At 37.7% G+C, this 288358-nt stretch overlaps 1 long non-coding RNA gene across 1 annotated transcript; it reads left to right on the top strand.

The window, feature by feature from the left end:
* The first annotated feature begins 260502 nt into the window (after positions 1-260502).
* On the top strand, positions 260503-261757 carry LOC131432121 (uncharacterized). Its single transcript, XR_009229788.1, has 3 exons — positions 260503-260787; positions 260881-261094; positions 261164-261757. It is a non-coding gene; the product is annotated as an uncharacterized LOC131432121 (long non-coding RNA).
* The last annotated feature ends 26601 nt before the right edge of the window (positions 261758-288358 follow it).

The following is a 288358-nucleotide window of genomic DNA, read 5'->3' as shown; positions in this document are numbered from 1 at the left end:
AATCAGTGTCCAAAACGACTGCCATGGCAATATTGGATATTGAAAAGGCATTCGATAATGTGTGGCACGATGGACTGGTGTTCAAACTGCATCGGTATAATTTTCCCATGTATCTTATTAAAATTATCAAAAATTATCTTGCAGATAGAGCATTCCAGGTTTCTCTGAATAATGCACTTTCAGAAAGATTTACTATTCCTGCTGGTGTACCCCAGGGAAGTATCCTAGGTCCCATTCTATACAACATTTTCACATCAGACATCCCACCTCTTCCAGGTGGTGGTGTTCTGTCACAATTTGCTGATGATACTGCCATTCTTTACAAAGGTCGTGTCATTAATGCTCTGAAGAATAAACTACAGACAGGTCTGGACACTTTAACGGAATATTTTACAAGCTGGAAAATTGTGATCAATGCAGCAAAAACTCAGGTCATCTTGTTTCCACATTCAAGATCTCCAAAACTTGTTCCATCAGATGAATGCAGAATACGATTCGGTGATGAGGTCATTCAATGGTCCGATGAAGTTATCTATCTAGGACTCACCTTTGACAGACATCTGATATTCAGGTCACATGTTGACAAAATAGTTCAAAAATGCAGCATACTCATTAGGTCTCTGTATCCGCTGATTTGTAGAACATCTAAACTATGCCTGAAGAATCAGATGGCTGTCTATAAACAAATCATCTACCCCGCAATTGAATACGCAGTCCCTGTTTGGCGGGGCTGTGCACGAACACACAAACGTAGGCTTCAGCGCATTCAAAGTAAGATCTTAAAGATGATTCTAAATCTACCCCCTTGGACAAGAACTAGTGAAGTACATGAGATGGCCTCACTGGATATACTAGAACAAAAATTCGAACAATACTGCACGAAATTTGAAGAGAGGTGCTCAATCTCTGAAATACAAATAATTCAAAATTTGTACGTATTAGGTTAAGGATAGTTATAAGTAGGTAGACATTTTATAAATAATTAAAATAAATATTATGATTAAACATTAGTATGTAAAACAAGAGTAACTAAAACACCTAATATTAATAACGAATCGTATGAACAACAAAGATGAAAGGCCAAAGGGTCAAAACACTTGTACTGTAAAATGTTGATGTAATACACAAAAATAAGATTAATAAACAGATATTTATGCAAAAAAAAAAAAAATGAAAATCGATCATTTCTTTTCGTGCGTTCGATGGGAGCAGACGTCGTGGGAGTTAAACCTTCAACCAGCAGCGAAGGAGAGAGCGCCTTCTGCGTGGTTAAAACCTCAAACGCTCAGGTAGCAGCTTTCATTCGCTTGCTGGCCTTCAAGGCGAGCAGACTGCCATCGCGAGAGTTAAACCATCAACCAGCAGCGACGGAGAAAGCGCCTTCTGCGTGGTTAAAAGCACAAACGCTCAGGTAGCAACATCGCCAGAGTTAAACCATCAACTTTCATTCGCTTGCTGGCCTTCAAGGCGAGCAGACTGCCATCGCGAGAGTTAAACCATCAACCAGCAGCGAAGGAGAGAGCGCCTTCTGCGTGGTTAAAAGCTCAAACGCTCAGGTAGCAACTCTCATTCGCTTGCTGGCCTTTAAGGCGAGCAGACTGCCATCGCGGGAGTTAAACCATCAGTGACGGAGAGAGCACCTGCCATCATTTGGTTTTCGGTAGTCGTAACGAGAAGTTCAATTTTTAGATTTTAGTTCCGCAATATAGGTTTAGAATTCAGAGCCTGCGTGCTGAAACTGGATTCTGGAACTGTATTCCGGAACTAATTTGAGTTTCGAAATTGCAATTCTAGAATTGAAACTGGATTCTGAGTCTGTTATTGGTTCTAAATTTAGTTCTTGAACTCAGGATCCAGTTCTTTATTCCAGATTTCTTCTATTCGGTTCTTTTTAGAACCATAATAGTACTCCTAAAGAATTATGCGGAAATTTACTTTACTGTACTCTCTAAAACCCATTCTGGTAGTCATGGCGAAAAATCGTCTTCATGTTTTAGAGCTTAGTTCTGGAATATTGGTTTAGAATTCAGAGTCTGCGTGCTGAACTAACTCAAATCGTCACCATTTTTTTATTATAAAGAACTATACTGCTTATTTCATAGTATTTAAGTGCGTTTCAGAATGTTTAATGTAACTAATCTGTAATTTAGTCTAGGCGCATCGTTTAAATTTCTAGTAATGAAAGAGGGGAAAGTTGCACAATTCAAACAATCGATGAACTACCAATTCGAATTCGGAATCATAAATAAAGTGTGTCATATTCGTATTCACGACATCCAGTTATGTCTCTGACATTACACACCCGTACTTTTTTATAACAAATTCAGAACAGTCAACTGTGAAAAGATATTCTACACTGACGGATCAAACATCAACGAGTCCGCAGGCTTCGGCATCTTCAATCAAAACATCACCGCTTCTTACAAACTCAGTGATCCGGCTTCAGTTTACGTCGCAGAACTAGCTGCCATTCAGTACACCCTCGAGATCGTTGAAACCTTACCCAAAGACCATTACTTCATTGTCACGGACAGTCTAAGTTCAATAGAAGCTCCATGAAAATTTTTCAACTTCTTTGTATAGACGCCAAACAAAAACTGATCGTACGATATGCGTCAAAATTTGACAGAATGTGTATAAAAGTGTTGTCAACGTTAAGAGAATAAAAGTTTACCGATTGGACAAGCGCGGGAATTTTAAAATGAAAATACCGGTTCTCTTTTGATCATAAGGAATGTTGATTCGCTTGACAAAGATTCAAATAATCCATTCCATCGATTAGCGCCGTACTTGCAACGGGTAACAAAGATGAACAGATGAAATGAGTATCCTCGGGCCGATTATTCCACACAATCCGGGGCTGGTTGAAATCACCGCACACCAGAACAATATCATTAGCAGAACCTTTACTGCACAGCTCAGAAACAGTTGAAACGTGTGTTTTTGCTTTTGGAATGTACACACCGCACAGAAATAATTTGATTTCCCGCACGGTAGCACTTGCACACAATTGTTCAATTCTGCGTTTCGATGATAGAGCTGGCATATTTCTGAGAGATGGCAATTAATACACCACCAAATGTTGATTTTTACTATTTGCTGAGCTGCGGTCGCAGCGGAAGACGTTGAAGTCAAGCCTCGAACATTTTGGTAGTCCACCAATATTTGTGCCTCGTCCCGTTCCTCATGCTGCAATGCGGGGTCATTTAATGTAGTGAAAGAAAAATCAATTGAAAAATACTCGCCTCTGGTGGAAACCCGAAGGTTTCTACCGTCCACAGTGCTGCGCACGGAAATAGATTTATTTAGGAACTCTCCGAACTGGTGGGCTAATGGAACTTACTGTTCATGGAACTTACTGTTGAAAAATCTTCCATGAGAGGGGGGGTTAAAACCCCCAAAACCCCCTGCGCACGGGCCTGCCTACGCAAAATTTTAGCTAAACAAATCTTATATCGTTTTTGCTTGATGCCGAATCTACCCAGTTTAAATTCTAACTTCTGTCAAACCGTTTGTTTGAAGCCAGTTTCGAACCTAGTTGTGTCATTTTAGACATTACACATCCGTGTAATAGCAAAAGTGTTTTGCAAATTGTATTAATTTTACGTCTGCCTAGCGGCTTATGTTGAGCCGCCAGGTCCCGCTAGTAGTTCAACATAAACTGCTACGCACTGATGAGTCAAAGACGAAACGTAAAACAAATTTGAAAACGGATAAATTTGAGGGTAAAGAAGTGAGCTTTTTTCCCTTTAAATTATCGTGAATAATCGTAAAAATCATAAGAATCAGTCTAAACGTGCAAAACTCATACAAACGCGAAATAGAATTAATATGATTGAATATTCTGCCATATCCATTTTTCCGATGGATGCTTCCCTCTACACATAATACAATGTAAAGTAATGAAATTTTCACGGCATGTAAATCAATAATACTAAGAAATAATCATCAGTTGAATAAAAATCTGAATTAAAACCATGATTGATGTAAAATTAAATTGAAATTCATTGATTTTTCAAATAACAAGACTATATATTGCAAATAGCGTTTAATATTGCTTTCGGAGTATATTGAAAAATGAAGAACTGTAAATTAACTTTTCATTCACTTGTCTACTTCATATATGTGCATGAAAATTGATGTAAGTTCACTTATTATTTTTTTCTGTATATATGTAAATTTCTTATGTAATTAACTTTCACATATTTCTAATGTGATAAACAAGAAATAAAAACCATTGTGAATCTCCATAGCGGTGTAATGAACTCTTGCACATTATCATCATCTATTTTGCCTCGTAAGCAAATAGAATGTTATTAACCAGTACTTTTCAATTTGAAGATTGGCACAGATTAGTTATCTTGAATCATAATATTTAAACGAATGAATTTTATATAATATTCCTTATTCCAATGAATTATTACCATTATAAGTAAACTTCAGTTATATATAACTTTCATATATTTTAACTGCTATAAACATGGAAATGAAACCATTGCAAATCTCGCTATCGGTGTAATGAACCCTTGCGCATAATCAATATCCTAATCTATTTTGCCTTGTAAGCAAATATTCAACAACTATTAACAGTTTCCAATTTGGGGATAAATACACATTGGACATCATCAAACAAACAATTAAAACTGAATAAATTCGGTAGTTTTGAAAATTTCGCACTTCTTTTGCTGTTTTAATGTTTTATCCATCATCTACTTACGATTCACAAACCATAAATTTAACCCGAATACATTTCAAAAGTATCAAATAGATTTTTCAAGTATCACTCCTGTTTGCGAAAATCATTTCTGCCATATTATTCTCCAGAAATTGATTTTAACTATCACTCGCGCATATAATTTGAATTAGTTCTTGATGTATTTACAATAGCATATTGTAAATATCAAGCTATATTATATCAAAACAAACCTGAGTACAAAATATTTATAAAATTCTTAAGGACAATTAATGATAGTTGTAAGGAGAACAATCATTAGTTGATTTACTAGTACATAATTTGTTACAGCCTTTTTCTGCTTGTATATCTCCAAATTTATTATTTGTTTGGGAAAATTTTTGACGCCCATTACCAAATCGGGTTGTAATGAATTTTATTTTTAATTAACATTACATACACCAGAATGTATAACTCCATAGAGGCTAAAGGATTGACGCTTAATATTTTTAATGCTATTAGACATGATTTTTTCTCTTAACTCACATTTTCTATAACTCAGTCTAGCTTTTGTCGAGTAAATTGATTTCACTTAAAAACAGCGTAAACCAGTTATGTTTTTCTTTTCGTCTTATCACAGACTCGGGCTACAATGAATACAAGCAATATAGTAACGACCCTTTTATATGCTTCATCGTGAAAAATTGCGACGGCGCAAAATAATGCAATGTAGCCAGCCATGTGTCATCAAATATGATGGAACGTTAATATTTTCCGCTTTCACTACTCTATGTAACATAATTGTGAAAAAAGGATACATAAATTTCATTTTGCTTGCTATGGGATTTAAAAGTACATCAAGTAAATTTATAATATGAGAAAATTAATATTGGTTTGACTGGCAATTTGCTTATTTAGCATAATGTAACATGTAACATAACTATTTTCTCGCTTATTTTTATCATTTTGATAAAAATAAGCGAGAAAATAGGAGCAGCTAAAAATTTAAGACAGAAACAAAACGATGTTTTCAATATGTTTTTCTTTTCACATTAAAATGCCTTACTCTTCACTATACGGGGTCGAGTGTCAGTTAGAAAATATAAACTTGTCGCCTAAACTTTTGTCGTGAATACGATTTACTTTACTATGGGGCGCCTGTTCAAAATTTACCCTCTGAGAGAGTGATAAGTTTTTGATCTTGAATATCTCTTGTTATACTTAACGAACCAACATAATTTCTTCTCCATGCTATCAGCAATATAATCAGGAATTTGTTATTAAATTTTCAACAGTGTAAAAAATCCATAAATAACTCAAAATCAATTTTTTCTCAAACTTTTGGAAAAAACGAGGAAAATTCATTTCGTTTGCTTGTCTTTTTCGCACCAGGACGACGGTTTTGAGGTAGTCAGGCACATATCAGTTGCGGTGTTCTACTGGCCGAGTGTAGTAGTTAAATCTTGACCGAGAATTATTCATTTTTTCTAGTACGTTAGACGGAACTGGATATCGTGCTGATGTTCTTCACCACTATTAGTAATAATGAGGTGGTAAAAACTTGCTCAGGTGGTGCTCTTCTTCGCATTCAGACGTCGTGGCTAGCAATAAACTAGCAGTAGTAGAGAACTGAATTTTTAGTTAAATTCTAGAACTAACCTCAGAACCTAGATTCTGGTCCACCTGAATTCTGAAGTTAATTTTTTGTGGAACACTTTTTGTTTTCTATATATTAGAAACTCAAGAAAAATGTGGTCAGGTTTTGAACAATTACAGCTCAGTCAATTTTGTATAAATTATTAATATTATGTCACCATTTGATTGGAAATATTTCTTCGTATTGATTTGAATGTTCTTAGCAATGTACTTTAAATTGTATATCATTGAAATAATGATTAATAGCTAGCAGTGTCCTATTTTGTCTGCAAAAAATCTCCGGCATCCCGGATTTCCCTGCCATAGTCGACGGTTTTGAAGAAATAAGCGATATATCAAAGGGAAAGCATCGCTTTTGAATGCACAAGATTAATTTCTAATTTATATAAGATGAACTCGATTGATAATGAGAAAAAGTTTATCACTTCAATCGTAATCGCAGAAAGGTAGAAAACAGCTGTAAAAATAACTGCTTGCATACAAAACTTGAATACAAGCTTGGCGAAGAGAAGCTTAAATATCGATATTCGTATCGCAATCATGTACAAACATATAATTGCATACATTTGGGCTTTTGATGTAATTTCGTCGGCTACAAAACGAATTCAAATCGCGACAAATAGAGTCTACATTCTGGGTTCGCAGACTCTCGTGCATTTGCGGATTCAAAAGTGTGACGATTAATTGAAAATGTCGATCATTTGAAATTTTGGTTTCCTTGTTCCACATCAATGGCTCGAACAACCCCATCGGGCTGATCCTTGATGTTTTAAGTTCCAAATTTAGTTTCATACTTCTATTTCAAAATTTCGTTCCAGATCACAGATTCAGAATTTAAAACTATGACTCTATAACTGAATCCTATTTCAGGATTTTGAAAATGGTTTCAAATTCAGTTGCTTATCCAGGGATTCGAATCCAGAGATATGATTTAGGATTTTTCAGAATTCATGAACAAAATTCAGAATATGAATTTTTGATCTGGATTCTGAAACTAAATATTGGGTCTGAACACCGAATCTTCATTTAAAAACTGATTTCAAAATTTTAATTCCTGAATTGAATTTCAGAATTTAATTCATCAATTCAGTCTCAGCATTCATTTCCAGAATTCAGAACCTATATGTTGGAACTAAATTGTGGACATGATTTCTGGAATTAGATGCTGGAACTGAATTCAGTTCCTATATTAAGACATGGAATTCAAGTTCAGAATTTAGTTCTATAACGCAATTTGGAAAATTCTAAAAATAATTTCAGTTCCTTACTTCTAGAACTAAATTTATGTCCTGGGTTTTTGATCTAGATTCCGAGAATTTGCAGCTGAATTCGGAGCGTGCCCCAGATTTATATACTAGTTTTTAAATTTTAACAATTATAAACATTGGACAAACTACGCAAAGTGGTTTTTAAGAACCACTCAAATATTTCCAAAGGATTTTGAGTATTTCTACTAGTATCTAAATCTACGAAACCCAATAATCATCCAATGGTCCGACGAAGTTATCTATCTAGGATTCACCTTTGACAGACATCTGATATTCAGGTCACATGTTGACAAAATCGTTCAAAAATGCAGCATACTCATCAGGTCTCTGTATCCGCTGATTTGTAGAACATCTAAACTGTGCCTGAAGAATCAGATGGCTGTCTATAAACAAATCATCTACCCCGCAATTGAATACGCAGTCCCTGTTTGGCGGGGCTGTGCACGAACACACAAACTTAGGCTTCAGCGCATTCAAAGTAAGATCTTAAAGATGATTCTAAATCTACCCCCTTGGACAAGGACTAGTGAAGTACATGAGATGGCCTCCCTGGATATACTAGAACAAAAATTCGAACAATACTGCACGAAATTTGAAGAGAGGTGCTCAATCTCTGAAATACAAATAATTCAAAATTTGTACGTATTAGGTTAGGGATAGTTATAAGTAGGTAGATATTTTATAAATAATTAAAATAAATATTATGATTAAACATTAGTATGTAAAACAAGAGTAACTAAAACACCTATTATTAATAACGAATCGTATGAACAACAAAGATGAAAGGCCAAAGGGTCAAAACACTTGTACTGTAAAATGTTGATGTAATACACAAAAATAAGATTTATAAACAGATATTTATGCAAAAAAAAAATATTATGCATGTCGTGCTTTCATTTGGATTTCGATCGTCGGGAGCAGCAGTCGCCAGTAATGAGAGCAGACCTTTTGCGTGGTACAAAGGTCGTGCTCTCATTTGGACTTCGGTAGTCAGGAGGAGCAGTCGGCAATAAAAGCAGACCTTTTGCATGTTATAAAGCCTGAAACGCTCAGGTCACAGAGCCAGTTTTCCTTCAAGGAAGATCGAAGATCATCCTTCTGCTGGTCGTTTGCATTTGAGCAAAATGAAACAAAAAATGGACAACAATGGGGAACATTATGCAAAATCAGCCATTCTAATCACTCCAAATTTTATCTAAAGAACTATAAATATTGCTTTTATGGAAATCGGTAATTAAAACCATAAGTGTAGTGCAAATCTGAGATAATTTGATTAGCTTTATGCAATTTTTGCAGTGCCAAATTCGCAACAGTGTTATCGTTTATATACCAACAGTGTTTAATATCTTAGAGGATTACATAATTTAACCCTTCTGAATGCCATATATTTATCCCGTACTGCCATTCTTTCAATGAAATATTCAAATCCAAAATGAAAGAATCGTTATCAAAATTCTGTATGTTGCTATTTAGAACCATAATTGTGTACTTAAAGAAGTATGAGAAATTTTCCTTCACTATACTGTTTACGGCCCATTTTTCAACCAGTTATATGTTGTAGTAGAATTTTCTGCTGATTTGCTATATAAGGTGCTTAGCATCGACTCAGAATATATTCGAACTAAACTCATCACTTTTATCACAAACGCCTTCATAAAAGGATTTTTTTAGAAATACCATTATTTTATCATAAAGAACTATACTGGTTATTCCTTAATATTCAATCGTATGTCAGGATGTTTAATGTTACTAATCTGTACTTTAGTTTATATATCGTTTCAAATTCTAGAAGTGAAAAAAGGGAAAGCTTGCACAATACACACAATCGATTACAAAATTGTTATTCGGAAGTGTAAAGAAAGAGTGTCAGTTTTATTCGACGACATCCAGTTATGTACGACATTATACACCCATACTTTCTTTTTTGTGCTAGTTCCTGGTTGATATTTGATTCGTGAATTTGGAAAACCAGAAGGCACAGTTTTTATTTTTGAATATGTCTTTTTTGGTTTTTCACGGGCATCTTTTTTCGAAGGTGAAATTTTAGGTGCCTGTTCTGGTAATTTGGGGGAGGGCTTCTATCTCTTAACTGACCCCAAGAACATTCTCTATTTTATTTAGAGTCAGATTCATCTGGTTCTAGATTTGAAAAATAGTGCTCTTTTTCGAGACGGGGACATCAATGACAGTTTTAGGCATTTTTGCATATGTGTGCTTAGACCGCGCTTTTGAAGAAAGCTTCATTTTGTATTTACGCAACTTTCGCCGAATTTTTTGCAGTTCGTGCAATTCATAACATTTGGTCGAACAAAGTAACAAAGTCGAACAAGAAGGCAAACTCTATCGATGTGGACATCGCTAGGCAATGTCACTCGAAGCGAATTTAAAGTTTGATAAGTCTTGTTTCCTCCTTCGAAAAATACTGAGTACGATTGCTTACACTCGACTATCCTTACCCACTCAAGCATAAAGTTTTTAAAACGACCAACTCTATGCTCAAGCAACTCATCAATCGAAAGATCCGCTTCGGTGATAACATCGTCTATTTCAACATCTTTCGAAATAATCTATACGCGATATTCGCGAGTAAATAATTCACATGCAACAATCTCGTTAGCCTGCTTCAAAGAATCGTCTAGAACACGGATCTTGTCGTTATAGACTTTTACTATCTCTTTGGTATTTGAAAAATTTGCCAAAACCAAGAACATACAGAAATTTGAAAAGCTTTTATCTATCTGCAGGGCAAAAATGGCTGGAAAATAAGGAGGATTTTCCGAGTCTTATCAAAAATATCTCTGAAAAATGAGTGTTTTGTGAGAGATCACTCACAATTATCTGAAAAAATAATGCGATGATATAAATTTTTGTCGTGAATACGACTTACTTTACTATGAGAGCAATTCCAGAAATGCTTAGCAGATCATCAAACTCGACCTTCTCCGATTTGGATGAAACTTTGCACATGGCTTCAGTATTTCAAACCATAAGTTTTGAACCGATCGAGAGGTCAACCTGACTCACGACTGATTTTTAAAAAGACCGTATGTGTTTTTGCATGTCACAAAAATTGCTTTTTTCAAATCGTTGTAACTCGGAAACCGTTAATTGTACAAAAATGGTGTTCAGGAAGAAGTTGTAGGGAATCGATTGGCACCCCAAACATAATATACACTGAAAAAAAATTGATTTTTTTCTCAATAATTACAAAATAATCCGAAAAAGTTAAATAAAAAAAAATCAGGGTTTTAATTTTTTTTTTTTGATAATTTTTATTTTAAAGCCGTTATTAAAACCTACAGATTGATGGCTATTCCATCCGTGCCTTTTGAAAAATGAAGAAGTTACAGCTAAAACAATTTACAGATACCTATATTCGAAATTTCAAGTTCCCGTTGAAAGAAAATCATTTGAACAGTAGAATATTATTCTACACGTTAAAGGCAATAAATTTGTTCATGATATCCTTTCTTCTAAAAGTAGCTGTTTTTGAGATACTTGGATATTTAATTATAACACAATTTTATATATTTCCATGAATTGTTTATTTGCTTGCACGGATGGGATAACCATCAATCTGTAGATTTTAATAAGAGCTTTAAAATAAACATTATCAAAAAAATCGAAACCCTGATTAAAACCTTTGTTTTCTTTTATTTAATTTTTTCAGATTATTTTGTAATTATTGAGAAAAAAAATCAATTTTTTTCAGTGTATATATTTTAGAGTGCCCAATCGATTCCCTATAACTTCTTCCTGAGCGCAATTTTTGTACAATTAACGGTTTCCGAGTTACAACGATATGAAAAAGGCAATTTTTGTGAAATGCAAAAATACATACGCCCTTTTTAAAAAATCAGTCGTGAGTCGTATTGACCTCTCCATCGGTTTCAAACTTATGGTCTACCATACTGAAGCCATGTGCAAAGTTTCATCCAAATCGGAGATGGTCGATTCCTATTTTGTCACTTTTTCGTCTACTCATTCCTGGAATTGCTCATGAAGTGCCTTCTAAAAATTTACCCTCTGAGAGAGTGATAAGTTTTTGATCGTGAATATTTTTTGTTGTATCTAACGAATCAACATAATTTTTGCTACATGCCATCGGATATATGATCACAATTTTATGATAAAATTTTCGGTTGTGTGACATAATCTCAAATAATTCAAAATTAAACTTTTCTGAAATGTTTGGTATAAACGAGTATCAAAGAGGATAATTCATAAGGCGCGTTTGACTTTCTCGTATTTTTGAAGCTCATAGCTCAGTGATCTGTGAAAGGATTTATATAAGCAACTGCCAATAGAATCGAAATATTTCAACTTAAACGTGTATAGCAACAGTATTGAAGTATTTCAACAGTACACTATTGAAAAACGAGAAAAATGTTCCGAACAGTGCTTAATATCGTAGTGAATTCTACAATTTGGTCCTTCTGAAAGGCAGGCATGAATCCTGTACAGCATCCTGATAGTTTCTTTCAATGAAATGCAAATCCAAAATGAAATAATTGACATTAAAATTCTGTATGCGGCTATTTTTATAGCCGTTAGGACCGCCCATTAGTGAAAAAGCTACAAACGAAATCACGTAAAAAGAAACCTCTTAACAAAAATTGGATCAGCTTTAATTCTATCGCCACTGCGAGCAAATGTATTGTGTGTCGTTTGCGAAGCTAGTCACGCTTCCGACAAGAGTGATTACATCACAGCTGCCAGTTGTTTGCATTGGAGAAAAAACAACGAAAAGAGGAGAACGGTGGAAAGCATCACACAAAATCATCCGTTCTAATGGCTCTAAAAGTTTTCTAAAGCACTATAATAGTTCTTTAGAAAGCTTGATTTCTTGCTCGCAAATCGAAGGTAAATATCCTCATTTTAGTGCAAATCTAGAACAGTTTAATTAAATTTGTGCACTTTTCGCTGTGATAAATTCACAGTAATCGAGATCAAGTGAAGCCTTCTTTGTTTTGGCGAAAAATATGAAGAAGGGGGAGGCTTGCATAATTCTTACAATTGAATTGATATTCGGAAGTGTTAAGGAACATGTCAGTTGTTTTCGTATTCACGATATCCAGTTATGTCACTGACATTACCCACCCACCTTTTTTAAGTAAACCTTATGATGGCTACATTCGGACACATTTTTGGAAAACCTTTTCACGTTTTTTATAGAAAATAAACGAATAAATTTTAAATAAACTTTAACAAAATTGGTTATATGAATTTTGTTGATTTTCCATGAAAAGCGTGAAAAGATTTTCCAAAAATGTGTCCGAATGTGATCATTATAGCCAGCACAAGATTTATTTGAAAAAAAAAAGACGGGTGAGTAATGTCAGAGACATAACTGGATGTCGTGATTACGAAAAAACTAACACGCTCCCATCACTTTTCCGAATATCCGTTAGTTGATTGATTGTATGAATTGTGCAAGCTTACCTCTTTTCCACTAATAGAATTTGAAGCGATACACCTACATTAAAGTACAGATTAGTTACATTAAACAGCTACTATTCTACAACTATATATATATCAAACTTGAAACAATTCCTTTTTAATTTGCTAATATAGGAGGCTAGGTACGACAAATTTGTAGTTTATTTTTATTGAAGCTATGAAGTTCGAAGATATCTGATTCTTCTCGAAATTTCAGTACGAGACAATTGCAATGGCCTGGTCTGAAATGTATCGACGATCTTCGGTATGCAAGAGTGATTCTAATAATAATGATAGTAATAATAATAATAATAATAATAATAAAGATTAATCTGTATATATGACAACCCTGTTTCGCATGGCATATTTTCACACGACCCCATACTAGTATAAAGATGTGTTCAACATTCGCTTTCGCATTGCCGTTCGTACTTGAATGTGTTAGTGACGGTACAAATCTGCCATCTTTTCGGTGCCATCGTGCTCGTTCAGAATAGCTGCTTTAACTCAAATGACGCTATTTCTCATTTTTTTTGCATAAATATCTGTTTATTAATCTTATTTTTGTGTATTACATCAACATTTTACAGTACAAGTGTTTTGACCCTTTGGCCTTTCATCTTTGTTGTTCATACGATTCGTTATTAATAATAGGTGTTTTAGTTATTCTTGTTTTACATACTAATGTTTAATCATAATATTTATTTTAATTATTTGTAAAATAACTACCTACTTATAACTATCCCTAACCTAATACGTACAAATTTTGAATTATTTGTATTTCAGAGATTGAGCACCTCTCTTCAAATTTCGTGCAGTATTGTTCGAATTTTTGTTCTAGTATATCCAGGGAGGCCATCTCATGTACTTCACTAGTCCTTGTCCAAGGGAGTAGATTTAGAATCATCTTTAAGATCTTACTTTGAATGCGCTGAAGCCTAAGTTTGTGTGTTCGTGCACAGCCCCGTAAAACAGGGACTGCGTATTCAATTGCGGAGTAGATGATTTGTTTATAGACAGCCATCTGATTCTTCAGGCACAGTTTAGTTGTTCTACAAATCAGCGGATACAGAGACCTGATGAGTATGCTGCATTTTTGAACGATTTTGTCAACATGTGACCTGAATATCAGATGTCTGTCAAAGGTGAGTCCTAGATAGATAACTTCGTCGGACCATTGGATGACCTCATCACCGAATCGTATTCGGCATTCGTCTGATGGAACAAGTTTTGGAGATCTTGAATGTGGAAACAAGATGACCTGAGTTTTTGCTGCATTGATCACAATTTTCCAGCTTGTAAAATATTCAGTTAGAGCGTCCAGACCTGTCTGTAGTTTATTCTTCAGAGCATTAATGACACGACCTTTGCAATAAATGGCAGTATCATCAGCAAATTGTGACAGAACACCACCACCCGGAAGAGGTGGGATGTCTGATGTAAAAATGTTGTATAGAATGGGACCTAGAATACTTCCTTGGGGTACACCAGCAGGAATAGTAAATCTTTCTGAAAGTGCATTGTTCAGAGAAACCTGGAAAGCTCTATCTGCAAGATAATTTTTGATAATTTTAATAAGATACATGGGAAAATTATACCGATGCAGTTTAAACACCAGGCCATCGTGCCACATATTATCGAATGCCTTTTCAATATCCAATATTGCCATGGCAGTCGTTTTGGACACTGATTTGTTTTGCTGGATGACGTTGTTAACCCTTGTGAGTTGGTGGATGGTGGATCTTCCTTTCCGGAACCCAAACTGTTCTTCCAGTAATATATCCTGTTCATCTGCGAAAGCAAGAATTTGCCTTTGTATTGACTTTTCAAACAGCTTGGATAGGGCAGAGAGTAAGCTGATGGGCCGATAGCTCTTGGAAAGGGAAGGATCTTTCCCCGGTTTCAAAACTGGGATAACTTTAGCTAACTTCCACTTTGAAGGGAAGTAACCAAGCTCCCAGCACCTGTTAAAAATTTTAGCTAAGAAGACAAATCAGCGAATACTCAAATGTTTCAGCTCAATGTTGAATGTGTTGTCGAAACCGGGGGCCTTCATATTTTTGGATTTTTACCATCAGCTCATTCGCAGTAACTCTACTTACTAAGCTGTCTGATTGGTCAACCTCAGCTACTCTATTTGCAACGGCTCTTTCATGTGGACTAACAATGTTGAGTCCTAAATTGTGAGAATACACAAACTGCTGGTCTAGCGCATTTGCCTTCTCTACTGGTGTCATTAAAGGTATTCCTTCAGCTGCGTCCTGGGGTGGCAGCAGAGGAGGAATAGGTTTCGGTTTTTTCTTAAGCACCTTCGTTAAGGACCAGAAGGGCTTTGAATGTGGGAGAATTTCTCGAAGCTTTTGCTGGAAGTTCCTGTTGCGAAGCTCAGATACCCTTTCCTGGATTATCCTAGTTAAGTTGTTATATGAAGTCTTCCTATCTAGGATGCCAGTTCGTTGATAATGCCTCCGGTAGATATTTCGAAGTCGGATGAGTTTCTTGGTGACACTGTCAATTTGAAGAAAGGAACTCGGCATATGTTGTACTGGAATCGCCCTATTACGAGCAACTGTGATTGAATGCTGGAAGGAAGATAGGGCTGCATCGATTTCCATCGGGGAATCAAGTGGCAAATCGATATTAATAAGTTGGTCGGCGATTTGTTGAAATTGGACCCAGTCGGTGCGATAATAGTTCCTCCGAGGTCTAATAGGCACTGTTTCTGGTGAAGATCCCAACGTCAATATTACTTGAAAGTGGTCAGAAGAGAGCTCGTTGAAGACAACCGGAGAGCTGTCTATGGTGATGTTGCTGATGAATATATTCAAAATGGAATGAATCTTCGGCAAGTACGAATCCGTAATCTTCGGCAAGTACGAATCCGTTTCGATTCTGTCTTTTGTTTCCCCACAGCTCATGACGTGCGTTCAGGTCCCCAGCAATGATGAATTTGTTCTGTCGTCGAGTGAGCATAGCCAGATCTCGCTTCAATGATGCACACGTACCATCTCGAAGATTTGTTTGTTTGGGGCAGTACGCTTCCATGATGATGATGGGTCCCATCGTCGTTGTAATCTCAATTCCGATGGCTTCTGTAAGTTGCAATTTAAAGGCTGACAGAAGCCTGTGCTGAATGGATCGTTTAACGGCAATGGCAACTCCCCCTCCTCTGGTAGTTGTCCTGTCGAGCCTGTAATTGGAAATAAAAATAGAAATTTCAGGTTTAAGATGAGTTTCAGTTAAAATAGCAATATCGGCATTCTTCTCTTGAAGAAAGTCGGACAATTCAGCAGTTTTGCTCCTAAGTGAGCAAGCATTACAATTTACTATAACCAACTCATTATATTGAATATTCGATTATGAATTTGCCTAACGCGTTGATTTGATCTAACCGCGTTCTGCAGTTTCGTAGTTTTGTTGTCATTGTTTCAAAAATGACGATCAGTTGTTCAGCAGAGAATAAATCACCAGAGTCATCCTTTGCTTGTGGTTGATTATTACCCCATCCAGGAGGGATTTTCGAGGAAGATTCTTTTTGTGACCAGCGGCTGAATCTTTTGGATTGCTGCGAGGAAGTGGCGATAAATTCGAAATATCCCTCTTCGGTGGGAGCCGTGGGAAATTAATTTCATTCTTCTGTGGAACATTCTTGCGCGTTGATTGTTTACGGGACACTTGTTGTCGAATTTTTGTGAACTCAGCACGTTTGTGACACGGTTTGCTAGTAAATGGATGGTCGCCATCACAGTTCACACATTTTACAGCGATGTCATCTAGTAGGCAATCGTTGGTATTGTGTGGTTCGGCACATTTCCCGCACCGACTTTTCATGTGGCGATTCCTCGCTCCATGGCAGTAGTTTAAACAGTTCGTGCACTGTGTGACATCCCGATGTACCGGTTTATACTTTTGCCATTCGATGATTATGTGAAATAACGATTTAATCGTTTTCAGTTGACTCATGGTGATGGAGCCCTTCTCCAGATGAATCAGGTACAGTTGATCTCTAAACTTTTTGTCCGTATTATGTCGTTTCATTTTAAACACCATCATAGGCTTTAGTCCAGCCTCCGACAGTGCCTGCTTTAGTTCGGCTTCCATCATGTCGGGTAGTCCTCGAAGTACAACCTTCATAGGATTGTTGGCGGCAATATCGTGTGTGAAGTATTCCGCTTTTGTCTGCTTCAGATAACATTCCACTCCTTTGTAGTGGTTCAAAGCCGGAACAGTTATTTTGTAGCCTTCAGTACATAAACGGATTGTTGCCTGTACTCCTTTGCTGATCAGTGTGTTTCAGTTGACTCATGGTGATGGAGCCCTTCTCCAGATGAATCAGGTACAGTTGATCTCTAAACTTTTTGTCCGTATTATGTCGTTTCATTTTAAACACCATCATAGGCTTTAGTCCAGCCTCCGACAGTGCCTGCTTTAGTTCGGCTTCCATCATGTCGGGTAGTCCTCGAAGTACAACCTTCATAGGATTGTTGGCGGCAATATCGTGTGTGAAGTATTCCGCTTTTGTCTGCTTCAGATAACATTCCACTCCTTTGTAGTGGTTCAAAGCCGGAACAGTTATTTTGTAGCCTTCAGTACATAAACGGATTGTTGCCTGTACTCCTTTGCTGATCAGTGTGTTGAAATCCGAGCGTAGAGTTGGTGGGTAGCCATTCAGGTAGAAAGGCGGCATTTTTTCCTTCTTCTGCAGTTCCTCTTCGACATCAACTGGCAGATCAGCGTATTGGTTTTTACTCAGCAAACGGTCGTTTACCTGTACATTACTTGGCTTCAGACGCTTAGCATCCTTCTCGGATCTATGGCGCGTTTTACCCATAGCTTGGGTAGGTAGAAACTGCGAATAAAAGATAAAACAAAATCGAAATTAGTCGTAGTAGGTAATTCGTCTATCCACATCGAGTGTTAGATGACGAATGACGCTATTTCTCACATCACATTTCATTTTATACCTGCTAGTGGTAGCGGTGGTAGCGTCCCCTTTGTTAGAATTCCTTTCCTATACGCAGAACGGGAAACAGTGAAACGAGTTAGCAGAGCGGCAGCCAGTAATACTGAATTGGCCTTCGAGCTGTTAACAGCATCTTGTGGAATTTTTACGCAGAAACACGCACACAGGAGGAACAGTTAAGGGCAAGGCAAAGTCCCGCTCAAACCGTGCTGGTCTGAAGTTCCCAGTTGGCAGCAGAATCCATCGTTTGCCTCGGAAGAGGAACTACGCCGAGCGTGTCGGTGCTGGTGCATCGGTCTATCTGACGGCAGTGATGGAGTACTTGGTTGCCGAAGTGTTGGAATTGGCCGGTAACGCTGCCCGTGACAACAAGAAAACGAAAATCATCTCTCGCCATCTGCAGCTGGCCATCCGTAACGACATCCGTTGAAAACCCCGTCCTTTTCAGGACGACCACATTACTGTGATAAAGAAATATTTAGGATTGCTTTAAGTTTAGCCAGTTCTGATACGCCTGGAAAGTAGAATGCGCAAATCAAACAGAAACATTTGTTCTAACAATTTTTGTTTTCGGCCGCATACTAAAGTAATTACGACAAAAATACATATTGATCTGTATACTCTGTCTCGCACGGCATATTTGTATACTAGTATAAAGATGTGTTCATCATCATCACTTCCACTTTCGCATTACCGTTCGTAATTGAATGTGTTAGTGATGGTGCAAATTATTTTAACTCCCATCTTGATGAATCTTTTGGTAGGAAATATTGAGATCTGAGATGGTTCTCGTATGTGTCTTGTTTCGGCAATGGGCCTTGCTGGACTTTTTGGCTACCTTTCTACTGATTTTCGGTGTCGTGCTGACGGTGTCTCGTGCATTCATATCGGGAAACAGTGAGACGACAGGTCTTCGATGTTGCTCTCGTGTGTCTTGTTTCGGGAAGAGTTGCTCAGCAAATGGTAGGAAAAATGAACCATTCAACTTTTATATGGATGCTCTTGTATAGATGCAGACATCTCGCGTTCTGATTGGCTGGTGCTGTCATGGGTTAAATCAAACAGGTTTTTCAATAGTGTACTATTGAAAAACTTCGATATTGTTGTAATAAACGTTCAAGTTGAAAATTTTCGATTCTATTGGTAGTTAGATTATATAAATCCTTCTACAGATCACTGAGTTATGAGCTTTCAAAATACGAGAAAGGCAAACGCGCCTTATGAATTATCTTCTTTGATACTCGTTTATACCAAACATTTCAGAAAAGTTTAATTTGGACTATTTGAGAATATGTCACACAACTGAAAGTTTTATCATAAAATTGTGATCATATATCCGATGGCATGTAGCAAGAATTATGTTGATTCATTAGATATAACAGAAGATATTCACGATCAATAACTTATCACTCTCTCAGAGGGTAAATTTTGAAAAGGCGCCCCATAGTAAAGTAAGTCGTATTCACGACAAAAAAGTTTTGATACCACTTAACCCAACTGTGTTGCAACAAGAGCACGAACATGTTTTTTTATGTTATACTGGTTAAAACAAGGTGACAGCAGTGTTTCTTTATAACGTAAACATTGAACTAACTATCACTTGTAAGTTATCGTTACTTAATTCTAACATGTCTTTAATCACAGCTATGCTTTTAGCTACTAGTTGAAAAAAGGTTTATTTTTCGTTGCGAAACCATTATAAATGCGTTAGCGTATATGTGAATCGTTTCTGTGAATTGATGTAGAAATAACTTAGATATTATAAGATTATAACATACAATTTCTGCGTTGAAAATGCAACCAAAAAAAACTTTTATTGGCTTGAAAATGACGAACACAATATGGAGTCTCGAGAAGTGTATGAAACATAAACAAAACCAGGATATTACTTTTTTCAAAACTATTTTTTGCCGAAAATAGGGAAAGAACAGACAGAATAGTCATTTTTGTTCTATGCACTGTCATAAACACGAAGAAAATAATATAGGGATTAAACATCGATTGTGATAATATTATAATTATCATGATATATGAATTTAAAATAATGAAAAATCACTCTACTTGGATTAATTCTGAGCATTCTGAACTTAAGGTTTTTTCGTTATCTATTGTTCATATCTTCATGAACAGATTTTGATTGAATACGTTTAAAAAAACGGTTAATTAAAATTTAATTCCGCTCGACAGTTTTAAAATCGTTGTGAAATTTGTACCTTGTATAAAATTTGGAATTTCAAATACTATACTATCTTTTAATTGTTGATAAAAAAGCATTATGGATTCATTCAATGTTTATAATGTCGGTGGCAACAAAGTTTCAACTAGTTATCTTGTAAATAAGTTATTTTCAAGTTATGGAAAATAAGTTATTTCAGTATGGCATTACAACGTAACGACAACTTATTTTTAACGGACATAGAAACTAGTAGAAACTGCGCTTCTTGAGTCACGCAAGTGGTTAGATTTAAGTAACAATAACTCAAATTTCTGGTTGCAAACTAGTCACAAATAAGCTAGCATAACAAAAATTGTTACTTGGGGTTCCATATAGGCCAATTGTTGTTTCATTCGGCCACCCCGGTCATCGTTTTAGAAGAAACATCGCTGTTCCACCGCCCCCGAAGCCGGTATCCACCCCGTCATCCGTCTCAAGAATCAACAAGTCGACCAACGAGCATCACGGCCGCAACGGAGGGTCAGAGTGCGAATCTTCGTTAATAAAAATGCGCAAGTAACAAAGTCACAATCTTTCTGTTCAATTAAATTCCTTTTTTTAGATTATAGTTTAAAAAATTTACTTTTGAGAGGTCTTTCTTTTATATATTAGCTGTGCCGTTTATTTTGTTTAGTTTTTCTGTGTAACTTGTTTCCGACGAAAAACGATTTACTCAGTGACCACAGGTTGGGAAGAAAGCCTGTCAAAAAACAAATAGTGAAGTGAAATTTCTCCCAGAGACCAAAAAATAGTAAACGACCCTGAACTGTTGGTACGCGAAAATAAAGTTGCCATCAGTAGTATATAAAAAACAATACGTAACAGTTTGAATGGCATTCTTTATCTGCTTCCAAATCGCGAATATTGGCTGTTCACCAGCCTTTGCTGCGCTTGCGATTGGCACCAGGTTTTCTACCTGAAGCTATGGTTGTTTTTCGCCTCGAACAGTCATCGGGCGCGGTTCGCTTTTTCGAGCGCTCCGCAAGTAATAATTTATTTATTTTATTTTTCGCACGCGTAGTCCAAAATCGCGCGCGGGTTTGTTATAGCCTAAGTATATAGTGCAATCAAATTTAGTGAAGTTTAATAAAAATGAAGTGTGGAGTGAAATCTTGCTCTAACATTGACGACCGCTTCCTATGGAAGTGCGAACATTGCGACAAGGCTTATCACGCCGCTTGCATTGGAGTACAACGGCATCAGGAAACCTCAGACGGAAACATCGGAAGCGGAAACAACAAAATAATACAAAATTCAACAACAACAACAACATACGAAGTAAAAACAATAACAACTACTACAACAGCAACAATAACAACAACAGCAACAACAACAACGGGCACTCCAACAGCAATTTCAACACAAATAGTAACAATACCTGTCACAACAATAACTACAATATGTCATTACAATAAACCTTACCCTTGGACAAAGACCTACTAGCAGCTGCACGGGTTCAATTCTCTGGGAATCCAGGTGCAGATATTGCCTCAAAATTCATAAATTTTCAAAAAGGTGAAACAATCAACCCTTACAAAGGAACAAGAAGTATACTTAACAACACTATTCCTGTCTTAGGAAGTAATGACATCGAAGCTGCACCATCCACTAACTATGTGAACACATCTTCAATATCACAGAACATAAATACATCTGCAATATCACAGAACATGAATACAGACAGCCAATTCGAAATTGATCCAATGCGTCCTCCAATTGTACGTTTTACTTCACAATCTGCAAATGGCGACGAACGCTTCTTAAAAGCAAGGTTTCGTGACCCGAAAATAATACACGTCGTCCGTCTGTATTTGTCATACATGAAAAATCAACAACCTACAGTATGCTATTAGTATCAGAAGGCCTTCCAACAACACCTGACCACCTCCTACGAATCTTCATCGAAGTGCATCAGGAATATGGAATGAAACCTAAGGAAGCGCCGACCTGGACTCTTATGGGAAATTTTTGACAAGTGAACATATCCGCCAACTCCAACTGATCCGGGAAGCCGAACACAATTTTACAAGGTCGAATTTTCGAAAATAACGACGCCCTTTGACGAAGGAATAGCCACAGATATTAGTAATGTAAGTATTCCAGAATTCTCAAAAACTTCTTCGCTTCACAGACAAAATGTGACTGAAATTTTGGTCTATTGCCAAAATTTCAACCGCATGAAAATCCCGGCCAAAATGAAAGAAATTCATCAAAATTTAATAACCTCCTCTTTCGACGTAATCCTTGGAACTGAAAGCAGCTGGGATGAAAGTGTAAGAAGCGAAGAAGTATTTGGAAATAATTTTAACGTATTTCGGCACGACCGAAATTTATCTCTCTGTCAGAAAAAATTTAGAGGTGGAGTCCTCATAGCCATTAACTCTTGCTTTACTTCTGAAGAAATTATCACTCCTAAATATAAAGATTTTGAGCATGTATGGGACAACGTCTCAATATTGGAAGAAGAACATATTTACTGCTCTGTCTACTTCCCACCCGAAAATGCGAACAAATTCTCTTTCGAATTATTCTTTCAATCTTTAGACACAATTGTTTCGAATATGGAACCCGAAGTAAAGCTTCATATTTTTGACGACTTTAATCAACGTAATGCGGACTTTATTTCTGACATTGAAAATGAATCAATCTTACTTCCAGTCGTAGGAGAAAACGAAACATTGCACTTTTTGACAAAATTTCTAATTTTGGCCTACATCAAGTAAACTCCGTAAAAAATCAACAAAACGCATATTTAGACCTTCTTTTCACAATATGCACAGAAGACTTATGTGTGAATGCATCAAACCTGCCATTATGGAAAAATTAAGCATTTCACGCCGCAATTGAATATTCATTATTTACACACAATGCATCCCTTCCCTACGACTTGGAATATGAAGAAGTGCCGGAATACAATAAAATTGACTTTGACGAAGTCAAGTGTAGACTAAGTATAATAAATTGGCGGAACATACTAAGTCCAGAAGGAAATGTCGACGTCGAAGTAAACAAATTCTATCACATTATAAACAAAATACTAGCCGAAACTTTGCCTATGAAAAGAAGAAGAAAAAATCATAACAGCAAATTACCTGTATGGTTCAATTCACAACTAAAACATTTGAAAAATAGGAAACAAAAAGCACACAAAACTTACAAACAAGAAAAAAGTGATGCTCATCTTCAAAATTACTTAAACATATGCAATCAACTCAAAAAATGCCATTAACACAGCACATGAAGAATATAACCGCAAAATTGAAAACGAAATAAAGACTTGTCCTAAGAACTTCTTTAGCTACACAAAAACCAAACTAATAAGCAACAATTTTCCATCTCAAATGCACCTCGACGAACATGTAGGGAAAAATAGTATAGAAATCTGCAATCAATTTGCAAATTTTTTTCAAGAAGTATATACATCTTATTCAGAAACTGACCGTGATCGTGAATACTTCTCTTTCATACCTGCATTTTCCAACTCCATCTCTGTAAACTATCTATCAGAACATGACATTTCGACAGCACTGAAAAACTTAGACGCCTCAAAAGGGCCTGGACCTGACAGTATACCACCAATATTTTTAAAAAATCTTGCTGAAGAACTTACACTACCACTACAACTACTTTTTAACTTATCACTTAATAAATGTACTTTTCCTAAAGCATGGGAATCTTCCTTTCTTGTACCAATATTTAAATCTGGTGCAAAATCTAACATTCGGAATACCGTGGAATAGACATTATCTCATGCATTCTAAAATTATTTGAAAATATTGTAAACGAAAAACTATTTCATCAACTTAAAATGTGATAACAAACAAACAACATGGCTTTTTTAAAGGCCGCTCAACTACAACAAATCTCTTAGAACTTATGACATTCACTCTGAATACCATGGACGCCGGACACTACGTAGAAACTCTTTACACTGACTTTAGCAAAGCCTTCGACCGTATTGACATACCATTACTTCTACACAAACTACAAAAATATGGCATAAAACATACTCTTCTGGAATGGCTCAAATCATACTTAACAAATCGTGTACAGGTCTTTCACAAAATATTCTGTCTGAACCAATTAATGTAACTTCTGGCGTACCTCAGGGTTCTCACTTAGGGCCGCTCCTTTTCGTTTTACATATAAACGACATTTCCTTCATACTAAAAAATCTGAAAGTGCTTATATATGCAGACGACATGAAACTCTTCATGGAAATAAAAAAACATCAACGACACTGTAATATTTTAGAACGAAATCAATCTATTCCACATTTGGTGCTGCAAAAGTCTACTCCAACTCAATGTACAAAAATGTAACTCAATAACTTTCAGTTGGAAAAATGATATTATATCCACAAACATACATCTAGGAAATCAACTTGTAGAAAAATGTAAAATTGTAAGAGATTTAGGCGTAATCTTAGACTCCAAGCTCACTTTCGTGGAACACTACAATACCATAATCAATAAAGCAAATAGCATGCTGAGCTTTATTAAACGCTTCAGTCATAACTTTCAGGACCCATACACAATTAAATTATTATACAGTACATATGTCAGATCTATTTTGGAATATTGCAGCCTAGTATGGAATCCATACAATATTACTCACGAAGAACGCATCGAGTCTATTCAAAAGCAATCTCTTTTATATGCACTTCGTAAATTAAACTGGACAGCATTTCTTTTACCACCGTATGAAGCACGCTGCATGCTCATCAATATTCAAACACTTAAAGAACGCCGCGACCTTGCAATGCTTTATTTTATCAGCGACATTATTTCTCAGCGCATTCAATCACCTTCTTTATTATCGCAATTAAATTTTTATATACCTAGCCGTCAATTACGAACCAGGAAATTATTTTTAGAAAGAAACACTAGAACAAATTATGCAAAATATAGCGAAATCAATTGTATAATGCGCCACTACAATCAATATTGCGAACATCTTGACCTTTGTATGTCCAAAAATGAAATGAAATTACAGATTAGTTGTAGAAATAATGTGTAGTATCTAAGTAAACATTGTAAACCATTTATATATAGTCTACATTTGCTTGACGAAATAAATAAATAAATAAGTTTACGTCCCTGTAATAGACATTAACTCATGAGCCAGTAACAATGAAACACAATCTGTTCGCTTAATGTTATTTTCTGAATGGTATTATATTATATTATATTATATTATATTATATTATATTATATTATATTATATTATATTATAATATATTATATTATATTATATTATATTATATTATATTATATTATATTATTTTATATTATATTATATTATATTATACTATATTTTATTATACTAGCTGAGTTACCCGGTGTTGCTCGGAAATGTTTCATGAAGGCAAGAACTCAAAAAATTTCCAGAAATGGTCCTGCCCATTGAAATACTCAGATCGAAGTAAAGCACAACTTAGACGGCAACTCGATTGAACAATACAATACAATACGCACATGTTCAAATTGCGAATGGCTCAGATCTCACAATAATCTTAATTTTCACAATATTCTCGCAAAATTGGGTCAGTTTTATATATGATTCCTTTTGCTAGGAGCGTTCAAAACATCTTCCTCTTATAAATACCTTTTTAGTAACCTCTGAATCCCAAAAAGTATATGAGCTCGTAACGTACTTGAGATAACGTTCCTCGTCACATACGATGTACAATACCGTAGGCTTTCCATGATTATTTCCACGTAATCGCTCAACATTGTGATAACGATGATTCTATAATGAAAGGCTGTTTATCATCTTAACTATATCCGTGCTATAGAATAACGATTCAGTTAAAACAAAGGTTCTCGTAAACTTATTTTCATCACATTGGGTCGATAGTTCTCTCAGTTTATATAAAATGATTTCTTCGTCAATTCAGATCAATGTTAAAAATACTTATTCCACCTACCTCTTGGAGATATTTTTGTGATAGGAATTGATAGGATTTGATAGGAAAATACTGTATTCGTCCAGAAGTACCACTTTTTAGTAAAATCTGATCAATTTTACTTTATATTTCCCATGTTTGGGGCACTTATCACACTCCTTCTCCCTCAGCAGAAGCTCTAAATCTGTTTTGATGTGAAAGTAGTATCCATATTAGTCAAGAAGTATCGTTTCTTTTGGAATAAATTTTACATTAAACTCCCCTTTTGTTAGTAAACATACTACAGCTCTCTGTCTTCTGAATAGTGTAGACAGTATCTGTGCACGTCAAAAAGTGTCGATGGGAGAGAGATAAAATGTGATTTTAATGACCCTCTTTTCCTATTCTAAGTCTTCCGACCTCCCTCGTTTGCCGACAAATAAGATAAATTTTACAACACCCTTTCTAGAGACACTTGCTTTAAACTCCACCCATTTGTTCACCTGTCCAATAAATATGTGATCTCGCCAAGAAAAATAAAAAACACTCCTATTACCACCTCTGAATTTAAAAAAGTACATGTGCAAAGTATGGTTTGGCCAAGTAATTCACTGAGTTGTTATGAAATTTTACAAGCTCGAATTTTCGAAAATAACGACGCCCTTTGACGAAGGAATAGACACAGATATTAGTAATGTAAGTATTCCAGAATTCTCAAAAACTTCTTCGCTTCACAGACAAAATGTGACTGAAATTTTGGTCTATTGCCAAAATTTCAACCGCATGAAAATCCCGGCCAAAATGAAAGAAATTCATCAAAATTTAATAACCTCCTCTTTCGACGTAATCCTTGGAACTGAAAGCAGCTGGGATGAAAGTGTAAGAAGCGAAGAAGTATTTGGAAATAATTTTAACGTATTTCGGCACGACCGAAATTTATCTCTCTGTCAGAAAAAATTTAGAGGTGGAGTCCTCATAGCCATTAACTCTTGCTTTACTTCTGAAGAAATTATCACTCCTAAATATAAAGATTTTGAGCATGTATGGGCCAACGTCTCAATATTGGGAGAAGAACATATTTACTGCTCTGTCTACTTCCCACCCGAAAATGCGAACAAATTCTCTTTCGAATTATTCTTTCAATCTTTAGACACAATTGTTTCGAATATGGAACCCGAAGTAAAGCTTCATATTTTTGACGACTTTAAACAACGTGATGCGGACTTTATTTCTGACATTGAAAATGAATCAATCTTACTTCCAGTCGTAGGAGAAAACGAAACATTGCACTACTTTTTTGACAAAATTTCTAATTTTGGCCTACATCAAGTAAACTCCGTAAAAATCAACAAAACGCATATTTAGACCTTCTTTTCACAATATGCACAGAAGACTTATGTGTGAATGCATTAAACCTGCCATTACGGAAAAATGAAGCATTTCACACCGCAATTGAATATTCATTATTTACACACAATGCATCCCTTCCCTACGACTTGGAATATGAAGAAGTGCCGGAATACAATAAAATTGACTTTGACGAAGTCAAGTGTAGACTAAGTATAATAAATTGGCGGAACATACTAAGTCCAGAAGGAAATGTCGACGTCGAAGTAAACAAATTCTATCACATTATAAACAAAATACTAGCCGTAACTTTGCCTATAAAAAGAAGAAGAAAAAATCATAACAGCAAATTATCTGTATGGTTCAATTCACAACTAAAACATTTGAAAAATAGGAAACAAAAAGCACACAAAACTTACAAACAAGAAAAAAGTGATGCTCATCTTCAAAATTACTTAAACATATGCAATCAATTCAAAAAATGCCATTAACACAGCACATGAAGAATATAACCGCAAAATTGAAAACGAAATAAAGACTTGTCCTAAGAACTTCTTTAACTATACAAAAACCAAACTAAAAAGCAACAATTTTCCATCTCAAATGCACCTCGACGAACATGTAGGGAAAAATAGTATAGAAATCTGCAATCAATTTGCAATTTTTTTCAAGAAGTATATACATCTTATTCAGAAACTGACCGTGATCGTGAATACTTCTCTTTCATACCTGCATTTTCCAACTCCATCTCTGTAAACTATCTATCAGAAAAATGTGATAACAAACAAACAACATGGCTTTTTTAAAGGCCGCTCAACTACAACAAATCTCTTAGAACTTATGACATTCACTCTGAATACCATGGACGCCGGACACTACGTAGAAACTCTTTACACTGACTTTAGCAAAGCCTTCGACCGTATTGACATACCATTCCTTCTACACAAACTACAAAAATATGGCATAAAACATACTCTTCTGGAATGGCTCAAATCATACTTAACAAATCGTGTACAGGTCTTTCACAAAATATTCTGTCTGAATTAATTAATGTAACTTCTGGCGTACCTCAGGGTTCTCACTTAGGGCCGCTCCTTTTCGTTTTACATATAAACGACATTTCCTTCATACTAAAAAATCTGAAAGTGCTTATATATGCAGACGACATGAAACTTTTCATGGAAATAAAAAAACATCAACGACACTGTAATATTTTAGAACGAAATCAATCTATTCCACATTTGGTGCTGCAAAAGTCTACTCCAACTCAATGTACAAAAATGTAACTCAATAACTTTCAGTAGGAAAAATGAAATTATATCCACAAACATACATCTAGGAAATCAACTTGTAGAAAAATGTAAAATTGTAAGAGATTTAGGCGTAATCTTAGACGCCAAGCTCACTTTCGTGGAACACTACAATACCATAATCAATAAAGCAAATAGCATGCTGGGCTTTATTAAACGCTTCAGTCATAACTTACAGGACCCATACACAATTAAATTATTATACAGTACATATGTCAGATCTATTTTGGAATATTGCAGCCTAGTATGGAATCCATACAATATTACTCACGAAGAACGCATCGAGTCTATTCAAAAGCAATCTCTTTTATATGCACTTCGTAAATTAAACTGGACAGCATTTCCTTTACCACCATATGAAGCACGCTGCATGCTCATCAATATTCAAACACTTAAAGAACGCCGCGACCTTGCAATGCTTTATTTTATCAGCGACATTATTTCTCAGCGCATTCAATCACCTTCTTTATTATCGCAATTAAATTTTTATATACCTAACCGTCAATTACGAACCAGGAAATTATTTTTAGAAAGAAACACTAGAACAAATTATGCAAAATATAGCGAAATCAATTGTATAATGCGCCACTACAATCAATATTGCGAACATCTTGACCTTTGTATGTCCAAAAATGAAATGAAATTACAGATTAGTCGTAGAAATAATGTGTAGTATCTAAGTAAACATTGTAAACCATTTATATATAGTCTACATTTGCTTGACGAAATAAAAAAATAAATAAGTTTACGTCCCTGTAATAGACATTAACTCATGAGCCAGTAACAATGAAACACAATCTGTTCGCTTAATGTTATTTTCTGAATGGTATTATATTATATTATATTATATTATATTATATTATATTACATTATATTATATTATATTATATTATATCATATTATATTATATTATTTTATATTATATTATATTAAATTATATTACATTATATTATATTATACTATATTTTATTATACTAGCTGAGTTACCCGGTGTTGCTCGGAAATGTTTCATGAAGGCAAGAACTCAAAAAAATTCCAGAAATGGTCCTGCCCATTGAAATACTCAGATCGAAGTAAAGCACAACTTAGACGGCAACTCGATTGAACAATACAATACGCACATGTTCAAATTGCGAATGGCTCAGATCTCACAATAATCTTAATTTTCACAATATTCTCGCAAAATTGGGTCAGTTTTATATATGATTCCTTTTGCTAGGAGCGTTCAAAACACCTTCCTCTTATAAATACCTTTTTAGTAACCTCTGAATCCCAAAAAGTATATGAGCTCGTAACGTACTTGAGATAACGTTCCTCGTCACATACGATGTACAATACCGTAGGCTTTCCATGATTATTTCCACGTAATCGCTCAACATTGTGATAACGATGATTCTATAATGAAAGGCTGTTTATCATCTTAACTATATTCGTGCTATAGAATAACGATTCAGTTAAAACAAAGGTTCTCGTAAACTTATTTTCATCACATTGGGTCGATAGTTCTCTCAGTTTATATAAAATGATTTCTTCGTCAATTCAGATCAATGTTAAAAATACTTATTCCACCTGCCTCTTGGAGATATTTTTGTGATAGGAATTGATAGGATTTGATAGGAAAATGCTGTATTCGTCCAGAAGTACCACTTTTTAGTAAAATCTGATCAATTTTACTTTATATTTCCCATGTTTGGGGCACTTATCACACTCCTTCTCCCTCAGCAGAAGCTCTAAATCTGTTTTGATGTGAAAGTAGTATCCATATTAGTCAAGAAGTATCGTTTCTTTTGGAATAAATTTTACATTAAACTCCCCTTTTGTTAGTAAACATACTACAGCTCTCTGTCTTCTGAATAGTGTAGACAGTATCTGTGCACGTCAAAAAGTGTCGATGGGAGAGAGATAAAATGTGATTTTAATGACCCTCTTTTCCTATTCTAAGTCTTCCGACCTCCCTCGTTTGCCGACAAATAAGATAAATTTTACAACACCCTTTCTAGAGACACTTGCTTTAAACTCCACCCATTTGTTCACCTGTCCAATAAATATGTGATCTCGCCAAGAAAAATAAAAAACACTCCTATTACCACCTCTGAATTTAAAAAAGTACATGTGCAAAGTATGGTTTGGCCAAGTAATTCACTGAGTTGTTATGAAATCATCCCGATATAAACAAACAATTGGGCTGAGAGCTTCTTTAATAGTGACGCTTCCTATGTTTGCACGCGCATAAATATCGTTACGATCATTTCTTAGTTGTAAGGAATATATGTGCCTGTTAAAATATGTCGATTTCGTAAAAGCACTCGAACGTACACATGTGTATTTGTAATGTCATACATTTGTGTGTTTTGTGTCTCCTGGTTTTCTTCAAATAAACGTTCACATGATTCAGCATAACTCCTGATCAATCTAACAGATTTAAACCATACGTGGTATAGGTATTCATTGCATCGAAAAAACAGTCATAAGGGAATTTTCATGTGATTGGAAGGAGTAACAAGTGTTCCTAGCAAAAGGATCTTCGGTGAAATCGGTCGAAATTGATGAAAATGGAAATTTCTTAACCAGAACAAATAATACTCTCGTCCCAGAGCAAGTCCAAGGAGTATTTTCATGGAAAATATGCAGCAAGTGTACCTAACAAGGGGGGAGGAGGTCGAAGGCCTAATTGATCTGATTTCAGTGAAAGGAGCAGATAACTTCTTTACAGGAGACTCAGATGATTTTTTTACAGGAGAGGATGGAAAGGGAAATGTGGAGTGTGGAATGTGATTTGGTTGCCAAAAGTAAAACTTATTGATTTTGGTGTGGAACAATACTTTTTGAAAAGAACGAATACTAGATACACGGTTGTAAAATTTTAGGTAGAAGATGAAGTCTGTGTCTGTAATAACCAATTTGTAACTCCTTTGAGAACAATACACATAAGAAAATTTACTTTTGATACCAATAACCTTTTTATTTATTTTATTTCTGGAGCAGGGAAAAGTCCACTGGAGATAAGTTATTATCAATCTAACACTATGTCTCCAATAGGCATAAAACCTCCTCAACTTTTGTACCAATAGATTATAGAATATAAAAAATGATACATTTCATATTATTAACTATTATAAAATATTGCATATCATTAGCTATTATAACTACATAGCTAAGTACGTAGAACTAACAATAAACTTCTAAAGAGATAGTGTTCGATTAAACAATTTCCTGATAGTATCACGAATTAGATGAAAATCGAACTGACTTGAACAGCGATTGAACACTCGACACATACTGCCAAATGACTCGTAGTGGCCATAGTTAGTTCTGGCGGCGTGAATGCGTAGGAAAGGATGAGTTCGAAGACAACGATATATATATATATATATATATATATATATATATATATATATATATATATATATATATATATATATATATATATATATATATATATATATATATATATATATATATATATATATATATATATATATATATATATATATATATATATATATATATATATATATATATATATATATATATATATATATATATATATATATATCTATATATATATATATATATATATATATATATATATATATATATATATATATATATATCTATATTCATATATATATATATATATATATATATATATATATATATATATATATATATATATATATATATATATATATATATATATATATATATATATATATATACTTATGTACTTGAGTTTATTAAGGTATTTTTTAAAAACATTTCAATTTATTGTATATTTGGTTTTCACAACTGTACTCTCTTAACTCTCGAATCGAACTGACTAGCTTGTCCTGCCTGACTATTTGTTAGACCTGACTACCTAGTCCTAAACTATTGTATCAGCAGTTATCCTGTCCGAACATGTCGAATCGTCGATGCGGCGTGGTGGTTTCGGCTGATGCAATTACTAATGGTTCTTGGCCGATGCAACCACGGTGGCCGGATGTCTGCTGCAATGTCAGCGGTTCGATAATTGGTAACAGGGTAGTTGACATCTCCACGCGTTGGATACACTGGCGTCTTACTTCTGGCGCGTACTTTGCTGACGTCTGTGCGTACGGGCCATATGCTCTTCGGGTTCGTCCATAACTTCTTCCTTCGTAGATTAAACCGTCTCGGTTCAACCCAGACTGTGAGCTGTCTGCAACGAGTATCAAAGAAGATAATTCATAAGGCGCGTTTGCCTTTCTCGTATTTTGAAAGCTCATAGCTCAGTGATCTGTAGAAGGATTTATATAATCTAACTACCAATAGAATCGAAATCCTCATCGTTACGGATGGCCAGTTGCAAATTACGAGGGATGATTTTCATTTTCTGGTTGTCACGAGCAGCATTACCGGCCAATTCCAACACTTCGGCAGCCAAGTACTCCATCACTGCCGCCAGATAGACCGATGCACCGGCACCGACACGCTCTGCGTTGTTTTCCTTTCGGAGCAGACGAAGGGGAGGTCCCTACACCGTTACCAGTAGCAGGTATAAAATGAAATGTGATGTGAGAAATAGCGTCATTCGTCATCTAACACTCGATGTGGATAGACGAATAACCTACTACGACTAATTTCGATTTTGTTTTATCTTTTATTCGCAGTTTCTACCTACCCAAGTTATGGGTAAAACGCGCCATAGATCCGAGAAGGATCCAAAGGATGCTAAGCGTCTGAAGCCAAGTAATGTACAGGTAAACGACCGTTTGCTGAGTAACAACCAATACGCTGATCTGCCAGTTGATGTCGAAGAGGAACTGCAGAAGAAGGAAAAAATGCCGCCTTTCTACCTGAAGGCTTTTACGCTCGGATTTCAACACACTGACCAGCAAAGGACTACAGGCAACAATCCGTTTATGTACTGAAGGCTACACAATAACTGTTCCGGCTTTGAACCACTACAAAGGAGTGCAATGTTATCTGAAGCAGACAAAAGCGGAATACTTCACACACGATATTGCCGCCAAAAAAACTATGAAGGTTGTACTTCGAGGACTACCCGACATGATGGAAGCCGAACTAAAGCAGGCACTGTCGGAGGCTGGACTAAAGCCTATGATGGTGTTTAAAATGAAACGACATAATACGGACAAAAAGTTTAGAGATCAACTGTACCTGATTCATCTGGAGAAGGGCTCCATCACCATGAGTCAACTGAAAACGATTAAATCGTTATTTCACATAATCATCGATTGGCAAAAGTATAAACCGGTACATCGGGATGTCACACAGTGCACGAACTGTTTGAACTACGGTCATGGAGCGAGGAATTACACATGAAAAGTCGGTGCGGGAAATGTGTCGAACCACACAATACCAACGATTGCCTACTAGATGACATCGCTGTAAAATGTGTGAACTGTGATGGTGACCATCCATCTACTAGCAAATCGTGTCCCAAACGTGCTGAGTTCACAAAAATTCGACAACAGGCGTCCCGTAAACCATCAACGCGTAAGAATGTTCCACAGAAGGATGAAATTAATTTCCCACGGCTCCCACCAAAGAGGGATATTCCGAATTTGCCGCCACTTCTTCGCAGCAATCCAAAAGATTCAGCCGCTGGATCACAAAAAGAATCTTCCTCGAAAATCCCTATCCCTATCCTATCCCTGGGGTAATAATCAACCACAAGCAAAGGATGACTATGGTGATTTATTCTCTGCTGAATAACTGATCGTCATTTTTGAAACAATGACAACAAAGCTACGAAACTGCAGAACGCGGTTAGATCAAATCAACGCCTTAAGCAAATTCATCATCGAATATGCAATATAATGAGTTGGTTATAGTAAATTGGAATGCTTGCTCACTCAGGAGCAAAACTGCTGAATTGTCCGACTTTCTTCAAGAGAAGAATGCCGATATTGCTATTTTAACTGAAACTCATCTTAAACCTGAAATTTCTATTTTTATTTCCAATTACAGGATTCACAGGCTCGACAGGACAACTACCAGAGGAGGGGGAGTTGTCATTGCCGTTAAACGATCCATTCAGCACAGGCTTCTGTCAGCCTTTAAATTGCAACTTACAGAAGCCATCGGAATTGAGATTACAACGACGATGGCACCCATCATCATCATTGCAGCGTACTGCCCCAAACAAACAAATCTTCGAGATGGTACGTGTGCATCATTGAAGCGAGATCTGGCTATGCTCACTCGACGACAGAACAAATTCATCATTGCTGGGGACCTGAACGCACGTCATGAGCTGTAGGGAAACAAAAGACAGAATCTAAACGGATTCGTACTTGCCGAAGATTACGAAGCTGGACAGTACAACATTCTCGCTCCGGATCAACCAACGCGACTTTCCAAATCGGGAGTTCATTCCATTTTGGATATATTCATCAGCAACATCGCCATAGACAGCTCTCCGGTTGTCTTCAACGAGCTCTCTTCTGACCACTTTCCAGTAATATTGACGATGGGATCTTCACCAGAAACAGTGCCTATTCGACCTCGTAGGAACTATTATCGCACCGACTGGGTCCAATTTCAACAAATCGCCGACTATCTTATTAATATCGATTTGCCACTTGATTCCCCGATGGAAATAGAAGCAGCCCTATCTTCCTTCCAGCATTCAATCCCAGTTGCTCGTGATAGGACGGTTCCAGTACAACATATGCCGAGTTCCTCTCTTCAAATTGACAGTGTCACCAAGAAACTCATCCGACTTCGAAATATCTACCGGAGGCAGTATCAACGAACTGGCATCCTAGATAGGAAGACTTCTTATAACAACTTAACTAGGATAATCCAGGAAAGGGTATCTGAGTTTCGCAACAGGAACTTCCAGCAAAAGCATCGAGAAATTCTCCCACATATAAAGCCCTTCTGGTCCTTAACGAAGGTGCTTAAGAAAAAACCGAAACCTCTTCCTCCTCTGCTGCCACCTCAGGACGCAGCTGAAGGAATACCTTTAATGACACCAGTAGAGAAGTCAAATGCGCTAGGCCAGCAGTTTGTGTGTTCTCACAATTTAGGACTCAACAATGCATTGTTAGTCTACATGAAAGAGCCGTTGCAGATAGAGTAGCTGAGGTTGACCAATCAGACAGCTTAGTTCCTGAGGAAAGTAGGGTCACTGCGAACGAGCTGATGGCTATTGTGAAAAAATCCAAAAATATGAAGGCCCCCGGTTTCGACAACACATTCAACATTGAGCTGAAACATTTGAGTATTCGCTCATTTGTCTTCTTAGCTAAAATTTTTAACAGGTGCTGGGAGCTTGGTTACTTCCCTTCAAAGTGTAAGTTATCTAAAGTTATCCCAGTTTTGAAACCGGGGAAAGATCCTTCCCTTTCCAAGAGCTATCGGCCCATCAGCTTACTCTCTGCCCTATCCAAGCTGTTTGAAAAGTCAATACAAAGGCAAATTCTTGCTTTCGCAGATGAACAGGATATATTTCTGGAAGAATAGTTTGGGTTCCGAAAAGGAAGATCCACCATCCACCAACTCACAAGGGTTAACAACGTCATCCAGCAAAAAAAATCAGTGTCCAAAACGACTATCTAGGACATTTGACAGACATCTGATATTCAGGTCACATGTTGACAAAATCGTTCAAAAATGCAGCATACTCATCACGTCTCTGTATCCGCTGATTTGTAGAACATCTAAACTGTGTCTGAAGAATCAGATGGCTGTCTATAAACAAATCATCTACTCCGCAATTGAATACGCAGTCCCTGTTTGGCGGGGCTGTGCACGAACACACAAACTTAGGCTTCAGCGCATTCAAAGTAAGATCTTAAACATGATTCTAAATCTACCCCCTTGGACAAGGACTAGTGAAGTACATGAGATGGCCTCCCTGGATATACTAGAACAAAAATTCAAACAATACTGCACGAAATTTGAAGAGAGGTGCTCTAATAATTCAAAATTTGTACGTATTAGGTAGGGACAGTTAGAAGTAGGTACATATTTTATTAATAATTAAAATAAATATTATGATTAAACATTAGTATGTAAAACAAGAGTAACTAAAACACCTATTATTAATAACGAATCGTATGAACAACAAAGATGAAAGGCCAAAGGGTCAAAACACTTGTACTGTAAAATGTTGATGTAATACAAAAAAATAAGATTAATAAACAGATATTTATGCAAAAAAAAAAGAGAAATAGCGCCATTTAAGTTAAAGCAGCTACTCGGAGCGTACGAGACACCGTCAGCTAAATGGCACCGAAAACCGGAAAAAGGCAGATTTGTACCGTCACTAACACATTCAATTACGAACGGCAATGCGAAAGCGAATGCTACGATGTTGAACACATCTTTATACTAGTATGGGGTCGTGTGAAAATATGCCAAGCGATACAGGGTTGCCGTATATACAAGTTAATATGTATTTTATTTATACATACATATATGTACAGATTAATCTGTATTATTATTATTATCATTATTATTATTAAAATGACTTGCATAACGAAGATCGTCGATACATTTCAGACCAGGTCATTGCAATTGTTTCGTACTGAAATTTCGAGAAGAATCAGATATCTTCAAACTTCATAGCTTCAATAGAAATAAACTGCAAATTTGTCGTACCTAGCCTCCTATATTGGCAAATTAAAAAGGAATTGTTTCAAGTTTGAAATATATATAGCTGTAGAATAGTAGCTGTTTAATGTAACTAATCTGTATTTTAATGTAGGTGCATCGCTTCAAACTCTATTAGTGAAAAAGGGGAAAGCTTGCACAATTCATATAATCAATCAACTAACTGATATTCGGAAAAGTGATGGGAGCGTGCCAGTTTTTTCGTATTCACGACATCCAGTTATGTCTGGCATTACCCACCCGCCTTTTTTATCAGTACTCCAAGGTTTTCGATTGATTTGAACTCCAAGAGCGTTGATGGCTTTGTAAAGATTCAAGTACCAAGATTTCCTCGTAAAATTAAATGGAGACATTTTTCGTTGGATATGTTGAAAAGATTTTGTATGTCACAAATACTGTTTTTCTCAATGTTATTGCATGGATGTTTTACCAGATACGATTCGTTGTTGCCAACAAAGAATTGGTAGCGTTTATTGCAATGATTTTGCCGTTTATGGGAATAGTTTCTATATGAAGTTGTACATATTCTCCTCATCTAAGCTTGGGAATTTCGATGAGGACTATTATGTCTGAATCGTTATGAAAAGCTACAGGTTCCAGAAACTCATAAGTTTGATCGTAGCTTTCAATTGATATGCCTTTTGATTCCAACAGTTGCGTTTCAAATTCCAGTTCTGGAGGTTGTAAGAACGTTTTCGATATTATACCAAATTTCGATAGTTGTATTGATTCGAAGATTGTCATCAGCTGGTGGTGGATCATGTCGATGTTGAAGATGATGCTGTGTACGTGTAGAATGTGTTTCCAGTCGATTCGCCTGTCTAAACTCAACCCAGTTTGTGTAATGATTCTATAAATTTCTATAGATTGTCTATAAGCTTCTTTTGTTAAGTTGTTAACAAAAGTCAACGAAATGCGCTCACCGTTTACTCATTTCAACTTTGTCACCATCTGGCAATAGACATAACATAAACATAAAGTACACCAGCAGCAACGCCAGCTTTCAGCATCGGATACCAGCTCAGCAGTTTACCATGTTTATATAAATTATCTTTTCCAGAGAATTTAGGGACAAGTGAGGCCTCTGTAAACCATTTCTAAATTGTAATAAATCACTTTCAGTCTAACCGTTGAACAGTACAGAGTACTTTTTTTAAAAAAAAAACAGATCCGTCGCCGATATAATTTAATTGACGCAGTCGTAAAGGATCTTAGTGTCGCGAGTGAAAAAGTGTGATGTTCGAATCTTCTACGGTTCATCGAGGAGTAGCAGCACTACCACCGGAAAGCGGCCAATAAACCCAGCGAGAGGAAATCGCTAAAATACGCTGCCACGGATCATCGCAAAACCTATAGGTAAGTGCAAATTTATATTATTTTATAGAGTGTTGTGAAAGAAGAAGTACAAGTGAAAACAAAAAAAAATATTTTCAAGTGAGATAACCAAATAACCAAATGACTAGTTTAACAAACCTTAATAAAATTTACTATGATTCCCATTTCAAACGAAAAGGAAACCGCAGCCGCTGCTACCGAGCGGATCATTAACGAAGCTGATCGAATTATTCGTTCACTTCAAACGCCACAAGCGATCAGGGATCTCCCAATTTTTGACGGAAACCCCGTCAAATTGCACTCATTCATAAAAGCTGTTTACAATTTAATTCCTCTTTTGAGAGCTATGGAAAACACACCTTTTTCAGAGGTGTGGATCCAGACCATTCAAAATAAAATAATCGGTGAAGCCGATATGATCTTAGAGGTTTACTTGATAATCTCAATATTGACATTTATTTCACGCCGTCAAATCACAGTGAAACCACTGGAATAGTCGAAGTATTCCATTCCATACTGGCAGCAATATATAGCTGCATAAAAGATAATTATGAGAGATTAACAAGTGAAGCAGTGTTTCGAATTGCATGCACCCTGTACAACGAGACAATTCATTCGGTGACGAATCTTAAGCTACGGGAAATCTTAAGGGATAATGAAGAAAGACATCGAAGATATGGTTGGAAAAAGATACCAACTATATGATGAAGTCGGGCTACAATTAAAACGCATTCGGATAAAAAACCTTGAACAACGAAATAAAAAACGCGAACATAAACCGAATGATGAAGTTTTTATCAGGTTGCAAGGAATTCGTAGCAAAAGAAAAGCACGGTATTCCGCAATTCGAGTGTATCAGGATAACACAAAAACGTTTACTGATGCCTTGAATAGGAAACTGCATAATTCAAAATTAAAAAAAATCAGAAAACACTACTACTATTTTCTATCGCAGATAATGAACATGATGATGATACTATTATTCCTCTTCTTTCCGCTCATTCAAACCCAAACCATCCAAATTCTAAACCTTTCCCAAAATCCTGGACTACTTGCCTTACAAATAGGAACATGCATAATACATAATAGTTATAAATCATCTTAACTCAATTTTTGAAACAATTCAATTAGCAAAAGAAAATGTAATATCTAGGAGATTTCTGGAAGCGAAGAAATTAGATATATCGTTTATTTATACCCGTCTTTAACCAAGTTGCGGTCGTTCGCCGCTTATAATTAGATTTATCAGCAATAGATTAGAAGAACAAAACATTACCTTATTAACTACGGATCAAGCCTACGAGTATCTAGACCTGCAAGCCGTTCACCAATCATCAAAAATTATTATTATTTATTATTATTACTTATTATCTTGGTACCTCAATTCATACCTGGCAGCTTTACCATCATACTCTTGGAACCGTTACCCATCGCTGGAAAAGTTTTAAAATTACCAACCCGCACAGCTATCATCAGTAAAGAAACCTCCTATATTCTTACCACCCCATGCCAAAGAATTGAAAGTGAGCTACTCTGCAACTCCAAAAATCTACAAGACGTGTCAAAAGATGACTTACACGGAGAACCATTCGATCATAAAATTGCGATATCGCAGTTTTTGATTTTTGCGATAGTTGATTTAACTAATTTCTTTTTGATTCAACCAAAATGGTTTTTGATTTGCATATATTCAAGTAGTTGAAAAATATGTTGTTTTGAATGCTGTCAAATGCCGGAGACAGTTGAACGCAAAACAATAATCGCAATGCAAAATCAACAAATTTTTTAGTTGAAATCTTTTCGCGTCGCTTCAAAATGTCAATGAAACCAACATCGATGGTTAAAGCGTTTGGTGAAATTGTGTTCATTCGATTTGAGAAATTTATGATAACAAGTGTTTATCTAACAGCGGTGTTGTGATAAAGTTAACCTTGTTTGGTATGAAAATGATTTGGTGACAAATTAGAAAATGTTTATGAATGATCATCTCGTAATCTTTCAGGTATGCGCAAAAATTTTATGCTTCAAATTCGATCATTGATTTACTTCCAGCAGACTGTTTTACTTCCAGCTGTTTGGTACCGATGATGATGTTCATGCATTAGCAATAAAACGCTTTTCGACATGAATTTAATTTATAAAAGTAACAGGAGCGAAGGGTTTCAAACACAAAGAACGCGCTGCGATTGAATGGCGCGTTTGAATTGCCGTCGCAAAATTCCAATTCCCAGCGGTTGATGCACCCAAGCTCATTTAAATTTCCTAAAATTATCAGTTCATAACTTTAGTTCAACCGTTTGAAGGCATCATTTTAGGTAAATTTAATAATTTCGCTAATTTACTCGCCCCTCCGGGCAATTTTGCTGATTAAAAACGTTTTTCTACATCAATCATTTCCGATCGAATCAGAAGTATTTTTTTAGAATTTAGAATTTTACTGATCTCAAAACAAACAAACAAATAAAACCGATTTATTTTTCAACTAACAGAATTTTGTTTCAACAACAACACCAGTTATTTCAACTAAAATATTTGTTGAAATTGAAAGGTATGTGTCCTCACTAATTGACAGCATTTTTTTTCCAAACAGTTGAATTAGTTGTTTTAACCATCGTTTCTGCAAATCGAAAAACAAAAATGACAGATTAGTTAAAACAACAATCGATTAGTTGTACCAAATTTTAACCAATCGAATTCAGAAAATCAACTAATATTCTGGTTGAAATGGGATCGCGGGTGGTTCCGTGTAGATGGCGATTACTCTAATATACTTAGAGGGCTGTCCAGAAAATGTTCATTCGTCTAATCAACAACCAGCACCGAAATGAAACCATTGACAGATAACCATATTGTAATCAAAAATTCAACCATGGTAACATTTTTGATAACCGATTGCAACCTGACGAATCGCAATATCTCTGGAACTTTTCTCATACACTTCACAAATTGCTCCGTCTCTGCAAACGACAAAAACTATATCAGCTTCGAGTTGCACACAAAACAACCCGCAATCATTATACCGTTCGCAGGAATCAAGATAGAAGAAAAGTCTTTGGAAACCAGCGTTACAATAGAGAAACTGCACAACTTTCAAATACTCAACAGACAAAAGTTGGAGTTTCTACAAACTATACATTCGACAAATTACCTAATACATACGGGCCTGTCCATATTTAGTATCATTTTAGGGTTTTTGTTGTTGTTTCGATTATAGAGGTTTTAATCTTAAGGTCATTCGCCTCTTCGGGCCAGAAAAATTTTCTAACCCTATGTGCGGGGTTCGGAATCGAACCCAGGTGGGCTGCGTGAAAGGCATCGACTTACCCATCACGCTATACCCGTCCCTTATCAATTTAGTGTTAACATCACTCATCTGTTTGATAAAGTTAATTAGACAGAGTAAGCTATTCAACAAAGACGAACAACCACGAAAACCAAATTCGGAAAGACCAAACAGTATCGGCCCGGGACATGCCGAACTTGAGGAAGGAGAAGTTAACGAAATGCGCTCACCGTTTACTTATTTCAACTTTGTCATCAACCGGCAATAGATATAACATAAACATAAAGTACACCATGTCATAAAGTACGAACATGTCGAGTCGTCGATGCGGCGTGGTGGTTTCGGCTGATGCAATTACTAATGGTTCTTGGCTGATGCAACCACGGTGGCCGGATGTCTGCTGCAATGTCATCGGTTCGATAATTGGTAACAGGGAGAACACTTGCGTCTTACTGCTGCCGCGCACTTTGCTGGCGTCTGTGCGTACGGGCCATATGCTATTCGGGTTCGTCCATAACTTCTTCCTTCTTAGATTAAACCGTCTCGGTTCAACCCTGATTGTGAGCTGTCTGCAACTTTGTCTATTGGAATTCGAAAGATCAGTTTCAGCTTAAGTTTGTAGATTTCTCTTATGATGAATGTAAGAAAGGCTAGAATGTGTTTCCAGTCGATTCGCCTGTCTGAACTCAACCTAGTTTGTGGAATGACGCTATCAATTTCTATAGATTGTCTATAAGCTTCTTTTGTTAAATTTTAAATCCTGCTTTCAAATAACTCATTTACTCTGAACTATTCATTGTTTTCTGTAATTAAGGAGTGTATCGAAAAGTAGTTAGCAACATTGATTATTGAATAAAAAAGCGAAAAACAACATATTTTGACATCAATTTTCGACATATTGTAGAAAAATTACATTTTTATTCATTTCACGGTTTATATTGAAGAAAATCCTAGTTGCTGTGAAACGCTCGCACTTTGGACTTGACATTCTTCGTTAAATTCGGCACAGTTACTTTTGTGACATTCCTGGTGGCAGCTGTCCAATTTTTTAACTCCTGCATCTTTTGGGACACTGTACCTTCCTTCCGAAAGTGCCGCTTGACAATTGATCAACACCTTTCAATTGGCCGAAGATCCGGGCAGTTCGGTGGGTTGATGTCCTTTTCCACGAATTGTACATTATTTTTTGACAACTACTGTAAAACGGAGTTGGCGTAATGGGCTGAAGCCATATCCAGCCAGAAGAGAGGAGGAGCCTTATGCTTTCTGTATAGTGGCAGCATTCTCTTCTTCAAACATTCTTCCTCGTACACCTTGGCGTTAATTGTGGTGCCTTTCGTGAAGAATATCGACGACCGCAAAGCACAGGTACAAATTCCTTGCCAGACCAACACTGTTCGCGAGCACTATTCTCTTTTTCAGATACTTGGTTTTTATACAAAATTACACATTAACTTTGCGCGAACAGAAACGAATAATTTATTTGTGTAATAATAACGCGTGTATTCTCGTGGACTGTATTTTTTAGACTGACTCCACTGACCTATATATTTCGGCTGACCTACGATCGAGAACAATGATCAATGCCCTATCATCTACCTGCATCAACGAGTTGAAATAGATCACCAATACAGGGTGCCAGAAGAAGCACGACATATCATCTTGTTTGTCGGAGTTGTAGGGTGATTCAACAAAGTATGTTTTAGTACTGTAATCCTTTCTCACTACAACATACGCCGGCCGCCTTGAAATCTCAACTTTGAATTTCAACGACTATTTGTCCTACTCTTACTTCAATTCAAATGTGTTTAGTATATATTTTTTTCGATTTTTTAACGATATCAAACTAACTAGAGATTATAACAGGAGAAAGAATATGAAATCATAGAGCCATAGTACTCAAGGAAGAGCAAGGATGTGAAGAATAAAGTGCGGAAAAGTGAGACGTGACAAGCGTCATTTAAGTAAGCAGGCACAAGTAAGTGACAAGGGTCATTTAAGTAAGGCTTCTCGTATCTAAACTTTTACCTTCTACCAGTGGTCGTTTGCCATTTACTGTCCGAACCGGCAAAAGTAAAGTTACGAAAAGTTGTCACATTCTGCCCACGACGGTTTCTCACACAATGTGTTTTATTGTGTTGATATTTTCTCATCTCTATACAGTTAGTTATAACACCGGAATGGAAGATTTGTCCGAAACTATTGCTTGAGTGCCTGGAGTTTTAGCGTATGGCTATGCGTCCCAGGGTGCAAGCGGCGCACGGACAGCGCTCCATTCATCGCTGTGTGTGATGGAATCCCATCAAATTGTTACTTTTTACTTGTTTTTTTTTTTAATTTATGACTTCTGGTCAGTCAGTAATTTTTACTTAGCCATGTTGACCTCCGCCGTTGGAAACGTTCAAGTCTCTTCGGGTGATAACTTGGAATTGTCTCGAATAGGAAGCACGCAGATTTTTGAAATTCCTCTACGGTAGCTACCGTCCTTTGTTCTTACTGTGATGACACGAATGTTTCCATCAGACCCTGGGTGAAGTTCTGCTACACGTCCTAACTGCCACTTGAGCGGAGGTAGATTTTCGTCTTTCAAGACAACCATGCTTCCAACGGTTAGATTCTCTCTCTGTCGCATCCACCTAGTTCTGTTATGTAAATCAGACAAGTATTGTTCTGACCACCTCTTCCATAACCGCTGAATAAACTATTGAGTCCGTTGCATACTGCTAAACGATTCTCTGGAACGTTGTCCAGATTTGGCTCTGGAATTGCTGTTAGAGGCCGATGAATAAAAAAATGTCCCGGAGTTAACGCTGCAAAATCGGCAGGATCGTTGCTGATTGGTGTCAGCGGACGCGAGTTCAAAATTGCTTCGATTCGCAATAAGACAGTCTGCATTTCGTCATGCAGCAAAATTCTTGTTCCGATGCTCCTCTTGAACAATGTTTTAAACGACTTCACAGCTGCCTCCCACAATCGGCCAAAGTTCGGTGATCGAGCTGGTATAAACTTAAATTCGATTTTGTCGTCAGACGCCTGTTCTTGAAACTGCTGACTGAGAAACAGCTTACAAAGCTCGTCCAGCTCTCGCTTGGCACTGACAAAGTTTCTCGCGTTATCGCACATGATGATGTTCGGCTTGCCTCGTCTAGATGAAAAACGTTTCAGTGTTGCCAAAACTGCTTGCGTTGTTAGATCTGTTGCTAATTATAGATGCACCGCTTTAGTAACCAGACAAACATAAATGGCCACGAAGCACTTAACAGGACGACTTTTGCGATAAGGATAGGTAACATAAAATGGTCCGCAATAGTCAACTCCCACACGTCGGAATGGCTCACATGGAGTGACTTTTTCTGGCGGAAGATCCGCCATCAATTGGTCTTGAATTCGCGGTTTTACTCGAAAGCAAGCTATGCATTTGTGAATTACACTTCTCGCTAACTCACGGGCGAAAGTTGGCCAGAATCGTAAGCGAACTGCTGATATCATTAGCTGCTGTCCAGCGTGAAATAATTTCTTGTGATAATATTCCATTACTATTCTAGCGAGAGGGTGACGTCGGTCTAATATAAATGGATGCTTTCGACTGTTTGACAGATGTGCGTGCCGTAATCGGCCGCCTACATTGAGCAAACCATTAATTAATCGAGGATCCAATGCAAGAATAGAGGAATCGGCTCGCAACGGTCGATTTTCAGACAAATCAGTTATTTCTTTCGGAAAACATTTTTGCTGAGCCAAACAAACGAGTGTTTTGACAGAGCTCTCAAGCTCTTCGACAGTTAAATTTCCGTGACGCCGACAATTCTGGTTTGACCTTCAAGCGTTAAAACGGAAACGACAAATGTATGCAGTTAGTCGAACCAAATCAGTAAATGTTGATCGAAGACTAAAGATCTGACTATGGATGACAGTTCTTGCAACAGCTGCCACTACTCCCTTCTCCTCAAGCATTGTTCGGTCGATGCTTTCTTCGTTTACTTGCAAAGTTTTAGGCCAGTTCATCCGGTCAGATAACAACCAGTGCGGCCCACTAAACCATATTGATTGATACATCAACTGTACTGGCATCATGCCACGGGAAATTATGTCTGCTGGATTGTCTACTCCTGATATGTGAATCCAGATTACACCCTTCTTTTTTTTTATTTAAAAGATATTTTATTCAGGTCTATTTGCGTACAAGTTTTACGTGGCCGATTTAGCTGAGTTTTTAGGTAAAATTTTTTGTCGTGAATACGACTTACTTTACTATGGGGCGCCTTTTCAAAATTAGCCATATGGAAGAATGGGCAGAACTTAATCGTGAATATCTCGACTTGTATTAATGGCAGCAACATAATTCTTTCACTATTTCATCAAAAATATGATCAGGAATTTAGGATAATATTTTGAACAGTGTGAGATAACCACAAACAACTCAAAAACTAAGTTTTTTGAAACCTTTAAAACAACGCGGAAAACTCTTTACTTTTGCTTGGGTTTTTCGCGCAAGGACGATGATTTTGAGGTAGTCAGACACATATCTTCAACTGAACGTTATAAAACAATAACCGTGGTGGAAAATCGATCATTTCTTCTTGTGCGTTGGATGAAAGAAGACGTCGGGGCGAGAAGACGCATTCAAACAACGGCATTGGAGAGCGCACCTCCTGCGTGGTTAAAAACCTCAAACGCTCAGGTCGTAGTTCTCATTTGCCTTCCGGTCGTCAAGGCGAGAAGACGCACTAAACCAGTTTCGAATCATTTGGCACTGCGAGCGTATGTGTCGGTTTGTTCGCAAAGTTTCAATTCAAGCAAAAACGATTGCATCAGCTGCTGATGGTTTGCATTGAAGAGAAAGAAAACAAGAAACGAATAGTGGACAGCATTACATAAAATCAGCCGTTCTAATGGTTCTAAATGTTATCTAAAAAAGATTAAGATTACTTTTTTGCAAATCGAAGGTAGAAATCATCAGTTTAGTTGAAATCCAAAATAATTTGATTTGCTTCGTGCACTTTTCGCTGTGCGAAAATCTTTCGGGAAAAATGTTTCGACCTGTGCTAAATATCGTGGAGAATTCCACAATTTATTCCTTCTAAAAGGCAGAAATGAATCCTGTACAGCATCTTGATAGTTTCTTTCAATGATATATGCAAAACCAAAATGAGATAATCGACGTCAAGAATCGTTGAAAATTTTAGTAGTGAGAAGGGGGAAAGTTTCGCAATTCACACAATCGACCAACTATCAATTGGAATTCGAAAGTGTAAAGAAATCGTGTCAGTTTTATTCGTATTCACGACATCCAGTTATGCCTCTGACATTACACACTCGTACTTTTTTTGTATTGGATCTTGTTGTCACCCTTTTTCTAGGGGGAGAGGAGCTTCCATTTTCCTCCTGCGAGGATTGAGGGGCAGTTTGTTTGTGATTCGTCTCGTCATCCATTGCCGTGGTATTGTTGTTGATTTCGTTGCTAGTTGCTGTAGATGCGCCTTGTTGTACATTGTTTGCAGTTGCTGGTTGGTTGGATGGTAAGCTGTTAACTGCAGCTGCTGTACTTTGTTCTATAGGGGTTACGTTGGATGGTTTCGTTGAAGGGGATACTTCCCTGTTGTTGGTGACTGTCACAGGTGTACTGGGGTTGCTTGGGGTTGATGTTAAGGAAGCACCGTTGTCCTTTGGTATAGTTGTCTTCTTGTCCGGTTTATCACATGGCTTACCGTAGTGAACAGCTTTTTGGCAATATTGACATGTGGCCATCTGATTGTGATAGGTAACAAGTGATTTGCAAGGTATTCTTGTATCTTGACCGAATGTCACATAATAAGGTATAGGCCTCCTCAAGCGCTTGCGTAACAAACGTACGCCATTTAGAATACCGGGGAAAAAATTCGTCCACTTTTCTTTTTCGATAGAGAGAATCTCTCCGTATTGGGACATAGTTGCGCGAATATAAGGATCGGGGACGCATGAGGGAAGATCATTCACACGCACTTCTACAGCACTATCTTCCATATATACCGGAATGTTGTACTTGATATTTTCATGCTCCACATAGTGCACATTATTATTGTCTTTAGCGAATTGAATTGTTGTTTTTTTTTTTTTATAATAAAATTTTTATTGGGCTCATTTGCGTTAGCTTAACGTGGCCGATTATCTTGTTGTTAGGTGGATATGAGTGGAAGCCGTATTATGGGGCGACCTGCTCCCCTAAAGTTAGTAAAGGAGTGTCAGGAGGGTGGGACCTATACTGTATTGATTTTGAACATATTTTGGTATTACAAATCATTCATTAATAGCTTGCATCTTCTTAACACACTTTTCATTTCCGAGTTCTTGACGTTCTCCAGATTGTAACGAGGAAGAGACTGTACTAGACTCGGATGCTTTGTTGGTGTACTTTGATGTCGGTGTGTCATTTATGGATGGTTTCCAGCAATTCAGCTTGACCAGTGTTTAGTTCATTTGGGGTAGGACTACTGTAGAAGAAAGAAAGAGAAAGAGAGGGCACTAGATTTGCACGTTTATAGCTTTGAGGAAGTTATAGAGGTAGGTCATGTAAAGGAGATCTCGGGTTGCCAAAACGTCACGGACTGGAACATAAGGTGGTCTACCTCGGGCCCGAAGGGAATCAATTAGCTGGAGTCTGACGTCGCAATACTCGGAGCACACCCAAACAACATGCTCGATGTCATGATAACCGTCTCCGCAAACGCAATGATTACTCTCACTAAGGCCAACACGATGAAGATGCGCTTTGAGCAAAGAGTGGTTGGACATAAGTCTTGACATTGTGCGAATAAAGTCCCGGTTCACGTCCAACCCTCGGAACCAAGCTTTCGTCGATACCTGCGGTATAATGGAATGTAACCACCGTCCTAGATATCCATCATTCCAGGAGGTTTGCCAGCTGACGAGTGCCTCTTGACGAGAACGACTGAAAAATTCATTGAAGCAGATTGGTCTTTCATAGGTTTTACCTTGTAATGCGCCCACCTTGGCCAGTGAGTCCGCCATCTCATTGCCCCTTACGGAGCAATGTGATGGGACCCAAACCAAGGTAATCCGATATGATTTTTCAGATAAAGCACTAAGTTGTTCCCGTATTTTCCCCAGGAAATACGGCGAGTACTTTCCAGGCTTCACTGAGCGAAGAGCCTCGATAGAGCTGAGACTGTCCGATACAATGAAGTAGTGGTCTGTGGGCAAAGTTTCAATGATCTCAAGGGTATACTGAATTGCAGCTAGTTCTGCGACGTAAACTGAAGCCGGATCACTGAGTTTATAGGAGGCGGTGAAATTTTCATTAAAAATACCGAAGCCAGTGGACCCGTCGAGATGTGATCCGTCAGTGTAAAACATTTTATTACAGTCGACTTCTCTAAATTTGTCATTAAAAATATTTGGGATCACTTGAGGGCATACGTGATCCGGGATTCCATAAATATCTTCTTTCATGGATGTGTCGAAAAACACCGTAGAATTAGAAGTATCATAGAAACGAACACTGTGAGGATTATATGAAGAAGAATAATTGTTACGTGACATGAAATCAAAGTACAATGTCATAAATCGGGTCTGAGAATTAAGCTCGACTAGCCGTTCAAAGTTATCGATAACCAACGGGTTTAAGACGCTACATCGAATGAGTTGTCGATATGAGAGATCCCACGAACGGTTTTTCAGCGGTAGAATTCCCGCTAGTACCTCGAGACTCCCCGTATGAGTCGACTGCATACAACCCAAGGCAATACGCAAGCAACGATACTGGACTCTCTCCAGCTTGATAAAGTGTATCTTCGCGGCTGAACGGAAACAGAAACATCCATACTCCATCACTGACAATATCGTTGTTTGGTACAGCCTTATAAGATCTGTTGGGTGAGCTCCCCACCAAGTCCCGGTCACTGTACGGAGAAAGTTGATTCTTTTTTGGCATTTTCGTTTCAGATACCTAATGTGACATCCCCAGGTACCTTTGGAATCGAACCAGACTCCGAGGTATTTGAATGTGAAGGCCTGAGCTATGGTTTGACCCATTAGTTGAAGCTGTAGTTGTGCAGGTTCACGCTTCCTGGAAAATACTACCAACTCAGTTTTCTCCGTGGAGAATTCGATACCTAGCTGTAGAGCCCATGTAGACAAAGCGTCTAAGGTAGTTTGTAATGGTCCTTGCAGGTCGGTAGACTTGGATCCTGTAATAGACACCACGCCATCATCTGCAAGTTGCCTTAACGTGCAAAAATTTTCAAGACATTCATCGATGTCATTGACGTAAAAGTTATAAAGAAGGGGGCTGAGGCATGAGCCCTGGGGAAGGCCCATGTAACTAATTCGTGAGGTCGTCAAGTCTTCATGTGTAAAAAACATGTGCTTTTCCGATAATAAGTTGTGCAAAAAATTGTTCAAATGTGGGAAAGACCATGCTTGTGCAGCTTCTCCGAGAGAATTTTTATGGAAACTGAATCAAAAGCCCCCTTTATGTCCAAGAATACTGATGCCATTTGCTTCTTGTGAGCGAATGCCATTTGAATTTCTGTAGAAAGCAGCGCAAGGCAATCGTTCGTTCCTTTGCCTTTACGGAAGCCAAATTGTGTATCTGAAAGCAAGCCACTTGTTTCCATCCATTCATCGAGACGAAACAGAATCATTTTTTCCAGCAGTTTCCGAATACAGGAAAGCATTGAAATCGGCCGATACGAGTTGTGGTTGGAGGCTGGTTTGTCCGGTTTCTGAATAGCGATAACCCTCACTTGTCTCCAGTCTTGAGGAACAAAGTTCTGTTCGACGAACTTGTTGAACAAGTTTAACAGACGTTTTTTCGCGATATCGGGAAGATTTTTAAGCAAGTTGAATTTAATTTTATCACAGCCTGGGGCATTGTTGTTGCACGATAAGAGGGCTAGAGAAAACTCCGTCATCGTAAAGGGGGAATCGTTTTCACTGTATCGAGAGGACGCGACGCGATAGACATTCGATTCGCGAACAAAATCCGGGCAAACTTTCTTGGCGAAGTCAAATATCCAGCGATTTGAATATTCTACGGATTCGTTATTAGTGGTTGCATTTCTCATACGACGGGCTGTATTCCACAGAGTGGTCATCGATGTTTCCCTAGATAGGCCATTGACGAACCGACGCCAGTAACCTTTTTTTTTTTGCTTTAATCAGATTTTTCAGGGTCTTTTCTAATGATGCATATTTCTCGTAGTCTTCGCGCTTGCCACTGTTCCCGAATTTTTTATACGCGGATGATTTTGTTTTATATATTTCCGAGCACTCTTTATCCCACCATGGGGTTGAGGGTCGCGTAGTGATTGTAGTTTTGGGTACTCGTTTGGTCTGGGCTTGAATCGCGGCGTTGAGGATCAAGTCAGCTAGGGATTTGTATTCTTCTTCTAGCGAATCTGGTTGTTTCGTTTCGAGAGCTTGGGATATCGCGGTCGAGTAGGAACTCCAGTCGATGTTTTTCGTGAGATCATATGTCATATCGACTGATGTCGGTGTTTGTGCACCAGTGGATATTGAAACCAAAATCGGCAAGTGATCACTACCGTGGGGATCAGGGATTACCTTCCACTTGCAATCTAGCTGTAGTGATGTCGAGCAAAGGGATAAGTCCAGCGCACTAGAGCGGCCTGGCGGTCTTGGATTGCGTGTCATTTCACCCGTATTTAAAATTGTCATATTCAAGTTGTCGCACAGATCATAAATTAACGAAGAACGGTTATCATCATATAGGCAGCCCCACCCCGTACCATGCGAGTTAAAGTCTCCTAAAACTAACCGCGGGGTGGGAAGAAGCTCAATGATGTCTGCCAGTCGTCGATGCCCTATCGAGACTCTGGGAGGTATGTAGATAGAAGCTATACAAAGATCTTTGCCTCTAATTCTGATTTGGCAAGCAACAACTTCAATGCCCGGGATCGAGGGGAGGTTAATTCTATAAAACGAATAGCACTTTTTGATCCCTAAAAGAACCCCTCCATAGGAGTCTCCTCGATCCAGGCGTATAATGTTGAAATTGTGGAAGTCAAAGTTTATATTTGAAGTGAGCCATGTTTCACACAATGAAAATACGTCGCAGTTACGCGAATTTATCAAAAATTTGAAAGAATCTAATTTTGGGATGATACTTCTGCAATTCCACTGCAGTATAGTGATCATATTCTCGATTTCTGTAGGTATTTCAGCCATCGATAGATACGATCGCTGCAAGGAGGGGCCATTGTTCTGTCAACTGTTTTAAAAATGTTCTTACTGTTGGTAATAAAGCCGTTAGAATACTTTTAAGAGGATCAGTTATATTGAAGGCTGTTAATATCCAGTCCACGATATCAGAGAATTTTAGTAATCCAGAGTTTGTCGGATTTTCTGGTTGTGTTTTGGGATCACCTGGGTTTTTCGGTGTCCCTGGAAGCGCAGGAAATTCCTGGTTGTATTTTAGAAATCCAGGCGGTATTGGCTTGGGTTCAACGGAATTTTTCTGGTTCAACTTTAATGTTTTATTTTCATTTTGATGTAGTACTTTTAGACCTTTGCGAGGAAGGTTAGGAGAGGACATAATTGGTCTTTTCCTATTTGTTCCTAGCTGAAGAGAAGAAGGTCCTACGCCGGGGTCATAAGAAGCATCAGCGTCAGTCGACAAAAGAGCAAACGGATTGTTAGGGGTAGGGGGAGTGGCTCGTTTGAGGATTTCCGCGTAAGATCGTTTAGAATGCTCCCTTACGGTTCGCATAAGCTTTTCCTCGCGTTGTTTGTACTTGGAGCATTCAAAAAGATCATGCGGATTCTCGCCACAGTAAATACACTTTTCGGTCGTTTTCCTGCATGAGTCATCCCCGTGTCCCTCGCCACATTTACCACACCGTGGTTTGTTACAACAGTATGGTGCCGTATGTCCCATCTTTTTGCAGTTCGAACAGTGCATTACCCTCGGTACATACAACCGGACAGGTAGACGAACCCCTCCCACTAAAACGTAATTCGGAAGTGCAGAACCGGCGAAGGTCACACGAAAAGAGTCTGATGGGTAGTACTTCCCATCTTGTGCCGATTTAGAGTGCAATTGCTTGCACTCCAATATCTTCACTGGTTGAAGATCGGCATTCTTGAAGCGGCCAATCCCATCCTTCATAAGATCTTCAACCGTTAAACTCTCCTCGCGAACCACACCGTCGATCTCCACCATCCGAGAAGGTACGTAGACGCGATACTCCCTCGTGAAGATCTCATTGCTAGCAATATCGTTTGCTTGTTTCAGATCAGTCACGACGACGCGCAGTCTATTTGGTGACACCTTGTCAATGTGTTTCACTGCCGAGTAGTACTTATACAGATCTCGAGCTATATTAAGGACTCTAAGAGATTTAGCTATGGGCCGGAAGTATACCACCCACGGGCCAACCGATCCGTCATCCTGATAGACCTTCCGACGGAGGGGTGGTTTTTCCAAAGGGGTTGCGGGGATATCCATGTAAGATGTGTCACCATAAGAGTATTCATCTAAATGTTCCACCTCTTCAGGTACATCATCATCTTCCCCGGGGTTCCCCCCATCGGAAGACATATCTCCCACAACAACAAGATAAATAGAGCAAATAGATAGGGTAGTAAGAAATAGAAAGATAAAAATAAGGAAAAAACTACTTCACCGGTATGGTTTGTTGAGCCGATAGATGAGTTCGCTTCGATTGTTTCCCTCGCGTGACCTTGATGAATCAACCACTGCTGGTGCCGATGCTATTCAAGCGACAGGTAGAAACGCTGAAGCACACAACTGTCTGCTGCCGGTGTGTTTTTTTTTTTTTTTTTTTTTTTTTTTTACAAGGTGAAATGCATTTACGCACGGAGTGTGGGACTCTCCACAGGACTACCCAACTGTTGATTGGAACTACCCACTAAAACACCTTGGATCTCCAACCCTACCTCCCCGGCACCACCGCTAGGTATTACTTCGGGGTGGAAGGCTATTGGTGCTCACAGCACCCTCCCCAGATTTATGCAGAATGGGGATCAGCATCCTGCTCTCAAGGGATCGACCAGTTGGATGACGAGGTCGGTCCAGTGATGCCGGCTGGAGGGTAACTTCCGGTTCACTGGCGCCTCGACGACCCAAAACTGATGCTACGTCGCGGAACTACTCGACTAGTCTCCGCCGAAAGATCTAGTCTACACCGACGGAGGGTTCCCCGACGAGGGAAGTCCTCCCGAACCGACGCTTACGGTACGCGTCTACGACCCGACCGAAAGGATGCCTAAGTCGATCCAATGATTCCGGTTGGAGCGTGGCTTCCGGTTCACTGGCGCTCAGACGATCCTATCGGTATCACGCGACGATCTACTCATCTAGTCCCCGACAAAGGATCTAGGCTACTCCGACGGAGATTTCCCCGGCGAAGGAGAATCTCCCGACACCGAGTCTCTTACACCACACGGGACACCCGATGGAGTGCCGAGGTCGGTCCTGCGATTCCGGTTCGAGCATGGCTTCCGGTTCGCTGGCGCCTCGACGACTCAAATCGGTGTTGTGGCGGCTACTCGACTAGCCCCCGCCGAAGGATCTAGCCTACACCGACGGAGAGTTCCCCGACGAAGGAGGCCCTCCCGAAACCGACGCTTCGATTCCCGTCAACGCCCGACCGAGAGGATGCCTGGGTCGGTCCAGTGATTCCGGTTGGAGGAAAGCTTCCGGTTCACTGGCGCCCTGACGATCCTAGCGGTATTACACCACGATTTACTCGTCTAGTCCCCGACGAAGGATCTAGACTACTCCGACGGAGATTTCCCCGGCGAAGGAGAATCTCCCGACACCGAGTCTCTTACACCACACGGGACACCCGATGGAGTGCCGAGGTCGGTCCCGCGATTCCGGTTGGAGCATGGCTTCCGGTTCGCTGGCGCCTCGACGACTCGAATCGGTGTTGTGGCGGCTACTCGACTAGCCCCCGCCGAAGGATCTAGCCTACACCGACGGAGAGTTCCCCGACGAAGGAGGCCCTCCCGAAACCGACGCCTTCGATACCCGTCAACGCCCGACCGAGAGGATGCCTGGGTCGATCCAGTGATTCCGGTTGGAGGAAAGCTTCCGGTTCACTGGCGCCCCGACGATCCTAACAGTTTTTTGTACTACTCGTCTAGTCCCCGACGATGGATCTAGACTACTCCGACGAAGAGCTTCCCGACGAAGAAGGTTCTCCCGGACCGACGTTTATTCGCTGATCCCTCTTGAGCCTGCTACGGTACGCGGCTGACCTGTTGTTGATCCGCACTCCATTTCCGCTGCAATATTCCCGCAATTTGGGATGCCGCGGTCGACACTGCGTTCCAGTTCTCTACGCAGTGGCACATTCTCTGGATCAGGTTTTCCGGTGTGGTGTCCCTGCCGCATGCCTCCAGTAGCTCACTCCTTTGAGCCGCGAAACGGGAACATGCGAACAAGACGTGTTCAGCCGTCTCGATCTCGTCTGGGCAGCCAGGACATACAGGGGATGTCGCGTGGCCGAACCTGTGGAGGTACCATCTGAAGCACCCGTGCCCTGTGAGGAACTGCGTCAGGCCGAAGTTCACTTCTCCGTGAGGTCTATCTAACCAGCTCGAGACCCTAGGTATGAGCCGATGTGTCCACCTGCCCTTGGTTGAGCTGTCCCACTCTTGTTGCCATCTGCGTAGAGAAGCGGCTTTGGAGGCCCTACGGGCGTTCCTGTCTCCTCGCATGCTGTAGCGCTCCGCGTCTTCCTTCACTATCAGACTGATAGGCATCATGCTTGCAACCACGCAGGCCGCATCCCTCGATACAGTGCGGTATGCACTGATTACGCGAAGACACATCAGTCTATGCGTACTCTCCAGCATCTGTGCGTTGCGTTCCACATTCAGTGCCGACGCCCATACCGGGCTGCCGTACCTGAGGATCGAAACTGCCACTCCTGCCAGTAACCTTCGTTTACTGGAGCGCACAGGCGAGCTGTTGGCCATCAAACGAGAGAGCGCCGCGATCGCTGTTGATGCGCGCTTGCAGGCGTATTCAACGTGCTTGCTGAAACTGAGTTTGTCGTCAAGCATCACACCCAATTGCTTCAGTGATCTCTTGGAGGGGATCACGCAGTCTCCGGCATGTACCAGCGCCTCCTGTTCCGATTTGCGGTTATTTACCACCATCACTTCTGTTTTGTGGTGCGCGAGTTGCAGTTTCCTGCTACGCAGCCAGTCCTCCACCAAGCAGATTGAGTGTGATGCACTCAGTTCGACCTCTTCGATGGATTCGCCGTAGACTGTCAGCGTGACGTCGTCCGCGAACCCGACTATCTTGACACCCGGAGGGAGCCTCAACCTCAGTACTCCATCGTACATTATATTCCACAGGATCGGGCCCAAGATAGATCCCTGTGGTACTCCAGCCGTGATTGGAGTGCTACGTGTGCCTTCGTCGGTCTCATAGAGCAATACTCGGTTCTGGAAGTAGCTTTCCAGAATCTTGTACAGCCCTTCCGGTACTCCTAGTCGAAGTAGGGAATCAGCAATGTCTGCCCAGCAAGCACTATTGAACGCGTTCTTGACGTCTAGCGTTACTACCGCACAGTAGCGGATCCCTCGTCGTTTGCGCTGTATAGCTACCTCCGCCGTGGTTACCACCGATGTTATGGCGTCCACCGTCGACCTGCCTCTGCGGAACCCGTACTGTTGACCGGACAGTCCTCCTGCCTCCTCTATGAAGGGGGCTAGCCTGTTGAGGATGATTTTCTCAAGGAGCTTACCCACAGTGTCTATCAGACAGATTGGTCTATACGCCGAAGGATCGCCTGGGGGTTTCCCAGGTTTCGGTAATAGTACCAACCTTTGTCTTTTCCAAATGTCTGGGAACATGCGTTCGTCCAGACATCTCTGTATGACCTCCCTGAACATGTCCGGTTTAGTCATTATAGCCGCCTTTAGAGCCACGTTCGGGATACCGTCTGGCCCCGGGGCTTTCTTTGTATCGAGCGATCTCGCCGCAGTGAGCAACTCCTCGTTCGTCACCTTTACGACTTCATTCGCTGGTAGCGGAGCTGGCTGCCAGGGGGACGTGTCGTGGTGGGGAAAGAGGACCGTTATGATCTCCTTCAACCTCGCCGGACTACGTTCAGGGGGTGCTAGCGCCCCTCTCGTTTTGGCCATCACCATCCTGTAGGCATCGCCCCATGGGTTGGAGTTGGCTCCCTCGCATAGCTTGTCGAAACAGGCTCTTTTGCTTGCGCTGATGGCCTTGTTTAGTGCTAGCTTCGCCGCTTTGAACGCCGTGTTCCTCTCCATCCTCATCTCCGCTGATCGAGCTCTTTGCATCCTTCTTCTAGCCCTGAGGCAGGATGCGCGAAGGCGTGCAATTTGCTCGTTCCACCAGTAGACCGGTGGTCTATTGGTCCTCGGTTGAGCCTTTCTAGGCATGGTCGCGTCACACGCCCGTGACAAGATAGCGACCAACTCGTCCCCTCTCAGGTTCGCGTTGTGCTCCTCTAATTCGAGGGCAGCGCAAAACGTTTCGCGGTCGAAGTTAGCCACCTTCCACGCAAGAGTTTTGGGAGTATTACTCCTCCTTGTGTTTCTCGCCAATTGGCCGATCGTGTAGCGAATGGCTAGATGGTCGCTATGGGTGTAGCCATCATCAACTCTCCAATTAAGATCTCCAGCTAGGCCGGGACTACAGAAAGTCAGGTCGATAAACGACTCGACTCCGTTCCGCTGGAAGGTACTTTTCAGTCCATCATTCGCTAACATGACGTCCAACTTGGCGAGGGCCTCCAGTAACGTCTGTCCTCTCCTATTGGTGAAGCGGCTGCCCCAAGCCGTTGCCCAGGCATTGAAGTCTCCGGCTATCACCACCGGCTTCCGACTCACCAGGTCTGCGGTCAACATGTCGACCATCCGAGTGAACTGGTCTATTGACCATCTCGGTGGTGCGTAGCAGCTACAATAGTAAACTCCGTTTACCTTAGCTATGGCTACTCCCTCCGCTTGTGTTTTCACCACCTCTTGCACTGGGTATCGACCAGTCGTCAAGATCGCCACCGTCTTGGCTTCGTCAGACACCCAGTTCCCGTTATCTACCGGTGTGTGATAGGGATCCGAAAGAATCGCGACATCAATGCCCCATTCCGTCACTGACTGGTGCAGCAATTGCTGGCCAGCTGCACAGTGATTAAGGTTCAGCTGTATTACTTGCATGCTGATTTACTCCCTCCACTTGTTGAGCAAGTAGGTCCGCCCATGACGTGGTTTGTGGCCTTCTTCTTGCTCGCGCATAGCATGCAACGTGGCGTTCTTTCGCATGCATACGCCTTGTGCCCCTCGCCGCCGCAACGCTTGCAGAGGTTGCTCCGGTCTGGGCCTTTGCAATTCCACGACTTGTGGCCAGGTTCGAAACACCTGAAGCACATGTCGACCACCGGCGGTTGGTAAGCGGTCACTGGGCATACCGACCATCCGACCTTTAGCCTGCCCACTTTGAGGACCTTATTGGCATCCGTGGCCGATAGCTTAAATGTAGCTATCTGGGTGCCCTGTGGTCCTTTCCTCATGCGGATGGATTCCCGTGAGACATCCACACCTCCTTGCTCCTTGATGGCCATGGCAAGTTCTTCTGCGGTGGCGATTTCGTCCAACCGTTTGCACTGGAGTGCAACCTCGTTACGCAGGGCTCTAACTTCGGCCGTATCGCCCAGGACTTGTTGGGCAAGCGCAACAAGCTCCGTTCCGCCCTGAGCTCCCTTTTTAAGCTCGAGCAGCATCTCTCCCGTCTTCGTACGACGAATGCTGCGAACCTCTTTGCCAAGCTCAGCAAGCTTTGCCTCGCTCCGCATGGCCTTGAGCACATCGGCGTACTTTTCTTTGTCGGCCTTAACCAACAAAGCCTCTCCTTTGTCCCTAGCCTTCCTCGCGGGAATGGGCCCGGCCTCTTTTGGGACCTTTTTCTTTTTGGCGACCTTCACCCATGGATTCTCGCCGGGTTCGCTTACATGGCTCGGATCCGGGGTTCGAGTGCCGAGGTTTGGGTTGAGCCCCTCGCCACGTTCCTTCGCCCCATCAATTCCGCCATGGTCTTTGCTCCTTTTGGCCTTGGGAGTCAGGCGTTTACTGCCTGGAGAATCCCTGGCGCGTTTCCGGCGCTGTTTATTCCGCTCAATCGTGAGCCGGAGCGCATAGTCGACCGCCTCCTGTTTTTTGTCGGTATCGAAGATGAAGGGCTCTGTTTGAGAACACTTCTCCGACTTTCCGCCACCCTCTAGCCGCACTATCAACGCCTCTTGGTCCCTTTTAGCTACGTTCACGGCCTTACGTAGCTTCAGCAAGTTCGCCTTCAGCTCCTTGCTGATGTTGGATTTCTCCTGCGCGAATTCAATAATCGCGTCGAGCTGTTCTATGACCGCTGTCATACTCGGCTTGATTATTTCCTTCGCTCGCTCCTGGGACTCAGGCTGGTTCACTGGTTTGACGTGGACATTGCTGTCGCTCGTCTCCTCAGCTACTGCTTCGCTCTCCTTTCTCACACCCGTTCTGGATGGAGACCTCCTCAAACCCCCTCTTGCGAAAGGGTTTACCTCCTCACTCGACGCCGATGTTGATGGTGTTGAACTCATGATTTTATATGGGTCCCCCTTATGGCTGCCGTCAAACCCAGCCGAAAGTAGTCGCTATCATGATCCCATGGTTACCTATGCGGTGCAGTGAGGCCATGCGAGGGTTGGCTTTACGCTCAGAGCCGGATCAGCGCAAATCAGGAAAAGGGCATCTGAACCTACTTCCACCCAGTCATCCCAACCAGGTGGCTGAAGGTGAGACGGCGTGCCATAAGGCCTGCCACGGTTTTATGGGACGGAAGGCAGCTGCGGCATTAGCCTACTCGCCATTTCAAGCCGGTTCCACCCTGCTTTACTGAAGGAGTAGAATACCGCAGCTGTCAGCCCTAGTTTCTCTATATATTCCGATCTACCGTGTCGTATCCATGGATGGTGTGGTAGCCAGTATACCATAGTTAGGACCTCACTGGCGTTAGTCCTAACGTGCCGAGTCGGCACTCCCGTTGGGCTTGTGCACTTTGAGCGGCACACGATCGCTTTGGTAGGACTTGCTTGCGGATACATGCAGCTTTTTGTAGAGGATTAGCAGAGCCCACTGCCAAACCCCACCGCATCCTAGGCAAGCCCTACAACTCGCAGTTGCCGGGGGAGGGGTCGTCAAGCCCTTAGACATAGTCCCTGCTGCCCCAAGCCCCTGCTGCCCCAGCTGCCGGTGTGTATCACTGCCGGTGTGTATCACTGCCGATCACTTATTAGATCTAAGAAAGATCTCACAACAGAAATGTTTCCGCTAGCCCTTGCTAGGGAAACACCTTCGCACTCGAGATTTTGTAATTAATACCGTCCTGATACGGAGCAGAAAAAAAACAAGTGTATCGCGGACGACTGCTCGGATACGAATGTGAATTGTTGTTGTTGTTGTTGTTGTTTCTATTATAGAGGCTTTAACATTAATGTCATTCACCTCTTCGGGCCAGAAAAACTTTCTGACCCTATGTGCGGGGTTGGGAATCGAACCCAGGCGGGCAGCGTGAAAGGCATCGACTTACCCATCACACTATACCCGTCCCCCGAATTGAATTGCATCCAACTCTTTATACCAGTTCTACTGTAACTATCGGGCTGATCGGACGCAAACTCGTGTTTCTCCAATCGTGTGGTGAATAGTTTTATTCCGTAATCAAGGTCATTCCGTATTCTATTGTCTGCATCAGAGCGGTCGAGTGATAGTTCGAATTAATCCGTTCTCAAGGCCGACTGTGAGCTTGTGTAAAGCAGCACTGCGTGTGATACCGTTAGCCAGCGCCTCTATCGTCTACATATGCAGTGATATATATATATATATATATATATATATATATATATATATATATATATATATATATATATATATATATATATATATATATATATATATATATATATATATATATATATATATATAAAGTGATAAAAAAGGAAACGTTTCATTGGACAGTGCAGAGAGAGAGAGACAAAAAAAGTGCTTTTTTTCTCAAGGAGTTTTTTTTGCACTTCATCGAAAGGAATATTCACCGAATTCCTAGGACCGGACCTTGACGGCCGTTCGCCGTTTGAAAACTAAAGCTAAGTAATTTTTTTCTTTCTTTTCTCTTTTTCCTTGTTGTTCACTACCACTACCTAGAGCTCCAATCTCTACCCGCACGGACACTTTTCCGTGCATGTCAAAAGGCTCAGAATTGCCTGACCTCCCTACAGATGACGAAATGGAGTCATCTGATAGCAATAAAGTTCGCATAAAAATTATTTCGATGGGTTTGCACTTCCGGCCGGTCCGTACGCGGTCTACATCCGGACCAAATTGAACGGAAAAAAATTGAACATCCTCAGATTATCTAAAGATCTGACCTCGCGATATTCTACAATACAAAAGATTGAGAAAGTATGCCCAGACAAGCTTAGGGTCTTGTTAGCCAGTGCAAAACAGGCTAATAAGATCGTTCAAAGTGAACATTTCACGCGGGAGTATCGCGTATACGTACCAGCTCGCGAAGTCGAGATAGACAGCGTGATCACCGATCCGAGTCTGACTTGCGAGGACATTCTTAAGCATGGGGCAGGCGGTCTTAAAAACCCCCTACTCAAGAATGTTAAGATACTGGACTGCAAGCAATTGCGTTCAGTATCGACCGCTGAGGATGGGACTAAGGCCTACATCCCATCAGACTCTTGGACCGAGTTCGTTTACCTGTTCGCCTTTTTGTGCCGCGGGTCATGAACTGCACTAATTGCAAACAATTGGGACATACAGCATCCCATTGTTGCAACAAACCCCGTTGTATCAAATGTGGAGGAAGTCATGCGGATAACTCCTGCGGTGGAGACATTGAAAAGTGTCTTTACTGTAAGGAGGGACCGCATGACCTCTCGGCATGCCCCGCGTACAAACTGCGCAAAGACAAGATGAGGCGTTCACTTAAGCAACATTCGAAGCATTCCTTGCTGAAATGTTGAAGAGTGCTACGCCTCCAGAGAACGTTTTCGCTTGTTTGTCAGCTGACGAGAACGATGCTGATGATCCCCTTGAAGGTACATCTTCAGCGGTCCCTCATAGCTTCAGAAAGAGAAGAAATAAATCTTCTAGTAAGCTCCCTAGTAAGGGTTTGAAGGTATCTTCAGGTGGGACTCAAAAAATTAAAACTGGAAGTGATGGCAAAAAACCGAAGAAAAAAGCTCCAGGCCTTGGAAAATTAAATTCCGAGCAAGAACTTTCATCACTTCCTGGGACTTCAAAACCCCCGAAAGTTCCTATAGATCAGTCAGAAAATTTACCAAATACTGGGTTTGTTAAATTCTCTGATATCGTGGACTGGATCATCACTGCCTTCAATATTTCAGAACCTCTTAAAAGCCTATTAATGGCTTTTATTCCTACAGTTAAAACATTCTTGAAGCAGTTGACTGCAAAATGGCCCCTTCTTTCAGCGATCGTATCCTTCGATGGCTAAGTCACCCACCGAGGTCACGGATACAATCACTGTTATACAGTGGAATTGTAGCAGTATTATTCCAAAAATATATCCTTTCAAATTTCTACTAAATAATCTCAAATGTGACGCATTTGCATTGTGCGAAACTTGGCTAGCTTCTGAAACACGCTTAAACTTCCACGAATTTAACATTATTCGTCTGGATCGAGATGATCCCTATGGAGGAGTACTTTGAGGATCAAAAAGTGCTATTCTTTCTATCGCATTAACCTCCCCTCTATACCAGGTATTGAAGTTGTCGCATGTCATTTTACAATCAAAGGCAAAGACCTTTGCATTGCTTCCATATATATTCCGCCAAAAGCCTCGGTTGGGCATCAGCGGCTCAGTGATATCATTGAGCTCCTTCCCGCACCGACGTTGGTTTTAGGAGACTTTAACTCTCACGATCACGATACGATGGGGTTGTCTTCACGACGATAACAGATCAGCTGTGATCCATGATATCTGCGACAACTTCAATATGACAATCTTGAATACGGGAGAAACGACACGAATTCCTGCACCACCAGCAAGACCAAGTGCGCTGGATTTATCCCTCTGCTCGACATCGCTATGGTTGGACTGCACGTGGAAGGTGATCCCTGATCCCCACGGTAGCGATCATCTACCTATCTACCTGTTTCGTCTAGACAATTGGGTCGAGACTAATGGCTTACTTTCAGATACACAATTCGGCTTCCGCAGGGGCAAAGGAACGAACGATTGTCTTGCGTTGCTCTCAACCGAAATTCAACTGGCATTTGCTCGTAAAGAACAAATTGCGTCAGTTTTCCTAGACATCAAGGGGGCTTTTGATTCAGTTTGCATAAACATCCTATCTGAGAAGTTGCATCAGCACGGTATTTCACCAATTTTGAATAACTTTTTGTATAATCTATTGTCCGAAAAATACATGTATTTCACGCATGGTGATTTGTCGACAATACGATTCAGTTACATGGGTCTTCCTCAGGGCTCATGCTTAAGCCCCCTTTTATACAACTTTTACGTAAACAACATTGATGAATGTATCAACACATCTTGCACGCTAAGACAACTTGCCGACGACAGCGATGTGTCTATTATAGGACCCAAAGCTGCCGATCTCCAAGGACCACTGCAAGATACCCTCGACAACTTGTCGACATGGGCTCTTCAAATGGGTATCGAGTTCTCTACGGAGAAAACTGAGCTGGTAGTATTTTCAAGGAAACGAGAACCAGCACAATTACAGCTTCAACTAAGGGGTGAAACCATAGCTCAGGTCTTCACATTTAAATATCTCGGGGTCTGCCAGCAGAGAATCAATTTTCTTCTCACAATAACCGGAACTTGGTGGGGTGCCCACCCAGGAGACCTGATCAGACTGTACCAAACAACGATATTGTCCGTAATGGTATATGGATGCTTCTGCTTCCGATCCGCCGCGAACACCTATTTCATTAAACTGGAAAGAATTCAGTATCGTTGTTTGCGTATTGCCTTAGGTTGCATGCAGTCGACTCATACGATGAGTCTTGAAGTGCTCACGGGCGTCTTTTCATTGAAAAATCGATTCTGGGATCTCTCATATCAATTGCTAATCCGATGCGACATCTTGAATCCGATGGTGATTGCAAAACTTCGAAAGGCTTGTCGAGCTCAATTCTCAGACCCGTTTTATGTCCTTGTATTTTGATTACATGGCTCAGAATATTAATCCTTCTTCGTTTGTTTCCAACCGTGCTCATTTCTTGGATACTTCTGATTCTACTGTGTTTTTCGACACATCCATGAGAGAAGATATTCGTGGAATTCCGGGTCACGTACTCCCTCGAGTAGCCCCAAATATTTTTTATAACAAATTTAGAACAGTCAACTGTGAAAAGGTGTTTTACACTGACGGATCAAACATCAGCAGGTCCACAGGCTTCGGCATCTTCAATCAAAACATCACCGCTTCTCACAAACTCAGTGATCCGGCTTCAGTTTACGTCGCAGAATTAGCTGCTATTCAGTACACCCTCGAGATCATTGAAACCTTGCCCAAAGACCATTACTTCATTGTCACGGACAGTCTAAGTTCAATAGAAGCTCTCTGGGCAATGAAGCCAGGAAAGTATCCCCCATATTTCCTGGGGAAAATACGGGAACATTTGAGAACTTTATCTGAACGGTCTTATTTAATATCATTAGTCTGGGTCCCTTCGCATTGTTCCATTCCGGGCAATGAAAAGGCAGACTCATTGGCTAAGGTGGGCGCATTGGAAGGTAATATTTATGAACGACCAATCTGCTTCAATGAATTTTTCAGTATCTCTCGTCAGAAAACTCTCGAAAGTTGGCAAACTTCATGGACGAATGGCGAACTGGGACGATGGCTACATTCCATTATCCCTAGGGTATCGACGAAACCTTGGTTCAGGGGGATGAACGTGAGTTGCGATTTCATTCGTGTTATGTCGCGGCTCATCTCCGACGTGCTAGGCTTGCGGAGAGCGGTCTCTGCACCTGTGGCGACGGTTATCAGGACATCGAGCATGTCGTGTGGTCGTGCGTAGAGTATCGTGACGCCAGGTCGAAGCTACTGGAATCCCTTAGGGCCCGAGGTAGACCGCCTGAGGTTCCGGTTCGGGATGTGTTGGCGAGTCGGGATAGTTTATATATGCTTCTCATATACCAGTACCTCAAACACATTGATATACAAGTGTAATGTGTTATTCCTCGCTCAGAAAGTATAATATCCACCTACAGGTTCGACACTAACATCCGCCCGATTCTCTCGATCCCCGTCCCTGTCCACCATCTTCATTGGAACTAACAAGATCTTTTTTTTTGTCACTAACTTTTTCGTTCCCCCTTCCCTGTCTCTTCTTCATCTCGATGGCCACTAATTAGATCTCTGTCGTTTTCACACATTTTGTTCCCACATCCCCTTTTTTACCACGTTTTCCACAATATTTACTTCTCTTTTATTTTCTTCGGCAATATCATCATCACCGCCCACGGAAGACCGCTCCAGTCGAAAACCAGCATGCGGGCCACCCGCCGGGCCTTCGTAGCCTGGGGGTGTTTCCCGCGGACCCACATGGACCAACGCCATCTGGAAGACTCATGCAACACTCAATTCATCCACCACTGCCGATTGCCATTACGATTTACGAGAACCCGAGACGACATAGTCTAATGATACTATTATAGTTTTAAGTTAGTCGTTAAGTAAGATTAGAAAATACCCTTGGCATCTTAGAGCTTAAGCAGTGTGCCTAAAATTATATTACATTATTGAATAAAAAAAAACTCTATAGAACTGGATATAAACAACATTGTTGGTCTTATTGCATTGAATCGAAGGTCGAATTTTGCACTGTCTGAAGTCAACAATAATTGTATTCTTTCGTACCGGCGGTAGCTATTGTTCGTTTGGGTTACTCATTTTCGAGGTCTATTGTTCACTACACAATACTGTACTTGGTTTCTTCTGTCCCCAACGTAAGCGGTTTTGTTTTATCGACTGGCTTGGATGAGATGTAAACCCGAACTGAGATTCCACCCTTTGTTATATGCTGAACTTCTGAAACTCGATTCGCACGAATTATGTCCACCGACGGTGACGATGCTAACCAGCACTTAACAATCATCGAATCTGTCCAGAAAAATGATGGGGATGTGATTTGTGTGCTGCTGACCACCTTCTCGTATAGATGGGACAGGAGCAATGCTGATGAAAGCTTTAAACGCGGAATCGACTGGCGTTGCTTTTTTCTGTTTAGATTTTCGAGGAAGGCGACACGGGACTTCGATATCAGCAGGTGTATAGCCACGGATCCACTATCGGAGACAGTTCTAATGTAAATACATGCCCCATAAGCTTTCTCGGAGGCATCACAGAATCCATGAAGCTGCAGGTCGATCGTATTGGATCCAATCTCGACCCACCGGGGTACTGATAGTCCATCAAGGGCGTACAGGTTTCGACGATACTCCTGCCAATGGTTTTGCATCCCCTCTGCTAGTGGTTCATCCCAGGCACTATCAAGCTTCAAAATTTCTTGCATGAAAATTTTTGCCTGGATGATAACGGGACCCACCAGACTGAGCGGATCAAAGAGATGAGACACGTCCGATAACACAATACGCTTAGTGATTACTGTCGATGAACTCCATTGCGGTATGCTGAATTGGAATCGGTCAGTACTGGATTCCCACAGTAAGCCTAGGGTTTTAACGGTAGACGTTGAAGTGTCCATCTGAAGGATAGGACGATCATCTCTTAAATGAACAGGAACATGCAGTAAAATGTCTTTGCAATTAGAATTCCACTTTCGTAATGAGAAACCAGCTGACTGCATCAGTTCAATCATCTCGATAACAAATCGTTGTCTATCTCCGAGTTTGTCTACTCCGGACAGCATGTCGTCCACATAAAAGTCCTTTTTGAAAACCCTTGCGGCAACAACGTTAGTGAGTTTTCCGTCTTCGGCTAGTTGCTGCAAACATTTTGTAGCCAAGTACGGAGATGAAGCTGTTCCATACGTGACGGTAGTTAATTTCGTTGTTCATAAAAGATTAAATTTTTAGTGTTTTTCCTTTGATTTGAGTCTTAATTTTTGAAAGAGTGTGGTATTGAGAGTGTTTACTTGTGAAATATTGTGTTGGCTGGTCAAATTTCATATTCAGTTTAGTAAATAATAAGTGTTTCGAAAAAGTGAAATTTCATATTCAGCTTAGTAAATAATAAGTGTTTCGAAAAAGTGAATCTTGCATGATTATTTCAGCCATTATAAGTGTCTCGCTACCGCTCGTTGGGGTGTGTTGGTGCCAGGAATTGCGCCTAAATTCGGCTGTTGTATCGCTGTTGTAGCCTTAGTGTCACATAGTTCTGTTGCGTGACAAGGTCCTTAGTGAGTTGGTACCTCTAGCCTGTATAGCCATTCGGTACACAGAAGAACTTTTGATCATCGCGCTGTGGTGTTTGTCTCAATAGAGCTATATTCAGTTGCATGTGGCTATTTTCGTAGTGGCCTTCCCTGTGTTAGGCTCTGGTTGAATGATTGACAACTTTGGTTTAAGTGGTGAAAATCGCTTGGCACACGTGTGTAGTGTCTGATCTGAAATTGTTTTTTTTTTGTGGTGTTGATATCTACAATAGGGCGTATTGACCGTGCACCGTGCACCGTGCACTATACATCTAATAGATCGTGGGCAGCTGATACTGTTCTGGTTGTAGTTTTGGCTTTAACGTAAGCAGGTGTGGATATTCGCCAACTGCTTCGGATTTGTATCAGTGCGCGGCTCGTGATTTGCATGATATGATTAGCGTATGTAACAAGACACAAGGTGCTAGGTAGGTACTATCATTCCTATTACCGGTGGCGAAGGTACTTTATCTGAAGACATTTTGCAATATTTACGTATGTATTTGTAGTAGTGAGCTGTAATTTATTTCCGCTGTAAACAAACTCAATACCAATATCATAACACATTTATTTTCCAAATATCGTAGTCGGAGTATATTCGCTATCTCTGTTTTGTTTGGTTTGCTCATCTTATCCGACTATGGCTGACGATGAGATTTATTGTGTCGAATGTAACAAAAAAGAAAATGATGCAAATAAAATAATAACGTGCCTGTATTGCTTTTCGAGTGCACATTTCAAATGCCGTAACATAATTGGGAATGCCATTAGACGCATTCGAGAATCCTCATATTTCTGTTCGTCTGATTGTTCTGCTACATATCAGCGAATAATGGAAATGAAAGGCGATAATACGTCCATGATCGCAGCATTTACGGAGAAACTGGAGAGAACAGTTTCTAATGCGGTGGCTTCAGAAATGAACTGCGTTCGATTGGAGGTTTCAAATGCAGTGGCAAATGAAATGAACTGTGTCAGAAAGGAGGTAAAACAGATAACCACTGCAATTGAGTCGTCCCAAGATTTCTTGTCCTCAAAATTTGACAACGTTGTCACCGATTTCAAAAACATAAGAGCAAAAAATGAAGAACTGAAACGAGAAATATTGTCCCTGAAACAGTCAAATGCATCACTAACCGAAAAAGTCAACAAAATAGAACTAAATGTCGATAAATTTAACAAGCAAGCAACGTGCAATAATGCGATGTTATTCGGTATTCCAATGCTTCCTAATGATAATGTGCCTGATATTGTTTCAAAAACAGTTGCAACTCTTGGTGAGTCTCTTGATCCTGATTCCATTGTATCGTCTACAAGAATATTCACAAATAGTAGGTCGGGAAGTGCACTAATCCCGATTAGGGTAGTTTTTAAAAATACAGAAATTAAAGACGAAGTCATGAACAAAAAAAGACTCGTTAAAAAGTTACTATCAACATCGATTCATCCTACTGTATTATCAAACGGAAAAGCTACAACTATTTCAATCTGCGACGAGCTAACTTCGCTGTCTCTAGAACTCTTAAAAGAATTGAGGGAAGCACAGGAACTCCTCAACATAAAATATATTTGGACAGGTAGAAGCGGAGTTCTACTTGTCAAAAAAAGACGAGAATTCAAAACCGGAATTAATCAAGAACAGGGAAGCCTTAAATCGATTGTTCTCTCGTTATTTAAACAGCCCCAACTCTATCAACTCTCCCTCTCCTAAGAGAAAAAAAAATTAACTTCTATGCTATTTTTTTCTGTTGTATTGTTCCTTTTTTGTCTTATTCTCTTTATTTTAAATGTCTAGTACGATTAAATTTTTTTTTCATGATAGTGTTGCTGACTTCAATACAAGCTACACTGAGAAGAATAACAAAGATCTACGAATAGTCCAGTGAAATATAAGAGGAATGAATGACATAGATAAGTTTGATAGTATCAAATATTTTTTGAATGACTGTGATGTTGTTTTGGATATCATTGTCATTGGGGAGACATGGATAAAAAATGGCAATACCTCTATTTACAATATCCCTGGGTACAAATCCACCTTTTCCTGCAGAGATTCATCCCACGGGGGATTCGCTGTGCTCATTAGAAAGGAGATCGCGCATAGCATTATAAAAAACGAGATCATTGATGGCCTACATGCCATCCATGTTGAAATCAATATAAATGCGCAGCTCTCTGATGTCGTATGTGTTTACAGACCCCCTTCGTTTGAGTTCGCTAGTTTCCATGACATCTTGGAATCCTGGATATCTCAGTCCAGGGACAACAGACCATGTTTTCTAGTAGGAGATATGAATGTGTCAATCAACCTTTCCAATAACGTAGTTTGACCGTCGAAGAAAGCACATCGCAGAAATTTAAAGTTGCTGTAAAAATAATTGAAATCCTCTTTCTTGTCTGTTACTTGAAGAGTCCGTTAAGGGTGAAGGTGCGCGATTTTTCACGAATATTTATACCGGACACAACATAGTTGGTCATGTGATGCATCTTGCTAGCGAAATGATACAATTTTCACCAACATCAGTGACCTCCTTCTAATTGTGTCTAGTATAAAATTGCACATGCAGAGGCATAAACAGCTTCTTGTCAAGAAAGTTGTCGATTACAACAAACTCGAGAGAGAGTTCAATGAGTTTATTGATAATATAGCGATAGTAGAGGATGTTGAACAGTGTTTCTCCGATATTATATCCACTTACAACTCAATTCTATTTCAGTGCACCAAATCATACACAAAACTCATCAACACGAAAAACAATCACTGTCCTTGGATGTCGTACGATCTATGGAAACTGATACAGATAACAAAAGGTGATTTTTTTGAGGTTAGGATTTTCATGCATTAGTATTTGCTCAGATTTTTTGAGGTTATGATTTTCATGCATTATTATTTGCTCAGTATGCTTTGACATTTCATCATGAATAGACTTACTAACGAGCAACGCTTGCAAATCATTGAATTTTATTACCAAAATCAGTGTTCGGTTCGAAATGTGTCAAATTCGACAAATTTTGTTCAGCGATGAGGCTCATTTCTGGTTGAATGGCTACGTAAATAAGCAAAATTGCCGCATTTGGAGTGGAGAGCAACCAGAAGCCGTTCAAGAACTGCCCATGCATCCCGAAAAATGCACTGTTTGGTGTGGTTTGTACGCTGGTGGAATCATTGGACCGTATTTTTTCAAAGATGCTGTTGGACGCAACGTTACAGTGAATGGCGATCGCTATCGTTCGATGCTAACAAACTTTTTGTTGCCAAAAATGGAAGAACTGAACTTGGTTGACATGTGGTTTCAACAAGATGGCGCTACATGCCACACAGCTCGCGATTCTATGGCCATTTTGAAGGAAAACTTCGGAGAACAATTCATCTCAAGAAATGGACCGGTAAGTTGGCCACCAAGATCATGCGATTTGACGCCTTTAGACTATTTTTTGTGGGGCTACGTCAAGTCTAAAGTCTACAGAAATAAGCCAGTAACTATTCCAGCTTTGGAAGACAACATTTCCGAAGAAATTCGGGCTATTCCGGCCGAAATGCTCGAAAAAGTTGCCCAAAATTGGACTTTCCGAATGGACCACCTAAGACGCAGCCGCGGTCAACATTTAAATGAAATTATCTTCAAAAAGTAAATGTCATGTACCAATCTAACGTTTAAAATAAAGAACCGATGAGATTTTGCAAATTTTATGCGTTTTATTGTTTAAAAAAGTTCTCAAGCTCTTAAAAAATCTCCCTGTATATAACAACCTGAAAAAAATACGCAAACATCCGGGTGACTTACACTTACAAGAATTACTTAAGCACATAACTAGTAAGGTTGATAAACTGAAAAGATCTAGCAAAAAGTTCTTCTTCTTCTTCACTTCTGGTGGCGTCACCTCACTTGAGATGACGCCGATTGATGGCACAGCGATTTAGCTATATTGCCAGTTAGTTTTCGTTTATAGTCCAATGGACTTTCTTTTCACTGGACTACAAGTGAAACCCTCGCTATGTGACAACGTGGAGTCACCGAAGTACGGATGAAAATCCTTTCTTTCTCGCGAAATATTCGAATTTTCACCGCACTAACACGATACGACGTGTTCACTCGTTGAGGGTTTCACCGGAAGTCCAGCAAAAAGTTATATTATGCTAATTTGCTTAACACAACTTGTCACTCTAAACTGTGGAAAAACCTCAATACAGTTATGGGTCGATTAAGGGAAACAGAAAAAAATCAAACTAGTTGCAGATGGAATCCATACGTCAAATGACCAGGAAGTATGTGAAGCCTTTAAAAAATAGTTCTCAAGCATTGGCAGTACTCTAGCGACCAGTATTCCGAACACTTATATCGACCCCGTTAGCAATATACTTTGTAGTTCTAACCCCATATTTCTGAGGCCAGCTACAGTGAACGAAATTATTCCTTTAATAAATGAGTTAAATAGCAAAAAAACTACTGGTCCTGATAATATACCGGTGAAAACTTTGAAGAGCAATCCTACTTCATTCGCTTCAATTTTATCTCAAGCTTTCAACAAAATCCTGATTACCGGAATTTATCCTGGATGTCTCAAAGTTGCCAGAGTTGTTCCAATATTTAAGTCGGAGAATCCTAACGATCCAAGCAACTACCGTCCAATTTCAACTCTATCAGTGTTCAACAACATTTTAGAGAAACTTCTTATTACCAGGCTGATTGATTTCTTCAATCCCAATAACATCCTGTACAACTTTCAATGTGGGTTTCGACATGGTTGCAATACTACAACTCCAATAGTTGAGCTCATGGATAGTATCATTAAGGAGATCGATTCTAAACAGATTGTTGGGTCGTTGTTTTTGGATCTAAGGAAAGCTTTCGATACACTGGACCACAACATTCTCCTGCGGAAACTTAATCGGTACGGAATCAGAGGAATTGCCAACGACATCTTTCGCAGTTACCTTTCAAATAAAACACAGTTTGTAAATATAGGGGATGCGAAAAGCTGAAGACGCCAAATCGACGTAGGTGTTCCACAAGGCAACAATATTGGGCCTCTCTTGTTCTTGGTATATATCAATGATATTGGTAACCTAAAACTGAGAGGTATTCCGAGATTGTTTGCTGATGACACTGCGCTTTTTTATCCATGCAAAGACACACCAACTTTAGTGACATGCATAGAAAACGACTTACGTATCCTAATGGGCTACTTTAACTCTAATTTACTGTCTTTGAACATAGCGAAAACCAAATACATGGTATTCCATTCACCTAGGAAAAAACTTACGCATCACACGAACCCATGCATTGGTCAAACATTTATAGAGAAAGTTGATAGTTTTAAATACTTAGGAATTCACCTAGATTCAACACTATCTTGGGATAGTCAAATAAAAGTGATTGAAAGCAAACTATCTTCACTTGCTGGTGCTCTCAGAAAAGTTCTCAATTTTGTTCCTAGGAAAGCATTGATCAGCTTTTACTTTGCATGTATCCACTCTCATATACAATACTTATTGATTATATGGGGTCATGCCTCGAAATTCAAGATAAAAAGAATTCAAGTACTGCAGAATCGCTGCCTAAAAACTATATACAACCTCCCATATCTTCATCCAACATTGCAACTTTATTCCGATTCTTCACACTGTATCTTACCTCTCCTGGCACTTCGTGATATGCAGGCTATCTTGTTTGTGTACAAAGTTTTCCATCAACCACATGCTCATCACAACATCTCATTACCCGTTGGTACCCAGCAGCGGTATACAAGACATGCCAACTCATTATTTCGAGTAAGAGCTTATTCGAATTTGGGTCAAAGTCGTATGACATATTACGATCCATCGATATATAATAGTCTTCCTGATGAGCTCAAACAAACCTTCAATCCGGTCGAATTCAAAATAAGTTTAAAGCGCTACCTAAAGACAGAGATAGCTAACTATAAACTGTAATCGTATCAACCGTGTTTTTGTTTTTGTGTTAGTACAGTTCATCCTTCCATCATCTACTCATTCATTCACTCATCCATTCATTCATTCATTCATTCACTCATTCATACACTGATTCACTCAATCATTACTTCCCTCACTCATAAACTCTTTTATTCATTCATTCATTCATTGATTAATTCATTTATTAATTCGTAACATCATGTACCCATTTATTCATACATTTATCAACTTATAAATTCGAGTCTTTGTTCAAATGTTGCAATCTTAAAAGTAGAGGAGCATTTTGTGCCCTTTTGAACAAGTGCTGGTACCACAGTCTACTCAAGAGGGTTTTTTTCCTGCTCAAGTGTATAGATAACTGTTAGTTAATTAGTTAATAAATAATTACTGTTAGTTTTTGTGAGCTTTAAAATATCAGTAAGAGCCCCTTAAAAGGAATTCTACATTCCACTGGGAGCTCTATCATAGTGTAAATAGTTAAATGTCTCTTCGCTAGTATATACCGTTAGTAGTAATGACCTCAGCTTGTCATCATCGCTGTTTTTTGCCCTTCTCATATAGAAACCATATACCATTCGACTCAGTTCGTCGAGTACGCAAAATGACTGTGTGTGTATTTGTGTGTGTGTGCGTATGTGTGTATGTAACGTTTTTTTGCACTAACTTTTCTCGGAGATGGCTAAACCGATTTTCACAAACTTAGATTTAAATGAAAGGTCTTGTAGTTAGTTTTTGTGAGCTTTAAAATATCAGTAAGAGCCCCTTAAAAGGAATTCTACATTCCACTGGGAGCTCTATCATAGTGTAAATAGTTAGATGTCTCTTCGCTAGTATATACCGTTAGTAGTAATGACCTCAGCTTGTCATCATCGCTGTTTTTTGCCTTTCTCATATAGAAAGGTTATGCAATCACTGTGAACACCGATTTTTGAACCGAGGCCCGGAGGGCCAAGTGTCATATACCATACGACTCAGTTCGTCGAGTGCGCAAAATGTCTGTGTGTGTGTATGTATGTGTGTATGTGCGTATGTGTGTATGTAACGTTTTTTTGCACTAACTTTTCTCGGAGATGGCTAAACCGATTTTCACAAACTTAGAATGTGAAGGTCTTGTAGTCCCATACAAAATTCCTGAATATTATTTGGATCCGACTTCCGGTTCCGGAATTATGGGGTAAAATGTGCAAAAAATTGTGAAAATAAGTGCACTAACATTTCTCAGAGATGGCTGAATCGATTTTCACAAACTTAGATTCAAATGAAAGGTCTTGAGGTCCCTACAACATTCCTGAATATTATTTGGATCCGACTTCCGGTTCGAGAGTTATGGGGTAAAATGTGCAAAAAAAAAAAAACAAAATATGTGTTTTAACTTTTCTCATAGATGGCGCGACCGATTTTCACAAACTTAGATTCAAATGAAAGGTCCTGTGGTCCGATACGTTATTCCTGAATTTCATGCGGATCCGGAAATATAGGGTAAAGTGTGTTAAAAATTGTACACCATCACTGAAAATGGGGAAAAACCTTAAAAAATTTTCTAAATCGACCTCGAATCTTTTCCAATTTGATGGTTTTTATCAGTAGACGGTCAAATGAACCGATTTCGGATATTCTTTTAAGAATCGAAGAAAATTTTTTTTTCCGCCTTTTTGCAATCACTGTGAAAACCGACATTTGAACCGAGGCCCGGAGGGCCGAGTATCATATACCATTCGACTCAGTTCGTCGAGTACGCAAAATGTCTGTGTGTGTATGTGTGTGTGTGTGTATGTGTGTGTGTATGTGCGTATGTGTGTATGTAACGTTTTTTTGCACTAACTTTTCTCGGAGATGGCTGAACCGATTTTCACAAACTTAGATTCAAATGAAAGGTCTTGTGATCCCATACAAAATTCCTGAATATTATTTGGATCCGACTTCCGGTTCCGGAATTATGGGGTAAAATGTACAAAAAATTGTAAAAATAAGTGCACTAACGTTTCTCAGAGATGGCTGAATCGATTTTCACAAACTTAGATTCAAATGAAAGGTCTTGAGGTCCCATACAAAATTCCAGAATATTATTTGGATTCGACTTCCGGTTCGAGAGTTATGGGGTAAAATGTGCAAAAATAAGAAAATATGAATTTTAACTTTTCTCATAGATGGCGTGACCGATTTTCATAAACTTAGGTTCAAATGAAAGGTCCTGTGGTCCCATGCGTTATTCCTGAATTTCATGCGGATCCGACTAGGGGTATAGGAAATATAGGGTAAAGTGTGTTAAAAATAGTACACCAACACTGAAAATGGGGAAAAACCTTAAAAAAATTTCTAAATCGACCTCAAATCTTTTCCAATTTGATGGTTTTTATCAGTAGACGGTCAAGCAAACCGATTTCGGTTATTCTTTTAAGAATCGAAGAAAATTTTTTTTTGCCTTTCTCATATAGAAAGGTTATGCAATCACTGTGAAAACCGACGATTGAACCGAGGCCCGGAGGGCCGAGTGTCATATACCATTCGACTCAGTTCGTCGAGTACGCAAAATGTCTGTGTGTGTGTTTGTGTGTGTGTATGTGGGTATGTGTATATGTAACGTTTTTTGCAATAACTTTATGGGGTAAAATGTGCAAAAAAATTAAAATATGTGTCCTAACTTTTCTCATAGATGGCGCGACCGATTTTCACAAACTTAGGTTCAAATGAAAGTTCCTGTGGTCCCATACGTAATTCCTGAATTTTATCCGGATCCGACTTCCGGATCCAGAAATATAGGGTAAAGTGTGTTAAAAATTTTATACCATCACTGAAAAGAACGAAAAACCGTAAAAAGTTTTCTAAATCGACCTCAAATCTTTTCCAATTGATAGTTTTTATCAGTAGACGGTCAAACAAATCTATTTCGATTATTCTTTTAAGAATCGAAGAAAAATAATTTTGAAGAATACCACAGTATTATATAGGTATGATAGTATGATTGATATGAGAAAGGCATCATTACACCACTAGGTGGATTAAAACAGGTTTTTCTTTTTGCCTTTCTCATATAGAAAGGTTATGCAATCACTGTGAAAACCGACTTTTGAACCGAGGCCCGGAGGGCCGAGTTTCATATACCATTCGACTCAGTTCGTCGAGTACGCAAAATGTCTGTGTGTGTGTATTTGTGTGTGTATGTGCGTATGTGTGTATGTAACGTTTTTTTGCACTAACTTTTCTCGGAGATGGCTGAACCGATTTTCACAAACTTAGATTAAAATGAAAGGTCTTGTGATCCTATACAAAATTCCTGAATATTATTTGGATCCGACTTCCGGTTCCGGAATTATGGGGTAAAATGTACAAAAAATTGTGAAAATAATTGCACTAACTTTTCTCAGAGATGGCTGAATCGATTTTCACAAACTTAGATTAAAATGAAAGGTCTTGAGGTCCCATAAAAATTCCTCAATATTATTTGGATCTGACTTCCGGTTCGGGAGTTATGGGGTAAAATGTGCAAAAAACAGAAAATATGTGTTCTAACTTTTCTCATAGATGGCGCGACCGATTTTCACAAACTTAGGTTCAAATGAAAGGTTCTGTAGTCCCATGCATTATTCCTGAATTTCATGCGGATCCGACTTCCGGATCCGGAAATATGGGGTAAAATGTGTTAAAAATTGTATACCATCACTGAAAATGGGTAAAAACCTTAAAAAATTTCTAAATCGACTCCAAATCTTTTTCAATTTGATGGTTTTTATCAGTAGACGGTCAAACAAACCGATTTCGGTTACTCTTTTAAGAATCGAAGAAAAAAATTTTTTTTTGCCTTTCTCATATAGAAAGGTTATGCAATCACTGTGAAAACCGACTTTTGAACCGAGGCCCGGAGGGCCGAGTGTCATAAACTATTTGACTCAGTTCGTCGAGTACGCAAAATGTCTGTGTTTTTATGTGTGTGTATGTGTGTGTATGTGTGTGTATGTGTGTGTATGTGTGTGTATGTGCGTATGTGTGTATGTAACGTTTTTTGCACTAACTTTTCTCGGAGATGGCTGAACCGATTTTTACAAACTTAGATTCAAACGAAAGTTCTTGTGGTGCCATACATAATTCCTGAATTTCAGCACAATCCGACTTTCGGATCCGGAAATATAGGGTAAAGTGTGTTAAAAAATTTATATTATCACTGAAAAGAGCGAAAAACCGTAAAAAGTTTACTAAATCGATTTCAAATCTTTTCCAATTGATAGTTTTTATCAGTAGACGGTCAAACAAATCTATTTCGGTGATTCTTTTAAGAATCGAAGAAACATAATTTTGAAGAATACCACAGTATTATATATGATACCATGATTGATATGAGAAAGGCATCATTACACCACCAGGTGGATTAAAACAGGTTTTTATTTTGCTATAGTTTTTGCTTTTCCAAGCTGAGGTATGTATGTGTCCGTGACCACGGAGCTCCAATTGTGAGCTTTTTGGTGCGGGGGAGTGCGGAGGACTATTAAAAAAAAACTTAGTAGTGGTGCTGTCTGGTTTTAAAACTGCGTGGTGGGGTAGATAGAAGGCGGTCTCTGTTGAATCTTCGACTATAGGTTTCATGTGACCTAGGACTTGATATTCGTGTATGAAATCGCTGTACAATGCTTTTAACTCCGAGTTTGCCATTGAGCGCCGCTCCAAGCCCATAAATCGTTTAACAGCAGTATTTCTGGATTCACCAAGTTGCTTGAGGATTGTTTGCTTTTTTGGCAGTGTAACTATAAACCGTCCCGTCTCATCTCTGATGGTTGTTTCTTGGAAGATCTTCTCGCACGCAGATTCTACCATAGAATTTGTACTGAGCGACCAACATGTTTCTAGTTCCCAAAACCTTGTAAGTAATTCTTGGATGTCTGCTGTTATGCAAACGTAGGTAGTCGAAACTGGAATAGGAACACGACCGGAAACTATCCAACCAAAAACTGTTTTCTAAAGTGTGGGGCCTTCTTCGGTTGCCTTAAACCGGCCTTCTTCGAGCAAGTCAACGTAATATTCCGCTCCGATTATCATATCGATCGGACCGGATTGATGAAACCAGGGATCGGCAAGAGTAGCGTCTTCTGGTAAGCACCATTGTGATGGATTGAGGCTCATTGTCGGTAATTCGATGGTTAATTTTGGTAGTATGTGGAATTGCATCTCTTCAGCATACGATGAAATATCGGTAGACCGCGCGGTTACGGCTGCTTTGACAGATTTGGACGAAGTTTCTTTAGACGATCCAACAGCTTGGATGCATAAGAATGCGGGAGTTTCTTTAAACTTGAGTTTATTCGATAAGTTTGTCGTCATCAGACAATGCTGCGAGCAAGAATCCAGCAAGGCTCGCCCTAACAGCGAATTTCCGCAACTGTCCTTGACACAAACGAAGGCTGTCGAAAGAATAATGTTGCGTGTAGGTGTGCTGGGGAGTGCGATACATGTTTGACTAGTGGTGGCTACGTTAGTGTTGGACGGTGTGGTTGTGTTATGCGAGTTGGCGGTGTTATTCTGTTCATTACTCTGTAGAGTGTGTATTTGTTGATTCGGACTGGTTTGCTTAGTTACTGGCTGTCGGGATTACTGTATTGCTGTCGGAGGTCGTGTCTGCGAAAGTGGAACGGGTCCAGCTTGTGTTGACTCTACGTGTAACATAGAGTGGTGTCGTTGGCGGCAATGGTGACAAACACCTCTTTCGCATGTTTTAGCGTTATGTCCTGCTCAGAAATCGACTGTAAAACTACTACTGACTACGTAGAAATTTCATCAAATCTGCATAGTGTGGTGGATCTTTGGAATTGTGACATGCCTCCCATTGTCGTAGCGTCGATGAATCTAATCTAGAGCAAACCATATAGGCTAAAATTGTACTAGAGTTAGTCGTCAAAACTTCAATCTTTTCAAGCATCTGCAAGTTTTTCTCGAATTGACCGATCAATTGACTAAACCCTTCATAACTCTCCTTCTTCAATGGGTCGATCGAAAAAAGAGCATCTAAATACGTCTTCACAAGTAGTTTCTTGTTCTCGTACCGATCTTGCAATGCCTGCCAAGCCACTTCGTAATTGGCTGCCGAAATCTCGACCCGATTGATCTCTTGAAGTGCCTCACCAGATAGCGATGCTCTTAGATATGTAAATTTGTCGATCTCGTTCAGTTGTGAGCTCTGATCAATAAGACTGTGGAAAGTATCACGAAATGTGACCCACTCATGCATTCGTCCACTGAAAGTTGGAAGCAGGCCTTATGCACGCGCGCTCTTTATTTTGCGCTGAGACAAATTTATTCTCATTCTCATAAGACAACCACGCGCATGCGACGTACTTATGACGCTCTCAAGAGAACTCTTTGGCACATTTACGTACCGCACCAGCAAATGATGCACGCTTCTTTGTATACAGTGCAGTAAAACTTCATTCAATTCAATTGAAACTGAATGTGGAACACATTGACGATCCCTCTAATGCAGTAAACTTCACTCTCTGACACACACAATATTTGTTGACGGCCCGAACGGGCAGCATTCAATTCATCACTCGTTTCTCTTCAATCGAGGCTTAGTTTAACCACCGTCAGTTGATCTCTTGAAGTAACAAAATATCTCTTTCAATAGTGTGAGAGCGGCTTTCAAATGAGGTTCATGTGAACATTCGAATTGGTTCAAGATAATAGATGAAAGACAAACCAGATAGCTGAGATATCAATCACAGAATACACATAAATTAATTGTTTCCTCCTTCAGTTTTCATTTTTAATGCTTTACTCCATTTATAATTCTATTCGTTCGAATTTGCTTACTACCAAGAGCGAAGGCAATGAAGGAGCTACACTACTTGGCACTCGAAACTGAACAAGCTTCACTTGAAAATGGCAGCAAAAGTCAAATGAATTAGTAGGCGCTGACGGTCAGCAGTCAAAAATTTCATTTTCATCTTATATTATTCGATTGAAAATGAAATTTTACCGCACTGGTTGTATAATCTCATCGCATTCTGTCAAGAACGAGGCTCAAGCGCTCTCGTCGCGTGAGATAGCGTTTCATGCGATCTACGAGCGGTTTGTGCGTCATTTTCATCTTCTTCCTTTACTCTACACTTAATTGCAAATAAATAAATGCTAGTGAAGAAAGCCGTGCACATTTGGCGCAGTTCGTAGCAAGAGATATATTCAAATCGAAGATACTGTATTCGGTATTCGTTAGTGTGATTCTGAAAATGCTAAATAATGAATCAATCAATTTTCCAATGAAGAGAACAACATGTCGTACTTTTTATGCGACTGTATAGTAAATTATGAACATTAGATGATTACAAATTTGAGTATATCTATGTATTCACTTAGTTTGAAAAACCCGATTAAGTATTCCTGAAACAAATAATCTTTCCCTGTTAGGACTCAAACATATTATGCCTGCCTTCCTAGACCAGCGTCGTATACTCTAAACCGCAAATCGAATAAAAATATCTAGTGCAAAAGCCGGACACGAGTTTCGCAATGCAAAAATCATTTAAAAACATCTTTTTTGCAAGAACCGTAAAAAACTTTATGCAAAAACCGAATGAAAACTCAGTCAACCGAAATAAGTGATTTTATATTGTTCTTGTATTTATAGTTATTTTGTCGACCTAATCTGAGCTGATAATCTGGGAATCATTTTCTTCCTGTTTTTGCAAAGAACTAGAAAGTTGTACTGGTATGGGAAAAATCCTTAACTTAATGTCGTCTGCAACAAATGTTTCGTTTCCGTATAATAGAAACTGTTATTCAAATTTATTTAACAGCTGCCAAAAGGATTAATTAAAACTTCGAAAAGTCTCTTGATCATGCTTTCTTTTTCCAGGCTCAATCCAATTTTGGAAATGTAGATGTTGCAATCACTGGGTTTTGTTCTGCTATATACTTTTAAAACATATACACTGTTTGGTTAGAAAGCTGTTCATTTAAACTGAAGCTAAGTCTTGTAATGAACTAATGAATCAACTCTCCTTCGGTTAGGGCGAAGAACAAAAAGTTTCTTTATGAATAATAAATGAGGATCTGCAAGATTGACAAAATAATATTCACATACCTCCAAAAAAGTATTCACATGCTTCCTGAACTGAAACTTGAAGAGTATTCTTATTATCAATCGCTCGTGATATGTAACTAGAAATGGCCCTTTCAATCAACAAACCGTCGTTCCTACCGATTTTTCAATTTTGAGATTGATCATACATTTGCTGTTGCATATTTAGACTGATTCTCACAATCGTTATAAGAGTTTTAATAAAGCCAATACCCTAAACAATCGAACAAGAAAATGAATTGTAATTATAAATAGTTATACCTACAAATTGTAATACACACTTCCAAAACTAAACTTTCGTTGCTATTCGGTTTTGTTACCAACTTTGAAGGGGAGAGAAAATGAAAGCTTTGGAAAAATGCTACGGTCTCAATAACATTGTCATTTCTCGTCACCTGTATTTCTATTAATCGATTACAGGGAATATAACATATTAAGTGTGATCTTTTTTCCTATTTGAACATAATTACCGAATCATCAAAATGTTATACAAAGTTTTTGAAATGTACATAATGTACTTCACTTTATTATGAAACACGTGCAAGGTCCTTCTAGTATCAGTATTCATAAAAATCTGTTTCGCTATTCCTGAGAAACGCATAAAAGTTAAAATTGGAAGACATTAGATCTTATGGATTAGATTAAAATATTTTACGTACTGACAAAGCTTTACTCTATGAGTTGCGTTAAATCAGTTTTCAACACCTCAAAGAAATTTAAAAACGTACAATGCTTGCAGTAAACATAATTCCTTTATGTTTTTAATATGGAGGTTTTAACCTAAAGGTCATTCACCCCTTTGGGCCAGAAAAAGATTCTGACCCTAAGTGCGGAGTTGGGAATCGACCCAGGCTGGCTGCGTGAACATAGTTCTATATATAATGTTATGTTATGAAGAAAAAGGCTACTCTGATTCCATTGTATTAAAAATGCTCAAAAGTTTCTACAGACTGCATCATAGCGTAATAATAAGAATTATTCAATATTGGATAATTCATATAATATTCGGATTTACTTGATATCCGATGAAATGGCGTGCCATATCACTTGACATTCCATACAATTTAATGTAAACGCATAGCACCATTTCAGCATATACATTGCAACCATAATTTGAGTCAATCCCTTGAGCTGCGATAGAAAATATTGTTCTTAGGAAGGATGCATTAATAATGTTATTTCCAAAGTTCATATCATAATCAATTTATTAAGATTATTTTATTTTCGAAACCGATCGCCAACTCTGCCCAACAACTTGTACCGTGCGACACAAGTCGTACGAACCGCTCTAGGCACGAAAAAATAATTATAACAGCAACTTTTACTGTGGCTCACATCACACACACGCTGCGCTCATAAAAAATCTCGTGCGCTGTCTCGTGAGACCAAAGCGCACGAGTCGCGCGCAGAAGAAAATGCGATGCTCTGAAATTTCAAGCAGCACATCCCGTTTCTATGTGCTCGCTACGCGTCTCGTACACGCTTTTGGTTTGCTCTTTTAGTCGGCGCTCACACTCACAGGATATATATGCGACACACACATTTTCAGTGCGCTCTCGCTGTCGCATTTATGCACGCATGAGCATTCGGAAGGCCTGGTTGGAAGTCGTATATCTGGAAGTATTATCCGGGATATCATAGGTACACGTTGGTTAGCTGAATCAGACTCATTGTGAGTTGTATGCATTGAATCTCGACACAACTGCAGGTCTACCAGCTCTCCTTTCAAAGCACAGAAACGATCATCAAACTCTTGCATCATCTGGTAGTTCGTCTCTTCCAATTGATGTTAGACTGCTGCTTCTCACGCTCCAATAAACCTTTCACTTCATCTGCCATTGTAAATTTAACACTTAACACTGATCGAACCTTTCGAATGAAGGTATTCAAAACCTTCACTGTAACTGCAATTTCTTTCGGCACAATCACGTATCGACTCGGCGTTCCACTACCGCGACCTCGTGAGACAGAACAGTTATCAACCCAATTAATAGCAGCAGAAGTGATCGGACCAACAGGGAATTGACAGCTTAAATAGACCAGGAATGTATCGAGAGCAACTTTGATGATATACAGAATATATGCACTCGCCAAAAGCAAATTACTCGCATGCATTTATACAATTTATTTAAACCATCACAACTTTCCAGTAAGCCACATGCATCAAGCCACATGCATCAAGCCACATGCATCAAGCCATCGTTCATGCATTCTACTTCCCGATATTTCAAGTCCTAGTCTCCGAATTTTGATAATTTCGCTGCTACTGTCGTCCAAATTCGATGGCGTCGCAGGTCAGCTTCACGATGGCATCGCAGATCCGCTTCGCGATGGCGTCGCAAGTCCGCTTCACAATGGCATCCAGTGGTTTGATTGAGCGTCGAAAATGGTGGCACTACACAGTTTCACGTTGTTCTTTGATCCACTGTATGGAGAATTTAACTGTCCAACATTTGCCCAGTATATTAAAGTTTAGTTTCACGACAAGGTCCAACCAAACATCCGGAAACCGTCGATCCGGTTCGAAGAACCAAATGTTCGCGCGCACTATGCTTTTCCTCAGTATCGGGGTAAACCCTTCATGATAAGGGTCTTACCCAACTTCTCGATAATATTTTTGACACTGGTGTGGTGCACTTTCACACTTTTTGCAATTTCGTTGTACGTAACAAGACTTTCTGAACACCAAGTGTGCAGAATTTTCGTTTCCGGATCAATTCAACTCATCATTGAAACGATAATCCGTACCAAAACCAAGAGATTGCGCAGTTGTTATTGATAAGTAAAAAAACATGTCACCGCAAAACACGTTGCAAAAAATTAAGCCATTTCAGAGTAATAACTGTTTGAATGTTGCTAACTACTTATCGATACACTCCTAACGCATTGTTAGAATATTTCAAAGATTCCAATTGATTTTCAATTTTGAGTAAATTTTCATTACCAAGGATTTTCGGTATCATTTTCATAGTAGATCCAAGAAAATTGAGAGATCGTTTTGTTTTCCCTCGTTTTATAGTTAGATTGTCTAGTACAAAATAAGCTTAGCTATGTTTTGTTTTAAAATGTTGACTGTTTCGATAAAATTTGAATTTTCTTCTAGCTTGTTAAAATTGTTTCATATTGTTTTAAGATAATTCTAAATGAATACAGATTGAATTTGTGAATTAGTGTATGGGAACCTTACGAACGATTATTTCTTTGTAAGAAGGACTGATGAAATCTCTGTAATAAGGACTGATAAAATCACAGTATGAAACAACAATAAATTATAGTAACTCTGGGTATCACCTTCCAGCTGTAAAGAAATATTTAGTTGAAGCAAAATAATGGGATTATTAATTATGATTAGGGTAAAATATTTCGTTTTCGTTTTAGCTTAGTTTTGCGGATTTTTCTTCCGCTCTCGTCAATTATTTTAGTTAGTGCTTTAGATTATTGTGTTTGCTCTCGAAGATCGTGTCATTTAAAGAAAAATTTTCAGTCTCTTTTCGGCTCTTGTTGAGTTTTTCTAAATCTTTGAGCTTCTTTTGTTCATATTTTTAAGAAAAGATTCTGTAGAATGTTTCTTTTCGTCGAATTCTTTCCCCTAAATCTTGGGGTACCGTTTCCTCATTTTTAAAACCATAAAATAGCTCTTTAGGCGTTTATTTTGTTTGCGAGTGTATCGATTCATTATAAACGGAGACTGCCAAATAATTTTTTGCTGTTTCCAACAAATCTTTTGTTGTTTCTCTAATACTCAAAATGTTATGCAGTTCTCTCAACGTTCTGTGAACAATTTCAAAAGTTCCGTTGGACTGCCCAACACTTGTATAACATCATTCTCTTCAAGGAACTCTTTAATTGTTGTTGAAGTGAATGATGCAACTTGGTCCATGACGAGAATGGAAGGTTTGCCTACGTTTGAAAAGAAGTGAGTTATAGCTTGTTACTCTCCACCACAACCGGACGGGTTGTGGTATCTAGACCCCTAGTCTCTGGTCAGAGCCACGGGGACCGTCTGGGGTGGGCTCCGAAGGCCTCTTTTTATGGCTAGCACGAGCTTGAGGCACGGAGGCTTCAGGGTCGGCTCAAGGTCACTTGTTCATCAGTCAGAAGAACAAACTACGGTCTCTCTTTTATAATTACAAATTTTTGTTGTTAACTTACAATTTATAGGTGTGCGTGTGACTGTGTGGCCGGCCTGTGTATGCTGGATCGTTGCGGGAAACTCTCTCCTGTTGTTCTGTTGCTTCCCGGCGGTTCTGTAAGCCGGTAGGCAATTCCGCTGGTTTCGGGTGTACAGCAAGCTGCTATGCCGCCATGATTTCTAATTCCGTAAATATAATGGGTCCTAGACGCCGATGACAAGGCCGGTATTAGGTATGCTACTGGGGCTTTCTTTAATATTCACATTTCATACCTGATTTTTCTGTCGCTTCCTTCTAACTTCTTTATTTCACAGGTAATCTTCTAAAATTTTCACTTATCTTTTTCGGAGAAACTTTTCTTCCGATGTCTTTAGCTTCTGTCTTGCTTGATGCGCTAATGTAATCTGATCAACTTTTTTTTATAACTTTCCGCCCAGTAGCTCTCCTCTCTCCCACTGTTTTGCGATCCCGCCCGCCCTATTTTCTGCTTTCCAGTCTCGAAAATTTCCGCGGTTTCCAGTGAATGTGTTTTTTGTAAAGTGTATATGTTTAACAATGTTTCGCGTTTGTTTATTTATTAATTCATTTAGACCGTATTTTATATATCATAGCGCTGAACTTATATACATCCTCAAATCATTTTACAATATTTTTTTTTAAACTAATAGATACCTGAACGTTTACAATATAGCTAAGACAAACTTTCCAACTGTAATATTTATAGCATTTATGTACCACTTATGGCAAACTAAGATGATAACCTAATCGTACCAAAAAAGTGTTATAAAAATTCGCTTGCTCGCATTGCTGTACATTTTGGTATGGGGTAAAGGGTCCAAATGGTAACACTACCCTACACTCCCCCTAAACAAAATAATCATTATTATTATAATTTTTTTCTTTTTTCTTTTAAGATGAAACCTGCCCAGGTTTGAGTCGCTTCATTCAAGCTCCAGAATTTCCTCAAAAGAAATCATTTGCATGTCGATTTGCTAAACGCATAACTTTGAACTTGGCAAGGTTACCGTTTTCGACCATTTGCTCTATACGCGAATCTGTTTAATCGATCTTGTCTTCTCTTCTCAATCCAATTTAATGATTCCTTGGGGAGAGAGAGAGAGAGATTTGCTCTAGATTCGATCGCACTCTATGTATTTTATCGTATGAAGCTATTACTCAAATGTGGACTGTCATGGCTGAATAATGTGGCTTGGGTGCAATTGAGTGTGATTGATTACTGTTTTTTTTGTTTTACTTCTGGTCGATAATCATTATTGACCGAATTTGTACACTGATTAGTGATTTTTGGTGAACAGAGATATGTTGCTTTGAAGGCGACACGAAGATCTGAGTTGGTAACGCGGATTAAACCGGTTTAGAAACTCCGCTGTGCGAAATTTAGGAATGCAAATTTTCAGTTATTTTTTTCCATTGATCAGTATTATCCTAAACTCGCGGATTACCTCTCAAAAACAGTGTCTGACGTGTAGTTAAACGACGGGTTATGAACGATAATACTTGGAAATTATAGACGGGCCATAACAGGGCATTTGTATTTCATTGTTTCGTAAGCTTTGACCTTGACACTTGACTTGGACTTTGCATCACTGTAACAACATAAACTACCTAACCTAGATTTATTTGCAACCAAGTAATATTAGTGCTTGTTTTAGTATTTACACGGATAAAAAGATAATTTTTATTTAGTCTGGGATTCCAGGCTTGAGATCGGCTGCTGAAAATATTCCTAAATTTTTGCCTGTTTCATCCTCAAGTTCATAAGAGCTCGTTCCTCGCTTCGAAATGATCTTGCAAGCTAAATAAGCAGGACCAAGTTTCGCATTAAACTTATCCCCAGCTGACGACTGTAGAAAACTTTTCCTATAGACCTTCTGGCCAACCGAATAAACAGGGGCTGGTTTCTTGAATCGGAGGTTATAATTTTTTCTACTCTTTTCATATGCCTTTTCTAAATTTTTAGTGACTGTAGTGTACATGGCTTTGTCGATTTTTGATTTATGGTCTAAACGATCTCGTTCGGAGAGATCGTTAGTGAATACATCAACCCGATGTTCCTCGCCACTAGTGACAATCTCATGCCCAAATAGCACACGGTAAGGTAGACCCCGTAGACGAATGAACGGTGTTGTAAATTGTGAATTCTATTTCAGAAATTCTCGTATCCCAGCTACGTTGATCCGATTTTACGTAAGTACGTATGCACGCATTAATGCTTCTGTGTAATCGTTCCACTGGATTTGCTTGGCGGGCATTAGCCCAATCTTGTAGTTCTCCAGAAACAATTTGAATTTTTTGCTGAGGAATGTGCTAGCGTTATCAGAAATTAGGATTTCTGGAACAGAGTATCTGCGAAACCAATACTCTTCCAAGGCTTGTATTACTAACTCAGTGCTAATCTTTTTCATTGGGAACAACATTGTCCATTTTGAAAATACATCCATAAGCACCAGTAGGTGCATATTGCCTACTTTTGATCGAGGTAGTGACTGTATGAAATCTATGGCTAGTATTTCAAATGGTTTGGTGGAAATTCTCTGTTTTCCCATTTGGGGGTGCTGAGAACAATTCGCAGGCTTACACTCTTGGCAAGTAGTACACTTTTCAAAAAATTTGGCCACACTAACTGCCATTTTTGGCCAAAAGTACCTATTCTTCAATTTGTCAAGAAGCTTTTCATAGCCTATGTGAAATGCTTTCTCATGTTCCGTCTGTATTACTTTTTTTCGAGCCGACTCAGGCAAGCAAAACTTTCACTCAAATCGGTAATCCAGAACTTCCGTTTTAGTAGGAATAAATTTATATAATATATCATTCTCTATTTTTAAATCTAGGAGACCATCAGGAGATGCTCTTACCTTTTCAAATAAATTTGAATACCAGTTGTCCCGTGCATCGATAGTCTCCACAGCCCGCGAGAGTGCGTCGGGGTTGACGTTATTCTTCCCCCGCCTGTGACGGATCTCGAGATCATATGCTTGAAGCTCAATACTCCAACGGCTTAATCTCGAAGAGGATCTCCATTCTCCCCTCATAATGTGCGTGAGAGCTGAGGCATCCGTAACGATGACGAAATGAGTACCCTCGATATAAGGCCGGAATTTATCAATGGCCAAAATCACCGCAAGCCCTTCTTTCTCCGCTGTATAAGCCTGTTGGGCTGGAGATAACTTCTGGGAGAAATAAGCTATCACCCTCTCTCCATTGTCGTGCTGTGTCACTCGCATTACATTGAATTTGAAATGGTAGGTCAAAATTCGGATTTGATAGAACTGAGCGCTTATTAAGCATTCTTTTATGCTTCTAAAGCTTGCTCCGCTAATTCGTTCCATTTTATCTTTGCAGGTTTTTTCCGCAGAAGATTCGTTAAAGGAGCTGTGTGTTGACTGAAATTAGGTATAAAATGCTTATAATAATTGGCCATGCCAAGGAACCGGCGCAACGCTCGGATTGATTGTGGCTGCTCGTAGTTAATGATTGCCACGATCCGGTCCGGATTTGGCCTTAGACCTTCTGACGACAATACATAGCCGAGATATGCTAGCTCTTTTACACAAAACTTTGACTTGTCGATATTGATTGAGAGATTGGCTTTTTTTAACCTATCTGCTACCTCACGAAGCATCTGAAGGTGCGCCTCAAATGTACTGCTTACCATCACAATGTCGTCCAGATAAACAAATACATTTGGTTCCAGTTCTCCATACCCCAAGACTTCATCCATCAATCTAGCCAAGGTGGCAGGACTATTGACAAGTCCAAAGGGTAGTCTGGTGAACTGAAACAATCCTCTCCCAAGCACCGAGAATGCCGTATGCTTTCGTGAGGGTGGATCAAGTGGTATTTGCAAAATTGCCATTGTCAGGTCAATGGTTGATAAATACTTACTCGAACCCAATCTGCTCAGTATACGATCCTGGTGCGGGAGAGGATAGGCGTCCCTCCTGGTTCGTTCATTTAGACGGCGTGCATCTAAACATAATCGCACCTCTCCGGTAGGTTCCAACACGGGGACGGTACTCAGGGCCCAGTCGCTGGAACTTTTTTCGATTATTTTTTTATGGATCATTTTATCCAATTTCTTATTAATTTTAATCTGCATTTCTGGAGAAGTTGGGTAAGGATTGATCCTGACTGGAGGAACTTTCATATATTCCTCTTTGATTTCAATTCTATGCGATATCTGAGGAGTGACATCAAGTAACCCCCCCTCTACTGCAACCTTGAACAACCCCTTCACGTCCTCCAGTTGCTTCTTTTGCTCATTTGTGAGACCCTGCTCAGTATTCTCATTTAACTCACTCTCTTCGATCAAGTCGGTTAGCTCATACGTTTCCGATACTAACGAAGGTTGCAATTTAAACGTTTGCCAGAAATCTTCGTACCCCAGTATCAATCTTCGCTTGAGCTTTGGTGCTACAAGTGCTGGAATGATGTGGCACTGTTCTTTGACAGAAATTGGTAAATTTACATATCCTTTTATTTGTATAGGTGCTCCAGATGCCGTTTTTATAGATATTTCGGAGGGAAAAACCTTTAATTTTAAATCTTAGATAAGCCTTTCTGAACCGATGCCAATCACAGTTCGTTGGGCACCACTGTCTAGAAGACCTACAATTTTTTACAGAGAATGTCGACCTCCACAAATGGGCGGGCGTCTCCATCAATTTTTATAAAAAGTTCTTCGACATCATTGTCGGACATGTAATCCGCATTCGATACCGGCTCAAAGTCATTGTTGAATAAATTATTAATTGCATCTTGTGTACTGGGGTTGTTTGAGAGTATATCCTCAGCTTCCCCCTTTAAGCTGAGCCCTCCTCGTTTTTTGGACAGTTGGGGCACGTCTTTGTGAGCACCTTGGGGAACCCACAAAGGAGACAAAAGTTTCGTCGGGTTTGAGAGCACTCCCCATAATTATGGCCGGTCTCTCTACAATTGTAACATGTTCCTATTGAAGGACGTTTATATTGTTCCACTCCCTGACGCAATGTACTTTTACTTGAACCTTCCATAGGATCATGGTTAGACATTTGTTTTCCCTTGCTCTTGTTGATTATCTCGCTTGCGTTAATCATTGAGTTTTGCTTATTTTTATTTGGCTTATTGTATTTTTCGATATCTTTTAAATTTTTACAGCTTGATTGGCAGCTTGATTTGAGGAATAGATTTCATTTATCTGATTGCTACGCGGTTTATTTAGGTTGTCTGATGGACGCTGGAAATGAAGCCAGTTGTTCTCGTCGACCAGTCTACAGTAACGTTTCAATTTCGCTAATGATTCAATTCCTGCCCCTGTCATGGCATTTTTGTAGTCAAAACGCATGTTCCGCCATATAATTTCGAATTTTCTTCGTTCGAAAATGGAACGAGTCATGGACTGAAATAATTTTGCCATGTCGTGGAAATAGTCCACAAATCTTTCTCCGCGCATTTGTCTTCTATTTGTGGCCTGGATTTCCAATTGAAAATCGAGATCTGGAGGAAGAAACTCTCTCTTCAGTTCTCGTTTCAACTCAGACCAATTTCGATTGTCAGATGCATCGATATACCAATCTTTGGCTCTCCCCGCAAACAAATGTATTGCCTCCCTGAAAAGCTCTCGATCTGATGTTTCCACTGCCTTAGACCTCATTTTGATTTCATTCAAAAATTCTGTCAACTTACACCCATTGTCTCTTCCGTCATATTTTAATTTCTAATCTGAAATTGGAAACCTATTCCATGAACTACTATCTCTTTTAATAGATCTACTTCTATTCCTCGTTTTAATTTTAGTCTCCCGTGGATCGGATTCACTTGTTATCGATTCTGAGCATTCGATACTGGGCTGACATTATGCATCTCGAATCGAGTTGCTCGAAACGATTATTTTTTAAGTCGATTCGACTGAACTGAGGCATTACGTATCGCTTTCGACCTCGTGATCGAGATCCTAACAATGTAGTACTAGATTTCGAACTGTCATAACCAGTGATGCCATTTAGACAGATTTATCTGTATTATACAGATTTTTACATGCGAATTCAGATTTAATACAGAGTACAAATTTCTTACAGATTTCTTAAATTTAATACAGATTTATACAGATTTCACCAAAAGTATTAAGGAAAAGATTAAACTATCTATTAGTATTTGATCTATCTATTAGTATTTGATTGCAATGACGAGATAAACGTTTAGGAATCAACGCACAAATCACTTTTCAAAATATATATTTTTTGTACAGATATTTAATGAAGAAGACGGAAATCCATTTATATTAAAATTTGTAACTAAATTGAACTTAAAAGTTAGACAAGTCTTGGCATCATGAAACATTATTGCAAGACTGACAGTTGTATTACCTGACTCGACGTTGCATATTGGGTTTTGGAAATCCATCTCAACTTATGAAGTGAACATTTTCAAATTAGACAAGTATATGGCACCATAATTCAATTGTTGTTGATAGGAAAAAACTATAAAATTTCGTCGATGAATATAATATAAGATATGAAATTTAATCTACCACTCTATAACCATAATCTATTGGAATAACTCATTTTAACATAATTGTATTGTAGAAATTTCATTTTATTAGCGAATACAGATAAATACAGATATTTTATACGAATCAATACAGATTTTCTATGAAAATATCTTTCATCTCTGGTCATAACATACATAGGTAAACAAACCCATATACATTGCAATCATGAAAAAAATTAAACTGAATTATTGTTCGAGTATTTTCGATTACATTTATTCAGTTCAAGTACTGAAAAGAAGCAAACTGTTTGTAATACTGCGGTTTTAAGTTGCCGCACGAAATTAACATGAACACATTTCTGAAATTTAAATCAAGAAGCAGATTCGTTTCCGCTCCATTTGAAAACGTAAAGAATTTTTTCAAGCGTGTTCTTGTACACAATTTATCGATGAACTTTTGAAATTATAATAAAAAAAATTCTGTATTTTTCATGTATTGTTTCAAGTCTAATACAATATACGTCATCCATATGTGTAGTTTTAATCAAAGGCTTTTAGGTTTTGCAGCTTTCTTTGTAGTATTTTATCATATTTATTAGGAGATATTGCTTTAGCTAATATACCAGGAGCAACCCATCTTTGTAGTCTTCATATTCTATTTAGGTACACTTGAAGAGTCAAATACACGCTAATAGCACGAGATTGTGATGCTTTTGGCATATTCTAAATACTTTCAAGGTGTTTGGACAATTTTTTTCAATTTACTTGAGTTAGATATATGGGTAAAAACATTATTTGCTCATTGTTATCGAGCGAATAAGCTTTTTCCTACAATCCGTTTGAGTGACGTTTTCATTCCACAGGATTCAGAAATTTTATTACAAACTACAGTTACTGGGCATAGGTTAGTTTCGACTTACTTTTGTTATTTTAAGTAAACACCACGCAGCTTTCAATTAATATGCTTTCTAAACAGTTCGACTTGTACATAATATGCCAAACACACAAAATATATATAACGATATACAAAACAATGCATTAAAATAAAGATTATCAATACTAATATGTTTATGAAAATCTAAGATGTTATCGATAACTATCTAAATAAAAAAGAAACGTATTCGAAAACTCATAGTCGATAGTAATAAGGCTTTCGACCATTTCTTATCGAGTTCAGTCGTTTACGAGCTCGATTGTTTTGGTTCCATAATGCCAAAACTTCTCGATAATCTAATACTTCTTCGAGTGAAGCCGAACGAAGCTCGATGATCGACTTCGAATCGAGAACCATAATACGAAACGTGGTCGATTCGATAAAATTTCAGTCGAATCGAGATACATAATGCCACCCCTGGACTCTTCGTCGAAAGTGTCTGACGACAAACTTTTTCGTCTACGTTCGCTTTCTTTATGCGATCGTATCCTACGAATATTCCCTCTCTCTTTAATTTTTTTGTTTCTTTCTGTCTTTAAGAGCTTTATCATTCAAGCTTTCACATTCGGTACTCTCGATCGAGTCTGAAAGTCCCCACGTTTGAATTTTCCCATTTTTTTATTATTTAAATCATCGATGTCGTTTTCATAATCTATCGTGTTAAATGAGCCCGAACTGTCACTGTATTTGTGACACAATTTTTAATTTTTCGTTTAAAAACTTTAATAATGACTCCAGTCTCTGCCTCCTTCCAATTTTTTCTCTTGCCTCCTGCCTCAAATTTTCTTCCATCAAAGTTTCCCTTTCTCTACGCTGTCTTTCCTGCTCTGTTGTCATTGATACGAACGCTTTGAAATGCTTGACCATTTCAATTGCCTTCTCCTTTTTCCCTTGTTCATACAACGATAATTCGTCTAAAATTTCATTTGATCGAGCTACTGATCCTTCGATTTCCTTTTTTTTTCTTCTATTGAATTTTCATTGCTCTCCCCCGTTACATAATTATTCTTCCCTCCCACATCTACTTCTTTTCCACTTACAGTCTCATTTAGTATTTCATTTAGTATTTCAATTTCACTCCTTTTCTAATTTGTCTGCCTCCAGTGGTTCATCGAAGCGGGTTTCGATAATATCTGGGAAATATGACTCAAAAGTTTGGGAAATTTGTTTGCTAATACTTTTAATTTCAAATTGGTGTCTTCGTGCTTCTGGAGCTCTAGAAAGCATAAAAATTCTTACTCTGTAGTGAACCAGATGAGTTCTGAGCTTCTCTCGTTGGCGAACGTTAGTCTTCGGGTCGCCTAACAAATTTTTAATGATATCTGTTTTAGAATGCACGAGTGAAATTTCTCGTACATCCTGTATCCAATTTGGCGAGTAAACTACTGTGAAAGAGTTCATCTTTTTCTCTTCTCTCATTCTATCTTTCAATTTCCTTCTTTTAATACTCTCGTGTTCGCCGGAATCAAAATCAATATTTCTGATCGACAACTCGTGCTCTACTTCATCGATTGATAAGTGAGCTACGTTTAGGTTTTTATAAAATGTTTGCAAGTCCATTTTGATTGTGTATGTGAATTAAATTAATGAGTTGGGAAATGATAAGTATTTATCAATTGCACTTTGAATAAAGCTTCCTTTGAATGAAGAAAAATTGTATTTATTTGAATTATTAAGTTGAATCAAGACCCATTAAAAGAAATATCTCTCAAGAGTGGACGGAAATCTAATTTGCCGTTGTTTAGCGAATCGACAACTACAGTTTATATCTTTTGCGGATGTACGCGCACTAGTAAGCAGATTCGATCTAAAAAAATCAACCTATCGAGTGTTTTTGTGTTCCCAGCTAAACACCTTTTCCACACACCAGCATGAGCAAAGCGAGCATTTCCTATCGCAAATAATCTGTGAACCTTTCTTAAGCGCTTTTTTGTTGAACTTCTGATTGGTTTTGACTTTTAGTTGGGCGCCAATTGTTACTCTCCACCACAACCGGACGGGTTGTGGTATCTAGGCCCCTAGTCCCTGGTCAGAGCCACGGGGACCGTTTGGGGTGGGCTCCGAAGGCCTCTTTTATGGTTAGCACGAGCTTGAAGGCACGGAGGCTTCAGGGTCGGCTCAAGGTCACTTGTTCACCAGTCAGAAGAACAAACTACGGTCTCTCTTTTATAATTACAATTTTTTATTGTTAACTTACAATTTATAGGTGTGCGTGTGACTGTGTGGCCGGCCGGTGTATGCTGGATCGTTGCGGGAATCTCTCTCCTGTTGTTCTGTTGCTTCCCGGCGGTTCTGCGGATAATGGTGGGTGGATTTTACTCAAGCAGGTCTCAGTTATGATCAAATGCCGTTCTAGGGGGAGACGAACGGAGGGCTTAACCGCCCTATTCTGTAAGCCGGTAGGCAATTCCGCTGGTTTCGGGTGTACAGCAAGCTGCTATGCCGCCATGATTTCTAATTCCGTAAATATAATGGGTCCTAGACGCCGATGACAAGGCCGGTATTGGGTATGCTACTGGGACTTTCTTTAGTATTCACATTTCATACCTGATTTTTCTGTCGCTTCCTTCTAACTTCTTTATTTCACAGGTAATCTTCTAAAACTTTCACTTATCTTTTTCGGAGAAACTTTTCTTCCGATGTCTTTAGCTTCTGTCTTGCTTGATGCGCTAATGTAATCTGATCAACTTTTCTTTATAACTTTCCGCCCAGTAGCTCTCCTCTCTCCCACTGTTTTGCGATCCCGCCCGCCCTATTTCCTACTTTCCAGTCTCGAATGTTTCCGCGGATTCCAGTGAATGTGTTTTTTGTAAAGTGTATATGTTCAACAATGTTTCGCGTTTGTTTATTTATTAATTCATTTAGACCGTATTTTATATATCATAGCGCTGAACTTATATACATCCTCAAATCATTTTACAATATTTTTTTTTAAACTAATAGATACCTGAACGTTTACAATATAGCTAAGACAAACTTTCAAACTGTAATATTTATAGCATCTATGTACCACTTATGGCAAACTAAGATGATAACCTAATCGTACCGAAAAAGTGTTATAAAAAATTCGCTTGCTCGCATTGCTGTACATTTTGGTATGGGGTAAAGGGTCCAAATGGTAACAAGCTCTAAGGGCTGAGGCCACTAGGTCGCGTAAAACCACGTGGCTCGCTCTGCGTATTACGTTTCCCTCAATGCTCTCTCGCAAATGTGGAAAATAACTCTCGATGTGGCCCAGTGGCCAAAAAAGTTTTGATATTTTCGGTTACAAGTTTGAATACATCACATAAAATTCAATAAAGCTACCGCTTGTTTGGCAGCCTTGCTGAGCCGATTTTATTTCTCTCTCATGTTTCGTTACGTTACCAGGATACGAGCAGAAAAAAATGGTGCCGCCATAGACTTACCATGGACTTACCTTTACAAAAATAACATTCACTTAATTTTTATCGTGACAACATATATGTTTTTATGCATTAATCGCATCTAAACTAAATTATCTAGACATTGTCAGGAAAGATTTTTGATCCATACTTTTGAGGGCGAGATATTCAATGAATAAGTTGAAAAACGGCGTTTTCAGCTAAGCAATTCTTTCTTCTGAAAAAAAAAGACTTTCCCGACCGCTAAAGTCAATGAATCATTCTGAAATTTTCACAGAATAATCTAAACTCTTTCTAAGAGATTGTCAGTTGGGGTGTTTGATATTCGTCATAGTTTCTGAGAAAATCAGGGGTAGCATTATGTATCTGAAATTTTATCGAATCGACCACGTTTCGTATTATGGTTCTCGATTCGAAGTCGATCATCGAGCTTCGTTCGACTTCACTCGAAGAAGTATTAGATTATCGAGAAGTTTTGACATTATGGAACCAAAACAATCGAGGTCGTAAACGACTGAACTCGATAAGAAATGGTCGAAAGCCTTATTACTATCGACTATGAGTTTTCGAATACGTTTCTTTTTTATTTAGGTAGTTATCGATAACATCTTAGATTTTCATAAACATATTAGTATTGATAATCTTTATTTTAATGCATTGTTTTGTATATCGTTATATATATTTTGTGTGTTTGGCATATTATGTACAATTCGAACTGTTTAGAAAGCATATTAATTGAAAGCTGCGTGGTGTTTACTTAAAATAACAAAAGTAAGTCGAAACTAACCTATGCCCAGTAACTGTAGTTTGTAATAAAATTTCTGAATCCTGTGGAATGAAAACGTCGCAAACGGATTGTAGGAAAAAGCTTATTCGTTCGATAACAATGAGCAAATAATGTTTTTACCCATATATCTAACTCAAGTAAATTGAAAAATTTGTCAAAACACCTTGAAAGTATTTAGAATATGCCAAAAGCATCACAATCTCGTGCTATTAGCGTGTATTTGACTCTTCAATAGTACCTAAATAGATTATGAAGACTACAAAGAATGGGTTGCTCCTGGTATATTAGCTAAAGCAATATCTCCTAATAAATATGATAAAATACTACAAAAAAGCTGCAAAACCTAATAGCCTTTGATTAAAACTACACATATGGATGACGTAAATTGTATTAGACTTGAAACAATACATAACAAATACAGAATTTTTTTTATTATAATTTCAAAAGTTCATCGATAAATTGTGTACAAGAACACGCTTGAAAAAATTCTTTACGTTTTCAAATGGAGTGGAAACGAATCTGCTTCTTGATTTAAATTTCAGAAATGTGTTCATGTTAGTTTCGTGCGGCAACTTAAAACCGCAGTATTACAAACAGCTTGCTTCTTTTCAGTACTTGAACTGAATAAATGTAATCGAAAATACTCGTACAATAATTTAGTTAAAATTTTATAATGATTGCAATGTATATGACCAGAGATGCCAGGTATTTTCATAGAAAATCTGTATTGATTCGTATAAAATATCTGTATTTATCTGTATTCGCTAATAAAATGAAATTTCTACAATACGATTATGTTAAAAGGTGTTATTTCAATAGATTATGGTTAAAGAGTGGTAGATTAAATTTCATATCTTATATTCATCGACGAAATTTTATAGTTTTTTCCTATCAACAACAATTGAATTATGGTGCCATATTAGGGTAACAGAGGTATATTGGCCACTTCATATACTTTGGTCCACCTAACAAACTTTATGGATTTAATCGATGTTAGGTAACCCATGTTGCATCAATTTGAAGCTAATCACATTAAATTACCTATTGCGGAAGGAGTTTTCGAAAATATTACAACATTTGATGGATATTTTTACTAAGTGGGCCAAAATAAAATCAATCCTAAAGTGGGCCAAAATACCTCTGTTACCCTACTTGTCTAATTTGAAAATGTTCACTTCATAAGTTAAGATGGATTTCCAAAACCCAATATGCAACGTCGAGTCAGGTAATCAGTCTGTCAGTCAGTCAGTCTGTCAGTCTGGCAATAATGATTCATGATGTCAAGACTTGTCTAACTTTTAAGTTCAATTTAGTTACAAATTTTAAAATAAGTGGATTTCAGTGTTCTTCATTTAATATCTGCACCAAAAATATATATTTTAAAAAGTGATTTGTACGTTGATTCCTAAACGTTTATCTCGTCATTGCAATCAAATACTAATAGATAGCTCAAATACTAATAGATAGTTTAATTTTTTCCTTAATACTTTTGGTGAAATCTGTATAAATCTGTATTAAATTTAAGAAATCTGTAAGAAATTTGTACTCTGTATTAAATCTGAATGCGCTTGTAAAAATCTGTATAATACAGATAAATCTGTATAAATGGCATCTCTGGTTATGACAGTTCGAGCAGCGTCAGTCGAAATCTAGTACCACATTGTTAGGATCTCGATCACGAGGTCGAAAGCGATACATAATGTCTCAGTTCAGTCGAATCGACTTAAAAAATAATCGTTTCGAGCAACTCGATTCGAGATGCATAATGTCAGCCCAGATTTGAAGCGTGAAAATAGCCTCTAAATCACCCTAAAACACACCCCCCCCCTCAGCCCATAAGTATGATTATAGGGTTGCGCGTCCATAGAGGGATCGCCATTGTTAGTCTTGAAAACTTTTCGCATGATGTTAGATAATGTTTGTTATTGATGATAAAAATGTCCATACCTTATGATAAAAAAAGAACCGGAATTTTCATTTTAAAATTTTCGCGCTTGTCCAATCGGTAAACTTTTATTCTCTCAACGTTGGCAACACTTTTATACACATTCTGTCAAATTTTGACGCATATCGTACGATTAGTTTTTGTTTGGCGTCTATACAAAGAATTCAAATTTTCGTGTGGCGATTTTTATAATGGATGAAAATTTAGAACTTATACAAAAATGTCGATATCTCCGTTGAAAATGGCGCTTCGAAGGCGAGCCGATGCCTTCGAAGCGCCATTTTCAACGGAGATATCGACATTTTTGTATAAGCGACTTTTCCCCCTATTTCAGCTGTAGAAGTTTTGAGCGGTGTCTGGCATAGAAATGCTTGGGAGCAACATAAAACACGATTTTTTATACTGTTACATACATTTGTTTCTAGGTACCCAAAAGAATGTGTACAGCATCCTTTTTCATGACAATTTGCCTCGGACCGATTTTAGCATGGGTCGTTTTTGGCAACATAATCGTTCGAATATGGCATATGTAAACCAGATGATATCAGCATTTTCGAGTTGGAAGTAATTCCATAATTTTATTGATTTAAGCTACTTACAGCCATAAATGCTAGAAGAACATGACTTCCATATACCATACGACTCAGTTCGTCGAGATCAGCAAATGCGTGTGTGACAAATAATTTCACTAAATTTTCTCGGAAATGGCTAAACCGTTTTCTACAAACTCAGATTCATATGAAAAGTAGTACACTCCCAAACAAGGTTCCTGAATTACGTTTGAATACGACTTCTGATTGCGGAACCACAGGATGATATGTGAAACGAAATTAAAATAATGCAATTAATTTTTCTCGTAGACCGCTGAACCGATCTAAGATTCAAATGGAATCTAAGAATCATCTATGATTTAAATGAGAGGTCTTAAAATCCTATAAAACATCTGACTTCTCAGTCAGATCCGACCTCTGGTTTAGGAGATACAGGGTGATTAGTATAAAAATGTCCATTTCACTTAAATTAATCAGGTTTATCGGGTTTGCAGATTTGGATAGTCAAATACCAAATAAATTTATTTCAGTTTAAGCGGTGTTTGTTTTTGGATTCGGAATGTACCCCCAGATTTTAATTTGCACTACAATTTCTCAAAGATGTCTACACACTCCTCAGGGGAATTTAACTGATTTCGGCTACTCCGATTTTAGAATTCCGGTTCATGTCTCGAATAGTTTCTCAAAGCTCAATCATTTTCTCAAAAAGGCAAATCGAACTTCAAAAACAAAAACTTAATTTAAGGTCTTAAGGTCCCATACAAAATGGGTGAATTTTATCCGATTCTGGATTTACAGATGATGAGTTTTCAAAATTCATACTGATATAGAAGATGTAAATTGTTTGGCGTATTAATTTATTGCTATTTGAATCATTTTGGGTTATGCTAGTTCCTGAACACCGGCTCTGGAAGTACCATAAATAATGACGAAAAAGGCGGGCGGGTAATGCTAGAGACATAACTGGATGTCATGAATACGAAAACAACTGACATGTTCCTTAACACTTCCGAATATCAATTGTATGAATTATGCAAGCATTCCCCTTTTTCACATTTTTCGCAAAAAACAAAGAAAGTTTCACTTGATCTCGATTACTGTGAATTTCACACAGCGAAAAGTGCACCAATCTAACCAAACTGTTCTTGATTTGCACTAAACTGAGAATAATTACCTTCGATTTGCGAACAAAACTTTAGCAAACTTTTAGAGCCATTGTAATGCTCTCCACCGTTGTTTTTTTCCCAATGCTAATGACTGGCAGCTGTGACGTAATCGCTCTTGTCGAAAGCGAAACCAGCTGTGCAGACGACACAAAACACATCTGCTCGCAGTGGCGATAGAATCCAAACTGATTCAATTTTTGTTAAGAGATTTCCTTTTATGTGATTTCGTTTGTAACTTTTTCAGAAATGGGCGGTCCTAACGGCTATAAAAATAGCAGCATACAGAATTTTAATATCGATTATATCATTCCGGATTTGCATAATTTGTTGAAAGAAACTATCAATATGCTGTAGAGATTCGTTTCCAGCATTCAGAAGGGTCAAATTGCGTAATTCTCTACGACATTAAACTCTGGAACATTTTTCGCAAAAAAAAAGGTTTCACTTGCTCTCGATTACTGTGAATTTCACACAGCGAAGAGTGCACAAATCTAAGCAAACTGTTCTTGATTTGCACTAAACTGAGGATAATTACCTTCGATTTGCGAACAACAAATCCTAACAGTTCTTTAGAAAACTTTTAGAGCCATTGGAACGGTTGATATTGTGTAATGCTCTCCACCGCTGTTTTTTCCCAATGCTAATGACTGGCAGCTGTGACGTAATCGCTCTTGTCGAAAGCGAAACTAGCTGTGCAGACGACACAAAACACATCTGCTCGCAGTGGCGATAGAATCCAAACTGATTCAATTTTTGTTAAGAGATTTCCTTTTATGTGATTTCGTTTGTAGCTTTTTCAATAATGGGCGGTCCTAACGGCTATAAAAATAGCAGCATACAGAATTTTAATGTTGATTACTTCATTTCGGATTTGCCTAATTTATTGAAAGAAACTATCAATATGCTGTAGGGATTCGTTTCTAACATTCAGAAGGACCAAATTGAGGAACTCAGTGCGATATTCACCACTTTTCGGAACATTTTTCTCGGACGATTTGTTTTACAGCAGCAGATATTTTGTTCTCTTCCTTAGAACGCATCCTGATTGGCTGGTGTTGACATGAATCAAATGAGACAGGTTTTTCAATAGTGTACTATTGAAATACTTCAATGCTTTTGCTATACACGTTTAAATTGAAAAATTTCGATTCTATTGGTAGTTAGATTATATAAATCCTTTCACAGATCACTGAGCTATGAGCTTTGAAAATACGAGGAAGGCAAACGCGCCTTATGAATTATCCTCTTTGATACTCGTTTATACCAAACATTTCAGAAAAGTTTAATTTTGAATTATTTGAGACTATGTCACGAAACTGAAAGTTTTATCATAAAATTGTGATCATATTTCCGATGGCATGTCGCAAGAATTATGTTGATTCATTAGATACAACAATAGATATTCACGATGAAAAACTTATCACTCTCTCAGAGGGTAAATTTTGAAAAGGCACCCCATAGTAAAGTAAGTCGTATTCACGACAAAACTCTAAAGTGGAACTTACTTCGACATCTCATGGAATGTTCAATCGATTGTCACACGTTAAGATTGAAATTCGATACGATTTGCAGTTTCGACATTACAGGGTAATGAGTGATTAAAATCCAAATTTGCCGTTTAAAATAACGATAATTAAAATAATGTCATGAGAACGAAAACACCTAAGAGTATCCATGCAAAAACACATGCGGATTGATAAAAAGGTATCATCTCACTGTTAGGCGGATTAATCACGTTTTTATACTTGATTTCGAATTCAAGTTCTTCTAAAGCAAGTTTCCAATGTAAAAGTCTTCGGTTTAAATCATTTTCCTATCGGAGCCACACGAGTGGTTGGTGGTCCGTGCGTATTTACAATGGGTTCCATAAATGTACGGTCTGAAATGTTTTGTTGCCCAAACAATGACTAACAATTCTTTTTCAGTAGCAGAATAGTTGCATTCTGATTCATTCAAAGTTCTTGATGCGTATGCAATAGGGTGTTCTTTACCGTCTTCGAATTTTTGGGACAAAACTGCTCCGAGGGCGAAGTCGCTTGCGTCAGTTTCGAGAATAAATTTCTTGTCAAAATCAAGATATTTAAAACGGGGTCGGTTGTCAGTAATCGTTTACAATAATTGAAGCAGTTGATGAACTCGTTATGAATATTTTTTTCATCCTTTTTTAAACATTTCTTAAACGGTTTAGTTAGTTTCGCGAAGTTGGGAATAAAAATCCTGTAATATCCAAGCAAACCTAAGAATCCTTTTATTTGATTAGTGGTCTTTGGAATCGGCCAACCTAGAACTTTTTCAATTTTATTCGGATTTGGTCGAATGCCGTCTTGGGTTATTATATGGCCTAAAAGCTCACATTCCTTCTGAAAGAGCTCACATTTGTCTATCAGAATTTTTAGATTAGCTTGAGCGTGTGTTTGAAGAACTTTGTTTAAATTGTCGAGATGTTGCTGAAGTGAATTACCAAAGATTATGATGTTATCTAGGTAGACTAGAAAACACTTTACGATTAAATTTCCAATAATGTGATTCATTACACGCTGAAAAGTTGCTTAGAAATGTCCTTGGTCCGTACTAAAAGCGGTTTTCGGCCTGTCCTTGGGATGGACTTCAATCTTGTGGAATCCAGATTTAAGATCTAACGTGGTGAAGTAGGTACTACGACCAAGCCTATCGAGTATTTCCTCGATTCGTGGAATTGGAAATTTGTCACCCACGGGTTTTTCATTTAATTTGCGGTAATCTATGACAATGCGCCATTTCTTCTTGCCGCTAGCATCAAGTTTTCTTGGAACGATCCAAATTTGAGATGTCCATGGTGAGATGGAATTCTGGATAATTCCATCTTCCAACATTTCGTTTACTTGCTTCTCGACTTCAGATTTGTGAACCTGGGGGTATCTGTATGTTTTCGTGTGCGCTGGAATGTCGTCAACTGTTTTAATTCGATGTTGGATTGTGGAAGTGCAAGACAATTTTTCTTAATCTTTGTGAAGGATTTTGGAATATTTAGAAAGGGTTTTCAATAGTGCGGGTTTTTCTTCAGAGTTTATATGACGACTTCTAATCATTTTCTCTAATTCTGCGTAGGGTGTGTGAGATGTTTGATAAAGGTGATTTAAGTTTATATTGTTCACCTCTGCTACCTGTATTGTTTTTGCCGGATGCTTCCTATGAAATGTCACAGTTTGGCCAAAATTTCCTATCGGGTCGTTTACGAAACCTTTTTCTGTGTGATACAATCCTGACTGGAATACTGCATTATCTATTTTTATATCATTAGGAAGGTAAACGTTGCCACTGTCTTGAGAAACAAGGAGTTTAAAGATTCTCGTCGAATTTTTAGTCAGTGTGATCTGCGGCGGACCTAATTTCCTTATTTGCATGGCAAGTGTTTTTTGTGGGAGAACTGATTTATGATTACTCACGTCAATAAGAGCTTCTAAATCACAGAGTGTTTCATAACCAATGATACCGTCGAAAAATCTATGAAAACTAAAAGGTAAAACTGAACTTTTTGTTTCAGACCGAAACGCGTCGTAATAAATTTTTTATCTGCGGAATGTTGCCCTGAAGTGTTCGAGATTCGAATGGTTTTGCATTTTCTTGTTTTGTTTTCGGGATCAGACGGGGAGATATAAAATTTTTGTTTGAACCAATGTCTACTACCAATTTTGCGTCTTTGCCAAAGAGTTTAATTGTTACATAGGGTAGTCCATTTAGTGCATTCAGGTCAGCGCGGTGTGAGAAATGAGAATTTGAAAATTGATTCTTCGGCCTCCACTTCCTCTTCGGGGTCGCTTATATCTAATTCGTTGTCTTCCTGCTCGGCATCGTGATTGTAAATTCTGTTAGAACGCGACGATGGGTCTATTTCCATTGGTGTCGTTTTTTGCCTGTCTGATGAACTTTTGTGCCGAGTTAAAGATTGTGCTTCCGGGTATTTGTTGTATGATTTAATAAAAGGCTTAAAATTTTTGTTGGAATTAGGTTGTTGCTCGAATGCTGCTTGGGTGTGCGTTTTAGTTTTCTCTGCATTTTGGAATCTACACAAGAATGCATAGGCATCCTCTAAATCACTTCGTTGAGCAGTTTGAACATATCCGAAATATGGTTTACTGAGTCCATTTATAAAAGCAGTCAAATATTTTTGTTCTAGGAACTGGTTTATTGCTTCCCAGTGTGCCAAGTAGGTTTGATTTTGTTTCGCTAAAGATTTCATGTTAACCATAATTTCTTTCGTGCATTTGTAATAAATGTGTAAAGATTCGGTCATTCTAAATGAACAGAGTTGTGTTTGGTAAGTCACAATGTTATTGCGATCACCATAAGCACTGTGTAACATGTCTGCTACCTCCTCGAAGGTAGTAGGGTTTCCATTTACACATATCATGTCTCGGGCTTTGCCTTCGACTTTGGTTATCACCGCTTGTTCGTCCACGGCAAATAGATCCGGTGCTATGTGTGGTCGGCATAAATTTGAAGCTCTTTTGGCTGTGTCTCATTGTCTAAGTCAATTGTTTTTTATTCCCGTCGAATGATGGAATTATCCGAATTGGATCTAAGGAAGTCAGTGCGACGTTCCTTTATTGCGGGAGCTTGCCGTTGTTGCTGCTGCTGTTGTAAGGTGCTATTCTCCATTTGGAGAACACCGATTCTTGGTTCCAAGCTTTGAATTTGATCAAAGATGGCTTTTAAAATAATGTTTTCCATTTCAGAGAACTATAAGGCTCTTACTTTTAGAATTGGGTTGAATTTTGGCATAAAATTGTAGTAAAAGAAAGGGAGGGATTACCCACGATTCCTCGTTCTTGAAGGATTAAAATCCACCGCTTTTGTGTTGAAATCTTGAAATTGGTTGACACGAATCTCCTACGGGATGAGGGATGGCGTGCGATGATCCTCAATGGAACTTTTCAGCCGGTCAACCAACGTTGCGTGTTGAACACTAGTATGTTAGTTTGAATTTAAAACAAAAGTTCCACGTGTTATAATTGTAAACATTCACTTCATTAGTTAGAGTTTCTTCACTAAATCGTAGAATGACCCGTACGACTGCGCCACTTACCTTATGATCAAAAAAGAATGGGGATAATGGAGTGTAGCCATCGTCCCAGTTCGTCATTACTCCATGAAGTTTGCCAACTTTCAAGTGCTCTTCGACGAGAAATACCGAGAAATTCATTGAAGCAGATTGGTCTTTCATAGATATCACCTTCTAATGCACTAACCTTAGCCAAAGAGTCTGCCTTTTCATTGCCCGGAATGGAACAATGCGAAGGGACCCAGACTAACGATATTGAATAAGACCGATCAGATTTTCCCAGGAAATCTGGTTGATACTTTCCTGTCTTCATTGCCCGGAGAGCTTCTATTGAGCTTAGCCTGTTCGTGACAATGAAGTAATGTTGTTAATCCGTCAACAAACCGGCGCCACTTTATTTGAGTGTCTAACGTTGCGTAGTTATGGTAATTATCAGGTGTTCCATTGGCTCTAAACTGTTTGAACGCTGAAGTTCTTTCCGCATTTCACACCGCGCTGACCTGAATGCACTAAATGGACTACCCTATGTAACAGTTAAACTCTTTGGCAAAGACGCAAAATTGGTAGTAGACATTGGTTCAAACAAAAATTTTATATCTCCCCGTCTGATCCCGAAAACAAAACAAGAAAATGCAAAACCATTCGAATCTCGAACACTTCAGGGCAACATTCCGCAGATAAAAAATTTATTACGACGCGTTTCGGTCTGAAACAAAAAGTTCAGTTTTACCTTTTAGTTTTCATAGATTTTTCGACGGTATCATTGGTTATGAAACACTCTGTGATTTAGAAGCTCTTATTGACGTGAGCAATCATAAATCAGTTCTCCCACAAAAAACACTTGCCATGCAAATAAGGAAATTAGGTCCGCCGCAGATCACACTGACTAAAAATTCGACGAGAATCTTTAAACTCCTTGTTTCTCAAGACAGTGGCAACGTTTACCTTCCTAATGATATAAAAATAGATAATGCAGTATTCCAGTCAGGATTGTATCACACAGAAAAAGGTTTCGTAAACGACCCGATAGGAAATTTTGGCCAAACTGTGACATTTCATAGGAAGCATCCGGCAAAAACAATACAGGTAGCAGAGGTGAACAATATAAACTTAAATCACCTTTATCAAACATCTTACACACCCTACGCAGAATTAGAGAAAATGATTAGAAGTCGTCATATAAACTCTGAAGAAAAACCCGCACTATTGAAAACCCTTTCTAAATATTCCAAAATCCTTCACAAAGATTAAGAAAAATTGTCTTGCACTTCCACAATCCAACATCGAAATAAAACAGTTGACGACATTCCAGCGCACACGAAAACATACAGATACCCCCAGGTTCACAAATCTGAAGTCGAGAAGCAAGTAAACGAAATGTTGGAAGATGGAATTATCCAGAATTCCATCTCACCATGGACATCTCAAATTTGGATCGTTCCAAGAAAACTTGATGCTAGCGGCAAGAAGAAATGGCGCATTGTCATACATTACCGCAAATTAAATGAAAAACCCGTGGGTGACAAATTTCCAATTCCACGAATCGAGGAAATACTCGATAGGCTTAGTCGTAGTACCTACTTCACCACGTTAGATCTTAAATCTGGATTCCACAAGATTGAAGTCCATCCCAAGGACAGGCCGAAAACCGCTTTTAGTACGGACCAAGGACATTTCTAAGCAACTTTTCTATATATATATATATATATATATATATATATATATATATATATATATATATATATATATATATATATATATATATATATATATATATATATATATATATATATATATATATATATATATATATATATAATGCATTCTACGCAAAATCAGCCACTCAAAATATTGTTTTACATATAATTTTTTCGTTAAAGGTACTTTCAAACAAATAAACAACATTCAAACTTGGGCCTATTTTTTTTCTTTTGCAATTGAAAAAAGAAGCCTTAGAGGTTTAACTCAATCTTGATCAGGTTTCAGAGTGGAAAGATTAATCCTTTCGAAGCAGTGAATTGTTCAATGACGACCCGCTGCAACAGCCCTAATTTTATCACAGATCAAGATCAGGTCGAAATCATATCATAAAGATCTTCCAAAACCTTATTTCACTACACCTTAGCTAGTACAGATAGTATATTAGTAAAGTTATTACGGTGCTCACGGCTGCCTATTTTAACATATAGCATCAGTCAGTAAAAACTGTACCACCGAGCGAGGAAAGCATGTTCAGACACGTTAATTGATTATGTACACAAGCGACGCGATCGCGCTGCAATCGCGTATATCCATAGCAATGAAAATATGTATATTGATTATATGTGGTAGTTAGACGAATGCCCAGTATGGAATATTTTGGGCACCTTTTCGTAAATACGCCGGAAAAGAATATTTCGCATTTAAGAGTTAGACAATGAATTCCAGACATATGCAAAGATGGAATATATATATATATATATATATATATATATATATATATATATATATATATATATATATATATATATATATATATATATATATATATATATATATATATATATATATAATTTTGGTTAGGTAGCAAAATTTTGAGTATAAAAAGGGCGGTTTTTGAATTTATCGAGGCTTCTTAATTCAACTGTTGAGAGTAATGACAATGGGTAACACCGTAATCAAATTTGGACACCATCCCTCGTGATAAAGCAGGATTTAGGACACAAATCAAAGTTTAGAAGTGATTAACGTGGAAACTCATAGAAGTTAGATCAGGCAGAGGATTATGTGCTGTAGGGAAGTCAGTGTGTTATAATGTAAATCTAGTAAGAAGGAAAAAAATATTAGTGTGGTTTACGGTTTGAAAAAGAAAACGTCTCATTAATTATATAGATGAAATTTCGTGCATTAAAAGACATACCCCTCTCGCTGCTCGGTTAAGTGGTTACACCGCACGTACGGAGTGTACCGCAGTGCAACTCGGTCGAATACGGGCTTAACTTGTCGATACATGTCTATCCACTGATCGAATCCTAACTTTGACTAACTTATTGATAGCAACGATAATTTGCGTAGTTATGGTAATTATCAGGTGTTCCATTGGCTCTAAACTGTTTGAACGCTGAAGTTCTTTCCGCGTTCAGTGATGAGCACTCTTTGTCCCACCACGGATCGGGAGCACAATCGACAAGCTCACAATCGACCTTGAGGACGGATTAATTCGAAGTATCACTGATGCAGACAATAGAATGCGGAATGACCTTGACAACGGAATAAAACAATTCACCGTAACGTGAAATCACGTCCGATAGGCCCGATAGTTACAGTGGAACTGATATATATATATATATATATATATATATATATATATATATATATATATATATATATATATATATATATATATATATATATATATATATATATATATATATATATATATATATACATATATATATATATATATATATATATATATATATATATATATATATATATATATATATATATATATATATATATATATATATATATATATATATATATATATATACATATATATATATATATATATATATATATATATATATATATATATATATATATATATATACATATATATATATATATATATATATATATATATATATATATATATATATATATATATATATATATATATATATATATATATAAGTTAACGCAACGATCAAGGAGGTAACCACCAAAGAAGCACCAACGCCAAATCCAGAGAATCCAGACGCTGCATCAGCAAATTACACCAGTACGAGATCATCAGTTCGTCTCCACGATACAAAGTGTTGGATCCCAGGAACGACGTTGCGACAACAGAGAGACACGGGAGATAGTAATAAGCCTAGTTGTATTAGTGTAGAATAAAATAGGGTACTGAGATAAAATAATATTCATTCTTTAAGTGACTTTGCTAGAAGACAGTTCTTTCTTTTTAAAAACCGAATCTCCCGGATGTAGTAGATAACTGGCGCAGTCGGAAACGGATTCTTCACTTGTGCCTTTAACCGCAATTGTGCATTTACGAGCGTACATCGTAAACTTGTGTTGAAAGCCAGTGAAAAATCTGTCGAACCATTCCCGTCTCTTCATCCGCGATTAAAGCATCCACGAAGGCATATCGTAGTGATTTGTGGTGAGCAGACAGAAGGAAGACCGTTAGACTACAGTTTGACCTCGAACAAATTCAGAAATTTAATTTAGGTGAGTAGTTTTAATCTTAACTATTTTATCGTAACTATAACTAACCATACTTATCAAACGACAAAACTAACAAGTGAAAGTGAAAGTGCAAGTGAAAAAGTTATTAAAATAAAGTATTAAGCTAAAAAAAATGGATCCATCCAATCATTTCCAACAACTAATCGCAGCATTGCGACAAGAACTCGTAGAAAAAGACGAAATAATTCAGCAGCTTCAAATGGAAGCAGAAGGGGCCGCCGAAGCCGCACATAGAGCCCGGCAAGCACAAGCTGCGCAAGCGACAGCCGCAGCAAACATAGAACAATTATCACCTGCTGAAAAGGTTCTGAAATCACTTCAGACGCCGCAGATTATAAGGGACTTGCCATCATTTAATGGAGATCCCGTTAAACTGCATTCATTTCTTCGATCGATCGATAATTTAATGCCACTTATCGATTCAGTGCAAGGAACAACTATGCACACAATTTGGACTCAAGCAATACGATCTAAGATTGTCGGTGACGCCGACAACGTTTTAGAGCTTTATGGAACAAATTTAGACTGGAATGAGATCAAATGAAACCTGATAACACACTACAGTGACCGAAGGGATGAGGTTTCTCTTACCAAGGACCTATTCGGAATCACTCAAACTGGTACAGTGGAAGATTTGTATGGAAAAATCTCGCATATTGTATCACTTTTGGTGAATTTGCTCAACCTTAACGAAGCAAATGGCCAAGTGAAATACGCCAAGAACTCATTTTACCAACAAATGGGTCTCAAAGTTTTTCTCGCCGGACTAAAGGACCCGCTTGGGTCAATAATCCGTGCACAAACACCAGGTAGCCTTAAAGAAGCATTAAGGTTATGCCTGGAAGAGAACAATTACCATTACGCCAAAACAAAAGCACCTCCACCACCAATCTCTTTCAAGCCTCAACGATACATGCATCCTCCTCCAATGCCAAATTTGCAGGCTCCCCGGCAATTTCAACCAATTTAACATCGAAACCATTTCACACAGCTCCCACCGAGACAAAATTTTGGCTCTTCCCTGCAATATCCTCCAAGAATGCAACAATTTCAATTTAAGCCATTCCCATATAAACCGACACCTAACCCGTTCAATATGATGAGATCTCAGAACACAATGCCATCTCCCTACAACCCGTTTGCAAATAATGCTTTCGCCCCGAAAATCAATCCTCAGCCTAAGCCTACACCCATGGACGTTGACCAGTCGATGAGATCACGAAAGATCAACTATATGAACAGACCAAATTATCACATCGGAGAAGAATTTCCCTACGATGAAATTTATCCATACGAATTTTATACTGACTATCATTACCCACCAAACGACAGTGGTAATGCCAATGAAGGTCAAGAACCACAACAACAACTTTTAAAACAATCAGATCAAATTTGTGATGACGCTACAGCCGAGCCGGTAGCCGTAGTTGAAACAGACGATCTAAATTTTCAGACGGTCGAATGTTTACCACCGCAAACATAAACAACTTTATCCCTTACATAATAAGAGAAACGAACAAAGGGCCTTTGCGCTTCCTCATAGACACAGGCGCAAACAAAAATTACATTGATCCGAAACACGTTAATTATTCAAAATGCAAATTGACAAATCCAATGCGCGTGCGAAATGTACATGGCTCTCACGAAATAGACCGTTTTGTAAAATTAAACCCTTTCCCACAAATTCAAGGAGTTGAAGAATCAACGTTCTTCGTTTTTCAATTCCATCCCTTCTTTGATGGCCTTATTGGCTATGAAACACTAAAAAATTCCAAAGCAAACATTTTGACTGAAACAAATGAATTACAACTCCCAAACGGAACAATAAAAATGTTTCGGAAATATCCCGATGTTCAGAATATTAGTCTGAATTCTCAAGAAACAAAAACCGTTGGTATCCCCACCAAAACTAAAGACGGAGACTTTTTCCTAGAGAGCGATCTCCTTGTTCAGGAAAATGTTGTTATTCATTCTGGCTTGTACAATATCTCTGATCATCAAACTCGTGTTATTATAACGAACTATTCAAACGAACCACTCAAGATTAATTTAGATCACGAATTGTTGAAACCTGAAATCAATAACTTTGAAACTAGAACACCTGACTTCAACAAACCTGGCATAAAAAATCTCTTTTCGAGCAACTGCGAATTTCACACTTAAACGACGAAGAGCGAAATAAACTTTTGAAAGTGATTCACAAGTATGATGATGTGTTTTATATCGAAGATGATGAGCTTACTTTTACAAATGCCATAAAACACCGTATAAAAACAAAAGATGATTTACCGATTCATGCAAAATCGCACCGCTACCCTTTTTGTCATAAAGAAGAGGTACAGCGTCAGATTTCTAAAATGCTCGAACAAGGTATCATCCAGCATTCTAATAGTCCATGGACGTTCCCTGTGTGGATCGTGCCAAAAAAATTAGATGGTTCCGGTCATAAAAAATGGCGTCTCGTTATAGATTACAGGAAACTTAACGAGAAAACAGTCGACAACCGCTATCCAATTCCAAATATTACAGACATCCTCGATAAATTAGGACACTGTATGTATTTTACAACTTTAGATCTCGCTTCTGGTTTCCACCAAGTCGAGGTCGAAAAATCTGACATTCCAATAACTGCATTTAGTGTCGAAAATGGACACTACGAATTTATAAGAATGCCCTTCGGGTTGAAAAATGCGCCTTCTACATTCCAGCGTGTGATGGACAATGTATTGAGGGAGCATATCGGTGTCATCTGCCTTGTGTATATGGATGACATCATTGTTTTTTCCACTAGTTTGACAGAGCATCTCGACAACCTGTCGAAGATTTTCGCTACGCTTTAGAAACATAACTTAAAAATTCAACTAGACAAGAGCGAATTCCTTCAGAGGGAAGTTGCCTTTTTGGGTCACATTGTGACGACGGATGGAGTTAAACCAAATCCAGACAAAATAGAAATTATTCAAAAATGGCCAATTCCTCAAAATGAAAAAGAACTACGAGGTTTCCTCGGGATTCTTGGCTACTATCGGAAGTTTATTCGAGACTTTGCTAAGATAGCAAAGCCTCTCACTAACGCTTTAAGAAAAGGTGAATCGATTACACATTCAAAAGAATTTACAACAGCCTTCGAAAAATGCAAGAATATTCTTTCTGGAAGCGATATCCTACAATATCCAGACTTTTCAAAACCATTCGTGCTGACTACAGATGCTTCCAATTTTGCTATTGGAGCAGTTATGTCCCAAGGTGTCATTGGTAGTGATAAACCAATAGCGTTTGCCTCCAGGACCCTGAATAAGTCAGAGGAAAAATACTCCACTATAGAAAAAGAACTCCTCGCGGTTGTATGGGCCTGTAAATATTTTCGACCATACCTTTATGGACGAAAATTTATCCTGTACACCGATCATAAACCACTAACATATGGTTTAAACCTAAAAGATACTAACAACAGACTAGTTCACCGGCGTCTTTCGCTGAGTGAGTTCGAATACGAGATCAAATATAGGCCAGGGAAACAAAATATCGTTGCAGATAGTCTATCCCGAATTCAAAACGAACTTAATGTGAACGAGAGCGTCTCATCCGAGGACATGAGCATACACTCTGCTGATACAGACGCTTCAGAGTTCATAAAATGTACCGAATTACCCTTGAACACCTTCAGCAATCAAATTGTTCTCAAGATAGGACCAGATGAACCAGATGACTATCAACAAATTTTTCCGAATATCTTTCGAAGAACAATCACAAGGTTGGTATTTGGGGTACCTCTATTAATAAGAATATTCAAAGAATATATGGACCTGAGACGAACGAATTGTATTCTTTGCCCAGAGTCTTTAATGAATAGTATACAAATAGTTTATAAAAACTATTTTAGTAGATGTAAGACTTTCAAAGTATTCATGACACAGAAACTCTTAATTGACGTAACTACAGCAGAAGAACAAAGTCTTCTAATAGAACAAACTCATGAATCAGCTCATAGAGGTGTTTGGGAGAACAAAAAACAAATTTCTAACAGATTCTTCTTCCCTAAATTGAGATTCAAAATTCAACGATATGTAAAACTATGTGAAGTGTGTAACCAAAATAAGTATGATAGGCATCCTTACAAAATTCGTCATGGTTCAACACCTAACACAAAAAAGCCTTTGGAAATTATTCATATTGATATTTTTATAACTGAACCCTATATTTTCCTATCAGTTATTGATAAATTTGACAGATTTGGTGTCTTAATTCCCATTAAATCCAGAACCATAACAGATATTAGAAAAGGTTTATTGAAATATTTCTCAACGTACGGAACACCCGGACTAATTGTTAGTGACAACGAACCAGCTTTGAGATCAGCAGAGATAAGAGGTTTGATTCAAAATTTAAACATCCAAATTCACTTCATCCCGGCCAATCACAGCGAAAGCAACGGTATGGTCGAAAGGTTTCACTCCACGATAGCAGAAATCTTTCGATGCATAAAACATCAATATGTTGATCTGAATAATAAGGAAATTTTCTTGATTGCTAGTACTTTATACAATAACACCATCCATACTGCTACAGGTCTTAAATTAAGAGAAATATTTTATGGGTTAAAGGACGGGCAGGAAAGACCTCTGAATATCGACACCATGCTTGAAGAACGCAACAAATTTTATGATGAAGTTATCTTAGCTAATGAAAAAACAAGAAGCAAAGATATACTCTATCATAACAAAAATCGAGAGGTAGAACCACATATGGATGAGAATAAAACAATTTACAAAAAAGTACAAGGAATTAAGAGAAAAACCATTCAGCGATATTTCCAAACCAGAGCTATTGAAGACAAAGGAAGAACAGCTCGCGATAGCACTGGTCGGGAAATTCATAAAGAAAATATTAAAAGACTTTGAAACTAACTTTCATATTTTTCAGATGGACTGGCTGATCATCATAATGACCTTGATTCCTTTTTCCTACCCAAAATTCATCCAAATTCACGATATCACAAATAACCCATGCGCATTGACTCTCAGTATGGGAGAAGGCATGATTTTTGAAGGATATAATAGATTACTTCACACAGTTGATTTAGAAAAATTCGGAGCTACAATAGGAATATTGGAAAGCCTAGTCTCAAAAATTAATAGTTCGACAGGAGATTTCTCTAATTTAATCGACTCGAAATTCAAAGAAATATTCAACACTTATAAAGCCCTTCTCCCAGGAACATCCAGGAATAAACGATCAATAGAAACATTAGGAAGCGCTATAAAATTTATAACAGGCAATCTTGACGCAGAAGACTTACGGCAAATCAATTCCAATATAGACGCCATCAAAATATCTGATAACAAACTCATTGACCAAAATAATAAACAAATTGCCATAAACCAAGAATTCCAAAATCGTATGCAAACATTGTCAAATAAAATAAAGACCTACGAGAATGTCATTCAAAAATTGAATACACAAAACGGATATTTGATTACAGAAAATCCTAAGATTTCAATAATTTTTCAGTTAGATACAGTGTTACAAACTCTAAGAACAATCGAAAATGGAATAGCGCTTGCCAAATTAAACATTGTTAACAGACAAATTTTAACTATTAATTAACTGACCACAATAGCTCATCAGCTTAAGCAAATTAAATTAGATAATCTAGAAGATGCTTACAATTATCTCTCAGTAACCGTACTCTACCACGACTATCATCTCATCATCAGCATCGATATACCCCAATTATCACCCACTATATACGAGCGGATCATCATCGAAGAACTACCAGTACGAAACAAAACCATCAAAATCAATCATCGAATTTTTCTCGTGCATTCCAACGAAACAATAGCTGTTCTAGCAGATCCCGAACAAAGAACCAAAACTTATATTTATCGACGGAATCAATTACTGAATATTACTAACGATTTGTGCATTGTTCCATTAATCAAAGGACAAAATGGCAAATGCTCTTTTATAGAATCTCCGCCCACTACAGAATATAAACTCCTAACATTCGGAACAATAATAGTCAAATCTACACTGGAAAACGTAATAATAAGCAGTACCTGCGGAATAATCCAAAAGGAACTAAAAGGAAACTTCCTCATTATCTTTCACAATTGTTCAGTGATTATTCAGAATCGACTGTTCGAAAGCCTAGAACTAAAATTTAATCACCCGATTATTTCACCGCTCGAAACACATCAAATCGAGGAAACCCATCTTGAAAAATATTACAATGTTTCAGATCTACACAAAACGCACATCGAAAATAGACAACGTATAAATTCGCTTGAAATCCACCACTTCTCGTCCATTGGAGTTTTCCTCATCATAATTCAGATAACCCTATCTACATACAGCCAACGTAACCGGATAGCAACATTATTCAGAAAACGCACGGGACGTGCTCATCTTGAGGAGAGAGTAGTTAACGCAACGATCAAGGAGGTAACCACCAAAGAAGCACCAACGCCAATTCCAGAGAATCCAGACGCTGCATCAGCAAATTACACCAGTACGAGATCATCAGTTCGTCTCCACGATACAAAGTGTTGGATCCCAGGAACGACGTTGCGACAACAGAGAGACACGGGAGATAGTAATAAGCCTAGTTGTATTAGTGTAGAATAAAATAGGGTACTGAGATAAAATAATATTCATTCTTTAAGTGACTTTGCTAGAAGACAGTTCTTTCTTTTTAAAAACCGAATCTCCCGGATGTAATAGATAACTTATATATATATATATATATATATATATATATATATATATATATATATATATATATATATATATATATATATATATATATATATATATATATATATATATATATATATATATATATATATATATATATATATATATATATATATATATATATATATATATATATATATATACATATATATATATATATATATATATATATATATATATATATATATATATATATATATATATATATATATATATATATATGTATATATATATATATATATATATATATATAATGCATTCTACGCAAAATCAGTCACTCGAAATATTGTTTTACATCTAATTTTTTCGTTAAAGAACTCGTAAATATTTGACACCTAGTTTTTTTTATTTCAGTATGGTACTTTCAAATAAGCGATTCCAAAAAACAACCTTTATTGTTTAATTAATAAAAAAAAGTTTAAAATTAATAAACAAATAAACAACATTCAAACTTGGGCCTATTTTTTTTCTTTTGCAATTAAATAAAGAAGCCTTAGAGGTTTAACTCAATCTTGATCAGGTTTCAGAGTGGAAAGATTAATACTTTCGAAGCAGTGTATTGTTCAATGACGACCCGCTGCATCAGCCCTAATTTTATCATAGATCAAGATCAGGCCGAAATCATATCATAAAGATCTTCCAAAACCATATTTCACTATACCTTAGCTAGTACAGATAGTATATTAGTAAAGTTATTACGGTGCTCACGGCTGCCTATTTTAACATATTGCATCAATCAGTAAAAACTGTACCACCGAGCGAGGAAAGCATGTTCAGACACGTTAATTGATTATGTACACAAGCGACGCGATCGCGCTGCAATCGCGTATATCCATAGCAATGAAAATATGTATATTGATTATATGTGGTAGTTAGACAACCCAAGAATGCCCAGTATGGATTATTTTGGGCACCTTTTCGTAAATACGCCGGAAATATATATATATATATATATATATATATATATATATATATATATATATATATATATATATATATATATATATATATATATATATATATATATATATATATATATATATATATATATATATATATATATATATATATATATATATATATATATATAATTTTGGTTAGGTAGCAAAATTTTGAGTATAAAAAGGGCGATTTTTGAATTTATCGAGGCTTCTTAATTCAACTGTTGAGAGTAATGATCCATGGGCGACCGGGTAACACCGTAATCAAATTTGGACACCATCCCTCGTGATAAAGCAGGGTTTAGGACACAAAGCAAAGTTTAGAAGTGATTAACATAGAAACTCATAGAAGTTCGATCAGGCAGAGGATTATGTGCTGTAGGGAAGTCAGTGTGTTATAATGTAAATCTAGTAAGAAGGAAAAAAATATAAGTGCGGTTTACGGTTTGAAAAAGAAAACGTCTCATTAATTATATAGATGAAATTTCGTGCATTAAAAGACATACCCCTCTCGCTGCTCGGTTAAGTGGTTACACCGCACGCGCGGAGTGTACCGCAGTGCAACTCGGTCGAATACGGGCTTAACTTGTCGATACATGTCTGGCCACTGATAGAATCCTAACTTTGACTAACTTATTGTTAGCAACGATAATTTTCTGTAGTTTTCAAAAGAAATAAATAAAACTACATATGTTCTAAGCAGTAGATCCGTAAAGAAAGCAAAAATCTGTATATGTTTTTCATATAGGCTAATCAGAAACACAAACCAGTTGAGGACTTTACGTACGACCATGATTCAACGTAACCCAATAACATGCATCAAACATAGCAAAAATATCACAGGTTGCGGAACAGAAATCTTTTTTTACGAACAGAAGCGGAAGCTTGAAAAAAAACCATTTGTTATGAACATTATCCCACTTCACGATTAAATAATACTAACTAAAGGTTCCAACTTCCTAATAATATCTTTAGAATCCTAGAAATTTTTCAAACTTAAATCTGTTGATGAGTTTCAAAATTTCATTTTTAAAGGAATTACCATCGGTCGTGTCTCGTCCACAACCCTGTTTTTTTCTCTTTTTTTAAATCTGTTGGGTTTTTTCGTAGAAAGAGAGACTTTGAATACATAACAATGCATAACATTTATTAGAAAACTGCGAATTCTGGTTATTAATCAAAAATATCACAGCCACAAAACCGAAGCCAAGATGACTCGGCGGCACAAATACGCCGAGGCGACGCCAGCTGAGTTGGGCGCCGACCCACCGTCGAAAGCGGCGGCCTCTTGCTTACAAGCCTGTAACCGCCTCGTTTGGCCGGTCTACTCAAAGCGAGGTTACTTTGAGTCAGTTAGATCTGAACGAGCGGTAGCGAGATGGGATAGCATACGATCAAAACGATGTGGCGAAATGATCCAGATCCATCAGAATCTTAGTTTGTAAAAATCGTTCCAGCCATATACGAGAAAAGTTAGTGAAATTGTTTTCAGATTTTAGGTGAATATCAGTGTTCCTGAAGTTGGATTCAGATGAAATTCAGGAACTTTGTATGGAATCGTAAGACCTTTCATTTGTGTGAATCGGTTCAGCCATATCCGAGGAAAAGAATAACATTATTTTTACCTCTTTGGTGCATATCACGTTGTAGTTCCGTCACCAGAAGTCGGATTCAAGTGAAATAAAGCAACTTTGTATGTGACCATAAGACCTTTTATTTGAATCTAAGTTTGTAAAAATTGGTTCAACCATCTCCGAGAAACGTGAGTGAAAATATTTGTCACACACACATACATTTGCTCAGTTCGTCGAGTGGTGACAGTGGAAAATGGTGTACCGGTCGCTTCATCATGTGGATGTACTTAGCCCAACAGCAACTGAAAAAGCGGTTGTCTGGACACCGTTCTTTGATGCAGCGGTACCAAAAATTCGCGTCGTCGGGCACCGATCAGACTAAGAGCAAAGCGGATAAATATAAAAAGACAGCGTTAATGGTTCATATGATTGAATCTTAACACAATTTTGATTTGAACAGTGCAAAGATTCTAGATCAAGATAAAAGGATCAATCCACTGCAAATTTTAGAAATGTGTCATATTTTCACAAATGGTTCCACCATTAACTTTAGAACTGATATACGTAATTTAAACGCAGCATATTTTGGTTTGTTGTACTCTCTCTCACATTATCAAAGAGTCTCTTTCTTTTTCTACTTGTATATCTCCTCATTTTCGCTGTCTACTGCTGCTCATCTCTCTTTCTGGTTTTTGCTCTATTATCTCTTATGGCTGGAAAATTTCAATGTTCAATCTGGTTTGAAATGCGGGGGAAGTGACTGTGTAAGTTAAAATAATAATCATACAAATACAAATCGTAGTTCGGTCAAAATCAATGTTTTTTACACCGTTTGTGCTTTTAATGTAGAGTAGCCGTTCCCGTTTTCGATCATTCTCAATGTTTCAGTCCACTTGACGAAAAATATTTGTTGTCGTTTGTGAGTAAACAATTTGTTATGAAATTGTATAATGTGGTGTTAATCTTATAGTTTCTCTGAAGCTGAAGGGATATTGTATTATATTATGTTAAATTAAATTATATTGTATTCTAAAATATTTTTTTATATTATGTTTTAATTTAATTTATTATATTTATTGCCTTTCTCATATAGAAAGGTTATGCAATCACTTGAAAAACCGACTAGTGAAAATTGGCCAAGTGTCATATACCATTCGACTCAGTTCATCGAGCTGAGCAATGTCTGTGTGTGTGTGTGTATGTATGTGTGTGTATGTGTCAAATAATCTCACTAGGTTTTCTCGGAGATTGCTGAACCGATTTTGACAAACTAGGATTCAAATGAAAGGTCTCGAGGTCCCATACGGAATGCCTGAATTTCATCCGGATCCGACTTCCGGTTCCGGAATTATAGGGTAAAGTGTGTTCAATATTGTACACCGTCACTTAAACCGGCGAAACAAAAAACGTGAAAATTTTTCTAAACTGGTCTCAAAACTACACAAATCGATAGTCATTATCAGTAGGCAACTAAACAAACCGATTCCGGCTATCCTGGTTCCCGGTATCCGGTTCCGGAGGTACCAGAAATAGTGGTCATATATACCAAAATGGATCTCACTCACTTTTCTCAGCGATGGTTTGACCGATTTCCACAAACTTAGATTCAAATGAAAGGTCTCCCGGTCCCATACGGAATTCCTGAATTTCATCCGGATCCGATTTCCGAATCCGGAGTTATAGGGTGCGTACTAAAAGAGTTTGTGTGTCATGTTAGTTGGTGGCCGTACGAACCGACTTCGATTATACCGGTTCTCGGGTTCCGGTGCCGGAAGTGCATATAATAGTGAACCCATTTCGTTCTCTTAAGGATGGCTTACGCAATCAAAGCACTGTTTTATTCTGTATGTTATGCATAAACAATCACTTGGTTTCTTGCAAAAATCGAAGAGAAAATTTTTGAATGGAATACCACAATATTATATGTACATGAGAAAGGCATCATTACACCACTAGGTGGATTAAATCAGGTTTTATATTTCGAGACCGTGGTGCCAGTAAACAGAAAAGATTCATTATTTGCAGTTTACATTTGGAGTACACAACAATACCTTTTAGGCAAAAATAACACTTACATCGTTGACAAATGACTGTTTCTCATTATTTACTTACTCTTTCAATTATTACGGCATATTCCTGTACTTTCCAACAATTTCTTAACTACAGATCGAATATCGATGGGTTTAGTCGTTATTTCAGGTAAAGAGGGATTACCAATAGAACGGGGACTAACATTGATGTTAACTTTACGGAGCAAAGTGGGCAGTCAATCCTATTGTTCAAAACATCTGCTATCATTACAGCATACGATAGCTCTCATCTTACTTTCAGTGTGTCTAGACCAATTAGCAATCCGCGAGTTTCATAGCTTGGTATTTATGAGGATTAATCAAAGGTAAACGGCGAAGAGTGAATCGAACGAATCTACGTTGAATCGACTCGATTCTATTAACGCCATTAAAGTGAAATGTAGCGTCATAAAATGGGCGCAAAGTTTTATCCGCTTCAGTTGAACGAACCGTCCCACAAAGTATAACAAGAAAAACCGACACATAGAAACCAGAGCTTTTTTCAGTGATTGAGCGCAGTGGACTTACCTCTCGTTATTAACATATATGATATTACACAGCCAAGCATTATTGCTTCAGCAACATCAATGCATTGAGCTCAACAGAGTTGGATATTTTTAGCATTATGATTGACAGTTAATTAGGAAATTAACGAGTCCTTACAATACCCATTTTATTGTATTCAACTCGTTTTCATTTCAACACAAAACCCAATGTTGCATGAATTCGCGTCATTATTTGATATGTAATTTTTGCTCTCGATATAATTCCACTAAAACCACCGTCCATTTCTCACACCACCACGATACGAAACAGTAGGGCGCAAGAAACAAAAAAACGCGGAATAGTTTATGTAAACTTTTTCAAATTTCGGTTGTTTTGGTTAAAATTTCATAATTTTGAGTTGCATTTTCAGATTCTTTGTAAAATTCTGCTACAAACACTACTTTTCAGTTCTATAACCATCCCCGTGGAACGGAACAGTAACCGTTTATACATTTCAAAAACCAATTACAATACTTAGTTTTGATAAATTTGGTTTCGAAAACTTAATGGTTTTTGGTTTTTCGGTCTAGTTTTTTATTAATTGATTAAAAACGCGACTCGCTCTTTCCGCTACATTTCTCCTTAAGGTCTTAAGTTCCAAACAGCAGAACAATATTCTAGAGTAGAGCGAACCAGTGAACAGTATTGGAATTTCAAGCAGTAAACATCCGTAAAATGCTTAGCTACTCTCATCACGAATCCAAGGCAGCGAGAAGCCGTAGCCACAATGTAGTTGGTGTGTAGCTTGAATGTTAACTGTTCGTCAAGAAAAACGCCAAGGTCCTTGACACACGTCGATCTACCAATCATGAATCGCTCAATAAAGAGATATGCACATTTAAAACCATTTCTTGAGCTCGGCATAATAAAATGCCGAAACGGATCAGCAACACGTAAATTTGCTGATTGCTCAGTAATCAATACGCATGTTTCTGAACTTCGTTAAATGCATTCACTGATATTTCGGTAAAATGCTTCACTTTGACGAAATTTGGCATAGTTGCTTGCTGAATTTATCAGTAAACAACAGATATGCCGACATCAGCAGAGACGTTTGCCGAGATTTTGGAATATGCGCTAGCTGTTGCAGAGACTCAGCACGACAGCTGTCATTTATTGCCGTGTTACATTATCGCTTCGCATTGCGCGATTATTTTCTGATGAAATTCTCGAGTGAAAAAATGGATAATGTTCAAAGAAGCGTGGAACCACTTGCAAGTAAAAATAATGAAAAAATATAGCGACATGTTTCGCTTTATAAAAAGCGACTTTATCAGATCACTAGCGATTATAAGGGAAAAACACCCAACACGGGGCTCAAAGCGTCCTCGAGTCAAAACTTTGAGGGATATGCCAAAAAATAACCCAATGCATGGAATAATTCAATAGATCAAAGCAAATTTATTTTTTTGATCAATAACGTATATGCATCATTAAATATTAAACATTTTTGTAAGCCAAAAATCAATATATATATATATATATATATATATATATATATATATATATATATATATATATATATATATATATATATATATATATATATATATATATATATATATATATATATATATATATATATATATATATATATATATATATATATATATATATATATATATATATATATATATATATATATATATATATATATATATATATATATATATATATATATATATACATACAAGGTGAGATGAAAAAACTGCAACAAAGTAAAACGCCATAATTTTTTCATTTTTTTTTTTAATTTTATTGAATGAAAGCAAAAAATGTCGGAAATAACATCAAATTTGAGAATCGGTTTAGATTTGTTCGAATTGGCCACCTTTGGCACGAACTATGGCCTTCAAACGGCCAATGAAACCATCACACGCTGCCCGAAAGTGGCTCTGCGGTATTTTGTCCCATTCTCGGCGAAGCGCTTGCTTGAGATGATCGACACTTTGGTATTTTTTAGTGCCAACCTTGCTTTCCAAAATACCCCAGGCACAATAGTCCAACGGATTGGCATCCGGAGATTTTGGTGGCCATTGTGCGGTGGAAATGAAGCGAGGAACCTCATTTCTTAACCATTCTTGGGTGGCGCGTGCTGAGTGCGATGGTGCTGAGTCCTGTTGGAATGTCCAAGGTCTGCGGCCGAAATGTTTGCGTGCCCAGGGCTTCAGAACTCCCTCCAAAATATTTTCGCGATAGATTTGCGCATTTATTTTGACCCCACGGTCGATGAATACGAGCGGCGAGCGACCATCGGCTGTTATGGCGGCCCACACCATCACCATGGCCGGCTTTTGAGTTCTGGTGGCCAACCGAAGTTGCAAATTTTCAGCTGACCTCTCTGGCAAGTAAACACGATCATTTTGTTTGTTTACAAACTGCTGGATAACGAATGGTTTCTCATCGGAGAAAACCAAATTCGACAGTTCACCACTTTCGGCCAAGCGAAGCAACTCTTTAGCTTTTTCGAGTCTAACTTTTTTTTGCGCATCAGTAAGATCTTGCACTTTTTGGAACTTCAATGGCTTTAGTCCAAGCTCATTTTTCAATATTTGCCGAATGGCATATTGCGATATGTTCAGCTCACGAGCCATTTTTCGGCCACTGCGACGCGGATTTCGTTCAATTCGCTTCTTCACTTTTCGAACCATTTCTGCCGATGTTGCTGTTTTTTTTCGTCCACTTCCTTGACGTCGGGCTACGCTACCAGTATCACGGTAACGAGCGATGGTACGAGACACAAAAGATTTATTCACTTTTAAATGCTGGAGGGCTCTAACGATAGCCACTTGTGGTTTTCCAGCCAAATGCAAAGCAATCACACTATCACACTTGAATTCCATCACAAATAACTTTTTTTCTGAAAAATTCCCACCAAAATGCTTTTGTGCGCTTGTAAATAATATAATGAGCTGTCACTAGAATAAATCTGACAGCTGTGGGACGAGCGGTTTAGAAATGACAGCAGTCTGAAGTTGGTTGCAGTTTTTTCATCTCACCTTGTATATATATTCATATTCCCAGCTCGACTCAAGGTGGCCGCATCCGGAAATTATTCCGGAATTTATTTTTTCATCTTTTCGTTTTATTGGATTGCCTAATATTCAGTGAACGTTTTACTGAGCCAACAGTAAATCTTACGCTGGAGATTTCGGCAATATTTGACGTTTGCCAAATTTGAGGGTGCCGAGACGCTAAGTAATTTTATATTTGCCGGCTGTGCGAATCTCGGCATTTTTTTTGCCGAGACTCAGCTAAAAAATTTAAGTGTGTGCGCAGTCCTTTCAGAGAACAATTCACGTCGTTAAGGTGAAATGTAGAGGAATGCGCGCATCGCGTTTTCGATCAATTATTCAAAAACTAGAAAACACTTAATTTTTCGCCATTAAATTTATCACAACTAAGTATTCTTAGAACTTTGAAATTTTACTTTGTCGAGCCGTAATTGGTTTTTGAAACGTATTAACGGTTACTGTTCCATTCCACGGAGATGTTTTTAGAACTGAAAAGTAGTGTTTGTAGCAGAATTTCACAAAGAATCTGTTCAATACTTACCCTTTATTTCGTAATAGAAACCTGAAAACAGAATGAAATTTTATAAATGTAAATAACTTACCTGTAAATACTTATATAGTTATAAAAAGTGAATTTAACCCTAGATTTAGAGAATGAAATGTACCTATAATCTTTACCCACCTTGCTTGGAACTGGATTCTACCACACACAACTGTCAAACAGTTTCAGTCTTACAGACACACATATACAACATAACCAGCAATAAACAGATCGCAACAAGTATTCTTGGTGTTGGATGCAAATCAAGCTATGTCCGCCTTTCCGTTAAACCCGAAATCCGAAGTCCGTATACTAACGTGCTCCGTCGGTCTTTTTTCGCGTCAAAGTTTGCAAGAGCATAGAATGTGCCAAGCCCTGCCGAATCAGGTGAAATTTCATGTACCGAAGTGAGAAGAGTAGTGAAGTGCTTAAACATGATTTGGTCCTTCGAGCCGGATCTGTGTAAAAAGTTCCGCAAGTGAATATAAGCCGTCTAGAATAGGCGCAGTCGAAACCGGTCACTTCAAAAGAGGCATAAAGAAGGGTGCGCGAAGTGTGTCTCGGTATATTCCAAAGTGAAAAAGAGCCATTTTAGTAAGGTAGTGCAAACAATACCGAAAAGGGTGCCCGCAAAGAATCCACCATTGTGTAAAAAACCGACGCACACGCCATATAGTGCGGGTCAGAAACAGCCAGTTTTAGATCAATTGTTACTTTTACTGCTTCTATGAGATCGGTGCGCGCCGTGTTGAAACGCAGATTTTATGAAATAAATTCTCCGAAGTTTCGAAATTATACTTTTGACGTACTCGTGGTTCTTAACACCTTCCCGTTGGAGCTCCGAGAAACGCAAACATTACTCGATTTAGACCATGAATCGTCGGTGACTACGCTTGGTCTTTGCTGGGAACCATCCACCGACCTTCTTTCGTTTAAGACTCCCAATTGGAAGGAATATACCGTGTTAAATAAGCGAGCCATTCTTTCTCAGATCAGCAGTCTGTTTGACCCACTAGGGCTGATTGGTCCTACAATTTCTAAAGCTAAGATTATGCTGCACAATCTTTGGAGACTTCAGCTGGACTGGGACACACCCGTGGCGAAGTCGTTTGCTTGTCAATGGCATGATTTTCAGCAAAACCTTTCTGCATTGACCGACCTTCGAGTTTCCCGCCCTGTAATTAGTCCAGGATATGATCGCGTGGAGATTCATGGATTCAGTGACGCATCGGAAGCTGCGTATGGTGCCTGAATATATCTTCGCTCAATACAATCAGAAGGTTCATGTACAGTTCGACTACTAATATCCAAATCAAAGGTCGCTCCGATTGGTACTCAAACGATCCCACGTCTCGAGCTGTGTGCAGCTCAGTTGTTGGCCAGACTTCTAACGCAGGTTCAGAACAGCACAAACGTTATTGGCACTGTGTATTTGTGGACCGATTCTTCAATAGTGTTAAACTGGATAGCAACTAGTCCATCGGCATGGAAAACGTTCGTTGCAAATCGCGTAGCTGAAACACAAGAGCTAACGTCACACGTAGAATGGAATCATGTTCCGTCCAAGGATAATCCCGCCGATCTTATTTCTCGAGGAATGGATCTACAAGAGCTCCTCACTTATGATCTGTGGTGGACCGGACCTCAATGGCTAAATTCAACTCTCGCACCTTGGCCAGAAAAATATACTGGCGCGTCTCAGCAAATTACGGAGTCCCGGAAATGTAGAAAGACAGTTGCTTTACCGGTCATAAATCAAGATGTACCAGATATCATCGATCGATACTCTAGTCTTCGTCAGTTACTTCGTATTGCAACGCTTCTCCGACGATTTACTCAAAACTGTATTCGCCGCAGGACTCATCAACCAATCCTCGCTGGATCGCTAACGTCGCTTGATATCGATTGTACTCTGCTCAGTCTAGTTCAAAGAGTACAAGAGCAACACTTTTCCCAAGACATACAGGAACTTCACAGCACTGGAAGAATCCATCGAAAATCTAAATTACGATTCTTGCATCCGCAAATCGTCGATGGCATAATTCGTGTTGGCGGCCGGCTTCACAATGCAAGAATCACTGTCGAAGAAAAGCACCCGATTGTACTACCAAAGCATCGTCTCACTGAAATGATCGCCACAATATTCACAATACTAACATGTTCACAATACTAACATGTTCGAAGGAAAATTTGCTAAGGGCGCTGCAAGAGAACACCTTCAAACGCTTCATGCTGGACCAAGCTTGCTGCTATCATCACTCCGTCAAAGATTTTGGCCTCTTAGTGGTCGAAACATAGTTCGCAATATTGTGCATCGCTGCATGATCTGCGCACGGGCAAAATCCAAGCCTCTGCAACAGCTAATGGGTAATCTGCCCCCTGTTCGGGTCAACCAAGCTCACCCGTTTCAGAACGTTGGCATCGATTTAGCTGGTCCAATTTTAGTACGTACATCACTGAGAAACAAACGTACTCCGTTCTTCAAAGCGTACATCACGGTATATGTGTGTATGGCTACCAAAGCGGTCCATTTGGATCTAGTAACAGACTTAACTACCGCAGCATTCATTGCTAGTCTGCGAAGGTTTGTCAGTCGCCGAGGAAGCCTGCTCATATATATTGCGACAATGCTACGAACTTTGTAGGCGCACAACGAGAACTGGGAGAACTCCGGAAACTTTTCCGCAGTGAGCAACACCAGAATGCAGTTGCTAATGAGTGTTCAGACGAAGGATTTCATTTTCACTTTATTCCACCCCGTTCGCCTATGTTTGGTGGAATCTGGAAGGCCTGTGTGAAGTCTGTCAAGACCTTGCTCCGTAAAATTCTCGGAAATGCTCATCTAACTGAATCTGAACTGCAAACAGCGTTAGTTCAAGTGGAAGCCATGTTAAACTCTCGCCCAATCACTCCGATGTCGGACAATCCCTCTGATGAAATGGCTCTTACTCCGGAACACTTTCTGATCGGCCGTTCTCTTAATTCGATCCCAGATCCCGATTATCAAGAACTTCCCGAGACGCGACTCGACTCTGTCTGGTCTCGTTGGCACAATGAGTATCTTGCAACATTACAAAACCGTTATCGCTGGACTCAAGCCACAGATAATTTAGTTGTTGGATCCATCGTCGTCTTAAAGGATGAAAGAAACCCTCCCCAGAGATGGCCCCTGGGACGTGTACCCAGCGTCCATCCAGGACCAGACGAGCTGGTTCGCGTCGCAACCGTCAAATGTGGCCTCGGCATCGTTAAACGAGCAATTTGAAAGTTGTGCCTGCTGCCAGTTGAAATTGATCCGTCCACTATAATACAAAGTGGATCTCTGTCCAGTACTTCCACCGCCACCACGCCAGAGGAAGGTCCTTGCTTAGGGAACAGAGCCGCCGGACACGGTCCCGGCCCCTACTCGGGGTAATGAGTCGCCAGACATAAGCTGGCTCAAGCTCGGGGGAATCGAGCAGTTCCTGGTTCACCTGTAAAGAACCAAGCCTCGCCGTGTGGGTTCTTTGAACCCCCGGCTGGGACTTGACTCGAGTTAAGTACCCTGTATATTTCAAAGTCAACATTTTGCGTACAGATGTTCCTCCTTTACAGCATACCCTTCCAGGACACTATCCTGCCATCGAGATCGAAGCTATTTAGTTCACTCCTCTTGGATTGTATGGAGAAGAGGAAGGCTTATAAAGGGTGATTTTTTAAGAGCTTGAGAACTTTTTTAAACAATAAAACGCATAAAATTTGCAAAATCTCATCGGTTCTTTATTTTAAACGTTAGATTGGTACATGACATTTACTTTTTGAAGATAATTTCATTTAAATGTTGACCGCGGCTGCGTCTTAGGTGGTCCATTAGGAAAGTCCAATTTTGGGCAACTTTTTCGAGCATTTCGGCCGGAATAGCCCGAATTTCTTCGGAAATGTTGTCTTCCAAAGCTGGAATAGTTACTGGCTTATTTCTGTAGACTTTAGACTTGACGTAGCCCCACAAAAAATAGTCTAAAGGCGTCAAATCGCATGATCTTGGTGGCCAACTTACCGGTCCATTTCTTGAGATGAATTGTTCTCCGAAGTTTTCCCTCAAAATGGCCATAGAATCGCGAGCTGTGTGGCATGTAGCGCCATCTTGTTGAAACCACATGTCAACCAAGTTCAGTTCTTCCATTTTTGGCAACAAAAAGTTTGTTAGCATCGAACGATAGCGATCGCCATTCACTGTAACGTTGCGTCCAACAGCATCTTTGAAAAAATACGGTCCAATGATTCCACCAGCGTACAAACCACACCAAACAGTGCATTTTTCGGGATGCATGGGCAGTTCTTGAACGGCTTCTGGTTGCTCTTCACTCCAAATGCGGCAATTTTTTATTTACGTAGCCATTCAACCAGAAATGAGCCTCATCGCTGAACAAAATTTGTCGATAAAAAAGCGGATTTTCCGAATGGACCACCTAAGACGCAGCCGCGGTCAACATTTAAATGAAATTATCTTCAAAAAGTAAATGTCATGTACCAATCTAACGTTTAAAATAAAGAACCGATGAGATTTTGCAAATTTTATGCGTTTTATTGTTTAAAAAAGTTCTCAAGCTCTTAAAAAATCACCCTTTAATACAACATTTGTTCAACTAGCCAGAAGATCATTCCCGCTGAAGTCACAAAATTTCATTGTCGGCCGAAATGTTCAATACTTACCCTTTATTTCGTAATAGAAACCTGAAAACAGAATGAAATTTTATAAATGTAAATAACTTACCTGTAAATACTTATCTAGTTATAAAAAGTGAATTTAATCGTTCATGTAGAATATTTGAAAATATAACTTTTAGATAACCTGTGATACAAACAATGTAGCCTGGTGAACTACTGGCAAAAATATCGAAAATACTTGAATGTCAATCCTTCTTTTTTAAGTAGAATCCATACTTGCTACTAAACTCAGGCATATACATGGTTAGCAAGTTAGTCAACACATATACATATAACCTCATGTTAGTCATTCATAATTACTCATGATTCATAGCTCTAGTGTAAGAGTAATCACTAACAATAACGATTAAATTAGCATATATTTAAAGTGTGAAGGGTTCAAAAATCCACTACGTCCAATCTTTTTTACAAGCCAACATAACGAGAGGTAAAATACGTTAAAAATCGCCGTTGCGCACGATTTTGCACGCATGAATCACCACTGTATGAAAGTTCGAATGCAAGATCCCATAAGGGATTACTGGGCTGCACGAAGCGCCTCTTTAAATTTCTTACACAAATTGAAATCTCTACTTGGACGTCTGTTCTCTGTGACACAATCGTCAATTTTAACCACAAGATGACGATTCCTGAGATATGGTTGTTTGTACGATGTTTGGACCAAAACCAAGTCGACCCAAATTTGCTATTGTGATGTCATGGTTTATTTTATCGAAGGCGGAAGGAAGATCGGTATAGATGGCCGCAGGCCCGTGCGCAGGAATCATTCAAGGGGGAGTTCAAAATGGAGAGTATCATCGATGGGTGGGCGTTTAAGGTAGGGGGAGTTCAAAAAGTGGGAAAACGCAAAAATTTGAAAGAAAAGTGCATCATCCACAATATTGACACTGTATAAAAATTCTGAGAACAAAGTATGAATTGCCATGTTATTTTCCCTTTCATATGATAACTACTCTATTGTTCATGTAACTTAATGTAGAAGAATCTTCAATTAAAACCACCAACCCCCACCCCCCTGCGTACGGGCCTGCAATATTATATTATGTTAGGTTATATTATATTAAATCATGCTCGATTTTATTTTAATATGTTGTATTATATTATATTTTGTTATATTGTATTGTATGATATTGATACAATATTCTGTGGTGTTGTATTATAATAAATTAAATTGTATTATGCTCAATGATATCGACAATGGGGAGGGGCAGGGAGTGCATCAGGGTATCTTACAAGTGAATGACTGGATGATGGAGTGGATTGCCAACCTGAGTCACATGGGAGAAGCTTTGTGTTTCTCCCTGAAGGTGTGAAATGAGTAAGACGCACCCTTCTTACAAACAAACCATCAGGCGAAAATAGCGAAATTCCGGATGTTTTTGTTGGAAGGCGCCGAGTCCTTAAAACCTATTTTGGCCTTCTCAAGTGCAGTTATATGAAAGCTATCTGATAATCGAACTCGGATCAACTGTAAGCCTACCCGTATACACTGGTAATGCCTTGAACTGATGGGGGCTCCACACATACATACATCTCTGAGAACCGGGTCTCGGTTCAAAAGTCGATTCTCACAATGATTATATAGCCTTTCTATATGAGAAAGGTAAAAAGATTTATTTAAAGAATACGAAATTCTGGTGATTTGTGATTTTTCTGAAAATTATTCATCCATTTGAAGTTCGTTACAAGAAAGACGATGAACTTGCAAATGTTAGTTTTATTATCATATCAGATGTAATGACTCATGATACAATTGACAAATTCCTTGCGGAATCGGCTGACTGTTGGCTGACAAGACCCCCTTCGATTTACATGCGTGTTTGTTATAGCAAATGAAGTACATATTTTTTACAGATCTAGAAATGTTTTTCACTCAAGATTAATTTATGAAAAGGGCGTATGTGTGTTTAGCCGCATTATTTTTAAACAATTATAACTAGAAATCTATACATTCTACAAAAAGTTTGTCGAAGAAGAAGTTGTTGGTCATTTATTGAACTATCTAGAAAAAAATATACACTGAAAAAAATCTAACGTTTTTCCTTGAAATCGAAAATAAAATCTGTTTTTTGAAATCCTCTGTTATTTTATATCACAAAAAACGTCAAGTTACAAGAAAACTAATGAATGGTTTAGAAAGTTGGAGAGATAATGAATTAAAAAGTTTCACGAAGAAAATCTTTTTAACAATTTTCGAAAAACGATGGTTTTATCGGAATAAATGTATCTAAGCAATGAAATATTATTCTCCAATCTACATTTAGTGAGATAGCTCATAGGAAGCTATTTCCTAAATGCAGTCATTTTCGAGATATACACGGTCCGCCATCTAAAATTTTTTTTTTGAACTAGCGTTTATTTCGACATTGGTAACCTTAATGTCACTTCTGATTTGACAGAAACTTAGTTTAATCCTTCCGCTGAACGAAAATGGTTGCATATACGCTTGAGGAATGCGTGAAAATAGTTCAGTTTTACTTTGAAAATCAGCTTGCAGAAGACGCCGATTTTTGCCAAAAAATCATCTTCTCGGATGAGGCACATTTTCATCTCGGCGGGTATGTTAATAAGCAAAATTGTCGCATCTGAGGGACGGAAAACTCGCATGTTATCATGGAGAAGCCGATGCATTCTCAGAGAGTAACGGTTTGGTGCGGATTTTGGTCTGGCGGCATCATTGGGCCATTCTCGAAAATGAGGCAGGAGCCGCCGCCACGGTCAATGGCGAGCGCTACCGCGCCATTATTAGCGATTGGTTCTTCCCGTTACTTGAAGAGGAAGACTTGGACACCATTTGGTTCCAACAAGACGGCGCTCCATGCCACACAGCCAACGCTACGATCGATCTTCTGCGCAGTCTTTGAAGATCAAATTATCAGTCGAAATTCGGATGCCGTTTGGCCGCCTCGGAGCTGTGATTTGACGCCGTTAGACTATTATCTTTGGGGCGCTGTCCAAGATAAGAGTTATGTGGACAAGCCAGAGACATTTGAAGCCTTGAAGAACAACATTCGTGCCGCCATAGCTGAAATAAAGCTGCATACAATCGAAAATGTATCAAAAACTGGACCAACCGTATGGCGTACTGCAAGGCCAGTCGAGGCAGCCATTTGAATGAAATTATATTCCACAATTAACCGGAAGGATTGTACTTTAATATGAAAAAATAAATTTTGAAATCAGATGAACCGTTTGTGTTTTATTGCATGTTTAAAAAAAAGTTTCATGGCGGACCCTGTATGAGGAAATAAATCGAGAAATTGAATATTTCTTGAGAATACGCCCTTTTTTGAATTAGTCTGTGTTTCCCATCGTCAAATTCTTTATTTTTGTTATCCTTATGAAATTTGAAATAATTCTTTGACATCAAGACGATGCCAGCAGCTGTTTTCGAGGTATTTTGAAAACAATAACGAAGAAAAATCGCTTTTACTTCTTTTGAAAATCACCATTGAAGATTTTTATTATTATTTTTGTTATCCTTATGAAATTTGAAATAAAAAATATTCTCTGATATCAAGACGATACGAGCAGCTGTTTTGAAGATATTTTTCTTTTGAAGATTACCACAGTATTTTATACGACATGATGATTGGTATGAGAAAGGTATCGTTATACCACTGGGTTGATCAAAACCGATTTTTTTAATTAATATGTGACAATTATGCGACACAACTTATTTGCTAAACAGAAGCCGACTTAAATCTTATTGTATCATATTCACATATTATTCCCAAAAACTGCAGACATCTCTTTACAAAACATTTACAAATTGGCGGAATAGGACGAGTAGTTCAAAAGTTAAAAATTTACCAAAAACGTCTTTTTTGAAGAAAATTGGTAAACTCCGGAAACTACGAAAACTTGAAGTTTTCAAATTATTATAACTCATTTACAGAACACTTTTTAGATATGTTATGTCAAAATCTTTAGGTTTTCAGAATAATATACAAAATGAAATAGTGCCTCGCAGTCACAAATTATGAAAACCGTTGAAAACTTATGCAATTAACTTTGACAAAACTTCAACTTTGCCATATTCGCATATATTTCCTAAAAATAGTAAGCATTTATTGATAACATAATAAAAAGTAGCGCAATCGGTCAAATGGATCAAATGTTATCATTTGAAAATTTCTTTTTTGAAGAAAATCGAAAGCATTTGTTTTTGATCCACAGTTCATTCAGCCATACTCTAATATGACCTACAACTTTTTCCGGATCTTTAAAACTTTAAATATTCTCTAACTAACCTGATCTGCCAACTAGAGAAATTTGGCAGCAAGTTTTTTTTAAATGTGCACCTTGTTTCACCATCGCTTGCGAAAAATTACTCATGAAATTAAAAATTTTCCCAAATCGCTCTGTAATTCCGGAACTGGAAGTCGGATCTGAATAAGTTTTTCGAGAACTTTTTAAAGACTTTTTTTTAGGGCCTTTCATTTTCATCTTAGTTTGTGAAAATCGGTTAAGAAATTTTCAAGAAAATTGAGTGCGCATTGTTTTCCTAAATTTTCACATATTTCCTTACAATTCCGTAATCGAAAGTAGAACCCAAATGAAATTGTATGAGACCATAATACCTTTTATTTGCATTTAAGTTTGTGTAAATCGGTTGCGCCATTTCTGAGAAACGTGTGTGACTTTTTTTTCTTTCTTTGGTGCATATCACCCTGTAATTTCGGAGCCGGAAGTCGGATCGGTATAAAATTTAACAGCGGTCTATGGGATCGTAAGACCTATTATTTGAATCTGAGTTTGTGAAAATCGGTTCAGCCATCTCTGAGAAAATTGAGTGATATTATTTGTCACATACATACATACATACACACACATACACACTGGCATTTTATGATCTCGACGAACTGAGTCGAATGGTATATGGTCTCGGTTGTAAAGTCGGTGACATTGTTTGTCACATACATACATACATACACACACATACACACTAGCATTTTATTATCTCGATGAACTGAGTAGAATGGTATATGGCCTCGGTTGTAAAGTCGGTTTTCACAGCGATTGCAATTGCATAGCCTTTCTATATGCGAAATGAAAAAATATTCTTGAAATTGACATTTTTACACTAAACATCCCGGAGACAGGGTTTGTTCCGAATGCAAATTCGGATACATATTGTTATGGTATCTTGGACCTTTCAGTGGAATCTAAGCTGGTGAAGATCGGTTCAGCCATCTCCAAGAAAAGTGAATGTCATTAATTTCACATTTTTGATGTATATAACCCTGTAATTCACCAACCGGAAGTCGGATTTAGATGATAATCAGCATTTTCCTATTGGACCGGAATACATTGCATTTGATTCTTAGTTTGTGAAAATCGGTTAAGCCAACTCCGAGAAAAGGAAGAGCCAATGTTTGTCACGCATACACATACACACAGACATTTGCTCAGTTCATCGAGCTGAGCTGAATGGTGTATGCCATTTGACCTTCCGAGCCTTGGTTAAAAAGTCAGTTTCCACAGTGATTGTATAGCCTTTCAATATGAGAAAGGTAAAACCTGTTTTAATCCAACTAGCGGTGTAATGCTGCCTTTCTTATATTATTCATTTTATCATATATATTACAACTGAAATTCTTCGAAATGCTACAATATGAAAAAGTTTAGTAAAGAGTTTTAATTGCATAGTATACTACTTTTTCATACTACATTTAAATTTAAGTTATAGAAAATTAACTTAATCATATGTGAGAAAGTGAAGCAAGCTCCATTTTATAACATTTGATTACTATTTCGGTACTTCCAGAATCGAAAGCTGGATATCGGCATAGTGACATTCGATTCATTCAACCTTAGTTTATCTACAGATTATTTTAAGATTTTCTATGGCGATTTGAATTTTGGAAGAAAATGGACCGGTAGTCGGACTTGGATAAAATTCATCAAATCATTTATGAGACTATCTATGGTTTATTTGGTAACATATTCCCATGGACTGCATACTATGGAAATTCACTAGCCAATATAATAAGGTGACTTATAAAAAAAATTCTTGCAATCGATATTTTTCCATCAAGCACTCTATCTCCGGAATTAGGGTTTACGAATTAAAATTGGAATATCCTTAAGTTTGTGGAAGTCGGTTGAGTCGTCTCCGAAAGAAGTGAGTGACATTATTTTCACATTTTTGGTGGATGTATTTGTGGTAATCGATTAAGCCATCTGCGAGAAAAGTTAGTGACAACGTTTGCTATTCGCACATACACACTCAAGCATTTGCTCAATTCGTCGAGCTGAGTCGAATGGTAAATGATATCCGGCCTTCTGGTCCTCGGATTGTGTAGTCAAATATTTCAAAATTCTGAGAGATCATATGTATATATATATATATATATATATATATATATATATATATATATATATATATATATATATATATATATATATATATATATATATATATATATATATATATATATATATATATATATATATATATATATATATATATATATATATATATATATATATATATATATATATATATATATATATATATATATATATATATATATATATATATATATATATATATATATATATATATATATATATATATATATATATATATATATATATATATATATATATATATAAATAGATAGATAGATATATAGTGAAGTGAATTCAATTGCAGTACTGCAGCACGATGCAATACATTACATCGATCCTCCTAAAAATCCCTATTATCCAGATGGTGACTGGAAAATTCTCTGTAAGACTGCAATACCTTACGTCAATAATGTATCAATGTCCATAAAACGCTTTCACTGCGGTTCCCGTTTATCCGGTAATGAACACATCATGCAAAAATACAATAAGTAAAGCAGCGATCAAAAGTTCAATATATATGGAAAATTATTCAAACGAGAATCAATTCCAACGATAGGGGATAAGTGAGGTCTCAAGTGTATAGCATGGTAGTGAAGCACATTGAATCGCTGTGATAGAACGCATATGCCCATAAAATGCAGCCAGTGCGGTCCCTGTTTACCCGGTAATGGACACAATACGCAACAAATATAATTAGTAAAGTAGCGATCAAAAGTTCACTATGTATGGAAAATTATTCAAACGTGATTAAATTCTAACGATAGCGGATAAGTGAGGTTTCAAATGTTACAATTTCAGTACGGTACATTGAGTCGGTGTGACAGAACGTTGAGCAGCATTTTAGCTTGATCCGTCGTTATAGTGAATACAAAACATCATCATGAATCCACAGTTTAATCGGAATATGAATAAAATATCAGGAAATAGTTGTTGTGCAGAAGGTACAATTGAAAATAAATTCGAAAACATAATATTTTATTTATAGAGGCAATACATGCAAAAGCGAAGCTAAATGCAGTGCAGTTTTCTTTATTATATCATATTTGTGACAGTTTTGACATAAAATGAGTTCTGAATATGAAACTGATCAGAAATTCTTCTCCACTGCAATTTTGTTAATATTACATTGATAACAAATTTGACTGGAAGAAATACAGAAGTAATAGTAGGACTCAGTGTTAGGAAAACTAGAAAAAGCTAATTTTATTATCACTTATGATTTTCTAAAAAAAACTCAGGGACTGAAAATATCACTTCCGAGATTTTAATTCATGAAACAAGTATCCACAAAACTCTGAAACTCGAAATTCACAAGTGATTTTTGTGTCAGTTATTCGTGCAAGATTTAATTATTATATTTTGATCAATAAAAAATCATACTATATCCTCCCTAATTATGGAACAAACTCAAACAACGAATGCGCTTATAAGAACATGAAAATATTTTTACGTCCATATATTTGAGTGACATTCTGCGATCTTGACGAATTCGACGAAGTCGAACTGCAAATGACACTCAGCTCTCCGGACCCTCATTCAAAAGTCTATCATTGCACAAAGTGATAACAAAGCCTTTCTGTATGATGTGTATAGAATTTCAATGCACAAACAAAAAACCCTTCTTAATCCACCTAGTGGTGTGATAATGCCTTTTTCTTCTTTCATAACAGTCTCATGAAAATATGTTTCATACTTTTATTAAATAATTTTGGATACTAATTTTGTCACCAATTGATTCAGATTGATTCGAGTAGTTCACAAAAGCATGCTTCAGTGTTTATGTCACACAGTCAGCATCATTTTTCCAAACTAGTGCTTGACATTTGCGTTGCCTATTTGTAATCAGTGATGCTAATCCAAAAAAAACCCTTCTTAATCCAGTGGTGTGATAATGCCTTTCTCTTCTTTCATAACAGTCTCATGAAAATATGTTTCATACATTTATTAAATAATTTTAGACGCCAATTGATTCAGATTGATTTGAGTAGTTCACAAAAGCATGCTTCAGTGTTTTATGTCACACAGTCAGCATCATTTTTCCAAACTAGTGCTTGACATTTGCGCTGCCTATTTGTATGAGAACAGTGATGCTAATCTAAAATAAAAAACCCTTCTTAATCCACCTAGTGGTGTGATAATGCCTTTCTCTTCTTTCATAACAGTGTCATGAAAATATGTTTCATACTTTTATTAAATGAATTTGGATACTAATTTCGACACCAATTGATTCAGATTGATTCGAGTAGTTCACAAAAGCATGCTTCAGTGTTTATGTCACACAGTCAGCATCATTTTTCCAAACTAGTGCTTGACATTTGCGTTGCCTATTTGTATAAGAACAGTGATGCTAATCTAAAAAACCTGTTTTAATCCACCTAGTGGTGTAATGATGCCTTTCTCATATCAATCAAACTATCACATATAATACTGTGGGATTCTTCAAAATTATTTTTCTTCGATTCTTAAAAGAATAATCGAAATAGATTTGTTTTACTGTCTACTGATAAAAACTATCAATTGGAAAAGATTTGAGGTCGATTTAGAAAACTTTTTACGGTTTTCGCTCTTTTCAGTGATGGTATAAAATTTTTAACACACTTTACCCTATATTTCCGGATCCGGAAGTCGGATCCGGATGAAATTCAGGAATTACGTATGGGACCACAGGACCTTTCATTTGAACCTAAGTTTGAGAAAAGTTAGAACACATATTTTCATTTTTTTTTTACACTTTACCCCATAAAGTTAGTGCAAAAAACGTTACATACACATTTTGCGTACTCGACGAACTGAGTCGAATGGTATATGACACTCGGCCCTCCGGGCCTCGGTTCAAACGTCGGTTTTCACAGTGATTGCATAACCTTTCTATATGAAAATGGCAAAAAAAAATTTTTTCTTCGATTCTTAAAAGAATAACCGAAATCGATTTGTTTGACCGTCTACTGATAAAAACCATCAAATTGGAAAAGATTTGAGGTCGATTTAGAAATTTTTTTAAGGTTTTTCCCCATTTTCAGTGATGGTGTACAATTTTTAACACACTTTACCCTATATTTCCGGATCCGGAAGTCGGATCCGCATGAAATTCAGGAATAACGCATGGGACCACAGGACCTTTCATTTGAATCTAAGTTTGTGAAAATCGGTTGCGCCATCTATGAGAAAAGTTAAAACACATATTTTCTTTTATTTGCACATTTTACCCCATAACTCTCGAACCGGAAGTCGGATCCAAATAATATTCAGGAATTTTGTATGGGACCTCAAGACGTTTCATTTGAATCTAAGTTTGTGAAAATCGGATCAGCCATCTCTGAGAAAAGTTAGTGCACTTATTTTCACAATTTTTTGCACATTTTACCCCATAATTCCGGAACCGGAAGTCGGATCCAAATAATATTCAGGAATTTTGTATGGGACCACAAGACCTTTCATTTGAATCTAAGTTTGTGAAAATCGGTTCAGCCATCTCCGAGAAAAGTTAGTGCAAAAAAACGTTACATACACACATACGCACATACACACACACACACATACACACACACAGACATTTTGCGTACTCGACGAACTGAGTCGAATGGTATATGACACTCGGCCCTCCGGGCCTCGGTTCAAAAGTCGGTTTTCACAGTGATTGCATAACCTTTCTATATGAGAAAGGCAAAAAGCCTTCTTAGTCCACTTAGTGGGATTTTCATATATCTTGAAAAATCACCATAGGGGGGAGTACATGAAATTTTCGAAATCGAAAAAAAATTTTTGATGCCAAACGGCTTAGAATTGCATGAAACGTCGAGATTTAGTGTCATCTCAAAAAAAAATTTTTTTGAAAAAATCGACTTTTTGGGACTTAGAAAAAATATGAAAATTTTTCTAAGTCCCAGAAAGTTGATTTTTTCAAAAATTTTTTTTTTTGAGATGACACTAAATTTCGATGTTTTATGCAGTTTTAAGAGTTTTGGCATCAAAAAAAATTTTCGGTTTTGGAAATTTCATGTACTCCCCCCTATGGTGCTTTTTCAAGATCGAAAATTGTCAAACCTTTACCACCGGGCAGCACCCCTTACGCATGTCCGATTTAGGTCAAATTTTGCATGAAGGCTTTTTTCGAGGTGCTTAAACTTTTGAGCACTAGAACTTAACGAAAATAGAGGTGATCCTAAAATTTTGGCACCCATATATATATAAGAGCGGTAAAAATCAATGTGTTTTGTCGGTTACGTCACTTATACCATCATATATCTGGAACCAAAAGTCACAACCATTTGATCTTCGAACTTGATCAATGGCCCGACAGTAGCTTTCAAACGAGCCCAAGTTTGTTAAAATCGGTTCAGTTATCTCTGAGAAAATTGAGCGCGTTCAAATACAACGCTTTTTGTCGGTTACGTCACTTATACAATCATATCTCCGGAACCAAAAGTCACAGCCATTTGATCTTCGAACTTGATCAATGGCCCGATAGTACCTTTCAAACGAGCCCAAGTTTGTTAAAATCGGTTCAGCCATCTCTGAGAAAATTGAGCGCGTTCAAATTCAACGCCTTTTGTCGGTTACGTCACTTATACAATCATATCTCCGAAACCAAAAGTCACAGCCATTTGATCTTCGAACTTGATCAATGGCCCGACAGTAGCTTTCAAACGAGTCCAAGTTTGTTAAAATCGGTTGAGCCATCTCTGAGAAAATTGAGCGCGTTCAAATATCTTTTAAAAGTGCACACACATACATACACACACACACACACATACACACAGACATTTTCCGATCTCGTCGAACTGAGTCGAATGGTATATAACACTATGGGTCTCCGAGGCTCCGTTCGAAAGTCGGTTTTTCCAGCAATTCTAATACCTTTCTATAGAGAAAGGCAAAAACCCTTCTTAGTCCACTTAGTGGAATTTTCATATATCTTGAAAAATCACCATAGGGGGGAGTACATGAAATTTTCGAAATCGAAAAAAAATTTTTGATGCCAAAAGGCTTAGAATTGCATGAAACGTCGAGATTTAGTGTCATCTCGAAAAAAAATTTTTTTGAAAAAATCGACTTTTTGGGACTTAGAAAAAATATGAAAATTTTTCTAAGTCCCAGAAAGTTGATTTTTTCAAAAAAACTTTTTTTTGAGATGACACTAAATTTCGATGTTTTATGCAGTTTTAAGAGTTTTGGCATCAAAAAAAATTTTCGATTTTGGAAATTTCATGTACTCCCCCCTATGGTGCTTTTTCAAGATCGATAATTGTCAAACCTTTACCACCGGGCAGCACCCCTTAAGCATGTCCGATTTAGGTCAAATTTTGCATGAAGGCTTTTTTCGAGGTGCTTACACTTTTGAGCACTAGAACTTTACGAAAATAGAGTTGATCCCAAAATTTTGGCACCATTATATATATAAGAGCGGCAAAAATCAACGTGTTTTGTCGGTTACGTCACTTATACCATCATATATCTGGTACCAAAAGTCACAACCATTTGATCTTCGAACTTGATCAACGGCCCGACAGTAGCTTTCAAACGAGCCCAAGTTTGTTAAAATCGGATCAGCCATCTCTGAGAAAATTGAGCGCGTTCAAATACAACGCTTTTTGTCGGTTACGTCACTTATACAATCATATCTCCGGAACCAAAACTCACAGCCATTTGATCTTCGAACTTGATCAATGGTCCGACAGTAGCTTTTAAACGAGCCCAAGTTTGTTAAAATCGGTTCAGCCATCTCTGAGAAAATTGAGCGCGTTCAAATAGCACGATTTTTGTCGGTTACGTCACTTATACAATCATATCTCCGGAACCAAAAGTCACAGCCATTTGATCTTCGAACTTGATCAATGGCCCGCCAGTAGCTTTCAAACGAGTCCAAGTTTGTTAAAATCGGATCAGCCATCTCTGAGAAAATTGAGCGCGTTCAAATACAACGCTTTTTGTCGGTTACGTCACTTATACAATCATATCTCCGGAACCAAAAGTCACAGCCATTTGATCTTCGAACTTGATCAATGGCCCGCCAGTAGCTTTCAAACGAGTCCAAGTTTGTTCAAATCGGTTCAGCCATCTCTGAGAAAATTGAGCGCGTTCAAATACAACGCTTTTTGTCGGTTACGTCACTTATACAATCATATCTCCGGAACCAAAAGTCACAGCAATTTTATTTTCGAACTTGATCAATGCCCCGATAGTAGCTTTCAAACGAGCCCAAGTTTGTTAAAATCGGTTGAGCCATCTCTGAGAAAATTGAGCGCGTTCAAATATCTTCGAAAAGTGCACACACATACACACACACATACACACATACACACACACACACACACACAGACATTTTCCGATCTCGTCGAGCTGAGTCGAATGGTATATAACACTATGGGTCTCCGAGGCTCCGTTCGAAAGTCGGTTTTTCCAGCAATTCTAATACCTTTCTATAGAGAAAGGCAAAAACCCTTCTTAATCCACCTAGTGGTGTGATAATGCCTTTCTCTTCTTTCATAACAGTCTCATGAAAATATGTTTCATAGTTTTATTAAATAATTTTGGACACTAATTTTGACAACAATTGATGCAGATTGATTCGAGTAGTTCACAAAAGCATGCTTCAGTGTTTATGTCACACAGTCAGCATCATTTTTCCAAACTAGTGCTTGACATTTGCGTTGCCTATTTGTATAAGAACAGTGATGCTAATCTAAAAAAACCCTTCTTAATCCACCTAGTGGTGTGATAATGCCTTTCTCTTCTTTCATAACAGTCTCATGAAAATATGTTTCATAGTTTTATTAAATAATTTTGGACACTAATTTTGACAACAATTGATGCAGATTGATTCGAGTAGTTCACAAAAGCATGCTTCAGTGTTTATGTCACACAGTCAGCATCATTTTTCCAAACTAGTGCTTGACATTTGCGTTGCCTATTTGTATAAGAACAGTGATGCTAATCTAAAAAAAAGCCTTCTTAGTCCACTTAGTGGGATTTTCATATATCTTGAAAAATCACCATAGGGGGGAGTACATGAAATTTTCGAAATCGAAAAAAAATTTTTGATGCCAAACGGCTTAGAATTGCATGAAACGTCGAGATTTAGTGTCATCTCGAAAAAAAATTTTTTTGAAAAAATCGACTTTTTGGGACTTAGAAAAAATATGAAAATTTTTCTAAGTCCCAGAAAGTTGATTTTTTCAAAAAAATTTTTTTTTGAGATGACACTAAATTTCGATGTTTTATGCAGTTTTAAGAGTTTTGGCATCAAAAAAAATTTTCGATTTTGGAAATTTCATGTACTCCCCCCTATGGTGCTTTTTCAAGATCGAAAATTGTCAAACCTTTACCACCGGGCAGCACCCCTTACGCATGTCCGATTTAGGTCAAATTTTGCATGAAGGATTTTTTCGAGGTGCTTAAACTTTTGAGCACTAGAACTTCACGAAAATAGAGGTGATCCTAACATTTTGGCACCCATATATATATATAAGAGCGGTAAAAATCAATGTGTTTTGTCGGTTACGTCACTTATACCATCATATATCTGGAACCAAAAGTCACAACCATTTGATCTTCGAACTTGATCAATGGCCCGACAGTAGCTTTCAAACGAGCCCAAGTTTGTTAAAATCGGTTCAGTTATCTCTGAGAAAATTGAGCGCGTTCAAATACAACGCTTTTTGTCGGTTACGTCACTTATACAATCATATCTCCGGAACCAAAAGTCACAGCCATTTGATCTTCGAACTTGATCAATGGCTCGACAGTAGCTTTCAAACGAGCCCAAGTTTGTTCAAATCGGTTCAGCCATCTCTGAGAAAATTGAGCGCGTTCAAATACAACGCTTTTTGTCGGTTACGTCACTTATAGAATCATATCTCCTGAACCAAAAATCACAGCCATTTGATCTTCGAACTTGATCAATGGCCCGACAGTAGCTTTCAAACGAGCCCAAGTTTGTTCAAATCGGTTCAGCCATCTCTGAGAAAATTGAGCGCGTTCAAATATCTTCGAAAAGTGCACACACATACACACACACACACATACACACACACACACATACACACACACACACAGACATTTTCCGATCTCGACGAACTGAGTCGAATGGTATATAACACTATGGGTCTCCGAGGCTCCGTTCGAAAGTCGGTTTTTCCAGCAATTCTAATACCTTTCTATAGAGAAAGGCAAAAAGCCTTCTTAGTCCACTTAGTGGGATTTTCATATATCTTGAAAAATCACCATAGGGGGGAGTACATGAAATTTTCGAAATCGAAAAAAAATTTTTGATGCCAAACGGCTTAGAATTGCATGGAACGTCGAGATTTAGTGTCATCTCGAAAAAAAAATTTTTTGAAAAAATCGACTTTTTGGGACTTAAAAAAAAAATGAAAATTTTTATAAGTCCCAGAAAGTTGATTTTTTCAAAAAAATTTTTTTTTGAGATGACACTAAATTTCGATGTTTTATGCAGTTTTAAGAGTTTTGGCATCAAAAAAAATTTTCGATTTTGGAAATTTCATGTACTCCCCCCTATGGTGCTTTTTCAAGATCGATAATTGTCAAACCTTTACCACCGGGCAGCACCCCTTAAGCATGTCCGATTTAGGTCAAATTTTGCATGAAGGATTTTTTCGAGGTGCTTAAACTTTTGAGCACTAGAACTTTACGAAAATAGAGTTGATCCCAAAATTTTGGCACCCATATATATATAAGAGCGGTAAAAATCAATGTGTTTTGTCGGTTACGTCACTTATACCATCATATATCTGGAACCAAAAGTCACAACCATTTGATCTTCGAACTTGATCAATGGCCCGACAGTAGCTTTCAAACGAGCCCAAGTTTGTTAAAATCGGTTCAGTTATCTCTGAGAAAATTGAGCGCGTTCAAATACAACGCTTTTTGTCGGTTACGTCACTTATACAATCATATCTCCGGAACCAAAAGTCACAGCCATTTGATCTTCGAACTTGATCAATGGCCCGATAGTACCTTTCAAACGAGCCCAAGTTTGTTAAAATCGGTTCAGCCATCTCTGAGAAAATTGAGCGCGTTCAAATTCAACGCCTTTTGTCGGTTACGTCACTTATACAATCATATCTCCGAAACCAAAAGTCACAGCCATTTGATCTTCGAACTTGATCAATGGCCCGACAGTAGCTTTCAAACGAGCCCAAGTTTGTTAAAATCGGTTGAGCCATCTCTGAGAAAATTGAGCGCGTTCAAATATCTTCTAAAAGTGTACACACATCCACACACACACATACACACATACACACACACACATACACACACACACACAGACATTTTCCGATCTCGTCGAGCTGAGTCGAATGGTATATAACACTATGGGTCTCCGAGGCTCCGTTCGAAAGTCGGTTGTTCCAGCAATTCTAATACCTTTCTATAGAGAAAGGCAAAAAGCCTTCTTAGTCCACTTAGTGATGTTTTCATATATCTTGAAAAATCACCATAGGGGGGAGTACATGAAATTTTCGAAATCGAACAAAAATTTTTGATGCCAAAAGGCTTAGAATTGCATGAAACGTCGAGATTTAGTGTCATCTCGAAAAAAATTTTTTTTGAAAAAATCGACTTTTTGGGACTTAAAAAAAAATGAAAATTTTTATAAGTCCCAGAAAGTTGATTTTTTCAAAAAAAATTTTTTTTGAGATGACACTAAATTTCGATGTTTTATGCAGTTTTAAGAGTTTTGGCATCAAAAAAAATTTTCGATTTTGGAAATTTCATGTACTCCCCCCTATGGTGCTTTTTCAAGATCGATAATTGTCAAACCTTTACCACCGGGCAGCACCCCTTAAGCATGTCCGATTTAGCTCAAATTTTGCATGAAGGCTTTTTTCGACTTTTGAGCACTAGAACTTTACGAAAATAGAGTTGATCCCAAAATTTTGGCACCCATATATATATAAGAGCGGTAAAAATCAACGTGTTTTGTCGGTTACGTCACTTATACCATCATATATCTGGAACCAAAAGTCACAACCATTTGATCTTCGAACTTGATCAACGGCCCGACAGTAGCTTTCAAACGAGCCCAAGTTTGTTAAAATCGGATCAGCCATCTCTGAGAAAATTGAGCGCGTTCAAATACAACGCTTTTTGTCGGTTACGTCACTTATACAATCATATCTCCGGAACCAAAAGTCACAGCCATTTGATCTTCGAACTTGATCAATGGCCCGCCAGTAGCTTTCAAACGAGTCCAAGTTTGTTAAAATCGGATCAGCCATCTCTGAGAAAATTGAGCGCGTTCAAATACAACGCTTTTTGTCGGTTACGTCACTTATACAATCATATCTCCGGAACCAAAAGTCACAGCCATTTTATCTTCGAACTTGATCAATGCCCCGATAGTAGCTTTCAAACGAGCCCAAGTTTGTTAAAATCGGTTGAGCCATCTCTGAGAAAATTGAGCGCGTTCAAATATCTTCGAAAAGTGCACACACATACACACACACACATACACACACACATACACACACACACATACACACACAGACATTTTCCGATCTCGACGAACTGAGTCGAATGGTATATAACACTATGGGTCTCCGAGGCTCCGTTCGAAAGTCGGTTTTTCCAGCAATTCTAATACCTTTCTATAGATAAAGGCAAAACCTGTTTTAATCCACCTAGTGGTGTAATGATGCCTATCTCATGTACATATAATATTGTGGTATTCTATTCAAAAATTTTCTCTTCGATTTTTGAAAGAAACCAAGGTATTGTTTATGCATAACATACAGAATAAAACAGTGCTTTGATTGCGTAAGCCATCCTTAAGAGAACGAAATGGGTTCACTATTATATGCACTTCCGGCACCGGAACCTGAGAAACGGTATAATCGAAGTAGGTTCGTACGGTCACCAACTAACATGACACACAAACTCTTCTAATACGCACCCTATAACTCCGGATTCGGAAGTCGGATCCGGATGAAATTCAGGAATTCCGTATGGGACCGGGAGACCTTTCATTTGAATCTAAGTTTGTGGAAATTGGTCAAACCATCGCTGACAAAAGTGAGTGAGATCCATTTTGGTATATATGACCACTATTTCCGGTACTTTCGGAACCGGATACCGGGAACCAGGATAGCCAAAATCGATTTGTTTAGTTGCCTACTGATAATGTCTATCGATTTGTGTAGTTTTGAGACCAGTTTAGAAAAATTTTCACGTTTTTTGTTTCGCCGGTTTAAGTGACGGTGTACAATATTGAACACACTTTACCCTATAATTTCGGAACCGGAAGTCGGATCCGGATGAAATTCAGGAATTCCGTATGGAACCGGAAGTCCTTTTATTTGAATCTAAGTTTGTGGAAATCGGTCAAACCATCGCTGAGAAAAGTGAGTGAGATCCATTTTGGTACATATGACCACTATTACTGGTACTTCCGAAACCGGATACCGGGAACCAGGATAGCCGGAATCGGTTTGTTTAGTTACCTACTGATAATGACTATCGATTTGTGTAGTTTTGAGACCAGTTTAGAAAAAATTTCACGTGTTTTGTTTCGCCGGTTTAAGTAAGGATGTACAATATTGAACACACTTTACCCTCTAATTCCGGAACCGGAAGTCGGATCCGGATGAAAATCAGGAATTCCGTATGGGACCGGAAGACCTTTCATTTGAATCTAAGTTTGTGGAAATCGGTCAAACCATCGCTGAGAAAAGTGAGTGAGATCCATTTTGGTACATATGACCACTACTTCTGGTACTTCCGGAACCGGATACCGGGAACCAGGATAGCCGAAATCGGTTTGTTTAGTTGCCTACTGATAATGGCTATTGATTTGTGTAGTTTTGAGACCAGTTTAGAAAAATTTTCACGTTTTTTGCTTCACCGGTTTAAGTGATGGTGTGCAATATTGAACACACTTTACCCTATAATTCCGGAACCGGAAGTCGGATCCGGATGAAATTCAGGAATTCCGTATGGGACCGGAAGTCCTTTTATTTGAATCTAAGTTTGTGGAAATCGGTCAAACCATCGCTGAGAAAAATGAGTGAGATCCATTTTGGTACATATGACCACTATTATTGGTACTTCCGAAACCGGATACCGGGAACCAGGATAGCCGGAATCGGTTTGTTTAGTTACCTACTGATAATGACTATCGATTTGTGTAGTTTTGAGACCAGTTTAGAAAAATTTTCACGTGTTTTGTTTCGCCGGTTTAAGTGACGATGTACAATATTGAACACACTTTACCCTATAATTCCGGAACCGGAAGTCGGATCCGGATGAAATTCAGGAATTCCGTATGGGACTGGAAGGCCTTTCATATGACTTTAAGTTTGTGGAAATCGGTCAAACCATCGCTGAGAAAAATGAGTGAGATCCATTTTGGTATATATGACCACTATTTCTGGTACTTCCGGAACCAGATACCGGGAACAAGGATAGCCGGAATCGGTTTGTTTAGTTGCCTACTGATAATGACTATCGATTTGTGTAGTTTTGAGACCAGTTTAGAAAAATTTTCACGTTTTTTGCTTCACCGGTTTAAGTGACGGTGTGCAATAATGAACACACTTTACCCTATAATTCCGGAACCGGAACTGGGATCCGGATGAAATTCAGGAATTCCGTATAAGACAAGAAGTCCTTTTATTTGAATCTAAGTTTGTGGAAATCGGTCAAACCATCGCTGAGAAAAGTGAGTGAGATCCATTTTGGTACATATGACCACAATTACTGGTACTTCCGAAACCGGATACCGGGAACCAGGATAGCCGGAATCGGTTTGTTTAGTTGCCTACTGATAATGACTATCGATTTGTGTAGTTTTGAGACCAGTTTAGAAAAATTTTCACGTGTTTTGTTTCGCCGGTTTAAGTGACGATGTACAATATTGAACACACTTTACCCTCTAATTCCGGAACCGGAAGTCGGATCCAGATGAAAATCAGGAATTCTGTATGGGACCGGAAGACCTTTCATTTGACTATAAGTTTGTGGAAATCGGTCAAACCATCGCTGAGAAAGGTGAGTGAGATCCATTTTGGTATATATGACCACTATTTCTGGTACTTCCGGAACCAGATACCGGGAACAAGGATAGCCGGAATCGGTTTGTTTAGTTGCCTACTGATAATGACTATCGATTTGTGTAGTTTTGAGACCAGTTTAGAAAAATTTTCACGTTTTTTGCTTCACCGGTTTAAGTGATGGTGTGCAATATTGAACACACTTTACCCTATAATTCCGGAACCGGAAGTCGGATCCGGATGAAATTCAGGAATTCCGTATGGGACCGGAAGTCCTTTTATTGGAATCTAAGTTTGTGGAAATCGGTCAAACCATCGCTGAGAAAAGTGAGTGAGATCCATTTTGGTACATATGACCACTATTACTGGTACTTCCGAAACCGGATACTGGGAACCAGGATAGGCGGAATCGGTTTGTTTAGTTACCTACTGATAATGACTATCGATTTGTGTAGTTTTGAGACCAGTTTAGAAAAATTTTCACGTATTTTGTTTCGCCGGTTTAAGTAAGGATGTACAATATTGAACACACTTTACCCTCTAATTCCGGAACCGGAATTCGGATCCGGATGAAAATCAGGAATTCCGTATGGGACCGGAAGACCTTTCATTTGAATCTAAGTTTGTGGAAATCGGTCGAACCATCGCTGAGAAAAGTGAGTGAGATCCATTTTGGTACATATGACCACTACTTCTGGTACTTCCGGAACCGGATACCGGGAACCAGGATAGCTGAAATCGGTTTGTTTAGTTGCCTACTGATAATGACTATTGATTTGTGTAGTTTTGAGACCAGTTTAGAAAAATTTTCACGTTTTTTGCTTCACCGGTTTAAGTGATGGTGTGCAATATTGAACACACTTTACCCTATAATTCCGGAACCGGAAGTCGGATCCGGATGAAATTCAGGAATTCCGTATGGGACCGGAAGTCCTTTTATTTGAATCTAAGTTTGTGGAAATCGGTCAAACCATCGATGAGTAAAGTGAGTGAGATCCATTTTGGTACATATGACCACTATTACTGGTACTTCCGAAACCGGATACCGGGAACCAGGATAGCCGGAATCGGTTTGTTTAGTTACCTACTGATAATGACTATCGATTTGTGTAGTTTTGAGACCAGTTTAAAAAAATTTTCACGTGTTTTGTTTCGCCGGTTTAAGTGACGATGTACAATATTGAACACACTTTACCCTCTAATTCCGGAACCGGAAGTCGGATCCGGATGAAAATCAGGAATTCCGTATGGGACCGGAAGACCTTTCATTTGAATCTAAGTTTGTGGAAATCGGTCAAACCATCACTGAGAAAAGTGAGTGAGATCCATTTTGGTATATATGACCACTACTTCTGGTACTTCCGGAACCGGATACCGGGAACCAGGATAGCCGGAATCGGTTTGTTTAGTTGCCTACTGATAATGACTATCGATTTGTGTAGTTTTGAGACCAGTTTGGAAAAGTTTTCACGTTTTTTGTTTCGCCGGTTTAAGTGACGATGTACAATATTGAACACACTTTACCCTATAATTCCGGAACCGGAAGTCGAATCCGGATGAAATTCAGGAATTCCGTATGGGACTGGAAGACCTTTCATTTGAATCTGAGTTTGTGGAAATCGGTCAAACCATCGCTGAGAAAAGTGATTGAGATCCATTTTGGTATATATGACCACTATTTCTGGTACTTCCGGAACCAGATACCGGGAACAAGGATAGCCGGAATTGGTTTGTTTAGTTGCCTACTGATGATGACTATCGATTTGTGTAGTTTTGAGACCAGTTTAGAAAAATTTTCACGTTTTTTGCTTCACCGGTTTAAGTGACGGTGTGCAATATTGAACACACTTTACCCTATAATTCCGGAACCGGAAGTGGGATCCGGATGAAATTCAGGAATTCCGTAAGGGACCACGAGACCTTTCATTTGAATCCTAGTTTGTCAAAATCGGTTCAGCCATCTCCGAGAAAACCTAGTGAGATTATTTGACACATACACACACATACATACACACACATACATACACACACATACATACACACACACAGACATTGCTCAGCTCGATTAACTGAGTCGAATGGTATATGACACTTGTCGGTTTTTCAAGTGATTGCCTAACCTTTCTATATGAGAAAGCCAAAATGCCTTCTTAGTCCACTTAGTAGAATTTTCATATATCTTGAAAAATCACCATAGGGGGAGTACATGAAATTTTCGAAATCGAAAAAAAATTTGATGCCAAAAGGCTTAGAATTGCATGAAACGTCGAGATTTAGTGTCATCTCGAAAAAAAATTTTTTGAAAACGTCGACTTTTTCTAAGTCCCAGAAAGTTGATTTGTTCAAATTTTTTTTTTCGAGATGACAGTTTCATGCAGTTTTAAGAGTTTCGGCATCAAAAAAATTTTTCGATTTTGGAAATTTCATGTACTCTCCCCAATGGTGTTTTTTCAAGATCGAAAATTGTCAAACCTTTACCACCGGGCAGCACCCCTTAGGCATGTCCGATTTAGGTCAAATTTTGCATGAAGGATTTTTTAGAGGTGCTTAAACTTTTGAGCACTAGAACTTTACGAAAATAGAGGTGATCCCAAAATTTTGGCACCCTTATATATAAGAGCGGTAAAAATCAACGTGTTTTGTCGGTTACGTCACTTATACCATCATATATCTGGAACCAAAAGTCACAACCATTTGATCTTCGAACTTGATCAATGGCCCGACAGTAGCTTTCAAACGAGCCCAAGTTTGTTTAAATCGGATCAGCCATCTCTGAGAAAATTGAGCGCGTTCAAATACAACGCTTTTTGTCGGTTACGTCATTTATACAATCATATCTCCGGAACCAAAAGTCACAGCCATTTGATCTTCAAACTTGATCAATGGTCCGACAGTAGCTTTCAAACGATCCCAAGTGTGTTAAAATCGGATCAGCCATCTCTGAGAAAATTGAGCGCGTTCAAATACAACGCTTTTTTGTCGGTTGCGACATTTATACAATCATATCTCCGGAACCAAAAGTCACAGCCATTTGATCTTCGAACTTGATCAATGATCCGACAGTAGCTTTCAAACGAGCCCAAGTTTGTTCAAATCGGTTCAGCCATCTCTGAGAAAATTGAGCGCGTTCAAATATCTTCGAAATGTGCACACACCTACACACATACATACACCCACACACACAGACATTTTCCGATCTCGACGAACTGAGTCGAATGGTATATAACACTATGGGTCTCCGAGGCTCCGTTCGAAAGTCGGTTTTTCCAGCAATTCTAATACCTTTCTATAAAGGAAGGCAAAAAACCTGTTTCAATCCACCTAGTGGTGTAATGATGCCTTTCCCATATATAAATTTGTGGTATTCTATTCAAAATGTTTCCCGTCGATTTTTGAAAAAAAACCAAGGGATTGTTCGTGCATTATCTATTATTAAGGGCTGAGGATAGTACCGTAAAGTGGTAGGTTTTTTTCTATTTTCCCGTTTCAAATGAAATTTTCTTGGAAACGGTGCAGAATATAGAAAAACCCACCTGACAATGTCTTCGAAATTTAGTTGAGAATATTCTATAAAATTTTTAGAATGATTCATTGAGTTTAGCGGTTGTGTTGTATTTTTTTCTGACTGAAGAACTACTGAAAATTGGAACGCTCGGAAATGCATACCTCTACTTGTTCATCGAATATCTCGGCTTTGAAGGCTTGTATTATAAATCTACCGTGACAAAGTCTAGATAAATTAGTTTAGATGCGATTAGTGCATAAAAACATATATATTATCGCGATAAAAATAAAGTCTTGTATAATATACACTAATTTTTGGTAGACCTTACATTTAACCTTAAGATTGGGAATAACGGTAGACCATACATTTAACAATAAGATTGGGAATAAGGGTTTTGATACCAATCTACAACATTTTTTATAGTTTTTGTTTCGCCAGTTTAAGTGTCGGTGTACAATACTTAACACACTTTACCCTATAGCTCCGGAACCGGAAGTCGGATCCGGATGAAATTCAGGAATCCCGTATGAAACCGTAAGACCTTTCATTTGAATCTAAGTTTGTGAAAATCGGTGAAACCAGCGCTGAGAAAAATGAGTGTGATTCAATTTTTAATATAATGATCACTATAACCGGTGCTTCCGGAACCGGAGACTGGGAGCCAGGATAGCCGGAAACGAATTGTTTAATTGCTTTCCCGACCGCTAAAGTCAATTGGTCATTCCGAAATTTTCACAGAATAATTTAAACTAATTTTCTAAGACATTGTCTGTTGTTTTTTTTTTGTTTTTCTCATATACAAAGGCTATATAATCACTGTGAAACCCGACTTTTGAACCGAGGCACGGAGAACCGACACAGCTCGACGAACTGCTCATATGTCTGTGTGTGTGTATATATGCCGGTGACATTGTCACTCACTTTTCTCGGAGACGGCTGAAACCGATTTTCAAAATTAGATGCAAATGAATGGACTTATGGTCCCAAAGTTCCTGAAATTCATTTATATCCAACTATCTCCTTCCCATGGTTGGTGGGCTTGACGGTATTGCAAACATCATCATATACAATCAATTAGCGTTACAATTTGATAACGATATGTGTTACAGCTTTCAGCTTAAATTAAATTCATAAGATATGGAACGACTTGAATAAGATGTTGATTGCATTACACTTCAGCATCCGTGGTCAAAGAGGCCGGTAGGGCTTAACTGAGCTCTGTTTTATGTTTCATTTTCATACCAGCGGCTCTTATTACCAGTATGAAGTTGAAATTAAGTGAAGAGAACGTATCCCAATTGGGTTTTACACGATGGCAACAAATGAACGAAAAATCGAGTCCATCTTTGACATTTATTGGTGGTTTGTGTACCATGGAATACTGTGGAATGAGATATAATATTGTAGAATAAAATAAAATAATAATGACTGAATAAATGAGCATACCACTGATAGCTGTCAAACGATGTTCATCCAGTTTATTTTGTGAGGTTGTGTTATTTTCGTGTAAGACCCGATGGATGAGATGATCTATGAGTGAAATGTAAGAGGAAGTGCATGCAAGAACGGTAATAAAGGCCACCGTTTCAGCTCAGGACTAACGATCGATTAATAAGAGAGATCAAAGTGGGGAGCGGTATACCTTTTGTCTCACCTCCATTAGTCATTTCATATACGAAAACCATAAATTAGAATGAGATCTGTTGTTCTTGACTTCAAGAGTAAGATGAAATTATGAGCACTTGATTCGAGTTTTCGCGTCACTAAAACAGCAGTATCGAACAATTTCCGAACTACTTCTTCTGCAGTATTACTTCACAAAACCGAGTATTCGATTTTATCACAATTCAATGATTAAAAGTCGAGTATTCTGTAAAATAATATGGTGACTCTATTAATAAGATGACTATTGGTACATTAACCCTAATTAGAATCTATTATATATCTTCTTATATTATCTACTATATTTAGGAATATATGACCACTATTTCGGAGCTCACAACTCGGGATATTTGTGCTGTCACGGTGGGCTTTTCGACTAGATTTTACGGGTACCAAATAACAATTGAAACTGCAATTGATTTGGAAATGTCAACGAGACAATCTTATTTATAGTTGCAGCATATGAAGAGGCTTGTCCACTTCGGATTGTGCGAGCTACTCCTTGGTTGAATGCTGAACTTGCTAGACTAAAAAGGCGGGTGGGTAAGGTCACAGACATAACTGAAGAACGTGAATACGAATAAAACTGACATGTTTTCTTTCTCACTTCTGGATAAAGATCATCATTCGTATTAGATTGTGTATATTTTTCAACTTTCATTGCTTCGCTTCCAGAATTTTAACGATGCATCTATACTACAGTACGACTAATTGACGGCAAACATATTCTACCATACAATTAAATAAGACGGAACAAATACAGTTTTGTAGATTTAGATACTAGTAGAAATAAACTTCTCGACATCCTTTGGAAATAATTCAGTGGTTCTAAAAAACCGCTTTGCGTAATTTGCTAAATGGTTATAACTGTTAAAATTGAAGAACTAATATATAAATCTGGGGCACGCTCCGAATTCAGCTGCAAATTTTCAGAATCTAGATGAAAAACTCAGGTCATAAATTTAGTTCTAGAAATAAGGAGCTGAAGTTATTTTTAGCAATTTTCAATTCAGTTTTCAAATCTAGGTTCGGTATCCAGACCTAATATTTAGTTTCAGAATCCAGATCTAAAATTCATATCCTGAATTTTGTTCATGAATTCTGAAAAATCCTAAATCATATCTCTGGATTCGAGTCCCTGAATAAGAAACTAAATTTAAAACCATTTTCAAAATCCAGAAATAGGATTAGAACTGATAGTTTTAATCCTATTTCTGGATCTGGTTATAGTTTTAAACTCTGAACCTGTAATCTGGAACTAAATTTTTAAATAGAAATATGAACTTAAAATTAACTTCAGAATTCAGGTGGACCAGAATCTAGTTTCTGAGATTAGTTCTTGAATTTAACTAAAAATTAAGGTCTCTGCTACTACTGGTTTACTGCTAACCACGACGTCCGAATGCGAAGAAGAGCTACATTGATTTCACCTGAGCATTTGAGGTTTTACCACCTCATTATTACTGATGTTGGTAGAAGAACCTCAGCACAATTTTTTTTGTTCAACTATATAATTTTCAAGGCACACTGCTTAAGCTCTAAGATGCCAAGGGCTTTTTCCAATTTCAATTAACAAATAACTTAAAACTAGGATAGTATATTTAGATAATGTAGTGACTTTGGCAGATCCATCTGGCGATCGGCACCGGCCGGCGTATTGAATGTAACACATTGGTAAGTATCTATGTTGGCCGCTTTTTTCTGTCCGTGTGAGTTCGCGGGGAATACCCCCAGGCTACAAATACCAGGCGGGTGGCCCGTACTCTTTTCATTGGCTAGCCTCAGCACGATATCCAGTTCCGTCTAACGTACTAGAAAAAATGAACAATTCTCGGTTAACATTTACCTATTACACCCGGCCAGTAGAACATCGGCACTGATATGTGCTTGACTACCTCAAAACCGTCGTCCTGGCGCGAAAAAGGCAAACAAACGTGATGAGTTTTCCTCGTTGTTTCCAAAAGTTTGAGAAAACATAGATTTTGAGTTATGTATGGTTATTTTACACTGTTGAAAATTTAATCACAAATTCCTGATTATGGTGAGTCCATGTCTGATGAAGGTGATGTACTTCACTATCTTTTTAACACTCACTTTCCAGGATGTATGGAGCCATCACCGACAGCTGTTTCTGAGACGTTTTCGGGTAGTACGACTCTTGGGCCCTTGCTCGAAGCGTTGTGATGATTGAATCAGTCAAATGGGCAGTTGAGAGTTTTGCTCCGTACAAGTCTCCTGGAAAGGATGGAGTTTTCCCAGTGTTACTGCAGAAAGAGTATGAACATTTCAAACATGTTTTGAAGAAAATACTTGCTTTTAGTCTTGCGACAAGATAAAGTACAAGAGCTTGACAAGAAATAAATGTCAAACAGGCTTACCAGCGTGGGAATTCCACTATAACCCTGTTACATGATGTTGTGTACAGCATTGAAAAAGCTTTCTCACAAAAGCAATCTTGCTTGGGAGTTATCCTAGATATTAAAGGTGCCTTTGATAACGTGTCTTTCAATTTAATTCTGGAAGCAGCCCGTGGTCGTGGCATATCTTCAAGTATCATAAATTCTATACACGCATTGCTCAGCAATCGATTTCTTCGTTCATCGCTTCGACAAACAGAGATTTTAAAGCTGAGTGTCTTTGGGTGTCCTCAAGGTGGTGTACTATCTCCACTTCTGTGGAACCTAGTCGCTGATGGTTTGTTAAGGAAACTTAATAACCTTAGATTTCCGACTTACGGGTCTGACTTCGATTATCATATATTGATGGACGATATAAGCTTGACCATTCTCCCTGATTTAATGCAGCAAGTCCCGCAATCTGTTGAGCAATGGTGTTATGAGGTTGGATTATCTGTAAATCTGGGCAAAACATCAATGGTGCTTTCACTCATCGAAGGATAATCACAGGAGCTCGTCCGTTACAGTTCTTCGGTTCAGAGGTTACGGTGGTTGATGAAGTTACATAAGTCGGGGCTGTTCTTCATTCAAAACTGAATTGGTCTGCTCACATTGACTTCAGGATTCGAAGAGCTTGCATGGCGTTTGGCCAATGCAGACGAGCTCTATGAAAATCATAGGGACTCAAACCCAGATATATTCATTGGATCTACATAACTATTGTTAGACCAATTTAAGCATATGGATGTCTTGTATGGTGGCAGAAAGGAGAATTTGCTACAGTTCACTTAAAGCTAAATCATCTCCAAATGATGGTCCCGATGGCGATTACAGGAGCATTTACGACGACTCCTACTTCTGCTTTAGAGGCGCTACTGTGCATTAAACCACTACAGGTGTTCCTAAAACTAGAAGTATCATGTTGTTCATGCTGTCTTAGGGTAACAGGTTTATGGAACAGTAACGCCATACTCGCTTGTGATCTCAAATGGTTACGTGGGATGAGTATTTACTCGCTCCTAGTGACCTAACTCTCACATGCAGTTTTCCTTTCAAAGCATTCAATGTGAGCTATCCTCTTCGTGAGGAATGTTTGTCCGGTTATTTGGAACGACAACTTGATGAACACATAGTTTGTCATACGGACGGTTCTCTGTCGAATGGTCGCACAGTGGTTCGAATCAATAAAAACGTGGACATAAATCAGTAGCTGCTAAACCGTTCATTTAATGCATATAGTTGCTTTGAAGAAATTATTTACAAATATATACCGCGTAATTTGATTCTATCCATTAGTGTTCATGGCCTGCTTTGACAAGAAATATAACCATACCTCTTTTTACTTTTAGGAAATTATATTCCTAATTAAATTTATTTTATAATAGGAATATCCTGAGTACTATTCGTGTGACTCATTTTCACTATGGCAGTGCTGAAACCAGGAATGATTAAGAAACGGGGGGTGTCACGCGTCTGCTATTTCTGTAACTCACTTTTGCAGTGAGCGTAGAGATGGCAATTCGTTCCTGAGCTATTCCAGTGAATCGAATCTTTAAAAAGAGCTGATAGCTCACAGCTCTTTTTAAAAGAACCGCAGCTCACCAGTTCACCGCACTGGTAAACAGCGATGCCAGGTTCACAGATTAATCTGTGTTCCACAGATTTTCAACCTTTTGCACAGATTTTCACAGATTTCTGAAAATGGTCACAGATTTACACAGACTCTGAAATCGACTACAGATTTTTTAAATTGATCACAGTTAAGCACCAAAAATTACAGAGCGTTAGGAAATAGTGAGACCTTTTTTTTTGCTTACCAAAATGATTCCGATTAGTTATTATGGAAACAAGATAACGTGCACAGATTTTGCACAGACAGATTTTTGGCTTGATCACAGATTTTTTAAAAAATGACCTCGCATCCCTGCTTGTAAGGTGGAAACAAACTACAAGCTGAACGGATTTTCGGCTCATGAAGAGCGAGTTATAAATGAGAAGAAATGTGTGCATGAGCTTTTGTTCGTTTTTCCAAATGTGTATTTATCCTTCCTTAACCGATTGAATGAGCCGTTGTCAATAAGAAATCTTACCTCTCACTCAGTAGGCTAAGGTACATTCAGAGATGCCACTTCTGCAGATATTCTCAAATATGACATAATAATTCGCAAACAAGTTAGTTCGCATAGCATTGTTCTTTGTGCATCAATGATTTCGATCATGCATATGAAAGAAAAACGGCACAAAAAAACGATACTCAAAACAAACCCTCAGTTCAATTTAAATGAGCTGATGAGCTGATACATTGAATCGATTCCCTTTAGTGAGCTGATCGGTTCGGAGCTGCTTACTGGTAGAGCTGCTTCGCACATCTCTTAGTGAGCGTCGAACGATCAATATATCATCAGGTAAAAAAATCAAATCTCTTCGTAAAGGTTTGTACTTTTGCAATACTTTTCATATTTTGATTGGAAAACATTTTTCCATTTTTCTAATATGTGTTGAACTTTTGATAATTTTTCGGATTATTAATATTTAAAACCCACTTTGAAAAGGCCTAAAAAAATTGCATCGAATTCCAGTTAGATTTTTTATAATATTGTTAATTGTCAAAAAGTAAACAAAATAAAAATCCCAACAATTTGTTTAAGTTGTGCGTGCAAGCATAAGCATGTGCAGAAGATGACACTTCATGCGTGTTTACGCGCACTTTGTAGTAGATACTTAGGTAATAGAGGTAGATTCTACGTAGATAAATTCAAAAAAATGTTTTTAAAATAAAGTGAATCTATCTCAAAAAATATTTTTTTTCACACTATTTATATCTTCAGCAAAAATACTTCAAATGTTTTTTCATCAAAATGAGATAAAAAAAAAATTTTTTTTGTGAAAAAAAAATTATTTTTATTCGAAATTGGTGCTACCCCCTTAACAAAAATTAATTGCCACTTTCAAAAGAAGCGTAATATAATCTTGTAAAACTTCTTCGAAGACACGTTAGCTCTTAAAAATCAATAAAACTCAGTACAGATTTTTGACCGTCTTTTTCCACTGTGCTGGTGCTGATGTCTACTGTAGTGAAATGAGGCTAGAGTAGATTTTTTTAAAAATGACCTCGCATCCCTGCTTGTAAGGTGGAAACAAACTACAAGCTGAACGGATTTTCGGCTCATGAAGAGCGAGTTATAAATGAGAAGAAATGTGTGCATGAGCTTTTGTTCGTTTTTCCAAATGTGTATTTATCCTTCTTTAACCGATTGAATGAGCCGTTGTCAATAAGAAATCTTACCTCTCACTCAGTAGGCTAAGGTACATTCAGAGATGACACTTCTGCAGATATTCTCAAATATGACATAACAATAATTCGCAAACAAGTTAGTTCGCATAGCATTGTTCTTTGTGCATCAATGATTTCGATCATGCATATGAAAGAAAAACGGCGCAAAAAAACGACACTCAAAACAAACCCTCAGTTCAATTTAAATGAGCTGATGAGCTGATACATTGAATCGATTCCCTTTAGTGAGCTGATCGGTTCGGAGCTGCTTACTGGTATGAGCTGCTTCGCACATCTCTTAGTGAGCGTCGAACGATCAATATATCATCATGTTTAAAAATGAAATCTCTTCGTAAAGGTTTGTACTTTTGCAATACTTTTTCATATTTTGATTGGAAAACATTTTTCCATTTTTCTAATATGTGTTGAACTTTTGATAATTTTTCGGATTATTAATATTTAAAACCCACTTTAAAGGCCTAAAATTGCATTGCATCGAATTCCAGTCAGATTTTTTATAATATTGTTAATTGTCAAAAAGTAAACAAAATAAAAATCCCAACAAATTGCGCGTGCAAGCATAAGCATGTTCATGCGTGTTTACGCGCACTTTGTAGTATATACTTAGGTAATAGAGGTAGATTCTACGTAGATAGATCCAAAAAATGTTTTTAAAATAAAGTGAATCTATCTCAAAAAATAATTTTTTTACACTATTTATATCTTCAGCAAAAATACTTCAAATGTTTTTTCTTCAAAATGAGATGGAAAAAAAATTTTTTTTGTGAAAAAAAAATTATTTTTATTCGAAATTTGTGCTACCCCCTTAACAAAAATTAATTGCCACTTTCAAAAGAAGCGTAATATAATCTTGTAAAACTTCTTCGAAGACACATTAGCTCTTAAAAATCAATAAAACTCCCCGATTTTTGACCGTCTTTTTCCACTGTGGGTCGTGCTGGTGCTGATGTCGACTGTAGTGAAATGAGGCTAGAGTAGATTTTTTTAAAAATGACCTCGCATCCCTGCTTGTAAGGTGGAAACAAACTACAAGCTGAACGGATTTTCGGCTCATGAAGAGCGAGTTATAAATGAGAAGAAATGTGTGCATGAGCTTTTGTTCGTTTTTCCAAATGTGTATTTATCCTTCTTTAACCGATTGAATGAGCCGTTGTCAATAAGAAATCTTACCTCTCACTCAGTAGGCTAAGGCACATTCAGAGATGCCACTTCTGCAGATATTCTCAAATATGACATAATAATAATTCGCAAACAAGTTAGTTCGCATAGCATTGTTCTTTGTGCATCAATGATTTCGATCATGCATATGAAAGAAAAACGGCGCAAAAAAACGACACTCAAAACAAACCCTCAGTTCAATTTAAATGAGATGATGAGCTGATACATTGAATCGATTCCCTTTAGTGAGCTGATCGGTTCGGAGCTGCTTACTGGTATGAGCTGCTTCGCACATCTCTTAGTGAGCGTCGAACGATCAATATATCATCATGTTTAAAAATGAAATCTCTTCGTAAAGGTTTGTACTTTTGCAATACTTTTTCATATTTTGTTTGGAAAACATTTTTCCATTTTTCTAATATGTGTTGAACTTTTGATTCGGATTTTTCGGATTATTAATATTTAAAACCCACTTTGAAAAGGCCTAAAAAAATTGCATCGAATTCCAGTTAGATTTTTTATAATATTGTTAATTGTCAAAAAGTAAACAAAATAAAAATCCCAACAATTTGCTTAAGTTACGCGTGCAAGCATAAGCATGTTTATGCGTGTTTACGCGCATTTTGTACTAGATACTTAGGTAATAAAGGTAGACTCTACGTAGATAAATTAAAAAAAATGTTTTTAAAGTAAAGTAAATATATCTCAAAAATGATTTTTTTACACTATGTTTATCTTCAGCAAAAATACTTCAAATGTTTTTTCTTCAAAATGAGATAGGAAAAAAATTTTTTTTTGTGAAAAAAAAATTATTTTCATTCGAAATTGGTGCTACCCCCTTAACAAAAATAAAGGTGCCACTTTCAACAGAAGCGTAATATAATCTTGTAAAACTTCTTCGAAGACACGTTAGCTCTTAAAAATCAGTAAAACTAAATTATTAGTATAGTATTAGTATAGTCAGTAAAGTACAGATTTTTGACCGTCTTTTTCCACTGTGGGTCGTGCTGGTGCTGATGTCCACTGTAGTGAAATGAGGCTAGAGTAGTCTCATTCAAGGATGCTCGAATATCAAAAATACAGCGAATGTCAATGATCATCGATCGCTTCCCTTCGCCTTTGTTCGATAATCGTTCTGGTATTCGGACGTGTCCGTATGTTCGGGCGCGAACGAAGCTGACGCTGCTTCGTTATTCGCACGAATATCTATTACTTGCAGTTGTTATTCGCATTGGACATACCCCCGAATGACTTAACGCGAATATCGAACGAATATTCATACAGCGATCATCGCAAGAGCTTAAAATTGTCACACATTCTCAATGAAAGAAACCATTTCAGCAGTCTCATTTTCAATGTTTTACTGTCTCATTTGCAAATGACCGACACCAGAACAAACGAAGAGAGACGAAGCATTTTAGTTTCTCATCGAAAAAATGAGACAGTATAATTGCCAACGTCACTCTTCCCTCTATGACAAGACGAAACCAAACTAACGTCTTCAAATAGCAACAGCAGAATTGAAATTTTCATTCTTGCATCGGTGTATTGAAAATATGTGACGCTTGGCTATAAAAAGTGACTACAATATGGCAAATCGAAGTAATTACATCCCAGAACTTCTTTGGAAACCAAAACTACTACAAATTCGAGCACCAACAGTTAAAACTTATTGTGAAACCTTTTTCTGTCGTTTTCAATTCTCACAGCTTTGGTTGAATATCGACACTGAATACTTTAGGATTTTCACTGAAAACAGCAAATGACTGAAAGGGCAAATGAAAGAAAAAACACAATTTTGAAACTACTGTCCCGTTTATGTCATTGACTGGACATGGATTTCGTTCTCATAGTTTGCAAGCGAAACTGAGACTGACAATAATTTCTTGTCATTTTCGTTTATTTTTCAGTCAATGAAAATGACTTTTATTAGCTCTGATCATCGCCAAACCTAATTTGCGATGATCGTTCGTGCTGTCTTTGAAACATGCAAATTAAGATGTTTCCCCCCGCACTATTACCATAGTCTTATATGTATGTGATGAACCATATTTCAGCAATCTCCCATTGCTTCTACCCAACGAGATATGATGAATTTATTAGATGAAGAATGCTTCGCGAAGAATGAAAACCAACGATCTTCGCCGTGACGCTATTCGATCCAACTCGAAGAATAAAATAAATGAACGAATGACAAACGAATGTATAAAACGAACATGCACGATGTATACCAGCAGCGAAGAATGTATTAGTATAGTCGGGTTCTCTACGATTATTGCTTATTCCTTTTGCACCCTTTCTCTCTTTCGAGCAGTGAATAGTTCAACGTTGTTCGAGACTGGCATATTCGAAGGCAGTATAATCACAGCGAGGACGCGTGAATGAATTAGTTACAGGAAGAATATTTGTAACATTGGTCTCATTCACTTGGTAGATACTGCTGTGTTCCAAGCAGAAATGTACGCGATTTTATGTGGAATACATTCGGCACTTCAGCAGAGTATCTGGGGTAAACGAATTTATTTTTGTTCCGACAGTCAGGCAGCTTTAAAAGCACGAAGTTCAAATGATTCACGATCGAATCTAGTGATCGCATGTCGAACTGGAATTGAAGACCTCATCATTTCAAATGCTGTTTACTTCTTATGGGTGTCCGGCCATTCTGGTATTACTGGAAATGAATGGGCTGATGAGTTGGCTTGAGCTGGTGCAACGAATGATTTCGTTGGACCTGAACGAGCTTTACCACTTTCAACTAGTTGGATAAAGCACAAGATTCGTTCTTGGGCTGCATCCAAATACGCGAGTAACTGGCGCAGCTTGCAAACTCACACAAAAGCATTTTTATGAGATTTGAATCTCATAATATCTAAGTGTCTACTGCATATTAACAAGCATCATTGCAATATTTTGGTCAGCACTCTAACTGGACATTGCAAACTCAATTACATGGCTACTATTCAACGTGTTGAGTATTATTTATGAGATTTGTGTGAGTGCGTTTACGGTACTTTATACCATCAGATATGTAACTGTTCCGCATTGACACAACTACGTATCCGGGTTTTTGGTTCTCCATATACATGATTGAGTCTGTGTATGCGGAACTAAAATTAACAGATATTCTATCGTTTCTCACAAAATGTGTTAACTAGCTATAGTCAGAAAGATTCATCGTTCTTCCTGGAGTAAATGTATTCTTTCTGTATTGACTTCAAAAAGATTGATTGGCATTCTTTATGGGGTGCCGAATTTACTTCTGCTCGTACATACTGTGAATTGTTCTGCATTCTTACGGGAATGCAGAATGGTGTCGTTTTTGCAAAATCTCTAAATACTCTTGGGGGTTGGAGGTTTTATTACCTGTGCGATTTGACACCTGCAGATCGTTCAGCGTCCTTTCGGGGATTTGTTTCTTTATGCCTTGTGCCGTTTTTCCACCTCACCCACTTCACAATCCCCTTTCATGTTCTTTTTATCTCTCCCTTCAAAACAGGAAATTGATGAGAAGCTACGGCAAGGCACAAATCTTCAAATAACTAGGGGAACGTGTTACTTGAGCAAATTAGTTCTGATTCCTGAACCGAAATTGGTTAGCTCAGCTGCCTACTGGTAATGGCTATCGATTTGCGTGGTTCTGAGTCCGCTTTAGAAAACTTTTGCGTGTTTTCGCCTTTCTCATATAGAAAGTCTATACAATCACTGTGAAAACCGACTTTTGAACCGAGAACCGGAGGTCCGAATGTCATATACCATTCGACTCAGCTCAACGAACTGAGCAAATGGTTGTGTGTGTATGTATATGTGTATGTTACAAATTATTAACACGATTTTTCAGGAATGGCTTAACTGATTTTCACAAACTTAGATTCAAATGAATGATCTTACGATCTCTTAGATTCCGGTTCCGGAATAACAGGGTGATATGCACTAAAGAAATGAAAAAAATGTCTCTTTTCTCATAGATGGCGTGACCGATTTTCACAAGCTTAAATTCAAATAAAAGGTCTCATGGTACCATAGATCGGTATTGAGTTTTACTCTGATCCTACTTCCGGTTCCGGAATTACAAGACAATATGTGCAAATCTATGAGAAAGTTCGCATTCAATTTTCTCGAAAATTTCTCAACCGATTTTTACAAACTAATATGCAAAGGGAAGGTCTTGAAACTTTTTTAAAAGTCCCCGAACAGTAAAAACTTTCAATTTAATGAGCATTTCTTCACAAGTGATGGCGAAATGAGGTACATATTTTTATAAAATTTAATATATATTTATTTATTTATTTAGTTGCATAGTACATTTGAATTTAAGTTAGTGAAAATCTATTCAATCATATGTGAGAGAGTGAAGCGTGCGAAATTTTATCATATTTGATTATTATTGCCGGTACTCCGAATGCTGGATATCGGCATAGTGACCTTCGGTTCATGCACTAATATCACAGACTAACAGACAGGACACTCAAATTAGATTCTTCAATCATTTTAACGGTCATTTCGAATATTCCTTTATTAGGGACAGTACTCACATGTGTCATGATGGCGCCACGTTACCCTATCAAAAACATCCTGTCTGTCATCTAGACTGTGTTTATTTTTTTCATTTACCAACAGAGTTGTCATTTATACAGAATTACCTGTAATGTATTGATTTGTATACGTCCATACGAATTTCATGCAGGATACAGATTTAATACATATTGCCAAAACTATATACATAATTGTGCCTACTTCTCATCCTCCAACACAATACAAAATCGAACCCGTTTTGTTACAATATTTACTTGCTTCTGGTCTGCCGCCGGGTGAAAACTACCAACACAATAAAAAATAGTCTAGATAAACAACGTTGAGTCAAATAAATGGTTACCTTCCAACATCGCGAAAAAGTCAAATATATTATCAACGTAATCCAATAATTTTCGCGACTTGTCGTGACGTTCCTTACATGAAACTTCTTTATTATTTCAATAAGTCCATTGGAGTTCCAATTTAAATGTTAGAATTAATTATGTTAGACTGTTTTCTCATCCATGAGTTCAACCAATAGCCAGCTATATTATATTAAATAAAAGTGATGAACTGATACAAACAAACCTGAAATAGTTATAAGATCATGTACAAAATAAATGTATTTTTTTAATGTAATTTATAATAGCAATTCGCTTGATAAAAACAATGTTTAGATTAACTAATGAATACCAACATACTAATATGATATTCGAAATGTATTAGGTTTAAAGTACTACGTATTGTGGATGCCACGGCGAAGAAAAACTTATGTATAATATACATGCCTATGAAATAAACGTAGGTATTTATGAAAAACAAATCCAATAATTTATTGTGACGATTCATTTTCAAATATTTCGATGAAATCAGGCATCCCTGCAAGCAGCTGATCGGTGTTGACAATCGAGGGGAAACCAACTAGTAAAAAAACTTTTACATAACACAAGGGGTGTACAGATAGTAAATAGTTCGCGCAGTACAATATAGGTGGAACTAGTGCATCACGAAAAATTATTTTTATAAGAATTTACCCATATTGTCATGTCTGTTAGTCTGTGCTAATATTACCTACACATTTTTTACGATTTTCTATGACGATTTGAATTTTGGAAAAAAAATGTACCGGTAGTTGGACTTGGATAAAATTCCGCAAATCATTTGACTATCAATGGTTTATTTGCTTACAGAATCTCATGGTCAGCTAACTAGAGAAAATCACTAGCCAATATAAAAAGGTAGCTTATGAACAAAGAATTCCTGAAATTTTCATACTGAGCACCCTATCTCCGGAACAAGGGTTTGATTCGAATGAAATTTGGGATATTCTTATGGCATCCTAAATACTTCCACTCCGAGAAAAATGAGTGACATTATTTTCACATTTTTGTGCATATCACCCTGTAATTCCGGAACCGGAAGTCGGATCCAAATGAAATTTATGGATTTTGTATGGGACCATTCAAATGAAAGGTCTAATTGAATCTAAGTATGTGAAAATCGGTTTAGCCATCACCGAGAAAAGTAAGTAACATTATTTTTACATTTTTAATGCATTATTTTCACATTTTGGGTGCATATAACCCTGTAATTCCGGAAGCCGATGTAGGATCCAAATGATATTCAGGAACTTTGTATGAGACTATGAGATCTTTTATTTGAATTTAAGTTTGTGAAAATCGGTTCAGCAATCTCCGAGAAAAGTAAGTGACATTATTTTCACATTTTTTGGTGTAGGAACCGTGTAGGGGACCATGAGACCTTTCATATGAAGCTAAGTTTGTGAAAATCGGTTAAGCCATCTCTGAGAAAGGTAAGTTACAATATTTGTCACACACACACACACGGACATTTGTTCAATTTCTCGAGCTGAGTCGAATGGTATATGACATTCGGCCATCCGGGTTTGAAAAGTCGATTTTTGCATTGATTGTATAGCCTTTCTATATGAGAAAGGAAAAACTAAACTCACTTCGGTTTCACAGCAACGGTTAAAACAATTTTCACAAATCATGATTCAATTATAACTCTCAGTGTTTCTAAAAGATACTGTGCAATTTCATCCAGATCCGACTTCCGGGTCTAAAATTATAAGGCAATGAGTATCAAAACTTTCAAACTGTCATACAAAATAATGCAAAATCGGTACGCAACGGATGAATCAAAAATGGTTTTTTTCACCGGTTTAAGCACAATATTTAACATACCTTATCCTATAACTCCGGAACCGGTCGAATCTAAATGAAGTTCAGGAATCCCGTATAAAATCACGAAAGCTTTCATTTGAATCTAAGTTTGTGGGAATCGGTCAAACCATAACTCAGAACAGTGAGTAAGATCCATGTGGAATATATGACCACTATTTCCGATGCTTCCGAAACCGGAGACCGGGAACCAGGATAACCGGAATTGGTTTGTTTAGTTGTCTACTGATAATGACTATCGATTTGTGTAGTTCTGAGACCAGTTTAGAATTTTTTTGCGTGTTTTGTTTCGCCTTTTTAAGTGACGGTGAACAATATTTAACATATTTTGCCCTATAACATCGGAACCGGAAGTCGGAACAAAATGAAATTCAGGAATCGATCGATTTGTGTAGTTTTGGGACCAGTTTAGAAGAAGTCCCAGAAAGTTGATTTTTTCAAAAACATTATTTTTCCAAGATGACACTAAATCTTGACGTTTCATGCAATGCTTACACCTTTGGTATCAACAATTTTTTGCGATTTCGGAAATTTCATGTTTCATGTGTATTCTAATTTTAAATTCGATTTTTCAAACAAAAAATTTTTCAACATGACACTAAATCTCGACGTTTCATGCAATTCTAAGACTTTTGGCATCAACATTTTTTTTTTTCGATTTTGGAAATTTCATGTACGCGTTACGGTGATTTTTCAACATCTATGAAAACTCCACTAAGTGTATTAAGAAGGATTGTTTGGAAAACCCGAATTTGGAAATTCGGGTTGGAAAACCCGAATTTAGAACAGAATATACCATTCGACTCAGTTCGACGAGATCGAAAAATGTATGTGTGTGTATGTGTACTTTTCGAAGATATTTTCACCGCTCAATTTTCTCAGAGACTCTTGAACCGATTTTAACAAACTTAGGCTCGATTGAAAGCTATTGTTAGGCTTTTGATCAAGTTCGATGATCAAATGGCTGTGACTCTTGGTTTCGGAGATATGGCAAAATAAATGACGTAACCCACAAAACGCGTTGTTTTATTACCGTGGAAAATCTCGGAGATGGTTGAACCAATTTTAACAAGCTTAGGCTCATTTGAAAGCTACTATTGAGCCATTGAGGATCAAATGACTGTGACTTCTGTGTCCGGAGATATGATGGTACACGGAGAACCCTTCGATCATAAAATTGTGATATCGCAGTTTTTGATTTTTGCGATAGTTGATTTAACTAGTTTCTTATTTATTCAACCAATATGGTTTTTGATTTGCATATATTCAAGTAGTTGAAAAATATGATGTTTTGAATGCTGTCAAATGCCGGAGACAGTTGAAAGCAAAACAATAATTGCAATGCAAAATCAACAACTTTTTTAGAAATCTGTTCGCATCGCTTCAAAATGTCAATGAAAACAACATCGATGGTTAAAGCGTTTGGTGAAATTGTGTTCATTCGATTTGAGAAATTTATGATAACAAGTGTTTATCTAACAGCAGTGTTGTGATAAAGTTAACCTTGTTTAAGATGAAGAAGATTTGGTGACAAATTAGAAAACGTTAATGAATGATCATCGAGTAATCTTTCAGGTACACCGAAACCTCCATTTACGAACTAAACGGGGGTTCGTGAAAAGAGGTAGTTCGTAAAAAAGTTTACGTTATTTGGGATTTGATTCGTAAAAAAAGTTTACGTTATTTGGGATTTGGTTCGTACAAAAAGTTTACGTTATTTGGAATTTACTTCGTAAAAAAAGTTTTGAGTGATTATTTGGAAACCGCGCATTATATGTTTATTTTCGGAACGGATGTGAAGAGTAAGTGCAAGAAAATGATGTTTGGGCTCGTTTCAAAATCCAAGATGGCGGCTTCCGGTTTATTGAGATTGGCTAAAACCCCTAACAATATGGGTATCTTCGGAACGGAATTGATGAGTAGATGTCGGAAAACGATGTTTGAAGTGGTTCTGAACTCCAAGATGGCGACTTCCGGTTTGTTGATATTCCTTGAAAACCCTTACAATATGGATATTTTCGGAACGGAATTGATGAGTAAACGTTAGAAAACGATGTTTGTGGTAGTTTTGAAATTCAAGATGGCGACTTCCGGTTTGTTGATATTCCTTGAAAACCCTTACAATATGGGTATTTTCGGAACGGGGTGAATGTGTAAATATCAGAAAACGAAGTTTGAAGTGGTTCTGAAGTCCAAGATGGCGACTTCCGGTTCCTTGATATTCCTTGAAAACGCTTACAATATGCATATTTTCGGAACGGAATTGATGAGTAGATGTCAGAAAACGATGTTTGAGGTAGTTTTGAAATTCAAGATGGCAACTTCGGGTATGTTGATATTCCTTGAAAACCCTTGCAGTATGGGTATTTTTGGAACGGAATTGATGAGTAGATGTCAGAAAACGATGTTTGAGGTAGTTTTGAAATTCAAGATGGCGACTTACGGTTTGTTGTTATTCCTTGAAAACCCTTACAATATGGGTATTTTCGGAACGGGGTTAATGAGTAGATATCAGGAAACGATGTTTGAGGTAGTTCTGAAATCCAAGATGGCGACTTCCGGTTTGATGATATTTCTTGAAAACCCATACAATATGGATATTTTCGGAACGGAATTGATGAGTAGATGTCAGAAAACGATGTTTGAAAGAGTTTTGAAATTCAAGATAGCGACTTCCGGTTTGTTGATATTCCTTGAAAACCCTTACAATATGGATATTTTCGGAACGGGATTGATGAGTAGATATCAGAAAACGATGTTTGAGTTGGTTTTGAAATTCAAGATGGCGACTTCCGGTTTCTTGATATTCCTTGAAAACCCTTACATAAGGGGTATTTTCAGAACGGGATTGATGAGTAGATTTCAGAAAACAATGTTTGAGGTGGTTCGTAGATCCAAGATGGCAACTTCCGGTTTTTTGATATTCCTTGAAAACCCTTACAATACGGGTATTTTCGGTACGGGATTTATGAGTAGTTGTCAGAAAACGATGTTTGAGGTGGTTCTTGAATCCAAGATGGTAACTTCCGATTTGTTGATATTCCTTGAAACCCCTTACAATATGGGCACTTTTGGAGAGACATTTAAAAGTAGACATCGGAAAATTCTATTTGAGGTGGTTTTGAAATGCAAAACAGTGACTTCCAGTTTATTATTATCTTTTGATAGATTTTGCCATTTTCCTTTAACTTGGTATTCCTTTAAAACACTATACCGTTCCGAAAATACCCATATTGTAAGGGTTTTCAATTAACATCAACAACCCGGAAGTCGCCATGTTGAATTTCAAAACAACCTCAAACATCATTTTCCGACATCTACTCATCAATTCCGTTCCGAAAATACCCATATTGTATGGGTTTTCAAGGAATATCAACAAACCGGAAGTCGCCATCTTGAATTTCAGAACCACTTCAAATATCATTTCCCGACATCTATTCATTAATTCCGTTTCGAAAATACCCATATTGCAAGGGTTTTCAAGGAATATCGATAAACCGGAAGTCGACATCTTGGATTTCAGAATCACCTCAAACATCATTTTCATTTCTACTCATTAACCCCGTTCCGAAAATACCCGTATTGTATGGGTTTCCAAGGAATATCAACAAACCGGAAGTCGCCATCTTGAATTTCAAAACTACCTCAAACATCATTTTCTGACATCTACTCATCAATTCCGTTCCGAAAATACCCATATTGTAAGGGTTTTAGAGGAATAATAACAAACCGGAAGTCGCCATCTTGAATTTCAAAACTACCTCAAACATCGTTTTCTGACATCTACTTATTAATTCCGTTCCGAAAATATTCATATTGTATGGGTTTTCAAGGAATATCAACACACCGGAAGTCGCCATCTTGGATTTCAGAACCACTTCAAACATAATTTTCCGACATCTACTCATCAATTCCGTTCCGAAAATACCCATATTGCAAGGGTTTTCAAGGAATATCGATAAACCGGAAGTCGACATCTTGGATTTCAGAACCACCTCAAACATCATTTTCCTACATCTACTCATCAATTACGTTCCGAAAATATCCATATTTTAAGGGTTTTAAAGGAATATCAAGAAACCGGAAGTCGCCATCTTGGATTTCCAAAATACCTCAAACATCATTTTTCGGAATCTACTCTTTAAACCCGTTCCAAAAATACCTATATTGTAGTAGTTTCCATGGAGCCGGAAATCGCTTTCGATGAATGACAAAACCTCTTTTTACGAAAACGGTTCGTAAAAAAAGATTACGTTATTTGGGAATTGGTTCATAAAAAAAGATTACGTTATTTGGGATTTGGTTCGTAAAAAGAGGTACGTAAAAAGAGGTAACGTATAAAAATTGTTCGTAAACGGAGGTTTGGGTGTATGCGCAAAAATTTTATGCTTCAAATTCGATCATTGATTTACTTTCAGCAGACTGTTTTACTTCCAGCTGTTTGATAACGATGATGATGTTCATGCATTAGCAATAAAACGCTTTTTGACATGAATTTAATTTATGAAAGTAACAGGAGCGAAGGGTTTCAAACACACAGAACGCGCTGCGATTGAATGGCGCGTTTGAATTGCCGTCGCAAAATTCCAATTCCCAGCGGTTGATGCACCCAAGCTCATATAAATTGACTAAAATTTTCGCAAATCAATAACATTGTTCGAATGGATTCAACTATTTGCAATGTCTAAAACAAATAAAACCGATTTATTTTTCAACTAACAGAATTTTGTTTCAATAACAACACCAGTTATTTCAACTAAAATATTTGTTGAAATTGAAAGGTATGTGTCCCCACTAATTGACAGCATTTTTTTTCAAACAGTTAAACAGCTTTTTGACATGAATTTAATTTATGAAAGTAACAGGAGCGAAGGGTTTCAAACAAACAGAACGCGCTGCGATTGAATGGCGCGTTTGAATTGCCGTCGCAAAATTCCAATTCCCAGCGGTTGATGCACCCAAGCTCATATAAATTGACTAAAATTTTCGCAAATCAATAACATTGTTCGAATGGATTCAACTATTTGCAATGTCTAAAACAAATAGAACCGATTTATTTTTCAACTAACAGAATTTTGTTTCAATAACAACACCAGTTATTTCAACTAAAATATTTGTTGAAATTGAAAGGTATGTGTCCTCACTAATTGACAGCATTTTTTTTTCAAACAGTTAAATTAGTTGTTTCAACCATCGTTTCTGCTAATCGAAAAACAAAAATGACAGTTTAGTTAAAACAACAATGTTTTAGTTGTACCAAATTTTAACCAATCGAATTCAGAAAATCAACTAATATTCTGGTTGAAATCGGATCGCGGGTGGTTCCGTGTATAAGTGACGTAACCGAAAAAACATGTTGTATATATATATATATATATATATATATATATATATATATATATATATATATATATATATATATATATATATATATATATATATATATATATATATATATATATATATATATATATATATATATATATATATATATATATATATATATATATATATATATATATATATATATATATATATATATATATATATATATATATACACTGAAGTCTTTTTTTATGCGAATTTACGTACCGCATAAAAAAAAACCGCATAACTCTGAAAATTCGCATAAAAAAAAACGCATAACTCTGAAAATTCGCATAAATAAAGGCCGCATAAAAAAAGACCTCAGTGTATATATATATATATATATATATATATATATATATATATATATATATATATATATATATATATATATATATATATATATATATATATATATATATATATATATATATATATATATATATATATATATATATATATATATATATATATATATATATATATATATACATATATATATATATATATATATATATATATATATATATATATATATATATATATATATATATATATATATATATATATATATATATATATATATATATATATGCCAATATTTTGGAATCACCCCTAATTTCGTACAGCGCTAGTGCTCAAAAGTTTAAGCACCTCGATAAAAGTCCCCATGCAAAATTTAATCTAAATCGGTCATGGGTAAGAGGTGCTGCCCGGCGATTAAGGTTTGAACATTTTTGATCTTGAAAAAGCACCATAGGGGGTAGTACATGAAAGTTCGGAAATCGACTTTTTTTATGCCAAAAGTCTTATAATTGCATGAAACGTCGAGATTTTTTTCTTATCTCGAAAAAGGTTTAGTTAATATTGATTCTCTGGGACTCCTCCAGTCCCAGAATGTCAACTTTTTCAAACAATTTTTTTCGAGATGACACTAAATCTCGACGTTTCATGCAATTCTAAAACTTGGTATCAAAAATTTGCGCTCATTCATGACTCCAATTTATTCAAAATGATTCGAGTAGTTTGCCTTTTCCTACCACAAGCAGATTGTTAAGTTTTTCAATGACTGAATGGAAACATATATTGAAGAACCCAAATGAACTCACAGAAAAGATGATTTTTTTGGAAAAAGATACACGTATGCACGGATTGCATACTAACACAGGTTCGAGTCCTGCCTCAAGCTAATGAAAATGTCTGTTGATAGCAATTCTAAACAGCCTTCATAGAGTCTGTCGCTGAAATTGTTAAGCGAAAAATCTATTTTCGATTGTAGTTTTCTTGTTTATCATTTTTCGAAAAAAATATGTATGAGGCACTAACGGGGCTTATTTGTACCCATCGTTTTGCTGAAGGTAATATGTAGCTACGATTTGGTGTTTAAGAGTTACATGACTCTTCCGATTTATGCAAGGCAATTCGAACACTAATTGAAATGAATTAAAAAAACAACACCCTCCCAGATTTCTCTTCGAACTTTCCATAATTTATAACCTTTCACACATTGTATAAGATTAGTTTTTATCGATTTGGCATATGTTTATTATTTATATTAGAAGGTTAACTAGTTTTTGACGAAAAACTACAAGGATCAGCCCCATGGGGTTGTTCGAGCCGTTGATGTGGAACAAGGCAACCAAAATTTCTAATGATCTACAATCAAAAAGTTCAATCAATCCGAACCAACACCGAACATCATTTGTCTTGATTTGCATTTGTTTTATGACCGACGAAATTACACCATTATCCCAAATATATGCAATTATATCTTTGTACATACTAGCGATTTCGATAATTAAGCTTCTCTTCGCCAAGCTTGTGTTCAAGTTTTTTATGCAAGCAGTTTTTTAGCGTTAAGTTTCTCTACCATTCTGGGATATCGGTTGAAGCGATAAACTATTTCTCATTATCAATCGAGTTCATCTAATATAAATTAGAAATTAATCTTAAGCATTCAAAATTTATCCAGGGGTAGTTGTCAATTTCTCATGGGGAAACGACATAACATGCAATTCTGGCGCTTGCATGACACAGGATCAGAGCATACCAATTAAGGGCTGAGACCAGTGTGTTTTAGGGCATTTTAAAGGGCTATTTTCACGCTTTAAATCTGATTTTCTCAGAAACGGTGACGAATATCAAAAAACCCAACAGACAATCTCTTAGAGAATTAGTTTAGATTATTCTGTGAAAATTTCAGAATGATTGTTTGACTTTAGCGGTCGGGAAAGTCTTTTTTCTGAAGGAAGAGTTGCATAGCTGAAAACGGCAACTTTCAACTTGTTCATTGAAAATCTCGCCTTCAAAAGCATGGATCAAAAATCTATCTTGACAATGTCTAGATAATTTAGTTTAGATGCGATTAGTGCATAAAAACATATATGTTGTCGCGATAAAAATTAAGTAAATGTTATTTTTGTAATGGTAAGTACGTTTCTATGGCGGTACCTCTTTTTTTCTGCTCTTGTATCCGAAACATGAGAGATAAATAAAATCGGCTCATCAAGGCTGCCAAACAAGCGGTAGCTTTATTGGATTTTATGTGATGTAGTCAAACTTGTAACCGAAAATATCAAAACTTTCTTGGCCACCCGGCCACATCGAGAGTCATTTTACACATTTACGAGAGAGCATGGAGAGAAATGCAATACGCACAGCGAGCGACACGGTTTTACGCTAACAAGTGGCATCAGCCCTTGAAGCTTCAAATCGTTTTATGGCACGTTTTTGTCTTGCTGTCTAGCAACAACCTACCTCTAGCATACTAGGAATAGGACTGAAACGTTAGCTTTAATTTCGCTTCTATTTATAGATTCGCGTGCTTCCAACAGCTTCGCTTTTGCATCGATTGACCAATCAGAGCGATGCTCTCTCTGTGATACAACGCTTACTCCTTCAAAACCGTCGACTATGGCAGGGAAATCCGGTATGCTGGAGATTTTTTGCAGACAAAATAGGACACTGCTAGCTATTAATCAACATTTCAATGATATACAATTAAAAATACATGGCTATGAACATTCAAATCAATACGTAGAAATATTTCCTATCAAATGATGAAATAATATTAATAATTGATACAAAACAGACTGAGCTGTAAGTGTTTAAAACCTGACCACATTTCTACGTGTAGTTTGTGATTTGCACCCCTAATAAAGATGTGTTCCACATCAAAACAAGCATAACTTTTGAAGGTCGTCAAATAGTGAAATAACTAAGTGCTCACAAGTTCCTATCTCATGGCTCCTCGTGTGTCTGTGATGACATTTGGTCAATAGAACGGTGTCGACTGGGTGCTATCGCCTTCTGCGTTAGTATCAGAATTAGAAATGGCTTATAAGTTATAGCCCATCCTAAATTGCAATGTTTATCATAGTATATTCAAACATATAATTCTTCTGTTTATCGGCATTGCTACTAGATCGAAGCAATGGTATTCAATTGTATTTTATACTCACAACAGGCTTCCCAGCAGTACTGCTTTTCAATGACAGCCGTTACGAGGCAGCATGGACTGTCTAAGCGCAAAGTCGAAAGCCGCAGTCTACAGTATGTGTGAAGCATATGCCAAACTGGTATGACAACTCGCTACTTTTAACAGGGCATTCTATCCAGAGAGTAGTCAAACCGAACGGAATGTTTGTGTCTTGTTTCTTCATGTTCGCTTATTCGCATAAACTGTTACGGTGACAGCCATAGAAAATCGATGACATCCTTTGATTTTTAGGAAATTACTGTCACGAAAGGCTCTCGTGTACCGGCTGTCTCATCAATGTCTCTTGAAGCAATTACCCGGCTGTTTTTGGAAAAAAGCTGTGGTTCACTATTTCGGCTGACTGAATGAAATGGTACTAGTACATAACGATTGGTTGTTTGGATTATTTTTTAACGAAACATTATTGTTTCATTGCACATAAGTATTGCGATATAGAGAAATTGTTTTAGATTTACATATACTATCGGCGGGTAACTGTGCCTCACCGATTTCGATAAAATTTGGGAATATGATAATCTGTACCAAAATAAGAATTACAAAAAATTTGAATATTTCTCGATCATAAAATTGATATTTTCAATATTCATATTTATATGCGAGAAAGTCTCAGCATATCGATAAAAGTGTTTAAAAAATTGAAATAAAAAAGCAATGAGATGTTTTGTTCATGCTCATGATGTTAACACGTGGATCAATAAGTCCCGAGACTAAAGCAGAGATGGCGCTCGTTGTAAAACAGTAACCACGTCTTTCTAGAGTACTAACCTTTGCTTGAAACGGGTCAAAATTTTAAGTCGATCCGACCAGAAAGAGCTGAGTTATCGAGGTTGGAGTAAAGTCGTTTTGTAGTTTGTTTAAAAAATGGAAAAAACCGAGTTTCGTGTTTTGATAAAACATTGTTTTTGCCTTTCTCATATAGAAAGGTTATGCAATCACTGTGAACTTTTGAAACGAGGCCCGGAGGGCCGAGTGTCATATACCATTCGACTCAGTTCGTCGAGTACGCAAAATGTCTGTGTGTGTATGTGTGTGTGTATGTGCGTATGTGTGTATGTAACGTTTTTTGCACTAACTTTTCTCGGAAGTGACTGAACCGATTTTTACAAACTTAGATTCAAATGAAAGGTCTTGTGGTCCCATACAAAATTCCTGAATATTATTTGGATCCGAATTCCGGTTCCGGAATTATGGGGTAAAATGTGCAAAAAATTGTGAAAATAAGTGCACTAACTTTTCTCAGTGATGGCTGAATCGATTTTCACAAACTTAGATTCAAATGAAAGGTCTTGAGGTCCCATAAAAAATTCCTGCATATTATTTGGATCTGACTTCCGGTTCGGGAGTTATGGGGTAAAATGTGCAAAAACAGAAAATATGTGTTCTAACTTTTATCATAGATGGCGCGACCGATTTTCACAAACTTAAGTTCAAATGAAAGGTTCTGTAGTCCCATGCGTTATTCCTGAATTTCATGCGGATCCGACTTCCCGATCCGGAAATATGGGGTAAAATGTGTTAAAAATTGTATACCATCACTGAAAATGAGTAAAAACCTTAAAAAATTTCTAAATCGACCTCAAATCTTTTTCAATTTGATGGTTTTTATCAGTAGAAGGTCAAACAAACCGAGTTCGGTTATTCTTTTAAGAATCGAAGAAAAAAAATTTTTTTTGCCTTTCTCATATAGAAAGGTTATGCAATCACTGGGAAAACCGACTTTTGAACCGAGGCCCGGTTCAGCGAAAAACCGTAAAAAGTTTTCTAAATCGGCCTCAAATCTTTTCCAATTGATAGTTTTTATCAGTAGACGGTCAAACAAATCTATTTCGGTGATTCTTTTAAGAATCGAAGAAAAACAATTTTGAAGAATACCACAGTATTATATACGATAGTATGATTGATATGAGAAAGGCATCATTACACCACTAGATGGATTAAAACAGGTTTTTAAACAATGGATTGAAAAATGTTATCCGGACTCTTGTCCCTCAAAAACAACGATTTGTCGGTGGATCGCCGAGTTTAAACGTGGTCGTACCGACACAAATGACGCGGAACGCTCGGGTAGACCTTTGGAAGCCGTTACACCGGAAAATGTGAGTGAAGTGACAAAAATTATAATGGAAGATCGTAAAGTGAAGCTCCGTGAGATTGCTGAGATGACACAGATATCATATGGAAGTGTATTTACTATCCTTCATGAAAAATTGAGCATGAAAAAGGTTTTTTTTCCAAGCGGGTGCCGCGATTGCTTTCGATGGAACAAAAACAGCAACGAGTCGATAATTCAGAAAGCAGTTTATCGAAAAAAAAACGTTGGAACCATTGTATCACTCTAAAAGGTGATTATGTTGATGAATAAAATAAATTTTTCAAAAAAATGTTGTTTCCATTGTTAGTCTCGGGACTTATTGATCCATGTGTTATGATTGAAATAGCATTTTTAGAAATTATCCGTCCAACCCTTTTTGTTCGCTTGTTTGGTAACAGCCGTAGTAAGAAAGTAAATGGATGAATCTTGTCAGGGCTATTCTGAGTCTACTCGTATCCCTTGGCAAGAAATTGAACTGATGATTCGCTTCACTTTACATTCCGATACATAAGCGCTCAGGGTTTGTATTCGATTGGCGGTTCAATGTATGAGAAACTGGTTAGACACGCCAGATTTTGTATGTTCGAATTCTGACTTGGAAGGATTCTTAGTGTCCGTAGTATCGTAGCACTGGTCATGAGTTAGTCCGGTAGACTTACAAGTCGACTGCGACTCTCATCATTTGAAAAAAAGGATTGGTGTTGACTTCTCAGAATCCATATCGAATATGGAATCTTTTATTTCAAAAAATATTACGTTGCGAACTACACCAAATATAAACAAATATTTTTTGTTACCATCTGATGCAATTGGCTTGGACACTCATGTTTCTTGTATAAAGCAGCCCTTATACGTGACCATATTATTGTCAATACAAGAAGTATTGACAAAAGTTTTGATCGTGTAGTGGCAACTTCATCGGATTGACGAAAATATTGTCAAAAAGTCAAAACTGATCAATACTTTCTTTTCAGAGAGCAATCTGTTAAATATGTACTATTCAGTTACAATTTTAAAAGTTCCAAATGCTTGATATTTTATAAAAATGCGGACACAAGTTACTAAGCCAATTGCATTATCAGGAATCAGAATAAAATAGAAATAAATGTGCCTTGCCGTGAGTTGTCATCATTTTCCTGATGGGAAATAAGGGGAAGGGAGGTGTGGTATTAAAGAGTTGTAGGGTTACAAGACGGCTTAAACATACAGCAGACAGTTAAAAACTCACAAGAAGTATAAAGCACTAGCGAGAGAGCTAGAGCTCTTTTCCACATTGAGTTAAAAATCCAAGGATATCTCCAAGTCTTAGTCCCTTAAACAGCGGTTCATCTATGTAATAGTAACCGAAAGTGAAGTCCCATATTCTCATTCACAAAGGTCACACGAGAACGATTTAGCCCGCTGTACAGTGGCCATATGATAATTCAATCTGCAAAGGCAAGTACACCGCAGTTACGTTTCGAGAAATGTCCTTCGAAACGGTTCGCAAGGTGCCTCCAAAAATATTTTTGTTTGGGGGTAAGTCTGCAAAACCCATCCTTTTGCTTTTATGCTCGGAGGCAGCCCAAGTAAGAATCTTCTGCTTTATCCAACACTTCGAAATTTGTAAGACCGGCTCAGGGCCAACGAAGTTGATCTCTGCACCTGCCCTCGCCAATTCATCAGCCCATTCATTTCCTGTTATATTGGAATGACCTGGTACCCAAACGAGATTTATAGCATTATATTTGATGAGTTCTTCTATCTGAGTACGACAATCGATCACTAGTTGGATCGTGAATCAGCAGAACTTATTGATTTAATTGCAGCCTGGCTGTCAGAGCAAAAGTCTATTATTTTGCCGGATAAACCTCGATTGACTGAATACCGCACATAATTGCAAAAATTTCTGTTTGGAAAACAGTGCAGTAATTACCCAAAGAATGAGATTGCTCCCATCCCATTTTCCTACAATATACGCCAGCGCCAGCTCGACCCTCCATCAGTGAACCATCAGTATAGCAGACCACGTGATCTTGCAGTTGGCTTTCAATAAAACCTGAAAACTACTCCTCTCTAGAAGGAATTATTACATAAAAAATCCTATATGGAAAACTACACGTGAGTGTGATATCACTAAAGGCAAGGATCATCTCATCCCATGAGATCATTTCGGGCCTCAGAATTGTATGGCTGTTACCCGAGTTTATTCGATTTTCTTTTCAGAGACTAGTCGCCTATAGTCTGTAGGCGCAAGATAGCGCTTCTTGTTTTATGTGCACGAGTAAAGGCTTAATATTGAACAGAGCCTCGAGAGCAGCAGTCAGAGTAGTAGTGAAAGCTCCTGACAACGCCATAAGTGCCATTCTTTGCAATTGATTTAGCTTTGATTGGACAGTCACCACTTCTCCTTTTTGCCACCACACTAGGCAACCGTAAGTCAGTATTGGACGTATGATTGATACATAAATCCAATAGATGTATTTTGGCTTGAAACCCTACATTTTGCCAAAGGCCCGTCGTGCCCTAACGCCATGGATGCTCTTTGGTTCTAAACTCTATATGAGCATTCCAGTTCAGTTTGGAGTCAAGAATAACTCCAACGTACTTAACCGTGTCAGAGTACAGCAACTCAGAACCATAGAACTGCAGAGGACGGGTTCCGGTTGTTATTCGCTTCTTTGTGAAAAGAATCATTGAAATTTTATTAGGATTTACTGATAAGTCAACTTGTTGACACCATTCTTCGACTACCTTTAATGCCTGTTGCATTATGTCAAAGATTGTAGCAATGCACAGTTTAGTAATTTGTATAAGATAATCATCTGCGAAACCATATGTGGGGAATCCAAGTTCATTCAATTTTACCAGCAGTCCGTCAGCAACAAGGTTCCAGAGTAAAGGTGATAGGACTCCACCTTGTGGACAGCCGCGAACGCTAACCTTCCTTATCTTTGCCAGTCTCAATGACGAATGAAGAATGCGATTGCTGAGCATTGCGCCTATAAAGTTTGAGACGCAGGTGAGTACCCGATGTCTACTCATCGCTAGATCTATGGATCGAAAAGATACATTATCAAAGGCACTCTCTATGTCTAAGAAAGTGCCCAAGCTAGATTGCTTTATAGAGAAGGTTCATTCGATATTGTAAACAACTTCGTGCAGAAGTGTAATTGTTGATTTTCCCCGTTGATAGGCATGCTGATTAGTGTGCAGTGGATACTCAGTGAGGTGATCGAGAAGTGGCGGCAGTATTTCGACGAGCACCTCAATGGCGATGTGGCGGAACACGAAAGAGGCGGCGCGGTAACGAACTTGAGAACGCGTGCGGAGGACGATAGACTGCCGGCCCCAGACCTCCAAGAAGTGGAGGAGGTGGTAAGCCGGTTGAAAAATAATAAGGCCATTGGCGTTGACCAACTACCAAGCGAGCTACTAAAACACGGTGGTAATGCACTATTGAAAGCACTGCACTGGGTCGTTACCAAGATCTGGGAGGACGAGATTTTAGCGGAGGAATGGATGGAAGGAATCGTGTGTCCCATCTACAAAAAGGGTGATGAGCTGGATTGCTACAATTACCGGGCGCTAACTCTGCTGAACGCCGCCTACGAGGTACTCTCCCAAATCTTAATAAAACTACTACTACGGGGATAAACTCGAGTCCTTTCGAAACTCGCAGAGGGCTACGGCAAGGTGATGGCCTTTCGTATCTGCTATTCAACATTGCTTTGGAGGGTGTGATAAGAAGAGCGAGGATAGACACGAGTGGCATGATTTTCAGGAAGTCCATCCAGCTACTTGGTTTCGCTGATAATATTGACATTATAGCACGCAACTTTGAGAAGATGGAAGATACGTACATCGGACTAAAAGCTGAGGCCAAGCGGGTCGGACTAGACATCAATGTGTCAAAGACAAAGTACATGAAAGGCAGAGACTCGAGAGAAGATAACATCAGCCATCTATTACGAGTTCTGATTGGTGGTGATGTAATCGAAATGGTCGACGAGTTCGTGTATTTGAGCTCACTGGTGACTGCCGATAATGACACCAGCAGAGAAATTCAGAGACGCATATTGTCAGGAAATCGTGATTACTTTGGACTGCGCAGGACGCTTCGATCGAGCAAAATTCGCCGTCGTACGAAGCTAACTATCTACAAAACGCTGATTAGACCGGTTATCCTCTACGGGCAGGAGTCCTGGACAATGCTTGCGGAGTATCAACGCGCACTCGGTGTTGTTGAACGGAAGGTGTTGCGAACCATCTTCGGCGGAATGCGGATGGAAGACGGTACGTGGAGAAGACGAATGAACCATGAACTGCACCAGTTGCTGGGAGGACCAACCCTCGTCCAAATGGCCAAGGTCGGGCGGTTACGGTGGGCCGGGTATTTTGTTAGAATGTCGGAGAACAACCCGGTTAAAATGATTTTAGATAATGATCCGACCGGTATAAGAAAAAGCGCAGCGGGCAAGATGGATCGATCAAATTGAGGACGACCTGCGGACCCTTCGCAGCTACCGAGGTTACAGCTACAGCCATGAACCGAGTTGAATGAAGACGCCTCCTGTATACAGCAGAGACCCGCGTGGTCTACGACTGAAAGAGTAAGAGTAAGAGTAAGGATAATCAGCAAGGCACACATCTCTGATGTGATGATCGACTATGCGTTCGAGGGGCCTTCAGCAGAAAAGAGCTTAAGCTTATTGGTCTGAAGCTCTTGGTATCCTCATAGTTCGGACGTCCACCTATTGGAATAAATTTGACACATATTTCTCTCTATGCTTTTGGGATATAGCCGTATGCTAGACTGCAAAGCAAAGTTTTTTTTTTTCAAAAACGCTTAATTGTATTGAATCCACTTTGCAGTAAAACTGGCAAAATTCTATCATTTCCAGGGTATTTGTATGGTGAAAAACTGTCAACGGCCCACTTGATCGATTCAGTTGTGACAAGTGACCGTGCCAAATTGTGTCGTGAATTATTGTAACGTAAGTTAAATCGAGTTGTTATATAAATCTAAAAAACAATGTACCTAATGTTATATTGAATTTATAGTTAATCTAACCTTTAGTTCATATGGTCGACAGAAGCATTGGTAGTGAAGAAAAACTGAAAAATTTGTAAGTTCAATGAAATCAAATTTATAATTTTTGTACCTTACCTAACAGCTATCGGCCTGGGGTGTCCTTTGCTGTATCAAGCGTACGTCTCTCATAACTCGGTCCATGGCTGCTCGTCGCCAGCCACTCAAGGCACGGATGCTTCTGAGATCACCCTCCACTTGATCGATTCACCTTGCTCGCTGCGCTCCTCTTCTTCTTGTACTAGTCGGATTAGATTCAAGAACCATTCTCACTGGGCTGTCGTCCGATATCCTTATGACATACCCAACCCATCGTAGACGTACGATTATAGCTGTCCGTACGATAGGTGGTTCTCCTAGCAGCTGTTGCAATTCGTGATTCATACGCCGTCTCCACGTTCAGTCTTCCATCTGTACTCCGCTATAGATGGTCCTCAGTACCTTTCTTTCAAAAACACTGAGGGCGCGTTGGTCCTCTGCCAACATAGTCCAGGTCTCGTGGCAATAGAGAACAATCGGTCTAATTAGCGTTTTTTACATGGTCAATTTCGTGCGGTGGCGTACTTTTCTCGATCGGAGGGTTTTTCTGAATCCAAAGTAAGCACGATTCCCTGACAAAAAACGTCTATGAATTTCTCTGCTGGTGTCATTATCGGCGGTCACCAGTGAGCCCAAATACACGAACTCGTTAACCACCTCGATATCGTCACCGCCTATCAATATTCGTGGTGGGAGGCGTAGTGTTTTTTCTCTAGAGCCTCTTCCTCTCATGTATTTTGTTTTCGACGCATTTAAGGCCAGTCCGATACGTTTAGCTTCAGCTTTCAGTCCGATGTAGGTTTCCGTCATCTTCTCAAGGTTACGTGTCACAATATCAATATCGTCAGCGAAGCCAAAAAGTTGTACGGACTTTCGGAAGATCGTGCCACTCGTGTCTATCCTCGCTTTTCGAATCACACCTTCCAGGGCAATATTGAACAAGATACAAGAAAGTCCATCACCTTGACGTAGCCCTCTCCGAGATTCAAAGGGACTCGAGAGCGTCCCAGATACTCGGACATAGCACATCACTCTATCCATCGTTGCTTTCGCGTCAGTTTATCCGGGAAACCGTATTCGTGCATTATCTGCCATAGCTGTTCTCGATCGATTGTGTCGTATGCCGCTTTGAAGTCAATGAATAGGTGATGCGTGGGTACGTTGTATTCACGACACTTCTGGAGTACTTGTCTTATCGCGAATATGTGATCCGTAGTGGCGCGGGCTCCAGTAAATTCCGCTTGGTACGGCTCTACGAATTCCTTAGCTATTGGTGATAGACGACGGCAAAGGATTTGGGAGAGTACCTTGTAGGCGGCGTTCAGCAATGTGATTGCGCGGTAATTGCAACAGTCTAGCTTATCGCCCTTTTTGTAGACGGGACATACCACTCCATCCATCCATTCCTGTGGTAGAATCTCCTCCTCCCAAATCCTAGAAATCATCCAGTGCAGTGCTCTAGCCGGTGCCTCTTCTCCATGTTTGAGCAGCTCGCCTGGCAACTGGTCATTGTCCGCGGCTTTGTTGTTCCTCAGCGTGCCGATATCCTCAATTATCTCCGACAGATCAGGGGCTGGGAATCTGTCGTCGGCTGAGCGTGCACCCAGATTTATTCCTGTACAGTTCTCTGTATCTTGTGCTTCGCCATTCAGATGCTCGTCATAGTACTGCTTCCACCTGTCGATCACCTCACGTTTGTTCGTGAGAAGGTTACCACTGGTATCTCTGCACATTTCGGCCTGTGACGTGTAGCCTCTCTCTCCTGAATTTCATACGAGTCTTATATCCGGTTTCGGAGTTATAGGGTGAAATGTTTTCAATATTGTACACCGTCACTTGAACCGGCGAAACAGAAACCGTAAAAGATTATAATATTAAAATAATTGCTGGAATCGGCGAAATGTCTCTTTCGTCGAAATGACATTCGGCAAAAGTGGCCCGTTCGGCGAAAAGACCCTTTCGACGAAATGACCCTGATCACTACAGTGCAGTAGCGAATTCTACGCCGCTTGGGTTGAATAGCGACTTCCGATCTTAGGATATCCGCCGTGAACCTGCCTTTGCGGAACCGGTATTGTTCATTAGACAGTCCATTCGCCTCCTCTATGAACGGCCTATTCAAGATGATTCTCTGCAGGAGCTGCCCTATGGTGTCGAAGAGGCATATTGGTGTACACTCCAACGAGTCCCCAGAAGGTTTCATAGGTTTCAATAACAGTACCAATCTACGCCTTTTCCAAATGTCCGGGAACGTACACTCGTCCAGACATTTTTGCATGACGTCCCTGAAAATGTACGGTTTTGAAATTATGGCAACCCTTAGAGCCGCGTTCGGGATACCATCTGGTCCGGGGGCTTTCTTAGTGTCGAGCGATCTCAGTTGTACCTCGCTAGGCTACCTATCGTTTAACGTATGGTGGCCGCTATGAATATAGCCATCTTCCAATCTCCAGTTTAATTCCCCGGTCAGACCGGGACTGCAGAAAATCACGTCGATAAACGACTCGACTTCGTTCCGCTAGAAAAAAAACTTTGGAACAGTCGTTCCCCAATTCCACGTTCAGCATAGCGAGGGCCACTAGCAGCGTATGCCCTCTCTAGTCTATGTGGCGGCTACATAATGCCGTTGCCCATGCATTGGAATCTCCTGCTATCACGACTGTTTTTCACAAACAAGGTTTACGGTCAGCCTGTCGACCAGTCGCATAGTGGTTCGAATCAATAAAAACGTGGACATAAATCAGTTGCTACCAAACCGTTCTTTTAATGCATATAGTTGCTTTTAAGAAAATATTTACAAATTAAAATTAAATTAAACCCCGTAATTTGATTCTATCCCTAATTGTTTATGGCCTTCTTTGACAAAAAATATAACAATTTTTTTTTTCTGAAGAAATAGAAATTTTTTTTCTTCGACAAACTTTTAGAACTATTAAAAATAATTTACTATGTCAAATATATCAAAAGTGTAGGTCGCACCGTTTCGGATATACAAAGCGTTTTTGTAGCAACCCCCTTCAAATCAATTTTTCATTCATAACTTGTTTCAAGTTATTTTTTTATGCATACTTTATTTGGAATAATTGAAGAAAATAGAAAATACAATATTTTTGTTGAAGGTAGTGCATAGGTTTGTTGTTTCCTGGCAAAGTTATACAACATTTTACCTTTTTCTTTACCTATGATAAAACCTTAGACCGAAGCGAAATATACAACTTTATGCAGATGATTTTTACGAAATTTATAGGAATAGATATGCCCAATACTATAAAAAAATTCTAAGTTGAACTCGATGGAATTTTTTAGGCCAGTTTAGTTTTAGTTATTGAATTATCGTATGCCGCTTTGAAGTCAATGAATAGGTGATGCGTGGGTACGTTGTATTCACGACACTTCTGGAGTACTTGTCTTATCGCGAATATGTGATCCGTAGTGGCGCGGGCTCCAGTAAATTCCGCTTGGTACGGCTCTACGAATTCCTTAGCTATTGGTGATAGACGACGGCAAAGGATTTGGGAGAGTACCTTGTAGGCGGCGTTCAGCAATGTGATTGCGCGGTAATTGCAACAGTCTAGCTTATCGCCCTTTTTGTAGACGGGACATACCACTCCATCCATCCATTCCTGTGGTAGAATCTCCTCCTCCCAAATCCTAGAAATCATCCAGTGCAGTGCTCTAGCCGGTGCCTCTTCTCCATGTTTGAGCAGCTCGCCTGGCAACTGGTCATTGTCCGCGGCTTTGTTGTTCCTCAGCGTGCCGATATCCTCAATTATCTCCGACAGATCAGGGGCTGGGAATCTGTCGTCGGCTGAGCGTGCACCCATATTTATTCCTGTACAGTTCTCTGTATCTTGTGCTTCGCCATTCAGATGCTCGTCATAGTACTGCTTCCACCTGTCGATCACCTCACGTTTGTTCGTGAGAAGGTTACCACTGGTATCTCTGCACATTTCGGCCTGTGACGTGTAGCCTCTCTCTCCTGAATTTCATACGAGTCTTATATCCGGTTTCGGAGTTATAGGGTGAAATGTTTTCAATATTGTACACCGTCACTTGAACCGGCGAAACAGAAACCGTAAAAGATTATAATATTAAAATAATTGCTGGAATCGGCGAAATGTCTCTTTCGTCGAAATGACATTCGGCAAAAGTGGCCCGTTCGGCGAAAAGACCCTTTCGACGAAATGACCCTGATCACTACAGTGCAGTAGCGAATTCTACGCCGCTTGGGTTGAATAGCGACTTCCGATCTTAGGATATCCGCCGTGAACCTGCCTTTGCGGAACCGGTATTGTTCATTAGACAGTCCATTCGCCTCCTCTATGAACGGCCTATTCAAGATGATTCTCTGCAGGAGCTGCCCTATGGTGTCGAAGAGGCATATTGGTGTACACTCCAACGAGTCCCCAGAAGGTTTCATAGGTTTCAATAACAGTACCAATCTACGCCTTTTCCAAATGTCCGGGAACGTACACTCGTCCAGACATTTTTGCATGACGTCCCTGAAAATGTACGGTTTTGAAATTATGGCAACCCTTAGAGCCGCGTTCGGGATACCATCTGGTCCGGGGGCTTTCTTAGTGTCGAGCGATCTCAGTTGTACCTCGCTAGGCTACCTATCGTTTAACGTATGGTGGCCGCTATGAATATAGCCATCTTCCAATCTCCAGTTTAATTCCCCGGTCAGACCGGGACTGCAGAAAATCACGTCGATAAACGACTCGACTTCGTTCCGCTAGAAAAAAAACTTTGGAACAGTCGTTCCCCAATTCCACGTTCAGCATAGCGAGGGCCACTAGCAGCGTATGCCCTCTCTAGTCTATGTGGCGGCTACATAATGCCGTTGCCCATGCATTGGAATCTCCTGCTATCACGACTGTTTTTCACAAACAAGGTTTACGGTCAGCCTGTCGACCAGTCGCATAGTGGTTCGAATCAATAAAAACGTGGACATAAATCAGTTGCTACCAAACCGTTCTTTTAATGCATATAGTTGCTTTTAAGAAAATATTTACAAATTAAAATTAAATTAAACCCCGTAATTTGATTCTATCCCTAATTGTTTATGGCCTTCTTTGACAAAAAATATAACAATTTTTTTTTTCTGAAGAAATAGAAATTTTTTTTCTTCGACAAACTTTTAGAACTATTAAAAATAATTTACTATGTCAAATATATCAAAAGTGTAGGTCGCACCGTTTCGGATATACAAAGCGTTTTTGTAGCAACCCCCTTCAAATCAATTTTTCATTCATAACTTGTTTCAAGTTATTTTTTTATGCATACTTTATTTGGAATAATTGAAGAAAATAGAAAATACAATATTTTTGTTGAAGGTAGTGCATAGGTTTGTTGTTTCCTGGCAAAGTTATACAACATTTTACCTTTTTCTTTACCTATGATAAAACCTTAGACCGAAGCGAAATATACAACTTTATGCAGATGATTTTTACGAAATTTATAGGAATAGATATGCCCAATACTATAAAAAAATTCTAAGTGGAACTCGATGGAATTTTTTAGGCCAGTTTAGTTTTAGTTATTGAATTATGACAACAATTATGTTTCAAGTTATTTTTTACATATTTTGTTTGAAATAATTGTAGAAATATAATTTTGTAGAAGGTAATGGGTAGATTTACTCTTTGCTGAAAAAGTTATACATCATTTTACCTATTTTCACCTAAGAAACCTTGTACCGAAATGTGCAACTTAATGCAGCAAACTTTTACAATACTTTTAGGAAATTATATTCCTAATCCAATTTATTTTATAATAAGAATATCCTGAGTGTTATTCGTGTGACTCATTTTCACTATGGCCGTACGGAGGGTGTCACGCGTCAACTATTTCTGTAACTCACTTTTGCAGTGAGCGTAGAGATGAGCAATTCGTTTCTGAGCTATTCCAGTGAAACGAATCTTTAAAAAGAGCTAATAGCTCACAGCTCTTTTTAAAAGAACCGCAGCTCACCAGTTCACCGCACTGGTAAACAGGGATGCCAGGTTCACAGATTAATCTGTGTTCCAAAGATTTTCAACCTTTTGCACAGATTTAAAAATGGCACAGATTTTCACAGATTTCTGAAAATAGTCACAGATTTACACAGATTCTGAAATCGATCACAGATTTTTGAAATTGATCACAGCACCAAAAATTACAGCGCGTTAGGAAATAATGAGACCTTTTTTTGCTTACCGAAATGATTCCGATTAGTTATTATGGAAACGGGGAAACGTACACAGATTTTGCACAGATAGGTTTTTGGCTTGATCACATATTTTTTAAAAAATGACCTCGCATCCCTGCTGGTAAGGTGGAAACAAGCTGAACGGATTTTCGGCTCTTGAAAAAGAGAGTTATAAATGAGAAGAAATGTGTGCATAAGCTTTTGTTCGTTTATCCAAATGTGTATATATCCTTCTTCAACAGATTGAATGAGCCGTTGTCAATAAGAAATCTTACCTCTTACTGAGGTATTTGAGCCAATTTGTTCTGATTCCTGATACCTCTCACTCAGTAGGCTAAGGTACATTCAGGGATGCCACTTTTGCAGATATTCTCAAATAAGACATAATAATAATTCGCAAAGAAGTTAGTTCGCATAGCATTGTTCTTTGTGCATCAATGATTTCGATCATGCATATGAAAGAAAAACGGCGCAAAAAAAACGGCGCTCAAAACAAACCTTCAGTTCCATTTAAATGAGCTGATGAGCTGATACATTGAATCGATTCCCATCAGTGAGCTGATCGTTTCGTAGCTGCTCACCAGTATGAACTGCTTCGCACATCTCTAAGTGAGCGTCGAACGATCAATATATCATCTTTAAAAACGTGTTGCTTCGCGATAACTCAATTTATTTACACGTTTAAAAATGAAAACTCTTCGAAAAGGTTTGTACTTTTGCAATACTTTTTCATATTTTGATTGGAAAACATTTTTCCATTTTTTTTTAATATGTGTTGAACTTTTGATAATATTTCGGATTTTAATATTTAAAACCCACTTTGAACAGACCTAAAAAAATTGCATCGAGTTCCACTTAGATTTTTTATAATATTGTTAATTGTCGAAAAGTAAACAAAATGAAAATCCCAACAATTTACTTAAGTTGCGCATGCAAGCATAAGCATGTTTTTGTCGTGAATACGACTTACTTTACTATGGGGTGCCTTTTCAAAATTTGCCATATGGAAGAATGGGCAGAACTTAATCGTGAATATCTCGACTTGTATTAATGGTAGCAACATAATTGTTTCACCATTTCATCAAAAATATGATCAGGAATTTAGGATATTATTTTGAGCAGTGTGCGATAACCACAAACAACTCAAAAATAATGTTTTCTTAAAATCTGAAAACAACGCGGAAAACTCTTTACTTTCGCTTGGGTTTTTCGCGCAAGGACGACGATTTTCTGGTAGTCAGGCACATATCTTCAACTGAATGCGTATAAAAGGGGAACCGTGGTGAAAATCGATCATTTCTTTTCGTGCGTTCGATGGGAGCAGACGTCGTGGGAGTGGAATCATCAACCAGCAGCACCGGAGAATGCACCTTCTGCGTGGTTAAAACCTCAGACGCTCAGGTCGCATCTCTCATTCGCTTGCTGGCCATCGAGGCGAGAGGGCTGGCATCGCGGGTGTTAAACTATCAACCAGCAGCGACGGAGAATGCACCTTCTGCGTGGTTAAAACCTCAAACGCTCAGGTCGCATCTCTCATTCGCTGGCTGGCCATCGAGGCGAGAGGACTGGCATCGCGGTCGCATCTCTCATTCGCTTGCTGGCCATCGAGGCGAGAGGACTGGCATCGCGGGAGATGAACTATCAACCAGCAGCGCCGGAGAATGCACCTTCTGCGTGGTTAAAACCTCAAACGCTCAGGACGCATCTCTCATTCGCTTGCTGGCCATCAATGCGTGCTGGTACTGGATTCTGGAACTGTATTCCGGAACTGATTTGAGTTTCGAAATTGCAGTTCTAGAATTGAAACTGGATTCTGAGTCTGTTATTGGATTTAAATTTAGGTCTTGAACTCAGGGTCCAGTTTTCTATTCCAGACTTCTATTCGGTTCTTTTTAAAACCATAATGATACTCCTAAAGAATTATGCGGAATTTACTTCACTGTACCTCTATACAACCCATTTTTTATTCATGGCGAAAAAAAAGAACATCTTCAAATTTTGGCACTCAAAGGGTAGTGATTCGCCCAGAATGACGGAACAGAGAACAGAGTTAAACCGACTATCGAGTCATAAACTATCCACAATCAGTGACGCACTGTTGGATTTTATCGCTATGACAAATCAAGGTTTAAGCTTAATCAGTTTCAATGTTCAAAGCTTAAATGCTCATGCTTCAGATAGTTTCACTGACAATATACTAACCAAAGTTGATATTTCAGCATTTAGTGAAACTTGGTTGGACAATTTTTCTGCAGTGAGTATAACAGGCTATAATTGCATCGCCGAATATAAACATTCTAATTGTAGAGCTGGTGGTGTAGCAATTTACCTAAAGGACACTGCGTCTTTGATTGCTACTGTTCATAAACTCGAACAAATTAGTGAGCAATATGATGAAAATTTGTTGTGGGCTGACAATTTCGGCGACATATGTGCAATCGATATTATGTTAAATGGTATAAAAACACTGTTAGTTGTTCTATATATTTCGCCAGATACAACTTAAAAAGAGAAGCAATTTTTCATCACACATAATTTAATTTTATATTCTCGTAAAGTTACAACGATGATCGTTGTGGGGGATTTCAATGTAGATGCCTCAAAACAAGATAATATTAAACTCATTGATTTCATGAGGAAGTATATGATGCTGGATATGGAATCTGATCCTTCACAAGCTACTACGCTTGGAGGCACATGTATCGATCTTGTTTTTGCTAGGAACATCAATGTAGAAAGCCGTAGATATATTTCATACTTTTCATATCACAGGCCTATTGTATCATTGATCAATCCAGCAACTTGAAGTTTCCTTCACTGGAAGATTGTAATCGGTTGTGAACGCTATACCTACACAAACCATATCAGTATCGCACCCACGGACAATAGCCTGGTCAGCCTGGAAAGAGATGAAGGAAGTCAGCGGTATCCATCGAAAGTCAACGGTATCCATCGGAATTCGAACTCAACTCGTCACTCTCCATCACGAACGTTTTCATAAAAGGTTCTTTTCAGAGCCACCATTATTTTATTATAAAGAACTATACTGCTTATTTCATAATATTTAATTGCGTTTCAGAATGTTTAATGTAACTAATCTGTAATTTAGTCTAGGCGCATCGTTTAAAATTCTAGTAATGAAAGAGGGGGAAGATGCACAATTCAAACAATCGATCAACTACCAATTCGAATTCGGAAGTATAAATAAAGCGTTTCATATTCGTATTCACGACATCCAGTTATGTCTCTGACATTACACACCCGTACTTTTTTTTTATGCTCACCACACTCCCCCACACCAAAAAGCTTCAATTTGAAGCCCCCTGGTAGTGGACGCAACTAGTCTCAGCGGAAAAACAAGAAACAAATAAACACTGCAATAATAATACTAGAAATACAAATTTAATTTTGATACAAAGTCCGCTGAGATTCTATTTATTCATGGTTTGATGTGCAATTTATTAAAGTGGAGTCCCAGTGGAAAAGATTTTCTTTTAAGGGATCCACAATTTTTTAAATACTACGCATAGAAGTACAAATATTTTAGGTAATTAGTTATTAATATGAAATACTGTTGACGATAAATACATTACATTATAAAACAAAAAACTAAATTAGCTAAATATCTCGTTCAGTCTGTGCTTAAAATGGTACTTTAGTCTAGCCGCAAATGTGGCACGATTGCTTATTCCTCGCATGTCAGGCGGAAGTGCATTATATTTAGTTGGACCAACAAAAAGGATCCGTCTTTGACCAAGGCTTGTAGCCGCTCTAACACGAAACAAATTGTTACTACGGCGTGTTGTTCTAGAATGGGATATAGTTGGGAACTGTAGGTTATGGTGTACTGTGGATTTATACAAATTATCATGGATGAAAATTTGTTTATGCGTCTTAACGCGAACTTTGTAGTAGATACTTAGGTAATAGAGGTAGATTCTACGTAGATAAATCCAACAAAATTGTTTATAAAATAAAGTGAATATATCTCAAAAAATATTTTTTTTACACTATATATGTCTTTAGCAAAAATACTTCGAATGTTTTTTTTTTCTTCAAAATGAGAGAGAAAAAAAACAGTTTTTTGTGAAAAAAAATTATTTTTATTCGAAATTGGTGCTACCCCCTAACAAAAATTAAGGTGCCACTTTTAAAAGAAGCGTAATATAATCTTGTGAAACTTGTTCGCAGACACGTTAGCTCTCAAAAATCAGTGAAAGTCAATACTTTTGACTTTTGACCGTCTTTTTCCAGTTTTTGACCACTGTGAGTCGGGTGAACTGATTTGTTGGCCTTCGCTGTATTATTTATATTTCGTATTATTTATATTTCGTTCAGCCCTTCAGCTCTCACTTCGACCTTATCGCCTAGAACTTGCTGGGCTAGCGCCCCGCGCTCCGTTCCGACCGATTGTACTCCCTTCTTCAGTATTTGCAGCAACTCGCCAGCTCTAGTACGTCGAATACTATGAATCTCATCTCCAAGGACGGCTAGCTATGCCTCGCTTCGCATTACCTTGAGGACGTCGGAGTATTTCTCTTAGTCTGTTTTTAACAGCAAGGCTTCCCTTTTGTCCCTGGCCCTTCTCTTGCGTTCTCTAGGGCCTTTCTTCTTTTTCTCCCTGGTTACCTTGAGTCGGATCGGTACATGTCATGATTCTCCTTACCCTGTTTACTATTCTCACCAGGCTCGTGTTCGGCCCCTTTACTCGGGTCCGAGGACCACGTATCCCGTTTTGGGTTGAGACCTCTGCAATCCTTCTCCATGCCGTCAGACTCTATCACTTTTGATCGCGTGTCTCCCACGCACTGTGTTCCTCTTTATTGTTAGGTGGAGTGCGTAATCGATCGCCGTCTGACTCGGGCTACTTTGAAAAGAGAAAGGCTCCGTGTGAGAGCACTTTTTCGTCCTTTCGCATGCTCACTCTGGGCTACTAGAGCCTCCTGATCCCTTTTGGCCATATTTACGGCTTTCCGCAGCTTTTACAAGTTCAGTTTGACGTCCTTGTTGGTGTTCACGGAAGGGATTATCGCGTCGAGCTGCTCTATGACAGCCGTTCTACTTGATAAAGTTGCACTAGATCCCAACTCCAGGGTCTTTAGTTTGTCCACCGATTTGACTACCAAGGTTTACCTTCTCTTCTATCTTGATATTGTTTGTTTTGTATTTGGCTGTTCCATTTTTGGTCCCACGAACATGCTTCGTGAGTGGTTTGAAATTTTTTAGCATTGAAAATGCCTGATTCTTTATTATACGGAGCCGGGTGTCAAATAAAAGTTCAAAAAATAGTCGCGTAACCTTTTCCTTACATAATTTTGAACGCTAGTAACTCAATCATTTGTCGATGGATTGATATAATTTAACAACTAATTGATTCAGAAACTTTCAACTTAATCATGTATGGAAGCGTTCATTTAGTATTTCAATGGCATTCTATTGAAAAATTACCTAGAATCGATCTATGTTCTCATTAACCAATCACAGAAGAGCAAATGAGGTCATCTTTTTGATTTTTCTTGCTCGGTCGACAGTTTTGTCGTGAATACGACTTACTTTATTATGGGGCGCCTATTCAAAATTAGCCATATGGAAGAATGGGCAGAACTTAAGGCCATCGTCCAAGTACCATGCGCGCGGGTGGTTTTAGGAAATTTTTGATGGAAATTTTGAAAAATTTTACAAAACCAAAAACATACAGACCTTTGAAATACTTTTATCTATCTACAGGGTGAAAATGGCTGGAAAATTCGGAGGATTTTCCGAGTCTTATCGAAAATAGCTCTGAAAAATGAGTGTTTTTGTGATCTTTCACAATTATCTGGAAAAATAAAGCGATGACATAAACTTTTTTTTTCAAATAAACTTTATTATGGATACACAGATTACATTCGGACACATTTTTTAAAACCTTTTCACGCTTTTCATAGAAAATCCACGAATTTCAAAAATTTCCACGAAATCGGTTATATGAAATTCGTTGATTTTCCATGAAAAGCGTGAAAAGGTTTTCCAAAAATGTTTTCAAATGTGATCCTTGTTGCCAGCATGAGGTTTTTTTTGAAAAAAAATTTTCATTCCATCGAAATATTTTTTCAAATAATTGTGAAAAATTACAAAAAAAGCTCATTTTTTCAGCGCTATTTTTGATAAGACTCGTAAAATCCTCCGAATTTTCCAGTCATTTTCACCCTGTAGATAGACAAAAGTATTTCAAAGGTCTGTATGTTTTTGGATTTGTCAAATTTTGCGAAATTTCCATCGAAAATTTCCTAAAACCACCCGCGCGCATGGTACTTGGACGATGGCCTTAATCGTGAATATCTCGACTTGTATTAATGGCAGGAACATAATTCTTTCACCATTTCATCAAAAATATGATCAGGAATTTAGGAAAATATTTTGAGCAGTGTGAGATAACCACAAACAACTCAAAAATTAAGTTTTTTGAAATTTTTAAAACAACGCGGAAAAGTTTACTTTTGCTTGGGTTTTTCGTGCAAGGACGACGATTTTGAGGTAGTCAGACACATATCTTCAACTGAACGTTATAAAAGGGGAACCGTGGTCGAAAATAGATCATTTCTTCTTATGCGTTGGATGAAAGCAGACGTCGGGGCGAGAAGACGCATTCAAACAGCGGCATCGGAGAGCGCACCTTTTGCGCGGTTGAAACCCTCAAACGCTCAGGTCGTAGTTCTCATTTGCCTTACGGTCGTCAAGACGAGAAGACGCATTAAACCAGTTTCGCATCATTTGGTACAGCGAGCGGATGTGTCGGTTTGTACGCAAAGCTAGTTTCAATTCAAGCAAGAACGATTGCATCAGCTGCTGATGGTTTGCATTGGAGAGAAAGAAAACAAGAAACGAAAAGTGGACAATATTATATAAAATCAGCCGTTCTAATGGCTCTAACTGTTATTTAAAGAACTATTAGGATTACTTATTTGCAAATCGAAGGCAGAAATCATCAGTTTAGTGAAAATCCAAAATAATTTGTTTTGCTTCGTGTACTTTTCGCTGTGCGAAAATCGTTCGAGATAAATGTTCCGAATTCTTCAAATATCATAGAGAATTCCACAATTTGTCCTTCTAAAAGGCAGAAACGAATCCTGTACAGCATCTTGATAATTTCTTTCAATGAAATATGCAAATCCGAAATGAGATAATCGACGTCAAAAATCGTTGAAAATTTTACTAGTGAAAAGGGGGATAGTTTCGCAATTTACACAATCGATCAACTATCAATTCAAATTCGAAAATGTAAAGAAATCGTGTCAGTTTTATTCGTATTCACGACATCCAGTTATGTCTTTGACATTACACACCCGTACTTTTTATCGTTGGTCGACACCTAGAATCTCATTTCTACAAGCACGCTCTAATCTTTCGACAAGAGGGTTGATGTAAATCACAGAAAGGAGCATCGCCATCGTATCTCCTTGTCTTACGGATCGTTCAATTCGGAATGGTTGTGACAGATGTCCGTTAACGAGTAGCCGGGACGTGAATCTGGTTTCCACTCGAGAGAGCCAGGCAACGGAATACGAATTGATTCCCATGGAGAGTATAGTTCTGTGCCGGAATTGATGAGAGACCCGATCGAAAGCATGGTTCAAATCGATTGAGGTTTACTTCCCTCTTTGCTTCAACGTGATCAGCTGTGCTAAATGGTCTTTAGGCGGGAGTGTTGCCTGTAAGATAGTTTGGCGATTGTTGGAACATTTTTGCGCGTCACTCAACACTGGGTGATTTAGGGTAACGAGTTGTAGTCGTGTTTTCATCACTCGGCCCAAAATTTCGTAGTCCACATATAGTAAGCTGATTGGGCGATACCCTCTCACAGATTCATAGTTTCCTTTCTTTTGCACTAATACGATTATCCCTTCGGTAAAGGCCGGAGACAAATCACCTGTCAACGCTTCGTTTATAGCGAAGGAGAGCTCACGCTATATGACTTAAAAAGTTCTCTGTTAGAACTAGATCTGTAATCCATCCGAAGCCTTCCGTTGCTGGAATGTACGGATAACGTTTTTAATTTCCTAAATCGTGATATCTGCGGTTAGAGCAGCAATGGAATCGTCTGCTAGGGGTATCGTTCTCTCGCTTGGAGAATCTTCTCGCTCAACCAGCTTCGATTCTTCTGTCTTGTATAGGTTTGGAAAGAACTGAAACCCGTGCTGCTCAATCTCACGGGAGTCATGGATTTGGCTACCTTGCTCATCCTGCAGCTTTGTGATGGTTGATGATTTCTGTCTCCTTTCTCCCAATTGAAAACTGGAGAGACAATGCAAGGTTACGAACATCTGGATGATACGATTTTTTCGATTTTGGATTTTTTTCGCGCTTCTGGTCCACCATTCCATTCGGTGAGAGAAGTTTGTTCGTTGTCGTGTCCAGTACTGCCACCGTATATGAATTCCTCTATGTTATCGGCAGTTAGCATGTGCGGCCGTAGTGACCAGTAACCTCTTCCTTGTTCGTGACTGAGATGGAGGAGCAGATGCGCGCAATTAGTGCTTTATGATTCGTAAAGGAACAAACATGCATGGCGGCACTTCGTAAGTGCTCACAGAGACCACCACTAACGTAGATACGATCGAACCCCGATGCTGAATTATGCGTGATATATGTGGGTGCGTGTGTGGAGGGATACAGTTTCAGCCAAAAATCGTGAAGCTGTAGCTGTTATACAGTAGTCACAAGAGTAGGACTCGAATTTGCGCCGGTAGCATCGTTCGGGCTTATTACGCAGTTAAAATCCCCAGTGAGAATGACATGTTGGGTGTTGGGACGCAGATAGTACGACAATGTTCCATTGAAAAATCGTTCACTTTCAATTCGATGGGCTGAACCTGCGGGCGCATAAACATTACACAGAGTCGTGTTATACGACAATACGACCATCGAGGCTCTAGATCAGATATTGCCTCCTTCTAGTTTATCGTTCTCGTTATCTACTCGGGGTTTGTTTACTGGTTGACGAGAGCGAGGTTGCTTTCAGGAGCTAGATGAGTCGACCAACGAGTGTGTCTTGTTCCCGTCAGCTTCATCTAACGTATTTCTGCGTGTCACTGTATTGGTGGATGGTTGGTAGTGATCGAGCTCTATAACCTTGGTCGCCGATTCGCAATATCCTCGGCGTGCTTCTGTCGGGCCAGTGGTTGAAGCAGAAAAATTTTGTTCGGTGTTAGCCGATGATAGTCGCTTCTGCTGCAGTTGGGGAATTTGTTTCAGCGGCAGAATGCTTGACGACTTAGCCGAAAGTGTAGCTACCTGTTTTGCTACCGAGGTATTTGTGAGATTTTCGTGGGGAGATTTTGTCTGCTTTGCTGCGTCGGCATATGACTTCTAGACAAGGAGTTTTTTTTTGTTCTGCACACAAGTAGCTCCTATGTGTATATATTCACGGCAATACTTGTGTCACTTCACCATCGATCGTTACCCACGAATCAATATTTCGCTTCACGAGCATTTTCACTACACGAATTGTGGTAGAGATACCAGGAAAGTCACAGTCGACACCTGTTTTCCGTTTTGCCAGAAACTCGTGTATTTTCTGGTCTGATATATCCCCTGACAGGTCAAAGAGGTTGTCGTGTTTTTCACAGATTCGTTGTGCTATTGCAAGGCCTATGACCTTTATAAACAAAACACTACGGGCTCTACTATTCTGGATCCGTAGCTCTTTGTCTTTTTCAGACCCACGATAGTCGCACAAAAACTGTGCACACGTGCAATGTCCGTTTTTTTTTTTGGAACATTGGAGAAGTCTTTTCTAAACGTATTTTCCCGACGGCCCATCGCGGATGCATTTGGACGCGCAGCGACACAGAACAGCTCAACGATAAGCATAGAAAAAAAAGCAATGTATACTTGATACCCCTTTCAAATGACCACACGGCTAGCAAGCCGAAACTAATTTCGCCCGAACCGTCAGTTTAGACAGTACACTATGGTGTAATAGCAGAAAGTAAGTAGACTATTGAAATATTTATATCGTTACTAAAAGCGGTTAGTAAAACACGTAAACTAAATTCTAAACTTACCTCAAAACTATTTCAATAGATAGACATTGTCAGTAGACGGTTTTTTTGATTCCTGCGTTTACGATTAACAACCGGATATTTTGACTATAGACTCAAAAATGGATCCCAGCTTGTTTTCTCGAACCAACTTCGATTGTACCGGTTCCCGGATGAATGAGAAAAGAAGAGATACTAGAAAGGGGATTAAAACTGTTTTTTTTTTATTAAATCTGCTATCTTTGATTCCGATATTCTACAGTGATGGCAGATGACGAGGTTTATTGTGTCGTATGTTAGGAAACACCTGTTTAAATCGACCTAGTGGTGTATCGATACCTTTCTTAGGCCCGGATAATATTGAACAGCAACCTGTGAGACTATAGGAACATTAATTTGATCCTAAATTTGTGAAAATTGACCAAATCATCTCTAAAAAATTGAGTGAATCTCGTTTTAGAGTTTTTCACCACTATTTCCGCTACTTCTGGAACCGGGAACATGGAACCAGTATAACCGAAGTCGGTTCATTTAGTAAGTAACTAATATAACCTATAAATTTAATCAGTTTTGAGCAAAATTTTGAAGAATTCTACCCTCTAAACAATGCTGACACGATGGGACTCCGGCGAGACCGAAGGTTGGTGCAGGCCTAACAAGCCGCCCGGAAAACACATGTTACGTACGATCAAGAAAGAAATACCACTCGGAATAATCGGCCTAGACCTACGTAACTAACAAAGGACTACGATTTGAAGCTTGACACATGGAACTCCAAATCGCTTGGCTTCACAGGATACGACCGAATGGTGCATGATGAGCTTCAAATCCGCGGCTTCGATATCGTATCACTGCAGGAACTTTGTTGAACGGGAAAGAAGTTGTTGGAAAAGTGGGCATCGAGCGGCTTCCTTCTACCAGAGCTGTGGTACAACCAGCGTTCTAGGAACGAGATTTATAGTGTTGGGCAAGATGCATCAGCGCGTGATTGGGTGGCAGCCAATCAGTGATATAATGTGCGTATTGAAGATCAAAAGCTGTTTCTTCAATTAGAGCATCATCAACATGCACTGCCCACATGAGAAGGAATCATCACAGCTGTCCACGACGGGTTATAAAACTCCTCATCGGTGACATGAATGCTCAGATACCGCAATGTACAGGCTCGTGATCGGGATGGAGAGCCTGCACACGGTAACAAACAACAACGGTAAACGCACCTCCTTCCTCCGAAAAGATATCCACAAAGCCACCTGGATATCGCCTGAGCAACATACGGAAAATCAAATCGACGACGTTCTCATTGACGGGCGATTCTTCTCCGACGTCATCAATGTCAACACTTACCGCAGTGCCAACATTGATTCTGACCACTGCCTTGTCGCGGTTTATAAGCGCTCAAAACTAACGACGGTGCACAACACTCGTCGCATAGGAACGCCGGAACACATTCTCGAGCAGCTACGTAGCGTTCGTGCTGCAGAAGAATACACGGAACAACTGGAGCAAGTGCAACCAACGAAAGAGCAGCTTGACGCGGCGACTCTTGAAGACAGAGGAACATAAGGTCCGCCGTGAGTAGCACTGCTGCAACCGTACTAGGTACGAGATTTTTGAAATGAGGAAATGACTGGTTTGACTGCTGATGTCAGCAGTTGGTCGGAAATAAGAATGCAGCAAGAGCAAGGATTCTGCAACACCGCTCGAGAGCGAACGAGGAACGTTACAGTCAGGCGCGGAACGAACAGAACACAGTTCTCCGGAGGAAAAAGCGCCACCAGGAAAACCAAGATCGCGAAACGATGGAACAGCTGTACCGCGCAAATGACACACGGAAGTTCTATGAGAAGGTGAACCGCTCACGTAGAGGCTACACGGCACAGGCCGAAATGTGCAGAGATACCAGTGGTAATCTTCTTACGAACGAACGTGAGGTGATCGGCTGGTGGAAGCAATACTATGACGAGCATCTGGATGATTTCAAAGATTTAGGATGAGATTTTACCGCAGGAATGGATAGATGGAGTGGTATGTGCCATCTACAAAAAGGACGATAAGCTAGATTGTTGCAATTACCGCGCAATCACATTTCTGAACGCTGCCTACAAGATACTCTCCCAAATCCTTTGCCGTCGTCTGTCACCAATAGCTAAGGAATTCGTAGGGCCGTACCAAGCGGGATTTACTGGATCCCGCGTCACTACGGATCACATATTCGCCATAAGACAAGTACTCCAGAAGTGTCGTGAATACAACGTATCCACGCATCACCTATTCATTGACTTCAAAGCGGCATACGACACAATCGATCGAGAACAGCTATGGCAAATAATGCACGAATACGGTTTCCCGGATAAACTGACGCGATTCGTCAAAGCAACGATGGATAGAGTGATGTGCTACGTCCGAGTATCTGGGACGCTCTCGAGTCCCTTTGAATCTCGGAGAGGGCTACGTCAAGGTGATGGACTTTCTTGTATCTTGTTGAATATTACCATGGAAGGTGCGATTCGAAGAGCGAGAATCGACACGAGTGGCACGATCTTCCGAAAGTTAGTACAAGTTTTTGGCTTCGCTGCCGATATTGGTATTGTGACACGTAACCTTGAGAAGTTGACGGAAACCTACATCGGACTGCTAGCGTATCGGACTGGCCATAAATGCGTCAAAAACAAAATACATGAGAGAAAGAGGCTCCAGAGAAGAAACACTATGCTTCCCATCACGAGTATTGATGGACGGTGACAATATCGAGGTGGTGGACGAGTTCGTGTTCGCCAATAACGACACCAGCAGAGAAATTTAGAGACGTACTTTGACAGGGAATCGTGTGTACTTTTTACTCATAGAAACCCTGCGATCGAGAAAAGTACGCCACCGCACGAAATTGTGAATCTACAAAACGCTCATTAGACCGGTTGCTCTCTATGGCCACGAAACCTGGACTATGTTGGCAGTGAACCAACGCGCCCTCAGTGTTTTCGAAAGAAAGGTTCTGGAGACCATTAATGGCTGAGTGCAGATGGAAGACGGAACGTGGAGACGGCGTATGAATCACGAATTGCAACATTTGATAGGAGAACCACCCATCGTACGGACAGCTAAAATCGGACGTCTACGATGGGCTGGGCATGTCATAAGGATGTCGGACGATAGCCCAGCGAAAACGGTTCTAGAATCTAATCCGACTGGTACAAGAATAAGAGGAGCGTAGCGAGCAAGGTGGATCGATCAAGTGGAGGATGATCTTCGATGCATCTGTGTCTAAAGTGGCTGACGGCGAGCAGCCTTGGAGCGAGTTATGTGGAGACGTATGCTTGATACAGCAAAGAATACCCCAGGACTATATCTGTTAGGTAAGGTAAGGTAAATATCAGTAAGCAGTCAAACAAATCGATTCCGGCTATCCTGGTATCCATTTTCCGATTTCGGAAACACCGGTAATAGTGATCTTATATATCAAAATGGGTCTAGCTCACTTTTATCAACTATGGTTTGACTGATTTCCACAATCTAGAGTTCACATGAAAGAACTCGTAGCTCCATAAGGAATTCCAGAATTTCATCCGGATTCGATTTCCGGTTCGGAATTGTAGGGCCAAGTATGTTATATACTGTACACTTTCACTTAAATCGACCAAACAAAAAACCGGACTGACTGGTAGCTAGTATAAGACGCAACCAAACAAACCATTTTAGGCAATCCTGGTTTCCGGTTTGCGCTTCCGGAAGCACCGGAATTAGTGGTCACAAAATGGATCTCACTCATTTTTCTCAACGATGGATTGACCGATTTGCGCAAACGTAGATTCAAATAGAAGGTCTCGTGGTCTTTAAGCATTTCCTGAATTTCATCCGGATTTGACTTCTGGTTCCGGAATTATAAGTTAAAATGTGTTAAAAATGTATACCGTCACATGAAGTGGCAAAACAAATAACGTAAAAAAATCTAAATTGACCTCAGAACTACTCGAATCGGATGCCGTTACCAGTAGGCCAAACAAACCGGTTCTGTTTATCTTGAATCCCAGATTTTGAATTACGACCGCAGATAATAATCATATGATCAGAAATGGTTTTTACTCACTTTTCTTAGAGATTGGTCTTAAAGAAAAAATTACTGCATATTTTCGGATTCAACAAAAACTCAAAATCGTCAAAATTTTTCTAAATTCTAATAAGAACTATTGGAGTTTTTATGTCATATTGGTTGTTAGCCATAAGAACCGACATCGATTATACAAGTTCTCGGATTCCGGTGGCGGAAGTATCTACAATAGTGGAACTAACTTCGTTTTTTCTTGTTTTATTCCGTAGGTTATATTAGTTAATGCACAAACAATTGCATTTGATTCCTTTCAAGAATCGAAGAAAAATATTTTGAATCGTTGATGTTGAACAGTTGTTCGAACCGCACGCGAATAGCTCTTGGCTCCAGGAATTTTTTCTGGCTACCTAGAGTTTCATTGATTCAAGGCTTCGGTATTTTTTAAGACTACCTGAATCACTAATAGTCTGTTTTCAAGAATTAGTCAGCCTTTCTCAAGGCTATACAAAAAGTGATATTCTAATATAATCCGCCTTTTTAAAGAGCAGCCATTAAAAGAATTATTCTTCGAACTAATTAGTCTTTACTTAACAAAACTAGAAGTCTATTCGAAGACTAACTTAGCCTAGTTAATTTAACTTCAAATTTCATTCATTATGTGGTTCATTCGGCATCTAACACTCGATGTGGATAGAATAATAATCTACTACGAATAATTTTGATTTTGTTTTATTTTGTCGTGAATACGACTTATGGGGTGCCTTTTCAAAATTAGCCATATCGAAGAATGGGCAGAACTTAATCGTGGATATCTCGACTTGTATTAACGGTAGCAACATAATTCTTTCACTATTTCATCAAAAATGTGATCAGGAATTTAGGATAATAATATGAACACTGTGATATAACCACAAACCACTCAAAAATTAAGTTTTCTGAAAACTTTGAAACAACGCGGAAAACTCTTTACTTTGGCTTGAGTTTTTCGCGCAAGGACGACGATTTTGAGGTAGTCAGGCACATATCTTCAACTGACTGCGTATAAAAGGGGAACCGTGGTCGAAAATCGATCATTTCTTCTTGTGCGTTGGATGGAAGTAGACGTCGTGGGAACGATTTAATCATCCAACAGCGACGGAGAGTGCACCTTCTGCGTGGTTGAAACCTCAAACGCTCAGGTCGCAACTCTCATTCGCTTGCTGGCCATCAGAGAGAGAATACTGCCGTCGAGGGAGTGCAAAATTCATAACCTGCAAACTAAAACTGGATTCTGGAATTATATACCGGAACTGATTTCAGTTTCGAAATTGTAGTTCTAGAATTGCAACTGAATTCTGAGTGTTATTGGTTCTAAATTTAGTTCTTAAACTCAGGTCCAGTTCATTATTCCAGACTTCTATTCGGTTCTTTTTAGAACCATAATAATACTCACAAAGAATTATGCGAAATTTTGCTTTACTCTATACAACCCATTTTGGTAGTCATGACGAAAAATCGTCTTCAAGTTTCAGAGCTTAGTTCCAGAATATGGGTTTATAATTCAGAGCCTGCGTGCTGAACTGGATGCTGGAAAAAGATTCCGGAACTGATTTCAGTTTCGAAATTGTAGATCTAAAACTAAAATCCAACTGAATTTCGAGTCTGTTCTAAGTTCTGAATTTAGTTCGTGAACTCGGGTCCAGTTCCTAATTTCAGAATTCTTCAAATCGGTTCTTTTTAGATCCATAATAATACTCCCAAAGAATTATGCGAAATTTTAATTTACTGTACTCTATACGGTCCATTTTTATTATAAAAACTATCTAGTTATTTCATAATATTTAATTGCGTTTCAGTATGTTTAATGTAGCTAATCTTTAATTTGGTCTAGGCGCATTGTTTAAAATTCTAGTAGTGAAAAAGAGGAAAGTTGCACAATTCACACAATCGATCAACTACCAATTCGAATTCGTAAGTATAAAGAAAGCGTTTTATTCGTATTCACGACATCCAGTTATGTCTCTGACATTACACACCCGTACTTTTTTATTCGCAGTTGTCTACCTACCCAAGCTATGGGTAAAATCCGCCATAGATCCGAGAAGGATCCAAAGGATGCTAAGCGTCTGAAGCCAAGTGATGCACAGGTAAACGATCGTTTGCTGAGTAAAACCCAATATGCTGATCTGCCAGTTGATGTCGAAGAGGAACTGCAGAAGAAGGAAAAAATGCCGCCTTACTACCAGAAGGGCTTTCCACCAACTCTACGCTCGGATTTCAACACACTGATCAGCAAAAGACTACAGGCAACAATCCGTTTATGTACTGAAGGCTACAAAATAATTGTTCCGGCTTTGAACCACTACAAAGCAGTGGAATGTTATCTGAAGCAGACAAAAGCGGAATACTTCACACACGATATTGCCACCAACAAACCTATGAAGGTTGTACCAAATACAAATAATAATACCCCTAGGTCCCATACAAACGGATCGCCAATATGTGGTTCACATAATGATCAATTTAGCCTAGCCTGTTTGACTGTTTCCTCATGACGGCTTGAAAACGTTGAAAATAGAAATTTCTGGCAACGATACATCGATATATAGTTGCTACGACACGAAAGTTGTTTGTTGTTGTCTGTCTATTCGTTAATAAATAAAATTATGAAACCGACTGAATTGTGAAATTACTGGAAGTAAACAATCGGAGACGTTTGTTAGGATTTAAATTAGTGATCCTGAAAATCTGAATTCAGATGATCATAAATGTGAGGACTGAAATCCAAGCAAATTAGTGTATGCAGAATCGGTTAATATTAAAGAATTGGAAAATCATAGTTTGCACAAATTTATCGTTTTTATTTGAGGTTTTGGTACTTAGCATGTGTATATGTAAGTACCGAAAAGTTTCCGGTCCCAATTCTAGATGGGATGCTAAATGCACTTTTTCTCTGTGTCGAAATATATTCATAACATTTAATATAACTAAAGAGATGCTTATTTATTCGCCAATTGTTTTTGTCCAATATTTCTCAATCGCCATTCCTTGGGCCAACGATCTACAATCACGCTTAACAACATAATTATCAGATACATTAAATATTCCGTGCGATTATTACAGTATTCCAATTTCAAAGAACCATTGAAGAATATTAGCCAGCACATTCCACTGGAATTTCTTCAGCTCATCCCACGGGGATTTGAACCTGAATTTAGACTTGATTGCATGCTGTGGCTTTTCACAACGCCGACGAGATGGTCACATCCTATAGTCCGTCGTAGAGATGATGTGTAATATTCGTTGATGGCCGGTGCATCATAGTTGATAATACTGAATCCTTTTGGATGCAGTACGTTGCGATACGATTTTTCGTGCGAACTGAAAAAACAGATTTTTTAAAGAAACATTTAGCCAGTTTGAATCCAACCGTAAACAGAAATCCATGGAATCCGAATCTTTGGTTCAATAAGAAGTGTAAAATTGTTGGTAATATCATTTAAGTTGCATGTAACATGAACTCCACTCCATTCAATTTGTCTCTGTAATGCTGTGTTTTGATAAACCAATAAACGAACATTAAATTATTCTTTTAAGTAAAACTAATACAATACCACTTACCAGTCCAGACACTTTATAATATTGAAAATAGTATCAATATGCTGTCTAGGGTAAGGAACGTTACTTTTTTGCATTTTGCATAATAAACAGTAACTATGAAGAACTTGTTCTTACCCTTCAGTGTTGCTAGTTTTATAGAAAACTCGTTAAAGTACATTGTCACTCTGACAGTGTATCATGACAGTGTGCCGCACGATGCAAAATATGTCCTTAAAAATTTGTCGAAGTATTCCGTATTATAATTTGTATTTGGTTGTACTTCGAGGACTACCCGACATGATGGAAGCCGAACTAAAGCAGGCACTGTCGGAGGCTGGACTAAAGCCTATGATGGTGTTTAAAATGAAACGACATAATACGGACAAAAAGTTTAGAGATCAACTGTACCTGATTCATCTGGAGAAAAGCTCCATCACCATGAGTCAACTGAAAACGATTAAATCGTTATTTCACATAATCATCGATTGGCAAAAGTATAAACCGGTACATCGGGATGTCACACAGTGCACGAACTGTTTGAACTACGGCCATGGAGCGAGGAATTGCCACATGAAAAGTCGGTGCGGGAAATATGTTGAACCACACAATATCAACGATTGCCTACCCCATCCCTCGTCTGTCCACCATCTTCATTGGAACTAACAAGATCTTTCTGCTGTCACTAAATTTTCTGCTTCCCCCTCCCACGTTTTTTCACCATCTCGATGTCAACTAATTAGATCTTTGTCGTTCTTAGTCATTTTGTTCCCATATCCCCTTTTTACTCTGTTCTCCGTAATATTTGCTTCTCTGTATATTTTTTTTTCATTTTCCTCTGTAACATCATCATCATTGCCCACGGACGGCCGCTGTAGTCTATGAGATGAATATGGGCCACCCGCCTGGTATTCGTAGCCTGGGAGTGTTCCCCGCGAACCCACACGGACAGAAAAAAGCGGCTAATACCAAGATACTTACCAACGTGTTACATTCAGTACGCCGGCCGGTGCCGATTGCCAGCTGAAGGCGGGATCTGCCAAAGTCATTACATTATCTTAATATACTATCCTAGTTTTAAGTTATTTGTTAATTAAAATTGGAAAAAGCCCTTGGCATCTTAGAGCTTAAGCAGTGTGCCTTAATAAATTATATGATTGAAAAAAAAAACGATTGCCTACTAGATGACATCGCTGTAAAATGTGTGAACTGTGATGGTGACCATCCATCTACTAGCGAATCGTGTCCCAAACGTGCTGAGTTCACAAAAATTCGGCGTCCCGTAAACAATCAACGCGTGAGAATGTTCCACAGAAGGATGAAATTAATTTCCCACGGCTCCCACCGAAGAGGGATATTCCGAATTTGCCGCCACTTCCTCGCAGTAATCCAAAAAATTCAGCCGCTGGATCACAAAAAGAATCTTCCTCAAAAATCCCTCCTGGATGGGGCAATGATCAACCACAAGCAAAGGATGACTCTGGTGATTTATTCTCTGCAGAACAACTGATCGTCATTTTTGAAACAATGACAACAAAACTTCGAAACTGTAGAACGCGGTTAGATCAAATCAACGCTTTAGGCAAATTCATCATCGAATATGCAATATAATGAGTTGGTTATAGTAAATTGGAATGCTTGCTCACTCAGGAGCAAAACTGCTGAATTGTCCGACTTTCTTCAAGAGAAGAATGCCGATATTGCTATTTTAACTGAAACTCATCTTAAACCTGAAATTTGTATTTTTATTTCCAATTACAGCATTCACAGGCTCGATAGGACAACTACCAGAGGAAGGGGAGTTGCCATTGCCGTTAAACGATCCATTCAGCACAGGCTTCTGTCAGCCTTTAAATTGCAACTTATAGAAGCCATCGGAATTGAGATTACTACGACGATGGGACCCATCATCATCATTGCAGCGTACTGCCCCAAACAAAACAATCTTCGAGATGGTACGTGTGCATCATTGAAGCGAGATCTAGCTCAGCTCACTCGACGACAGAACAAATTCATCATTGCTGGGGACCTGAACGCACGGCATGAGCTGTGGGGAAACAAAAGACAGAATCGAAACGGATTCGTACTTGCCGAAGATTACAAATCTGGACAATACAACATCCTCACTCCGGATCAACCAACGCGACTTTCCAGATCGGGAGTTCATTCCATTTTGGATATATTCATCAGCAACATCGCCATAGACAGCTCTCCGGTTGTCTTCAACGAGCTCTCTTCCGACCACTTTCCAGTAATATTGACGTTGGGATCTTCACCAGAAACAGTGCCTATTCAACCTCGGAGGAACTATTATCGCACCGATTGAGTCCAATTTCAACAAATCGCCGACCAACATATTAATATCGATCTGCCACTTGATTCCCCGATGGAAATCGATGCGGCCCTATCTTCCTTCCAGCATTCAATCACAGTCGCTCGTGATAGGACGGTTCCAGTACAACATATGCCGAGTTCCTCTCTTCAAATTGACAGTGTCACCAAGAAACTCATCCGACTTCGAAATATCTACCGGAGGCAGTATCAACGAACTGGCATCCTAGATAGGAAGACTTCTTTTAACAACTTAACTAGGATAATCCAGGAAAGGATGTCTGAGCTTCGCAACAGGAACTTCCAGCAAAAGCTTCGAGAAATTCTCCCACATTCAAAGTCCTTCTGGTCCTTAACAAAGGTGCTTAAGAAAAAACCGAAGCCTATTCCTCCTCTGCTGTCACCACAGGACGCAGCTGAAGGAATACCTTTAATCACACCAGTAGAGAAGGCAAATGCGCTAGGCCAGCAGTTTGTGTGTTCTCACAATTTAGGACTCAACATTCAGTTTTTGCAATGACTGAGCAGAAATATATCTTGGAGAAGCCAAGTGAAAGAAAAACTAACAGAAAAGATGAATTTTTGGAAAAAGATACGCTAAGAGACAGGACTCGAACCTGCGTTCTTATGCATTCCGTGCATACGCGCTACCATTTCGCCACTCTGATCTTGCTTTAGCCACACTAAAACTCGAAACAGACATAGTAGCAACGTACATCGAACATGGTCTACATCCTGGCCGTCACCCGACCGATACCTTACATCCAAACATCTTCTCTGTCCATCAAACACTAGTCCTCTCGCTTTATACCTATTTCTCCGATCAAGCATTGAGTAGGAGAGTGTATTTATAATCGCTTATCACCTTCTTTAATGGTGCCAGTCGCTGGCTGGACATCGTCAGCGACAGACCCCTATGAAGGTTGTATTGATTGTCTGCCCTTTCCTACCAGAAGCAGATTGTTACGGAAAATCAAATCGCAATTATTTTTAACGATTTATTATTTTAGTTTGACGTAAAGCCGCCATGACTAAGTTCAGATTTTGCAATGACTGAGCGAAAATATATATTGGAGAAGCCAAGTGAAAGAAAAACTGACAGAAAAGATGAATTTTTGGAAAAAGATACGCTCAGAGACAGGACTCGAACCTGCGTTCTTATGCATTCCGTGCATACGCGCTACCATTTCGTCACTCTGATCTTGCTTTAGCCACACTAAAACTCGAACCAGACATAGTAGCAACGTACATCGAACATGGTCTACATCCTGGCCGTCACCCAATCGATATCTTACATCCAAACATCTTCTCTGTCCATCAAACACTAGTCCTCTCGCTTTATACCTATTTATCCGATCAAGCATTGAGTAGGAGAGTGTATTTATAATCGCTTGTCACCTTCTTTAATGGTGCCAGTTGCTGGCTGGCTCAACATTGTTAGTCCACATGAAAGAGCCGTTGATGATAGCGTAGCTGACGTTGACCAATCAGACAGCTTGGTTCCTGAGGAAAGTAGAGTCACTGCGAATGAGCTGATGGCTATTGTGAAAAAATCGAAAAATATGAAGGCCCCCGACAACACATTCAACATTGAGTTGAAACATTTGAGTATTCGCTCATTTGCTGCTTAGCTAAAATTTTTAACAGGTGCTGGGAGCTAGGTTACTTCCCTTCAATGTGGAAGTTAGCTAAAGTTATCCCAGTTTTGAAACCGGGGAAAGATCCTTCCTTTTCCAAGAGCTATCGGCCCATCAGCTTACTCTCTGCCCTATCCAAGCTGTTTGAAAAGTCAATACAAAGGCGAATTCTTGCTTTCGCAGATGAACAGGATATATTTCTGGAAGAACAGCTTGGGTTCCGGAAAGGAAGATCCACAATCCACCAACTCACGAGGGTTAACAACGTCATCCAGCAAAAGAAATCAGTGTCCAAAACGACTGCCATGGCAATATTGGATATTGAAAAGGCATTCGATAATGTGTGGCACGATGGCCTGGTGTTTAAACTGCATAGGTATAATTTTCCCATGTATCGTATTAAAATTATCAAAAATTATCTTGCAGATAGAGCCTTCCACGTTTATCTGAATAATGCACTTTCAGAAAGATTTACTATTCCTGCTGGTGTACTCCAAGGAAGTATCCTAGGTCCCATTCTATACAACATTTTTACATCAGACATTCCACCTCTGCCGGGTGGTGGTGTTTTGTCACAATTTGCTGATGATACTGCCATTTTTTACAAAGGTCGTGTCATTAATGCTCTGAAGAATAGACTACAGACAGGTCTGGACGCTCTAACTGAATATTTTACAAGCTGAAAAATTGTGATCAATGCAGCAAAAACTCAGGTCATCTTGTTTCCACATTCAAGATCTCCAAAACTTGTTCCATCAGACGAATGCCGAATACGATTCGGTGATGAGGTCATCCAATGGTCCGACGAAGTTATCTATCTAGGACTCACCTTTGACAGACATCTGATATTCAGGTCACATGTTGACAAAATCGTTCAAAAATGCAGCATACTCATTAGGTCTCTGTATCCGCTGATTTGTAGAACATCTAAACTATGCCTGAAGAATCAGATGGCTGTCTATAAACAAATCATCCACCCCGCAATTGAATACGCAGTCCCTGTTTGGCGGGGCTGTGCACGAACACACAAACTTAGGCTTCAGCGCATTCAAAGTAAGATCTAAGTTGATTCTAAATCTACCCCCTTGTACAAGGACTAGTGAAGTACATGAGATGGCCTCACTGGATATACTAGAACAAAAATTCGAACAATACTGCACGAAATTTGAAGAGAGGTGCTCAATCTCTGAAATACAAATAATTCAAAATTTGTACGTATTAGGTTAGGGATAGTTATAAGTAGGTAGATATTTTATAAATAATTAAAATAAATATTATGATTAAACATTAGTATGTAAAACAAGAAAAACTAAAACACTTATTATTAATAACGAATCGTATGAACAACAAAGATGAAAGGCCAAAGGGTCAAAACACTTGTACTGTAAAATGTTGATGTAATACACAAAAATATCAGATATTTATGCAAAAAATTATGAGCGGCAGCCAGTACTGAATTGGTCGTCGAGCTGTTAACTGCGTATTGTGGAATTTTTACGCAGAAACACGCACACAGGAGGAACAGTTAAGGGCAAGGCAAAGTCCCGCTTTTGGCGGCAGAATCCATCGTTTGCCTCGGAAGGGGAACTACGCCGAACGTGTCAGTGCTGGTGCATCGGTCTATCTGGCGGCAGTGATGGAGTACTTCGTTGCCGAAGTGTTGGAATTGGCCGGTAACGCTGCCCATGACAACGAGAACGAAAATCATCCCTCGCCATCTGCAGCTGGCCATCCGTTGAAAACCCCGTCCTTTTCAGAATGACCACATCACTGTGATAAAGAAATATTTAGAATTGCTTTAAGTTTAGCCAGTTCTGATACGCCTGGAAAGTAGAATGCGCAAATCAAGTGGAAACATTTGTTCTAACAATTTTTGTTTTCGGCCGCATAGTAAAGTAATCGCGACAAAAATACATATTGATCTGTGGCAACTCTGTTTCGCACGGCATATTTGTATACTAGTATAAAGATGTGTTCAAAATCATCACTATCGCTTTCGCATTGCCGTTCGTATTTGAATGTGTTAGTGACGGTGCAAATTATTTTAACTCCCATCTTGATGAATCTTTTGGTAGGAAATATTGAGATCTGAGATGGTTCTCGTGTGTGTCTTGTTTCGGCAATGGGCCTTGCTGGACTTTTTGGCTGCCTTTTTCGGTGTCATTGTGCTGACGGTGTCTCGTGCATTCATATCGGGAAACAATGAGACGACAGGTCCTCGATGTTGCTGTCGTGTGTCTTGTTTCGGGAAGAGTTGCTCAGCAAATGGTAGGGAAAATGAACCATTCAACTTTTATATGGATGCTCTTGTATAGATACAGACATCTCGCGTTCTGATTGGCTGGTGCTGTCATGGGTTAAATCAAACAGGTTTTTCAATAGTGTACTATTGAAAAACTTCAATATTGTTGTAATACACATTCAAGTTGAAGATTTTCGATTCTATTGGTAGTTAGATTATATAAATCCTTCTACAGATCACTGAGTTATGAGCTTTCAAAATACGAGAAAGGCAACCGCGCCTTATGAATTATATTCTTTGATACTCGTTTATACTAAACATTTCAGAAAAGTTTAATTGTGAACTATTTAAGAATATGCCACACAACTGAAAGTTTTATCATAAAATTGTGATCATATTTCCGATGGCATGTAGCAAGAATTATGTTGATTCGTTAGATATAACAGGAGATATTCACGATCAAAAAATTATCACTCTCTCAGAGGGTAAATTTTGAAAAGGCGCCCCATAGTAAAGTAAGTCGTATTCACGACAAAAAAATTTTAGCTATTAAATGGAGTGCCGTTGTGATGCTCTTTAAGGTGAAATGTAGCGTCATAAAATGCGCGCAAAATTTTATCCGCTTCAGTTGAACGAGCCGTCGCACAAAGCATACCAAGAGAAACGGACACATAGAAACAAGAACTTTTTTCAATGATTGAGCGCAGTGGGTTTACCTCTCGTTATATTGGCTTGTAAAAAAGACTGAACGTAATGGATTTTGAATCCTTCACACTTTGAATATATGCTAATACAATCGTTATTGTTAGTGATTACTCTTACACTAGAGCTATAAATCATGAGTAATTATGAATGACTAACATGAGGTTATATGTATATGTATTAACCAACTTGATAACCATGTATATGCCTGTTGTTTATCAATGTTTATCACATTGTTTATATCACGATAATACTTGGTTTGTATTTCATTCAGTAGCTTGTCAATGATGAAGTTATAGTTTTGCTATAAAAATTGCTACAATCTAAAATAATACCTGTTATACGATATCACACAGCCAAGTTTTATTGCTTCAGCAACATCAATGCATTGAACTCAACAGAATTGGACATTATTAGCATTATAAATGACAGTTACTTAGAAAATAAACAATTTCTTATAATACCCATTTTATTGTATTCAACTCGTTTTTATTTCAACACAAAACCCAATGCTGCATAAATTCGCGTCATAATTTTACATGTAATTTTTGCTCACGATATAATGCCACCGTGCCCACCGTGCATTTCTCACACCACCTCAATACGAAACAGCAGCGCGCAAGCAATAAAGAAAATGCGGAAAAGTTTATGTAAACTTTTTCAAATTTCGGTTGTTTTAGCTAAAATTTTATAATTTTGAGTTGCATTTTCAGATTCTTTGTGAAATTCTGCTACAAACACTACTTTTCAGTTCTAAAATCATCCACGTGGAACGGAACAGTTACCGTTTATACATTTCAAAAACCAATTACGGCTCGGCAAAGCAAAATTTCAAAATTCTAAGAATACTTAGTTATGATAAATTTGATTTCGAAAACTTAAGTGTTTTTGGTTTTTCGAAAATCGGTCTAGTTTTTGAATAATTGATCAAAAACGCGATCTCGCATTCCGCTACATTTCACCTTAAGTTTTCAGATATATTTAATGCTGAAAAAATCCAATCTACAATTTCCGAAAACATCAGTAATCCTGTAGGTTGCTGTGAAACGGACTCTACTGGATTATTTTCTTTGTATGTGCTTGTTCTTGGATTGGTTTGTGAATTTGACAAATTTTACAATTTTTTGAAGAAGCAATTTTAGGTGCCTTTTTTAAATTTAGAGGAGGACTTTTTGCCTTTCTCATATAGAAAGGTTATGCAATCACTGTGAAAACCGACTTTTGAACCGAACACCGGAGGGCCGAATGTCATATACCATTCGACTCAGCTCGACGACTTGTGCAAATGTGTATGTGTGTGTATGTATGTGTGTATGTGAAAATATTGTCGACCGAAATGGCTGAACCGATTTTCACAAACTTAGATTCAAACGAAAGGTCTTATAATCCCATAGATCGCTATTGAATTTTATACCGATCCGACTTCCGGTTCCGGAATTACAAGTCATTATGTACACTCAATTTTCAAGGAAATTTCCCAAACGATTTTTACAAACTAAGATGCAAATGAAACATCTTGACATTTTTAAAACGTTCGCAAGAAGTTGATTAAAATCCGACTTGCGGTTCCGGTATTGCAGCTCCATACAATATTTTTTTCAATTTTATGAATATTTTTCCACAAGCGATGGCGGAACGAGGTGCACATTTCTATAAAATTTACTGGTGAATTTATTTAGTTGGCGGACGTTGTTAGTTGATGGATACATAAATCTACTTTGGAACTACTAGTGCCTGGTTTCTGCTTCCGAAATCACCGGTAATAGTGAAGAAAAGCTACAAAAACGGAACTCACTTCAATTTATCAACAACAGTTAAACCGATTTTCACAAATCATTATTCAAATTAAAGCTTTCACTGTGTTAAAAGATACTGTGCAATTTCACCCAGATCCGACTTCTGGTTCCTAAATTATAGGGCAATGAGTATCAAAACTTTCAAACTGACATACAAAATGATGCAAAATCGGTACGTGTACGTGTTTGTATAGCGTGCAGGGTTTCCGCATTTAAATTTATATTAACGTGACTTAACTGTTTACAAATTGAAAAGGTAATTGTAGTTTATACCAAAGAAAGTTTTTGATTTTATTCAAGTTTAAAAGAAAAAATCTCTAGTGATGTTGTTGAAAACATAGTAAATATGAGAAAGGCATCATTACACCACTAGGTGGATTAAAAAAGGTTTTTCTCTGAACTGACACTTTAGCTTTAACAAACGGTAGTAACGGTTGATTACTACAGTATATATCTGTGTGGCCGATTTTTTTGCAGTTCGTGCAGTTCATAACATTTGGTATGAAAAGCTGAACAGGAAGGCGAACTATATCGATGTGGACATGGCTAGGCGAGACAGTTCCAGCGAATGCCACTCAAAACGAATACGAATGAATACGAATATAACTGACACTTTTTCTTTATATATCCGAATATCAATTAGTTGACTGATTGTGTGAATTATGCAAGCTTTCCCATTTTTCATTACAAGAATTTGAAACGATACACCTAAACTAAAGTACAGATTAGTTACATTCAACATTCTGACACACAATTAAATATCCAACAGAGTTATTTATGATAAAATAATGGTGGCTTTGAAAAGAACCTATTATGAAGGCGTTTGTGATAGAGAATGACGAGTACATCTAAATTCGAAATGAATGGCTTCTGAGTCGGTGTTATGCATTTTATATAGCAAATCAGCAGAAAATTCTAGTACAAACTACAACCGGTAGAAAAATGGGCCGTATACAGTATAGAGAATTGAAAATTCGCATAATTCTTTGGGTATGCGATTATGGCTCTAAATTACAGAATTTTGATGTCGATGCAGTACGGAATTGATTTCTGGCTTTCCGAAGGGTCGAAATATTTAATACTCTAAGATATTAAACCCTGTTTGGATATAAACGATTTCAAAAACTGTTGCGAATTTTGCGATTTGTAAAGAAGCAATCTGTATAGTTCTTTAGATAACATTTGAATCCATTAGAAGGGCTGATTTTGCCTAATGTTCCTTATTGTTCATTGTATTTTGCTAGAATGCAAACGATCAGCAGCATTTGAGGGTTTATATCACGTAAAAGGTCTGCTTTCTTATATTCTTATATTAAGTGACAGTTAGAAGCAAATGATTGATCGATTGTTATTATTTGTTTATTTAGCTTCAATCATGAGCATTCACGTGATTAGATGATGGTTGCCATAATGAATCGAACAGATATTTTGAATCATATTTTTGTGGAGAACTTTCAAATTGGTAAGATTGGTGGTCTCTCCAAGCAACCAAAAGCCTCATAGTACCTGAAATATAATCACTTTCTTGCTGCTTTAAATATACGAGTAATTTTTGACAACTTGAAGATACAGAACAAGCTCAGAGCGAGATTCATGCTGTTTGGAAACTGAAGTTCGTTTAGATGCGTTGGTTGAATTTCCAAGTGTAGATTATTACATAAAACGGGTTTAAATGACTATTGATATGGTTATTCAAAGAAATTCATTGTTTATGTATTAATAGGAGGACACTATATTTAATAACATATTCATTTTAACTATTGAATGTTCAAGAATTTCTCATTCCTATAATTGTTATGCTATGAACATTTATCAAACATGACTATGTAATATCACCAGATTTTATGGACAACCGATCTCAAAAAAATAATTATTTATTTCTATCCCGATGAAAGGATTTGCCATTGAATTTTTAGCATCTTCGACAGCTTTACGCAGCCTTTGAAATTAATCATCTCATTTCCACTTCTAATCTCATATGTCGAAACCATTAGCTGGAGTGAAATCTGCTATCTACGTTTAATACATTCGCTCAAAGGATAAGATGACAATTGGTTGATTCACTTAATTTTTGCGTAACAGAATGGGCACATTTTCACATTTAATTTTGGTGATATTTCTTTTTCAATCCGAAACGAAATCGTTGACTCTGAATTCATTGCAATTCGTTCATTGTAGGCCAAGTATTTGACAAATTAATAAATAGAAACGTTGATATCGCCTCACAATTCTGCCGTCCGATAACATAAATTCAAATTTAAATTCAAGATATTATATATATATATATATATATATATATATATATATATATATATATATATATATATATATATATATATATATATATATATATATATATATATATATATATATATATATATATATATATATATATATATATATATATATATATCTATATTTATATATATATATATATATATATATATATATATATATATATATATATATATATATATATATATATATATATATATATATATATATATATATATATATATATATATATATATATAAAAATGCACAGATCATTCTTTGTAATCGCATCACGTAAGAACGGATGGACGGATCGAGATGTTTTTTTTTGTTTGATTAGTTTTTACCCCCACCGGGTTCGTACATCAAAAAAATTAGGAAAACTTATCGGAAAAGTTGGAAAAATCAATAAAGTTATTTTGTATGGACAATGGAATTTTCCACTGAAAAAGTCGCCAATGCTTGCTAGATCTACTATTGATGTTTGGCGCGCAACGAGTTGCATAAGTGCTTGGCCGTCGAAGGAAAGAATACTAGATTGCTGAATAAATTGTTTGGCGCGCAACGAGTTGTTTTGGGTGGAGATTTTAAATGTGATTCGTCATTTCGAGCCACGTGCTTACTGCCCATACTCGCATTTCAGTCCCATATAGTATCGATTTTCGCCAATATTGAGTTAGCTTGAGGAATGCAATCCATCCTCAATATACTCTCAGAAATTTCAATAAAAGTTGAGGGTTTATTCTGTAAAATGTGAAAAAAATATCAACTCATGTCTGTCCCATATGCAAAGTACCCGCATATCAGTCCCATTCAGTGCAAATTTCAATAATTTCATTTGTTGCAATATTGGAATAGCAAAGGTGTATTACCGATATTTCATGTAATAATACCATGATTTAGCATCAAAAAATTTGAAAATAAAATTTTGATCGTCTTTTTCTCGACATGGCGATTTCCCATATAGGACTGATATGCAAGTATGGGCAGCTTAATTGGGTATCAAAATTATTGCTTACTAAATTACTGGCGGAATACATATGAGTGTTCTAGAAATACCACTGTAGGCAGAAGAAAAAGTTCTGATATCGTTCACCAGTTGATGGATTGTGTGTAATGGAGTTAGATGAATAATATTGGTCATTGTGAATCAATGAAAAGATTGCACTGTAGAAGCACAAAGGTCAAACCAAGAGATTTTTCTCGCATTTCGCTTTCGAATGATTAGATTACACGAAGCGCACATAATAAGTGGCAATTAGATATCATTATTCAAGATGGATTTAGACTATTTCATATTCTGAGAAGAATGTTTTCATCCATGGAAGTTGACCATCAATGTGAACTTCCCTCTCTGAGCAGCCTAGATAGCCGTGTAGTGTCGGTAGCGGTTTCCCAACTGGCTAAGAATAACGCTACGGTCCACCTGTACCGGTGGTATAAGTCCACCAAACAGGTAAGCCGTGTGGCATCCGGCGGAATTATTTTTTACCAAGAATTGATCCACTGGTTTCCTGTTCCATGTCGTAAAAGGCCACAAAAATAGGAACTCCTAAGTCAAGGTGTATTTCCGTGCCGATGGCTGAATGGCTGCAGGAGGTTAAACATTGCAGTCGTGAACGGAATATCTTGGGTTTTTCCCTTACTGGATACACGCAATGCTTAGCAATCAACTTCTTTGATCATCGCTTCGGCAGGCCAGAGATTAGAAAGCTGAGTGTCTGTGGGTGTCCTCAAGGTGGTGTACTATCCCCACTTTTATGGAACCTAGTCGCTGATAGTTTGTTAAGGAAACTTAATAACCTTGGATTTCCGACTTATGGTTTTGCCGACGATTATCATATATTGATGACCGGTATAAGCATTAACACTCTCTTTGATTTAATGCAGCAAGCCCTGCGATCTGTTGAACAATGGTGTTGTCAGGTTTGGATTATCTGTAAATCCGGGCAAAACATCAATGGTGCTTTTCACTCATCGTAGGATAATTACAGGAGCTCGTCCGTTGCAGTTCTTTGGTTCAGGGGTCACTGTGGTCGATTAAGTTAAATACGTCGGGGTTATTCTTGACTCAAAACTGAATTGGTCTGCTCACATTGATTTCAGGATTAAAAGAGCTTGCATGGCATTCGGCCAATGCAGACGAGCTTTTGGAAAATCATGGGTACTCAAACCCAGATATATTCATTGGATCTACACAACTATCGTTAGACCAATTTTAGCATATGGATGTCTTGTATGGTGGCAGAAAGGAGAAGTCGCGACAGTTCAGTCAAAGCTAAATCATCTCCAAAGGATGGTCCTAATGGCGATGACAGGAGCATTCACGACAACTCCTACTGCTGCTCTAGAGGCGCTACTGTGCATTAAACCACTACATGTGTTCCTAAAACAAGAAGCATTATCTTGTGCATACCGTCTTAGGGTTACAGGGCTTTAGAACAGTAACCCATAAGAATATGCTACCAGTCACACTCGCTTGTGGTCTCAAATGGTTCCGTGGGATGAGTATTTACTCGCTCCTAGTGACCTAACTCTCACATGCAGTTTTCCTTTTAAAACATTCAATGTGAGCTATCCTCTTCGTGAGGAATGATTGTCTGGTTGTCTGGAACGACAACTTGATGAACACATAGTTTGTTTTACGGACGGTTCTCTGTTGAATGGTCATGCTGGTGCTGGTATCTACTGTCGTGAAATAGGCTGGAGCAGTCTCATTCACTTGGTAGATACTGTACTGTGTCCCAAGCAGAAATCTACGCAATTCTGTGTGGAGTACAATCGGCACTTCAGCAGAGGATCTGTGGTAAACGTATTTATTTTTGTTCCGACAGTCAGGCAGCCTTAAAAGCACTCAGTTCGAATGACTCACGGTCGAATCTAGTGATCGCATGTCGAACTCAAATTGAAGACCTCAGCATTTCAAATGCTGTTTACTTCTTATGGGTACCCGGCCATTCTGGTATTACTGGAAATGAATGGGCTGATGAGTTGGCTAGAGCTGGTGCAACGAATGATTTCGTTGGTCCTGAACCAGCTTTACCACTTTCAACTAGTTGGATAAAGCACAAGATACGTTCTTGGGCTGCATCAAACATGCCAGCTACTGGCGCAGCTTGCAAACTTGCGCTCAGACAAAAGCATTTCTACCAGATTTAAATCTGAAAATGTCAAAGTGTCTACTGCATTTCTCCAAGTATCATTGAAGTATTCTGGTCAGAGCTCTGACAGGACATTGCAAACTCAATTATCACATGGCTACTATTCAACGTGCTGAGTATTATTCGTGTGATTTGTGTGAATGCGATTATGGTACTTCATATCATCTGATATGTAACTGTCCCGCATTGACGCAGCTACGTATCCGGGTTTTTGGTTCTCCATACATGGTTGAGTCTGTGTATGCGGAGCTAAAATTGAAGGATATTCTCTCGTTTCTCACCCAATGTGGTAAGGAGCTTTAGTCAGAAGGGTTCATCGTTCTTCCTGGAGTGAATGAATCCCTTCTGTATTCACCTTAAATAGGGTTTGGCAGATTGTTTGGCATCCTCTGGGGGGTACCGAATTTACTTCTGCTCGTACATACTGCGAGTCGTTCTGCATTCTTCCGGGAGTGCAGAATGGTGTCGCTTTTGTAATATCTCTAAATCCTCTCGGGGGTTGGAGGTTTTATTAACAGCAGACTGTTCGGGACCTCGTAGAGGTTCAGAATTTCCTTCTGCTTCCACTAAATGTGATCCTCAGCAGATTGTTCAGCATCCCTTAGGGGTGCAGAATTTACTTCTGCTTTTATGTGTTTTTGTGTCGTCAATTTTTCCCATCCTCCTAGTCCAACCCTTACCATTTCCTTTCAATCCTTCCCTCTTATATATCGGGAAAATGATGCTAAAAACAAATTGATGGCAAGGCACAAATCTCCAAATATCAAGGGGAACGTGCCATTTGAGCAAATTTGTTCTGATTCCTGATTCCTGATAGATGAATAATATTGGTCATTGTGAATCAATGAAAAGATTGCACTGTAGAAGCACAAAGGTCAAACCAAGAGATTTTTCTCGCATTTCGCTTTCGAATGATTAGATTACACGAAGCGCACATAATAAGTGGCAATTAGATATCATTATTCAAGATGGATTTAGACTATTTCATATTCTGAGAAGAATGTTCAAATTAGTATGATCAATATCAACTTAAAATGTAAGCGTCGTCTCTCCAAGTCACTAAAAGTTCTTTAGTTCCTAGAAATATCCACTTTATTAGAGCTCTAAAGTACGCGTGGAACAGAACAAGTTCTGAGAAAACTTTCTCGATGCTTGAAATCTGTACAACACTAAAATATGGGTAATTCCTTAAAAACGGACTCTTCAGAATGCTTTGTATGCAGCTTAAGACCTTTTTTTGCGAACTTTTGGTTACTTGGGCTAAATGCAAATTGTAAATATATCCTACTCTACCAACAACTTTAAAAGAGCAACACTTCAACATTATTTTAAGTTTATCAATACAAAACTCTGGTTAAGGACTTTTTTGTCGATTACCGAAAGCAATTCATTATTCATTATGTCAAATTCATTAAAAACGAATTTCTGTTCAGTGCATTGATTCAAAGGACAGAAATTCGAGATGACAGTCTGTTCATTTGCTCTATTTCTATTTAACAGAAGTGTTTCACATTTTCACATTAATTTTTGGTGATTTTTCTTTTTTGGACTGCGAATGTGTGTCGAATTCCGTTGATTGTAGGTTAAGTAATCAGAAAAATATTGGAGAGAAACGTTAATCACTTAGGCTGTGAACCATTTCGCGGTTAATTTTAACTTTTGGTTAAAATCTGACACTCGAGCGGTAAATTTGACGTTGTCAAAAATAACCCTGCTTGAAAGCATGGTTATTTTTGACAGATCGATGGTTATTTTTCGACACTGAAAAAAATCTTGCAATGAAAATTCTAATATAAATTCCTTAGTTAAAATTATTTCCAGTGGAAAATAAACCCACATAACTATACGTCCATCAAATTTTGAAATTGACCGCAGTTTTAGTTAAATTTAACTACTCGACACAAAATAACCACTCAAGTGTCAGATTTCAACCAAAAGTTAAAATTAACAGCGAAATGGTTCACAGCCTTAGTCGTTTGACAATTCTACTCTCCGAACAAAAAATTTTTGGGAGAGAGCATTCTGAAGAGTCCGTTTTTAAGGAATTACCCATATTTTAGTGTTGTACAGATTTCAAGCATCGAGAAAGTTTTCTCAGAACTTGTTCTGTTCCACGCGTACTTTAGAGCTCTAATAAAGTGGATATTTCTAGGAACTAAAGAACTTTTAGTGACTTGGAGAGACGACGCTTACATTTTAAGTTGATATTGATCATACTAATTTGAACATTCTTCTCAGAATATGAAATAGTCTAAATCCATCTTGAATAATGATATCTAATTGCCACTTATTATGTGCGCTTCGTGTAATCTAATCATTCGAAAGCGAAATGCGAGAAAAATCTCTTGGTTTGACCTTTGTGCTTCTACAGTACAATCACAGACTAACAGACAGGACACTCAAATTTGATTCTTCAATCATTTTAACGGTCATTTCGAATATTCCATTATTTGGGACAGTACTCACATGTGTCATGATGGCGCCACGTTACCCTATCAAAAACATCATGTCTGTCATCTAGACTGTCTTTATTTTTTTCATTTACCAACAGAGTTGCCATTCATACAGAATTACCTGTAATGTATTGATTTGTATACGTCCATGCGAATTTCATGCAGGATACAGATTTAATACATATTGCCAAAGATAAACTGAAGATTACAATGTTCCATACGTTTCATTGAAAAATGTTGGGTCAGTAATCGTGAACCAGTTGGTTCAGTAATAATGTAATTTTATTGACCCTCCGTTAACAAGCGTCGACTAGTTCCGACAAAATGCCATGGAAACAATACAAGTTAGAAAGGAAGCACACATATGTTTACATTCAGCATATAATGATTTCTTGCCACAACTGATGCTTCATGGGATGAGGCTATAACAAACTAAATAAATTCTAGACAATGGTTCTAAGTAGTTTTCACTTTCTTATTCTAAGAATCACTGATATAAAGCGAAATTTCTCAATATCGTTCATACTGTAACTTGATATTTTTCCAAACATAAACAATCATTGTCATAGTTACGACGCATCTAGTGATCAGACACTTGTTGTTTTGCTTCAAAATACTCAAATTGACAGTGAACCGAGCTCATCGAGGGTCCTATTCAAATGATACCTAAGAAATCGCAGACTACTCTATCTTGAGTTTATCTTTGATATTGCCTAAACTATATACATAATTGCGCCTACTTCTCATCCTCCAACTCAATAAAAAATCGAACCCGTTTTGTTACAATATTTACTTGCTTCTGGTCTGCCGCCACTTAATTTCGGGTGAAAACTACCAACACAATAAAAAATAGTCTAGATGAACAAATTTGAGTCGAATAAATGGTTACCCTCCAACATCAAGAAAAAGTTAAATATATTATCAACGTAATCCAATAAATCATTGTGACGATTCATTTTCAAATATTTTGATGAAATCAGGCATCCCTGCAAGCAGCTGATCGGTGTTGACAAACGAGGGGAAACCAACTAGTAAAAAAACTTTTACATAACACAAGGGGTGTACAGATAGTAAATAGTTCGCGCAGTACAATATAGGTGGAACTAGTGCATCACGAAAAATAATTTTTATTAGAATTTACTCATACTGTCATGTCTGTTAGTCTGTGGTACAATCTTTTCATTGATTCACAATGACCAATATTATTCATCTAACTCCATTACACACAATCCATCAACTGGTGAACGATATCAGAACTTTTTCTTCTGCCTACAGTGGTATTTCTAGAACACTCATATGTATTCCGCCAGTAATTTAGTAAGCAATAATTTAACCTAATGTATAAACCCGGTGGGGGTAAAAACTGATCAAACAAAAAAAATCATCTCGATCCGTCCATCATATATATATATATATATATATATATATATATATATATATATATATATATATATATATATATATATATATATATATATATATATATATATATATATATATATATATATATATATATATATATATATATATATATATATATATATATATATATATATATATATATATATATATATATATATATATATATATATATATATATATATATATATATATATATATATCTTGAATTTAAATTTGAATTTATGTTTTCGGACGGCAGAATTGTGAGGCGACATCAACGTTTCTATTTATCAATTTGCTAAATACTTGGCCTACAATGAACGAATTGCAATGAATTCAGGGTCAACGATTTCGTTTCGGCTTGAAAAAGAAATATCACCAAAATTAAATGTGAAAATGTGCCCATTCTGTTACGCAAAAATCAAGTGAATCAACCAATTGTCATCTTATCCTTTGAGCGAATGTATTAAACGTAGATAGCAGATTTCACTCCAGCTAATGGTTTCGACATATGAGATTAGAAGTGGAAATTGCAATGAATTCAGGGTCAACGATTTCGTTTCGGCTTGAAAAAGAAATATCACCAAAATTAAATGTGAAAATGTGCCCATTCTGTTACGCAAAAATCAAGTGAATCAACCAATTGTCAACTTATCCTTTGAGCGAATGTATTAAACGTAGATAGCAGATTTCACTCCAGCTAATGGTTTCGACATATGAGATTAGAAGTGGAAATGAGATGATTAATTTCAAAGGCTGCGTAAAGCTGTCGAAGATGCTAAAAATTCAATGGCAAATCCTTTCATCGGGATAGAAATAAATAATTATTTTTTTGAGATCGGTTGTTAATAAAATCTGGTGATATTACATAGTCATGTTTGATAGATGTTCATAGCATAACAATTATAGGAATGAGAAATTCTTGAACATTCAATAGTTAAAATGAATATGTTATTAAATATAGTGTCCTCCTATTTATATATAAACACTGAATTTCTTTTAATAACCATATCAATAGTCATTTAAGCCCGTTTTATGTAATAATCTACACTTGGAAATTCAACCAACGCATCTAAACGAACTTCAGTTTCCAAACAGCAAGAATCTCGCTCTGAGCTTGTTCTGTATCTTCAAGTTGTCAAAAATTACTCGTATATTTAAAGCAGCAAGAAAGTGATTATATTTCAGGTACTATGAGGCTTTTGGTTGCTTGGAGAGACCACCAATCTTACCAATTTGAAAGTTCTCCACAAAAATATGATTCAAAATATCTGTTCGATTCATTATGGCAACCATCATCTAATCACGTGAATGCTCAGGATTGAAGCTAAATAAACAGATAATAACAATCGATCAATCATTTGCTTCTAACTGTCACTTAATATATGCGCTAAATAATTTGTAAGTTGAATTCCAGAAAAATCTCTTAGTTTGACCTCTTAAAATCAACAGCATCGATTCGTTCAATTGTTTAATTTGTTCAACTCGCTCCCACGATGACCTAAGTTATTCTCCAAACTACAAACAATGCATTTACTGGTAAACGATATCAGAACTTTTTTTTTGCCTACGGTATTGCTATAATAGTATAGCGGTATTGCTAGATCAGGCATATTGTTTTTTCGTGAATACGGCTTACTTTAATATGAGGCGCCTTTTCAAAATTTACCCTCTGAGAAATTGATAAGTTTTTGATCGTGAATATATTTTGTTATATCAAACGAATCAACATAATTTGTGCTACATGCCATCGGAAATATGATCACAATTTTATGATAAAATTATCAGTTGTATGACATAATCTCGAATAATTCCAAATTAAACTTTTCTGATATATTTGATATCAACGAGCATCAAAGAGGAAAACACATGACACGTGTTTGCTTTTCTGTGGAAGGATTTTTATAATTTTGTCTTGAATCTATAAACAACCGAAAATAACTCAAAAACAAAATTTTCTAAAACTTTTGGAAATAATGAGAAAAAATCATCACGCCTGCTTGCCATTTTCGCACCGGGTGACGGTTTTGAGTGCACATATCAGTTCCAATTATCTACTGGACGAGTATAAAAGGTAAACTTTTATTGAAAATCGTTTATTTCTTCTAGTGCTTCAGACGGAACTGGATGTCGAGGTGAAGTTCTCCCACCAACATCAGCCAAGTATAAGAAAGCAGACCTTTTACGTGATATAAACCCTCAAATGCTGCTGATCGTTTGCATTCTAGCAAAATACAATGAACAATAAGGAACATTAGGCAAAATCAGCCCTTCTAATGGCTTCAAATGTTATCTAAAGAACTATACAGATTGCTTCTTTACAAATCGCAAAATTCGCAACAGTGTTTGAAATCGTTTATATCCAAACAGGGTTTAATATCTTAGAGTATTAAATATTTCGACCCTTCGGAAAGCCAGAAATCAATTCCGTACTGCATCGACATCAAAATTCTGTAATTTAGAGCCATAATCGCATACCCAAAGAATTATGCGAATTTTCAATTCTCTATACTGTATACGGCCCATTTTTCTACCGGTTGTAGTTTGTACTAGAATTTTCTGCTGATTTGCTATATAAAATGCATAACACCGACTCAGAAGCCATTCATTTCGAATTTAGCTGTACTCGTCATTCTCTATCACAAACGCCTTCATAATAGGTTCTTTTCAAAGCCACCATTATTTTGTCATAAATAACTCTGTTGGATATTTAATTGTGTGTCAGAATGTTTTATGTAACTAATCTGTACTTTAGTTTAGGTGTATCGTTTCAAATTCTCGTAATGAAAAATGGGAAAGCTTGCATAATTCACACAATCAGTCAACTAATTGATATTCGGATATATAAAGAAAAAGTGTCAGTTATATTCGTATTCATTCGTATTCGTTTCGGGTGGCATTCGCTGGAACTGTCTCGCCTAGCCATGTCCACATCGATAGAGTTCGCCCTCCTGTTCAGCTTTTCATACCAAATGTTATGAATTGCACGAACTGCAAAAAATTCGGCCACACAGATATATACTGTAGTAATCAACCGTTACTACCGTTTGTTAAAGCTAAAGTGTCAGTTCAGAGAAAAACCTTTTTTAATCCACCTAGTGGTGTAATGATGCCTTTCTCATATTTACTATGTTTTCAACAACATCACTAGAGATTTTTTCTTTTAAACTTGAATAAAATCAAAAACTTTCTTTGGTATAAACTACAATTACCTTTTCAATTTGTAAACAGTTAAGTCACGTTAATATAAATTTAAATGCGGAAACCCTGCACGCTATACAAACACGTACACGTACCGATTTTGCATCATTTTGTATGTCAGTTTGAAAGTTTTGATACTCATTGTCCTATAATTTCTGAACCAGAAGTCAAATCTGGGTGAAATTGCACAGTATCTTTTAACACAGTGAAAGCTTTAATTTGAATAATGATTTGTGAAAATCGGTTTAACTGTTGTTGATAAATTAAAGTGAGTTCCGTTTTTGTAGCTTTTCTTCACTATTACCGGTGATTTCGGAAGCAGAAACCAGGCACTAGTAGTTCCAAAGTAGATTTATGTATCCATCAACTAACAACGTCCGCCAACTAAATAAATTCACCAGTAAATTTTATAGCAATGTGCACCTCGTTCCGCCATCGCTTGTGGAAAAATACTCATAAAATTGAAAAAAATATTGTATGGCGTTTAGGTGTATCGTTTCAAATTCTCGTAATGAAAAATGGGAAAGCTTGCATAATTCACACAATCAGTCAACTAATTGATATTCGGATATATAAAGAAAAAGTGTCAGTTATATTCGTATTCATTCGTATTCGTTTCGAGTGGCATTCGCTGGAACTGTCTCGCCTAGCCATGTCCACATCGATAGAGTTCGCCCTCCTGTTCAGCTTTTCATACCAAATGTTATGAATTGCACGAACTGCAAAAAATTCGGCCACACAGATATATACTGTAGTAATCAACCGTTACTACCGTTTGTTAAAGCTAAAGTGTCAGTTCAGAGAAAAACCTTTTTTAATCCACCTAGTGGTGTAATGATGCCTTTCTCATATTTACTATGTTTTCAACAACATCACTAGAGATTTTTTCTTTTAAACTTGAATAAAATCAAAAACTTTCTTTGGTATAAACTACAATTACCTTTTCAATTTGTAATATATATATATATATATATATATATATATATATATATATATATATATATATATATATATATATATATATATATATATATATATATATATATATATATATATATATATATATATATATATATATATATATATTACAATATATATACATATATAATTCAATTCCTTTTCAAATACAAATTTACTGCACAGATGAGCGTTGACATCCAAAACTGGAATAAGTTTAAAATTTTATCCATGAATCGTTACGCAACAACTGCAGCTCAATTTGACTAAATTGTTCGTTTTTTGTCACAGTTGATTCAAAGGCAAATATAAAATATACAAACTTGTTATTCCAGCTCACATGTCATCTAGTTGCGGAATTGTGAACCCTCTCTACCACGATGTTTATCAAAGGTCATTAGAACAACCAGAAGTTTTCTGGGGAGAATTAGGCGAACAGCTTATTTCTTGGCATAGATCATGGGACAAAGTTTTAGATGACAGCAATCGACCGTTCACTAAATGGTAAGTATAAATATGGTACCGTTCCTTTTTGAATGTTTGTCTACTTTACTTACTTAATCCCTACAAAGCACGATGTGTTTGGTCCTTTCGCATATGCTTACAGTAAAAATATAAAATGTAACACAATACTCAGTAATTTCGACGTTTGTCGTTTGGGTATCAATACCCGAGCAGAGTGTGAGATCAAATAGAAAACTCATTTTGATGTTGATTCGTTTGATACAACAAAATGTATTCACGATCAAAAACTTATCACTTTCTCAGAGGGTAAATTTTGAAAAGGCGCAAAATATTAAAGTAAGTCGTATTCACGAAAAAACAATATGCCTGTTCTATCAATACCGCTATACTATTATAGCAATACCGTAGGCAAAAAAAAGTTCTGATATCATTTACCAGTAAATGCATTGTGTGCAACGGAATCAGTTTGAAGAATAACTTAGGTCATCGTAGGAGCGAGTTTGCTGTTGATTCTAAGAGGTAAAACTAAGAGATTTTTCTGGAATTCAACTTATTAATTATTTAGCGCATATATTATGTAACAGTTAGAGCAAATGATTGGTCCATTGTTATTATTTGTTTATTTAGCTTCAATCCTGAGCATTCACGTGAATAGATGATGGTTGTCATAATGAATCGAACAGATATTTTGAATCGTATTTTTGTGGAGAACTTTCAAATTGGTAAGATTGGTGGTCTCTTCAAGCAACCATAAGCCACATAGTACCTGAAATATAATCACTTTCTTGCTGCTTTAAATATACGAGTTATTTTTGACCACTTGAAGATAACAAGCTCAGAGCGAGATTCTTGCTGTTTGGAAACTTCGTTTAGATGCGTTGGCTGAATTTCCAAGTGTAGATTATTACATGAAACGGGCTTAAATGACAATTGATATGGTTATTCAAAGAAATTCAGTGTTTATGTATAAATAGGAGGACACTATATATTCATTTTAACTACTGAATGTTCAAGAATTTCTCATTCCTATAATTGTTATGCTACGATCATTTATCAAACATGACTATGTAATATCATTAGATTTTATGGACAACCAATCTCAAAAAAAACAATTATTTATTTCTATCCCGATGAAAGGATTTGCCATTGAATGTTGTGATGTTCGCATTTATCGATTACTCAATTTGCTGTTGTTTTGGTGGCAAAATATCAAAATCGAAAGCAAAAAGATATCCCGATGATATCAAACAGAAAACTATCTTTGCTAACAGCGAAAGCAAACTGAAATCTAAATAAGTTATTGATTTTTTCTTGTTGATAGCAAAACTAGCTCTCAATTTGAAGTTATTATCAAACAACGAAAACAAAACTGGAATGCATAATCAGTTATTGATTTAAAGCATATCAATAACATCAAAGACATTACTGAAAACAAACAAGTCGCGAGCATATGCTAAAAATAGATTGTGTAAAAGATCCGGTGTAGTATACCTTTAGGCGATATTACTTGCAACAATAAAAAAAAACTGTTTTAATCAACCTAGTGGTGTAATGATGCCATTCTCATATCAATCATACCATCATATATAATACCATGGGATTCTTCAAAATAATTTTCTTCGATTCCTAAAAAGAATAACCGAAATCGGTTTGTTTGACCGTCTAATGATAAAAACTATTAATTGGAGAAGATTTGAGGTCGATTTAGAAAACTTTTTACGGTTTTTCGCCCTTTTCAGTGAAGGTATACAATTTTTAACACACTTTACCTTATATTTCCGGATCCGGAAGTCGAATCCAGATGAAATTCAGGAATTACGTACGGGACCACAGGACCTTTCATTTGAACCTAAGTTTATGAAAATGACCGCCATCTATGAGAAAAGCTAGAAAACATATTTTCATTTTTTTGCGCATCTTACCCCATAACTCCGGAACCAGAAGTCGGATCTAAACAATATTCAGGAATTTTGTATGAGACTACTAGACCTTTCGTTTGAACCCAATTTGTAAAAATCGGTTCAGCCATCTCTGAGAAAAGTTAGTGCACTTATTTTCACAATTTTTTGCACATTTTACCCCATAATTCCGGAACCGGAAGTCGGATTCAAATAATATTCAGGAATTTTGTATGGGACCACAAGACCTTGCATTTGAACCTAAGTTTGTGAAAATCGGTTCAGCTATCTTCGAGAAAAGATATATACATACATACACACACATACACACACACGGACATTTTGCGTACTCGACGAACTGAGTCGAATGGTATATGACACTCGGCCCTCCGGCAGTACTGTAGTTGCGTTTAGTCACAGTTAGTCAGTGACTAACCAGCTCTTGAAACTGCAACCGAGAAAATTTGTTTTTGGAAATTTTGATAATGACTGATTCAAGTAACCTGAAGGGTGCAAAAGAAATAATGATACAATTAAAAGCCTGTTTTAATCCACCTAGTGGTGTAATGATGCCTTTCTCATATCAATGAAACTATTATATATAATACTGTGGTATTCTTCAAAATATTTTTCTTCGATTCTTAAAAGAATAATCGAAATAGATTTGTTTGACTGATAAAAAATGTCAATTGGAAAAGATTTGAGGTCGATTTAGAAAACTTTTTACGGTTTGTCGCTCTTTTCAGTGATGGTATAAAATTTTTAACACAATTTACCCTATATTTCCGGATCCGGAAGTCGGATCCTGATGAAATTAAGGAATTACGTATGGGACCATAGGACCTTTCATTTGAACCTAAGTTTGTGAAAATCGGTCGCACCATCTATGAGAAAAGTTAGAACACATATTTTCATTTTTTTGCACATTTTACCCTATAAAGTTAGAGCAATAAACATTACATACACACATACGCACATACACACACACAAACACACACACACACAGACATTTTGCGTACTCGACGAACTGAGTCGAATGGTATATGACACTCGGCCCTCCGGGCCTCGGTTCAAACGTCGGTTTTCACAGTGATTGCATAACCTTTCTATATGAGAAAGGTAAAAAAAATTTTCTTCGATTCTTAAAAGAATAACCGAAATCGGTTTGTTTGGCCGTCTACTGATAAAAACCATCAAATTGGAAAAGATTTGAGGTCGATTTAGAAAATTTTTCAAGGTTTTTCCCCATTTTCAGTGATGGTGTACAATTTTTAACACACTTTACCCTATATTTCCGGATCCGGAAGTCGGATCCGCATGGAATTCAGGCATAACGTGTGGGACCACAGGACCTTTCATTTGAACCTAAGTTTGTGAAAATCGGTCGCGCCATCTATGAGAAAAGTTAAAACACATATTTTCTTTTTTTTGCACATTTTACCCCATAACTCTCGAACCGGAAGTCGGATCCAAATAATATTCAGGAATTTTGTATGGGACCTCAAGACCTTTCATTTGAATCTAAGTTTGTGAAAATCGATTCAGCCATCTCTGAGAAAAGTTAGTGCACTTATTTTCATAATTTTTTGCACATTTTACCCCATAACTCCGGAACCGGAAGTCGGATCCAAATAATATTCAGGAATTTTGTATGGGACCACAAGACCTTTCATTTGAATCTAAGTTTGTGAAAATCGGTTCAGCCATCTCCGAGAAAAGTTAGTGCAAAAAAAACGTTACATACACACATACGCACATACACACACACACACAGACATTTTGCGTACTCGACGAACTGAGTCGAATGGTATATGACACTCGGCCCTCCGGGCCTCGGTTCAAAAGTCGGTTTTCACAGTGATTGCATAACCTTTCTATATGAGAAAGGTAAAAAGGTGCCCACAAAATTGCTCCCAGGGCGCAGGGTGAAAGTAATCTTGATTATAGTAAAATATCGTTCTGAGGGCGCCAATAATTATTTATTTTCAATCTAAATAAGTAACATCTTGTAAGGATTATTTGGAAGGGCGCAATAGGAATGATTCTAGAGCGCAGAATCACGGTAACAGAATTGAAAAAGGCGCCCATTTAATTAATTCCAGGGCGCAGGATGAAAGTATTTTATGAAAGTATTTTATATACACGGAGCCACCCGCGATCCCATTTCAACCAAAATATTAGTTGATTTTCTGAATTCGATTGGTAAAAATTTGGTACAACTAATCGATTGTTGTTTTAACTAAACTGTCATTTTTGTTTTAATGTGGAACATATTTTTGTTTTCCATATAGGGGTGCAAACTAGAAACTCAAGAAAAATACACGTAGAAATGTGGTCAGGTTTTGAACAATTGCAGCTCAGTCAATTTTGTATCAATTATTAATATTATGTCACCATTTGATTGGAAATATTTCTACGTATTGATTTGAATGTTCATAGCCATGTATTTTTAATTGTATATCATTGAAATGTTGATTAATAGCTAGCAGTGTCCTATTTTGTCTGCAAAAAATCTCTGGCATATCGGATTTCCCTGCCATAGTCGACGGTTTTGAAGGAGTAAGCGATATATCAAAGGGAAAGCAGCGCTCTGATTGGTCAATCGATGCAAAAGCGAAGCTGTTGGAAGCACGCAAAGCTATAAATATAAGCAAAATTATAGCTACCGTTTCAGTCCTATACGTAGCTTGCTAGAGGTAGGTTGTTGCTAGACAGCAAAACAAAAAGTGCCATAAAACGATTTGAAGCTTCAATTGCTACCCGAGTAGAGTGTGAGATTAAAAAGAAAACTCAATTTGATGTTGTGCTGTTCGTATATATCGATTACTTAATTTGCTATCGTTTTGGTCGTTTTAACGGTTAAAAGATCAAAATCGAAAGCAAAAAAAATGGTGCGTGACATCAAACTGGAATCTAGTTTTGCTCTCAGTGAAAGCACATTGAAAACTCAATGTGATGTTGATTTTCTCTTAATGACACGTCATGACCAGAGATGCCAGGTCTGCAGATTTGTCTGTAAATCTGCAGATTTAGGGTATACTGCTGCAGACATTTTTTGTTGTGCAGACTTTTACAGACTTTTGAAATTCTCGCAGACTTTTGCAGATTTTTGAAATTCTCACAGACTTTCGTCAATATTTACAGACTTTTGAAATTTCCGGGACCCTTTTTTTTTTTTTTTTTTTTGCTCACCAAGTCAGTTTTGTGTGTCATACTTTATAGAGAAATTGCTGCCAGCAAGACATACTTCTGACTGCAGATTTTTTTTCAGATTTACAGACCCTGTCTGCAGATATTTGAAATTTTTACCTGGCATCTCTGGTCATGACCATAATCTAAAAATAGAACACCTTAAATGGTCCGGGATAGTATAAATTTAGGCGATATTACTCGCAAGCAAGAAAAAAGATTGTATGCAATCTCCATTAGTCGCAAGCAAGAAAAAAGATTTCATGCAATCTCCTCACACTACCACGGAGAGATTCCGGTTTCGAACTTAGAAGATGTGATTGCAAACTTTTTGCGATTGCTATGGACTGTAAGCGCTAGCTATAAGTAGAAGGAAAATGTTCGGTCATATGACAAGCAGTGTTGTTTCACAAAGTTGTATGCAGGTAGTTTCTGTCAATGCACACTCGTTGCGTCGCTTCCATCCCGCATCCATCGTGAATAGTAGTGTGCCTATTTGAGCACAGTATACAAATGTTCTCTTTGTCCTTCCAATATCCAAAGCTGTAGCATTCAAACATTATAACATTAAATTGAGTTATCTACTTGATTTTACACAACTCGCACATGTAATCACTTTGAAATACGAAATTAGAGGCTCTGAAGCCCGAACGTTTTACAGTGAATTCTTCTACAACACAGGGAACATGGATTAGGAATCCGGCAATAAGGTATCCCAGATCATTTGTTTTTTTCGACTAATTGGAACAATAAACGATTATCTCGCTTCTGACCACAGATAGAACCAGAATGAAGAGTTCTTGTGTAGACTTCCAATTTACGATCATTTGATGCAGAATTAGTCCTGTGACTCAAAATTATGAAGCTTTAGTTAGACGGTTTCTTTGGAAAAGTGTATTAAAGTTCCAAGATCTATTAGATGATTGATAAAATACTTCTCATAGTATCTAGTGTTAGTGAGAATATGAAGTTCTAAGCTTTTATAACTAGGAATGAGAATTGTTTTGAAGAGTGTCTTCAACACAGTTTGAGGACTACTTAGGAATATACAAATTAAACATATATTTTCTTGGTGGCTCCTATAAGCCACTAAAGTATGATTAAGAATTAGCTCTAGGTTCTGAAATCTGAGACCTTCAATATTCGATGTTCGAACTTCGTAAACAATGAATTTTTCTATACTGTTGGATATAAAGTTATGGGTATTTTCAGAACGGGTTTGGCGAGTAGATTATTTTCGCCATCCAGGTCCCCGATTTCTGGATGCACTGAAAATAATGGTCTAAAAACTTTGGAATGAACTTCGCGACGTCGTATGACTACAAATATCGAATATCGATCAGCGAGATGGGAATGTCAAAGCCACTATTCAGATTGACCTGCTTCAGACAAACGTGGTACCGATGATCGCCAACTTATCTAATGCCTCCCAGACTGTGGTTTGACACCAATATTCTCGTGGTTAAAAAGAAAGAGCATTATTTGCGTAAAAATTGAAAAAATGTTGAAAAAAAAAATCGTTTCTTCGCGGTAATGGTTGCGGTCAACTGCAGGATTTCGGCAGGATGTCAAAGCATTTTTGTAAAAGGCAACAAAGGATTGAAGGAATAATTCTTCCATTGAAACTTAACTTTGTATGTTTGTGCTGCCATTTGAAATTTGTTCAATTTCAATGGATTCACTAAGTTGTTGATTCTAATATTTTCATTTTTTTGAGTTTCACAAAACTTTTGCCTTTAAACAGCAATACGATAACACAATGTGATATTAATTGAAAATTAGATGAGTCGATATCATATTAGGATTTCAATCTGATGTTGCTATCATAATCAAATATCAATTTGTTCTAATTTTGATGTTAGACTTTACTCGGGTATGCTCTGATCTTGTGTCATGAAAGATTGGATGAAATCCCATGTTATGTCGTTTCGCCTGAGAAATTGACAACTACCCCAGGGTAAATTTTAAGTGCATAAGATTAATTTCTTATTTATATGAGATGAACTCGATTGATAATGAGAAAAAGTTTATCGCTTCAACCGAAATCGCAGAATGATAGTAATGGTAGAGAAACGCTATAAAAATAACTACTTGCATACAAGCTTGGTGAAAAGAAGCTTAAATATCGATATCTGTATCGCAAGCATGTACAAACATATAATTGCCTACATTTGGGCTATTGATGTAATTTCGTCGGCTAAAAAACAAATTCAAATCATGACAAATATAGTCTATATTCTGAGTTCGCGTGTTCGGTGATGGTTCATAATAAAGACTAAGGGGCTGTCCATAAAAGACGTCACGCTTTTTTGACGATTTTTGACTCCCCATCCCCCCTTTGTCACAAATTGTCACTTTAGTTTAACCGTTTGAAGGCATCTTTTTCTTTTTTACTCATATTAGGCAAAATTTATTAATTTCGCTAATTTACTCGCTCCTCCGTGCACTTTTGCTGATCACAACAGAAATGATTTTTTGCATCATTTTACAATTAGTGTGAATTTTACAAGAAGAAGCTTTTACATCAACAAATACACGCTTTCCTATAGAATGCAAACGTTTATTGTGGAGATTTTTTCAGGAAATAGGGCAAAGCAGTAATATAATTAGGTATTTCAAAAATGCGCTCATTGAAAATATTGGACGTCACATTCCAAAATCCTCCCCCCCCCTCCCCCTTGTCACAAAAGGTCACGTTTTATGAAACACTCCCCCTCCCCCATGCGGCGTGAAGTCTTTTATGGACAGCCCCTAAGCAGACTCTCGTGCATTTGCGGATTCAAAAGTGTGACGATTAATTGAAAATGTCGATCATTAGAAATTTTGGTTGCCTTGTTCCACATCAATGGCTCGAACAACCCCATGGGGCTGATCGTTGTAGTTTTTCGATTAGCAGAAACGATGGTTGAAACAATTAATTTAACTGTTTGAAAAAAATGCTGTCAATTAGTGAGGACAAAACCTTTCAATTTCAACAAATATTTTAGTTGAAATAACTGGTGTTGTTATTGAAACAAAATTCTGTTAGTTGAAAAATAAATCGGTTTTATTTGTTTTAGACATTGCAAATAGTTCAATCAACTCGAACAATGTTATTGATTTGCGAAAATTTTAGTCAATTTATATGAGGGAATTGGAATTTTGCGACGGCAATTCAAACGCGCCATTCAATCGCAGCACGTTCTGTGTGTTTGAAACCCTTCGCTCCTGTTATTAAATTCATGTCAAAAAGCGTTTTATTGCTAATGCATGAACATCATCATCGGTATCGAACAGCTGGAAGTAAAACAGTCTGCTGGAAGAAAATCAATGATCGAATTCGAAGCATAAAATTTTTGCGCATACCTGAAAGATTACGAGATGATCATTCATTAACATTTTCTAATTTGTCACCAAATCTATTTCATCTTAAACAAGGTTAACTTTATCAAAACACCGCTGTTAGATAAACACTTGTTATCATGAATTTCTCAAATCGAATGAACACAATTTCACCAAACGCTTTAACCATCGATGTTGTTTTCATTGACATTTTGAACGACGCGAACAGATTTCAACTAAAAAAGTTGTTGATTTTGCATTGCGATTATTGTTTTGTTTTCAACTGTCTCCGGCATTTGACAGCATTCAAAACAACATATTTTTCAACTACTTGAATATATGCAAATCAAAAACCATATTGGTTGAATCAAAAAGAAATTAGTTAAATCAACTATCGCAAAAATAAAAGACTGCGATATCGCAATTTTATGATCGAAGGGTTCTCCGTGTACACTAAATAATCGCAGTGAGGGCGAAAATTATTACTTATTTTCAAGTTAAAAAAAATCTTGTAAGGATAATTTGGAAGAGCGCCTTAGGAATAGTTCCAGGGCACTGAATCACGAAAGAAAAATGGAATTAGATAATTTGGAAGGGCGCACTAGGAATGATTCTAGGGCGCAGAATCACGGTAAGAGAATTGAAAAGGGCGCCCATAAAATCAATTCCAGCGCGCAGGATGAAAGTATTTTAAATACATTAAATAGTTGTAGTGAGGGCTCTGATTATAACTTATTTCCAAGCTAAAAAATAACATCTTGTAAGGATAATTTGGAAGGTTGCCTTAGTAATAGTTCACGAGAGGAAAATGGAAAAGGGCGACCCATATAATAGATTTCATGGCGCAGAATGAAAGTATTTTTGAAAACATAAATTGATCCAACTGAATGCGAAACTTATTACTGATTTTCAAGCTTAATACATAACATCTTGTAAAGATAATTTGGAAGGGCACCTCAGGAATCAATATTTTTACGTTTCGTCTTTGACTCATCAGTGCAGAGCAGTTCAAATTGAACTGCTTAGTGCTAAACTCGGCAGTTCAATTTGAACCGATAAGCAGACGTAAAGTTTCTGCTACTTACAGAACACTTTTAGTTTTGCTACGGAGTGCAATGTCTTTTCTGACGTGCCGAACGAAAACTTGTTTTCGACTATTTCTGGCCGATGCAGGTATGGTCATTTAGAGGTTAGCCAAATTTTGTGCTAAAGCACATAACCGTTTTCATTATTTTTACGTTTCGTCTTTGACTCATCAGTGCAGAGCAGTTCAAATTGAACTGCTTAGTGCTAAACTCGGCAGTTCAATTTGAACCGATAAGCAGACGTAAAGTTTCTGCTACTTACAGAACACTTTTAGTTTTGCAACGGAGTGCAATGTCTTTTCTGACGTGCCGAACGAAAACTTGTTTTCGACTATTTCTGGCCGATGCAGGTATGGTCATTCAGGGGTTAGCCATATTTTGTGCTAGGGCACATAACCGTTTTCATTATTTTTACGTTTTGTTATTGACTCATCAGTGCAGAGCAGTTCAAATTGAACTGCTTAGTGCTAAACTCGGCAGTTCAATTTGTACCGCTAAGCAGACGTAAAGTTTCTGCTACTTACAGAACACTTTTAGTTTTGCAACGGAGTGCAATGTCTTTTCTGACGTGCCGAACGAAAACGTGTTTTCGGCTATTTCTGGCCGATGCAGGTATGGTGATTTAGGGGTTAGCCGTTGCAAAACAAAAAGTGTTCTGTAAGTAGCAGAAACTTTACGTCTGCTTAGCGGTCCAAATTAAATTGCCGAATTTAGCACTAAGCAGTTCAATTTGAACTGCTCTGCACTGATGAGTCAAAGACGAAACGTAAAAATAATGAAAACGGTTATGTGCCCTAGCACAAAATTTGGCTAACCCCTGAATGACCATACCTGCATCGGCCAGAAATAGTCGAAAACACGTTTTCGTTCGGCACGTCAGAAAAAACATTGCACTCCGTTGCAAAACTAAAAGTGTTCTGTAAGTAGCAGAAACTTTACTTTTGCTTATCGGTTCAAATTGAACTGCCGAGTTTAGCACTAAGCAGTTCAATTTGAACTACTCTGCACTGATGAGTCAAAGACGAAACGTAAAAATAATGAAAACGGTTATGTGCCCTAGCACAAAATTTGGCTAACCTCTGAATGACCATACCTGCATCGGCCAGAAATAGTCGAAAACACGTTTTCGTTCGGCACGTCAGAAAAGACATTGCACTCCGTTGCAAAACTAAAAGTGTTCTGTAAGTAGCAGAAACTTTACGTCTGCTTATCGGTTCAAATTGAACTGCCGAGTTTAGCACTAAGCAGTTCAATTTGAACTGCTCTGCACTGATGAGTCAAAGACGAAACGTAAAAATAATGAAAACGGTCATGTGCCCTAGCACAAAATTTGGCTAACCCCTAAATGACCTCAGGAATGATTCCAGGGTTCAGAATCACGATAGAGAAATGAATGAGTAAAGGATTAAAGTGTTTTTGAATACATCAAATGATCCTAGTCAAGTTTTTATTTGTTTTTACGCTAAATAAATAACATCTTGTAAAGATAGCATTTATACCTGTTTGTAATCTTCATTAACAGCTTTTAATAGTTTTAAGTTGACTTTATTGAAAAATTTGACAATAATGAAGTTTTGAATAAGAAATGATGAATTTCAATAATTTTGAACGAGATGAATTTTTATAAATACTGGTATCTTACTTTCTTAAAACTCGGCATTGTTAAGTAGAAGGTCGATATAGTAGAATTAATTACCACATGAATTCAACTGATGGGGATTTCATTGGTATTTTCCAATTTCTTATATGCTTCTGAGATGAGACTTTATGAAGTTTTATCATTTTGATTAAATTCCTACTCAATACATAGTGAGGTAGTTCACCATTCGATAACATGAAGAAGCAAATAACAGTAGACTTCTTAGACATTTTGATCACGAGGAAAACGAAAACTTATCCTTTTTTATATATAGGAAGCTAACTAATACGAAAGGTATTATACTTCTAACCATTCTCATCAGCATAAAATGGCAGCTTTCCACCATATGATTCATTGAATGCATAACTTAGCCCATGCAGAGAATGCGGTAAAATACATTCTCGATTTTGGAAAGCTCAAATAATATTCGGAGCAATTAATTCAAACAATTTTTGATAAAAAGAAAAAAAACTGTTGAAAAAACAATCACTTACTACTTCAACCTAACCATCAGAAAATTTAAAAATAGTTTTAATAGATTTCAGCAATGATATTACACATCTGCCTAAAACCAAACTAAAAAGTCTGGATTTGGTATTCCGTATGAAAAATGTTAGGATCTACATAAGACCATAGAGATACTTTGAAAAAATCCGGATCGTATAAACAAAGTGCATTTCGGAGAAATTAGATAAGCTTATCATTCCAAGTCAAAAAAGGCGGGTGGGTTATGTGAGAGACATAACCGGATGTCGTGAATACGAAAACAATAAAAGACTGCGATATCGCAATTTTATGATCGAAGGGTTCTCCGTGTACACTAAATAATCGCAGTGAGGGCGAAAATTATTACTTATTTTCAAGTTAAAAAAAATCTTGTAAGGATAATTTGGAAGAGCGCCTTAGGAATAGTTCCAGGGCACTGAATCACGAAAGAAAAATTGAATTAGATAATTTGGAAGGGCGCACTAGGAATGATTCTAGGGCGCAGAATCACGGTAAGAGAATTGAAAAGGGCGCCCATAAAATCAATTCCAGCGCGCAGGATGAAAGTATTTTAAATACATTAAATAGTCGAAGTGAGGGCTCTGATTATAACTTATTTCCAAGCTAAAAAATAACATCTTGCAAGGATAATTTGGAAGGTTGCCTTAGTAATAGTTCACGAGAGGATAATGGAAAAGGGCGACCCATATAATAGATTTCATGGCGCAGAATGAAAGTATTTTTGAAAACATAAATTGATCCAACTGAATGCGAAACTTATTACTGATTTTCAAGCTTAATACATAACATCTTGTAAAGATAATTTGGAAGGGCACCTCAGGAATCAATATTTTTACGCAGTAAGTAGCAGAAACTTTACGTCTGCTTAGCGGTCCAAATTAAATTGCCGAATTTAGCACTAAGCAGTTCAATTTGAACTGCTCTGCACTGATGAGTCAAAGACGAAACGTAAAAATAATGAAAACGGTTATGTGCCCTAGCACAAAATTTGGCTAACCCCTGAATGACCATACCTGCATCGGCCAGAAATAGTCGAAAACACGTTTTCGTTCGGCACGTCAGAAAAAACATTGCACTCCGTTGCAAAACTAAAAGTGCTCTGTAAGTAGCAGAAACTTTACTTTTGCTTAGCGGTTCAAATTGAACTGCCGAGTTTAGCACTAAGCAGTTCAATTTGAACTACTCTGCACTGATGAGTCAAAGACGAAACGTAAAAATAATGAAAACGGTTATGTGCCCTAGCACAAAATTTGGCTAACCTCTGAATGACCTCAGGAATGATTCCAGGGTTCAGAATCACGATAGAGAAATGAATGAGTAAAGGATGAAAGTGTTTTTAAATACATCAAATGATCCTAGTCAAGTTTTTATTTGTTTTTACGCTAAATAAATAACATCTTGTAAAGATAGCATTTATACCTGTTTGTAATCTTCATTAACAGCTTTTAATAGTTTTAAGTTGACTTTATCGAAAAATTTGACAATAATGAAGTTTTGAATAAGAGATGATGAATTTCAATAATTTTGAACGAGATGAATTATTATAAACTAGCTGACCAGTCGAACTTCGTCTCGCCCAAAAATTATTTGGTTCAAATTTATGTTTTCGTACATCAGAATTGTCAAACGACTAAGTGGTTAACGTTTCTTTCTATTACTTATTACTGATTACTTATCCTATTCGCTTTAACCCAAAAAAAAATATCACAAAAACTTGATGTGAAAATGTGAAATACTTATGTTATGCTAAAATTGAGTAAATCTACAGAGTTTCTCTTCTAGAGTTATTCATTCGGTAGGATATATTACAGTTTGTATTTAACCCAAGTAACCAAAAGTTCGTAAAAAAAACGATTTGGCTTAAGCAGCATACAAAGCATTCTGAACAGTCTGTTTTTAAGAATTACTCATACTTGAATGTTCACCCGACGTAACACAACAAACTTTGAAGCAGTTCCTTGTACAGCTTTTAAGCAGCGAGGAAGTCTCCTAAGAACTTTCAAGTTGCCAAAAAATGCCACGCGTACTTTAGAGCTTTAATGAAGTGGATAATTTTCAGGTACTGTGGAACTTTTGGTTGCTTGGAGAGACGACGCTTGAATTTTAATTTGGTATTGATCTTACCAATTTGAACATTCTTCACAGAATATGAAATATAAATTGGCAGTCTCAATTCATTATAGTAATCATCTAGAGCATTGATTCAATCAGCAAAATGCAGAGAAAGTCTCTTAGTTTGACCTTAGCGCTTCTACAGCACAATCTTTTCATTGATTCAATCAACATTTTTCTGATTTGTTAATCTCACGCCCACGATGACTAATATTATTCATATGACTCCATTGCACACAATCTATCTATTGGTAAACAATATCAGAATTTTATCTCCTGCCGATGGTATAGCTAGAAAAGCCATATACATTCCACCAAGTCAATAATTTTGATACTCAATTAAGCACGTGGCTCGGAATGAAGAATCATATGAATCATGTATGCATGTGAAAACTTCACACAGAACAACTCGTTGCGCGTCAAAAGATTCTTTCAACGATCTAGTATTCCTTTCTTCAACGGCCAAACACGTATGCAACTCGTTATGTGCCAAACACCTATCGATGATCTAGCAATCATCGGCGACTTTTTCAGTGGAAAATATCCATTGCAAAACAACTTTATGGATTTTTCCCACTTTTCCGGCAAGTTTTCCTAATTTTTTTATGTACGAACCCGGTGGGGGTAAAAACTGATCAAACAAAAAAAGAATCATGTAAATCCGTCCATCCGGTCTTACGTGATGCGATTACAAAGAATGATCTCTGCATTTATATATATAGCTGGCCTGGCCCGTCGAACTTCGTCTCGTCTGAAATTATGTTTTGGAATCTATCTTTTCGAGCAGCAGAACTGTCAAACGTTATTATTTTACTGATTACTTGGCCTACAATAAACGAATCACGACAAATTCACATTTAACATATTAACCTCGGCCCGAAGGTCATCAAAAATTATTGTGAACATGTTAAAAGCTTTTGTTGCGCAAAAATGAAGCAAATGCACCGATCGACATCTCATCCTTTGAGTCAGTGCATTGAACAGAGATGGTAGATCTCTCTTAAACTAATGGTTTCGACATGAAGCGTGGAGCAGAACTGATCAGGATGAATACATTAAATTGATTATTCTGCAAATTTCCAAAAGCTGCCTTCGCGACTTGTTTGTCATTGCCAGTTAAGGCTTAATTGTAGAGTGAAGACGTTTAAAAGTTTAATAGTAAATCCTTGGGATTATCGGATAAAATTGTTTGGAGAGGTTTTCCACCAACTGCTTCACCGCTAGTCTGATGATATTACTTAGTCGTGTTTGATGAATGTTCGTAGCATGACAATTACAGGATTAATTTTCAATTAACAATTTACCGATAAAATTAAACATTCTTCTGTCCACTCTTGTGTCCATTAACTTTTACATGAACACTGGATTCGTTTAATGATTGTATCAATAGTTGTCTCATTAGTCGAGTCACCACATCATTTTGCTTAGTACTCGATCTACAATTAACGAATGGTTGAGTTCGGTCCTGTGGAACAATATCAGACAAAATTATATGAAAAAATGTGCAATTTTTCTGTTGTAGCGGAGTGAACATGAGGAGTGATTATACCAGTATTCTTCTTATCGTTCAAGCCAATGAATAAAACGTTTCTCCTCCACATTTACATTTGGTAATTGGTCAAGTAATGCAATGTTCTGAAAATGGAATGATTTGGCTTTAGCAGCTTACAAATGCAATGAATAGAATCCTAAGCAGTCCGCTTTTAAGTAATCCATCTTTGAAAATGTACCCGAAGCGACTGAACGAACTGCAGCATGCTAAATGAAAAAAAATCTCTATATTTCACCTCATTATTTCAACAGCAGAATCCTATCATTGATTCGTATAACAAATCGTTCTATAATTTAATTTGTTTAACTCAAGCCCACGATGGCCAACATTTTTCATCTAACTGTTTACATTGCACACAATGAATCTACTGGTAAACGACATCAGAATGTTTTATCTTGCTTACGGTATAGCAAGAACAGTCATATGCGTTCCACGATTAAGTCATTTGGCAAACAATAATTTTGGTATCCAATTAAGCAAGTGGCTCGAAATGACGAATCGCATGGATCAAACATGCAAGTCTCCACCCAAAACTGCTCGTTGCGCGCCAAACGATTTCCCAACGATCTAGTATTCTTTTCTTCAACAGCGAAATACTGAGCATTTTGTTGCGCGCCAAACATCAATCAATCTAGCAAGCATAGAAGACTTTTTTAATGGAAAATTCCATTGTCCATACAAAACAACTTTATGGATTTTTCCCACTTTTCCGGCAAATTTTCCTAATTTTTTTGATGTACGAACCCGGTGGGGGTAAAAACTGATCAAACAAAAAAAGAATCATGTAAATCCGCCCATCCGTTCTTACGTGATGCGATTACAAAGAATGATCCCTGCATTTTTATATATATAGATACTGGTATCTTACTTTCTTAAAACTCGGCATTGTTTAGTAGAAGGTCGATATAGTAGAATTAATTACCACATGAATTCAACTGATGGGGATTTCATTGGTATTTTCCAATTTCTTATATGCTTCTGAGATGAGACTTTATGAAGTTTTATCATTTTGATTAAATTCCTACTCAATACATAGTGAGGTAGTTCACCATTCGATAACATGAAGAAGCAAATAACAGTAGACTTCTTAGACATTTTGATCACGAGGAAAACGGAAAACTTATCCTTTTTTATATATAGAAAGCTAACTAATACGAAAGGTATTATACTTCTAACCATTCTCATCAGCATAAAATGGCAGCTTTCCACCATATGATTCATTGAATGCATAACTTAGCCCATGCAGAGAATGCGGTAAAATACATTCTCGATTTTGGAAAGCTCAAATAATATTCGGAGCAATTAATTCAAACAATTCATCATTCAGTAATAGCCGTTCAACCGAGTAGGTTGTGTATAGAAGCGTACAGTTTAACAACGCTGGTTAGTTTACACGCGTTAAATACGACAACGGTTGAACTACAGGTAGAGACCTGTTGGCAGCAGCCGTTAAAACGTATAGTCGTGCTGCATAAGAGAGCCCTAGTGCTGGGCCAAGCTGGTGAAGGAAACAACAAAGGGCGTTTCCCAAGCTCTACCCAGGCCACAATACACAGCCACAAGTGCTGAGCAAGAGAGTGCAAAGGCACATCGAAGAAGGAGAGTGCAAAGGCACATAGAAGCAGGAGAGTGCAAAGGCACACCGGTGCGAAGGCACTTCGGTGCAGAAGCATATCGGTGCGGAGCACAAGGAAGAAGGAGACAAGACAACTCGGTCTTTCCACTGCCATACATCACGCAGGTATACACCGGTGACCTGCGCTGGTTATAGCTGGCGAAGACAAAAGTAAATCGGAAATCGAGTGGTGCTTGATGTCAGGTAGCAGTAGCATCACATCCAACAATCAGCATCCAACAAGAACATCTAGAGCAACGAGAATCTACGTGGCAGTGCAACGGAGATAGACAACAATTTCAAGGTAGAAGTTTTTTCTTTTCCTTTTGATTGAGTACTGTGTAGTGTTGGTTTCATTTTTTATTTAAAGTTTGATTAAAAATTTTAATGTGATGGATGAATCCATGGACGTAAATCCTAGCATGAATCCGATACCCCCACGAACGAAAAAATATCAGGAGAGCTCTTCTGGGCCTTGGATAGTCTTTTTTAGACGTATATCAAAGCCATTAAACATTTTACAAATTAATAAAGGTTTGACATCACGATACTCTTCAATCAAAGAGATCATAAAAGTAAATAACGATAAAATTCGTGTTGTGGTAAATAATTTGAAACACGCGAATGATATTGTCTCTTCGGAACATTTCATTAAAGAGTATAAGGTTTACATACCCTCCAAAGATGTCGAAATTGACGGTGTTGTTACCGAAGCGAGTCTTTCGGTAGATGATTTACTCAAGCATGGTGTTGGTCGTTTCAAGAACTCTATGCTTGAGGGTGTGAAAATACTGGAGTGCAAACAACTGTACTCAGTAGTTCATGAAGAGGGAAAGAAAGTTTATCGCCCATCAGACTCGTTTCGAGTGACATTTGCCGGGTCTGCGTTGCCGTCCCATGTCTATGTCGATAAAATTCGCCTCCCTGTTCGGCTTTTTGTTCCAAATGTAATGAATTGTACGAACTGCAAAAAATTCGGCCACACAGCTACTTACTGTAGTAATAAACCAAAATGTATTAAGTGTGAAGGGCATCATAAAGATAATGATTGCAACAAGGATATTGAAAAATGTATTTATTGTGGAGAAAGTCCTCATGAGGATATTTCAGTATGCACTGCATTTAAAGTACACAAAGACAAAATTAAGCTTTCTTTGAAAGCACGGTCTAAGCGCACATATGCAGAAATGCTTAAAACGGTCATTGATGTCCCCCCTTTGGAAACCGAAAACGGGTTTTCAAATCTAGAGGAACCAGAGGACTCTGACTCTGACGAAAATAGTGAAGGTAATTCGTTTATCACTACCCAAGGGTCAGTTAAGAGAAAGAAGTCTTCTTCCAAATTACCAAAAAAGACACCTAAAATTTCATCTTCAAAAAAAGATCCCCGTGTTAAACAAAAAAGTCAAAACCAAACACTGTGCCTCCTGGTTTGTCAAATTCACAAACCAATCCAGGATCTAGCACAGAAAAAGGTAATAATCCTGTGGGCTCTATTTCACAGCCTCCCACACGATTACTGAAGTTTTCGGAAATTGTTGAATGGATTTTCTCAGCATTCAATATATCTGAACCCTTAAAGACCCTCATAATGGCATTCCTTCCAATAGCTAGAAATTTTTTGAAGCAGTTATCAGTTCAATGGCCAATTGTCTCAGGTTTTGTATCTTTTGATGTATAATTTATCACCCGCCGCAAATGATACAATCACTGTCCTGCAGTGGAATTGTCGAAGTATCATGCCAAAACTTGATTCATTTAAAATTTTATTGCATAGCCAAAAATGTGATGTGTTTGCTTTATGCGAAACATGGCTTACTTCAAACATAGCTTTAAATTTTAATGATTTTAACATTATACGTCTCGATAGAGACTCTCCGTATGGTGGAGTGCTTTTGGGAATTAAGAAATGCTATTCCTTTTATAGATTAAACATCCCTTCAACTTCTAGTATAGAAGTTATTGCTTGCCAAATAAACTTTAAAGGCAAAGATATTTGCATAGCTTCGGTTTATATTCCTCCAAAAGCACAAGTTGGACAGCGACAGCTTAATGAAATGGTTGAAGCCCTTCCTGCTCCACGATTGATTCTGGGGGATTTAAATTCGCACGGAATGATGTGGGGTTCCGTTTACAATGATAGCAGATCATCTTTAATACAAAACATTTGTGACAATTTTAGCATGACGGTATTAAATATGGGTAGCATGACACGGATCCCAAGACCTCCTGCACGCCCAAGTGCATTAGATCTATCTCTTTGCTCAACATCAATTCGACTAGATTGCACATGGAAAATATTGCCTGATTTACACGGTAGCGATCATTTACCAATCATCATCTCAATTAGCAATAGCAATTGCATTGCTACTTCAGCTAGTATTCCATATGATTTGACAAAAAATATCGACTGGATTAAATACCAAAGTAGTATCTCTAGTATTTTGAATTCAATGGAAGAGCTCCCTCCACTTGAAGAATATGACTTCCTCATTTGTTCGATTCTGGAGGCAGCAGAACAATCCCAAACTAAACGCTTTCCTGGGCCAACGACTAACAGAAGGCCTTCCAACCCCTGGTGGGACAAAGAGTGCTCAGAGGCTAAACTCGCAAAACAAAATGCTTGCAAGACGTTTCTAAAACGGGGAGGAGGAACTCCTCAGAATTTTGAAAAACTTATGGTTTTAGAAACCAAGTACAACAGCCTACTTCGAGCCAAAAAATGTAGCTATTGGAGAAATTTTGTCGAAGGTTTGTCAAGAGAAACCTCAATGAGCACTCTTTGGAACACGGCCAGACGAATGAGGAATCGTAACGTGGGCAATGAGAGTGATGAATACTCGATCCGATGGATATTTGACTTTGCTAGGAAAGTTTGCCCAGATTCTGTTCCTACGCAGAGCATTATAAGGGAATCTCCTCCAAATAATGGTTCTATTAATAACCCATTTTCAATGATGGAATTTTCTATAGCACTCTTGTCTTGTAACAATAAAGCTCCTGGGTTGGACAGAATTAAATTCAACTTGGTGAAGAATCTGCCCGACCTCGCAAAAAGACGTTTGTTGGAATTGTTCAACAAGTTTCTTGAGCAAAATATTGTTCCACCTGACTGGAGACAAGTGAAAGTTATCGCCATTCAAAAGCCGGGGAAACCAGCTTCCAATCACAACTCATATAGACCCATTGCGATATTGTCCTGCATCAGAAAATTGTTCGAAAAAATTATTCTACGACGTCTCGACACTTGGGTCGAGACGAACGGTTTGTTGTCAGATACTCAGTTTGGCTTCCGTAGAAATAAAGGGACGAATGATTGCCTTGCATTACTTTCGTCTGACATCCAAATTTCCTTCGCTCAAAAGCAACAAATGGCATCTGTATTTTTAGACATTAAAGGAGCATTTGATTCAGTTTCCATTGATGTTCTTTCAGACAAGCTCCACCAACATGGACTTCCACCGGTTATAAATAATTATTTGCACAACCTTTTGTCAGAAAAACGCATGCATTTTTCATATGGCGATTTGACAACATTCAGAATTAGCTACATGGGTCTACCGCAAGGCTCATGCCTCAGTCCGCTCCTTTATAATTTTTACGTGAATGACATTGACAGCTGTCTTGTAACCCCATGTACACTAAGACAATTGGCAGATGATGGCGTGGTATCAGTTACTGGACCCAAAGCTATTGATCTGCATAAACCATTGCAAGATACCTTAGATAACTTGTCCGTTTGGGCTGTTCATCTTGGTATCGAATTCTCTGCGAAGAAAACAGAGTTAGTCGTCTTTTCAAGAAAGCATGATCCCGCGCAGCTTCAGCTCCATATGATGAGAAGAATGATCCAACAGGTTTGAACTTTTAAATACCTCGGGGTGTGGTTCGATTCCAAATGCAAGTGGGGAGGACACATTAGGTATCTGATAACGAAATGCCAACAAAGAGTAAATTTTCTTCGAACAATAACAGGATCTTGGTGGGGTGCTCATCCGCAAGATCTAATAAAATTGTATCAAACAACGATACTTTCAGTGATGGAATATGGATGCGTTTGTTTTCGTTCCGCTGCAAACTCTCATATTATCAAACTTGAGCGAATTCAGTACCGTTGTTTGCGAATTGCCTTAGGCTGCATGCATTCAACACATACAATGAGTCTTGAAGTTCTGGCGGGAGTTCTTCCATTAAAAGATCGATTTTGGGAGCTTTCATCACGCCTGCTAATAAGATGTGAGGTGCTGAATCCCATGGTAATTAATAATTTCGAACGACTAGTCGAGCTTCGATCTCAAACAAAATTCATGACAGTATATTTTAACCATATGTCACAGGAAATCAACCCTTCAAGATATATTCCTATCCGTGTCAGCATCCTAAGTGCCCCTGACTCAACTTTATTTTTCGATACATCCATGCAGCGCGAAGTGCGTGGAATCCCGGATCATCTACGCTCGACGGAAATCCCAAAAATATTTTCAAGTAAGTTCAGGCATATTGACTCTGAGAAAATGTTTTACACGGACGGATCGCGAATTGAAGAAGCGACAGGGTTTGGTATGTTCAACAATAATGTTTCGGCCTCATTTAGGCTTCAAGAACCTGCATCTGTTTATATAGCAGAGCTAGCAGCAGTTCATTATAGTTTGAGTGTAATCGTCACATTATCTCCAAACCATTATTTCCTCTTCACAGATAGTCTGAGTGCAATTGAAGCCATTCGCTCAAACATGACTGGCAAGACTGAACCGTTTTTCCTGGGCAAAATAAAACAGTGCCTGAACGACATTTTTTTTTTCTTCAGATCGTTTATTTGATATGGCACATAGCTTTAGCTCAGAGGTGCCAAAGTCTGTATTGTATTTTTTCGTACAATATAATTACAATTATTATTTAACATATATACATACACATACAAGGTTGGTGGGAGAGTTAAAGAGTGGGGAATACAATTATGGTTAAACTATAGAAAATTTAAGGTTAGTGTTAAAAAAGGGAGCCGAATTACTGGCGGTTACTCCAGGTTAGTATGGAAAAAACAAATAGTTACATACACACTCAAACAATATACAATAACACAAAACAGATAATAATAATGTAATAACTTCAAAGTCTTTGTGTAATCTTCGTTTCATTTTGGCTCAAAATTTCCGATGTGTGGTTACCAAAAACCAATCAGTACGTCACCATATGGCATTTTGGGGAAAGGTGAACTGTAAAGGATGTAAATAAAGAAAAGCAGTAACTAGATTGATAAACCAATATTTTTCAGAAAGATGTAAATCGAGTACATATAAGTGCAATCGCGACTTGCTAGTACATCTCGCACCGGCACATTTGGTGGCCTACCTCGGGCCCAAAGGGAGTCTCTTAACTGTAATCTTGCGAAACGATTCAGGGCACATGACCACACAATATGCTTGATGTCGTGGTAACCATTGCCACAAGCGCAGATACCATTTTCAGCGATGCCAATTCGCCAGATATGCGTACCCAACTCGGAGTGATTAGACATAAGTCGGGACATCACACGAATGAAATCGCGACCCACTTTCATCCCCTCAAACCAAGGCTTCGTCGATACCTTTGGAATTATAGAGTATAACCAACGTCCTAGGTCTCCATTGCTCCATGAAGCTTGCCAACTTTCGAGTGTCTTCTGACGAGAAATGCTGAAAAATTCGTTGAAGCAGATTGGTCTTTCGTAAATATCACCTTCCAATGCGCCCACTTTAGCCAATGAGTCTGCCTTTTCATTGCCCGGAATAGAGCAATGCGAAGTGACCCAGACTAACGATATTAAATAAGACCGCTCAGATAAAGCTCTCAAATGTTCCCGTATTTTCCCCAGGAAATATGGGGGATACTTTCTTGGTTTCAGGAGAGCTTCTATTGAGCTTAGACTGTCCGTGACGATGAAGTAATGGTCTTTGGGCAAGGTTTCAATGATCTCGAGGGTGTACTGAATAGCAGCTAATTCTGCGACGTAAACTGAAGCCGGATCACTGAGTTTGTAAGAAGCGGTGATGTTCTGATTGAAGATTCCAAAGCCAGTGGACCTGTTGATGTTTGATCCGTCAGTGTAAAACATCTTTTCACAGTTGACTGTTCTGAATTTGTTATTAAAAATATTTGGGGCCACTTGAGGGCGTACGTGATCCGGGATTCCACGAATTTCTTCTTTCATGGATGTGTCGAAAAACACAGTAGAATCAGAAGTATCCAAGAAATGAGCACGGTTGGGAATATATGAAGAAAGATTGATATTTTGAGCCATGAAATTAAAGTACAAGGACATGAAACGGGTCTGAGAATTGAGCTCGATAAGCCTTTCGAAGTTTTCAATCACCATCGGATTCAAGATGTCGCATCGGATTAGCAATCGATATGAGAGATCCCAGAATCGATTTTTCAACGGTAAGACGCCCGCGAGCACTTCGAGACTCATCGTGTGAGTCGACTGCATGCAACCTAAGGCAATACGCAAACAACGATACTGAATTCTTTCCAGTTTAATGAAATGGGTGTTCGCGGCGGATCGGAAGCAGAAGCATCCATATTCCATCACAGACAGTACCGTTGTTTTGTACAGTCTTATTAAGTCTCCTGGGTGAGCTCCCCACCAAGTTCCAGTTATTGTACGAAGAAAATTTATTCTCTGCTGGCATTTTTGTTTCAGATAACTAATGTGACATCCCCAGGTGCCTTTGGAGTCGAACCAGACCCCGAGATATTTAAATGTGAAGACCTGAGCTATGGTTTCACCCCTTAGTTGAAGCTGTAATTGTGCTGGTTCTCGCTTCCTTGAAAATACAACCAACTCAGTTTTCTCCGTAGAGAACTCGATACCCATCTGAAGAGCCCATGATGACATGTTGTCTAGAGTATCTTGTAATGGTCCTTGAAGATCGGCAGCTTTGGGTCCTATAATAGACACAACGCTGTCGTCGGCAAGTTGTCTTAGCGTGCAAGATGTATTGATACATTCATCAATGTTGTTCACGTAAAAATTGTATAAAAGGGGGCTTAAGCATGAGCCCTGAGGAAGACCCATGTAACTGAATCGTATTGTCGACAAATCACCATGCGCGAAATACATGTGTTTCTCGGACAATAGATTATACAAAAAGTTATTCAAAACTGGCGAAAGACCATGCTGATGCAACTTCTCAGACAGGATATTTATAGAAACTGAGTCGAAAGCCCCCTTGATATCTAGGAAAACTGATGCCATTTGTTCTTTACGAGTAAATGCCATTTGAATTTCTGTTGAGAGCAACGCAAGACAATCGTTCGTTCCTTTCCCCTTGCGGAAGCCAAATTGTGTATCTGAAAGCAAACCATTAGTCTCGGCCCAATTGTCTAGGCGAAATAGAATCATTTTTTCGAACAATTTTCGGATACAGGAAAGCATAGCAATCGGCCTATACGAATTGTGATCGGAGGCTGGTTTCCCTGGTTTTTGAATGGCGATCACTCTCACTTGTCTCCAGTCGTGACATATTGAACAATAATTATCTAATCACTATAGTCTGGGTCCCGGCTCATTGCTCCATTCCTGGCAATGAAAGAGCCGATATTTTAGCCAAACGTGGTGCTATTGAGGGTGAAATTTATGAGCGACCGATTGCTTTCAACGAATTCTATAGCTCGTCTCGCCAAAGAACACTTGCCAGCTGGCAAGCTTCTTGGGATAGAAATGATCTGGGTCGGTGGATGCACTCAATTATTCCGAAAATATCGACAAAGGCATGGTTCAGGGGACTGGATGTGAGTAGGGATTTCATTCGTGTGATGTCCAGACTCATGTCCAATCACTACACGTTAGATGCACATCTCCTTCGAATTGGGCTCTCCAAGACTAATCATTGTGCTTGCGGAGAAGGTTATCGGGATATTGATCATGTCGTTTGGACATGCGTGGAGTATCGTGATGTCAGATCTCAACTAATAAATTCTTTGCGTACCCAAGGTAGACTATCCAATATCCCAGTTCGAGACATTCTTGCTTGTCGTGACCTTTCATACATGAAACTTATTTATCATTTCATAAAGAAAATTGGAGTTTCAATTTAATAAAGGCCCCTTTTAAGACTTAGCTCTGATCCCAGCTGCGTCCATGAGTTCAACCAATAGCTAAATTAGAATAAAAATTATGTAATGATACAAACAAACTCGAAACAGTTTATGAAATTATCAACAAAATGTCAAAGCCGGATCACTGAGTTTGTAAGAAGCGGTGATGTTCTGATTGAAGATTCCAAAGCCAGTGGACCTGTTGATGTTTGATCCGTCAGTGTAAAACATCTTTTCACAGTTGACTGTTCTGAATTTGTTATTAAAAATATTTGGGGCCACTTGAGGGCGTACGTGATCCGGGATTCCACGAATTTCTTCTTTCATGGATGTGTCGAAAAACACAGTAGAATCAGAAGTATCCAAGAAATGAGCACGGTTGGGAATATATGAAGAAAGATTGATATTTTGAGCCATGAAATTAAAGTACAAGGACATGAAACGGGTCTGAGAATTGAGCTCGATAAGCCTTTCGAAGTTTTCAATCACCATCGGATTCAAGATGTCGCATCGGATTAGCAATCGATATGAGAGATCCCAGAATCGATTTTTCAACGGTAAGACGCCCGCGAGCACTTCGAGACTCATCGTGTGAGTCGACTGCATGCAACCTAAGGCAATACGCAAACAACGATACTGAATTCTTTCCAGTTTAATGAAATGGGTGTTCGCGGCGGATCGGAAGCAGAAGCATCCATATTCCATCACAGACAGTACCGTTGTTTTGTACAATCTTATTAAGTCTCCTGGGTGAGCTCCCCACCAAGTTCCAGTTATTGTACGAAGAAAATTTATTCTCTGCTGGCATTTTTGTTTCAGATAACTAATGTGACATCCCCAGGTGCCTTTGGAGTCGAACCAGACCCCGAGATATTTAAATGTGAAGACCTGAGCTATGGTTTCACCCCTTAGTTGAAGCTGTAATTGTGCTGGTTCTCGCTTCCTTGAAAATACAACCAACTCAGTTTTCTCCGTAGAGAACTCGATACCCATCTGAAGAGCCCATGATGACATGTTGTCTAGAGTATCTTGTAATGGTCCTTGAAGATCGGCAGCTTTGGGTCCTATAATAGACACAACGCTGTCGTCGGCAAGTTGTCTTAGCGTGCAAGATGTATTGATACATTCATCAATGTTGTTCACGTAAAAATTGTATAAAAGGGGGCTTAAGCATGAGCCCTGAGGAAGACCCATGTAACTGAATCGTATTGTCGACAAATCACCATGCGCGAAATACATGTGTTTCTCGGACAATAGATTATACAAAAAGTTATTCAAAACTGGCGAAAGACCATGCTGATGCAACTTCTCAGACAGGATATTTATAGAAACTGAGTCGAAAGCCCCCTTGATATCTAGGAAAACTGATGCCATTTGTTCTTTACGAGTAAATGCCATTTGAATTTCTGTTGAGAGCAACGCAAGACAATCGTTCGTTCCTTTCCCCTTGCGGAAGCCAAATTGTGTATCTGAAAGCAAACCATTAGTCTCGGCCCAATTGTCTAGGCGAAATAGAATCATTTTTTCGAACAATTTTCGGATACAGGAAAGCATAGCAATCGGCCTATACGAATTGTGATCGGAGGCTGGTTTCCCTGGTTTTTGAATGGCGATCACTCTCACTTGTCTCCAGTCGTGACATATTGAACAATAATTATCTAATCACTATAGTCTGGGTCCCGGCTCATTGCTCCATTCCTGGCAATGAAAGAGCCGATATTTTAGCCAAACGTGGTGCTATTGAGGGTGAAATTTATGAGCGACCGATTGCTTTCAACGAATTCTATAGCTCGTCTCGCCAAAGAACACTTGCCAGCTGGCAAGCTTCTTGGGATAGAAATGATCTGGGTCGGTGGATGCACTCAATTATTCCGAAAATATCGACAAAGGCATGGTTCAGGGGACTGGATGTGAGTAGGGATTTCATTCGTGTGATGTCCAGACTCATGTCCAATCACTACACGTTAGATGCACATCTCCTTCGAATTGGGCTCTCCAAGACTAATCATTGTGCTTGCGGAGAAGGTTATCGGGATATTGATCATGTCGTTTGGACATGCGTGGAGTATCGTGATGTCAGATCTCAACTAATAAATTCTTTGCGTACCCAAGGTAGACTATCCAATATCCCAGTTCGAGACATTCTTGCTTGTCGTGACCTTTCATACATGAAACTTATTTATCATTTCATAAAGAAAATTGGAGTTTCAATCTAATAAAGGCCCCTTTTAAGACTTAGCTCTGATCCCAGCTGCGTCCATGAGTTCAACCAATAGCTAAATTAGAATAAAAATTATGTAATGATACAAACAAACTCGAAACAGTTTATGAAATTATCAACAAAATGTCTGAAAATAACAGCTTATTTTATAATTGATAGAAGGTAATCGTTTGGTTCAAATAATATTTCCGAGTAGTTTTCATAATTAATGACGAGTTACCTAAGATGATATTTAAGCTATAAGAGAATATGTTTTAATAAATTCAAAACGTTGTGACTATGTTAGAATTAAATTAGAATAAGAATATTATGTAAAAGTGATGCTACGGCGAAGAAAAACTTATGTAAACTGCCTTAAGAAATAAACGTATTTATGGAAAAAAAAATTCAAACAATTTTTGATAAAAAGAAAAAAAACTGTTGAAAAAACAATCACTTACTACTTCAACCTAACCATCAGAAAATTTAAAAATAGTTTTAATAGATTTCAGCAATGATATTACACATCTGCCTAAAACAAAACTAAAAAGTCTGGATTTGGTATTCCGTATGAAAAATGTTAGGATCTACATAAGACCATAGAGATACTTTGAAAAAATCCGGATCGTATAAACAAAGTGCATTTCGGAGAAATTAGATAAGCTTATCATTCCAAGTCAAAAAAGGCGGGTGGGTTATGTGAGAGACATAACCGGATGTCGTGAATACGAAAACAACTGGCATGTTCCTTAACTCTTCCGAATATCAATTAGTTGATCAATTGTATGAATTACGCAATCATTCCACACAATACATCTGCTCGCAGTAGCGATAGAATCCAAACTGATCCAATTTTTGTTAAGAGGTTTCTTTTTACGTGCTTTCGTTTGTAGCTTTTTCACTAATGGGTGGTCCTAACGGCTATAAAAATAGCAGCATATTGAATTTCAATGTCAATTATTTCATTTTGGATTTGCATTTCATTGAAAGAAACCATCAGGATGGTGTACGGGATTTATTCCTGTCTTTCAAAAGGACCAAATTGTGGAACTCACTACGATATTATGCACTGTTCGGAACATTTTTCTCGAACGATTTGTTGTACAGCAGCAGATATTTTGTTCTCTTCCTCAGAACGCGTTCTGATTGGCTGGTGTTAACATGGGTCAAATGAGACAGGGTTTTCAATTTTTTTGACAGTTTCTACTATTGAAATACTTCAATGCTGTTGCTAAACACGTTTAAGTTGAAAAATTTCGATTCTATTGGTAGTTAGATTATATAAATCCTTTCACAGATCACTGAGATATGAGCTTTAAAAATACGAGAAAGGCAAACGCGCCTTACGAAATATTTTATTACGCCTCTTTGATACTCGTTTATATAAAATATTTCAGAAAAGTTTAATTTTGAATTATTTGACACAACTGAATTATGTCACACAACTGAAAATATTATCATAAAATTGTGATCATATTTCCGATGGAATGTAGCAAAAATTATGTTGATTCGTTAGATACAACAATATATATTCACGATCAAAAACTTATCACTCTCTCAGAGGGTAAATTTTGAAAAGTCGCCCCATAGTAAAGTAAGTCGTATTCACAACAAAAAGCTGAACATGCTTAGAAAATTATGAGCTTACACCGAATCACATTAAAATTTTATGTTAAACATCTAACCGATGGAAACTAAACGTAGCTGAAAGTTTAAGAATATATGTAAAAATAAACATTCCATGTTACCATTTATTTTAATGTAGCTTAGCAAAATGAATTATCTATAAGATGTAAAATGATTCACCTCTACTAGTACAACAGAAATAGCACCGCACTTTCCTTCCACTATTAGTATCTGTGTCTGTTACTATTTCGTGACATTAGTGGGAAATATTTATGAAATTTTTAATATTGTGGAAATTAATAAAATTTTTTTTCTTAAAAAGCTATCCACACAGCGCGAAAATAAACATTTTCTTCTGAATTTGATGTGATATTCGTATTTATCGGGTACTCAATTTGCTTAGTATTGAACGCCTTAAAAATTAAAAAATCATAATCAGAAGCAGATAAATATTCCTATAATATCGAAAAGCATACTGAAATCGAAAAGAGATATGGAATTTCTCTAGTTGATAACAAAACTTATTCTGAGTTTAATTTTACTGCCAAATAACAAAAACAGAATTGAAAAGTACACAGCAAAAAAAGTTGTAATAATCCTCGATGTAATTTCTACTAATGTGCTTGAAATAAAGACGTAATCGTTAATTGGAGACAATATTGCATTTTTCAATAGCGATAATACCCTTATCTTCTATTATTACAACAAAACAACGTACTGAATTAATGAACATCAAATTGATTGAATCTTGTATGCAAATCGACATAATATCACAATCGAAGTTATATAGTAAAAAATTTCCATCAAATAATGTAATATCAAGCATGAGAACGTCTATGTAATTCTGTTCGCGTAAAATTCTGTCCTATGAAATGCGTGTTATTAGACGCTTGGATTTATTAACACGTTGAAATTAATGCACATCTATACTTCCCCTAAAATTGTGTGATATTACACTATGGCGCGCATTATTAAATTAAAGTGTTTTTCCCCAGTGCAATGCTGTTTGTGTTAAACTTTGTGGGCCATTGAATGGCCGCTATTCGTGAGCTAAGAGCTAAACTCGTAAGTTCAGGAAAAACTTAGACCTTTACGTTTTCTGGGTAAGTAATATGAAATATTTTGTAATGAATAATATCATTAACGCTATAACTGCCACTGATTTAATGTTCAGAAAATTATTCATCTATTTCCAGCGCCGGTATCAGAGTTCGCCGTTTTTACAGAGGTATTTGGCCTTTTTAATTTTTTTTGATAATCCTTTGGCTTGTTCGCCGGTTTTACGAAGAAGGCCGGCCGCGTATTACCAAACGATTCAAAGTGACTAATCATACGCAAATCGCATCGAGACCCGCAACGCAGTGTGAGATTACGATTGAAAATTGCTGCAATATGAACGTATGCGAAACGGTATTATAAGCAATTGTTCTCTATCGGACTTAATCTAGATTTATCAAAAATTTTGGTTTTCATTTTCAGCCCTGTTTCGATACGAATCTTCTGCAGAAGGCATCATCGAAAGCAGATGATAAGCAGTACCTGTTGGACGACATCGAGAACATTGCCGGTTCCTATCGCAAGCTACCCAGCTGCAGTAATGAAAAGGGTCTACCCTAATCACTTGAAACTAAGACTGCTAGCGGGGATAGTATCCTCGATTGGTGGCTTGAATTCCTCTCTAAAGAGGCAGCTGTAAAAGTGCGATTAAAAAAGCGGATTTGCTTAGCGATGATGAAAATCGTTGCCCCCTAACTGAAATCAATCCAGACTTAGCAATATACAAATAGGTAGTTGTGAACTAATTTATGTGATTAGTTAATAGAAAAAATAAAGCTAAGGGCTGCAGGAAGGTTGCATTAGAAGAATGATTGGGCTAAGTAGTATATATTGCTTGTCGGTTTTAATTTTTTTTCATTTGTGGCGTGCGCACGTAAATTTGGTGCTTATGTGTTATTTTATTCGCCCATATACTCCGTCGAATTCACTAGTTTAAAATGTGTAATTTGCAATACGATTATTGATACCCGTATTTTGGTCATACAACACCACATCATGTTTTATTTTATTTTTTATTATCATCCGCCAGTGCTCTCCTAAACTTTAGAGTTCATTCAACTTTATTTTTTGAAGCTAAGACCAGTGAAAGGTACTCGATCGAAAGCAACTCTAGTAGGCCAACAGCAATGCATGGTCCGATCACTATTAATAAAATTAGCGAAACACGATAAATGTTAATCAAATTGAATCTGTAATTGAAACAAAAAATAAAATACGTTTTTGTTATTATTTTATCCTATTTGTTTTGTTTTTATATAAATTCCCACAATTTATGTTTTTGTAAATGTTTAAAATTATTTCACGAAATACATCGTTTGCAATTACGTTGTTTTAAATCACATTGTTTGTGGTCACATCGATTGCGTCACGCTATTTTTCATCACGTCGTGCTACATTACAATAAGTACAGTACATCTCCTTAATTACATCAATACTCATACGTCGTTTCAATAAGGCGTATAGGTGTGCTATATTACAACAATCTACTTAATCATTGATGTGCAGCGATTTTGATGTGATATCACAATTTATTTTTTTCTGTGTATAATCAGTTATTGATCTGCTCTGACATTACTGAAAACACAGCGAACAAAGGCTAAAATTAGAATGGGCGAAACATCATCAGGAATTTACATTTTAGTGATTTTATTCGCAACAACGAAAAAAATATTCTACGATGGTTTCATAACCGGTTTCGAACTTCGATCTCCCGATTTCAGAATATCTAACACGTTTAACGCTATAGACTATAGCCGCTTGAATACGTTATGATTTTTTTCAATGATATGACAAGCTGTATTAATTCGAAAAGCTGTTTGCTGGTATTTTCTGTCAATGTACACTCGTTTGTGTACAAGACGCGTAGTACGAAATTGCATACACTTAGGCAATTTGACTAAAATGGAAAATAATCAATCGCCAAAATATTGATAATGAACTAGAGTAGACTGGATTATAATATTGTTCCGCGTATACGTTAGCTGTACCTAGCATGTATTAAATGATAGTTTTATGAATAAAGTTGTCTGTAGATAGATTCTACCGGCTTGAGCTCAATTTGTAGATACTGTATTTCATGGATAGTGAAACGTGCTTTTTGTTTTTCTTATTTTGAAAAGCTATGCAATAATTGCATCAACAATCTTTTAAAACGAGGTTGAGTTTCATAGGGTATCTGTACCCTAAATCATCTCAGGTTTACCACTAATTTAACATTTTAGGATCATTACTAATAATGATATCTGCTGTCTTTGATTAATACATTGCACTGTGGGGAAAAAGGATGAAAAACGCGACTTTACTCAATGATTTCATAGAAATCTTGAAAATATTTCCAAAGTAGGTTTATCTTATGTAGAATTGAACATAGAATCGATTGATGACAATTAGAATAGCCGCAAAATTCAAATTTTTCTTTTTTCCTACCTCACTAACTGTAAAACCCTGAAAAATGTATTCGACTAATGAAAAGGCTGCTGACAATTTTATAAGTTCTATAAATAGATTGCTGTTTGTCAGAACGATCGCAAAAGACTGTTTTCTGTCTTACTCCAAATCATTTTCTTCGATCAATTATGTTAAACCAAGATAGTTCGATGTTACGCACATAGCCCTACAAACTATTTAACATGTAGTTTCCATGATCCCATGAATCGTGCAACATCGTTCTACCCCAATTTTCCTTCAAACTTAATTTTAAGCTCAATTCTGATTTACGATCCTGAAGCAGAATCAATGCGACCTAGCCATAGTGGTCCATATTACTTAAAAAACTTCAGTGATCCAAGTACATACAATGGGAATAACAATACTAGCTCGTTTAACCCGTTTTACTTCAATTAATTCCATAAATCGTACCATTAAATAAACTTCCTTTCGCATTTCAAAAGAAGGCTTACTGCGGTTGATCAAAATCGACTGATATTGTGTAGAATACCATAAACAGTAGATTACAAAGAAATTCAATGACCGCACGAATCATGCTATACCGTGTTAATCCAATTTATCCTATCAACATTGGTGTGAAACGATATAACATGATTCATGCGGTCACTGAAGTTATTTGTAATTTAATTTTTAGTTCTTTCTACGTAATATCAGTCAATAGAAGGGTGAGTAATGTCAGAGACATAACTGGATGACTTGAATAGGAATTAAACTGGTACACTTCTGAATATCAGTTAGTGAATCGATTATGTGAATTGTGCAAGCTTTCCCCTTCTTCACTAGAGTTTGAAACGATGCATTACACTCAAGTACGGATTAGTTACATCAAGCGTTCTGACATACAGTTCAATATTATGAAATAATTTATATAGTTCTTCATGATAAAAAAGAAAAACGTACACGTTCAACATTTTTATTCAATACGAAAAATTTTGAAATATATATTAACATTAAAAACATTTAAAAAAATTACAACGATCAGCCCCATGGGGTTGTTCAAGCCATTGATGTGGATCAAGGCAACCAAAATTTCTAATGATCGACATTTTCAATTAATCGTCACACTTTTGAATCCGCAAATGCACGAGAGTCTGCTTAGGGGCTGTCCATAAAAGACTTCACGCCGCATGGGGGAGGGGGAGTGTTTCATAAAACGTGACCTTTGTGACAGGGGGGAGGGGGGTAGGTTTTTGGAATGTGACGTCCAATATTTTCAATGAGCGCATTTTTGAAATACCTAATTATATTACTGCTTTGCCCTATTTCCTGAAAAAATCTCCACAATAAACGTTTGCATTCTATAGGAAAGCGTGTATTTGTTGATGTAAAAGCTTTTTCGTGTAAAATTCACACTAATTGTAAAATGATGCAGAAAATCATTTCTGTTGTGATCAGCAAAAGTGCACGGAGGAGCGAGTAAATTAGCGAAATTAATAAATTTTACCTAATATGAGTAAAAAAGAAAAAGATGCCTTCAAACGGTTAAACTAATGTGACAATTTGTGACAAAGGGGGGATGGGGAGTCAAAAATCGTCAAAAAACGTGACGTCTTTTATGGACAGCCCCTTAGTCTTTATTATGAACCATCACCGAACACGCGAACTCAGAATATAGACTATATTTGTCATGATTTGTATTTGTTTTTTAGCCGACGAAATTACATCAATAGCCCAAATGTAGACAATTATATGTTTGTACATGCTTGCGATACAGATATCGATATTTAAGCTTCTTTTCGCCAAGCTTGTATGCAAGTAGTTATTTTTATAGCGTTTCTCTACCATTACTACCATTCTGCGATTTCGTTTGAAACGATAAACTTTTTCTCATTACCAATCGAGTTCATCTCATATAAATAAGAAATTAATCTTATGCACTTAAAATTTACCCTGGGGTAGTTGTCAATTTCTCAGGCGAAACGACATAACATGGGATTTCATCCAATCTTTCATGACACAAGATCAGAGCATAGCAATTAAAATTTCAAATCGTTTTATGGCACTTTTTGTTTTGCTGTCTAGCAACAACCTACCTCTAGCAAGCTACGTATAGGACTGAAACGGTAGCTATAATTTTGCTTATATTTATAGCTTCGCGTGCTTCCAACAGCTTCGCTTTTGCATCGATTGACCAATCAGAGCGCTGCTTTCCCTTTGATATATCGCTTACTCCTTCAAAACCGTCGACTATGGCAGGGAAATCCGATATGCCAGAGATTTTTTGCAGACAAAATAGGACACTGCTAGCTATTAATCAACATTTCAATGATATACAATTAAAAATACATGGCTATGAACATTCAAATCAATACGTAGAAATATTTCCAATCAAATGGTGACATAATATTAATAATTGATACAAAATTGACTGAGCTGCAATTGTTCAAAACCTGACCACATTTCTACGTGTATTTTTCTCGAGATTCTAGTTTGCACCCCTATATAGAAAACAAAAATGTGTTCCACATTAAAAACATTAAAACATCTGACACTACCAAAATCCAATTAAAAAGGCGAGAAAAAATGCGAAAATTTTTCAATTAGAATCAATCAAACTGTAAACCTAAACTGGTTATATTCACTTCTGATTTGCATAGGTATTTCACCAGATAAGCATTGCTAATAGTTCTTTAAATAATATTTAAATAAAAAGAAAAATTCTTTAAATAATATTTAAATTAAAGAAGGGCTGATTTTGCGTAATGTTCCCCATCATTTTCCTCTTATTTTGTTAAAATACAAACAGTAAGCAGCAGGATGACGCAATCGATTTTCTTTGAAGAGATTAAATACCGAACCCAAGTGATGAAATATCGAACTGAATTCTTGATAGTTGAAACTGAGCTGAACGAAATATATCCAGTGTTAACGTTTTATATCTACCCAGGTACGAGAAAGACGCCATGACTTTTCTTCTTTGATACCTGTTTATACCAAACACTTCAGAACACTTTAATTTTGAATTATTTGTGATTATGTCATACAACTGAAAATGTTATCATAAATTGATGACGATGTTTCTGATGGCATGTAGCAAAATTTATGTTGATACGTTAGATACAATAAGAGATATTCACGATCAAAAACTTATTACTTTCTCAGAGGGGAAATTTGTAAAAGGTTCCTCATAGTAAAGTAAATGGTATTCACGACAAAAGGGACCTTGAGGAAAAATGAACATGATAGCATTTTACACCAAAAAATGCTTTGTGGTCAGCTGTAACATGCCTCCAAAAAGTCGTAGCATTTTTGATCGATTTTTCCCTACTGTGCATGGGTTCAAAGAATAAGAAGAAAATATATGCATTCTGCTCCGATTTTCACGTTTTCATAACAGAAGTATAGTTCGTTTTCACACTAATTTTGATTGTTAGAGCTGCATTGGCGAAGATATTGGCTCCGAATGCATCATATGTATGCTGAAGACAGAGTTATCGGAGAATAATGTGATGTCCTGACTAATGAGACGACTATTGGTTTAACTGCCCTATATCATTTGAATTAGTCTAGATGGAAAAATGTTCGTGTAGGTGTGTGTCAAAATATTTGACTAATTTTTCACAATAATTGCTTGGCTAATTTGCATAAATTTCAATTCAAACGAAAAGTATTATAACAGTTTAACTGAAATTTCAATTGAATTTTATCTGAATCTAACAACGTATTCCGGGATAATAGGGTGATAAGTATTAAATATTTCAATTTCCACGAATATTTTATTTGAATGTGACAGTGCAAAAATATGCAAAATCAATTTGCAGGTCTTGTTAGTTCATGGCTAAATACAATTCGTTGAAAGAGCTGTAGCGTTCTTTATTCTTTGGTTTCTGATAAATCTCCTTACCAAGAAGACTTCCGGATCCGAAAATATAGAATAAAGTGGGTTAAAATTTTTATACTATCACTGAAAAAGGGCGAAAACCCGTAAAAATTTTTCTAAATCGACCTCAAATTTTCTCCAATTGATAGTTTTTATCAATAGACGGTCAAACAAACCGTTTTTAGTTATTCTTTCAAGAATAGAAGAAAATTATTTTGTAGAATACTACAGTACTATATATGATAGTATGATTGGTATGAAAAAGGCATAATTACACCACTAGGTGGATTAAAACAGGTTTTTGGTATCGCCATCATCGCAATCACTTTTTTAGAGGTGGCCGAACCGATTTTCACCAACTTAGATTCAAATGAAAGGTCTTATGGTCCCATAGCTTGTTATTGAATTTCATCAGGAACCGAGTTTCGGAGTTACAGGGTAATATGTGAAAATTAAAGAAAAACCTAGTGGTGTAATGATACCTTTTTCATATTACTTATGTTTTCAAAAACATGACTAGAAGATTCTGTCAAGTTTCTTTTTTTCAAACTTGAATAAAATCAAAAACATTCTTCGGTATAAACTACCATCACCTTTTCAATTTGTAAACACTTAGGTCAGGTTATCCAAGATCATCTTATTTAAATTAGAAATTTATCTTAAGCACGCAAGATTTATCTGCACAGTTCTAAAAAATGATTGTACATCCTATAAAGTGCACATAAATGGAGCGTCGTATTTCACAGACATTTTTATTCGAAAACATGTGAAATTGTGTGATTTGAAAATTACTTGACTTGAAACGAACGAAACAAAAAGGCGGGTGAGTAATGTCAGAGACATAACTGGATGTTGTGAATACGAAAAAACTGACACGCTCCTTTCACTTTTCCGAATATCAGTTAGTTGATTGATTGTATGAATTGTGCCAGCTTTCCTCTTTTTCACTAATAGAATTTGAAGCGATACACCTACATTAAAGTACAGATTAGTTACATTAAACAGCTACTATTCTACAACTATATATTCCATACTTGAAACAATTCCTTTTTAATTTGCTAATATAGGAGGCTAGGTACGACAAATTTGTAGTTTATTTTTATTGAAGCTATGAAGTTCGAAGATATCTGATTCTTCTCGAAATTTCAGTACGAGACAATTGCAATGGCCTGGTCTGAAATGCATCGACGATCTTCGGTATGCAAGAGTGATTCTAATAATAATAATGATAGTAATAATAATAATAATAATAATACAGATAAACCAACCCTGTTTCGCATGGCATATTTTCATACGACCCCATGCTAGTATAAAGATGTGTTCAACATTCGCTTTCGCATTGCCGTTCGTACTTGAATGTGTTAGTGACGGTACAAATCTGTCATCTTTTCGGTACCATCGTGCTGACGGTGTCTCGTACGTTCAGAGTAGCTGCTTTAACTTAAATGACGCTATTTCTCATATCACATTCCATTTTATGCCTGCTAGTGGTAGCGGTGGACGGACGTCCCCTTGGTTAGAATTCCTTTCCTATACTCAGAACGGGAAACAGTGAAACGATATAAAAGAGAGAGTTAGCAGAGCGGCAGCCAGTAACACTGAATTGGCTGTCGAGCTGTTAACAGCATCTTGTGGAATTTTTACGCAGAAACACGCACACAGGAGGAACAGTAAAGGGCAAGCCGTGCTGGTCTGAAGTTCCCAGTTGGCGGCAGAATCCATCGTTTGCCTCGGAAGGGGAACTACGCCGAGCGTGTCGGTGCTGGTGCATCGGTCTATCTGGCGGCAGTGATGGAGTACTTGGTTACCGTAGTGTTGGAATTGGCTGGTAACGCTGCCCGTGACAACAAGAAATCATCCCTCGCCATCTGCAGCTGACCATCCGTTGAAAACCCCGTCCTTTTCAGGACGACCACATCACTGTGATAAAGAAATATTTAGGATTGCTTTAAGTTTAGCCAGTTCTGATACGGCTGGAAAGTAGAATGCGCAAATCAACCAAATAAATAAATAAATAAATAAATAAATAAATATAGTGTGTAATGCCTGATATTGATATATTCCGTACTAGATTTTGAAAATGTAACAATCAATAGTTTTTCAACAGTATTTCCGGATTCGCAGCAAAAATATTGTTTTTTCATCTCTCACAATGTTTTGTTTTTCAAAAGAGTACAGTGCACTGGATTCCGCTCCCTGTACATAAAGAACAATGATGTATATATGACATTCAAGAAAGTAGAAGCATTGGCTTTTGTACCACAAGTACTCGTACCAAAAGCTGATAAAAAAATATGTTCTCGGCAATCATAAAAAAAATCTCAGAGCAATGGAAAGTGAAGTGAAGCATTATTTGTTATTATGAGTAACCTAATAGATTAGAAAAGAGATGTAGGACAAGTTGTTTAAAATTGTGGAAAAGTTTGCAGTAATAGACAACACATCTGATTACATTACAGATGTTGCATTAATATTAGAAGACTATTAATTACAATAATTATATTCATTTTGTTTCATGAACGTCATTCTTTCTGTGACTCCCCTTTACATGTTCAAGAATGGTCTTTATCAATTTTTCATTCATAATACTTACCCGGATTGCTGAGAATGCATTAAAAATTATGACTCTTGTGAGAACAAGATGATATACTGGTCGTGCGAGATCTGAATGTGTACCAATGTGGTAGAAACAGGTGGGGCAAACACAACTGTTTTGTGTTAGTGAAATTAACTTTGCTTCAGCGAGCCAAGTTAAACAAAAAATTACGTGCTTGCTTTCGTCACATCGTACGGACTAACATTGGCATTGAATCAAAGCATGTTTATTTTTCATATATTACATGTATGTACAGCATTATTTACAAAATTTTGGTTACGAATGCAAGCAAGCCATGTGGTCTGCCCCACCTGTTTATATCACATTGAATGTTTAATTTTTCAATCGAGTAGCCTTCTAAGTTGTCTTTCAAAACATTCAGAGTATATCAATTGACAGAACTATTACCAAGATCTTTACGCAGTCTTGACTACACGAAACATTTTTTACCTTTCGACGGCTCCCAATGAAAAATATTTCTTCTAAATATAAACTTTCAGGTACGTCGGAGGTCAACTGAATGCCTGCTACAATGCACTAGATCGTCATGTTCTTAATGGAAAAGGCCATAAAGTAGCTTTGATTCATGACAGTCCTATGACAAACACAATCCGCCATGTAACATACAACGAGTTGTACAAAAAGGTATATTTTATTCTATTATATTTGAATCCAGTGCACGTAAAATTTTTTTAAATTGATATATATGGGACAATAACATAATCAGCAACCAGAAAAAAATTTTCCACGTATCATTTTTTTTGGATAATAACCCAAAACCATACGTAACCTATGTTAATCCATCTAGTGGTGTAATGATGCCTTGCTCATATATAATACTGTGGTATTCTATTCAAAATGTTTCTCTTCGATTTTTGAAAGAAACCAAGGGATAGTTTTTGCATTAAATAGTATAACATAAAGAATGAAACAGTTCTCTGGTTAGGCCGTGCATTAGAAAACGAAGTGGGTTCACTATTATATGTACTTCCAGCAGCGGAACCCGAAATATAATCGAAGTCGGTCCGTCCGACCACCAACATGACGTACAAACTCTACTAGTTTTTATTCAAAGATTTTATACGATTTTGTCATCGTACTCTAAATGACGATGTAAATTTAAAATATGCAGTAATTTATTTGATGCGGGTGCGACCAATTAATATTGTTTCAAATAAAGCGATAGCTTTTTGGTCAGTTGCTTTCTCGTCAAAACATTTATTTTTCGTTAAAGGCCAACGTTTCGAAGGTTATACCTTCATCTTCAGGGCAACTGTAATTTTATGTATTATTTAGTCACAAATTTTTTTTTCACAAAATACACTAATTTTACAAAATGTACTCACAACGGCTACAAATATTTTTCGTCAAGTATGGTGTAAGGTAACGTTTCCATCATCAAATTGGCAAGTGCAGGCGACAATGAATTACCCATTGCTGTGCCTGATGTTTGCCTGTAAAAAGCGCCACGGATAACAAAATGTGAGATCCATTTTGGAGTATATGACCACTATTTCCGGTGCTTCCGGAACCGGAGACCGGAAAACAAGACAGCCGAAATCGGTTTGTTTAGTTGTATACTAATAATGGCTATCGATTTTGAGACCAGCTTAGAAAATGTTTTACGGTTTTTCTTTCAGCGTTTTAAGTGACGGTGTACAATATTTTACACACTTTACCCCATAACTTCAGAACCGGAAGTTGGATCCGGATGAAATTCAGGAATTCCATATGGGACCGTGAGACCTTTCATTTAAATGTACGGGTTTGGAAATTGGTCAAACTATCGTTGAGAAAAGTGAGTGCAATCCGTTTTGTAATATATTACCACTATTTCCGGTGCTTCCGGAACCGGAGACCGGGAACCAGGATAGCCGAAATCGGTTTGTTTAGTTGCCTACTGATAATGCTATCGATTTGTGTAGTTTTGAGACCAATTCTGAAAATTTTTAACGTATTTTATTTCGCTAGTTTAAGTGACGGTGTACAATATTGAACACATTTTACCTATAACTCCAGAACAGGAAGTCGTATCTCAATGGAACCCAGCAATATATGAATAAATTATGAAATATGTATATATATACATATATATATATATATATATATATATATATATATATATATATATATATATATATATATATATATATATATATATATATATATATATATATATATATATATATATATATATATATATATATATATATATATATATATATATATATATATATATATATATATATATATATATATATATATATATATATATATATATATATATATATATATATATATATATATATATATATATATATATATATATATATATATATATATATATATATATATATATAGTGGAAAAAGTGTGTGTAGCTAATGTTCTCTGGTAGGCGAGGACCGATCTACAAATAATTTTTTTTATTCGAAAGGTGCCATTTATGTTGAGGTTTTGAGCTATATTACAAAAGGAAACCCCATCGAAAAGTGGAGAAAATCTAGAAAATTGTTTTCATGCATGCTAGATCTTCGATAATTGTTTGACGCGTACCAAGTTGTGCAATGCTTGCTCGCTGGAAAGCAAACTATGAATACTGGATTATTAATAAAATCGTTTGGCGCCAAACTAGCTGATTTGAGTTTGAATTTAACTGAGTTTACTTGATTCACGTGTTGCTCTATTTCGAACCACATGTTCAATTAAGAACTGAGGCCAGTAGGTTGCGAATCACCATGTGGCTCGCTCTGCGTATTATATATTTCTCCATGCTCTCTCGCAAATGTGCATAATGACTCTCGATGTGGCCGAGTGGCCAAGAAAGTTTTGATATTTTCGATTACAAGTTTGACTACATCACATAAAATCCAATAAAGCTACCATTTGTTTGGCAGCCTTTCTGAGCCGATTTTATTTCTCTCTCATTTTTTGTTACGTTACTAAGAAACAAAAGCAGAAAAAATGGTGCGTCTATAGAAATCGACACACAAAGTTTCACAAAAATAGCATTCACTTCATTTTTATCGCGACTACATATGTGTTTTTCATGCACTAATCGCATCTAAATTAAATTATCTAGACATTGTTAGGTAGACTTTTGATCCATGCTTTTGAAGGCAAGATATTCAATGAACAAGTTGATAGACGGCGTTTCAGCTATGCAATGCTTTCTTCAGATAAAAAACTTTTCCGACCACTAATGTCAATGAATCATTCTGAAATTTTCACAGAATAATCTACTAGTTTTTATTCAAAGATTTTATACGATTTTGTCATCGTACTCTAAATGACGATGTAAATTTAAAATATGCAGTAATTTATTTGATGCGGGTGCGACCAATTAATGTTGTTTCAAATAAAGCGATAGCTTTTTGGTCAGTTGCTTTCTCGTCAAAACATTTATTTTTCGTTAAAGGCCAACGTTTCGAAGGTTATACCTTCATCTTCAGGGCAACTGTAATTTTATGTATTATTTAGTCACAAATTTTTTTTTCACAAAATACACTAATTTTACAAAATGTACTCACAACGGCTACAAATATTTTTCGTCAAGTATGGTGTAAGGTAACGTTTCCATCATCAAATTGGCAAGTGCAGGCGACAATGAATTACCCATTGCTGTGCCTGATGTTTGCCTGTAAAAAGCGCCACGGATAACAAAATGTGAGATCCATTTTGGAGTATATGACCACTATTTCCGGTGCTTCCGGAACCGGAGACCGGAAAACAAGACAGCCGAAATCGGTTTGTTTAGTTGTATACTAATAATGGCTATCGATTTTGAGACCAGCTTAGAAAATGTTTTACGGTTTTTCTTTCAGCGTTTTAAGTGACGGTGTACAATATTTTACACACTTTACCCCATAACTTCAGAACCGGAAGTTGGATCCGGATGAAATTCAGGAATTCCATATGGGACCGTGAGACCTTTCATTTAAATATACGGGTTTGGAAATTGGTCAAACTATCGTTGAGAAAAGTGAGTGCAATCCGTTTTGTAATATATTACCACTATTTCCGGTGCTTCCGGAACCGGAGACCGGGAACCTGGATAGCCGAAATCGGTTTGTTTAGTTGCCTACTGATAATGCTATCGTTTTGTGTAGTTTTGAGACCAATTCTGAAAATTTTTAACGTATTTTATTTCGCTAGTTCAAGTGACGGTGTACAATATTGAACACACTTTACCTATAACTCCAGAACAGGAAGTCGTATCTCAATGGAACCCAGCAATATATGAATAAATTATGAAATATGTAGTATTATAGATATATAATATAGATAGATATTTATATTAGATATATGATATATATAGATCTTTAGTATATTAATCATTAGGTGACTCTCGTAGTGTGACGTAGTCACTAGCTACCGTAGAGAGACTACAGCATCAATATCACCTGAGCTACACTGTTACGACTGATATTTACTATAGTCGAACGTTCTAGCCTACACGACACACTACTTCTACGTACTCTTACTACTACTACTCTACACTCTCTCTACTACTATCTATACATCTACTCTAAACTCTTACTACTACTATATTATATATAGTGGAAAAAGTGTCGTGTAGCTAATGTTCTCTGGTAGGCGAGGACCGATCTACAAATAATTTTTTTTATTCGAAAGGTGCCATTTATTTTGAGGTTTTGAGCTATATTACAAAAGGAAACCCCATCGAAAAGTGGAGAAAATCTAGAAAATTGTTTTCATGCATGCTAGATCTTCGATAATTGTTTGACGCGTACCAAGTTGTGCAATGCTTGCTCGCTGGAAAGCAAACTATGAATACTGGATTATTAATAAAATCGTTTGGCGCCAAACTAGCTGATTTGAGTTTGAATTTAACTGAGTTTACTTGATTCACGTGTTGCTCTATTTCGAACCACATGTTCAATTAAGAACTGAGGCCAGTAGGTTGCGAATCACCATGTGGCTCGCTCTGCGTATTATATTTTTCTCCATGCTCTCTCGCAAATGTGCATAATGACTCTCGATGTGGCCGAGTGGCCAAGAAAGTTTTGATATTTTCGATTACAAGTTTGACTACATAAAATACATAAAATCCAATAAAGCTACCATTTGTTTGGCAGCCTTTCTGAGCCGATTTTATTTCTCTCTCATTTTTTGTTACGTTACTAAGAAACAAAAGCAGAAAAAATGGTGCGTCTATAGAAATCGACACACAAAGTTTCACAAAAATAGCATTCACTTCATTTTTATCGCGACTACATATGTGTTTTTCATGCACTAATCGCATCTAAATTAAATTATCTAGACATTGTTAGGTAGACTTTTGATCCATGCTTTTGAAGGCAAGATATTCAATGAACAAGTTGATAGACGGCGTTTTCAGCTATGCAATGCTTTCTTCAGATAAAAAAACTTTTCCGACCACTAATGTCAATGAATCATTCTGAAATTTTCACAGAATAATCTAAACTAATTTTCTAAGAGATTGTCAGTTGGGGTTTTTGATATTCGTCACTGTTTCTGAGAAAATCAGATTTGAAGCGTGAAAATAGCCCTATGAAACTTTCTAAAACACACTGGCCTCAGCCCTTTTGTCGTTTTCGCTTGAGAAAACTGATACTGACACGGGGAAGTTTCATCAAACGAACATTTTTCACGAAATCATGTTCGGTTCGCACTTAGCAACGGAGGTTTGAGCAAACCTCAAAAAAAAACAGGCTTACAACTGACTCGATTTTCAGTTCAACAACAAATGGTTTGACAGCAGTTAGGGTGGAAACTGGGTTAGGTTTGGCATCAAGCGAAAACGACATAAATGTGGACGTTTTCTTAGAATTGAACTTCATTATATTAACTCAAACACAGTTGTGTTATACAAAGAACATTCAAATGATGAACGAAAAAATATCAAAGTGAACTGCAAACATAATGAGATATAAAAGATCGTAATCGCTGTTGTTAGGAAGCGAGATTTCTTGAAAATATTGTATCTTTGGATCGACTACTTAATAGCAAAACAATTCACCTTCAGCATGAGTAATGTCTTGATACCTACTTTTGACTTTGGACGAGATTTGGGCGTATTTTTCTCGAAGCGATCCTCAAAATTTGTGAATTGTTTCAAATTGTAAGTTCAGTCAGTTATTTATCCTAAACGTCTTAAACTGGAGCAGCTACGAACGATATTATATTAATACATTCGATATGTTTTGCCTTTCTCATGTAGAAGGGTTATGCAATCAGTTGAAAAACCGACTAGTAAAAATTGTGTCATATACCATTCGACTCAGTTCAACGGGCTGAGCAATGTCTTTCTCTTTCTGTGTGTGTGTATGTGTGTGTGTATATGTTGAATAATCTCACTAGGTTTACTCGAAGATGACTGAACCGATTTTGACAAACTTAGATTCAAATGAAAAGTCTCAGAGTCCCATACGTAATTAATAAATTTCATCCGGATCCGACTTCCGGTTCCGGAGTCATAGGGTAAAGTGTGTTCGATATTCTGGAATTCCGTAAGGGACCGGAAGACCTTTCATTTGAATTTAAGTTCGTGGAAATCGGTCAAACCATAGCTGAGAAAAGTGAGTGAGATCTATTTTCGTATATATGACCACTATTTCCGGTACTTCCGGAACCGCATAACGGGAACCAGGATAGCCGGAATCGGTTTGTTTAGTTGCCTACTGATAATGACTATCGATTTTTGTAGTTTTGAGACCAGTTTAGAATTTTTACGTTTTGCCTTTCTTATATAGGAAGGTTATGCAATCACTTGAAAAACCGACCAGTGAAAATTGTGTCATATACCATTCGACTCAGTTCATCGAGCTGAGCAATGTCTGTGTGTGTGTATGTGTCAAATAATCTCACTAGGTTTTCTCGGAGATGGCTGAACTGATTTTGACAAACTAGGATTCAAATGAAAGGTCTCGTGGTCCCATACGGAATTCCTGAATTTCATCCGGATCCGACTTCCGGTTCCGGAATTATAGGGTAAAGTGTGTTCAATATTGTACACCGTTAAATAAACCGACGAAACAAAACACGTAAAAAATTTTCTAACTGGTCTCAAAACCACACGAATCGAAAGTCATTATCAGTAGGCAACTAAAAAAACCGATTCAGGCTGTCCTGGTTCCCGGTATCCGGTTCCGGAAGTACCGGAAATAGTGGTCATATATACCAAAATAGATCTCACTCAATTTTCTCAGCGATGGTTTGACCGATTTCCACAAACTTAGATTAAAATGGAGGTCTCGTAGTCCCATACGAAATTCCTGAATTACATCCGGATCCGACTTCCGGTTCCGGAATTATAGGGTAAAGTGTGTTCAATATTGCACTTCGTCACTTAAACCGGCGAAACAAAACACGTAAAAAAATTTCTAAACTGGTCTCAAAACCACACAAATCGATGGAAATTATAAGTAGGCAACTAAACAAACCGATTCCGGCTATCCTGGTTCCCGGTATCCGGTTCCGGAAGTTCCGGAAATAGTGGTCATATATACCAAAATAGATCTCACTCAATTTTCTCAGCGATGGTTCGACCGATTTCCACAAACTTAGATTTAAATGGAAGGTCTCGTAGTCCAATACGAAATTCCTGAATTACATCCCGATCCGACATCCGGTTCCGGAATTATAGGGTAAAGTGTGTTCAATATTGTACACCGTTACATAAACCGGCGAAACAAAAAACGAAAAAAAATTTCTAAACTGGACTCAAAACCACACAAATCGAAAGTCATTATCAGTAGGCAACTAAACAAACCAATTCCGGTTATCCTGGCTTCCGGTGTCCGGTTCCGGAAGTACCGGAAATAGTAGTCATATATATAAAAATAGATCTTACTCACTTTTCTCAGCGATGGTTACACCGCTTTCCACAATCTTAGATTTATATGAAAGGTCTCGTGGCCCCATACGAATTTCCTGAATTTCATCTGGATCCGACATCCTGTTCCGGAATTATAGGGTAAAGTGTGTTCAATATTGTACACCGTTACTTAAACCGGCGAAAAAAAAACGTAAAAAATATTTCTAAACTCTACTCAAAACCACACAAATCGAAAGTCATTATCAGTAGGCAACTAAACAAACCAATTCCGGTTATCCTGGCTTCCGGTGTCCGGTTCCGGAAGTACCGGAAATAGTAGTCATATATACCAAAATAGATCTCACTCACTTTTCTCAGCGATGGTTACACCGATTTCCACAAACTTAGATTTATATGAAAGGTCTCGTGGTCCCATACGAAATTCCTGCATTTCATCCGGATCCGACTTCCGGTTCCGGAATTATAGGGTAAAGTGTGTTCAATATTGTACACCGTCATTTCCGGTACTTTCGGAACCGGATACCGGGAACAAGGATAGCCAGAATCGGTTTGTTTAGTTGCCTACTGATGATGACTATCGGTTTGTGTAGTTTTGAGATAAGTTTAAAAAATTTTCACGTATTTTATTTCGCCGGTTTAAGTGACGGTGTACAATATTGAACACACTTTACAATATAATTCCGGAACCGGAAGTCGGATCCGGATGAAATTCTGGAATTCCGTATGGGAGCGGAAGACATTTCATTTGAATCTAAGTTTGTGTAAATCGGTCAAACCATCGCTGAGAAAAGTGAGTGAGATCCATTTCGGTATATATGACCACTATTTCCGGTACTTTCGGAACCGGATACTGGGAACCAGGATAGCAGGAATCGGTTTGTTTAGTTGCCTACTGATAATGACTATCGATTTGTGTAGTTTTGAGATCAGTTTAGAAAAATTTTCACGATTTTTGTTTCGCCGGTTTAAGTGACCGTGTACAATATTGAACACACTTTACCCTATAATTCCGGAACCGGAAGTCGGATCCGGATGAAATTCAGGAATTCCGTATGGGACCGAAAGACCTTTCATATGAATATAAGTTTGTGGAAATCGGTCAAACCATCGCTGAGAAAAGTGAGTGAGATCTATTTTGGTATATATGACCACTATTTCCGGTACTTTCGGAACCGGATACCGGGAACAAGGATAGCCAGAATCGGTTTGAATAGTTGCTTACTGATAATGACTATCGATTTTTGTAGTTTTGAGACCAGTTTAGAAAAATTTTCACGTTTTTGTTTCGCCGGTTTAAGTGGCGGTGTACAATATTGAACACACTTTACCCTATAATTCCGGAACCGGAAGTCGGTTCCGGATGAAATTCAGGAATTCCGAGACCTTTCATTTGAATCCTAGTTTGTCAAAATCGGTTCAGCCATCTCCGAGAAAACCTAGTGAGATTATTTGACACATACACACACATACATACACACACACACACACACACACACACACACACACACACACACACACACACACACACACACACACACACAGACATTGCTCAGCTCGATGAACTGAGTCGAATGGTATATGACACTTGGCCCTCCGGGCCAATTTTTACTAGTCGGTTTTTCAAGTGATTGCATAACCTTTCTATATGAGAAAGGCAAAAAACGTAAAAAAAAATTCTAAACTAGACTCAAAACCACACAAATCGAAAGTCATTATCAGTAGGCAACTAAACAAACCAATTCCGGCTATCCTGGTCCCCGGTATCCGGTTCCGGAAGTACCGGAAATAGTAGTCATATATACCAAAATGGATCTCACTCACTTTTCTCAGTGATGGTTTGACCGATTTCCACAAACTTAGATTCGAATGAAAGGTGATCTTGTTCCATACGGAATTCCTGAATTTCATCTGGATCCGACTCAAGGTTCCGGAGTTATGGGGTAAAGTGTGTTCAACATTGTACTTCGTCACTTAAATCGGCGAACAAAACACGTAAAAATTTTCCTAAACTGGTCTCAAAACTACACAAATCGGTAATCATTATCAGTAGGAAACAAAACAAATCGATTCCGGCTATCCTGGTTCCCGGTATCCTGTTCCGGAAGCACCGTAAATAGTGGTCATATATACCAAAATGGATCTCACTCACTTTTCTCAGCGATTTCCACAAACTTAGATTTAAATAAAAAGGTCTTACGGTCCCATACGGAATTGATAAATTTCATCCGGATCCGACTTCAGGTTCCGGAGTTATAATATAAAGTGTGTTCAAAAAACTACACAAATCGGTAGTCATTATCAGTAGGAAACTAAACAAATCGATTCTTCATTCGAATGTTCTTTGTACAACACAACTGTGTTTGAGTTAATATAATGAAGTTCAATTCTAAGAAAACGTCCACATTTATGTCGTTTTCGCTTGATGCCAAACCTAACCCAGTTTCCACCCTAACTGCTGTCAAACCATTTGTTGTTGAACTGAAAATCGAGTCAGTTGTAAGCCTGGTTTTTTTCTGAGGTTTGCTCAAACCTCTGTTGCTAAGTGCGAACCGAACATAATTTCGTGAAAAATGTTCGTTTGATGAAACTTCCCCGTGTCAGTATAAGTTTTCTCAAGCGAAAACGACAAAAGGGCTGAGGCCAGTGTGTTTTAGAAAGTTTCAGAGGGCTATTTTCACGCTTCAAATCTGATTTTCTCAGAAACAGTGACGAATATCAAAAACCTCAACTGACAATCTCTTAAAAAATTAGTTTAGATTATTCTGTGAAAATTTCAGAATAATTCATTGACATTAGTGGTCGGAAAAGTTTTTTTTTTCTGAAAAAAGCATTGCATAGCTGAAAACGCCGTCTATCAACTTGTTCATTGAATATTTCGCCTTCAAAAGCATGGATCAAAAGTCTACCTAACAATGTCTAGATAATTTAATTTAGATGCGATTAGTGCATAAAAAACATATATGTAGTCGCGATAAAAATGAAGTGCTATTGAACGCACTTCATTTTTATTCATGCTAATGAATGCTATTTTTGTGAAACTTTGTGTGTCGATTTCTATAGACGCACCATTTTTTCTGCTTTTGTTTCTTAGTAACGTAACAAAAAATGAGAGAGAAATAAAATCGGCTCAGAAAGGCTGCCAAACAAATGGTAGCTTTATTGGATTTTATGTGATGTAGTCAAACTTGTAATCGAAAATATCAAAACTTTCTTGGCCACTCGGTCACATCGAGAGTCATTATGCACATTCGCGAGAGAGCATGGAGAAAAATATAATACGCAGAGCGAGCCACGTGGTGATTCGCAACCTACTGGCCTCAGCTCTTAATTGAACATGTGGTTCGAAATAGAGCAACACGTGAATCAAGTAGGCTCGGTAAAATTCAAACTCAAATCAGTTAGTTTGGCGCCAAACGATTTTATTAATAATCCAGTATTCATAGTTTGCTTTCCAGCGAGCAAGCATTGCACAACTCGGTACGCCTCAAACAATTATCGATGATCTAGCATGCATGCAAAACAATTTTCTAGATTTCCTTTTGTAATATAGCTCAAAACCTCAAAATAAATGGCACCTTTCGAACAAAAGAAATTATTTGTAAATCGGTCCACGCCCACCAGAGAACATTAGCTACACACACTTTTTCCACTATATATATATATATATATATATATATATATATATATATATATATATATATATATATATATATATATATATATATATATATATATATATATATATATATATATATATATATATATATATATATATATATATATATATATATATATATATATATATATATATATATATATATATATATATATATATATATATATTTAATCATTTATTTAAATATTGCTGGGTTTCATTGAGATACGACTTCCTGTTCTGGAGTTATAGGGTAAAGTGTGTTCAATATTGTACACCGTCACTTAAACTAGCGAAATAAAATACGTTAAAAATTTTCTAAACTGGTCTTAAAACCACACAAATCGATAGTCATTATCAGAAGGCAACTGAACAAACTGATTCCGGCTATCCTGGTTCCCGGTATCCGGAAGCACCGGAGATAGTGGTCATATATAACAAAATGGATCTCACTTACTTTTCTCAGCGATGGATAGACGAATTTCCACAAATTTATATTCAAATAGAAGGTCTTCCAGTCCCATATAAAATTTCTGAATTTCATCTGGATCCGACTTCCGATTCAGAGGTGATAGGGTAAAGTGTGTTCAATATTGTACACCGTCGTTTTAAACCGGCGAACAAAATACATACAAAAATGGTCTCAAAACTACACAAATTGGTAGTCTCAAAACTACACAAATTGGTAGTCTTAAAACTACACAAATTGGTAGTCATTATCCGTTTGGGAACTGAACAATCCGAATTCGGCTATCCTGGTTCCCGGTATCCGGTTCCGGAAGAACCGGAAGTACTGGTCATATATACAAAAATGAATCTCACTCACTTTTTTCAGTGATGGTTTGACCGATGTCCACAAGCTTAGGTTCACAAATGTAAGGTGTTCAGGTCACATACGGAATTCCTGAATCTTATCCGGATTCGACTTCCGGTTCCAGAGTTATAGGGTAAAGTGTGTTGAATATTGTACACCGTCACTTAAACCGGCGAAACAAAAACCGTAAAAATAGTTGTAAACTGAACTCAAAATCTTACGCTTAAATGAAAGGTCTTATGGTCCTACCGAAAATTACAGCATATTTTCGGATACAACAAACATTTAAATCGTAATTGTATAAAATCTTCAAAATTATAATAAAATTTAGTACAGTTTGTACGTCATGTTAGTTTTTGACCGTACGAACCGACTTCTATTATAACGGTTCTCGGGATCCGGTGCCGGAAGTGCATATAATAGTGAACCCACTTCGTTTTCTTATGGATAACCTTTGCGAGTAAAGCACTGTTTTATTCTGTATGTTATACTAGTAAGTGCACAAGCAACTCTTTGTTTTCTTTCAAAAATCGAAGTGAACAATTTTGAATAGAATACCTCAATATTATACATGAAAAAGGCATCATTACATCACTAGGTAAATTAATTGTGGCTATGGCTATGAACAGTTTCGTCCGATATACTCGAACTATCCCTTTTGCCTTATTTTAGGACATTGCAAGGATGAAACAAACATTTGGAATCTTATTGACATGTTCTACCTCTTCGAAACGATTCACTTCCTTGCTGAAAAACTGTTTCGACTTTAGGATGTATTTCGTTTGCCATAATTGTCAGCTGACTCATTTTGACGAAACATGAAGTACTGAAAAATGCTAGAAATATATTCATACCATTCTACTTCACTGATCGCGAGCAATCATGACCACGATCTTCTGAAACCGATTTAGACAAATAATTTCCATCCAAAAATAATTCTGGAGTGATACGAAATTATTTGGGACAGCTACATGTACAGAAATAAGAAGAACAAATGCAGAATGTACAGGAAAAAGTGTAGAAGATACAGAAACAGATAAAATAGATGAAAAAATAGAGAAAAGCCTGTTTAAGTGACGGTGTACAATATTGAACACACTTTACCCTATAACTCCGGAACCGGAAGTCGGATCTGGATGAAATTCAGGAATTCCGCATGGGACCACGAGGCCTTTCATTTGAACCTAAGTTTGTGGAAATCGGTCAAACCATCGCTGAGAAAAGTGAGTGAGATCCATTTTGGTATATATGACCACTATTTCCGGTACTTCCGGGAATGGATACCGGAAACCAGGATAGCTGGAATCGGTTGGTTTAGTTGCCTACTGATAATGACTATCGATTTGTGTAGTTTTAAGACCAGTTTAGAAAATTTTTTACGTTTTTTGTTTCGCCGGTTTAAGTGACGGTGTACAATATTGAACACACTTTACTCTATAACTCCGGAACCGGACGTCGGATCCGGATAAAATTCAGGAAGTCTGCATGGGACCACGAGACCTTTCATTTGAATCTAAGTTTGTGGAAATCGGTCAAACCATCGCTGAGAAAAGTGAATGAGATCCATTTTGGTATATATGACCACTATTTCCGGTACTTCCGGAACCGGATACCGGGAACCAGGATAGCCGGAATCGGTTTGTTTAGTTGCCTACTTATAATGACTATCGATTTGTGTAGTTTTAAGACCAGTTTAGAAAATTTTTTACGTTTTTTGTTTCGCCGGTTTAAGTGACGGTGTACAATATTGAACACGCTTTACTCTATAACTCCGAAACCGGAAGTCGGATCCGGATGAAATTCAGGACCATGAGACCTTTCATTTGAATCTAAGTTTGTCAAAATCGGTTCAGCCATCTCCTAGAAAACCTAGTGAGATTATTTGACACATACACACACACACATACATACACACACACACACACACACACACACACACACACACACACACACACACACACACACACACACACACACACACACACACACACACACACACACACACACACACACACACACACACACAGAGACATTGCTCAGCTTGATGAACTGAGTCGAATGGTATATGACACTTGGCCCTCCGGGCCAATTTTCACTAGTCGGTTTTTCAAGTGATTGCATAACCTTTCTATATGAGAAAGGCAAAACTACATGAAGTGCAGGAACCAGTGCCGAAAGTACAAGAACCAGTACAGAAGTGAGAGGAACAGCTACAGAAAGTAGTGGGTAAGAAAGTACAGGAGCAGGTTCTATAAATTCGGAAACAATTACAGAGAATACAAAATGTATTAGAACATGTGTGAAAAGTACAGTAAGAATAAAAAAATATAGAAGTTAGTACAGAAAATTAGAAGGAGTATATGAAATTTCTGAAATCGAAGTTTTTTTTTGTGCCAAAAATCTTAAAATTGCATGAAACGTGGAGATATAGTGTTATCCTAAAAATAAAAACCTGTTTTAATCCACCTAGTGGTGTAATGATGCCTTTCTCATGTACATATAATATTGTGGTATTCTATTCAAAAATTTTCTCTTCGATTTTTGAAAGAAACCAAGAGATTGTTTATGCATAACAAACAGAATAAAACAGTGCTGTGATTGCGCAAGCCATCCGTAAGAAAACGAAATGGGTTCACTATTATATGCACTTCCGGCACCGGAACCCGAGAACCGGTATAATCAAAGTCGGTTCGTACGGCCACCAAGTAACATGACATACAAACTCTACTAATACGCACTCTAAATTACGATTTAAATGTTTGTTGCATCCGAAAATATTTTAAGTGACGGTGTACAATTATGAACACACTTTACCCTATAATTCAGTATGGGACCACGAGACCTTTCATTTAAATCTAAGTTTGTGGAAATCGGTCTAACCATCGCTGAGAAAAGTGAGTGAGATCTATTTTCGTATATATGACCACTATTTCCGGTACTTCCGGAACCGGATACCAGGAACCAGGATAGCCGGAATCGGTTTGTTTAGTTGCCTACTAGTAATGACTATCGATTTGTGTAGTTTTGAGACCAGTTTAGAATTTTTTTTATGTTTTTTGTTTCGCCGGTTTAAGTGACGGTGTACAATATTGAACACACTTTACTCTATAACTCCGGAACCGGAAGTCGGATCCGGATGGAATTCAGGAATTCCGTATGAGACCACGAGACCTTTCATTTGAATCCTAGTTTGTCAAAATCGGTTCAGCCATCTCCGAGAAAACCTAGTGAGATTATTTGACACATACACACACACACACACACACAGACATTGCTCAGCTCGATGAACTGAGTCGAATGGTATATGACACTTGGCCCTCCGGGCCAATTTTCACTAGTCGGTTTTTCAAGTGATTGCATAACCTTTCTATATGAGAAAGGCCGGTTTAAGTGACGGTGTACAATATTGAACACACTTTACTCTATAACTCCGGAACCGGACGTCGGATCCGGATAAAATTCAGGAATTCCGCATGGGACCACGAGACCTTTCATTTGAATCTAAGTTTGTGGAAATCGGTCTAACCATCGCTGAGAAAAGTGAGTGAGATCCATTTTGGTATATATGACCACTATTTCCGGTACTTTCGGAACCGGATACCGGGAACCAGGATAGCCGGAATCGGTTTGTTTAGTTGCCTACTTATAATGACTATCGATTTGTGTAGTTTTAAGACCAGTTTAGAAATTTTTTTACGTTTTTTGTTTCGCCGGTTTAAGTGACGGTGTACAATATTGAACATACTTGCGTTGCCCGAGCGGCGAGAGGGGTATTTCTTTTCGAAGCACTTATAGAACGCACAAATTCCTTTTTTTTTCTTTATTTTCTTCTAATAATTTTTCCACTTTAATATACCGCACAAATTCCCGTTTTTTTTTCTTTTATTTCTTCTAATAATTTTTCCACTTTACTGCCCTATCTTCCCTACAGCACATAACTTTGTGCCTGACCTAACTCCTAATTAATGCACAACTTAATTTTTTTTTCTTAACTACTGCTTTTGGCCTGAGTAATGGTGTCCAAGTTTGATTACGGTGTTACCCGGTCGCCCAAGGAGCATTACTCTACAGTAAAATTAAGAAAAAGCCTTGTTTAAACCAAAAACCGACCCTTTTATACTCCAACCTATGTAACTAACAAAAACCTATACTTATATATATATATATATATATATATATATATATATATATATATATATATATATATATATATATATATATATATATATATATATATATATATATATATATATATATATATATATATATATATCTGGTAGACTAACTACCACCTATAACTACCTACGTGAATTCACTGCGATCGCGTCGCTTATGTACATAATCAATTAATTCGATCGGTTTCTTCTGGCTGTTGCAATATGTTGAAATAGCCAGCCGTGGGCATTACAATGACTCAACTGTTCTACTGCCTGTACTAGCTAAGATAAAGATTTTTATAGAAAAATTAGGGCTGCTGCAGTTACAATGTAAGTAAATGTAAGAATTACTTCTGTATAGTTGATGAATATCGATACACTGTCATCATCGTTATCAGTTATTACTCTACTGGTCTACTGTCTGTACTAGATAAAGATTTCTTTGGAAAAATTAGGGCTGCTGCACACTTTACTCTATAACTCCGGAACCGGAAGTCGGATCCGGATGAAATTCAGGAATTCCGTATGGGACCACAGGACCTTTCATTTGAACCTTAGTTTGTGAAAATCGGTCGCGCCATCTATGAGAAAAGTTAGAACACATATTATCTTTTTTGCACATTTTACCGTAATAACTCCCGAACCGGGAGTCGGATCCAAATAATATTCAGGAATTTTTTATAAGACCTCGAGACCTTTCATTTGAATTTGAGTTTGTGACAATCGGTTCTGCAATCTCTGAGAAAAGTTAGTGCAAGAAAACGTTACATACACACATACGCACATACACACATACACACACACATATATACACACAGACATTTTACGTACTCAACGAACTGAGTCGAATGGTATATGACACTCGGCCCTCCGGGCCTCGGTTCAAAAGTCGGTTTTCGCAGTGATTGCATAACCTTTCTAAATGAGTAAGGCAAAAAAATTTCCCAGAAAGTCGATTTAAATTTTTTTTTTTGCGAAATGATACTAAATCTCGACGTTTCATGAAATTCTGAGACTTTTGGCATCAAAATTTATTTTCGATTTCGGAAATTTCAGGTAGTGGGGCCAAATACAAATAATAATACCCCTAGGTTCTATACAAACAGATCACCAATGTTTGGTTCGCGGAATGAACAAGTTAGCCTAGCCTTTACTTACATTAAGACTTGACAAGTGAAAATTTCCAAAAATGTTCTTAACTGGCAACTTTACCTAATGTTGCTATGGCTTTGTTAGTTTTGTTATTTTCATATAAACAATCTCTCAGACTCAAGTCACCGAAAGATGCTTCGATTTATGGCCATTCTGGACACAATGGGTAATTTTCTGTTCAAATGTTGATCGATTATTTTTTCTCCATTTTCAGAAAAATATTGCTAAGTTTATCATACGTTGACTGAGAAAAATTCACTTTCCTGGATATATAGTTACAATATGATCCCGTCCATAATAACTGCTGACCCAACAGAACTTCATTAGTAACAACACCAGAAACACACGGGTGCCTACAGCAAGAAACGCTGACTAGACAGATCGACCATAGCAACGACGAGCGACGATCCCTGGAAGAAGAACGGAAGTCCACCGCCACATCAGCAGGATATCGATGAGACGCGTGCATCAGCAGAATAGGTTAGCGCAGGTAAAGCCATGATCGGGCTTAGCAGAGTCAGTTAATTGTTTTCAGTTGAAGAGTACAGTTCGTGTACGCGTAGAAGTAAGACGTTTGTAATTAGTTAAGAGTAAATGTGAATAAAAATATATTTTTTTTAAACCCACGAGCCACGACTCGTTAATGGCGCAGCCGTCCGGAGTTTAGTGAAAAGCGAAAGTGGACAACAGTGCTAAAGAAGAAAAGAGAAAATCTTCTTAAAGTGTACCCCGATATTTATTTTTTCAACAGAAGAAATAAAATAACATCATCATCAGACAAGAAGTCAACGTCTGGTCGACTTGTGAGTACCGCCGCCGACCCATTGGAGCAACTGAGCAAAGGAACCAAATCGTGAGTACTAAAATCGTATTATAGTAACATTTTTTACCCACGCCCTTAAGAGACACTACAAGATAGATCTCTCAGGAACCAAATCGTGAGTACTGAAATCGCATTATAGTAACATTTTTTACCCACGCCCTTAAGAGACACTACAAGATAGATCTCTCAAGAAGTGTTCACGAGAAAACTTCCTCCCGTTTATTCGCGAACAAACGCTTTGTGATAACTCAAGAGGTGTCATACAGCAACCGAATACCGCACTACAAGATAGACGGTTCTCGGTAAAATTAATTCGAACCACTACAAGATAGA

This window comes from Malaya genurostris, chromosome 2, assembly GCF_030247185.1.
Source record: "Malaya genurostris strain Urasoe2022 chromosome 2, Malgen_1.1, whole genome shotgun sequence".
Lineage (NCBI taxonomy): Eukaryota > Metazoa > Arthropoda > Insecta > Diptera > Culicidae > Malaya > Malaya genurostris.
Note: the sequence above shows the minus strand (reverse complement) of the source record. Positions and strands in the feature narration are given on the sequence as shown.